At 40.6% G+C, this 288358-nt stretch overlaps 3 protein-coding genes across 3 annotated transcripts; 2 read left to right on the plus strand and 1 right to left on the minus strand.

The window, feature by feature from the left end:
* Positions 1–24849: 24849 nt before the first annotated feature.
* cant1a (calcium activated nucleotidase 1a) lies at positions 24850–50926 on the minus strand. The gene is made up of 4 exons (XM_060844862.1): positions 50831–50926; positions 36200–36856; positions 35151–35354; positions 24850–32525 (listed from the first exon to the last, which is right to left on the minus strand). The coding sequence occupies exons 2-4, from the start codon at positions 36831–36833 to the stop codon at positions 32155–32157; spliced, it is 1209 nt and encodes a 402-aa protein (XP_060700845.1). The 5' UTR covers positions 36834–36856; positions 50831–50926; the 3' UTR covers positions 24850–32154.
* A 247-nt stretch (positions 50927–51173) lies between these two features.
* On the plus strand, positions 51174–93751 carry cog1 (component of oligomeric golgi complex 1). The gene is made up of 14 exons (XM_060844863.1): positions 51174–51686; positions 53866–54110; positions 59214–59395; positions 59625–59795; positions 67200–67356; positions 68968–69178; positions 70809–71609; positions 77271–77417; positions 80570–80731; positions 84509–84636; positions 84756–84864; positions 86241–86350; positions 87127–87205; positions 92486–93751. The coding sequence occupies exons 1-14, from the start codon at positions 51369–51371 to the stop codon at positions 92630–92632; spliced, it is 2967 nt and encodes a 988-aa protein (XP_060700846.1). The 5' UTR covers positions 51174–51368; the 3' UTR covers positions 92633–93751.
* Positions 93752–110791: 17040 nt separating this feature from the next.
* On the plus strand, positions 110792–235801 carry map2k6 (mitogen-activated protein kinase kinase 6). The gene is made up of 12 exons (XM_060844481.1): positions 110792–110847; positions 154576–154642; positions 163316–163364; positions 172340–172453; positions 181676–181795; positions 183572–183688; positions 184081–184132; positions 185610–185737; positions 188002–188079; positions 191621–191760; positions 213892–213937; positions 234884–235801. Exons 1-12 carry the CDS (start codon positions 110829–110831, stop codon positions 234959–234961), a joined length of 1008 nt encoding a protein of 335 aa, XP_060700464.1. The 5' UTR covers positions 110792–110828; the 3' UTR covers positions 234962–235801.
* The last annotated feature ends 52557 nt before the right edge of the window (positions 235802–288358 follow it).

The raw sequence follows: 288358 nt of genomic DNA on the forward strand, positions 1-288358 counted from the left end.
GTAAAATAAAAGTATTTAGTGATTCATATCTGTGCTCATCTCATATAATGTTGTCGGTCAAAAGGTTGGCGGATTGTGTAGAAAAGATGCAATTTCTAGTTCAAATCACAAGGAGATACTATGGTTATAGTCATCTCGAATTATAGCCTGACATGATTCGACGTTGGAATTCCAGTCAACTTCCTGAGCAAAGGATGAGGGGTTTGCTTAGTGGAGTAGCCAACAGCCTCAGTGGAATATCTAAGGAGACCTGAAATGTTTTAACACAGAAATAGAAAAAAATAATAGGCCAAGGTAATGTTAGGTTATTAGATTATATCATATTTTAATAATTAACAATTGTATTTCTTTCATATTAGAACATAGTGAACATAGAACAGTGCAGCACAGTACAGACCCTTCGGCCCTCAATGTTGTACTTGCCTTTTATCCTACTCTTACACCAGACTAACCTATACACCCCTCATCTTACTATCCTCAACTAATTTGCTAATACTTATCTTTGTCCATGGTCAAAGTCAGAAGTCACATGACACCAGGTTATAATCCAACATGTTTATTTGAAATCACAAGCTTTCGGAGCGCTGCCCCTTCGTCAGATGAAGTCACTTCAAAAGCTTGTAATTTCAAATAAACCTGTTCAAATATAATCTGGTGTCATGTGACTTCTAATTTTGTCCACCCCAATCCAACACTGGCATCTCCACATCTTGCCCATTTAAAACATTTTTTTATTTTCCTGAGCTGATCCCTTATGCCCTGAATGATGCAATCTTTCTGTTTTCTGTCTCCTGTGCATCTTTTGAATCTCCCATAGTATAGAACATTACGTTTTGTCCCTGTGGTATTCAGTATATTTTGTTCTCTGAATATGTAGAATTTCATTCTTGCATTTCTGGACCCTGGTATCTTGCACCAGACTTAGAGTCATGGAGTCAGAGAGATGTAGAGCATGAAAACAGAGCCTTCGGTCCAACCTGTCCAGTCCGACCAATATCCCAACACAATCTAGTCCCACCTGCCAGCATCCGCCCCATATCCCCCCAAACCCTTCACATTCATATACCCATCCAAATGCCTCTTAAATGTTGTAATTGTGCCAGCCTCCACCACTTCCTCTGGCAGCTCATTCCATACCTGTACCACCATCTGTGTGAAAACGTTGTCCCTTAGGTCTCTTTCATATCTTTTCGCTCTCACTCTAAACCTATGCCCTCTAGTTCTGGACTCCCCGACCCCAGGGAAAATACTTTGACTATTTACCCTATCCATGCCCCTCATAATTTTGTAAACCTCTATAAGGTCACCCCTCAGCCTCCGATGCTCCAGGGAAAACAGCCCCAGCCTCTCCCTATAGCTCAAATCCTCCAACCCTGGTCGCATCCTTGTAAATCTTTTCTGAACCCTTTCAAGTTTCACAACATCTTTTCGATAGGAAGGAGACCAGAATTGCATGCAATATTTCAACAGTGGCCTAACCAATGTCCTGTACAGCCGCAACATGACCTCCCAACTCCTGTACTCAATACTCTGACCAATAAAAGAAAGCATGCCAAACACCTTCTTCACTATCCTATTTCCCTGCAACTCCACTTTCAAGGAGCTGTGAACCTGCACTCCAAGGTCTCCGTGTTCAGCAACACTCCCTTGGCCCTTACCTTTAAGTATATAAGTCCTGCTAAGATTTACTTTCCCAAAATGCAGCACCTCGCATTTATCTGAATTAAACTCCATCTGCCACTTCTCAGCCCATTGGCCATTTGCTTGTATACTTCCTTAAACTAAGTTAGCTAAATTACAAAATGCTATGCTTGTTGAATTTCTTTGTTGAAAATCCCTCTCAAATTTCTTTCAATTTAACAATTATTTTTGAGTGATCAAGATTTTTTCCTTTCATAAATAATATCTTAAATTAATATATTAAATGTTGCTGGCATTCTCCTTTGCAATGTGGGGATTTGGGATTAAGGTCTGCCCTAAACATAAATTATAATTTGAATAGATTATGACACACTAATCTTCAAAAGTCACAGCTTGCCTCACCTAATTGGATCCACCACTGACAATTGACATAATTACTATTTTTACTCCAGCAACAGTCCAGCCATGTTAACTCTGTCAGTATCTGTCAGAGGATGAAATATGAATCCTGCTAGATTGCCATTCTGCTCAGTAAAGCAAAGAGGGGAAGTGGTTAGAAGGGTAATCCCTCTGATTCCCTTAATCTTTTTGGAAAAGTGCACAGTCTCAGCTCGTTCCCCCAGGTTAAACCACTACCACATCTGCCCAAATGGATGCAAAAGTTCCATGCCACTTTCTGAAGAAGAAAAAAACAATCTCCTTCTTGATTTCCTTGGAAATATTTACTCTTCGACCAACATGTTAAACATATCAGATTATCTGCTCATTGTCACATTCTTGTTTATGGCATCTCACAATATATCATTCAATCTTTTGCTGTGGATAGTGGGGTGTATTGTTCATTGCGTGGGTGAACTATCTTATCAGTTGGTCCAGGATGTAAGTTTTGGCTATTTTCATGAAATACTGATATATGCTATTTGACCAAGTATGAGTGAATTGGAAATAAATTGACCTCACAATGCCTTTAGGTTTCAAACAGCTCTGGAGATCTTTTGTTTGCTTCTTTCTTTACCTTAGCAGTGATATTTAAAATTGTACTTCAAGTTGCAATGACTTCAATTGCATTTGTGCATGGAATCATGCAAAACAAAAAGAAAACCAGCTTTTCATCTCATTCCCACACTGTTACATCTGATATTGTCAAATCCCCATCTTTAGCTCCCTCCTGGTTCTTATCTACGTTCTTCTGCTCTGTGATATCATTCAATTACAGCACGATAGTTTCCATATACATTTTCATGACCTCCAGCTTTACCTTACTCTCACCTCCCTCAACTCCTCAAGTGTCACTAACTTGTCAAGCTGCATATCTGACAACCTTACTGGATGAATAGAAACTTCCTTTAACTAAATATTACTGGTAAAGTCCTCGGGAGTGTTGCTGAACAAAGAGACCATGGCGTGCAGGTTCATAGCTCCTTGAAAGTAGAATCGCAGGTAGACAGCATAGTGAAGAAGGCATTTGGTATGATTGACCTTATAGGCCAGTGCATTGTGTATGGGAGTTGGGAGGTCATGTTGCAGCTGTACAGGACATTGGTTAGGCCACTTTTGGTATATGGTGTTCAATTCTGGTTTCTCTGTTATAGGAAGGTTGTGGTGAAACTTGAAAGGGTTCAGAAAAGATTTATAAGGATATTGCCAGGGTTGAAGGGTTTGAGCTTTGGGGAGATGCTGAATAGGCTGGGGCTATTTTCCCTGGAGCATTGGAGGCTAAGGGATGATTTTATAGAGGTTTATAAAATCATACAGGACATGGGTAAGGTGAATAATCAAGGTCTTTTTTCCCAGGGGAGTGGAGTCCAAAACTGGAGGGCATAGGTTTAAGATGAGAAGGGAAAGATTTAAAAGGGACCTAAGGGGCAACTTTTTCACACAGAAGGTGATGCATGTATAGAATGAGCTGCCAGAGGAAGTGGTGGAAGCTGGTACAACTACAACAGTTAAAAGGCATCTGGATGGGTATATGACGAGGAAGGGTTTAGAGGGATATGGAACAAATTCTGGCAAATGGGAGTAGATTCATTTAGGATAGCTGGTCAGCATGGATTATCTGGACTGAAGGGTCTGTTTCCATGCTGTACAGCTCTATGACTCTATGACTTTATTGCTGAGTTTAAAATAATTGTCTTCAATTTCCCACTACTCTATTCCCTTGCTGCCAACTTTAGTACTCTCAGTGCCAAATATCTGAGGCTGAACCACACTGATCACAACCTTGGTGTCCTATTTGATATTAAAATGAATTTCTGACCACACATCCACACCGTTTCTAAGATCATCTACACGCGCCTCTGTAACGTCAAACTACTTCCTTTCTACATCAGCTTATCTGCTGCCTTTGTTATATTTGAACTTGATTATTTCAATGCACTCATGACTGGCCTTTTACAGTCTACCTTTCATAAGCCTCAGAGCATCTGAATCTTTGTTGTCTATATCCAAACTGCTGCAAGTTCTTTAACCCCATCACATGTACTTAATGACTTCCATTGTGTCCCAGCTAAGCAACACTTCGACTTTTTGAAATTGTCATCCTTACTTTTCAGGTCCATCCATGGCTTCATCCCTCCCTTTATCTGTAATCTACTACTGCCCCAGAACTCTGAGATATCTGTGTTCCTTAAATTTTAGCTTTTTGTGCATCCCTAACTTTATTCACTCCAGAATTGTTGACATAGCCTTCAGCTACCTGTGGGATTCCCTGTCTAGATTTCTCCACCCCAAAATTCTCCTTAAATACCCTTACAACCTTCCTCTTTGACGAAGCTTTTAGTCATCTGCCCCAATAGTTCCTGAAGTTTTGTGTCAATATGTGCTTTGTAACACTCCTCTGATGCACTTTGGGGAGTTTCATTACATATTAAGTGCCATATAGATACAAGTTGTTGTTGGTGATATTAAAATTGCTCAATGACACAAGCCGTTGAGAGCTGTGCCTAATCTGTTCAGTGTTCTGAATAACTCAGGAAACTCATGATGTCTGAATAGTTTCTGGGTATAATGGGGTCTGTTGAGAGATGATGATGAAAAACAGAATGCCATTTAATGAAAAGCAAAACATATGCGGTTTTAACAAATTCATAGAGTGCAGCTCATGTAGCCCAACCAGGAGATATATAAGTAATGTAGCATGCTCAATAGTTAATGAGAGCATTGTTGTAAAGTTCAGATGACACATGGTTCTAGTTAGTCCATCACATGTTGACTGGCTGGCTCAGCAATTTAGGCCAGCTGCTTTATTCTGTTGAAATATGCATTCTCATACAGATTTTCTCTTGGTCAGCTGAGTTTTGGAGCTGTAACAGTTATGCCCTTTTTTTTATCCTTGTTAGTTTTCTAGCTTATAGACTTAATCCTGCTCCAAGTTCACGTGTCTTAGCCTTTCCTCCTTTCTCTTTCAGTTCCATGAATGTTGACCACTCACATCTGGCATCATAACTCAAAAAGATTCCATGGGTTAAATTACAAGGAGGATTACACAAACTAGTGTTATATTTCTGAGACTTTAGGGTAGGTTGTGATTTGAAAGCAGTAACATTCAGAAGGGGAATTAGACAAATATTTGTAACGAGAAACAATTACGGGGCTTTGGGAAAAGAGCAGAAAAATGGGAATAATTAAATCCAAGAAGCACCGGATCAATGGATGAATGGCCTCATTCTGTGCTGTATAACTCCATGACTTAAAAAAAACCTTTGCTTGACATAAACCATAAACTCTTTTTCCAGTATGTGAGTTACTTCCAGTTACGAATGGCGTTACCATCACTGAATCCCCACTGTCAACATTCTTGGGGCTTACCATTAACTTGCTCAACTGGATTTACCACATAAATACAGTAGCTGCAAGAGTAGGTGAGAGGCTAGGAATATTGTGGCGGGTAACTCCCCAAAGCCTGTCCACCATTTGCAAGACGCAAGTCAGGAGTTTGATGGGTGCACCACCAACAACACTCAAGAAGCTTGACACCAGCCAGGACAAAACAGCCTGCTTGATTGGTATCACATTCACAAGCATCCACACCCTCCACCACGGACGCTTAGTAACAGCGGTGTGTACTGTCTGCAAAATGCAAGGCAGAAATTCGCCACAGGTCCTAAGATAGCAACCTCTAACTCCATGACCACTCCCATTTAGAAGGTCAAAAATCATACAATACCAGGTTATATATAGTCCAATGGGCTTATCTGAAAGCACTAATTTTCAGAGGGCTGCTCCTTCATCGGGTGGACTATAACCTGGTATCAAGTGACGTTTGACCTTGTCCAACACAGTCCAACACCAGTACCTCCACATCCATTAAAAAAGATCAAGGGCAGCAGATACATGGGGAGATCATCATCTACAAGTTGCCCTCCAAGCCACTCACTGCCCTGACTTAGAAATATATCTCTGTTCCTTCAGTGTCACTGGGTCAAAATCCTGGAGTTTCCTCCTTAAGAGCATTGTGGGTCAACCAACAGCAGTTAGACTGTATCGGTTCAAAAAGGCAGCTCACCGCTACCTTCTCATGGGCAGCTATGATGGACTATAAGTGCAATATATATGTCCTATGAGTAAATAAAAATGACTCAGGTCTCTATTTCTTTGACAGAATACTGTGTTTTCTTAGATTGTGTTATCTCCATGAGAGAATGTGGTCAAAATTTCAAATTCAATGCCAGACTTGAGGGAGTCTTTGATTTCATCAAATAAAAACACAAATAGAACTATAATGATAACAGCTTTTGAGGTAAATGTGATCATGTTCGAAGGAAATATTTCATTGTGTTAAAGTGCTTACCCTTGAAATTACAAGGTTGTCTTTTCAACAGACTGGGAGCAAAGGAGACAAGAATTTTGTTGAAATTTCTGTCTGATTTCAGAATTAAAAAACAATTGGTGTTTTTGATGAGCTGAAATAAAAACAAGAAGTTTTAGTTTCTATTTCATATTTCCAGCACCTGCACTATTTTTCTTTTATTTTTATGGCAGGATGAACAGTCTGGGTTTCCTGAAAAATTTGTTATTTCAACCCATTGTGTGGCAATTGCATGGAGGAAGCATACTTACATTTATAGGTGATAAGGCAACCTTAGGGCCACATAGAGAGTTGGTTTCCTGAATTGGCTGGATATCTAATTTGTGATCCAGAGTGATGCTAGCAGTGTGGGTTCAATTTCTGTACCAGCTGATGTAACTATGAAGGTCCTTCCATCTCAATGTCTCCCCTTGTCCAAGGGTAAACCACCACCATTCATCTCTCTCTAATGCGACTCTAGGCCTATGCTCACTAGAATTTTGACAACTTTACTTTTGCCATAAGGGAATGTCAAAATACCGTGTCCAAATGAAATGGAAATACTGCTGGTGCTGTAAGGCACCCACAATATGATCTCATTGATCCTGTACCAAGGACTTGGATGATATTTGAAAGAGCAGAAGTAAGCAATTCAAATTGTTAAATCTGCTCTGCAGTTCAATCAATTCACACTAATTTTAAAACCCTGTAATCGACTTACTTGCCTTATCACTATAACTCCTGATTCCCCTATGATTAAAAATCTTCCATCTTAGTTTTGATTATATTTAATGACCAAACCTCAACAGCCCTCTGTGGGAAAGAGCTTGACAGATTGTCTACTATGTGAGAAAAAAAAATCCTCCTCATCTCTCTCCGAAATGTGCAATCCCATATTTTGAGATTATGCCCTCTGGTCCTCAATGCTCCCACAAGGGGAAACAACCATCAAGCATATACCCTGTCAAGTCCCCGAAGAATTTTGTATTTTTCAACAACGTCACCTCACATTCCTCTACAATCCAGCATATTACAAACTCAATCTACTCAACATCTCCTCATGAGACAGTCTGTCTATACCTGGTATCAGCCGAGTGAACCCTCTCTGGAATCCTTCCAATGCCAGGAAGGCAATGCTTCTATTCTCTTTTATACATGGATGGAATTTGACAGATTTGATAGTTTTGCCTTTGACTTTAATTACAATGTTTGTCCAGTTGGTCATTCAGGACTGGTTGTTTTGAGCAGACTTTAGCAGCTTCTGTTTGGCAATTTTCCAGCTGGTGTTCTCACCAGTTGGGTTTTTACATTTCCTCAATTAATTAGTTTAAAGTAAAACAACAGCCGATGAAAAAACTTTGCTGAAAACTTCATGATAGGAAAGAAGTATTATCCTGAGGAGAATGCACAGTATAACAGGACTTGTAATTTATTAAACCAAATAGGTAAAAACATAACATTCATATTCCTAAATAGTGAATCAACAGCCTCATAATATAGTTTCGTAAAGAGCTGATGTCTTTTCAGAAATTAAATACATTTTTTAAAATGCATTCATGGCACATGAGTACTGCTTACTGGGCCAGCATTCCTTGTCCATTCCTAATTGTCTTTCAGAAAGTGGTGATGAGCTGTTTGCTTGAACTGCTGCAGACAATGTGCTGTGGGTAGACCCACAATGCTGTTGAAGAGGGATTTTGAGTTTAACCCAGTGACAGTGAAGGAATAGTGACATATTTCCGAGTCAGGATGGTGAGTGGTTTGGAGGGGATCTTGCAGGTGGTGGTGTTCCCCTGTATCTGCTGCCCTTATCACTCGAGATGGAAGTAGTCATGAGTTTTCAAGATGTTGTCTAAGGTGTCTTGATGCAGCTCTGCTGTGCATCTTGCAGATAATACATACCGCTGCTACTGCGTGTGATGATGGAGAGACTTTGGGGAGTCAGGAAGTGAAGTACTTACTGCAAAACTCCAAGACTGTGCCCTAGTTCTGTAGCCACTGTATTTATGGGACAAATCCAGTTCAGTTTCTGGTTAATACTAATCCTCAGAGGATGATAATGTGGGTTTGCCATTGAATGTCAAGGGATGATGGTTATATTCTCTCTTGTTGGAGATAGTCATTGCCTGACATTTGTATGGCATGACTATTACTTGCCATATTTGCCACATTTCAGCCCAGGCCTGCATATTATCCAAGCCCTGCTGAATTTGGACATGGACTGCTTCAGAATATGAGGAATCACAAATGGTGCTGAACATCGTGCAATATTCAACAACCATCTCCACTTCTGACCATATAATGGAGGGAATGTCAATTGTAAAACAACTGAAGATGCTTGGGCCAAGGATACTACCCTGATGAACTCCCATAGAGATATCCTGGAGATGAGATGACTGACCTCCAACAACCACAACCATCTTCCCGTGTGCCAGGCATGACACCAACCAATGGAAAACTTACCCCATTGTCTCCAGTTTTGGCAGGATTCCTTGGTGCCACACTTGGTCAAATATGACATCAATGCCAAGGTCTATCATTGTCAACTCATCTATGAAATTCAGCTCTTCTGTCCATCTTTGAACCAAGGCTTAATGAGATCAGGAGCTCAGTGGCCCTGGCAGAATAAAACTGAATGTAACTGAGCAGGTTATTGCTGACCAGGTGCTACTTGATAGCACTGTTGATGTCACCTTCCAGTATTTTATTGATGATTGAGAGTAGACTGATAGGGTGGTAATTGGCTGGGTTGGATTTGTTCTACTTTTTGTGTCGAGGTCATAATTGGATAATTTTCCACATTGTCAGGCAGATGCCAATATTATAAATGTACTGGAACAGCTTGGCTATGGGAGTAGCACGTTCTGGAGAACAAGTCTTCAGTGTTGTTCTTGGAATGTTGTCAGAGCCCAGAGTCAATATCCAGTGCCTTCAGTCTTTTCTTTGGTATCATGTGGAGTGGCTGATGACTGAGGATCTCTGGAGGAGACCAAGATGGATCATTTATTCATCACTTCTTTCTGAAGACGGTTGCCGTGCTGGGCTCTTCTATCATTGAGGATGGTGGTATTAGTGGAGCCTCGTCCTCTAGTCAGTTGTGCTGCCAGTAGGGCACATCTAGGGATAGCGATGGTCGTGTCTGTGTAAATAAGATATGATTCCATGAGTATGACTCTGTCAGTTTTGATACTAGCTCCAAGATATTTGTAAGCAAAACATTGCAGGGTAAACAGGCCTGTATTTGACAGGTCAATGCCAGGTACTCTGTCTAGTTACATTCCTTCTTTCCCTTCTAGCAGGTGGTACAACCATTTCAGAGGGAAGCTAAGAGGCAAATATGTATTGTTGTAGGCCTGAAGTTACATGTTGGTCAGGAAAGGACAGCAATTTCCTTCCATAAAGGACTTTAGTGAACCAACAGTTGGCAATGGTTTCATGGTCATCATTAAATTCTCAATTCCAGATTTTTTAATGTTGTACTCATATTCCACTATCTGCTACAGTGAGGTTCAAACTGGGGTCCCCAGAACTTTACAGAAAATTCCAACAATAATACCACTAGGTTAGTCAAGTCACTAATCACAACCCCTCATCCAAGAACAGCAGAGGATGGTTTTGAACCATCAACCTCTGGGACCAGTACACTCTTGATGTACTACTTTGTTCCTTCCTTTTTCTGATGTAACTTTCTGAAGATATTTTCCTTCCACATTGTTGCGATGTATTACTAGTTCGATGTGTGCATGCTCATTCAGATGAATTTGAACCTATTCAACATATATTTGTTCATATTTATAATTTCCACTTTTAACATTTTTTAAGGGTTTATCAACCTTACATTGTATCTTCAGCTCGCCAGCAGGATGAAACAAATTTTATTTACAATATTACTGAGGTTTGTTCCTTATGCAACTCTGTTGTCTGTGGCAGTTGTGGGCTTTGTGGATGGGGTAGAATCTTTTGTCAATTCCTTTCATCCTCTGGAGATTAAGCATCAGAGTGCAAAGTACACTTTATCAAGAACTTCAGCTAAATATCATTGAAATTTGCATGGAGTTATCCAAATTTAAATGTTAACCAAACTAGGGTTCAAACAGTGGTACAATAGATTTTAATTTAAAGTACTTGGGTTTAATTCATTGAACATTCAGATTCAACAGGACAAAAATATGAACAGCATTGAGGTAAAATACATCAACTCAAAAGTAATATAAAGCCTCTCGTGAAAATTCGAATGAAGCAGCAAAAATGCAAGACAGAACAAATGTGGGATGAAATAATTATGAAATAATCTGAGAATTATAATCTCCAGATTTATATTCTGAAAATTTGACTTTAGTCATTCAATAGAATTATTTCCATTCTTCTAATGTGATGTGGATCTTGCAATAAAGAACCACTCAATTTGTTTCATAATTTCACTTTTACAAAATAAATCACCTCCCTTAGCTTCTTCAAGGTTGGTGATTGGAATTGAATTTTAAATTTTTAATTTTTTTTGTACCGTACTGTTTTGTAGGCTATGGTTATCATTGGCATAGCCAGCATTTGTTTCTGATTGCACATTGCCCTTGAAATGAGTGGTGTGCTTGGCTAATTCAGAAGGTATTTAAGAGTCAATCACATTACTGTGGATCTGGTGTCACATGTGCAGCACAAGATATGGATGGCAGATTCACTTCCCTAATGGACATTAGTGACCAAGATGGGTTTTCATGAAAATCATTGATAGTTTCATGGTCATCATCACTGCGATTGCCTTTAATATTCCCAATTTATGAATTAACTTTAAGTTCCACCAGCTACTGTAATGTGACTTGAACCCATGTTCCCAGAACATTCGTCTGAGATTCTGGATTATTTGTCTTACAATGTTACCATCATGCTCCCACCCCCATCAATAAAGAATGTGATTAATTGAAATGTTTTGCCATTTCGATTAATTTAAACATTTTTAATTTTCAGTGATCAACATTACTTATGAATGTTTAAAAATCCATGCAATGTGTAATTTATAAACTGCTAAATGCATTTGTGTGCTTTTTGACAAGCACACATTTGAAACTGATGCCATCTGCAGTTCAAACTGGGAATTGTTTTGGTCCTTCAGTAAGTTGTACTGCTTTGTTAGAATTTTCACAAGATAGGCATTATACTACTTTTTACTTGATGTATTTCCATCTTATTATTGTTCATATTATTGTTGTGTTGTCTCTGATGCTGGTTGTGAAGCAGTGAGATGGCATATGTCATCCCTGAATGGTGACTGTGGTAATTGGAACAAGGTCAGCCAGGTGGACCTCATAAAATTTGAGTTCCCTGATTGGGGCTGTTAACCTGGTCCAATTAGGGAGTCCTGCCTGACAGATGGCAGGGAGTCTGCTAACTCTAGGAGCCAGCTCTGAGCTAGCTGGGTCAGTGTCTTATACTTTGCACATATAAACAAAGGATGACTTGGTGAAGGGATACGTACTTCTGTGGAGTTGCAGTTTCTTAGGGTCTGCCTTGCAACTGTATATTGCAGCCTAGACTCTGCCCTGGGCTCCGTGTAAAAAAGAAAAAAACGCAGGATTATGGGATTCTGTTCATTCTGAGAGCTGGCTCTGAGCTAGCTGCGTCAGTGTCATGTACTATGCACATGTAAATGAAGGGTGACTTGGTAACAGGATACATGAAGTTATTTCAGGGATGAGTAAGATTAGAGAAATATCCATAAATATAATAGTGGGGATTAATTTCAGCTTGAAGAGATCATGCAAAGTGAGTGATATTCATTTATTCATAATACAAGTTGTTCTACTATAATGTGCGTTTCATCAATGCAAATTCGCTATAACGTGATTAACAAACTAGGGATGCTGTTTCTAAACCATAAACTTTTAAAATGTGTGCTAGCTGAAATGTGATTACAGTACTAACAATGGAAGTGCTGTTTCTAAACTGTAATTTTCCTGTAACACGGCGTGCCATCGAAGAACTGACTGCCCATCTCTGCACAGATTTACCTCCATCTCTCTAATTCTGTATTCCCTTGTTAAACTCTACTCAAAACTTACTGCCAAGTCTTAGGGACTGCCCTCTTTGACTTGAAGCCCAGTTTTAACTGATATTTTGCAAAACCAATTGTACTATTTTTGTTTGTTTAACACTTCAATGTAAGTTTGCAAACGCGCAAAATTCAATCTTAGAAAGGTTTCTTAGAAAGAAATATTGGAATCCAACCTTCTGAATAAAAATGGAGCACATGTATATTTGCTGAAACTCCACACATTCTCATTTTGCAAATGGAGCACTTTTCAAGTTGCCCAGAAGTGTGCCTGATTTCTGCACTGTAAAATAGGTTCTGTGATCAACAATCTCATGGGGATAAAAACTTAACATGTGCACTTTAGAACGGCAAAATAGCAGGTGCTAATGTATCAGCTTTAGTTGCTGTAACAAAAACTATTTCCTGAAATAAATACACTCCCTGTGCATGCAAACTGTTGTTGAGAAATCAGATACTGTACTGGGTTCATTTTACAGTACACTGAATGTAGAGCCATCTGGTGCCAAAACAATGAAGTGAAGGCGGTTGAGAATTTGCTTTGGTAATTGAAGAAAATCAGGCTCATTTCCTACAACTGTAATCCTTGTATTGAAACTACTTTTTTCTTCCGGATTGAGGAATTTAAGGATCCGATGCATGCAAAAGACTTATGATCATTTGTTACAATATTAGAAATCCTGGGCACCAATCATTTGTGATTGGGGTTGACAGCTGCCACAATCCTTTGTTCTGTGGCAGCCCGGAGGTTGGTAGCAGCTTGGCATAAAGTATGAACCATACTTGTACATCTCATCAGAAAGTATACTCATTCAAGGTAACACACTGCAATTTAATACATTCCATAGGCATTTTAACTATTTTTAACAAGTAGGTAAGACACATGGGTCTCAGTGAGAACATTGACCAGCCTGCAATTCTGTCAACTTGACCTGTCCAAAGATCCATCATCATGTGGTGTATGTCAGTGTGGGTGGAGCTTGAGCTCAGCTCAGATTAACTCTGTCATGTCCATTACCTTATGCAACAATATTTAATGGCTTCCAAACAAAAAGAAATGATCTAGAAATCGAAATCAGAAGCAAAATCTTGTGAATGGTGCACGTCTGAACGAAAAATGTAGCAAGTGATGGAGGAACTCAATAGGCCTGGCAATATCTGGGGAGAGAGAAACAGAGTTCACATTTCCAACCCAATATGACATCTCAGTCGGATTGGACTCAAAATGTTGGCCGAGATTTATACTCATTGCATTAAGTATGTGGTCAGGTTTATCAGGGGACTGACTCCCTACCCTGACCAATGGAGAAAGTTGCATCTAGGTCCAATCAGCTACTTAAGAGCTGACCGGTGAGCTTCTCAAATCATGAGCCTTGATTCTGAAGATGGGGAAATGCCTGATTGACAGAGGTTGGCAGCTTCAAAGACTATGAGATTGTTGTTGGAGGCACAAGCTTTAGGGCTTAACTTGCAATACTGTAAGAGTTTTTCTTTAGGGTCTTGTGGGCTATGGGGATGATTGGCCAGGGGTGGGACAGGTGGTCCAGTGGTTAGAGACAAGGACAAAGAGTGGCCTTAGTGAGCACCCTTTTGCCCATACCTTTGCCCTTGACTGGCACAGATAGAGACTCCACAACCCAGCAGCCATACTTTACTTGCCTGGGAGAGTGTGTAGTTGGACCGGTGGCAAGTTGAGGCATTTCAGTGACCATTAAGTGACCACGTGAAGGCTTTAAGCACTGCTGAGTGAAGATGTTCCCTCATGGATCCTCTTGAGTGGCACTTCATTCTGAGGTGGCAGCAAGGGAGCCAGTATCTCTCTCTGGGGCCATCTTCCTTCCCATTTCCAGGGAAGGTATAATTGAGTCCTTAACCCTGTTTCTCTCTTTACAGAGACTTTCTCCAGCACTTTCAGATTTCACCAAGACATTTACCCTTATCGAATATCTCACAGCTGAATACACAGTGCACGTACTTGTGATGTGTAAATTACCATAAGTTACCTTTAATTCAGCAACTTATTAAGAAATTAAATACTGAAATAAGTGCTTAAACGTTGCCTGTAGCAACCCAAATTAAACCCCTCAAGTGAACAAGTCAAATCTCACAACTCAACTTAGTTATTACTTGATTTAATGGTGGAATTTAGCACACTTCCAGCCAACAGTATCTGTCTCTGGAAATCCAGGGTTTGATCCTTGCGTCCTGTTCTTCTCTGGGATTCTGGACAGACAGAATCCTGAAGTGGAATTCTTATAAGATTTTCCATCTTGTGAAGTATTTGATGTGGCATGATTGATTATCTTTTAGATCTGTTCATCCACAATATGCATTATACTTCTGGAGTCATCAAGTCTGGAGCTTGCCTTCTTATCAGGAGTAGCCTCCCTGTTCCTTGTTACATTCAGCATTAACTGTTGTCTGAAAGCACAACCTTTCCTGCAATTAACCCCTTTACCTCTAGACATTCCTTCTGCAGGCAGTCTTAATTGCTTGTTGTCACAAGGCAGCAGGTTATCCAGCAGCTTGTTTATGCTGCTTTGGCATTTTCTTTCCAGGGAGAGTTAATCAACATATTGTTTTTAATTCCTTTTATATCTGTTTTTCCTCTTCCCTTTCACCTCAGGAAACAATTTATTCTGGAAAGAGTTCTTGCTGATTCTTTCAATCCCTGAACAGTTATTAAAGTTTTGAAGTTGACACTTGTCTCATTAATCTGTACTCCTTTGGAAGAAGCTTTGAGGCTAGCATTGTCACAGAATACGCTCTGAATGGGGGATATTTCAGTATCCATCAATAAGATGATTAAGCTAACAGAGTTCTGGAAGATTAGGATTTATGGCACGTATTCAGGGAACAAATTCATCATTCCATTGCTGATGCATCCGTATATATTTTAATAGGAGAGACCAGAACATAAACCTCATTAAGAACACTTCCTTTTTCATTCACAAAATGGGGGTGTTACTGGCTGGGCCAGCGATTAATGTTACTCTTTAATTACCCAGAGGGCAGTTAGAGCTAACCACATTGTGGATCTGGTCACATGCATCAGGTCTGATAACAATGGCAGATTTCTTCCTTACTGGACATTAGTGAACCAGGTGGCTTTATAATATAATTGATAATGGACACATGGTCACCTCTAGGCTTGCTTTTTATCCCAGAATTGTTTTAAGTTTAATCCTGTGTTCACACTGAGGTGTGCTCCATTGTGTTCTGTGGACATACCACTGTACTAAATGAGAGAGGTTCAGAAACAGAATTTTAGCACTTCAAATTGAATGTCTATGGAACCTGTTGGTTGATGTATTCCACCTCAATTGTAACCTCATGATCTGGCAGAGATCTGTGTTCACTGGGGAAGACACAAGCAATCTTCCTGAGGTAACAGTGACTGAAGGACCTGAACTTGAGGGAATCTATATTTGCCGGGATTTGGTGTTGGAGAGACTGTTAGGTCTAAAGGTTGATAAGTCCCCGGGGCCTGATGGTCTACATCCCAGGGTACTGAAGGAGGTGGCTCGGGAAATCGTGGATGGGTTGGTGATGATTTTCCAGAATTCGATAGTTTCGGGATCGGTACCTGAGGTTTGGAGAGTGGCTAATGTTATACCACTTTTTAAGAAAGGTGGGAGAGAGAAAGCAGGAAATTATAGACCAGTTAGTCTGACCTCAGTGGTGGGAAAGATGCTGGCGTCTATAATAAAGGATGAAATTACGGCACATCTGGATAGTAGTAACAGGATAGGACAGAATCAGCATGGATTTATGAAGGGGAAATCGTGCTTGACTCATCTTCTGGAGTTTTTTGAGGATGTAACTCTGAAGATGGACGAGGTAGATCCAGTAGCTGTAGTGTACCTGGACTTTCAGAAAGCTTTTGATAAAGTTCCACATAGGAGGTTAGTGAGTAAACTTAGGGCGCATGGTATTGGGGGCAAAGTACTAGATTGGATTGAAAATTAGTTGGTTGATAGGAAACAAAGGGTAGTGATAAACAGCTCCATTTCGGAATGGCAGGCGGTGACCAGTGGGGTACCGCAGGGATCCGTGCTGGGACTGCAGCTTTTTACAATATATGCTAATGATATAGAAGATGGTATCAGCAATAACATTAGCAAATTTGCAGATGATACAAAGCTGGGTGGCAGGGTGAAATGTGATGAGGATGTTAGGAGATTACAGGGTGACCTGGACAAGTTAGGTGAGTAGGCAGATGCATGGCAGATGCAGTTTAATGTGGATAAATGTATGGTTATCCACTTTGGTGGCAAGAACAGGAAGGCAGATTACTACCTCAATGGAATTAATTTAGGTAAAGGGGCAGTACAGAGAGATCTGGGTGTTCTTGTACACTAGTCAATGAAGGCAAGCATGCAGGTACAGCAGGTAGTGAAGAAGGCTAATAGCATGCTGGCCTTCATAACAAGAGGGATTGAGTATAGAAGCAAAGAGGTGCTTCTGCAGCTGAACAGGGCCCTGGTGAGACCACACCTGGAGTACTGTGTGCAGTTCAGGTCGCCAAATTTGAGGAAAGACATTCTGGCTATTGAGGGAATGCAGCATAGGTTCACGAGGTCAATTCCTGGAATGGAGGGATTCCCTTACACTGAAAGACTGAAGCGACTGGGTTTGTATACCCTTGAATTTAGAAGACTGAGAGGGGATCTGATTGAGACGTATAAGATTATGAAAGGATTGGACACTCTGGAGGCAGGAAACATGTTCCTGCTGATGGGTGAGTGCCGAACCAGAGGACACAGCTTAAAAATACGGGGTAGACCATTTAGGACAGAGATGAGGAGAAACTTCTTCACCCAGAGAGTGGTGGCTGTGTGGAATGCTCTGCACCAGAGGACAGTGGAGGCCCAGTCTCTGGATTCATTTAAGAAAGAGTTGGATAGAGCTCTCAAAGATAGTGGAATAAAAGATTATGGAGATAAGGCAGGGAGCGGATACTGATTAGGAATGATCAGCCATGACCATATTGAATGGCGGTGCAGGCTCGAAGGGCTGAATGGCCTACTCCTGCACCTATTGTCTATTGTCTATTACTATCCAGCCAGGTAACCAGTAATGGTTCAGTGAGGAGTGTGGAAGAGCATGGTCAGTGGCAAGTTTTGAAAAGGGTGCTTCCCAGTCAATGGCACTGCTAGATAGGAGCACCATAGGAAGGCAAAAATATCCACCTGTTAAATGGAAATACGCACTTGTAGCAGAATCTGTACATTTAGATATTTCAAGCTTTGCTGTATTCATAAATTGTTTTCGGTGAAAATGCAGATGGCATATTCATGTTATTTTCTGTTGGGCTACATCAGAATGTAGAACCCAGATGTAAACCTAAGGAGAAAAATCACTTTGGAATTAAAACATTAACTTTGTCTCTGTCCTGCAGATGTTGCCAAATTCATTGAGTATCCCCGGCACTTTCTGTTTTTATTTCAGATCTCCAGCATATGTAGCATTCACTTGTATTTATGTAAACTGGTACAGGCACACAAACTGTGCAAATTCTTAGCATTAATCTTCCCAATAATAATAGGCAGAAGCAAAGATGGCAAATGATTTAGAATCTTTTCGATTTTCTTTTGATTCTCACCTACCTATATTGAAAACAAAGAGCAACTCACATCAGTGTTGTAAGCCAGGTGCGACTATTGCACATATGGATTATGTTGACCATTTTAATGGCTGTATCTAGTTATACATGGTATTGGGAGAGGAGGAGGAGGCGCCATCAGCATACACATCCCTAACAACAACAAAAAGTAACACTGAAGTGTTTGAAACCATATTCACCCAGAGGTGTCAGTTGGACAATCTATTCTGGATTCCTTTGGAGGGCCTAAGCATCACAGATGTCAGTCTTTAGATTAAATTACTTACAGTGTGGAAACAGGCCCTTCAGCCCAACACGTCCACCCAGACCCATTCCCCTACATTTACCCCTTCACCTAACACTATGGGCAAATCAGCATGACCAATTCACCTAACCTGCACATTTTTGGATTGCGGGAGGAAACTGGAGTACCCGGAGGAATCCCATGCAGACACGGGGAGAATGTGCAAACTCCACACCGAGAGTTGCCTGAGGCAGAAATTGAACCCAGGTCTCTGGCGCTGTGAGGCAGCAGTGCTAATCACTGTGCCACCGTGCCACCAGTACAAATCACACCAAATGATATCAAGAAACTACCTTGTGCACTTGGTAAGCAAAACTTACGGGACTCAGATAACATCCTGACTGAAGTGTGACGATGTAATCCGAAACTGGCAGCATCTAGGCTGTTCCGTTATTGTATAATGTGACATCAGGTGACAAGATGGAAAACTGCTCACACACATCTTGCCAACAGAAAGCAGAATAAAATCCAATCTGGTCAATTAGCATCCCATTGACCTACTGTCAATCATCAGCAAACATGGACGAAACTGCTGAATGACAAAGGTAAGATTTGAACATATGGGGCATCTTGAAACCCTTGTAAAACCTGACTAAACTCTGCACTCCCTGGAGTCATAACCAGAGCAAGATGATTGTGTTCATTGAAAACCAATCATTTTGCTCCACGTAAGAAAGTATAAGATTAACACTCCTACTCCTAGATCTACTCCTGCAAAAACATGTCAGCTGCTTTTAACGTAGTAATGTAATGTAATGTAATATACATGATCAGAGAAAAATTGCATGACATGAAAAAGAAAAACACATTCAAAAGGGTGACTAAAATTTGATTAAAGAGATCAATTTTCCCAAAGGTTTGAGGCAAGAAATTCCAGAGATTGAGGCCTGGACAGCTAAAAGCCTAGTGGAGTGAGCAGAAGGGGAAATATATAAAAGGTTAGTTAGCAGCATTTAAAAAAGGATGATAAATTTAAATTTGAAATATTGAGATTGAGAGCTAGTGTTTGACAGAAATAACAGTGAGATGATTTAATGGAAATTGAAGTAGCATTGGATATAGGTACAAAATTTTGATAAACTGAAATTTCCAGAAGATCAAAAAATTATATTAGCCCAAGAGCATAGGAATAGACGAGCTTGGAGAAAACAACTCCGAAAAAGATTCCATGACTGCCTCACCAAATTCCAGACTAATGCCATTTACACCACCAATAGATGATGAAACAGATTACAGATGAGAGGTGGAAGACCTGGAAAAGTGGTGTAATGAGAACAACCTAGCCGTCAATGCTGCAAAACCAAGGAACTCATTATTGACTTCTGGCGGGATGTTACTCATTCCCTCCTGTGCACAGAGGTGGAACGAGTGGAGAGTATCAAGCTCCTGGGAATGGTCATCCATAACAAGCTCTCTTGGACTCTTCATGTGGATGCGCTGGTTACAAAGGCCTAACAACGTCTCTTCTTCCTCAGGCAGCTGAGTAAATTTGGCATCACGGCAAATACCCTTGCCAACTTTTATAGGTGCGCCATCGAGAGCATTCTGTCTGGATGCATCACTATCTGGTATGGTGACTGTACCGTTCAAGATCGGAGACAGTTACAGAGAAAGGGGAACTCAGCTCAGACAATCACAAAGGCCAACCTCCCATCTATAGAATCCATCTACCAGGTCCGCTGTCAAGGAAAGGCCGCCAGCATTCTCAAAGATCCATCCCACCCTGGCAATGTTTTCTACAAACTGTACTATCAAGGAGAAGATACAGAAGCCTGAACACATGCACCAGCCGGTTTAATAACAGTTTCTACCCTGCTATTGTTAGAATAGTGAATGGACTCACAAACTCTTAAACATTTGCCTGTACCTGTGTTTTTGCTTTTGCCACTGTTTACCTATTACATTGGTGCCTCGGAATCTGACTTTAATTTGTTCCAGGAGGCTGTTCTGATTGTGAAAAGTTCGGATTCCGAAACTATTTTCCCCAGAAGAAATAATGGAAAGTGAATTAATCCATTTCTGGAGGCAAAAAAAACATTTTCAAGACACTTTTAGCTGCTAAATACACATGGTTAAGGTAAAATAAGATGAGTAAATGCTTAGCGGTAAGTTCTTTCTTCAACTCGATTGTCGTTCTCACGGACTTTCTGTTACTCTTATTTGCTTCACTGCTCTTCTTGGGTACCATAGTGAATGCACAAGGGTGATAATTAAAAAAAACAGCACAAATCAAGGTGAAAACATGAGGTAAACTAGTGATGGACACACAAGAGATGCTTTCACGACTACTTCCCAGGACAAACTGAACAAACAATGTGCGACCTGAACGGTACGTGGTGTTCGGATTCTGAAAATGTGTTTGGATTTTAGGGTAAAAGTTCCTCGAAATAATTGTTCGGACTCCAATTTGTTTGAACAATAGGGCATTCGGATTCCGGGGTCAGCACTGTATTTACTTATCTATGCTACTTAACTCTGTGATCTGCCTGTAATGCTCACAAGACAAAGCTTTTAACTGTGCCTCGGAACATGTTCCATTCCATTCAACTCAACTCAATTCAATTCCTTGATTCCCTAAGAACAACACAATTAGAGCATGGATGAAAGTTAAGAGTTCTTACCACATTATATTGCACTTAACTATGTATAGACTTTAGTGATAAAATGAGACACATTTATAACAACAAATTTCAGGCAGGCAATCACATAATTAGAGCATTTACTAATATATAAAGAAATACAGCTCCTAAAACATTAGTTCCATAGAGTTTTAAATGATTAAAGATGGACTCACAACAACAGACTCAGCTCTAATACAGTAATGTTTAAAACAAAATATTCAAGATCAACATGAAGAACTTTGTGAAAGCAAGTGCCAGGTCATCTGATTGCTCTAAAACATGGACCACAGAGGAAACATAATGATACTGAGGAAGAGAGCAAATCGAGATGCAGCATCACAGGAACTCTAAGAAAATATTGTAAAATTACAGTTCAAAGTAAATAGCAATTTTGTGTAATGATAAACACCTCAATTTAAAACTTAAGATTTTTGAACATGCAGTCAAAATTCTCATAATGCATCTTGTGTGTCAGAAAATAGGTTGAAACTAGAAAATCTGGTATTCTTATGTGTCAATTACATTGTCCAAAAGTATGTATATATTTCTAAAGTGATAGTTTCCTTAGTGCCAATGAAGGACAGGATGGTTGTGTCACTAATGTGTGATTTGGTTTGATACACTCCAATATTCCAGTCAATTTTTAAGTGAGAGAGTAAAAGTTTTGGGCATCTTGCAATCTACAAAATTGTGTGGCATTCTAAGATGTAGGCAGATCATAGAGTCATAGAGATGTACAGCATGGAAACAGACCCATCAGTCCAACCTGTCCATGCCGACCAGATATCCCAATGCAATCTAGTCCCACCTGCCAGCACCCAGCCCATATCCCTCCAAACCCTTCCTATTCATATACCCATCCAAATGCCTCTTAAATGTTGCAATTGTACCAGCCTCCACCACATCCTCTGGCATCTCATTCCATACACGTATCACCCTCTGCGTGAAAAAGTAGTCCCTTAGGTGTCTTTTATATCTTTCCCCTCTCACCCTAAACCTATGCCCTCTAGTTTTGGACTCCCCGATCCCAGGGAAAAGACTTTGCCTATTTATCATATCCATGCCTCTTATAATTTTGTAAACCTCTATAAGGTCACCTCTCAGCCTCCGACGCTCCAGGGAAAACAACCCCAGCCTGTTCAGCCTCTCCCTGTAGCTCAGATCCTCCAACACTGGCAACATCCTTGTAAATCTTTTCTGAACCCTTTCAAATTTCACAACATTTTTCTGATAGGAAGGAGACCAGAATTGCACGCAATATTCCAACAGTGGCCTAACCAATGTCCTGTACAGCTGCAACATGACCTCCCAACTCCTGTACTCAATACTCTGACCAATAAAGGAAAGCATACCAAACGCCTTCTTCACTATCCTATCTACCTGCGACTCCACTTTCAAGGAGCTATGAACTTGCACTCCAAGGTGTCTTTGTTCAGCAACACTCCCTAGGACCTTACCATTAAGTGTATAAGTCCTGCTAAGATTTGCTTTCCCAAAATGCAGAACCTCGCATTTATCTGAATTAAATTCCATCTGCCACTTCTCAGTGAATTGGTTCATCTGGTCAAGATCCTGTTGTAATCTGAGGTAACCTTCTTCACTGTCCACTACACCTCCAATTTTGGTGTCATCTGCAAACTTATTAACTGTACCTCTTATGCTTGCATGTAAATGACAAAAAGTAGAGGGCCCAGCACCGATCCTTGTGGCACTCCACTGGTCACAGGCCTCCAGTCTGAAAAACAACCATCCACCACCACCCTCTGTCTTCTACCTTTGAGCCAGTCCTGTATCCAAATGGCTAGTTCTTCCTGTATTCCATGAGATCTAACCTTGCTAATCAGTCTCCCATGGGGAACCATGTTGAACACCTTTGTTTACATGTTATCATTCATGGGAGTGAAATAGATCTTACAAGATCCAATATCTGAAGTTGAGAACCTATATCCCCTGAAATTTGAAAATCTACTGGACATACCATTTCCAAAGCCTGAATTCACACATATATCTCAGTTGAATTTGGACTAAAATCCAACTTTGTTTCCTCATAACTATGACTTTTGTTTCTTATTTGGGTATGTCTCTTTTTCAACACAACCTCAGCACTTGAGCATTTGTCATTTATCCTTACTAACTAGAATTGGGCACGATTCTCAAGGTGTGAGCTACTTAGTTCAGATGACTGCAATTCAATCTGCATTTCTTTTGATTTATATTCTGTACATGCTTTATAATCTAATATTCTGTTTGTATTGTTGATCATGGCTGTAGATTGTGTTGACACACACTCAAACAGTTGGGTTTCTTTGTCAATGTTAGTGTCTGTCAACCCAAAGTCATTGAGATTAGACAGGCAGGATTTTCCAATAGATTGTTATTGTTCTCGACATCCTCAATGCACCCCTGATAATCAATTGTTATTTTGACAATGTGAATCAAAAATGATTTGAGAGAATTGTCAGTCAGGTTCAAGTCTATAATTTGCATTCAGATAGGGCTGGTACGTTGCTTGAGTACTTTGTGTATGAGTTGCGACATAAAAACCATAGAAACATGGCTTAAGGTTTGGTCAGTTCATCAGAGACTGTCTGGGGATGAAACTAGCCCACATCAGCAGCATATACCAGGTTCTTGGAGAAGCACCAGCCTGTTACAGTATTTTAATCAATATGTTTTATGACACACATTCGAGCAGGTGGATCTTGAACATGGGTTTCCTGGCTCAGAATTCAGGGCACTACCAAATTGCCACAAGAATCTAGCAGCTTGTGCTTTTTTTAAACTGATGTGCAGCCTGTTATATATTGGGCTAATTTATATTATGCTGGAAAAGCGCAGCAGGTCAGGCAGCATCCAAGGAACAGGAGATTCGACGTTTCGGGCATAAGCCCTTCTTCAGGAATGCTTTGCCCGAAACGTCGAATCTCCTGTTCCTTGGATGCTGCCTGACCTGCTGCGCTTTTCCAGCAACATATTTTCAGCTCTGATCTCCAGCATCTGCAGACCTCACTTTCTCCTCCAATTTATATTATCTATTGATTTGCTGTTCTTTCACATTTGCAAGAATCTTGAATGGCAAGACAATTTGGCCAGCGTTCTCTTGCACTGAAGTGAAAGTGGCAATATTTGACCGTAATGGCCAGGATGTTCATGAGACATGGGAGTAAAGGTAAGCCATTCAGCCCATCGAGTCTGTTGTGCCATTCTGAATCTGGTGTAGGGGTGGACATCTTTAGGAAAAGGTCACCTCCACCCTACTAGTGTGAAAGCCTGGCAAATCAATTGCTAATCAGGCACCAGAATGCTTACCTGACAGGCTTCGTGGCCAATCAGTCCTTGGTACAGCAATGTCTTGCATGACTGCTGCCTTGCTTGAAACTACTCGCTGATTAGAGACGGCAGAACTGCACTGAAGGCCATGGAGACAGGCCAAAACAGGAATGTGGCTTGCAATGGGCTCCCCTCCGATTTAGTAATATCAAACCAACCTGCCTCCTCTCAGTTAAAACTAGGGAAGGCTACCACTTTTCTCACCTTTTGGCAACAAAGTTAATTGGGCTGGTGCTTTTGCCAAGGCTCTGATGTGGTCATTTATCGACTTGTGAAAGATGCTGAATTGATAAAAGGTTGGGAAGTAGGTCATGGGCCTACCCACTCAGAACTTAATTCCTCAAGTGTCAGGAACCTTCCTAGTGTCAGCTGCTCAATTTTTTGCCTTACCTGTCACCTTCCCTGCCACTTCTTTGGAGGGAAAAAGTCCAATTTCATGAAGCCAACTTAGGATTTTGTTAATCATCTTTAATTAAATAGTATCAACTCAAAACAAATGCACACTTAATACACACATTATTTATTAATATTATGGTGTTGTTCACATTTTATTGATTTTCATTAAAGGGAATGGACAGATTTAGAGCCAGTATCAAAAATATGAAGACAGTGTAAGATTTTACTGGTATTTGAAGTTAGCCTTTTGATACGGAACCTGACCAATGGAACTGGCACGTGACTTACAGATACATCCCACGTGAAAGCAGCGAATCAAATTTTAACACAGCTTGAGAACATAGTACTACACTGACTGTGACAATTCCAAACATCTTGGTTCAGACCTTGTACTTCATGGCAATTATAAACATCAAAAGAGCTGATTTTATAAGTAAAAACACTCCATTTATGAATTTGAGCTGTTTTAACACATGAAAAATGCCATTTAATAGAAACAGTTACTGCAATTAATACAAGTTTGAGAAAATTCTGCAATCATGTCCAACATAAAATACACCAAAATGCACTTATGAACACTGCATAAGCTTTACCTAATATACTGAATGTTAAGGTACCCATGTTCGTGCACCGTTTGTTCAATCCTACTGCCTAATTGGGTCCCGAATTGTGATACCAAAGTTACCGACAGCTGTTAATATAACGCCATTAAAAATTAAGCAGAGATACTCTATCCAAAAAACTTAATTTCCAAAAATCTAACAAGGGGCATTAATTACATAACTGATTGGTTGGGATCTTAATATTCAGCCAAATTGACAGTGTGATGCATAAAGAGATAGGTGCAAAACAGCAAAGAAAATTCAGTTGAGTCAAGATACTTAAGACAAAAATTATACAAGGAAAAATAGACTTGTTCATGTCACTTCTGATTACTGGCTGGATATCTCAATAATGTATGAAATGTAACAGCCAGTTTACACACATTCCCACAGAAAAGAGTGTAATATTGTGATATATTTTTTGTGACTTTAATTGAAGGATAAATTTGGCTAAGAAATCAGCTACAACTTCCTTTTGCACTGTGCCATGGTTTCATTTACATCCTCCAGAACAGAGAGCTGCTTTCAACTTTGGTTTAAAGGATCACCCAAAAGACAGCATCTGCAAAAGGGCAGCACTTCTTCTGCTATGCACTGAAATGTCAGTCAGGGATCTTGTCCTTAAACACTGGAACCCAGAACCTCTGAACGAATCTTACTCGTGACACTGTGGAAAAAGTCTTCAGGCCTCAGTTCCTAATATAATGTGGCACGGTGACTCAATGGCTCGCACTGCTGCCTCACAGTGCTAGGGATCTGGGTTTGATTCCACCCTCAGATGATTGTGTTGAGTTTGCACCTTCTCCCTGTGTGTTTGTGTGGATTTCCAGTTGTGTGTGTGCTCCAGTTTCTTCCCACAGTCCAAAGATGTGCAACTTAGGTAGATTACCCATACTGTTCAGGGATTTTGTAGGTTAGGTGTGTTAGCCATGAGAAATGCAGAGTTACAGGGTAGGAGGATGGGTCTGTGTGGGATGCACTTTGGAAGGCTAGTGTGGGCTCGTTGGGATGAAGGGCCTGTTTCCACACTGTAGAGAGCCTGTGTATAGGTTACTGGTCTTTCTCTATAAGTTCCCACAGGTAAAGGTTGTTTGCTGTTTGAAAATACTTATTCAAGTGATTGTTTAGAAACAAATCTGTTATTAAATTGACTTTTGATTGCTTAAGTCTTAACTTGATTCAACAAGGTCAAATTGAACTTGTTCTGCCTGTCTGGATAGAAAAGTAATCAAGGATGCATATGACTGTCATAAATAGCAAGTGCTGTCTTCATAAGTTTTATTTATCCAAAAGTCAACAAAGAAAGCTATTGAAAGCTATCAAAAGAAACAGAGAAGAAAATATAGCTGGGTGTAAAATGAGTCAAAATTCTTCATTGCCCATTTAATGCTATTGTCAAATTTACTGCATCCTTAATGAGTCACTGTAAACACACCTCAGTAGAGAAAAGTACAGCAACGTGCAATGACATCGTCAGACACTTTGGAGAGGTTTTGGGTATGGGTTTTCTGCTGTCACCAAGACAACACAATGCAATAGATCTACCAATGATGTACTGACTTAGAACTCACAAGGAACAGTACAGATTAACTTTTCTAATATTACATTGATATCATTAACAGGTGTAACCTGTTTAATGCCACGCATTACGATTAAATTATTGTAATATATATGGATTCTGAAAATCATCAGAATCCAAATCACTGACAAAAATCACTGCAAAAACAGGGCTGACTTTAACCATATTTGTTATGACAAGAGCTGGCAATCGGACAATAATGGGCCTCAAAGTCATCCAAATTGTCACGAGTCACCAAGTTCCTTCCAGGCAGATCTTGTCTGCTCCGTGCTGACTATCCACCTGGATGAGCCAGTGGAATTTAAATGAGGCCCCAGAATTGAGATAACTTGGGTTTTAATGCTGGAGCAGTGGGTGTTTCTAATTTAGAATACTACCCACTCGGACAAAATTTCACAGTGTTACGATGGCATGTATACATCCTTACAATTTAGGTAATATGACAATCCTTGGAAGCTTTGGTAGGAGCAGAGTCATAGTTAGGTCAGTCCTAGGCTGTAATCCTGCTGTTAACAAATTTTGATTTGGTCAGTAATTGGTACTCTCATGCTGGATTATGTAGCAATCTAAAGAGAGCTAAATAGTTAATTCTTAGCTGTGGATATATTGTCAGATGGAGGAGTACATGCTAGATGCTCTTCTGCTACTAAGGGCAACAATGCATGGGCCCCAAACTCTGGATTTTACTCCCTCCACGTCTCTGCGTCGCTGCCTCAGTTTTCTTAAGTCAAACTGTAAAACCTCTCTCTTTGACTGAGCACTTTGGTCATCTGATTTAATATTTTCTGTTAATGGCTGGATGTTATACTTTGTAACGCTTTTGTGAAATGTCATGGGACATTTCATTCCTTTAAAAAGGTATAGATGAGCTGTTATTATTAGGGGTTTGCTCTGACAACACTACGAAACTGTACATTTTACAAACTGAATCAGGACAGGTACTTTTTGATGCCCAAAGGGATGTTTAGTCGAATCATGAAGAATAATCTTAACGAGAAGTGCTGCAAGGCTATTGTTCTCGTCAGTAGGAAGCACAAGCCACTTAAAAGGAAAGGCACAGTGTGCACTCTGCAGCGACCAGCTGATAGCACCCCTCAGGGAACATGGGAAATTAGCTCGCACCAAAACAGGCTGGTTGCCAGAGCCTGGCAGGGTAGACTAGTTCCTTCGAAAGGCTGACAACTTTTTAATTTTGTTTTTGTTCATCCAGGAGAACATTTTCTGAGCAGTCCTGTAAGGGCTGTTGGTTAGGCTGCTTGCTACCCCGTTATAATGGGGGATCCTAGATAGTTAAATCTCTACCCAGTTGTAGCAAGCAGCCTAACCACCAGCCCTTATAGGACTGCTCAGAAATTGTAAGCAGGATTCTGTGTAGGTCATGCAGCTGGACAACTAGTCTAGCACCACAGTCACTAATAGTACTATGCTCATTTTAGTAGGTGATTCTATAATAAACAGAATCATTCCAAATCTGGAATAGTTATCCTTAGAAGAAAGGAGATTAAAAAGAGCACTACTTTTGAATTTTAATTTGGGATTTCTAGCATCTGTATTTTTAGTTTTTCTCTTTCAAAGAGAGTTTTAAGAGAGTGTTCAAAATTATCATTGTTTCCAGTAAGGAAGGAGAAACATTTTCAATTAGTCAGTAGTGTGTGGTTACAATAGACAAAAGAAAGATGAGATTTTTTTTTGATGCAGCAGCTTCTGATCTGAAATGCACAATCAGAAGCAAATTCAATAAACTTAAAAGATAGGATTGCATATATTCTTGAAAATGACTATGTAAGGCTATGGTTTAAGAGAATAATAGTTCTGTTGATCGGCTGACAGAGGAATAATGGCTGAATGACCTCTGTGTTCTGTAAGATTCTGGCATAACTATGCTCAGTACAGTAGATGAATGTTCAAGCTTCTAACACCATATGGTACTTGCAAAAGACAAACACACCAACCAGTATATCTTTTCGGTTCTCTACAAGTACATGAAAGACTGTAAAAAGGAATAACCCAGACAACAGAAGTTGCTTGGTCTGCCTGTAATTACAGGCTATTCAAACTAAATCAAGAAAAGCAACAATATATGGACTTCAGTAAGGCATTTGACAAGGTTCCCCATGGAAGACTGGTTAGCAAGGTTAGATCTCATGGAATACAGGGAGAACTAGCCATTTGGATACAGAACTGGCTCAAAGGTAGAAGACAGAGGGTGGTGGTGGAGGGTTGTTTTTCTGATTGGAGGCCTGTGACCAGTGGATCAGTGCTGAGTCCACTACTTTTCATCATTTACATAAATGATTTGGATGTGGACATAGGAGGTATTGTTAATAAGTATGCAGATGACACCAAATTTGGAGGTGTAGCAGACAGCAAAGAAGATTACCTCAGATTACAACAGGATCTTGATCAGATGGGCCAATGGGCTGAGGAGTGGCAGATGGAGTTTAATTTAGATAAATGCGAGGTGCTGCATTTTGGGAAAGCAAATCTTAGCAGGATCTATCCACTTAATGGTAAGATCCTAGGGAGTGTTGCTGAACAAAGAGACCTTGGAATGCAGGTTCATAACTCCTTGAGAAGTTCAAATGAGCTTGACAGAGACAGGTGTCACAGGGAACAGAACTAAGGATCTCCTGTTTACCAGGGAGGTGTTTTAACCAACTAAGCCACAGCAGCACAGAGTTGCAGGTAGATAGGATAGTGAAGGTGGTGTTTGGTATGCTTTCCTTTATTGGTCAGAGCATTGAGTGGCAGAGTTGGGAGGTCATGTTGCAGGTGTATAGGACATTGGTTAGGCCACTGTTGGAATATTGCATGCAATTCTGGTCTCCTTCCTATCGGAAAGATGTTGTGAAACTTGAAAGGGTTCAGAAAAGATTTACAAGGATGTTGCTAGGGTTGGAGGATTTGAGCTATACGGAGAGGCTGAATAGGTGGGGCTGTTTTTCCTGGAGCGTCGAAGGCTGAGGGGTGACCTCATAGAGGCTTATAAAATAATGAGGGGCATTGGTAGGATAAATAGACAAAGTATTTTCCCTGGGGTTAGGGAGTCCAGAACTAGAGAACATAGGTTTAGGGTGAAAGGGAAAAGATATAAAAGGGACCTAAGGGGCAACGTTTTCACCCAGAGCGTGATGCGTGTCAGGAATGAGCTGCCAGAAGAAGTGGTGGAGGCTGATACAATTACAACATTTAAAAGGAATCTGGATGGATATATGAATAGGAAGGGTTTAAAAAGAGATATGGGCCACGTGCTGGCAAACGGGACTAGATTAGGTTGGGATATCTGGTCGGCATGGACGAGTTGGATCGAAGGGTCTGTTTCCGTGCTGTATATCTCTATAACTCTATAATAAATAAGTATTTTAAAATAAATTATTTACAATATTAAAGACATAAGATTTAATTTCCTATGACCAAAACCATTATCCAGATCACAAAGGTGAAAATGAAAATGGAGCAGGAAAGTAAATTTCAAAAGATATGGAAGTCAAGATACAGAAGTAAGATTCAATCTTGTTTCTCGTGAATGGAACTGGTACACTACAGATCATATATCTGGTGTAATTACTTAACTAGACCAAAACTAATCTCCAACAACTCCATGTAAATTCTGGATTATGGGACAAGGAGTTACAAAGGCAAAATCCTTTGCAAGCTTCCTGGTTAAATGAACAACGTACAAAATCTTGAAGCCGTTGCAGTTCTGTTGAAGGTTTTAGATATCCATGATTTTCAGAAGTATTGTCTATACATTTGAGTGATGTCATTGACTAAATGCTTATTTTATTGTCCTTAGTACATTCTTCTTCCACTACTTCCAATTTAGCACTAGAACAACCTGCAGATGATACCAGACATCAGAATTTCTTTTAAAAATCTAGTTTCTATGTGCCTTTTTCTGCCCCATGGTGATTAATCTTTTCCCAAAAGATATGCAAAAGATGATTCTACATGGATATGGTTTACACTGTGTGTATAATCAATAATCCAGATGCAAATTTCACTCAAAATTGCATTATTTTCCAAAGTGAAGCTAAGTTCAAGTGTCCACTCCTTTGTTGCAAAATCAAAAATATAACCTTGCATTTTAAACAAATCCTTTATATATCGGAGTAGTAACCTAGTGCAGTTTGATTAACATGATTGAAAATGTCCTCATCACAAAAAAACATTTTAAATACATTTTTACTTCACCATCTGTAAATAAAACACATTGTAGTAGATGAAAATGGCTTAAAAAAAACCTAGTCAGATCCATATACCAGCTTCATTGGCACACTCTAGAAAATTAACAATTTAATCTTTAAAATCTTTTTATAATCATGTACATTACTACCCCGTGCCGAGAAAATAAATGTTTTATACGGCTTCCTCACAGGGCTGAAAATGGACACAGTTCACAGAAACTTGTCACTGTGATTAATTTGAACCTGGACTCATACCAGCTTTGTGGTCAGGGATGGCTTCCAATGCGATTTACTTTAGTCAGGGCAAAGTCATGGAAATTCAATTCATGCTGAATGCAACTTTTGCTTGAAGTTCAGCAATCCTTTGCACAAGTTTGTCCAATTTTTAATGAATTGAGCCAGAAAAACCAGAGCAACCCAGCAGGAATTGCACACCACAGTCCTTGGCAATTGTCTGTTCCCTCAAAACAAAGCTCTACAATTGCACCTCTGAGGAAGAAGTACTCACGCATGCAGCACAATTAATTGATGCTTAAAGACCACTTGTGCCAGTCGAGTTTGAGATATCTTTTTTAAAAAATCAGTGATGTCGACCAAATTCTTTCCTGGTAATGACTTGAATATCCTATCGCTGTGAGATGGCCAGTTTCCAACTGTCAAGTTCTAAGCTATGCAAATTCAGTAATTACAAAGTCAACAAGTTCACAAACTGAACCAGTATTGATTTAATTTAAAAAAAAGACATGCACATTTTCTTGATTGATTGCAGACTTTACACCACATAAGCATGAATCAACATCCCAAGTAAATGTTCAGCAATTCCAGCAAAATTAGCTTTTGAAGAAAAAAGCAGAGGAAAGTGAGATTCTTGCAATACCTTGTATTCAGTTTTTGACATGTAAACATAGAAGAGGGTATTACAAAAAAAACACTACTTCAGATTAATGGCAACGAAGAACCATTTTAAGTGATATACCAATTTGGGAATCTGCCCTTCTAAAAATTCTTGAAAACAGTAGTACTTAAATTCAGGTCTGTGCATTGACCGTGACATGACTTATATAAATTCTATCCCTTCGTATTTTATATCCCCAACTTTTGTTTCATCTAAAAGAAAGCGTCCGTCTAAAGTAAAAGCCATTATATAAGTTGCTATTTTCCCATTATCTTCCTCCGATTTCAGCGACACAATGATTTGATCGTCTGTATCTGGAATAAACTTAAAGGAAGAGAATCCATGAGTCGGATTAACCACTCCAATCTTGCTCACCAAGATCTCCTTAAAATCTTGAGTACATTTAAGAATGAGATTTGTTCCTTTGTGCTCATCGTCTTTTTCATTGTATCGCTCACTGCTTGCTCGCCGTGGCAGGAAGAACCAGCGCTGCAGTCGATCACTCCAGGCCGCAGATTCATGAATGAGGTATCCTAAGTAATAACACAAAGGTTTAATTTTCAGACATGGTAATTCATATCAAAAATACTTAGTTAAAAAATCACATAACACCAGGTTATAGTCCAACAGGTTTAATTGTAAGCACTAGCTTTCAGAGCGCTGCTGATGAAGGAACAGCACTCCAAAAGCTAGTGCTTCCAATTAAACCTGTTGGACTACAACCTGGCGTTGTGTGATTTTTACCTATGTATACCCCAATCCAACACCGGCATTTCCATATCACAAATACTTAATAATATTCAAGCAATCTCCCTGCCACAGGAAACATGTTGTGAAACTTGAAAGGAATCAGAAAAGATTTACAAGGATGTTCCTGACATTGGAATGTTTGAGTTGGAAGAGAGGCTGAATAGCCTGGGATTCTTTTCCCGGTGCATTAGAGGCTGAAGGATGGCCTTATGGAGGTTTATAAAATCATAACAGGAATGGAAAGGGTGACTAGGTAAGGATTTTCCCCAGGGTAAGGGAGTCCAAAAATAAAGAGGGCATGGGTTTAACGTGAGAGGGGAAAGATTTAAAAGGGACTTAAAGGGCAACAAATTCACACAGAAAATGGTGCGTGTATGGAATGAGCTGCCAGAGAAAGTGGTGGAGGTTGGTACAATTACAACATTTAAAAGGAATCTGGATGGGAATATGAATAGGAATGGTTTAGAGGGATGTGGCCAAATGCTGGCAAATGGGACTCGGTCAAATTGGGATGTGTGGGTGGCGTGGATAAGTTGGACCAAAGGGTCTGTTTCCATGCTGTACGTCTCCATGACTCCCATAAAGAACTTGCTGAACTGTACTTGACATGGTAAATAAAAATGTTTCTCTTATTAATAAGATGGCACATGGAACTCTTAAAAAGCAAAGGTATCATGCTATAAGGCAACCAGTTTTTTGAAAGCACTCTCGTGACTTCAGATATGTGATAATAGCCCAAAAATAACAAAACTACCAAGAATTCTATTTTCAAATCTTGGTTAGCCAAAGGAAAAAAAAACATAAATTACATTGTAATTCTAATTAATAGTGTTTATTTGGAATGCTGTGGATATGTAATGCTGGTGACAAAGGCAGCATCAAGTATAGTGTAAGTGACCCTTTGGAGATGGTCTGAAGCTATAATTTTGATAGTTTAAATTAAAACTATGGCGTTAATCTGCTCCTGTAGCATACCCTTCCCTGATGAATATACAACATGATCACAAATGAATGGCATTGACAAGGTGCATTTGACAACATGAAAGGTGATAACCACCACCAGTATTAGTTGTTGGCTCTTAATTGCAATAGTTGAAGCTATTTAAAGTAATGTAGTAATCAGTAAAACAAATTGTTTTCACTTATTCAGTTCACTGGTGTAATTTCAAAGTGGTCAATCAACTAATTGATACAATTACGAGTTGGTTATCCTCTTCTGTTAACTGTATTAACCAGTTCCAGGAGTATTGTATCATACAACTTTAAATTGCACATTTCAGTATGAAACAGTAAAGCCAAGGCATTTAGTTTTCAAAGTATATGTGACAATAATTCCAAGGCAAGTAATGCCAATGGCTTTACTTGACAAAACAAACTGCAGTGAATGTTATAATTTGCGAAAATCATAATCTGATTCTGAAGTACAATCAAAGAGAGGTAATGTGTTGTTAGTGATAGGATTTACTAATATTTCATCAAACAAAACAAATTGCTGTGATGAAAACCAGTAGCCCTGGCAACCTAGGATGCCAGAGATCTAAAGATGGAAGTTATAATCTTGAGGGCTCCAGTGAAAATTTCTATCAATGTGGTGAAATAGAAGTTTGACAATATTACAAAAAAAAATGAAATGTAACTAAGATTTTTTGGAAAATAAAGACGTGAACAATAAATCATCACATTTTTACACTTACTTTTCCTCCTGACTTTGAGAGCCTTGGAATAATAATAGGTTTTAAAGGAAGCTTTCAAAAAGGAACATTTAGTAAATACTAATCATTATATTATAAAGTTGAACAATCCAGCATATGGAAGTATTTACAGGGGGAGGAGATGATCTCAACAGAGCCAAAATGGAGCTGGACTGCAGAGACTATTGCCAGTGAACAATGAGCTATCTTCAGAGATAGTTCAGGGACTAGATTGGGTTGGGATATCTGGTCAGCATGGACGAGTTGGACCGCAGGATCTGTTTCCATGCTGTACATCTTTGTGATTCTATTCCAACTACATTTCCTCAAATGATCATGCAAAGCAACCTAATCCAGAGCTCCCTGGATAAAGAGGAGATAGAAATTAAGCTGAGGAAAAAAATATGCAAATGACAGCTGTCAGGTAAAAAAATACAACTGATCCAAACTGAATACAAAGTTCTCAGAAAGCAATTGAAAAAGCAAATAAGAAACACAAAGAGTAAATACAGAAAAAGAATGGCAGCTAATGTAACGGGGAATCCTAAAGTCTTCAACAGACACAAATGGTAAAACGGTGGTAAAAGGGATAGAGTAGGGCTGATTAGGGACCAAATATTTACACATGGAGAAAGAGGAAATGGATATTTATCGATAATAGAAATTTTCCTCATGTAAAAGCAGTTATTCATTTTTCTTACTTCAGACGTTTCTTACCTGGGGCTTTAATTCCAGCAGCTGTGCGGAGTGCATTGTAGTGAGACACCCAATTTTCATGATTTACATCACCTTTGTAACCAATAACTTTCACCCACTCTGGATTTTCATTGACTACCTCTCCTGTGGTGGTAGTCCATTCCTTACCGAGTCCACCCACATAAAGGTGCTCGTCTTTTACTGCCAACCATTCAGCTTTGAAACCTTAAGGAACAGCAGAACAAATGTAGAATCATAGCAAAGGTACTCCACAAGTAATGTTCTGGATTAAGAGTATACATCTGAAGCATCAGCTAACTCCTTTGCTTTACAGATTCTTGTGAATATTCTGTTTTTGTTTAAGATATATACATGGCTGCACTGAGATAATTCAGTAAAACAGAATTTAATTAAAAATATAACTTCTATTATCCAGGGGTGGTATCCTGAGTTCGAAGATACACTCATGTTATCTGCCTGAAGCAGCTGTGGAGTTCTGCAATCCTTGAAGCTCCCACCACTGATCCCACAGTATTATTGTTACACAACTGCAGATTTTCTTTCAATATTTTTAACCGATCTACCTCTAACAGTGGTATATTAAAATACCCAAGGAGGAATAACTCCTCTTTCCTCCATATTACTTTCATGTTGTATGAGAAATAATTTTGGTCCCAATGGTATGTATACAACTTCAATATGTTGTGGAAGTAATTCTAGGAGACAACCAGAGTATGAGAGGAAAAAAAAAGCACCTCCATACACTCATGGTAACATTTCAAAGTCCAGGGCTAGTTGTATCGGCAATGTCAATAAACTGGGACCAGATCATCTTCCCATCCTCTCAGAAGGAACTAAACTGTCAATAATTTTAGTTCAACACACAGGAAATAAAAACCTATGTTAAATAGTACAGCAGTAAGTTCTTCATTTCTCCACCATCATATCTCAATATGTTTGTTAAGACTCCATGTTAAGTGAGATTCATAGCAATTGACAAATTATAACAATCCATAAGACTAGCAGAAATTATTAGTGCAAATTATTGATAAAATAAATTACTTTGGTACCTTTCTCAACAGTTCCATCTCCATCTGATAGAATTACCCAAGGGACTGCCTTATCACCATCAATATCATATACGACACCTGTCCTATCATCCACAGTGTAAAGCTTTCCATTAAATGCTATGAGTTCCGACAATTCCATGCCACGTCCTTTTTCTGACAAATGTGTTTTGAGAATGGATTCATTTTTGTCCCATTCGAGAGTTACTTTGTCACCACTGTTTGATAATATCAAGTAGCCTTTCTTTAAGTAACTAAACCAAGTGTCACTGTTCAATTTCTTCTTTGAGTTAGTGTCAAGGTCAGCAATCAGCCCAATACGGTATCGGATGCCTTCCAGGGTCTTCTGTGGGGGTGAAAGTGGGTACGTGTCATTGTATCTGTCCTTTGGAAAATTATCAATCGGCCAGTTGTGGGTATTTCGTGGATAAGGGCTATTTGGGGAACCTTTGTGAAAATACAGCATGTAGAATATGAAAAGAACTATGATTGCTGCAAGTATAGTCTTCCATTTCAGGTGAAAACGTGAATCTCTTGAATTTGTCATGGACGCTATAACCGGAAGACCACCAATGGATATGTGAAGGGAGTTCATAGAATCATTTCCATTGGATAAACCATATAGATATACCGACATGAAGCTAGAGCAGAAGCAGAAACCTGTATGAAGGAAAAATAAGGTTAAGCAAAATTCAGAAAAACTTCTTAATCACATAATGAAAGACAATCAAAAGTACAAAGAATTTCTGCATAATGGTTATAAAAGGTGATAATTCTATATCATTTCTTCACATGTATGGTATCAAGCAAAAACAGATGACTTTGATTTGATAATTATTGTAACTTCAATGTTAATATACTACTTGTACAATAATTAGCATGACTCAACACCACAAAGTGCAGATCTTTACCACTTAAAGCAAGTCAACAACGAAACATAATGTTTACCCAAAGAGAAGCAACTCTTCAGTGACTTACAAATAACCTAAAAAGCTTCAAAGTTTTTTTGAAATAGAAGCAAAGCCCAAAAAAATCTACTTAAATGGAAACGTTGTCTTGAGTTTTAGCTCTGACCTTTCACAAATTTTCTCAAAAGTTTGATTGATAAGATTAGTTAAACATTCTTCTTTTTTTGTTCCACTTATTCCTTCTCCCACGGTAATTGATTTAGCACAACAAAAATAAAATTGAGTGCATCACTTCAGTGGTTTGCACAATTTATGTTGATTTCATGCAACGTGGGCATTGCTGCCTGGTCAGCATTTATTGCCTATCCCTTGCTGCCCTTGAGAAGGTGCTGATGAGCTATCTTCTTGAAATGTTGAAGTCATTTTTGATATTTGATGAGAGAATCCCAGCACTTAGTTTAAGTGACACTGAAGGAACAGTGATGGAGTGTAGCTTGGAGGGGAGTACAGAGGTAATGGTATTCAGATGAATCTGTTGACCGTGACCTTCCAAAGGGCAGTGGGCATGGGTTTGGAAGGTGCTATCTAAGGTGTTGAAATTCTGTACTGTATCTTGTAAATGATAACACAAATACTACTAAACATTAGTGGTGGAGGAAGTGGATGTGGTGACAACCAAATTGTCTGTTTTGTCCTTGATGATGTCAAGCTTCTTGAATGTTGTTGGAGCTGCACTCATCTAGCCAGGTTGGGATTAATCCATCACATTCCTGAATAGTGCCTTCATACTCCTGACATGAGCCTTGTAGATGGTGGATAGGCATCAGGAGAGAAGTTACCACAGTATTTCCAGTCTCTGACCTGCTCTTGTAGCCATAGTATTTATATGGTCAGTCCGGTTCAGTTTCTCATAGAATCCCTACAGTGCAAAAAACAAGCTCATCGACTCTGTATTGATCCCCCGAAGAGCATCCCACCCAGACCCACCTCCCAACCTTCCTCATAACTCTGCATTTCACCATGGTTAATCCACCTAACCTGCACATCCCTGGACACCATGGGGCAATTTAGCATGGCCAATCTCCCTAACTTGCACAATTTGTACTGTGGGAGGAAACTGGAGCACCTGGCAGAAATCCATGCTGACAACGTGCAAACTCAAACACATTCACCCAAGGTTGGAATCGCAGGCTGTGACGCAATAGTGCTAACCAGTGCTCTGATCAATGGTAACTCCAGAATGTTGAATACTAGGGAGTCATCAATGGTGATGTCATTGAATGTCAAGGGGTGAAAGTGAGATTTTCTCTTGTCGGACTTGGTCATTGCCTGGCATTTGAGTGGCGTGAGAGTTGTTTGCCATTGACTGTCCAAGACTGAATATTATTAAGGTCTTGCCGTATTTGAGCACTGACTGCTTCAGTCATGAATAGTGAACATTGCACAATCATCCACAAACATCCCCACTTCTGACCTTATGGAAGAGGGAAGGCCATTGATGGGCCATCTGAAGATACTTGGGCCAAGGATACTGCCCTGAGGAACATCTCATAGATGCACAGTTTTGATTTGTTGAAAGTTATCCCATTTAGCATGGTGATAGTGCTACATTAACATGATGCCTCATATCCTCTATGTGAAGATGGGACTTTACCTCCACAGTTTTGGTGTGGTCGTCACTCTTACTGATACTGACATGGAAGGTTGAAGTTAACTGTCCTTTCCCCTTGTTGGGTCTTTTGCGAGCTGCCACAGACCAGGTCTCACAGTCAGCTCAAGGTATCGATGAGCTAAATCAATACTAGTACTGCCATATCGTTCTTGGTGATGGACATTGAAGTCACTAACTTAAGAGAAGAATCTGCATCCTGACCAACCAGAGGGGAGATAGTCAATGAAAATCAGCAGGATGTTTCCTTTCCTTTGCTTGACCTAATGCCATGAAATGTAATGGGGTCTAGAGTCAATGTTGAGAACTCCCGGGTTGGAGGTGTAGTGGACAGCGAAGAAGGTTACGTCAGATCACAACAGGATCTTGATCAGATGGGCCAATGGGTTGAGAAGTGGCAGATGGACTTTAATTTAGATAAATGTGAGGTTGGGACAGCAAACACAAAGTCCTAGGGAGTGTTGCTGAACAAAGACACCTTGGAGTGCAGGTTCATAGCTCCTTCAAAGTGGAGTCGCAGGTAGATAGGATAGTGAAGAAGGCATTTGATATGCTTTCTTTTATTGGTCAGAGTGTTGAGTAAAGGAGTTGGGAGGTCATGTTGCAGCTGTACAGGACATTGGTTAGGCCACTGTTGGAATACTGTGTGCAATTCTGGTCTCCTCCTATCAGAAAGATGTTGTGAAACTTGAAAGGGTTCAAAAAAGATTTGCAAAGATATTGCCAGGGTCAGAGGATTTGAGATATAGGGAGAAGTTGAATAGGCTAGGGCTGTTTTCCCTGGAGCGTCGGAGGCTGAGGGGTGACCTTTAAGAGGTTTACAAAATTATGAGGGACATGGATAGGATAAATAGACAAAGTCTTTTCCCTGGGATTGGGGAGTCCAGAACTAGAGGGCATAGGTTTAGGGTGAGAGGGGAAAGATATAAAAGAGACCTACGGGGCAATTTTTCCACTCAGAGTGTATGAAATGAGCTGCCAGAAGAAGTGGTGGAGGCTAGTACAATTGCAATATTTAAAAGGCATTTGGATAGGTATATGAATAGGAAGGGTTTGGAGGGATACGGGCCGGGTGCTGGCAGGTGAGACTAGATTGGTTTGGGATATATGGTCGGCATGGATGAGTTGGACCGAAGGGTCTGTTTCCGTGCTGTACATCTTTATGACTGTATGATTGCTCCTTTCCAAATGATCACACAGTGTTGTCACCTTTTGTCTGGCCAGTGGGGCAGGACATATCCGGAGATGGTGATGGGGTTATCTGGGGCATTGAGTGTAAAGCTATGATTCCCTGAGTTTGGCTATATCAGGTTGTTGCTAGACTAATCTATGAGCGAGTTGCCAATTTTGGTACCAGCCCCTGATGTTGCCAAGGAAGACATTACAGGGCTTAGTTTGCATCGTCATTTCTGGTGCCTTAGTTGGTGCCAGGCAATCTGTCTGATTTCATTCCTTTGTTGAGATTTATTAGCGATTGATACAACTAAACTTTCCTTCTCTAAAGGACGTAAATGAACCAGATGGGTTTTTACGATAATCAATTATTTCATGCACATCATTTAAGACTAGATTTTTTAAAAATTTGAATATAAGTCTTCAGAACAATACCTGGATTACTTTTCAATGACAATAGCATCCCTTTGTGTACATTTCACATATAAATGATAATGGTCATGAAACTGAACTCTGGGGCAGGCAGAGGACACCACTTCACTCTGACCGCTTTGTGACATTAACCCACTGATCAGTTCTTTCCTCTAATCTTTCATTCATAACCAATTTTGCCCTGAGTACCTAGAGTTTTAAATTTAAAGATATAGAGGAAAAACTATTAAGTTATTTTAGGTACTTTTATTATAAATGTATTGTTTACAGCAGTGAACTGGAATTCATAGTGTCTTGGGTCATACACCATGGAACAGATCTATTGGTCCAAATTGTCTGCGTCGACTAGACATATGATCTGGTCCCATTTGCCAGTATTTGGCCCATATCCTTCTAAACCCTTCCTGTTTATGTACCCATCCAGATACCTCTCAAATGTTGGAATTGTACCCACCTCCACAACTTCCTCTGATAGTTCATTCCATACACACACCACCCTCTGCATGAAAATGTTTCCCCTCAGATCCTTTTTAAATCCTTCCCCTCTCACCGTAAACCTATGCCATCTAGTTTTGGACTCCCACCTGAGGAAAAATACCTTGTCTTTACTCCCTATCCATGTCCTTGTGATTTTATAAACCTCGATAAGGACACCCCTCAATCTCAATTGCTCCAGGTAAAAAGCGTCAGCATATTGAGCCTCTTCCTATAACTCCACCCCTCCAGTCCCAGCAACATGCTTATCAATCTTTTCTGCACCCTCTCAAATTTATCAACATCCTTCCTATAGAAGGGTGACCAGAATTGTACGCAGCAATCTAAAAGTGGCCCATCAATGTCCTGTACAGCCGCAATATGATGCCTCAACTGCTGTGCCTTTCCAGCACCACTCTAATCTTGTTATACTCAATGTTCTGATGAATGAAGGCAAGCTTTCTTCACCACCTCATCTACCTGTAACTCACTTCCAAGTAACTACACACCTTCACCCCTTTCTACGGCAATACTTTCTCAGTCCCTAAGTTGTCATTTAATGAAATCTAGTGAGTTGGGATAGCTGTTTACTAAGTTGTTGTTTGGATAATCCTGAATATTGCATTCAATAATCTCCAAATCATTCCTGCAAAAAGTTTCAGTTATTTTGCATGGAAAATTATTAGGTTACATGCATTTGTTTTGTCACTCTTTTTTTGAATATGGCCATTGTGATAGCCTGATTATAATCTACTAGCACTTTCGTAGTGGTAACTGAGTTCATCATAATGATTATCAGTATATTCTAAATTTTCATTATAGTCTCAATATTTTCATTTAAATTCCATGTAAAGATATATAATGTGTATGTTGAGACACACTCTTTTCAGCAAACTGTTATTCATAGCATCTCCAATGAATACTTGAGAAAGCAGTCCATTCAGAATACTCATTATCAGTTACTTACCAGATTCAAATCAAATTGCATCTTTTAGAACTTTTACTTCCATTCTTGCTACTGTGGAACTGTCAGCTTTTACTGTTTCGTTCTACATTTACAGTTTTTTCAGTGTCTTAATTCTTATGATCAAGTTTTTTTTATACATTTCTACATATTTTTATATTCATCCCAGTGTGTCTCTTCTTATTTTTCACTCAAGGATTTGTAGAGGTGACTTTTTCCACTATTTCATTTTTGATTTGCTTGTCACCCATTTGGGATCATACTTATTTCATCTCAGCTTAATTGATGTATACTTGCGCTAAATGTGAAGTATTATTTCATTAAAAAGTGTCCCATTGCTTTATACTTAAATATTGACAATTTGTCCCCTCAACTCCAATTACCTCAATTACCTACTCACCCAAACTAATTTATACTCGTAAAATAACAAACTTGGATCCCAGTTTCTGACATAATTGGGTCCCAGATTATATCAAAATCGATTGCTCTGAGGCTCATGTCACAGGGTGCTATTATATCCACTTTGGTTCTGAACCATGATCAGTGTCATTTAGAAATGGGTTAAAGATGGATAGTCATTGCATTGATCAGCATCCACTGGCGTCGACCCACTTAGGTTTCCCAACGTTTCCATATTAAATAAGACTTTTTCATAACAATTAACTAGCCTGTTCCACATTCAAAATGGAGATCTCAAGCTAATGACAGTAATTCTTTCCGTTGCTTATTTCATTCTAATCAGACCAACTTCATTTACCTCCTGGTTGTTGTTGAGATATGGTCAGTTGCTTTTGTTTCCTTCTGAGCATTCAATTTCCCCAAATGGTGTAACAGATTCTATCCTACGGGCTCGTCTATATATGGAGATGTTGCCATCATATTCATAAATGTTGTGCAATGGCTTTTAGTTATTTTGTCCTATTTCTACTACTTCGACTGTTCATATAAAAATGTTGATTCGTGGAGAACTAAGGATATATTTCTGTTCCTTTCAAGTATAAACAGAATTCTTTGAAGTAGTAATTTATTCTCAAATGATCATAGCGATGCCCTATTTTCATTTCCAATAATTAGGTAAATGGTTTTATTTATCTTTGAAGTTTTCGTGCATTAGACTGTTGGAAACCTTAAGCTTACACAAGTTGTGGAATAACCAATTGAAGCTCAGTCACTCAAACAAAACGTTATTAAGTTTCAGATTCAAAACTGAGTTTTGCAATGAAACCTGATGGAGGTTTTTATCGGAAGTAATTATTCTTCAAGACATTCTTTGTCACTTACAAAGTCTACTTGTTTCTTTGAAATATTCCTTAAATTCATTCAATATTGTGCAATGATTTGGAGATGCTGGAGTTGGACTGGTGTTGGGTGATTTGTAATATTCTGCAAGTTCGCCTCTGGATCCACATTCATGTCAGAAAATTAAACTAGAGATTTTTTCCTATCAGTCCAGCGCAGTGACTTCCTCACCTGCAGTACCTTAAACTTTAATATTCTCACTCTTGTGTTTAAATTTGACCAAGCCCCACCTCTCTCAATCACTTCCTGGAGCTCTACAAACATCTCACACCCATTCAACATTCTTTAGAATCTGGACCATTGTGCATCCATCCAACTCTTTGTCCCCTTCATTATTGATTGTACCTATTGCCACTTTGACCCAAAGGAGCAGTATTGACTGTCACTACTTTATGAAAGGCATTATTTTAATCTAATTACAATACTCAAATCAGTCATAAAAAAAGATTGCTATAGTTGACGCAATTTTCCGTGAACAGGACATAGGTCATCAATTGCACAATGAGTAGAACCTATCAAACTTGTCCAGCTGCTTCTTCAACATGCCAATATAAATACAGTTCATATTCCACTGGGTGGGGTTCCCGCAATAAATTTAACTTTTTCCAAGTGTGATTAAAGTCACGGATCTCATTGTAGGCTACATTAGGAAATATTAATGTGCTCCATTGTTTTGAATAACAAGGATAACAAAATTTTCATAAATGTTTTAGAATTCCTGGACATGTACTTTCTACTTCTGCTTGGGGGCTGAAGAACAGGGAATGGAAAATGTTGAGGTCAAAAGGCACTGGTATGGTGCTGCTGTTCAAAAATCAGAATTGTCCAACAAAATTACCATAACAACTAACTTTGGTCCTCACTCTGAAAACTGATGATTACAAACAATATTTAATCATTGCAACTCAAATTCATGTAAAACTTGCTATGCTGCTACTTTTTCACAATGTATTCTTTGTGATCCTGTGTTAGCACACTGAGATCCCAGTATACTTCAAAATGTTTCCATTATACACGTAAATTTAGGAAAAGTTCTGTAGAACATGGAGTAACTTATAACCCTAACCAGCATTTACAATGAAGACAACACTAAAATATGTTCAAATACTTTAATGTAAAAATATGGTATTCAATGATTGTATAATTTAATCAAAATATTGCTTTGCAATATTTAATTTTATCTCGCAATCACAAAGGGTTTAGATCTGGCATACAGAAAAGACTTTGCCTTTTTGAGCTGGTGTCAAGTTTCCATTCTTTTATAAGCCAAGCTTATCAGATTCTTGTTCTGTTTTCTAATTTATGGTGTAATTAGAAAAATGAAACAACTTTAAGGATTAGATACCCAAGAGAACCTCACCAAAGCCCCACCATTTATTTAGGATAAATTAGTTTTATGATAGTTTTACATAAATTTGCAATTAAAGGAAATATTACAATAATTACTATGTATGGCTGTTCAGGGCCACAGGATATCATGACTCAACTTAGATTGATTAGTCTTGGCATCAGAGGATTAATATATGAAAAACGGTATTTAAGATGATGTGTTCCTGATAAACTCAAGACCTTAGTTTCTAAAAACTTAAAGGTGCTTGAGAATCAGAGGCACATACGCTTAGACAAGCAGTGCCTTGAGATCTAAACAAACTAACTACAGATCGAACCCATATGTGGCTGTTTGCCAGAGGGGTATCAACTTATTGAAAAACGCACTTCAGCAGACTGCATCTGCCTACAAATAAGACACAGATTTCTCAAACACCACATTTACCCAAAAACAAGTAATAAAAGAGCCCATTATTCAGTACTCCTGCAGGATTTCAGCTTCAGCAGCTGAAACTTGCTTTACATTGATGTTATTTCTTTTCCCAAATAAATGCTTTAGTTGTAAGGTCTATGCTTCTCCCTCTACCTTAAGTTTGATCAGAAACTTACTTTGCAAAGTTCACATAAGCAAATCTTCAGTCTAACTGTCCCTGTTCACAAGGCATTTTATATGCTATATTGTACAGATATATCTTTATATCAATTGAATTTTAGAATTTACAGTTGTACATATTTACTAAAATATATTTATTCAGAGAAAACCAACTAATGAATGATTCATTTACTGGTTACACTATTGGTTCAATTATACAACATATAGGACAGAAAATTACAGCTAGTTTCATCTTTAGGTGCTGCACTGTCACCATTCTGCTAGTATTATGTAGTAAAATATAAGCAAAGTAAGCCTTATCAAATAGAAATAGAAAATGTTAGAAAAACTCAGAAGATTACGCAGCATCTGCATAGGAGACAGGAATGGAGTTAATGCTTTGTTTCCATGATGTTTCACCGAAATATTAACTCTCTTTCTCCCTCTACATATTATTTTCTGTGCTGATTTCAGATTTCCAGCATCAACAGTTTCTGCACGCCAATTCAGACTTTTTAAAAAAGTCATCAATTGAGGGTCCTGATTTGAACCAAAAGCTTGCAATATGGTTGCTTGATATTACTGATTGACAGCACTCTGGAGAAAAGGCATTACTGAAACCATAGCCTGAAAGTCACTAAGAGTAGTGTTACTGCATAATATTCCAACAGAAGACACACTATCATGAGAAGCATTAACACTTTATTTTCAAGGGACTGATGTCTCCACTAAATTGACATAAAAAGGCTAAGCATTCACAAAGTAACTTACTTCACTGCAGATTCTTAAATTACGGAATACAATTTTCAAAGCAATTAATTAATTTCTCAATGAAATGTTGCAAACTTCTAACCATGGGATTAAACGTAGAAAAAAGAAACCTTTTGATAGTCCTTAGCTACAGATAAATTAAAACAATGAGAGAGGTCTCATGGAATGATTATGTAGTGAAGAACAGACGTCATAATGCAGCATTCCATCAAGCCTTTCACAGTAATGATACATTAAACATCAGCAGCAACCAATCTCCTTAGATGAAACTAAGTTGACAAACTCCATTTCCTGCAAACAATGCCTCCAAATAAACCAACTGGACTATAACCTGATGTTGTGCTTTTAACTTTGTCCTGCAAATAGAGATTTTTCTTGTAAACGTTCACTCCTACACTGCCTGACTGATTAGGATCACGTGCAGGTTTTGCAATACTTACTAATCTTCTAGATTAGAGTGGTGCTGGAAAAGCACAGCAGTTCAGGCAGCATCCGAGGAGCAGGAAAATTGATGTTTCGGGCAAAAGCCCTTCATCAGGAATAGACATTCCGGATGAAGGGCTTTTGCCCGAAACGTTAATTTTCCTGCTCCTCGGATGCTGCCTGAACTGCTGTGCTTTTTCAGCACCACTCTAATCTAGAATCTGGTTTCCAGCATCTGCAGTCCTTGTTTTTACCTGGTCTAATCTTCCAGCTTGACTGGCATCCTACCCATCACCAATGAAATCTAGCAGCAATGTAAGACATCTATAAGATATAGTGCAGCATCTTGCCAAGGCTTTTTTGACAGCAATTTCCAAACATCCAACACTGATAAAAATAAGGTCTGCTGGCACACCATCACCTGCAAATCCTCCTCCAAGTCATATAACATTATAATATTAAAATACATTATAATTTCTGCACTGTCACCGGGTTACAGTTTTAGAACTCCTTCCCTAATATTTGGACCAGAGCAATTCATGGTAGCAGCTCTATATCACCTTCTCAAGGACAATAAATGCTGGCTTTACCAGCGAAGCTCACGTTCTATGAAAGAACCAAAATAATTTCCATCATCCTGCTTATTCAGTCTGGATTCTCCCAGTTTGGTTTACACGTCTAATTTTCTGCAGCAGTCACTATCTCCTATTTGCCTAATTACTTAGATGGCATTGAGCTAGCAAAAAAAAATACAAAAACGGATGTTTCTATCCATTTGTTTGTCTGTCACCTGCCAAAGGTGTCCACTTTGAGTAAAAGGTTCACATATCTGCAGCCATTCCCAGTCTTCACAAAAAGCAAAGGAAGTCAGTAGTTTTGAATTGGGGCCTGACTCTGTACTTTTGCATAAAGTCATGGGTTATATCGGTGGTTGCAAAAAATTGGATTTGTTCTGGTTGGATCCGACCAATAAATTGTCATAGCTAACTGTGGAGGAACAAGTTTGTAAAAATACTTGTCAGAGGACTTGTCAGTTCTTTACATTCCACAGTTGCCACTCCACAAAACTATAACTAAAAACATTGTACGCTGGGAAAAGATTGATTAGCATTAAATTATTAAGAATCAAATAAATCAAACAATAAGTAGTACATAAAAGGAAGAGAGTAGCCAAAGTAAACATTGATCGCTTAGCGGATGAGTGTATGGAATTAAAATTGGAATACAGGGAATAGCAGAGAAGTTAAACAAACATTTTGCAAATGTGTGTTGAGGGTGCTAATAATAGCAGAATATCTGCACAAAAGGGAGAAACTTAAAACAATTTTCAGTGGAGAAAACGTACTCGACAAACTAATACAGCAGAACCTCGATTATCCAAAGGACATGGACGGAGAGTATTTTGTTCAGTTAATTGAATTCAGGATAATCGAATAACATAGTTTAGCCAAGCATCGGGGTCTTGCGATCTTGTCAGGTAATCCGACATTTCGATAATCGAATGCCGGATCATTGAGGTTCCAAAATATCGGGTTGCTAGGATCTCAAAAGAGTAGCTGTAGAGACAATGGATTCCTAGGTTGCAATCTTCCAAAAGTCCCTAGATCCTAGAAAGGTCCCAGTATTTTGGTAAATAGAAAATAATGTTGTTATTTAAGTAAGGATGGAGACAGAAAGCAAAAATACGATAGGCCAACAGACTATCGTTCAATTTTTTGAATCTTTTATTAAATAATAGGACATATTAAAAAAGTATAATCTAATCAAGTTGAGTCTATGCATTTTATGAAAAGGAGACGGTGTTTGAAAAATTGACCAAGGTTCTTTCAGGATGCAACAAGTAGGATGGATAAAGTGGAAGCAGTAGGTGGGCACTTGGACTTCCAAAAAGTATTCAAAAAAGGTGTCACAGAAAGTTACTATTTAACATAAGAGCTCATGCTCTTGGGGTGATATATTAATATAGGCTAAGAATCAGTTAACTAACAGGAAACAGGAAGTCAGGCTAACTGGACAATTTTCAAGCTGGCCAATTGCAAATAGTGGGTGCAAAAGCAACCAGTACTGGAAACTGGGTTATTTAGAATCTGCATTGACAATCTAAAGAGACCAACCTACCAAAGTACAAAGATAGGTGGTAATGCAAGTTGTGTGGAGGACACAAAGAATTTGATAGGATTGGTAAGCAGGTGAATGAGTGGAAAAATTGGCAACCCTTTGGCAATAATACACATCCCCTACCCCCAAAGTCAGGCTTCAAGGACCTCAACTCAGCTATGTCTCTACTGGTAGCACTCTGGCCTCTGAATCACTCAATGCTACATTGAAGTCCTACTCCAGACACAAAAATCAAAGCAGACATTCCAGTGCAGTGTTGAGGGAGTGCTGCACTGTTAAATGTAGTATGTGGAGAAGCTTTAGTGGTACATTGGTAGTGTCCCTACCTTTGAGCCAGGAAGCCTGGGTTCAAGTTCCACCTGCTCTACAGGTACGTAATAACATGTCAAAGCAGATCTCAAAGATTAGAAAATATCTATAAATCAATTGGTTAAGCACTATTAAATTACAATCATATCAAAATCTTGTTTTAATTCCCTCTTATAAAATGAATTACAATCACCTTTTTCCTAATGGATATCAGTAGACATTTAAACTGCAATAGAAAAACTGATGAAACTTTAGCAAGAAATTTGGCAATCACTGTTAATATGCACTTATATCTACCCCAAAGCTGGGTGGAGAAAGGCAGGATTAGTTGTTCATCAACATAATCATTTTATAATTGGTAGGTATTGAAAAATGTTCACATTTCAGAATCCTCATAGAAGCAGAGTTAAAGTTACAATATTTTACAATAGTGACATAAATAATGATCATAGCCTAATTATAGTACTACTCATGCAATCCTCTCAATCAGTTTTTCATTTTGCTCTGCTGCAGATTTTGATTCAAGTCCTGAACCAACTTAAACATCAGTAAGCAATGTGTAACCTCTCTTAGCTATCTAAAATTCAGGTTTTGCATTGCATACAGCAGGCGGAGCTGCTTATCAAGCTTACTTAAAATGTCAAGGGATAGGCTGGCTTAGTAAATTTAAATAAATGAATGATGGTGAACAAAACAGATTAGAACAGAAGCCCTGTTGAAGAGAAGAGCAGAACTCCTTCAAGAAAGAGATATGTTTGGTTAAACACTAAACAATAAAAAAAACTGTGGATGCTGGAAATTAGAAACAAATATCAGAACTCAATTGAAGAAGAGTCACTAGATCTGAAACATTAAATTTGCTTTCTCTCCACAGATGCTGCCAGACCTGAGTTTTTCCAGCACTTTTTTTGGTTCAAACATAGCAATATTTCTGCTGGAGTTCAAATTTATCTTGGTTAGCATTGTAGACCAGAGAATATTTGACTGACTGCCCGTTATGGATATTTTTAAATCAACTTGTTCAGGCATGTTATGACACACCTCTAGAGCAGGTGAATCTTGAACTCAGGTCTTCTGACATCTGACCCAAAGGTTGGGACACTACCATAAAAGCGATGGACAACCTATTATACAGTACTAATGATTCATTCCACAGCATGCAATGAAATCGAAGACTGCTTGTTTTGTGCCCCCTCCTAGGACTAATTTTGATCTGTCAAAATTTATTGGTACTGAATTTTAATTCTATATTTGGTGTGCACCTGCCTGATTGGGGAGGAGGGGTAGGGAACAATGAATACAAAAATGAATAGAGTTATCAAGTTTCATTCCAGACAGCCCAAGGCTGCTGTCAGTGAAGGAAATCAACAATTACCAGGCTAAAACAGCCACTAACACTCCCACAGGCCACAAGAGGTTGGCAAAAAAAAAATTGTCAGTGGCACCCACAATCCAAAACTATAAACCAGTAAGTTTATCAATTAAATAGCCACGAGTCATTGTCATCATCAGTTTTAATTTTATTTTTGTTTGGTGTAAATTTCTGTATATTTAAATATATGTAAACTTGTGGAGCTATGACCACAGAACCACAATATGAACGATTTTAAATTTGCAAACACACGTCCAAGTCTTGCACCACAGTCCTGACTATTCTAGTCGGAGGACATACCTGTGGTAATGTTCAATTGAAAAAAAAACAGGTTTAATAACTAAACGAAATCCTACTCTCAATAAATGCCAAAGAACACGGATTGCAGAAAGACTGCAGGTTATTGGGGATGAGTGGGAAGTTTATGTCAAACAGTATAAGATTGGGTACAGCTCCATGGCACAAATTTGCAGGAACTGAGGGATATAAAAACAATTGACCATCACATTGCCTCAGCTTTGATAGATCACCTCATATTCCTGTGATTTCGCATATTTCGCCCTGCAAGCAGGGACAGTTTTAATTTGCAGCTGAACTTCCTGATTAATGCAGCAGCCCTGTGCCACTGGCAGGGCATGCCCTGGGTGCCCAGGGGGGACGGGTGCTCCTCACTCCCATTGCCCTTGGCAACGCCGGCCTGGGCAAAGGGGAGTAGGTGCCGTGATCCCCAATCTTTACCCTGTTGTTCCCCGCCGATTACAGGAAGAAGGGAGGGAAACGAGAAAGCTGAGTGAAACTCACCGATCTGGCGTCGTCGCTTCAACCCCTTCGCTCCCGCATTCCGGTACGGTAACTGACACACCAGGCGATCACTCACCTGTGAACTTCCGCCGGGAGACAGCAACCCCGCCCCCCTCCCCAGCCAGCGAAGAGCGCAGGCGCCGCCAGATCGCAGCCGAATACGCAGGCGCCAGCCAACTGGCCGCTCCGTTTTTCCTTCTTCCCCCAAAGTGAGCCAAGGCCAGCCCCTCCTCTCGACCACATGCGCTTGCGTCACTTGATCTGAATACGCATGCGTTCGCTCTCCCGGACTGACGCGCATGCGCTGGGGGTGTTTGGTGGTTTGCGCCGCCCTCCGGCGCTTGCGCAGTATTGCCCTCCGGGAGGGCCACGTCTGTTTACGGGTAGCGCTGCTCTGGAGGGACAGAGCCGCGGCTCGAGGTTTTCCAAGCGGTAGGCTCGACAGCTTGAGGCCTAGGTTTGGGCCTGGCGACGGCTCTTGGCGTAGGAGGGAGTGTGCCACCTTCACTTGTCCCCTGGGAGGGGTGAGGGAGGTACCATGGCGGTGGCCGCCAGGAACCTGCGGGTGAGCGACATCCAGGACCCCGGCTCCCTGTTCGAGCGCTACGGCACCGAGGAGATCCGGCAGGTGGAGCGGAGGGTCCGCGCTGAGATCGAGCACAAGAAGGAGGAGCTGCGCCAGATGGTGGGCGAGAGGTACCGCGACCTGATCGAGGCGGCCGACACCATCACCGACATGAGGCTGTGCTCCGAGAAGGTGGTCAGCTCGGTGCGGGACATGTACGAGTACTGCGCCCGCATCAAACCATCCGGGCCCGGCAGGGCACCTCCTGCTCTCCCAGCCAAGCGCAGTCAGGTGTGTGTGCCTCGCCTCGCCTCTGCACAGTACCCAGAGGAACAACCTCCACAACAGGGGACAAAGCTATTCCTGCAACAGTGCCAACACCTTCCAGCAGCTGGTTTCCCCTCGTTGGAGTTTAGGCCCTGGGGCTCTTTCCCCTCTTGCCTCAGCCCTGGCTGCAGAAATTAAGAGCTAAAGGCAAAACGCTGCGGAGGCTAGAAATCTGAAGTGAAGACAAACTGCTTTGCTGGTCCAGCTGCATCACTCAGAGGAGATGGGCAGAGTTCGTTTCAGGCTTTCAAAGTCAATACTTTGGGGACACAGTGTCAAGAGTAGGGCCCGATCGCTTTGGACTGCCAACAGGTCATATCTGGAATCAAAAGGGTTGTGAACTTTTGGAAATCCCTACCCCAGAGAGCTGATGGACTTTTGTTTATTAAGTATAATTTTAGATGCTTGGGGAGTTGAGAGGTAGGAAATAGAGTGGGAGAATGATAATGAGATCAAAAATAAAATAATTTTGTTGTAGGTTGGAGCAAGCTCAAGGATTTGTCAGGCTTACTCTTGCTACTATTTATTTTCTCCATGGTTTTGTTTATTTAAAAAAAAGTTATCTAAAACAGTGCTAAGCTTATAATTGTTTGTATGGGGTATAACATCAATACTTGCTATTAGTTGTCAGAGAAAGTAACTTAAACTAATTTCTTTGGCAATGCATCAGGTAGAGTCATTGAGATGTACAGCATGGAAACAGATGCTTCCATCCAACCTGTCCATGCCGACCAGATATCCCAACCCAAACTAGTCCCACCTGCCAGCACCCGGCCCATATCCCTCCAGTTGGGATATTTTGGAAAGTCAGTAAGACATATCAATGAGAGTGGAGTTCAGGGATATTTAGATTATTTATATAAAGAATGCTGACATAAATGACATAAATGCTTGAGAGTTAGTGTGAATTAGAATGTGGATAGCAGTCTTTGGCTGAGTTTGAATTTGTGGTAAATCATCCTGAAAGGTTTCACAAAGTTGATTTGAGTGATCTCACAAATATTGATGTGGATTTGAGCAGCTGCTATTGGCAGAGAAAAATGATGTTTCAAATGGAAAATGTTGACAGTACACAAGCTTGTATTTATATGACATCTCTAACGTAGAAAATTTCAAGCAATGTAATTTTTTAATAAATAGATTCTGTACTAAAAGTGTTAAGAATACACTTTGCTAAAGAAATGGAAATATTTATGAGCAGATTTCCATTGTATTGCTTAGGTAGGGGCTGAAGACAGAGACAACAATAGAAGATCGGAGAGAAGATCAAGGCATGTGTGGAACTGTCATCGAAGGAAGAGGTGTTGCCTGAAGAGCTAGAAAGTGTAAGAGTTTGAAAGTAGTGAGGCCATGGAAGCATTTAAACCTGGAAAGGCTACGCAGTAGCTGGGTTGAAGTTAATTTATGGGTTGAATGGAAAACTAACAAAGAAAGTTTTGAAATATTTGAGTCTAGAAACAATGGAGGCAAGGATGATGGTTTTAAAACCAGGTGGCATGAGCTTGCAGCAGAAATGCAGAAACATATTATGTACTTTTTATGGGAGCGATTATAATGGGGTCAGATGTTCGACTTCAACAAATGGGGGTGTTGACAGAACCAAATTGCAAAAGAGAGAGACCTAGAAGTAAACATCTAGTTAGGGAGCCATCTTGCATTGTATTCTATACGATTTGAAGTTTGCTTATGAATTAGGTCATCAATATTGCTTTCTTTGAGTTCATTAGTAAACCTTGTGGAAAGGATGGACTTCAGACCAAAGAGGTATGTGTCATGTCTGGAGGTATAAAGACCTGCGTCCATTTGATTGTATTTAATTGGAGAAAACTCTGGCAAATTAAAACTGATTTCATCATCATAATTAGTTCTGTTGAGGACAGCATATCTCTAGGACTGGGAAAGGAGGTAGAGCAGCGATAGCACCTTGAGACATAAGGAGTATCAAACTTTGATGAAATGTGATTGCAGGGGATGTTCTGATGGTGGATGAAATCTGGTTAAAAGCAAGAATAAGAAAAAGATCAGTCAACATTTCTAATGATAAAGGTCTTCTGATCCTGTCTGACTTGATCTTTAATCTATGTTACTGAGGTGTGAGCACCAGTGATGTAAAATACAGAGTGATTTTATATTTCTACTTCAGGCACAGCAACAATCTCAGGAGAAATTCTACAGTATGGCAGCACAGATCAAGCTCCTTCTAAATATGCCTGAAAAAATTTGGAGTGCGTTAGAATCATCGCAATATCTCCATGCTGCTCAAATGTATCTGCTGTGTTGCCACATCCATTGTATCCTTCATTTGGACTCCTCTGGTTCCTACTACAGTCCTGTCCTGGCCCGCTTTCCCATCCTTGTTCGACAAGTAGCAGCAGCAGGTCATTTCAGGTTAGTCATAAGTAACAATTTCTGTATCAATTTATGTTTAAAATCAATTTTGGTGACTTGAGTAAGAGTGCTTGTGGCTGAGCTTTACACATGGTTTCCAATTTTGGCTCGACACGAGTGAAATTGTTTCCCTTTATAGATTATCATGATTTTAAAATCAGGTTTGATAAATGAAAAAAGCTCATTATGGCATAACATAACAGAAGATAAGGGAATATTTAGAGGTATGACAGCAAGCTTTCCAGTTCCAACATTTCCCACAGGTGAACATTTAGTTCCAATGATCGTATTGAGAAATAGTGAGAAACTCTGAGCTTGAACTTCATTGATCAAGAGGCAGAGTTGCAGTCCTGGCATAAACAAAGCTTTCATAAAACAGGAGATGTGATTATTTGCTAGTATTTAATTTGTAGAGAAATGGAAATGTAGTTTTGTGTCTGGAATATATTTGTGAATACAAATTGAAGAACTACAAGCAAATCTGATGTAATTGAGCTCTTGTTATGATCTCAAAGGAGAGTGTTTGACTTTCAATTGTTAAACATGTCTTGAGTCACGACATTTTTTTTGGGTGGGGGGGAATGTGCTGAACCTACTTTTTGGTAATGAAGCTGGGCAAGTGGTAGATATGTCAGTGGGGGTGCATTACAGTTACTTTCACAGAAATTAATAAGATTTAAGCTAATTAGAGATAATGGTAAAGCTGGACCAGAAATGTTCCGAACTGGGGAAGGCCAGCTTTAGTATGCTAAGCCAGCACCTGGTCAGAGTGGATTGGGAGCAGCTATTTGAAGGAAATTCCACATCAGGTTAGTGGAAGTCATTCTGTAAAGTAATAGTTAGACTGCAGGATCAACATGTTCCCAAAAAGGTGAAGGGTGGGATCAATAACTTCAGAGGACCTTGGATGTCAGGGGATGTACAGGATTGGATAAGGAAGAAAAGGTTTATAAAAACAAATTACTGCGGATGCTGGAATCTGAAACCAAAAGAGAAAAGGCTGGAAAATCTCAGCAGGTCTGGCAGCATCTGTAAGGAGAGAATAGAGCTGACTTTTCGAGTCTAACTGACCCTTTGTCAAAGAAAAAATTTATGGCAGATATTGCAGGGTCGGTCTGCAATAGTTTTGGACGAGATGTATGCTTGGCTGCTGTGAGAGGTAAGGAAGGAGATTTCGGGGGCTCAGCCATTAATTTTCAAATCCTCCTGGGCCACAGGAGTGGTACCATTACTCAAGAAGAAATAAACCAGTAAACAATGAGGCCAGACCACTGGGTCTAACATCAGTGATAAGGGAGCTATTGGGGGGAAAATAGTTCTGAGAGACCGAATTAATCTCCAGTTGGAGATCATGATTTTGTCATTTTGGGTGATTTTTTTTCAAGAAAGAAATTGGGTGTGTAGTTGACAGTACTGTAGTTGACATGGTTCCATAGAATATCTATTCTGTAGAAAGAGGCTTTTTGGCTCTTGGATTCCACACTGACCACTCAGACCCAGTCCCTCCCACTGTCTCCCTGTAACTCTACATTTACAGTGGCTAATCCACCGAACCTTCACATCCCTGGAAAGTAGAGGGAAATTTAGCATGGCCAGTCGACCTAAACTGTACACCTTTAGACTCTGGGAGGAAATCAGAGAACCCAGAAGAAATCTATGTGTAGAGGGTGAGAATATGCAAATTTCGCACAGTCACTCAAGCTGAAATCGAACCTGGGTGTCTGGCACTGTGACGCTGCAGTGGCAATCATTAAGCCATTACTGTAGATGTTAGTAAGATTTCATAAGCAGGCTGGTTGGGGAACTAAGAGTCCATGGTGATTTTGGTAATTGAATTTAAAATTGATTTAGTGAAAGGAAGCAGAAGGTGGTAGTTGAAGGGTGTTTTTGTGTCTGTTCAGTGCAGGGTCTCTTGCATTTATGGTGTGTAAAAAATTAATGTTGTGGTGAAAGGCGAGGAGGAAAGCCTTAGATTACTTGATGATATAGATGGGCTAGTCAGATGGGCTAGTCAGATGGGCTAGTCAGATGGGCTAGTCAGATGGGCTAGTCAGATGGGCTAGTCAGATGGGCTAGTCAGATGGGCTAGTCAGATGGGCTAGTCAGATGGGCTAGTCAGATGGGCTGAACAGTGGCAAATGAGATTTAATGGTGGAAGATGTGAGATGATGCATTTTGGAAGGACTAACGAGGTAGGACAATGTACGTTTTATAAGATCTTTTTAAAGTACCAAGGATGAGAGGGATCTTGGTGTGCACGTCCATCGATTCTTGGGTCACAAGAGGACAGGTGGTAAAGAAAACATTGGTTTCCTAACCTTTATTAGTAAAGGTATTGAATACAAGAGCAAAGAGATTTGGTTGGAGCGACAGATAAACAGTTCGGCTACAACTGGAATAAAGTTCTGGTTGCTACACTAAAGGAAGGATATGATTGCACGTGAGCGCATGCAAAGGAGATCCTTGGCCTAAAGTGATTCAGCTATGAAGAAAGCATAGAGGGGTTGTTTTCCTTCAATTACACAAGGCTGAGGAGGGTACCTGGTTGAGGTACACAAAGTACTGAGGGGTGCAAATGGGGTGAAATATTTCCCTTTCGAGGGGTAAATAACAGGGGCCATATTTTAAAGGTAAGGAGCAGGAGGTTTGGAGGTGATTTGTTTTCATCAAGAAGTTATTGGGTATGTGGAACTTCCTGCCTAACAGAGTGGTAGTGGTATGTGCCATTAAGAAGTTTAAATCTATTTAAATAAATACTTGAAATAGCATTACACAGTAGGCTTTGGGCCAAATGTTAGACATGAAATTAGAATAGATAGATGCCTAATGTCTGGTGTGGACATGATGAGCCAAAGGGTTTTCTTCCTGCTGTAAAAACTCTGTGACTCAATGTCTCAAATATTGAGCTTTTTCTTTGATGGCTAACTTAAGTCACAGCGTCATTTTTCAGCTGGAATGATTTTATTTCAGACTCCTTATCAAACATTATCAAGCATTTAATATTTGCCACTGAAAAGAGCAGGTACTTTTGTGGACAGGTGTGCAATGTTATCATAGTTCTCAACTATTATTTAACATTAATTTTTCCACTGCTAATTTCTAAATATACTTGTAATATTTGTATACTTGTAATTGAAAACAATACAATACTACCTTTGCATATGTTGATCACACTAAAGGCCCTATACCATTTTGTTCCTCTTGGTGTTATTACCAACTACTCCGTCATGTGACACTTTTCCTGCCGACTGTCATAATTTTACATTAAAAAGTCATCAAGGTTTTTCCATCTCCTTGGTCATCCACATTTACTGAAGCATTATGCTTATTTGCCAACTCTACAAGAAATCAAGACTGTAAGACAGAGCCCAGCTGTAACCTGTTTGAGAAGATGTAGTGCTTTTCTCCATGCGATAGGATCTAGCGATTCTGAGCTCAGATTTGACTTTATATTGGTTCTGCTGAGTGATCGATGGGGTACCAGCCAGAGGTAGCAGTTTGGGATATTCCTTTTTGTATTACAGCCAAACGTCATGCTTGGTAAACTTGGTTACTGCATGGATGTCGGTCAGATATGCCAGATACTTTGCATGCTTTCAGGATGTTGGGAAACCTAGCCAACCTTGGATCTAAGATTTTACTTCTGATTTGAAAATGAACTAGCATAATGTTTTACAGCAGAATGTACAACTCTGGTTTATTCCTCTATGGTTCTCAGTTCCTCAGTAAAGAATTATTTATCTTGGTGGAAATGATCTGATTTATTGCTGGATTTTATAGTTGGGTGGAAGAAAAAACCTTTCAGCCACACTCAGTGAATAATTGTCCAGAAAGTTTTCTTTTCTTCAATTCTTTGGGTCCAGCTAGCCTCAAAACACTTGATTGAAAGTGCCAGGTATTTTTCTAAAGAACTAGCCTAAGCTTGAGGTTTGCTCCAAGTTTCCACAGAAATAGCTCTTAATCGGTGTGCCTGCACTCATTTCCTAGCCTTCTGACATTTTTGTTTAAGATTTCCCAGGCTTTTTTTCTTTCATGGAATGTGTGTGCTACTGGCAAGACTGCCATTTGATCGATTGCCTTTAAACAGTGTGACTTGCTCAATGATTTCAGAAGGCACTAGAGAATCAAACATGTGATTATGGCTCTGAAGTCACCTGTAGGCCAGACCAGGTGAGGATAGCAGATTTTCCTTCCTGAAAGAACATGAATGAATTAAATGAGTTTAAAGATGAGGGTTTCTGATTACCATTATTCTAGTTTTTATGATTCGAGAATTATTAATTGAAATCAAATTTCATCATTTGCCATGTTTATTCCGTGTCCCCCTATTATTAAGATGGGGCTATGGGTTACTAGTCCATTGGAAATACCATTACACCATCACCACCTCCTGAATGGAAAAATAACAGAATCCAGGAATATAGTTATACTGTAAATACTCAGTCTATATGCAACAATTATACTGGGGCTAACAGCTATAACTATTTGTTTTGATGCCAAATCATGGAATAAATTACTCCAATTGTACATAAATAACTTAAATTCTATCAGGTTCTTTGGATAAACAGAAGCATGCGTGTTCTCATTCTTAGATACTTTCTATTCACCCAGTTCTTGGAGGTTACAGTACATCTGGAGCAGACAGGGCTTGAATCTGGGGCCTCTTGGCCCAGACTTTGGGACACTTCCCTACTGTACCACAAGAGCCTACATTCTCATTGTTAGATATTTTCTAATCAGCCTGTTAGAGATGTTATTACACACCTCTGGAGCAGGTGGGATTTGAACCCCGGTCTCCTGACTCAGGTAGGGACATCACCTCTATGGTTAAAGTATTTGGGCTCTTGTGGCAACCTGTTCAGATGTGCTATGACACACCTCTGGAGCAGGTGGGATTTGAATCCAGGCTTACTACAGGTATTTACCTTTTACTGCTCTTAATTATTCAGCTCTTTGTCTTTATTGGGAGAATTAGATCTTGATTTTTTTCAACAAGTCATGAAGGTTGAAATATCTGCTTGAGGCCTGGCATTAATGATCTGTGAAATTAAAAAAAAAGTTGTGAAGTTTCTAAATATGTTTGATTTTATTTTCCCCCACCAGAGCATCTATTTTACAAGAGAGTAAAACACTCCTGAAGGGTCGAGCAATATCAGATCAAGCTATTGCAGAAGCTCTGTGTGCCATAATGCTACTGGAAGATAGTTCACCGCGCCAAGCTCTCGCTGATTTTCTTTTAGCTAGGAAATCAGCAATTCAGCAGTTACTTAACCAACCACACCATGGTGAGCACCAAGCTGAGACCTAATTTTTGGAGAAAAAGGAGGAAGTGCTTGAATCTAGTCTTTATAAAAGTTAAAATGGAAACCTGTAATGAAAATTAATTATACAGTAACCAGTTATTTGATTCTAATGCATTGAGGAGTCTGTTGTATCTCACTGGTGCGCTTAAGGATTCAAAAGCTAATTCATGTTTTGAAATGTGCCCAAGTGAATTTTTTCCAATGTCTTTAGGTGCTGGTATTAAAGCACAGGTATGCTCACTGGTTGAACTGTTAGCCACCACGTTGTATCAGGCTCAAGCTGTGTTTTATACGTCAACTGAAGGAAAGGTGCCAGACACCAAACTGACTTGTGGCCTTCTCTTCACTACTTTGGCATCCATCACAAGTGAGTCTCCAGCAGGTATGTATGGGTTTATTGATGTTGGCTGCTATTACGAGCTTGTAAAATGTTCACAAAAATTATTCCAGAACTTTTATATTTGTTGTCTTAATGAAAAGACAACTGTCATAAGTTAATGACAAATGAAATAAATTCTGGTTTGAGAGTGGTGAGCAGCATTCGCTGTTCGGCTTTATACTACACGACAACTCTTTACATGTTTAAATAATATTGAAGAGTGCTTCTTTTAATGGAAATTTCCCTCAATGTGTTTAGCTGTCTGGCCAAATAATGTGTATGAATGTTTTCCCAGTGAAGTAGACGTATATGTAACATTGAGTCGAATGAATTATACTGGCTGGATCATGTTCTAAGCTGAATTAGTTGATCTTGGCAGATTGGTAGATGTGAGGATGAAAGTGAGTTGTATTATTTGTCCTTGGAAAGAGAAATATGAATTTGATTGTAGCTCCTCATTACAATCTAACACTCTCTTTATGAAAAAGCGTGCCTGTGGATCATTGCTTAAGACAGGTGTCACAACTCAATGGAGTAGTGCATTGGAAGTCAAGGCCCATCAATTCTGGAATGTCCCAAATGTGAAAACTTGATTAAACCACAGATTTGCCTCATTTGGCATATCTCTAATTCTCTGTTTTTAACTAATGGCAGAAAAGCAACATGCTAACACAACTTAAGAAGTTAAACTCTCCCACTTTTTAAAAATAACACTGACATGCAGACTCACAAAGAGACAAGACAAATATTAAGGGTGGGAAACAATCAAGGAGAACCAGTTTGCTGGCTCCAATTTGGACCACGTGAATTGTTTTTTGCTTCTTTCTGTTAGTTCTCAGTAATTTGTTAATGAGATGAGATTGTTTGCACACTGATGCTGTCTTGCACTGTTTGAGAATTTGCCTCTTTCAGAAAGCTTGTCCCCTTTTCTTTCTTTCAATTGACAATTTGTATAGAGAACACTTACAGGGGGAATGGTGTGTGAGAACAGCTACTGAGAGATTATCTGTCACATCTCCACACAGGAAAGGGAGAGAAAGATTGTGGTGTTTTCTCTTTGCAGGCTAGATGATTCTGCTCTAATGTCCATGTAAAGGTTGTAACCACTATCCAGGAATGAATCACGTTGCTCAGTGTGCAATGACAAGTCAATTAAAACATCAAAGGACTGTCTCTGGGGAAAGACTACCCTAAATGAAAGAACACGCACAACTGATGCATCAAGTGTTCTTCTCATCTCGCCTCCTCCTCCTCCTCCTCCTCTTCCACCACCACTACTGCCCAACACTGCTTGAATAAGGCAACATTGATGGTGTAACTCTCAATGAGTTCCAATGAACTCATTTTAAAGACTGCACCAACTTCCAAGTTTCTCTTGATTTAAGGCAGTGCCTTTTACTTTATTTTTTAGTCTGCATGCCAATAAAATAAAATCATCTTTACATGGGTTGCATTCTGGCATTGTGCCTCTTGTAATCCACTTGTCTTGTTTCTGTCTCAATTTACATGAAAAAGTGATTGCTTCTATCCCTCGAATTCTAGTATCTCATGCAAAGTGAGGAAACTTCAGATTGAGTTTGTGCTCATGAGTACATCAGAATTTAGAAGTGTCTGCAGTATAATTTGAAACTGTGATCTTGCTACATTTTTAAAAAAAAACAGATCCAAGATGGCAGCAGTCTGAGTGGTCTGCTGTGCTGAGCTCTGTGCCATACCCCTGGGTAAGGTGAACGTTTATACACACACGCACCACACGCACTCACCCCCTTAGCAACTACCCAAGGGGGAAAATGTCTTAATTTAAACTTGCTGACTATTTGGAGTTGCTGAAATCGTGTGGGACACCATAAGGGCCAGGATGAAGTTGAATAAAGGAAAGGGGCCTAAAGGAGTTCAGGGGTGTCTGCAGCCAGTGCTGAAACTCCCGGGGCAGCCCCGTTAGATCCAACAGGACAGCGATTACTCTAGGTGTTTGCCAAACTTGAGAGTGGATTCGAGCAGCAGTTGAGCCACTATCTACCATGTTAAAAAAGCATGAATAGGAAATCCAGCTGCTGGATTGAAGAATGGAGGCACTGGAGGAGAGGACTGCGGCATTTGAGACCGTAGCAGAGGTCTGGAGAGGAAGAATCCAAACGTTGGAAGACTAGATTCGGGTCCTTCAGGATCAAGTTGATGACCTGGAAAATAAACAGAAAAGGAAAAACTAACGGATCGTGGGTTTCCCGGAAGGCGAGGACCGCGTCGGCATTTTGCAGGGGTGGCTCCCGAAGTTCCTGGAGTTAGAATTGGAGTTGGGCCTGGTTAAGCGTGGAGTGGGCCCATCGGATTGCAATGCACAGGTCCGGGCCGGACCCACGCCCCCGCATGGTCTAGTGCCGTTTGTGTATTATAAAGAAAAACAATTAATAATTGAAACAGCAAGAAGACTGGGAAGGAATTCACAAGCTTTCATGTACAAAGGCTCCAAGGTAATGCTTTTTTCAAGACTTTTCAGCAGTTCTAATTAAGAAGAGAAGGACATTTGATGATGTCAAGAAAAAATTAAGGGACCTGACATTCAATACTCCTTGATGTATCCGGCCGTGTTGCGTTTCGCCCAATGGGGGAACGATATATAACTTTGACTCTGCAGAAGAGGCTTTGTGAAGTCTTTGAATTGAAGGACTTGATTCGGGGTGGGAGAGGAGGGGGCATCGTTGTGGACAATGGTATTGGTTTTTTTATTGTCTCCTTTTTTTGTTAAACTTCTCTCTTACCTTTTTTGTAGTTATTGGTTTTCTATATACAGTTTTGTTGTAAAAAAATGTAAAATTTGAATTATTTTAGATATCGGTTGGTTGGGTATTATCGAGGGTTCTTTTTTTTTACTGTTGTCCTTTTGATTTTGTATTGGGGGTGGCTATATCTGTGGTTAAGGTGAGTTGGGTGGGCACCCATTGTTAGCTTTCAGAATTTAAGTAACAGGTTTTCTTCATTTGTGAATTGCCTGGGGCTAGGGCACGGCCTCAGCTAGAGGGAGTTAAGATGATAGTGAGGGGGAAGATCTCATGCGAATTTGGGATTATTTGGGTGTTTGCTTCAGTTAAATGTAATGCTTTATTTTAGTTGTAGTTGTTTTTATAGGAATGGTTGTTAGATCTCAGTGTTAATATCTTTGTCGCTCGCCACATCTCAGATCAGCTCCTTCCTCCTGGAAATAACAGTCTGCCCTAGATGACCACAGCTAGTGATTTGTTCAGATGATGCACCTGGAATATAAAGGGGAGCCATTCTCCTATTAAACCAAAGCGGATCTTATCAAACCTTAGGAAGGAAAGAGTGGACGTTGCCCTGCTGCATCTAACTGATAAGGAACATCTGAAACTGCAGCACCGGCGTTACGACAGTACTTTTCTCATCCTTCAGCCCTAAGAGTAGAGGAGTAGAGTACTGATAAGAAGGAACCTCCCTTTCCAGGTAACGGAGCAGATTAAGGATGAACATGGACAGTTTATCATTCTTAAAGCCCTAATACAAGGAGATGAGTATGGCGTTTTGAATGTATATTGTTTCTCAGCACACCCTCTTAAATTTCTAATCGCAGTGGCTAAATTAATGAATCTTGGGATATGCTGTACGATTATAGAAGATTTTAATCGCCTAATAGATCCAGAGATCGACAGGGTACCTGCGCCTGGCAGGTACACCCATGCATCCTAACATGGTGGACATGTGTGACGAGCCGGGACTAGTGGATGTGTGGAGGTACCTCCACCTTAATGGAAAAGACTTCATGTTCTATTCTAACCCATACAAGTTCCTTACACGAATTGACATGTTTTTTATGCCAACTGATGGTTTGGACAGAACATAGGTATATTCCCAATTTTGCATGCCAGTTTTGGATCATGCGCCAGTGTATATAGATGTTAAAATTGAGGGTAGTGGAATGGGTGCGCATCACTGGCACGTGGATCCATTTTTGTTAGGGGGGTAACAAATTTGTTGAGTATATTACAAGAGAGTTCAGGACCTTGTGGGATATCAACTCAGGTGAACCTAGTATTCTGGCCATATTTTGGGAGGCCACTACGGCTTACTTATGAGGCCTGATTGTTTCATATTCGGCGACTAGAAAGAGGTAGAGGGAGGAGCTGCAACGGATGCTGGAGGCCTGGCTGAAGATAGCTGAGAAAATATTATAATGGGCTGTCATTGGTTAAGCTGCAGCGGGTCACAGCTCTCCGAACTTCTTTCGACTCATTGCACACATGAGGCTAAAAAGAGAGGTCTCCTTTGCCAAACAAAGATTGTTTGAATTTGTAGATAAGCCTGGTAGATATTTGGCTTATTTGACTAGGAGGGAAAAAAGCTTCTCAATCTATTACATCTGTTAGGGAGAAGGCTGGTGCGATTACCTGTGAATTTAAGAAGATCAAAGTTAGGATTAGGGAATACTTTAGAGTTATATCGGTTGGAGGGGGTTGAACACGCTTTTGAATGCGCCTCTAATGATACAGGAAATGCAGGAAGCAATAAGGCACCAGGGCCAGATGGATTCCCAATTGAATTCTATAAGGAATTCATACACATGTTCATGGAGCCACTTCTTATTCTACTATTGTTATACACAGGATTGTCTGCTGCCCTCTCTTACGGAGGCTAATATCTCCCTTGTTTTAAAAAAGGGGAATGACCCCGAACAACGTGCTTCATACAGACTAATTTTGCTGTTGAATGTAGATTTTAAAATTCTATCCAAGATGCTAGCTATGAGGTTGGACATCGTCCTGCCCCATATTGTAAAAGGAGATCAGATGGGTTTTGGTAAGAGCTGCAGCTCCTCCAACAATATCAGGAGAATACTGAACACAGTACAGGTATGCCAGCAAAGATTGTTTCTGGGTTTGGTCTCCCTAGACACAGAAAAGGCGTTTGATTGGAAAGAATGGCCGTATCTATTTGAGGTCCTAGAGCGCTTTGTTTTGGGGGGAATCCTTTACCAGATGAGTAGCTGTACTATATAATGATCCTAAGGTAACAGTCATTACAAACGGTATTAAGCCAAATAACTTTTAATATTGGAAGAGATACTCGACTGGGGTGTCCTTTATCACCGCTGTTGTTTACCTTGGCGATTGAATCGTTAGCCGAAGCTATCGAGATGGAATCCTGCAATAGTAGCACCACAGGTGGGAATAGGGGAGCATAAGATCACCCTATATGCCGATGGCCAAAAATAAAAGGACACCAATCAGGAGAAGTCTGTTCCTTGACTGGTTCAAACAATTAATTCATGTGGTGGTTTCTTGGCTTACAGGATCAATTTTATAAAATTGGAAGCCATGTCGGTAGGGGGATTAGTGGAGGTGCCTAATCTGAAGGATGGAATGCAATTCCCGTTTAGATGGTTGTCAAAAGGTTTTTTTTGTATCTGGGAATTTTAATTATCCCCTTCTTCCACCAGCTGTATTAAGCTAACTGTGTAAAACTACCAGAGAGGAGAAAACAGGATTTGCAGCGGTGGGAGCAGTTAATCAGGGCCGAATACCCTGATTAAAATGAATGTTCTTCCTTGACTGCCACACCCCATGAAAATGTTCCTGTTGTTGTTACCGAGACAAGTGTTACCGAGGCTCAATGGTTGGCTAGCATCCTTTATTTCATGCCACAGACGTCCTCTAAATAATTCACTAAATTGCAGCTTTCGTAGGGTGGGGGGGATCTTCCGGATTTGAAGAAATACCAAATTAGTGCCCTGTTGGTGACTGAGTACAGGGTATTTTGGAGTCGATTTGGCTTGATGTTGAAGCCCGCAGTTGAGATGTCTTTTACTTAATTTATTAGTCATGGACGAGATGAAATCCGTGACGCAGCAGTGTAAAAGTCCAATTATTTTGAATGTAGTGAAAGCCTGGAGGATAATGAGGCAAGACGAGGGCAATTGGTCTAAGACTTGATGGGAGCCCAAGGGTTTAAACGTGGGGCAAAGGACTCCAGCCTTAAGGCGTGGGAGAATAAGGGAATCCTCTGTCTGGGAGACTTATTCAAGGGGGAAGTCCTCATGTCATTTACTTAAGTCAGAAATATGGATTGTCTAATAGGAACCTTTTTTGATATTTCCAGATAAGGAATTATATTCAGAGGAAGACCATGCTCCTTGTTCAGTGTTACACATCAGATGTGAAGGAAAAAAAAAGAGTGCTCCAGTGTACGGGTGCTCTTTCACTCAGTACTTTATATCATTTACAGAAAGGTTGCGCCCTGGGGGTCATGGAAGGACTGTGTTGGACATGGAGTGAAGAGTTAGGAGAGGATATTTCATTGGAGGTATGGGAAGACATCAGAGGGAATGTAAAGAAAATCTCAGTATGTAACAGAGCACAGGCCATGTAATTGAAAGTCTTACACAGGCCTCACATGGCGCAAGAGAGGAGTGTCACCGCAGTGTCCCAAACTAGTATAGGCACTCTCACACACTGCTCCTGGTTATGTTGTAAGATCCAGAGATACTGGAGTGCTATAGTAAGGGAGCTGAAGGACATCCTGGGGATTGAAATTAACGTGGATCTGCTAATTCTTCTTATGGAGTTGCCAGATTTGCCCCCTCTGGGGGAACACTGGAACAGATTGTGTAACGTTCTTACCCATTGTTCAAGAAAGAATTGTGCAAGAGTGAATTGGACGCAGAAAAAGGACCAGGTCTTATAGAGTGGCTTAGGCTGGTGATGGAGCATCTTCCCCAAGACGACTAACAAATATGGTGCACCACCAAACGGAACAGTTTTACAAGACATGGCAGCCCTTTGTAAATTATATTAAAGCTGTCTTATCAGCAATATTAATTAGGGCAGTGGCATAGCTGTGGGAATCAGTATGGGTGCCCATGGGGCCTGGAGGAAGAGACTGGGTGGAAAAAGAATACGGGTACTATAGATGGTGTGCCTGGCGACGGGAGCCTCAGTGAAGCTGTGATGAGTGAGACAGAATAAAGTAGTGAGATATTATTTAATTTTAAGTTATTTGAATTTAGTTTAAGTTAGTATTTATTTAATATGTTTGTAGTTTAGTTTAAGCCGATATGGTTGTTCTGGTAGAATAGTAAGTAGTTCATTAACAATAGTACAACAAAGCCATAACACAGTACTATCTTTTTTCTGTTTTAATGGTGTTTTTGCTACATAAATGTTTTGTGAAAGATGTTAAAGTTTTCAATAAAAATATTTATTAAAAAAAGCATTCTAGCAATAGCATTGGATTCTGTCATGTCAAAAGTCACTGCTGTGTGAGAGCAGTAGTCTTAAATGCAGTTTTCTGAGATCAAAGTCATTGCTCTTAGCTTCACTGGGCATTTGGAAATATTGGTGAGAATCTTTGGTTGTATTCACAGGCAATAAGACATAACTTTGTCTTTCACCTTTATAGATAAAGGAATCACCGTGTTGAAAGAAGAGATGAAATCCGAGATGTGGTTCAAATACTTACCACCGTCTATAGTGGATTTTCAGCCATCCCTGCGGACTCTTGCTCATCCAATAAATCATGACTACTTGAGAGACACACTTCAGCAATGGATCAGCATGTAAGCTAGTGAATTTTATTTGCATGTTATCGAACACTAAAGAGCAGAAAACTAGTAGGATTAGAAAAAAAACATTTGTATATTAATTGTAAATTAAAGTAAACGTAAAAGTAAATCGAAAGAGCACGTAGATTTTTTTCAATCTGAAAGTAAGGCTATTAGGATGTTTTTACTTTTTCCTATTTACTTCATTCCCATTTCCCCTTTTATGTGCTAGTTTCTCCAAGTGGAGGTAAACTATATTTGGTTCTGAATATGATCCAAGATTGAACTGCATTTATTTATGAAAGGAAATTGGCGTTTAGCTCATTTCACTGGATTGATATGACACACATATGGAGTACATTCAAATTGAAAACTGAGACTTTTCTCCCCTCAAGGTCCATTTGATGCACACAATATTGTCCTTTTATCTAACTTGACCCGATGACATCTGACACATAATATGAAGTGTATTGCCATTGAAACAAACTCATGTAAACTAAAGCTGTTGTAAGAGAGAAATGTACACAGCATGAAAGTTGATTGGATAATTTTATTTACAGATACACTTTGTTACAATCTGACACTAGTAATTAATGACCTGCTTAGCTGGTTCTTGCTATCTGCTTTCGCACACATCTTGGATAAGAACCTTACTTTAATTATTACAAATTTCTGTGACATTGGTGTTATATGTAAATATAAACTGGTGTATGTACAAGTTGATAATGGAATGGTAAGGAGTTTAGAATTTTGCTGCACAGAGCAATCTTAGTTCAAGCTTTTGCATTATGATAGTCAATATAGAAAAATGTTGCCATTCACTGATGTTAAGTTCTTCTACAGAAGATAAAGGACAATAAAACAGTACTTTCTAAAAAAAATCATGTTGAAATTAACTTGAAGAAAAATCAAATTTGTTACATTTGCCCATATCAAATTACAAATGAAATTGCTGTAACAATGAGAAAGTACGTAAAGTTGCCATAGCTCTAAACCAAAGGACTTCTAAGTGGCAGGTGAGTGGTGATGATTTAACCTGAAGGTTGCCACACCTCAGGCAAGGGGAGAGCTTGAAAAAGTGAGACTTTCATAGTATCCTCAGCAGGTATTGCAATTAAACCGGTGTGCTGGAGTCACTCTATGTTGCAAACCAGTAGTCCCTCAAACTGAGCGAACCAACCCCATGACATACAAACGCACTCAAATAATCAACATTACAGACAATGCACATGCATTATGTATTTTATAGTCCAAGAAATATGCCATGCATATCTTCAATTTCTTAGTTTTGTTACATTCATTTCAATATTTTGTTGTTTTCTGCAAGGTTTTTTCCTACGAAAACAACGTTTAAACAAACATTGACTGTGATGAAATGGTGTACAAAATGTCTTGTGTGGGTAAGCAAATTTATAAATTGCAAAGACACAGCAAACCAGAGTGGAGGATATCAGTATTGCAGTTTCAAATGCCAGTTGTTAACAGAATTACATAAATTAAGATCATGCAAACAGAAGGTAGATTTTAGAAACAAAATGTTTGTTCTATATGCTATGGTTAATAATATTTATGTGCAATTAACTTTCTAAGCCTGATCTAAACTTTCATTTTTTTTAATGTATAAAGGTGTAAGGATGATATAAAGATGGGAATTGGGAACCTTCTGATCTATGTGAAAAGTCTAAAGGGTCTTGCTGGAATTCGCGATGCAGTGTGGGAACTTCTAACTAGTGAATCAATAAGTCAGAACTGGGAAACTGTGTGCTACCGGCTATTGGAGAAGCCTTTCTCCTTCTGGGATGACTTCCTTCAGCAGCTGTTCCTTGACAGGTTACAGGTAGGTAATATTCAAGATGTCTCCTATCAAATGCAAGCTATCGTTGTGCTTTTTAGGGGTTTAGGTTCTTTCTCAAATCGAGTCTGAGCAGAAATTATATTGACTGCCTGTGTTCACTGAAATTCAGAAGAATGGGAGAAGATCTCATCAAAATTTATAAAATCTTGTCAGTGCTGGATAGTCTCTGTCTGAGCAGGCCTAGAACAAGGGATCGCTGTCTCAAGTTACTAGATATGCCATTCAGTGTTACATACAGAAGAGCCTGAGAAATTCTTTACCACAAGGTTTTGAAGGCCAAGTCACTGAATTTAAGAAAAAGATTTCTAGCCAGTAAAGGTATCGGATTATGGGGAGAGTGGAAGTATGCCGTTGAGGTTGAGTTGGAGGGTCAGTCATGATCCTATGGAATGTCGATGCAGACTCAATGGGCTTTAATGTCTGGCTGCTATTATTTTGTAATAATGTTACTGTATTTTCACTGTCCAACTCACTCACGTGCTTTGTTGGCACGTGATAAATGTATGTTTTGATCTGTGGATTTAAGACAGTACAGATCAGCCATTCAGGTCTGCATCGATCCTCCCTGGTGCTGTGAGGCAACAGTGCCACTGTGCTGCCTTATTTAGCATAACAAAGATGTTAGGTATCTAAATCATCAAGGGACTGCTCTTCAAATGTTCTGAAGTTAATGAACAAACCTACTTAGGATTTAAAATGGGGGCAACACTCGTTATCTTTATTTCTGCAATGTCACTTTCTTAGGCTTATCCAGATTGTTTGTAGCATTGGTGTCATACTTGAGATTAGGCTGTGCTTCCAGTCTTGAATCCTCTTCGTGATGACTAACAAGTGCATCCACAACTCTAACATTGACCATTTCTGTTTCAACCCATCCACTGCTGAATGCAGCCAAGTCTCTTCCTTCCAATCCCCAAATTCCAACCTCCTATTGCAAAGTTTTCCCACCCACCCATTATAACTTCCCTTGTATAAAATTTACTTCATCTGTAACTCTGCTGATTGCATCTTTTGCACCGGGGCTTGCTCTTCCCTCACCTCTGTCTGCACTAATCTAACTTGGCTTCCAGTCCTTTCAAGGCTCAAATTTAAAATTCTTTTCCTTGTGCTAAACTTTCATGCATGGGCTGACACTACCCAATCACTTTTTTTCCCTCTCCTTTAATGTTGAAACTCTCCTCCAACCTCTGTCTTTCTCAGGTACTCTTCTTCAGGAACTGCTGTTTTATGAACCCCCTGCCATTGTCTTGTCAGCAGTACCTGTGTCTGCCACATCCAAGTCCCGTAACCTGGAAATCTGTTTAAATTCTGTCTCTTTAACTTTCTGTCTTCTGTGAAGATCACTTGTGAAACCTACATCTTTATCAGACTTTAGGTGGCTGCTGCAATATCATCCTTCTTTGGTTTGGTATTCACGTAAGGCCTAAATGTGTAAGTTTGTTTAAAATTATTATAAAAATGCTTAGTGCCAAGTGAGATCAAAATCGAGGAATACTGTAACTTAGTTTGTTAAATTTTATATTTAAATATAGCGTATTAACAAACAGGTCATGAGTGGTATTGATAATCTTGGTTCTACTAGACATATAATGAAACCCTTTCTTTTTTATAGGCGTTGACAAAAGAAGGTCTGGAATCCATCTCAAACAGTTCCAAGCAGCTCTTAGTTTCAGCTCTGCAGGATCTTCACGTTAAGAACTCCAGTGCTCTTCCTAATAAACCTATTGAGTTTGAGTATAATGTTACTGCATTTCTTTGGTCAGAGAGCAGTAATGACCTTTTATCGGACACTGCCTGGGTCAGCATCGCAAATCGTAGCCAGTTTGTAAAGAGTGGACTCTCCATGAAGGCCCAAGCTCTCACACTTTGCGTTCAAAGTTTCTGTTCTGCACTTGACTCCAAATTAAAAGTTAAATTGGATGATTTAATCATGTACCTTCCACCAGATGCTTCTACCATTAAGGACAATTTGAATGACCACTCACCCTCGCAGCTACAGAGTTCAGCATTTGATAGGTATGCTGATACAGCTAAAGTCGAAGAAATGCTACGGGCACATTGCCTTTCTTGTGTACAATATATCCTGGACTGTGTGAAAGCGGAGCTTAAAACTGCAGAAGAAAGATTACAAAATTGCACATTCTCTCCGAATGATTGCAATCTCAATGCTGTTCTTTTCATGGCACGGTTATGTCAATCTATAGGAGAGCTCTGCCCTCACTTAAAGCAGTGTATTAGGGGCAGGTCAAGTAGTAATGATCTGCTTGTACGTGAACCCCGTCCTGTCAAGAAGCTGGGCAAGGCTAAGGTACAAGAAGTGAAACCAGCACAGGCCAAGTGGCAGGAAGTAAAGGATCAGCTGTTGCAACAGAGCACTAGTGCTTACAGGATTTGGAATGTTACCGTATCAAAGGTAAGTGACTACTTTTGCTTTTTTTTTGATAGTGTTTTTGCTTTTATACTTGAATTGAGATTTTCAAATTTTTGCTCAAAAAGGTAACCAACGTTTAGAAAGACTGGCGCAGAAAAGCAGTGTGTGTACTTCAGTCAGCAGTTGTGCTCTGATTCTCCCCCCCACCCCCCCCCCCCCCCCCCACCCCCACTCCAGTTTAGTCCTGTTCTACTGATATTCAATCGCCTTGTCCTTTGTGTCTTTCTGGGCGAGCTCCACTTTTGAGTTGGTTGCAGGACTCAGTTAAAGTTGGGATAAAGAAGTAGTTGCAGCTCTGCACTCTAGGAGGTTTCTATCATTTGTTGCACCACTTCTCTGGGGTTGCATTGTTTACTTAACACCATAAGATGTAGGAGCAGAATGAGGCTATTCGGTCCATCAAATCTGCTCCATCCTTCAATCGTGTTTGATAGCTTTCTCAACTTCGTTCTCCTGCCTTCTCCGTGTAACCCTTGATCTCCTTACTAATTAAGAACCTATTGATCTCTGTCTTAAATACACGTGATGACTTAGCCTCCACAGTCCTCTGCAGCAATGAGCACCATAGGTTAACTACTGTCTAGCTGAAGAAATTCTTCCTTGCCTCAGTTCTAAAGGATTGTTCCTTCGCTGTGAAGTTGAGCCCTCCGGGTTCTAGTTTCTCATACTATTGGAAATATTTCTCTAAGCCCACTCTATTCAGGCCTCTCATTCTGAAAGTTCCAATCAGATCCCCTCCCTCATCCTTCTAAATGCCATTGAGTACAGATCCAACATCCTCAAGCTCGTACAACAAGCTCTTCATCCCCTGGATCATTCTTGTAAACCTTTACTGGACACCGGCCGAGGCCAGCGCATCCTTTTTGAGGTATGGGGCCCAAAACTGCTTGCAGTATTCCTAATGTGGTCTGCCCAGAGCCATATGCAGCTTCAACATTTCATTTCTGCTGTTGTACTCTAGCCCTCTTAAATGAATGCTAATATTGCATTTGCCTTCCTAACATCCAATTGAACTGTGTTTACCTTGAGAGAATCCTGAGTGAGGACCCCTAAGTCCCTTTGTGGTTCAGATATCTGAAACGTTTTGCTATTTAGAAAATAGCATATACTTCTACTCTCAAAGTGCATAGTCTTACCTTTTGTCACATTGTATTCCATCTGTCACTAGTTTGTCCATTCTGCTAACCTGTCCAAGTCCTTCTGCAGCCTCCCCACTTTCTCAACACTCCCTTTCCGTCCACCTATCTTTTTGTCATCTGCAAGCTTAGCAACAATGCCCTCAAATCCTTCATCCAGATCATTAATGTCCGGCATGAATAGTTGTGCTTCCAATACAAACTCCTGTGGAACTCCACCATTCGCTGTGTGCCATCCTGAAAAAGATCCCTTTATCCCCACTCTGCCTTTTTCCAGTACTAGCTAATCCTCTATCTATGCCAGTACTTTGCCACTCATACCATGGGCTCTTCTTTAGCAGCCTCTTGTTCAGCACCTTGGCAGAGGCCTTCTGCAAATCCAAATAGATCATGTCCACTAGTTCTCCTTTGTCTTACATGCTTGTTACCTTCATAAAGAAGGAGAAAGGAGAAAGTGAGGACTGCAGATGCTGGAGGTCAGAGCTGAAAATGTGTTGCTGGAAAAGCGCAGCAGGTCAGGCAGCATCCAAGGAACAGGAGAATCGATGTTTCGGGCATAAGCCCTGAAGAAGGGCTTATGCCCAAAACGTCGATTCTCCTGTTCCTTGGATGCTGCCTGACTTGCTGCGCTTTTCCAGCAACACATTTTCAGCACCTTCATAAAGAATTCTAACAGATTTGTCAGGTGTCTACTCCACAATACCGTCCTTCATGCTGGACTGTCAAATCTTACCAATGATCGAGGTTAGGCTAGCCAGTCTATAATATCCTGTCTTTTGCCTCCCTCCCTCCTTAAACAGGACTGTTAAATTAGCCATCTTTCAGTCCTCTCCAATCCTCCATGTCACTAGTGAATCCTGAAAACCCCCATGACTGCCCTATACAATCCTCTGCTATTTCCGTCAGAAGTCTGGGAGTAATATGTCTGATCTGAGTGATTTGTCCACATTCAACCCTTTCACCTTCCCCAGCCCATTCTCCTTAATGATGGCCACTACACTTGGCTCTGCCCCTGACTCTCTTGAAGTTCTGGTATGCTGCTGTGAAAACTGATGCAAAGTGCCTATTTGTGTCCTTTGCCATTTCTTTGTTCCCTCTTATTATTTCTGCAGCCTTGTTTACAGTTGTCCAGTGTCCACCCAGGCCCCTCTTACCTTTCAGATGTCTGAAAAATAAACCCTCACAATCTTTCTCTATATTACAAGCTAGCTTGTTATCATACTTGATCTTCTCCCTCATTATTGCTTTTTATTTAGTTATCCAGTGCTGGTTTTTAATGGCTTCCCAATCTTCTGACTTGCCACTAATCTTCACTATGCTGTATGCTTTTTCTCTTGCTTTTATGCTATCCCTGACTTTCCTTGTCAGCCATGAATATCTTATCCTCCCTTTAGTATATTTCATCTTCCTTGGGATGAACTTCTGCTGTGCATCCCCAGAAACTCGAGCCACTGCTGCTCCACTGTCTTCCTTGCGAGGCACCCCTTCTAATGAACTCTGGTCAGCTCCTTCCTCATGTCTTTGTTACCTTTATTCAAATATAATACCATTACATTTGATTCCAGTTTCTCCCTGTCAAACTGCAGGTTTAAATCAATGATATAACGGTTACCGACCCCATGGGGTTCTTTCACCATAAGCTCCCTAATCAGGTCAAACTCATTGCATATCGCCAAATCTTAAATGACCTGTTCCCTAGTGGGCTATACCACAAGGTACTCCAAAAATACATCTTGTACGCGTTCCACAAATTCCTTTCCTTGCAACCTGCTACCAACCTGATTTTCCCAGTCCACCTGCATATTGACATCCCTGTAATTATTTTAATCATGCCTTTGTTGCCTTTTACTATCTCCTGATTTTATTTTCTTCACCCATCCTAACTACTGCTGGGAGGCTTGTAAACAACTCCCGTGAGGTTCTTCTCTCCCTTTGGGTTCCTGAACTCTACCCACAGATTCTGCACCTCCTGACTCTATATCACTTCTTGTTGTTGATTTAATTTCATTTCTTGCTAACAAGGCAACCCCATCACCTTTGCCCATCTACCTGTCCTTTCGATAGAATGTGTCCCTTTGATACTGTTTCCTCCTTCCTTCAGCCCAGGCTGCAGTTGGTGATTTTGAATTGTGTACCCAGAAAAGTAGATGCAGTGGAAGCCTCAGATTGGAGATTGAGTCAAAAGTTCTACAGAGCCCAGGTTAGATCACACTTGGAATATTGTGTTGCCTCATTGTAGGAAAGTTGTGGAAGCTTTAGAGAGGGTGCAGAGGAGATTTACCAGGATGCTGCCTGGACTGGAGGGCATGTTTAATGAAGAAAGGTTGAGGGATTAGGGCTTTTTTCATTGGCGTGAAGAAGAATGGGAGGTGACTTGATAGAGGTGTAGAAGATGTTGAGAGGCATAGATAGAATGGATAGCCAGAGACTTTCTCCCATGGAGGAAATGTCTATCACGAGGGTGCATCATTTTAGGATGATTGAAGGCAGATTTGGGGGAGATGTCAGAGGTAGATGCTTTACACAGAGTGGTGGGTGTGTGGAATGCACTGTCAGCAGTGGGAGTCAAGTCAGATACATTTGGGACTTTAAGCAACGATTGGAGAGGCACATGGAAGATAGTACAGTGAAGGGTGTGTAAGTTAGTCTGATCTTACAGTAGGATTAAAAGGCCAGCCCAACATTGAGGGCCAAAGGGCCTGTACTGCTCTGTCTTCTAAAAGTTGACAATTAGATGTTAACTGGTGGAATGGATTGCATATAATGTATTTTTTAAAAAAATTATAAACCATTCTGTTAAATTTATGGTTGTGCAAATCTCAGACAAAAATGGGCAATTTCTTTAGTCTGATTTTAAATAAACATATATATTGGTGGTTTTTGTTCGCTTTGATCAATTCCACCAGTACCTAATCTCTTGTACTTGTTACCTCGTTGGAGGAAGAGATACTGTTAATTCTTTCTGGATTCTGTCTGGGCAACTATTCCTCACAGCAGAAAGTATGTTTTATTGCCCATGGTAACAGATCTGTGACTGTCTCGCTGTGATGGATCTATATTAGAAATATGGTGGCTTTATTGCTACTAACTTCATTTGGCTTTTATAACATTGCAAATCAATTGTGAAGTTCATGGCTTCACTATATAAATGAACCAGTGATTGCCTTTGGGAGAATTTTTATTTTAAAAAAGCCCTCAAACACTGATCCAGTCACTTCCCATTACTGAGGAATCTCTGTAATTGAATGCTGCTTGAGAGGAAAAACAAAAGGAGGGAGGTTTCCGCCTTACGGGCTGGCAGCTGCCTGCTTTCCTTTTGTAGTATCTTCCATCTTGTTTATCAAAATCATATTGAAATATAAAAGATAATTTTAACAGGAATATGGGAATTCAAAACTTCCAAACACCTTCATAATGTGTTTTATTCACATAATATACCCATCAACATTTACACAGATAATAAAATTAAGCTTTACATGAAGGAATCCTATTCAAATGATAAAGTTTAATCCTATTTTCTTTTAAGTCTTGTATCATAATGAAAAGGGTAGTATAATTAGGTGCCTTTCGAGAATCATAATGTTAACTTGCAACTTTCAAGACTGTCAAATAATTGAATAATTTATTGACGTTTGAAAACTAAGCACTACTGAGAGCAATGATAGTATCACTCAAGGGAAACTTTGCTTTCGTTTGTGAATGTTGAGTAAGATAAGGAAAAGTTCTGCTGAGTGATTGGTTTAGAATCAGTGTGGTCCTGCAATTGCAGGTCATGCAGTTATGACCCTCGTTTCGTTAACGCAAATGAAGAATTAAGGACACTGTGTTTCTAAAGCATGAACTTTTAAAATATGTTGGCTATAATGTGATTACATCGCCAACGCTTTAAGCACTGTTTCTAAAGTGTGATTTTTTTTCAATATTGCGGATTTGCACAAGAATGCAGCCATTGCATTATTGAAGAACTACCTGTAATATGCTATGAAAAACATCTGGTTTCTACAGTCTTCACTTAATTTAAAGTGATCAGCTTGTTTTGACATGGTTTAATAATCATGCAGGAGAATTAGTTGTTTCGAAGAGTTCTGACATATAGGAGTGTTGATTAATTATAGTTCAGCCTGAGCAACGTTTATGAAATAAACTGACACAAGAGGTGTTAGTGGCTTGGCTGTAAATGTTTATAATAACTGAAGGCCACATGCCCTGAATGGGAGGGTTTTAAATATAGGTGTCTGCAAAATGTTTGGTTTTATGAAAACGGTATTCTGTTATTGGATTAGGAATATATTGAGAAGTGTGAAGATTGTAGAATTAACTCGTTTTTAAATAGTGAAATTCTAGAATTATGGCATTTAATGTTGTGTTTTACAATCTTTGTATCAATTGCAACAATCAAAATGCACAAACACCAGTTTACTTTAAGGTTGATGTAACAATGAGTCACTGTCCTTCACGGTTTTCTTGTTCTTTTTATAACCACTTAAATTTGATTTCTTTCTTTAAGGCTCTTGTTTACAGTTTCACTCGAACGTTGCTCTCTCATACAGCTGGAGCCATTTTATCTACAGCCACCAACTGGGATGAAATAGAAATTCAGGAGGAAACAGAAGCTGGAAATAGTGTTACATCCAAAATTCGTCTTCCTGTACAGGTTTGTATAATTTTTTTACTTTTCTGTGTTGGAAGTCTTTTTAGGTCGTTTTTTTTCTACATTTAAAACACAGCAGTTACTTAACGGTCTTCCTTAAAAGCTGCATGTTCTGATTCAACTCCCCTGAAATTGATGGATCTTGGTGTGGTTAGTTTACTTTGATTTGGCAGCCATGGATTAGACTAAAGTAGTAATCTGGCTTGATCTTTTGCCATATCCTTAACAATCTTATCCATGTTTTATGATTACTTGCCTCCTAATCTGGATACATGTTCAAAATTCAATCTGTATTCTGGCTCTATGTCTCACCATCCTTTTGGCTTTATTTTGATGAAGCCTTCATTTAATTTTTCTGATAGCTTTAGCAGTAAGATTGAGATTTTAGTTTGTAAATGTTGACTTCTCTTGTGGCTCGAGACTAATTTATTTGCTCTCTCATTCTCTCCCATGCTGCTTCCTCCCTTCCTCCCTCTTGTCTTGTCTTGTCTTGTCTTCTGTCTGTCTTTTTCTTTTTCTTTCTTTCATTCCCCCCACCCCCCAGATTTCATGCTGCAAGGGTAATTTCAAAATTACTTGAGTTTGTTGCCACCGTGGGCCCAGAGGTTGGTTGATGACAGTAGCCACAGTAACTGGAGTGAAGAATTATAATTTTCTCATTAGGATTTTGCTGTATGTGTGATTAATTAAATTTCAACCTTTTCACAAGAAGGATCGAAACTGACTCCACTTTCTAATACTGTTGTTTCCGATCTTCTTCATCCATTGTTCTTTGACTCAACTCAATAGTATTGGAATAAAACATTCATCTTTGTAAAGTGGAGAGCAGCATGAAGCATGGAATGTTCATTAGTTCACATAATGATCCCTACTGTTATTTATAGTCAAGTACAACTGTTGCTTGACTGGTGCTGGAATTTGCTGGGCTATTTCTGAGGCAATAAAAGTAGTGCTCAAAGTAATGTGAAACCACAGATGTCTGTAATCTAATCTATCAGTACCATAGATGAACGAGAACATAAATCCTGACTATATACCATGCAGGATTGAAATGTAAAATTGTATAGATAATTATGACAGTAAGATTGACATTTCAATCTGATTATGAATTGGGCATTACATTTAACAAGGCACCTTTTGCACCTTTTGCTGATTCCAATGCTGGGTGCAAATAGGGTCTTGATATGAAGAAGATGGATGATAAATATGAGTTATTTTAGGATACATGACATGATTTTTTTTAAACCTTGCTTGAAAACATTCCTTGCTGATGGACAACAGTTCCATTCAGCCTGTTTTTTTTCTCTCTCTTCCTTCTGTGAGACTTGATCAGTTCCATTGTGATTTTTTTTTATTAAGTAATCAGAGTTGGAGAAGAAAATAAGAGCATGTGAATGCTTGGTCTTCTAATTCATTCACCAACTTTTGAATGTTCAGGTCTGTATAGAAAGGTTAATCATGTCTCCATATGTGAGGAGGCCTTTCTAACACAGGATATATCCACAGATGAATACAGTTTAAAGGTTGTTATTCTTTACACAGTGTGCAGTTGAGGTCGCTCTGGTATGCAATCCCAAGACAATGAATTGACTCCATTTTAATGATGATGCAATAAAAACCTATGAAAAAAATATAAACTTCATTAAATGGAATCTAACTGGGTTGTTAATGTATTACTAGTTCATAATTATGGTTTTAAACTCATTGTTTTGGAGAAAAGCTGATTTTATACTTGTTATATTCCTTCGTAATAACTTTTAACGTTACATTATTCAAAATTTTCAGTTTTTTAAATCTGACCTTAATCCAATCATTTATTTCACTATTTGAAAATGTAAATTAAAAGTGATGGATTGTCAATGTATTTTAACTGCCCCCCTTTTACTTTCTGAAAGAATATTGGTGTTTAAATGTGACTGCTTATTCCATGCTGACTTCCCAGCTGTTAACTGCTTGAAGGTACCTTTGGTGGTCTAAACTGCCATTGAGAAAATGAACTTCCCCTGAAATTGATGGATCTTGGTGTGGTTAGTTTACTTTGATTTGGCAGCCATGGATTAAACTAAAGTAGTAATCTGGCTTGATTTTTTGCCATATCCTTAACAATCTTATCCATGTTTTATGATTACTTGCCTCCTAATCTGGATGCATGTTCAAAATTCAATCTGTCTGGCTCTATGCCTCACCATCCTTTTGGCTTTGTTGACTGTTCAGTGTTAATAGGGCATAGTTAACGTCAAGTCTGTTCAGATTCCTAGTTTATTTCCACTTCATCTATACTTACTTGTGAGATAAATTTCATCCATATTTATTTGTGAGATATGCACATTGTATTTTTCCTTTCTACTTGCAAGATTCCATAATTGTCTACATTAAGTGATTTACCTTTGTTTTGCCTATATGTATATTTCATTTTTTATTTACTGAGTTGTTGCCTCCAGTTGCACTGCTCCAACTGATTTGTATTCAGGTTGGCATTAACAGCAATTCAGTCTTGGTGGATTTGCCTCCAGCAGCTGGAAGAAGTAAAGATCAGTGTCTTAAGCAACAGTACCACTCAATCTCTTTATTGGAACACCATTTTTAAAAATCAGATTATATCAAAGAATTGTGATTTATTTTGACATTTGTGTCTATGTTTCCAAGTACTTAAATGCTGCTGAGCTTTTAGTGAAAATTCCAGCTGTTGCAAGTGTTATCTAAAGGAACAAAATTAATTATAACTGATATGACAGTATTGTTAAGACACCTCAGATCAGACTACTGTTATTCAGGTTCACTTAACTTCCTCCTAACAATCTTAGTAACTTCTCTGAGCCACTTTCCTCAATGATAAAACTGCTCCAAGTAATAATTGTTTTCTGAAAGCTTATTTGGAAAGTTTATTCTAAATGATCTGTCAAAACGACAGTTCTTTGCAGTTTGTTTTGTGTGTAAAATTGCAAACTATATCTAAATGTTATTTTCTTGCATTCTATTTTAAATAAATGTGCTGAGAGGTGAGAAGTGAACATTTTTGGTTAGCAGGTTCACTTTGCCAATAATTATTATACCACATGGGATGTTGATTATGTTCAGTAATTGAATTTTTCAAGAACAGCCGATTATTATTCTGACATTTAATTAGCTTTGTGTCTTTGGTTTTTGTTTGACAGCCATCTTGGTATGTACAGTCGCTGCTTTTTGAGTTATGCCAAGAGGTAAACCGAGTTGGAGGTCATGCTCTTCCTAAGATCACACTTCAGGAGTTGCTGAAGACTTGTTTGCATGAGGTGCTTACTGGTTATGAAACATTATGTTCTGCAAAATTAGATAAGGTGCGTACTTTTTCAAAAAAAAACTTCACAGGCCATTGTTGGTATTGCTGTGTTTCATATTTTAACTGCAGTGTGACCTACAGAGTATTTGGGCAAAATCCTAAGAGGTAAAATACACTTCATTGAGATTTGCAATTGCTAATTTTTTGAACTCCAGTATGTAATTCCTTTTTTGTCCATCCTTTGCTTTTTATTCAGATCAGTTTGAGTCACCCTTGGCCAACTGTGAAGTTTGCACATTCTCCCTGTGTCTGCATGGATTCCTCCCACAGTCCAAAGATGTGCAGGTTAGGTGCATTGGCCTAAATTGCCCCATAGTGTCCAGGGATGTGTAGGTTAGACAGATTAGCATGGGAAATGCAGATTTACAGGGATAGGATAGGATAGAGGGCTCTTCAGTGGGGTCACTGTGGACTTGATGGGTGGAATGGTCTGTTTTGACACTAGTGATTCTGAGAGCAAACATGAAGAATTGGTGGAATTTTAAATTCAGTTAATAAGATTTAAAATGGAAATAATCTTAAATAATCATCAGTTATCCTTTTTTAAAAAATATGATGCATGCATGTCCTTTAGAGATGGAAATCTGCTATCCAACCCAGTCTGACCACTGTGGCTAGCACACAGTTGACTAGTAGCTGCCCTCTGAAATTAATTAACAAGCTCCCCAGTTCATGGACAGTTAGGGAGGGCCAGTCTCCTTGTCAGCAACATCCACATCCCATGAAAATATATTTAAAAACAGGCTAATTTTACTTTGCTGATCATGCATCCACACAACTAATCATTGTCTTTATTGTGTCATTTAAATTCAAAAATAAGCATTTGTAATGTTGACCATTTTTCTACTGGTATTATTTTTGGTAAAGTCAGATCAGTGGTGTGGGTGCAACTCTGAAGAAAAATGTTCAGTAATTTACTGCAACAAAAGATTATACTTATGATACTTCAAATGCCATCTGAAATAACTCCATAGCGGCCAGTATACTGATCCGCCTCTTTCAGAGCCAGCTATCAGAGTGAACAGAACCTCTAACACTCAGGGGACTCTTCTGTGAGTCCTTGTTACAATAACAACACCACCCTACTAATCTCCAATTTTTATGATAAAGTATATAATCCTGACGCAGAATCAGAATAGCTTAAACTCCCTACTGATGTTGTGCTTCTTTTTCTCTAAACCTTTATCCAGTCCACTCCAAGCCCCTCAAAATGTATGGATCATGTTCAAAAGTGTTTTGAAGGGATGTGGGTATGGTTACTAGATATTGCAGTGAGGTTTCGATTCTCCAGACCCATTGCTGTGAAAGTACAAAACTTGACATGTATTCCTAAAAGTAGAAACTGACTAATTTTTATTCACAACACAGATCGATATTTCCTCAGACCAGAGAGTCAATTAATGTTCTTCATTAAGAAAGAGAAATGTCAAATTAAGTTTGCACTGAAATGCAAAAGTAGATTGAATCATTTGATTGGCTCCTCCTTCAGTGTTTTAGGAGGCTACTGCAATCATTATGTATTTAGGCAATAATTTTGTGCCTTTCCCCACAGCACTTGTGACAGTTCGTTACTTTGCCTTTCCATCTGTTTCTTTAGTCAAGAAAATGACTTATAAAGTGCAACATACTTTTGTGAACCATTTTACAACCCCAAATCATGGTTTTTTTTTGTTTGATTTACAGTCAGGTGAATGTTATTTCAAAATTGCTAGTTCCTGCTTACACTGTAAATCCTGTTTACTTTGGCAGCACTGACTCACTTTCTCTAAATATTATTGGATCTCTGGGTATTTAGAAGATCCTAAAGTCAATAATGTGTTGTTCATGGGTCATTGACAACATTAGGAGAAAGTGAGGACTGCAGATGCTGGAGTCTCTCTTGATCCACACCCTGCCAATGTTGTCAATGAGCTGAAAACGTGTTGCTGGAAAAGCGCAGCAGGTCAGGCAGGAATCTCATGCCCGAAACGTTGATTCTCCTGCTCCTTGGATGCTGCCTGACCTGCTGCGCTTTTCCAGCAACACATTTTCAGCTCATTGACAACATTGGCAGGGTATGGATCAAGAGAGAAATTTGAGGCTGCTTTATTATTGCTTTAAACTTCTCTTTCAGGTCTTGGTTGTTTCACATTATTTTTTGTTCAAGTGGATAGGTTGGTGACCTCTGACAAAATTGCAATACTCAATAATAAATAAATTGTTGCTTGATATCTTTCATTTGGAGAAAAATGGGCATCCTTCTACCTATGGGAGGTGACAGGTATACAACCTTAAATCTTTTAAGTGAGATTCTCTACTACATTTCTTTAAATGAATGAGCCAACCAGTCCTGAAAATAGAAAGTCTGCTGCCAGCACAGCATGTGGAATTGTCCTTTGTGTGTAGCGTAGGATGATCTGCTCTGGTACAAGGCTGGTGACTGCTTTGAAACATCTGTAACCACGTTTTGTGGTAGTAGCGAAGTTCTACCCAGAGCTGGTTCACCATTTGTATTGGTTATCAGTTTGAGATTTACATTTGCCTTACTCTATTTAATACTGAAGGCTTTTGTGTCTTTTTTGATAGTATCCTTGAATTAGAGCTTTGGTTGTCATATTGGTCATTTGGTACAGACTAATTCTCCGATAGCATAAACTTGGGATGTGAACATTTTCCATCCTCTGCTCATGATCAAGCCACTAAGAACCTTCTTTCCTTGATTAATCTAAAATGCTTGTCAGCTTTTTGCCATAGAAGGGGGTGCTTTATCTTGTCACATGATGTCAGGGATGCACAACAAATGCTGGTTGTGAGCATTTTCTCTTAGCACGTGTAGGTTGTCCAGACTCCTCAGCATTACTGCAGTATTGTGAGATTACAAGCTTGCTATAGGAGCTTCTTGCTCCTGTGGATCAGGTTTGTTGCTTTGCCTTTTTTTTTATTGGCCAGAATTGGTGGTTGTCTTTCTGATTAGTGTGTTAAACTGTCTGTTTTTTAAAAAAAACTGCCCAATCACCATAGATTCAAGGTAGTAACTTTGAACAGCTCTGATGTGTGTTATAAATTTAGGGAATCATTGGAACTCTGCCATTTTCACTGAAGATTTATAGAGTTTGTAGTAAATGCACTATAATTAAAGATCAGAACTTAGAGTCATAGAGATATACAACATGGAAACAGACCCTTCAGTCCAACCCATCCATGCCGACCAGATATCCCAACCCAATCTAGTCCCACCTGCCAGCACTTGGTCCATATCCCTCCAAACCCTTCCTATTCATATACCCATCCAGTTGCCTTTTAAATGTTGCAATTGTACTAGCCTCCACCACTTCCTCTGGCAGCTCGTTCCATACACATACCCCCTCTGTATGAAAAGGTTGCCCCGTAGGTTTCTTTTATATCTTTCCCCTCTCACCCTCAACTTATGCCCTCTAGTTCTGGACTCCCTGACCCCAAGGAAAAGACTTTGTCTGTTTATCCTATCCACGTCCCTCACGATTTTGTTAACCTCTATAAGGTCACCCCTCAACCTCCAACGCTCCAGGGAAAACAGCCCTAGCCTGTTTAGCCTCTCCCTACAGCTCAAATCCTCCAACCCTGGCAACGTCCTTGTAAATCTTTGCTGAATCCTTTCAAGTTTCGCAACATCTTTCCGATAGAAAGGAGAAATACTCTCTTTTCTTTCTACTCATAAGCATCATAAACGAAGCATTATTGAACTAACTTTCTTGGAATGTATTTGCTAAATATAGCACTTATGTTTTGCTCCTCTTCAATTTATGTTCCGTTTCAGAGTGATTCTGCATTCCCTTTAACCCAGAATAGAGCTCTGCAGCTGCTTTTTGATCTTCGGTATCTTGGTTCAATTTTAACTTCCAGAAATGAAGAGGTAAAAAGCAGTAGGATCCAGCAGGACCCAAGGTACCGAATCTCTTTTTAAGCAGCAAAGTTATTCTATTTAATATTCTTATTTTTATGTACTTGCGATATTGGAGAATTCAAGTATTAAAGTTGATATTATTCTTTGTTTTCTGAATCAGGGTTCAGAAAGTGGCAGACACATTGGAAAGCTATATTGATCCATTTGATTTGGACGTTTTCACTCCACACCTTAACAACAATCTGAACAAACTTTCGCAAAGAACCTCAGTAAGTAGAGAGTGGCCAGTTCAGAAAAAAATGTCTTGTCTTTTTCAAATTTGAACCTTGGCTGGACTACTGGATCAATTTCTTAAATAAAACTGGTTGAGTGTATGTGAGGAAGGGTGAGTTCATTGTTATGCCAGTGCTGTAGTTTATGTTTGATTAGTCCCAAAACCACAAAGTTGTCTATATGATAAAGAAATGGAGTTACATGCTTTTGTTTCCCTTCTGAGTTACAATATAGAAAATAGAATTAAAATACATAATTTACCAGAAAATATACTTGGATGCTATTACAAGTGGAAAGGCTATTGTAATTGCTCATTTAGCTTCAAGTTTTGTACTATAATTAACACTGCCTGATTGAAATTTTGCAATGTTATTATTTGTACTCTACCACTACTTTTCTGAGAGAGACTCTGGACAAGGCTGGGACTTTTTTCCCTGCAGTGTAGAAACTTTGTGGAGATTTGCAAAATCATTGGAAGGGTAAATAGCCTAGGTTAGGGGAGGTCAAAACTAGAGAGCATATGTTCATGGTGAGAGGGGAAAAGTTTGAAAGGGACCTGAGGGGCTATTTTCACAGTAGGTGGTGTGTTTATGGAATGAGTTGCCAGCGGAAGTGGTAGAGACAAGTGCAAATACAACATTTAAAAGACACTTGGACAGCTATATAAATAGGTAAAAACAAGGACTGCAGATGCTGGAAACCAAAGTCTAGATTAGAGTGGTGCTGGAAAAGCACAGCAGGTCAGGTAACATCCGAGGAGCAGGAAAATCAACATTTTGGGCAAAAGCCCGTCATCAGGAATAGAGGCAGGGTGCCTGCAGAGTGGAGAGATAAATGAGAGGGGGTTGAGGGTGGGGAGAAGGTAGCAGAGAGTACAATAGGTGAATGGGGGTGGGGATGGAGATGATGGGTCAGAGAGGAGGGTCAAATAGGAAAGGTTTAGAGGGATATGGGCAAATGTAGGTAAGTGGTATTAGTAAAGTTTAGGAAACCTAGTTGGTGTGGACAAATTGGACCAAAGGGTCTGTTTCCATGTCGTATGACTCTCAAACATAGTTGTTGATTAAACGACTGTATATCAAATCTTTCTTCTGCATCACCCCCATCTCATTGATTGAAGTTGGCAACTTGTTCTTCAGTATATTAAGGGTCCTCTTAGATCCCTAATTGCAGAAAATCTTTTATTAGCTAGAAGTGTTTTCCCAGAATTGCATACCCAAGTTCTGCAGCCATGTCAGACTTTCAAATATGAAACTTTCCAAAGCAATATTCTAATGCATCAAAATTTCTCAGTGACATCGCATGCCTGACATGAAGATGTTGTATTGATGTGGAAATATACTGTGTAAATAGACATTTTTCTGTTCTTTAGGTGTTGTTTGGGTTATTAACTGGCACAGAGAAACAATACACCAATAGAAGTGCACCCTTTAATTCCCATGAGCCTCATAACATCTTACCACTGGCTTCTAGTCAGATCAGGTAAATGAATTCTCATTGCATTTGTGCAGCATGGTTAAATGGATTTTTTGTGTATGTTCTCTGCCGAGAATTGGAATAAAGTTTAAGCCTAATATTTTATATGATTGGTCTGCTTTCTATCCACACGGCGAAAAGGTGAAGCTATATTGCTCTATTTATAAGAGTATCAATTTACTTTGATAATAATAGTTGAACAATTTGGAAGTTAGAAGACCTCTGCCCTGAAGGATTGCTGATTAGATTTTGTTTGATAGCACATCTATCAAATGCTTTTGGGATATTTTGCATTGTTAAATGTGACATGTAAATGCAAGATCTTTGTCTAACTCAATTTTGCTTGATTTTTCAAATTATTTTTCAGCACTCCACAGGCATCATATTGATCATTTATGGTGTAAACTGAAGTTTTCAAATTAAATCGTCCCGACACATGAGAAGAGTGCTCCTTTTTTAAGTGGTCCAGTAGGACGAAAACATGAACATTTGATGAATAATGCTTCTTGTACACATAGACTACTGGGTTTCTAGTTTACATTGTGGTTTTGCTGAGAAATTCTATCCCCTATGTGCCTGCTTCCAACTGACTTTGGTAAAAGTGAAATATATAGCTGAAACAAAAAAAAACTCTTCCTGCTTTGACAGCAAACTCATTGGCATGCCAGCAATTCGGTTAAGTTAATGCATATTAATTTTCTCACTTGCTCTGATCAATAATCGTCTGTAGAGATTAACGAATTTATAACACAGATTTCAATACTGTCAATCTTTGTTTCCAGATTTGGCTTGTTACCACTTAGTATGGCAAGTTCACGGAAGCCTAAATCAGCTGTTCAGGGAAATGAATCTAAGAATCAGGTCAGTTTTTAATTTTGTTTCTTTTGATATAATATGTTATTTATAAATATACATAAAAGTTTACATATAGACTTGTGGTTCAAAGTATTACTCTGTGTCCTCACTTTTCTAAAATACGTTTGAATGCCTCTTTGAGGATTGTTTGTGTTTAGTAGCTTGACCTGCTTTTCACCAAAAGGATAAGAAGCTGTTATTCTGACACATTCTTAGCATTCTTCCATCTTGGAAGATGATGGTTTGCCCCCTGATGTTTAACTCCTTTAACCATGGCCTTGTGTGGAGCTCAGGAGCTGCATTTTGTCAAGGCAGAATCTGCAGATTGTTTGCAGATACAGACAGTTTGGCCAGGACCGTGCAGGATTTGCTCACCTCTATTTCCCAGGGTCCTCTTATCTACCTGAGCTTTCTGACCTGAAGCTTTGGCAAAGCGTGTATTGTCTTCAGCACCAAATGACAGATTGCTGATTGGAGATCCTAGATATGTGAAACTGTACTGTCAACAACTGTTGTAATGTCAGTGTTGATTTGGTAGTAAGTACAGGCATAGAGATTTTGATTTGCCCATTGGTATGAGGAAATGTCATGGTTTATGATGCTGCCTGACCATATTGTTATGGGCGATAACAAACCCCTTCAAAATATATTTAGAAGATAGCCGAGATCCTTATCTAAAGGTAAATGTAAAATATTGTGTTCTAGAAGCAATTGGATTGGCCAAACTACCAGATTTAAAGCAGAACACACTTCATCCATTATAGTTAAAACACAACAGAAGAAAGAAAGAATTGGAATAACTTAATCCTATGGGAAAGTTTAACAGAACAATGGAAGTAGTAGCTATTACTAATTATTTAATTCAATATAGACACATCCTTGACAAAAGGCAAATTCAGAAAACAGACTGTTTCTCGTGTAATTCCCACTGCAGAAGGAGAAACCCCAGCTTTTGGCTGTAACTGAGAGAGGGCAAAAACAGCTTCTGTTTATTTCAAGACCCAACCAGCAACTGCTAAAAACTAAAACGGAGAGTGTGTGACTGCACCCATCAGACTGCTATTGTTCCAACTTTTTAAAAACCCCAATGTCTCACACACTGTTTACTCCAGTGCTCATGACCTCTGTCTTAAAACCTCTCTTGAATTTTAAAAAAAAGGACAAAATAATGTCTTAAAGCCATAGTATTTTCACAATGTACTGATGTTTAAATTGATATTCAGAAAAAGTGGCAAACCATTTTCTGTACATATCTGTCACTGGTTTATTGGCAAAGTGTGTCATATTAATGGATGCAAACTTTGGTTGTTCTCTTGTTCAGCTTAAGAAGTGGACAATTTTGATTACTAAATTGTTATGTATTTATTTTTATTGTTCATCCTACACTACATAGCCTTACAATTATGACAGTTAAGTAAAAATTATACTTTGTAAAGTGAATGTTCTTTAATTTAATGCCTTTTTGTAAATTCAGTTTCAGTTGACATGTTGAGCTGTCACAGCTGCAACCTTCTTGAAGCTTCATTGGGTATTTAATTATCCTGTGTGCAGTGTACTTGGCTTTGCATTGCAACTTCAGTAACTATACAGTAGTCAGTATTATGATCAGGTAACAATCAATGGCAGTGTATTTGTGGTGAGTGATTGCATAGCATTAGTATGAAGTTGTAAAAATAAAAGCCTGTTCAGAGTAAATTTGCTAAATCAAAACTGTCATACTTTGAATTAATTTTTCTTTGAAATTAACTAAGAAATCTAATTTCTTCCAGTCAACCAAAGTATAAGTTTCAATAATTTTAAATCCAGAGATTCCGGTTTCTTTAATAGACAAACATTGAGTTTTCAGCTAAAAGCTTAACAAGAAGTGAATGTAATATTTCAAGTAACAAGACTAATTCCCTTGGTATAGCAATAATCCTGAATTGCTTATTTAAACTGTTAAATGTTGTTTCAAAACAGGTTCTGCTTGCTATTTGTTCTTTAACCTAATTTTCACTTTTTATATTTTTTCTTCTATCATTTCTAAAAAAAATTCTAGTCATTTCCTAACCTGAAAACTCATATCTCTATATATATCATTATTATTTATCTTTGTTTCCACAATGTGTTTGGGTAAGCTGGAGAAAGATGATCCCAATATTTCCTAATGTAAAAAACTGTCACAGAGCCTGATTTTATGGATCTCTTTTAATCCTCGATTAGCTGTGCAGATATTGTGATTGACAAAAACCTCCTTCAAAATTAAATCAGAGGCTACACCAAATTGGACAAAAACATATAAATATTTTGTCTTCGCTTATTATTCGATTCCACGAACACAATTTAGAGTTGAGAAACACAAGTGCCGTGGATTTAAATGCAATCTAATTATTCTGCCATGCATAATAAATCCAAGAAAATACCATTCAATCTGACAGTTAGCTATGAGCACAATGAAGGCATCATAAACTGAGCTTTGAGACTTTTTCATTTTTGGACAAACTGAAGGCTATGTTCTGCTAAATTTAAATGCACTGGTGTTGTAGTTACCTGACTATAATAATGTAACCTTGGTGATGTTTCTCTGCTACTTGTTTAGTACTATTTTAGTGTGTATCAATTGAGCTCTTCAGCTGAATTCGTGAATAATTAACTGATACTGCAAGATTAACTTGTTGTCATCAATTGATTACTCATATGTTTTATAGAATTAGGCGCAGTGCAAGGAGCCATTTTTTTTTCTTTCTCTTGAAGGCATTGAGACTTTATATTTGTCCGTGATTGAGTGTGCTAAATCCTTTTGAGGAGTGAATTTGTAACTAGTTTACAAATTGCAAGTCTCTTATGCAGCATTGAATATAAAAACAAAGAAACATCTGGTATTGAGTGCCAAAAGTCACATTTCAGGAACCACCAAACTACTGCTTTTGTCATAAAGTTGATATTCAGTTGAACATTCTGGTGTAAAATATGATCTTCACTGTACAGCCTAGATGTTTCTGATCTAAATTAATTAGTTTAATTTACACCTGCGGAAAATATGTACTGGAGTGTATTTGTTCTTTTAAAAGTTGGCTGCTATTTTGCCAAGTTTGTTTCAGTGCATGCGAGAGGTATGAAAGTGATTTCAAACTGAAAACAAACAAGAATCCGTGTTGATATCACGCAAAACCATTCTATCAAAGCATGTTGTTAGTTGGGAAATCTATTCAGCTGTTGGCTGTGCAATGGGAAGATGTAGATGAGAACATAAGAACAAGGAGTTGAGTAGGCGATTCACTCCATGTGGATTGCTTTGCCATTTAATCTGATCATGGCTAATCTTACCTATGCCTCAACTGCACTTAGCTACCTGCGCTTCATAACCCTTCAATCCATTATTAATTAAAAAGCTGACTACGTCCTTCTTAAATTTACTCAATGAACTGGAATCTTCCACGTTCTGGAGTAGAGAATTTCAAGAGATTCACAACGCTTTTGAGAAGTAATTTCTTCTCATCTTTATTTTAAATCTACAATCCTTTAGCCTGAAGCTATAGTCTCTTTCTCTAGATTATCACACACGAGGAAATACCCTTTCTACATCTCCTTAATCAATCCCTTTGGAACTTTTGTATCTTAATTTGATTTCCCCTTATTCTTCTGAACTTGAATGAACAGTTTAGGCATGTGCTCTCGCTCTCTCTTCATAAGGCTTTATCCCTGGAATCAATAGTGAACCTTGGTAAGGGCTATACTAAGTTCAAATCTTCTTACTGCTATCAGTTCTCTGAGATGAAAATGAGCTCTCAATATTGTGCATTCCTAATTACATCTGCTACTGAAGTTGGGTGGAGGTACTCTTTTCACCTAGTATGCCCGTAGATAGCATATCTCAAAAAGAGGGACAGATTTCAACAAAATTTGGTATTCACTCTGATTCATATTCTGGAATTTATTAAAGGATCTGTCGATTTTTAAAATAAAAATGTTGCTTGCTTTATAATGTTATGGCTTGTCTCAGCTGCTATAATGGAATTTGTTAAAGTTGTTAAAATGCGAGCAAAGGTTCTAGATCATGTTTTCTGTGGATTGGTCTGACTCATCCTTGATGAGATGGAACTCGTTTGTTTAAAAGATTTTCCTCGTCTAATTCCAATGCACCAACCAGACAGGGAATAGCCTCATGAAAATGCTGTGTAATTAATATTATGCTAGTTAGTTAATGCAGTGTAGGTAACTATTACACTCTATTGAGTGCCCTATTAACTTGTTATTCTTACTACTGAACTCATGATGCACACAAGACAAGTAGAATGTGTTTATGATGTGAACTGTTAACTAACACAGTCACAATTTTGATGAATTGAATGATATTTGTCACAACAGATTACTTCATATTTGTTTCCAGTCTGGTATACCCCAGTAAGTTACTCTTGCACTGTTGAAAAAGGGAGCACATTATGTGGCTATTACTGTTACAAATTCTGTGTGTCTCACTTTTTGTGGACTTGCTTGGAAGGAGAGGATGTTGGGGAAATTAATTTGAACTTGTTGAGTGACAATAAATCCCAACGTAGGAAAGAGTTTGGCTCCAAAGATGAGCTATTCTCTGTTCAGTACCCTGAGCCAATGGAAATTTTAGTTGGAGCCAAAAGTGGTCCCAGAGATCTAGTTTGCTCTGCTGGGTGAACAGCTATGTAGCTGACCAGAACTAATCTGATGTTATTAGTACTTGAAGTCTTTCACTCTCGCGTTCTGGAAATGATATCATTTTGTTGCAATTAATAGAAGGAACTGTCTCATTGATGTCATCTATTTATTTCCATGATTTATATTACTCCAAAAATGATGGTACTGAATCGTGACAAATCAACTTCTGATTTGCAAATTAGTGACATTACATTACTTAATCTTCTGGTTCACAAAGGGAAGTGTGCGTAGGATAATGAGTTTTGAAACATACAAGCCATTTGAACTTGAAACAAATCATTTGTAGTTTACAGATAATATGCTCTGAGATGAGTCTGCATCCTTTCTGCAAGGGTAGAAAGGGAGTACGTTAGAAATACTGAATTTCTTCTTTGGTTCTTGGTGACTGAGGAGTGAGGGTGGATGGTTGAATATTCTTGCAGTTGCTAATTGAGCTACTTGATTTGATAAGGTGACCATGATGTTCTTAGATTTATAAATGTATAATTATTATAACTACATTGTTGCTTAGCTGCAAATAACCTAACAGCTCTGCTATGTTGCTATAATGTGCATGTTGAACAGTAAATATATCCAGGTTATACTGCTGAAACCTCTTTGTCTTTTATGATACAGATTCTTCCCTCGTCTGTCATAGAAGATGCAAATCAGGGGCCCGGCTCCTTATTCCGACAACTGGCAGCTTTTCAAGATGATGATGTCTCATCGACGTCTACATCATCCCTCTTTAAACTAGGGTGGCTTTCAAGTATGACAAAGTGATGATGCCTGTTATTAAAACTAGAAGTAACGCGCTAAGTGTGATGATACAAATTAATAAATATAAAAATTTCATCTACCATCTAATGTAAATATTATTTTTTATTTCAGAAATACTAATGTATTTCTAACCATGGACAGCTGCTTTAACTTATCATCAGTTGCCATTATTGGGATTTTCTTTGTAGAAAATACATCAGTATCATATGGCTCACAGAATGTTAACTTGGATCTTTATTGACATGAAATATGGATGAATTCATAATGACATTGAATTGGTTAATCAGGTTGGTAATATGAGCATGTCTCCAGAGTATAGGAGCAGCATTTAATGAATGAATTCTTCAGCTGTTCATATATGCAGCCATTCTCTCTTTCAACATGAAACTTTTGTCCATGTGTCTCCACCAAAAAACAAATATCTATGTCATTAGCACTACAGAGTATGTGGTCCTATTTTGATTGAATGCGAACGATATTTCTGAATGTTTACATCTTCCATTAATAGGGCATAGCTGCAAATAAATAAAATGGAGCTCAGCGAAAGATTTTCTCCTCTTTGTTGCAAAATCTTGAGACGTTTTTCATGTTCCAGTTTAAAATTTAATTCCAAACTCAAACACATTGCCTTCTTTACAAATAATAGAAAATTGCAGTCAACACTAATAGTTTGCTGACTAGTTCCTTCAGCTGGTTCAAAGCATTGTTTATTTTGTTATCATTTTTATAAATGGATAGAATATTGCTCTATGATTTTTATTGACAATAGTATGTTCAAAGCAACATTGTTAGCAGAGCAAGAGGTAAAACACTCTGTCTCCCAAGTGAAGTTGCATGTACAAGTGCAGCAGTTAGTAATTTTCCCTAATCCTTATGTTTCACTGGTATTTCATATTTGCAAATATTTTAGCACTTGAGGTTAGTGTCCCTTTTTGATGGACAGACCAATGTTCCAGATGTTTCCTTTTAAGAAGGTGCTGTAAAATTGTAATTGAAATCTTGTTTGAAAGATAATTTACTTTCAATGATAGTAAAGCCTTTTCTGATTATGGCATTAAGGTTTGACATTGATATCTGCTGTATTTTGAGATAGAAGCTTTCAGTGTATTCTACTGATTTTAGTTTTAAGATATGTAACATTGAGGAGTTTTCCTAACTTTGATTTTTAACTCTTATTAAATGTAGCTCAAAATATAATCAGGGATAATGTACTTATTGATGTGTGTTTCTCATTTGGTACCAAACAAGTACGTGTATTTTCGGCCATTATTCAAATATCTGACATTTGGCCTAATCTTGTGTGGGTCTGTGTGATGTGCTCTATGGTGAGATTTGTGGCGGAATCAGACAAAGTCCAGCAAAGAATATTTCTTGTCTGGAACATGTGGCCCCATCTTTTTTGCTTTTCAGAAATGGAGTGGCAAGGTTCATGGTAAGCAGTGATCATTTGCCAATTGGTGATTGAAGCCTGTTAACCACTTCTTTAACACCACAATCTGCCTCATTAATGTACAGCTTTCTATCTTATCAGATAAACTAGACATTGAAAACATTCGACATGGAAACCAGAGCAAGTACCTGGCAAATTCAGCTTGTTGTTTTCTCTCAAGGGGCTCCACATTAGACACCACCATCCTCTGGCATGATCCATGGACAGTAGCCATACATCCTTATATCTGCCAGCCTCTAACCTTCCTGGCACATCCCTGATCTACACAATGCTTCTGCAGTTCATTGCAGCATGTCCATATTTGCCAGTTCATAGACTGGACCAGGCTGTACCTCCGGGATATTTGCTCACTGTCATAGCATTTAGTCACTCAGCCTACTTTTGTACACAGCATTCCAGTCTTGCCGTGTTGTTTCATGCTGGCACACAGCTGTCAGCAAGCCTCAGTCAAACGAATGTGAGTAACCTTCGTTCAGAAGACCCTGGTGCACGAAGTCAAGGGCAGCCTTTGATTTCAATTCAGGGGCTTGGAAATAGTCAGCCACTCACAGCAGTCAGTCAGCCACTCACAGCAGTCAGTCAAGATTCTCTTCACATCAGGGTGAGGATCTGAATGTCGAGCAGCCACCACCAACCTTGGCTCTTTCTGCTTTTACTGGAAGCGGGGGATGAAAGTGGGTGACAGCTGGGTCCAGGTGGAGAGGTGTCCCGAGTGAATGATTAAGTAGCACACTAAGCAAGATATTGCAGGCATTACTGAGAGTGGTTGAGCAAGCTGAGTAGTTCTAGACTGATGCTGCAGATCTGGTTGCACAGCAGCCTTTTAAAGATAGCGTGTACACAACATGCTGGTGAATTCTGGATATACTGGTGAGTTGTTCTGAGAACAGCTTGTGGTATATTGGACCAGAATTGTACAAGGAATACAATATGGGCAGACCTGTAGCAATGGGGCAAGGTAAAAACTTAGTTAGAAAACTTGCTTTTCTTTGTGGTGGAAATCCCTCTCAAAAAAAAAATCAATTTAGACAAAGCCAATAAAACACATTTCAGCCCTTGGTAAATTTTGTTTCTGGATCATAACTAACCCTTTTGACCTTTTCTGGTAACTGAGTCTGTTGGATAAATGTGAACTTTGAGTGGCATCAAATTCAAACGTAGAATTGATTTTCTTGAGTCAGTGGAGATTTTAGTTTGAACCTAAACAAATACCAGTCTGTATTTTTTTCCTGTATGGGAACAGCTGTGTTATTGGCCAGAACTAATTCAAATAGTGCTATCAAGCTGTCACTCAGAAGCTAAAGCCTTTGTTATTTATCATGGTCATTAAAATGTACCATTAAAAATTATGTTTTGATCTCAATGATTATCAAATATGGCTTATTAAATGACAATCTATTATCTTTTTGCACAATAACAAATATGGGTAAGGAGTAGTGTGGGGGATACTTGAAGCATGAACATGTTTGTCTCTAAGGGCTCTTTTGGTACAGTGACAGTGTCTTAGCTTTTGAGCCAGGGAGCCCAGATTCATGTCCTACTACTCCAGAGGTCAGTGATAACATCCGTGAACAGGTTGCTTGGAAAATACCTAAATTTGTCTATACCTAGCTTTGGGGGAGTGTGGTCACAATGCATGCCTCATCTCAGGAGCCTGGGGCTAGTCTGAAATTCTCCAATATATTATTGTAAACTTTATTCATTAGTATTCTTATGGAGATCCTGATTACACCATCTTTCATTAAGAACAGAACATCTTTGATGTACAGTATGGGGCATCTGGACAGGAACACTCTGCTCTCTATGGAACAAAAATTGCTCAAACTGCCCACCGTAAGCATGGTCTTTAAAGAGGACTACAGTTTTCCCATTGGTCAGCTGGAGAAAATTCAAGTTTATCAATACATTGATGTCAGGCAATATGCCAACACAAGTGATGGAAGGGTAATACAGTTATTATCAGCAAATAAAACATGATCTTGTGATTAATATTATCTGCTGGGAATAGCATTGAAAGATTTTTGACAATACTATGAACTTTTAGGAGTCTATGTTCATTTGGAGTATTATTTTTAATTTTTAAACTTAAACATTTTTAAAAGTAGCTCAGTTTGAATTTCTGTTTGCTGAGTGTGACAATTAACACTTAAAACAGTCTGGGAAGAGTGACAGCAGCTGTCTAGGTGTGAGTTCAACTAGTTTAAAACATTTGTTTTAATGACAGTGTGACTTTTCTTTGTCACCTTTAAAGAAATAGAGGAAAGGTTTGTAATCAGCAGCTGGAACCTTGTATCGAGAGAACCATCATGTTTTTGAGTTTGAATGACCCACTAATACCTTTGATCTGTTAATCACATCTGTAGAATAGATCATCTGTTTTTCGAGACACATTCGACTAGGAATTACTACTAAATTTCTACTTGATTACATGAATATCCTTGGGATTAGGCTAACATTTTGTGATTTTTCTCAATTTTTATTATTGATATGAAACATTATACAATTGCTCTGAATTGAGGAAGATGTGTTGATTGTTCACAAAGTATGCTAACTTGTGGAGTCTAAAGGAAATAAAAATTGACTTAGTTGTTCCAATTACAAAGGTTTGGCAACATCAGGTGATTCCTCACTCTCAGATTTGAAGAAGGGAAATTCAGCCAAAGTTGGGTATAAACTTGTTTAACTTTCCATTACTGATTCTGCTTCTCCAGGCTCACAGTTATTGCATTGCTCTGCAAGAAATCTATTAATAAGCTCTTCATCAGCTTCAATTGCTGTTGCAATTGTGAGGTTAATCTCTTTAAATTTAGGTTAAAGTTAAGGGAGTCAAATGACTCTTCCAAATCCAGCCTGACAACATGTTTGGCCAAGTCAAGGTTGTTGCTGACCAAGGCGTGACGTTATCACAACTGGCAACGAAAGGCAAATGCAGTCGTGCGAACAGTAAATAAATTTGCTGGCTTCAGGTGAGAAAGAGAGGAAAGGAAAAGCAGATGGTGTGCTCCAACAGAGAGACTGCAGGTTTTTTGCAAGCTGCCCAAGCTAGATCAGGGAGGAAGGCATCTTTTAGTCAAGATGACTGGAACATGTACCTTGGTGTGCCTGGAAGAATCATCAGGCTGGGCTTTACCACTGAGTGCATTTGAGGAAACTCCAAAAACTGAGTGAAGTGCCTGGAGACAGTCACTCAAAGTTAGAACTCGGTGAAACAAGAAAGCAAGAACTCACTGGAAGTTACTGTGACATATCTATGAAAGACTGTAATTCTACAGAGAATGCATTTTGTGATCTGTACAAAGAGGAATCTTCCTTTCTTCAGTATTAATATAAAAGCCTTTATGTAAATTTTGATCATTTCTTGTAATAAAAACTGCAAGCTTTCATCTTTTTTACATATTGATTGGAACTTCTGTCCTTTCAACAAATTAGGAGAGCTATTCTTTGTCATCTATTCCAAATTAGTGTTGCGTGCTTGTATTTTGACATATTAATGATATCTAGCTTCATCTCCTTGCCTCTTTCATCAATCCAGAGGTTATTGCTATAATCTTCAACTGCTAAACTGATGTTCAGATCTAAATGAGTGAAAATGTCCTGCAGGCAAACCTCAACTTATTATTTTGGAATCCCACATAAAATTTACTTGTTGCTGACTTTGACCTTCTCGCTGGCATTGCAAGGCTACTGTTCGACTTAAACCTTATTTTCTTATTGCAGACCTCTTATTAAGATCACATTTTCATTTTATTTTCCACAGGATGTGGGAGTCACAGGATTAGCCAATTTTTATTGCCTGTCCCTAGTTGCCCTTAAGATGGTAGTGGGTTGCTACCTTGAACCACTGCAGCCTATTGGGAGAGAATGGTGATGTACATACACCTGTGCTTCTGTGAGGGATTTCCATGACTTTGACTCTGATAAGGAAGGAAAACAATAAAATTACAATCAAGTCAGGATCGGGTCTTGCTTAGAGGGGAATTTCAGGTGGTGGTATTTCTGTGAATCTTCCAGGTACTCGAGGTCATGGTTTCGAAGGTGCTGACTAAAGCTTGTTGTAAGTTGATGGCTTATTTGTCCCTCTCCCTTTATGACAAAACCTTACCATCTTCTAAGGGCTTTATTTCGTGAGTATATTCTTTGCATATTTCCCTGAATCAGTATTGTCTCAATTCATTCAAAATATCACAGCCCATATCAACGCCCATACTTTCTGATGCCTACTATCACTAATCTCCTTTACTGTCTTTAGAATATGAGATACACTTAGGAAAGAGACAACATTATACCTGTGACATAGTAATTCACTGATTTCCTGCCTATCATATGTGCTTCTAGCAATATGCCTCTCATCCTGATTCTATCATTGCTGATGAAGGGGTCTTGCCTGAAATGTTGATTCTCCTGCTCCTCGAATGCTGCTGGACCTTCCTGCTGTGCTTTTCCAGCACCACACTCTCCAGTCTGATTCTGTCATTGGCAACCCGGAGTAGATCTATTACCTATTCCTTACCCCTACCTCTTCATTCACTGTGCCGGCAAATCTAAGTAAAATCTTTTCGTGGTTTCATTTTCCATTTCTCCTTCTCAATGATAGTACGGACAACACACTAACTAGTCCATCTCCTGCTCAAATGCTGTGAAGCCCTGTTCAGTTCTGAAGAAGAGTCACGGGACTCAAAACATTAACTCTGTTTTGCTCTCCACCAATACTGCCAGATCTGAGAATCTCCAGCTTTCTGTTTTTATTTCAGACCTGCTGAACTTGCAGTATTTTGCATTCATTATCGTCACGTTGGTGTGTGTTGAATGTTGCACTTCAATATTTTTTTATTTGCAGTAACAAATCCTCTCACTTAAACACAATGCTTAGAATTGGCACTTTTGGTTTAATTCAGTTAACTGCAGTTCAATAGAGGCACCAAAGCCATGTACAAAAATAAATGTATTGTGACTATCAAGAAAGGGAGATCGTTTCCCCTCCTCACCTGGTTGTGACATGATGAGCAGGAAAAACAAATCAAGCTCCAATAAAATCAAAGAGCCGTAGATCCTGGCAATCTGAAGCAAAACGTGCTGGAGAAACTCATCAGGGCTGGTGGCATGTGTAAACAGAAAAACAGTTAATGTTCTGAGTCTGGGGCTGCTATGTCCAAAAATCTCTCAGTTGATCATTTTTAAAAATAATTCAAATTTATATTTGTCACAGGCAGGAAGTTTAAGCCTCTTCTTTTACATTTGCATCAGGTGCCATCTCAATGCAAACTGCAATACCCAACATTTGCCTTTGTAAAGTTAATCTTGCTGTACAAAAATGAAAAATGTCTCCCTCTTGTGCTTCTCTGAATATAGTGCACGATTCCCCCTTCTCCCCCCCAAGATTACTGCCTCAATATGTTATAAACTCATTCATGGATTGTGGGCATTGCTGGCTGGACCAGCATTTATTATCCATTCCTAATTGCCCTTCAGAAGGTAGTGAAGAGCAGAAAATGGGTGCTGTGTAAAGTCCTGTCAGGAAGGAAATTCCAGGAGCTAGTGACAATGAAGGAACAATATATTTCCAAATCAAACTGTTATGTGGTTGGTGGGACTCTCATGCACCTGATACCCTTACCCTTCTAGGTGCCATTAGTCTCACACAGGTTGTGATGGAAGATACTGTCGAGGAGTTGGGTGAGTTACTGCAATATATCTTGGAGATGTTATATACTGCCACTTTGTGTCAGTGATGAGGGAATAAATGTTGAAGGTGGTAGATAGGGACCAATTAAATGGGCTGCTATTTCCTGGATTGTGTCAAGCTTCTTGAGTGTTGTTAGAGCTGTATTCATGCAGACAAATGAATAATATTTCATCACAGTCCTGGTTGATGCATTTTGGTTGTTGAATAAGCTTTTGGAAGTCATAGAGTCAGACAGATGTACAGCATGGAAACAGACCCTTTGGTCCAACCCATCCATGCCGACTAGATAGCCTAACCCAATCTAGTCCCACTTGCCAGCACCCGGCCCATATCCCTCCAAACCCTTCCTATTCATATACCCATCCAAATGCCTCTTAAATGTTGCAATTGGACCAGCCTCCACCACTTCTTCCTCTGGCAGCTCATTCCATACAGATACCACCCTCTGCGTGAAAATGTTGCCCCTTAGGTCCCTTTTATATCTTTCCCCTCTCAAATCCTCCAATCCTGGCAACATCTTTGTAAACCTTTTCTGAATCCTTTCACATTTCACAACATCATTCCGATAGGAAGGAGACCAGAATTGTACACAATATTCCAACAGTGGCCTAACCAATGTCCTGCACAGCCGCAACATGACCTCCCAACTCCTGTACTCAATATTTTGACCAATAAAAGAAAGAATACTAAATGCCTCCTTGACTTTCCTATCTACCTGCGACTCCACTTTCAAGGAGCTATGAACATGCACTCCAAGATCTCTTTGTTCAGCAACACTCCCTAGCACCTTACCATTACGTGTATAAGTCCTGCTAAGATTTGCAGCACCTCACATTTATCTGAATTAAACTCCATCTGCCACTTCTCGGCCCATTGGCCCATCTGATCAAGATCCTGTTGTAATCTGAGGTAACCCTCTTCGCTGTCCACTACACACCCAATTTTGGTGTAATCTGCAAACTTACTAACTGTACCTCTTATGCTCGCATCCAAATCATTTATGTGAATGACAAAAAGTAGAGGGCCTAGTACCGATCCTTGTGGCACTCCACTGGTCACAGGCCTCCAGTCTGAAAAACAACCCACCACCATCACTCTCTGTCATCTACCTTTGAGTCAATTCTGTATCCAAATGGTTAGTTCTCCCTGTATTCCGTGAAATCTAACCTTGCTAATCGGTCTCCCATAGGAAACTTTGTCGAATGCCTTACTGAAGTCCATAGAGATCATATCTACGGCTCGGCCCTCATCAATCCTCTTTGTTACTTCTTCAAAAAATTCAATCGAGTTTGTGAGACATGATTTCCCACGCACAAAGCCATGTTGACTATCCCTAATCACTCCTTGCCTTTCCAAATACATGTACATCCTGTCTCTCAGGATTCCCTCCAACAATTTGCCCACAACTAACGTCAGGCTCACTGGTCTATAGTTCCCTGGCTAGTCCTTCCCACCTTTCTTAAACAGTGGCACCACGTTAGCCAACCTCCAGTCTTCCGGCACCTCACCTGTGACTATCAATGATACAAATATTTTAGCAAGAGGCCCAGCAATCACTTCTCTAGCTTCCCACAGAGTTCTCGGGTACACCTGATCAGGTCCTGGGAATTTATTCATTTTTATGCGTTTCAAGACATCCAGCATCCCCTCCTCTGTAATACGGACATTTTGCAAGATGACCCCATCTATTTCTCTAGAGTCTATATCTTCCATATCCTTTTCCACAGTAAATACTGATGCAAAATACTCGTTTAGTATCTCCCCCATTTTCTGCGGCTCCACACAAAGACTACCTTGTAGATCTTTGAGGGGCCCTATTCTCTCCCTCGTTATCCTTTTGTTCTTAATGTATTTGTAAAAACCCTTTGGATTCTCCTTAACTCTATTTGCCAAAGATATTTAATGTCCACTTTTTGCCCTCCTGATTTCCCTCTTAAGAATACTCCTACTGCCTTTATACTCTTCTAAGGATTCACTCAATTTATCCTGTCTATACCTTACATAGGCTTCCTTCTTTTTCTTAACCAAACCCTCAATTTCTTTAGTCATCCAGCATTCCCTATACCTACCAGCCTTTCCTTTCACCATAACAAGAATATACTTTCTCTGGATTCTCGTCATCTCATTTCTGAAGGTTTCCCATTTTCTAGCCGTCCCTTTACCTGCGAACATCTGCCCTCAATCAGCTTTTGAAAGTTCTTGCCTAATGGAGGTGATTTACTTGTCACAGAATTCCCAGCCTCTGATTTGTCTTGTAGCCACAGTAGTTATGTTGCTAGTCAATGGTAAACTCCAAAATGTTGATAGTTGGGGAATACATTGGTGATAATATCATTGAATGCCTAGCAGTGATGGCTAAGTTCTGCCCTGTTAGTGATGGTCAAGTCCTGGGACTTGAGTGATGTGAATGTTAATTGCTATTTATCAGTCTAGTACAGAATATTGTTCAGGACTTGGTCTATTTGGGAATGGACTATTTTAGTATCTTGAGGAACTGAACATTATGCAATCAGAAAACATTCCCAACTCTGATCTAATGATGAGGGAATGGGCGTTGACAAAGCAGCTGAAGATGGCTGGGCCTAGGATTCTATCTTGAAGAACTCTTCCTCTACTTGTGTCCTGGAGCTGAGACGACTGATCTCCAACGATCACAATCTTTGCTTGTGTTAGAAATAACTCTAATCAATGGAGAGGTTTCTCCCTCAATTCCCTCAACTCTGGTTTTGTTAAGTCTCCTTCATGGTGCACTTAGTTAAATGCTACCTTGAAGTCAAAAGCAAGCATCCTCATTTCCCCTTCTGTTTTGCTCTTTTCTCCATGTTTGGGCCAAGTAATGAGGTCAGAAGCTGAGTGGGCCTTGTGAAACCCAAATTGAGAATTAGCAAGCAGGTTATTGTTGAGGAAGTGTACTTTGATAATGCCATTAACCAAACCTTTCATTGTGTTGCGAATGATTGAGAGTAGACCAATGTTACAACAATTGGCTGAATGATATTTGTCTCGTTTTTGTGCCCAGGTATATCCTATTCAATGTTCCACATTGCTGAGTGGATGGAAATATTCTAACTGTACTGGAACGTTTGTCTAGGGACATAGCTAGGAACGGGGCACAAGTCTTTAGAACTGTTATTAGAATGTTATCTGGTTCTGTAGCCTTTGCAATATCTCAGCTTTCAGCTGTTTGTTAATATATGTAGAATGAATCAAATTGGCTAAAGGCTTGTATCTACAATGCTGGGATCTTCAAGAGATGGATTATCTACTTGACATTGCTGGCAGAAGGTGCTTGTAGATGCTTCATGCTTATCTTTTGGACTGATGTGCTTGTCTTCCCCCATTATTGATGATGGGGATAATTATGGAGCCTCTTTCTACATTGAATTAGTTATCTACCATGTTTGGATGTGGCAGGACTGCAGAGATGAAATCAAATCTTTTTGTTGTGGGTTCACTTCGACTTACTGCTTGCTTTGCTTGGTATGCAAGTAGTCCTGCATTGTAGCTTTACCGGGTTGATGTCTCATTTTTAGGTATGTCTGGTGCTGCTCCTTGTATGCCCTCAATTCTTCATTTAACAAGGATCGACCTTCTGAATTAATGGTAATGGTTAAGTGGGGGATATACCAGGCCATGAGGTTAGAGATGGTGGTTGAATATAATTGTGCTGCTGTTCATGGTCCATTATGGCTCGTGGATGGCCAGTCTTGAGTTGTTAAATCTGTTTGAAATTTCTCCCATTCAGCACAATGATAGGGCCATACAATAAAATGTAACCTCAATATGATAGTAGGACTTTGTCTTCACAATGACTGTTCGGTGCTCACTGCAACTTATGCCATGGATGGATGCATCAACAACAGTCACACTGGAGAAGATGAGGTCATGTATATTTTTCTCTCTTGTCTATTCCCTTACCACCTGCAGGTCCAGTGTGGCAGCTATGTCTTTGAGGACTCAGCCAGCTTAGTCAGCAGCAGTGGTCAGAACATCTCCCACTTTGCCTTTACCATCATTTCAGGGGATTAATCCTAGTTCATTGAACAGTGCAGGAGGGCATAACAAGAACAGCACTAGTGGCCATTGAAGTCCTTCATCCAGAGTACATCTGTGCTATTTCCACCCTCAATGTTTCTTCTCATCAGTGTTCAACACGGAGGAACATTGAGTCATCAGTGAGGGAGAATGGTACATGATAATCAATCAATAGTTTCCTTGCCTATGTTTGACCTGATGCCATGTGACTTCATTTTATCCAAAGTCTATGTCAAAGACTCCCAGGGCAACTCTTTCTGACCATATAATTCTGTACTGTCACCTGTGCTGCAGTGACGGTGATGACTGGAATACTGTAAGTTATGATTCCATGAGAATGGCTCTGTCAAACGTTTTTTTTGACAAGTTTGTGAAACACCACTCCCAATCTTGGCACAAGTCCCGAGATTTTGGTGAAGAGGATTTTGCAGAGTTGACAATATGGTGTGTGGCATTGTCAATTCTGGTGCCTTGGTCAATGTCAGATGGTCTGTCTGGTCTCATTCCTTTTGTCAGACTTGGTAGCTATCAGATACAACTGAGTGACTGACTAGGCTACTTAAGAGTCAACCACATTGCTGCGGGCCTGGAGTCACAAGCAGACCAGACCAATCAGGATGGCAGATGTTTCCTTTCTACAGGGGATGAGGATTTTCACAATTGTATGGTCACTATTGTAGTAGCTTACAATTCCAGATTGATTAATTCAACTCAAATTTCGCCATTTGCCATGGTGGGATTAGAATTAGAATTAGAATCCCTACAGTGTGGAATCAGGCCATTCGGCCCAACAAGTCCACACCAACCCTCTGAAGAGTAACCCACCCAGATCCATTCCCCTACCCGATATTTACCCCTGACTAATGGACCTAGCCTACACATCCCTAAACATTATGGGCAATTTAGCACAGTCAATTCAGCAAACCTGCACGTCTTTGGATTGCGGGAGGAAACCAGAGCAGCTCGAGGAAACCCACGCAGACACAGGGAGAATGTGCAAACTCCACACAGATAGTCGCTCAAGGCTGCAATCAAATCTGGGTCCCTGGACCTGTGAGGCAACAGTACTAATCACTGAGCCACCGTGCTGTCTCTATTTAAACCATTTTCTGGGTTACTCAAATGTGTCAGTACTTTACCCCATGAGTTATTTTGACAATGAAAGAGGATTATCTAATAGCATTGCTTTAAATTAAATCTGGTTTATAGCTTTGTCAGATAAATTTGGTCTCTCTCTTATTGAGCTTTGCTCTTTTGCAGCATGACATGTTGAGGGAAGTACATCTGTGTTACGTAGCTTGAATCCAGACAGACAAGTGTTTGTGATTGTACTATATGTATGTATATAACAGAACTGAATTGAAGAACTGCATTTTAGGAAAGCAAATCTTAGCAGGACTTGTGCACTTAATGGTAAGGTCCTCGGGAGTGTTGCTGAACAAAGAGACCTTGGAGTGCAGGTTCATAGCTCCTTGAAAGTGGAGACACAAGTAGATAGGATAGTGAAGAAGGCGTTTGGTATTCTTTCCTTTGTTGGTCAGAGTATTGAGTACAGGAGTCGGGAGGTCATGTTGGTTAGGCCACTGTTGGAATATTGCATGCAACTCTGGTCTTCTTCCTATCGGAAAGATGTTGTGAAACTTGAAAGGGTTCAGAAAAGATTTACAAGGATATTTCCAGGATTGGAGGATTTGAGCAATAGGGAGAGGCTGAACAGGCTAGGGCTGTTTTCCCTGGAGCATCGGAGGCTGAGGGGTGACCTTATAAAGGTTTACAAAATTATGAGGGGCATGGATAGGATAAATAGACAAAGTTTTTTCCTGGGGTGGGGAGTCCAAAACTAGAGGGTATAGGTTTAGGGCGAGAGGGGAAAGATATAAAAGGGACCTAAGGGACAACTTTTTCACACAGAGGGTGGTACGTGTACGGAATGAGCTGCCAGAGGAAGTGGTGGAGGCTGGTACAATTGCAACATTTAAGAGACATTTGGATGGGTATATGAATAGGAAGGGTTTGGAGGGATATGGGCCGGGTGCTAGCAGATGGGACGACATTGGGTTGGGATATCTGGTCGGCATGGATGGGTTGGACCGAAGGGTCTGTTTCCATGCTGTACATCTCTATGGCTCTATCTGTACTTCTATACCAGCCTTTACCAATTTATTCATTCCCGTTCCCATTTTGTGTTCTTTTATTTCCCATTATTGCTTAAATTACTTCACAGTAAAAAATTACTCATTTATACTTGCCAACATGAATTGGGCGATACGGTGGCACAGTGGTCAGCACTGCTGCCTCACAGCACCTGAGACCCGGGTTCAATTCCCGACTCAGGCGACTGACTGTGTGGAGTTTGCACGTTCTCCCCATGTCTGCGTGGGTTTCCTCCCAGTCCAAAGATGTGCGAGTCAGGTGAATTGGCCATGCTAAATTGCCCGTAGTGTTAGGTAAGGGGTAAATGTAGGGGTATGGGTGGGTTGCACTTCGGCGGGTCGGTGTGGACTTGTTGGGCCGAAGGGCCTGTTTCCACACTGTAAATAATCTAATCTAAAAAAGTAATCTAAAAAACATTTATCTGGTATATGTTTGCTTCCTAAACACATCTGTTTTACATGGAGTGGCTTGACAGTATTGGTTTCTCTTCTATGCAGTTTGTTTTGAGTAGGCAAAATGTTGTTCTTCTTTATTACTTCACTGTAAACAAATTTCTTCAGCAAAAATTTTAAGTTGCCAATAGTGCTGCTTGGCAACAATGCTGTTGCTACTGTTCCCATTTTGGTCCCCATGACCTTCTGTTTTTGAGAAGTATTCCCAGCAGGTGAGGGGCTGACAAAAACAATTACTGCCAGTTCTCCAAACGTTATTCTTGGTTTTACCACTTTGTGACCTGATCCTGATACATTCCCCCACCTTTTCTGATGCAGGCCCAAACCTACTGAACAATCACATTCCAGTCAACCACAGTATCCAAGATCAGAAATATTAAGTTACTCATTGAAAGAATAAACTGAATAGAACAAAATCCAGCTTTATCTGCATTGTGTTGAACTAAAAATCATGTCTGCACTTGCTGCATTTCTTTCCTGCGGATAGAACAGTGTTTTGAGCTAATGACCGCCTTCTATGTCTACAATATGAGTTACTGGAGGACAATACCGGGTAAGTTATGTAGCCTTAATCAGCAGGCTGCACCATTCAATAAGGTCATGACTCACCTGCTTAAATTTCCAAGGCGAAAGTGAAGACTGCAGATGCTGGAGATCAGAGTCAAGATTAGAATGGTGCTGGAAAAGCACAGCAGGTCAGGCAGCATCCGAGGAGCAGGAAATTGACGTTTCGGGCAAAAGCCCTTCATTTTCCACCTTTCCTGAACTTGCCTCTGTTTATATGTGTGGGGCACATGGTCAACAAGGACTCCCAAAATCATATGGCACAGGAGAGGGCCATTTGGACCATCATGTTTGTGCTGGTCAGCCAAGAGCTACCCAGCTGATTCCTATCTTCCTGTATGAGACACAGCCTTGCAGGTCATGGCTCTTCAAGTAGATGTCCATGATGTGAGTCTATGGGGTGACAGCTGATCTATGCCTATCACACTTATGTTAGCTCCCAGAGCATAAATATGAGGTGTTAGTCATACAGTGCTGAGGAATGCAATGCATTTTTACTTCAGATCCTGGTACTTGCATATGTATAGCACAATGACACATATTTGTGTGTTTGAACTCAACATAAGCAACTTGGGAGGTACTGTGGCATGCTTCCCTTAATATGTCATGCTGCAAGGGTCCAGTGCTCAGTAAGATCAAGACTGTGAGAATTATAGTTATTTTTAATTAATCTGTTCAAAGGTATTAACTCAGACTTCTAGATCAGATGGGACTTGAACCTAGGCCTCTTTGTCCAGAGACAGGGACACTTTCACTGCACCATAAGAGCCCACAGAACAGTTCCAAATCCTGACAAAGACCATCTAAATCTTCTCATCAATATTTTCAAATCAAATATGTTCAGAAATGTTACAACACACCTCTGGAGCAGGTGAGATGAACTCAAACCTTCTACCTCAGAGGTAGGAACACTACAATAGGTCTTCAGCAGCCCAGCTTCCCAGCAGATCTCTCAACCTGGTCCAGTGCGTTATACTGCTAGGTCATGACCCATGATACACTGGTTTTATCGTGAGCATGTTCCTTAAAGGCATATCACACATATTTGCTGAAAGACATAATACAACAATCCAAGTATTTTACAAAAAATGTCTTGAGAGTTTCTGCCTCTACCAACCCTCTCAGAAGTGAGCTGATGTTCCTCAGGATCAGGTCCCTACTACCTTCTGGGTGAAAAATGTGACCGCAGTCTCATTACCCAATGCTGTCACACAGTACACTGCCAGTGGTCTGTCCTGAAAAACATTCAAAAATAGCCAAATGGAGAAACAAATGAAAAGTTACCACACTTTGTAAATCTGGGAGTGGACCTTTTATTTCTGAATGACTATGTGGCATTTTCAGATTGTGATTTCCTGAGGATAAATCTGCAAACACAGCCTTCGACATTTTTTGTGGTTACTGTCACGAGTTGCCCATGTTGAGTTACATTTCGAATACAGGAAAAAAACTATCGAATTAAATCCAACTAAATGACAGCACTTTAATTTTTTTAGATAACATTTCAACTGGGAACAGAATTCAATAGCCTTTCATTTTCCGCAGTCCAGGTTTAATAATGATTGTGTTTTACTTTGCAATGCCTGTACTTATGTAAACGTTTCCAAAATGAATCTCTTGCAAGAGAATTTTTTGCTGAGGTTTGTTTAAAAATTGTTTTATTTCTCAGCTATAGCAGTGTGACACCACTGTGTGGTGATAGCTCACAGCCTCTTTAGATAGTAAGTAGTTGCATTGAAGTGGAGCAATTCACTTGTAACTTTATTTTCCTGTGCGCATGGAAATATGATAATAAGTCAATGTAGGTAAGCATTAGTGCAGTTTTCGGTATTAAATTTAATTGGGAAAATAAGATTTTCTGAGATGCTGCATAAATCTTACTTCGAGTCAGGTACAAGGTCTGCTAATACTGTGACTATGGATAACTGGGATATTTCATAGCTACTGTACCTACCCATACTAAATAAATTGCTAAATTATGCAAGTGGAGATTGATCTAGCGTTGTCCATTATTTGACACTATTAACACATTTAATAATTACTGTAATTAAACTTTTAATGAAAATAATATATTGGTTCAAAAGGTTACCTCTTCTCATACCTCAGTTTCCCAGATTGGTTCCTGGACGCCGTGAGATTCAGAACAAACCCTCTAATTTCAGAATCGTGAACAGATTTGTTGAGAACTTCGTGTGCCAGACCAATCAGTGGAAAACTCTCAAATAAAATGTTATTTTAATGACATAATTAAAATACATTTGTACCACTAAATTGACTAGTTTAATAAAAATCTTAATGGAATAAAATGGTATGTCATGACAAGAGCTGCAAATGTGTTGCTGGTCAAAGCACAGCAGGTTAGGCAGCATCTCAGGAATAGAGAATTCGACGTTTCGAGCATAAGCCCTTCATCAGGAATAACTTATGTCATGACAAGAGTTCTTTTCCAATCTTAATTTTGCTTATAAAGTAGGCAAGTCAGTGAATGTGTTTAATTGTGGTTATTAGTCAGCTACTATGTCACTACACAAGCGCCAGATTGGAGATTTATTGAAAATCATTTTAGTTTCACTCTTCTGGTGGTTGAAAAGGTGCAGTGTGTGTGTAAAAGCTCTAATATTGGCTTTGATTTAACTAGACCATTGTCATGGCAACAACTTAGGTTGTGCTGTTTTCTTCTTTACTGGTTCTTTGGAATTTTGCTTTTTAAATGCAATCTGTAAATGGGGACAAATAGCTACCATGCTGGCCCGGCGGAATATTAGCTACAACCAGTTTTCAGATTTTCAGCAATGTTGGAAAAAACAAACACGCAACAGCAAAATGAGAATAATCGCATGTTTTAACCCTTGCTGCATGGATGATTCCAAAAATTCATTTTTGCAATGGATTGGAATTACATCGCCAGCAGACCCGATAACATCGCACATTAAATTCACGGAAAAATAGCTCACTTCTGCCTCACCCTTCAGATCTTGCAAAAAAAAGTGATCTATCAAGCGTTTTCTTGTGTCAAGCTCTGTTTAGTAAGAGACCCTGACACCACATCGGAGAATTTGCAATTATTTTTTAAATGCACTTTTCCATGTAAAATGCAATACTAAGCAGTGCAACAAAGAAATACAGTACTCAACGGCCACTGAAATAATAAATGAGTAAACAGGAACATGTGCAGGCCTGGGCACCCTGTCCCGAACTGCACGGTACGAAACCAAACCCTGCACAAGTGTCTGTGCAAAGTAACAAAACGCACGGGATTTAAATAACACTAGCAATTGAAATGAGTACAGTTGACATTTATGAACTCCTTATGCCTCTGTGCTGAGGTCTGAACTCTGGACTGGATTGTGTTTGGCATCTCCTCCATTCCCAGGCAACAACACTATATTGAAATGTTAACTGGTGCATTTTTTTTATTTAAAGAACATTTTGCAAAGTAACGTGCAACTGCTCCAAGTATATTGCATGAAAGATTCTTCCCCGGTTTGAAATAAAGTTCCTTCAAAATGTAGACTACAATTCCCACAATGCTTTCTTCTCCAGCAGGAAGAACGTGATGACACGCTGAGAAGTTTGGAGCTGGTGAACTCAGCTCCGGCCGATCATGTAGCTGCAGCTCCGTAATTACCGAACAGCTTTTTGCATTTGCAAATCTTCCGCTGCTTGCAGCTTGCTTCCGAGTTATGCAAACGGCCATTCCCTCTGCATAGCTCGCAGCTGCAAAAAAATCGCTCAGGATTCCCAGGTGGATGAAAATTGGGAAGCAGCAAGCTTTTGCATCTTTGTTGCAAAGCTGAAAAGGCAAAGTCTTTTGTGATCCCCTCCCCCTCCCCTCCCAGCAGGGGGAAAAAAAAGAAAAAAATGTCGCTGTCAAAAGGAGGTAAGGTTTGCACAGATATATGGAGAGATATTTGGGTAGAATGCAAAAAGACCTGTGCTTAATGCAAAATGCATTGGTGCACCTTGAGCTTTGCAATGTCAGTGCTAAGTTTCAAGGCTTGCAGAGCTGATTGCATTTCCTGTTTTAGCTGAACACACTGAATTTGCATTTTGCAGACAGAGGATCCTAAGGCTGGGTTTTGCTGTTCAGCTGGTCACTGACGTATTTGCATTCCGATTACTAAGCTCAGGGTGCTTTTTTGCAAACAGATCGAGGTGCTAATATATTACGTAAAGGGGGTCAGCGTTTAAATGCGTTGAATCCATGAGAAACTGCACGCCACCGTAATTTGCATTGAAAGCGTTTCTTTTAAACACCATTTAAATGTATTAACTTCTTACAAACATGCAGTCCGTCGAAACAAAAAGTCGAAATGCATGAGTCAAACACAAAATTGCAATTAAAGTAATTTACTAATTTGCAAAAAAAAGACCAACACTTACGTTTCAGTTGAAATATATAACGCTATCAATAATATATTTGCATATCGAATTCTAAACTGGGCTAGAAGTGTTTCTTTATCGATTGTATTAATACTAGTGATTATTCGTCACTTGCAACACTCTAGCATGGATGTTGTAGAGAAACAATCACATTTTAAAAAACAAGATTCTAATATTAGAGTTCGGCTCTCAAACATGGAAAAATTGTCTTATGTCTCTGTGAATTGACCATTTATCGCCTGCAACTCACAAAGGCTGGAGGCATCTGTCGCCGCCAGCAATTCAATGACACAACCCCCTTCCATGGCTAGCGCTGGAACTCTGTTGGTGGCCCATTCAGCCCCTGGACACCTTTCAGTGACTCTTTTATTGAGGAAAAAAAGAAACCTTTTAGTCACAAGTCATCTTTGGAAGGAGCGCTTGCTTTGAATAATTACCCGCATCCATAAACAAATCCCACCACCTCTTTATTCATTTGTGCTTAGGATGTTAGTGAGGGGAGTGAACAAGGTTCTATTGTTTTTATTTGAAATGTTCGCTGAAAACTCCAAATGAGAGGTGGGATACAGCACTTTTTACACAAGCAATGTCGTATTTAGCCCATGTCCAGACTGTAATAGTCTGATCGTCTTCGTTGGCAACTTGTGCATTATCTTTCAATTGAAGTTCAGTGCCAGATTTTACCAGCTTCGGCATTTATGGGACTTTTGCTTCAAGTCCATGTGAACCCATGGAAAAGATGATGATGACGACATATTTCCTAGTTACTGTTTTACGTATTTTAGTGAGGGTTATGTCCCCCGCCTCTTTCTATTTACTTCAATTCCCTTTTGGATTCCATTTATTACTACGTGACTGAACCTATTGTGTTGACAGTCTATGACTTTTGATCATTCGAAGTCGGCAGTCCTGTCCCAATTGGAGTAAACTCAACACCATGTCCTAGACTTAAAGACGGAATTATCAATACTGGGAAATGTTTATGATCATTAGGAATGACATTTTCAGAACTATCTAAGATATTAAATTGTTTATTAAAACGATCGTGAAATTTGTAACACGACCAGAGTCCTATCTATTTGCACCTGCGTTTTTCACATCCACAGGATGTCCTAATCCATCACACAGCCAACTAGACAATGTGGAAGTGTAGTCAGTGTTGTTCAGGTAGGCAAAAGGAATTTGCTGTGCAAAACTGGCTGAACTATGACAACAGCAGGATAAATGATCAGATAATTGGTTTTGATGATCTTGGTTGAGGAATTAACTTTGACGAGTAAGTTTTGTTTTAATAGTTTTTTTTGAATTGGGTAATTTAGGTGATTGCATTTTCCAATCATGTAATTTGTAGTGACATCATTGACACAAAAGGAATTGGAAGGTGTGAGCTGTAGGGAAAGGCTGAGTGGGCTATTTTCTCAGGATTGTTGGAGGCTGAGGGGTGACCTTATAGAGGTTTATACAATCATGAGGGGCATGAATAGGGGAATAGTCAAGATTTTTTCCCTGGGATGGGGGAGTCCAAACCTAGAAGACATAGGTTTAACGTGAGAAGGGAAAAATTTTAAAGGGTCCTAAGGGGCAACGTTTTCATACAGAGGGTGGTGTGTGTATGGAATGAGCTGCCATAGGTAGTGGTGGAGGCTAGTACAATGACAACATTTAAAAGGCATCTGGATGGGTATATGAATAGGAAGGGTTCAGAGGGATATGGGCCAGGTGCTGACAAATGCGACTAACTTAATTTAGGATATCTGGTTGGCATGAATAAGTTGGACAGAAAGGTCTGTTTCCATGCTGTACAACTCTATGACTTGAAACATAGAAAATGCTGGAGAAACTCAGCAGGTCTGGTGGCATCTATGAGGGAGAGAGAGAGACATGCATAGACACCGTGTTCATATTTCAAGTCTGGTCTGACTCTTCAGGTTTTCAGCATCAACTGTATTTTTCCTTTATTTAAGTGACATCTTTGAGCCTGATGCATACCCCCCAGTGGGGAATGGATCCAGGTGTTGTGCACATTCAGTGAAGTAGTTGATGGAAATGAGTTTGTAACATAATATAATGAGGAAACAGAATACATTTAAACATGGTTGAATAATTCTAGGTTTTACTAAAAATTCTAATTAACATGAATAACATTTTTATTTCTATGCCACATTAACCTTATATTTTAGCCAAAGACTGCAGCATTAGGAAAATGAATGGCTTATTAAATTATATTTAGTTAAGGAAAGTGATGATTGACACTAATTTGGTTTTCTCAATTAGCAAAACCACTGAGGATATTTGTACTTCAGATCTAATGTAAAATAACTACAAACAGCTTGTGTTAATTATAATTTTTGTCACACTATATTTGAAGGGGTCCTAATGATGAGTTCCTGGAAACGATTATTTAATTTCTTTTCTGTGCATATGAGGCAATTTTTGCACCAAAATGAGCTAAAGCTGAAATCTATTTGTCATGTACTGCTCAGTCATTGGCTCTCTTCTGCCCTCTGTAGTAGCACTTGAAGGAATATTCTCCCAGTAAAATGTTTTGTTTCATAATTTATAATTGTACTGAATACAATGATTGAAATATTGGAAAATTTCATAAGTTGGACTTTATTTCTATAAAGATTAAGATGAGAACTAAAATCCTTCAGGCAAATCTTATGGAAATGAGCTGTCAATAAGAGGCCGTGTTGTGTGTATCCATGGTGAGGGAACATGCAACTTAATGGTGCAGGCAGTGGGTGGTTGTAGCCGTTATCATGTAAGAGCTCCTTCAGATGTTAGTACTGTACTCCTTTCAGTCCTCTTATTTAAACACCGGTTTATGTTTGAAGGTCTTAACATGGCTTTTTAAAAAAATTAACTGAGTTTTCAATGATCAAGTCGCATCAAGCCTGTGCATGTGGTTATGATAATGAAGACTTTGGAAAGTTGAGATTGCTTAGCATTGGACTAATAGCCAGAAAGTTTTAAGACTTGTGTACATTCAGTGATCTGAGCTTGCTTAAAATGAGGCGGTCCTTTCTGCTGTGTTTGGTAACACAAACTAGTTAATATAATCAAAATTAATCCAATGAAACTCCCACTATTTTTGGACATCTCTTTTAAGTTTCAGTTTCAAATCCTCAGTAAACTAGAGGTGTTCATTTTTACCTTTTGATATTTAGGCTCTTTGATTATACATGAAACAATCCCATTTAGTGGTCGATATGTTTTCTAGTTCCTCTAAGTTCAGAACATTTAGAAATACATTTTTTAGGTTCATACTTCCAAAAGCTCCAAGCTTTAATTTCCTGCCACAAAATCAGAAGTTGCTGGAGAAACTGAGGAGGTCAAGCAGCATCTGTGGAGAGAAAGTGGAGTTAACGTTTCTGGTTAGAGCTGGAGAAAAGTCAGTGGACCCGAAACGTTAACTCCACTTTCTCTCCACAGGTGCTGCCTGACCTGCTCAGTTTCGCCAGCAATTTCTGATTTTTGTTTTTGATTCTCAGTATTCACAGTTCTTTGGTTTATTTTGGTTTAATTTCCTGCTGCTGTTTATTTGGCTGATGCATGATGCCTGAATACAATTGACAGTGAACGAGGATACCATTTTCATAAGGATGTACAGTATGGAAACAGACCCTTCGGTCCAACCCGTCCATGCCGACCAGATATCCCAACCCAATCTAGTTGCACCTGCCAGCACCTGGCCCATATCCTTCCAAACCCTTCCTATTCATATACCCATCCAAATGCCTTTTAAATGTTGCAATTGTACTAGCCGCAACCACTTCTGCTGGCAGCTCATTCCATACATGTACCACCCTCTGTGTGAAAATGTTGCCCCTTAGGTCTCTTTTATATCTTTCCCCTCTCACCTAAACCTATGCCCTTTAGTTCTGCATTCCCCAACCCCAGGGAAGAAAGACTTTGTCTATTTACCCTATCTATGCCCCTCATGATTTTATAAATCTCTATAAGGTTACCCTTCATCCTCCGACGCTCCAGGGAAAGCAGCCCTAGCCTATTCAACCTCTCAAATCCTCCAACCTTGGCAATACCCTTGTAAATCTTTTCTGAACCCTTTCAAGTTTCACAACATCCTTCCAATAGGAAGGAGACCAGAATTGCACACGATATTCCAAAAGTGGACAAACCAATGCCTTGTACAGCTGCAACATGACCTCCCAACTCTTTTACTTAGTGCTCTGACCAAGAGAGGAAAGCAAATGCCTTCTTCGCTATCCTATCTACCTGCGACTCCACTTTCAAGGAGCTATGAATTTCCACACCAAGGTCTCTTTGTTCAGCAACACTCCCTGGGACCTTACCATTACCATTAAGTGTATAAGTCCTGCTAAGATTTGCTTTCCTAATATGCAGCACTTCACATTTATTTAAATTAAATGCCATCTGCCACTCCTCAGCCCATTGGCCAATCTGATCAAGATCCTGTTGTAATCTGAGATAACCTTCTTCGCTGTCCACTACACCTCCAATTTCGGTGTCATCTGCAAACTTAGTAACTGTACCTGTTATGCTCACATCCAAATCATTTTATAAACGATGAAAAGTAGAGGACCCAGCACCAATCCTTGTGGCACTCCACTGGTCACAGGCCTTCAGTCTGAAAAACAACTCTCCACCACCGCCTCTGTCTTCTACCTTTGAGCCAGTTCAGGGGTCTGAGTAGTCTGGCAGCCATTTCCGGGATGTTTGGAGAGAGTGGCCCAGGTTTCTGGACATGTTTTGTCTGATTGTTGGATTTGTTGCTCAGAAATGGGTGGACTGTGTTCGTTGAGGTAGTAGCCCACAATCCTACCAACACACTAAAACAGCAGCTAATAAACTTGAAAGACCCTATATAGACAACAAGCAAAACTAATGTCATTTACAAAATACCTTGCAAGAAGTATAACAAATACAACATTGGACAAACAGGCAGAAAGCTAGCCACCAGGGCACACTCACTAGTATCCTTACATACAGATGAGCAAGGACACCACTTCGACTGGGACAACACAACCATCCTAGGACAAGGCAAACAGAGACACACACAAGAATTCCTAGAAGCATGGCATTCCAACTGGAACTCTTATCAACAAACACATTGACTTGGATCCCATTTACCACCCCATGAGAAAAGAACAGGAAATGACATCACAATAGGAAACTATGCCGCCCCAGGAAATGACATTACCAACCCTAGGAAACTCAAACATAAAAATAGAAAGTGGGATACACCACCTGTGCTTCATTCGGAGGCTCACTGAAGATGTTACTTGTAGGGTTATGAAACATCGGAAAATGAACCTTCCAGCTTAGCGAGCAAACCTACATCCAGAATATCAACAATTTACAAGCAGCTGAGTTATGAACCTTGTCCTTAAAGAATAGCTTCCCATGCAGGGGTGTATTCAGTTTAATTTTCATGATCTGACCTGCAAACATGTATCATTTTATTTTATTGTGTTACCACTTGCGTACAAGTTGGTTGAGGAGTGTACTTATGGATGGAACCCGTTAGCAACCTGGAGACCACCTGCATATGACTTAAAAGCAGATATCTTCAATATAGGCAAGGAGAAGTGGTCAAATTGAATATTTAGAATGCAAATTGAATACGTAGACTATATAATTGCAGCACTCTGACCCACCACAATGTTGCTGTTCTCTTTCCTAATGTCCTGCAGTGATTGTGTGGTCTTATTGTTTCTACTAACTGCTGTACTGTCCAGGTTGTATTATTGCATAGAAAATTTGGGCCTTACTACTTGTTTAAAAATTGGCACTATAAGACAACACAGCGAAACTTTTCAACTGGTTCAGTCAATTTAAAACTGAATACAAGTATAATGCGCACTGTTATGATGTAAAATAAAATGATTACAAGTGAGCTAATGTTTTCCTGTACAGTGGAAATGAAATGATGGCAATGTGCACAATATCACAAACGTAATGGTGTTCATTAGAATCACAGTGACAGTACTGTAACATTTAACATGTTTTAAACTAGAGACCAGATTATGTCATACTAACATTTTCTGACTGTCAAATCAGTGACACTTTTTGTCCATTATTAAAAAGGAAGTCCATTAGCCCAGCCAGCCTTTTCATTTAGTTTCGTATAAAATCTAGCCATCCTGAACTTTGTTTGCTGACAGAAATTTGTGTAGTTCCTTTTTGAATCATGTTGTATTTGTCTGTCTGCCTCACTGGTTCAGGTGACCTGTGCGATTATCATCCTCATCCTAAAATAACATTGCCTGACTTTGTTTTCTACACCCCCCCTCAATTTGAAACAATGACTTGAATTTTTGTGAAATGATGTGAACGTGTCTTTGAAACCTGAATAATCTGAAATACGTCCAATAAATTGATGCGACAACATCTTAATCACAGCAGTTCAATTACAATTTCTATATAAATCAGTTTTTGCTATTGACTTTTAAAATACAGATTTGAATGTGTCAGAATTAAATCTGGAACTCATCCTTTGTAAAGTTAAATGAACTTTACATTTCTAGTAACATTCTCAAAAATTGAATGGAATTGTTCATTGTTTATCCCCAGATAAGAGTCAATGGTAATGTGGTGGGTTTGAAGTTACATGTGTGTCAGGATAGCAGATTTCCTTCTAAGAGCATTAATGAACTAGATGGATTTCTACAACATTTGACACATTATGTGGTTTCCATTAGGCTAGCTTTTCATTTCATCTTTTTTCTTGAATTCACATTCAAAGCTATATTCCCCTGGACATTAGCCTGTGGGTGAGGAGTATGAATCCAGTGATATTATCACTCCATCACCCACTTGATGCTCATTATAGAATTGATTTAAACACAGTGTCTAATATTTGGAATGTTAGACAGTGAAATATTTGGAACCTCATAACATTGAGTTTAATAATATGTGCATTCATTTAGTTCTCGATTTGTATGTTTACCAAATCAGCCAAGTGTGTTGGTGGTTCTAGGTTCATGTAGAGGTGACACTACTATTTTCGGGGTTTTTTGGGTGTTGTAACTGTTCCCAGTCATGCAGGCTGAAACTTGAATGTCCTCATTTGAACTTGTCCAATGTAACCTGCGATAGAAAGTGTAAATTATGTCATATTTTTGCATTGGGTTCTGAAATAGAGGTTGATTCAGGTTGATTATGAAAAGTCCTTTTTTTTAAAGGATGAAAGGTTGATTTGGAACAATGACCTGAATAGTTCAGAAAACAGGTGGTTGCATTCGAATGTTAATATAGTGTTATTTAACTAACTATTGATAAAATGTTTTTCCTGTTGGGTTTCTTGCAGATCGACTGAGCACATTAAGGCAGTTAGTTTAGTTTGATTTTAGAAGGTTCAAAGTGTTGATTCTGAACTGAACTCCCAGTTTCTGAAGAGAACAGTTTTTCTCTTAATGGGTGAGCAACCTTTTTTGTCCAGATTAGAGTGGTGCTGGAAAAGCACAGCAGGTCAGGTAGCATCCGAGGAGCAGGAAAGCCGACGTTTTGGGCACAAACCCTTCATCGATTTTCCTGCTCCTCGGATGCTGCCTGACCTGCTGTGCTTTTCCAGCACCACTCTAATCTTGGCTCTGATCTCCAGCATCTGCAGGCCTCACTTTCACCTAACCTTTTTTTATCCCTCAGTTCTGTTTTGAGGAACCGGCTAGCTCACCAAGAGTGTTCTAGTCTGTGGAACTTCCAAGCCTGGAGAGTTTATAGAGAAATCTTCAAATAGTAAGAATTGAAAATATTAGATCTTCAGAACTGTGAAATATTCATGCTAACAGATGCAGAAAGAATTGTAAATAAAAAAAAAATCAACAGTGCAAGGGGAAGAAAATCAGAAAGCATCAATTAAATAAGGATTTTAAAAATCTGATATAGGAATGATATTTCCTTGGCATCAGATCTCTGTTACAGAGCTGTTGGGAAATGGGTTGAAACTTTGTTTTCATGTTTATGTTAAGATTTCTCTACTTGCTGTAATGTTATGTTCTGTTGTTAAAGAACATTTTCAGCCTGGTGTGAATATATTTCAGGAATTAACTGTCACTGTAACCAGCAGCAAAGATTCAACGTATGATCCAGTGATCCACAATCGTACTGGGGTCTGATGTCCATTATTGCCATCAACTGATGTGGGGAGGTTGGGGTGGGGTAGATGGAATTATAATAACCTTTCATTTAAAGTCACGTGACTACCATCATGCTTGGCTTTTTGTCTCAAACCGTACTTCATATTTTTCTTATAGCAATGTTTTTGAAAGCTTTGTTTCCTGCTGGGTCATGTGACCTGTTACGGCATCCTTCACTGTGAATCTGGAAAGTGAGTTCTATTCTGTCCTTGCCTGATATTCATACTGACATGCTTTCAGCTCTGGGACTGGACAAATAGGAGCAGGAATTTGGCTTTTCCAAACCCAGGGACGCTAAGCCCACAGGTAGAGCTGCTTGCATTACCATTTTCGCCCTAACAATTAGTCCCCCTCCCATAGGCTAACTCCGCATAGCTAGGGAATTGTCTCTGCCAGACGTCTGGCTATGAGGCTCAGTTTAAAGAGAAATTGGGTCATGCATTAGTCAAAAAGTACATCTTTGTAATAAAATATAAATGGTCTGAAAAGATCCCATAAAATGTGTGCTATAAAATGACAATGATACTCGGTGCAATTACACTCCAGAGGAAGCTGTTCTTGGCTATTTTAGCTATTAAGTCTGTCTGAATACTCTTCTTCCTTTCATGACTTCTTTCATCTGTACAAACAGTCTATAATTTTAACCTCTTCCTACTATGATCTGAAGTCCCCTGTTTCAAAAAGACCACCATCATCCCAGTGCCAAAGAAAAAACATGCAGCGTGCCTGAATGACTACTGCCCAACAATGACACTGTTGACTCTGATCTCCATAATTATGGAGTTCTTTAAGAAGTTAGCCATGGCTCTCATCAACTCCAGTCTCCCAGATTGACTTGATACCTTGCAATTCGTCTACGAGTGCAACAGGTCCACAGCAAATACTATCTTTCTGGCCCTGCACTCATCCCTGGAACATGTGGGTAACAAGGATACCTATATCAGACTCCTATGTCTTGACTACTGCTTCACCTTCAACACCATAATTCCGGTCAAAGTGTGGCGCTAGAAAAGCGCAGCAGGTCAGGCAACATCCAAGGAGCAGGAGAGTTGACGTTTCAGGGCATAATGTGGGGCTTGTGTCTGAAGCATTGACTCTCCTGCTCCTCGGATGTTGTCTGATCTGCTGTGCTTTTCCAGCGCAACACTTTTTGAGTCTGATCTCCAGCATCTGCAGTCCTCACTTTCTCTCACATCTAATTCCAAACAACCCATCTCTAAATTCTGAGACCTAGGTCTTGGCATCCCCCCCTCTGTAACTGGGTCAGAAAGTTGAGGATCTATACACCACAATCTGTGAGAGCAGGCGACAACACCTCTTCCATGATCATCTCAACACCGGTGCCTCACAAAGCTGTGTACTCAGCCCCCTACTATGCACTGTGTATACACTCACAATTGTGTGGCTAAATTCAGCTCCATCTCCACTTACAAGTTTGCTGATGATATCACTGTTGTAGATTGGATCTCAAACAATGCTGAGCCAAAATACAGGTAAGAGATAGAGTGCTTAGAGGCATGATGTAAGGATAATAATGTCCCTCAACATCAGCAAAACGAGGGAACTGGTCATTGACCTCAGGAAGCGGAGTAGAGGGCACTCTCCTCTCTCCATCGTTGGTGCTGAGGTGGAGATGGTTGAAAAATGGTCAGGTTCCTGGGAGTGGCAATCACCAGCAATCTGTCCCGGTCCACTCGCGTCGATGCGATGGTCAAGAAAGCACAACAATACCGCTATTTCCTCAGAAGGCTAAGGAAATTTGGCAATTCCACCAAGATTCCTATAATTTTTTATAGATGCACCATAGAAAGCATCCTGTCTGTTTGCATCACACTCCAGTATGGCAACTGCTCTTCCCAACACTGTAAGAAACTACAGAGAGTTGCGAACACAGCCCGGTCCATCATACAAAGCGGCCTTCCATCCATGGACTCCATCTATACTTCTCAGTGCCTCAGGAAAGCAACCAATATAATCAAAGACTCCTCCCACTCCAGTTATACACACTTCTACCGTCTTCCATTGGGCACAAGATATAAAAGTGTGAATACACTTATGAATAGATTCAAGTATATCTTCTTCCCTGCTGTTATCAGACTTTGAATGGACCTCTCAAATGTTAATGAGCCTAAGGATTGCCTAAGGAAGGGCTCATGCCCGAAACGTTGATTCTCCTGCTCCTTGGCTGCTGCCTGACCTGCTGCGCTTTTCCAGCAACACATTTTCAGCTCTGATCTCCAGCATCTGCAGTCCTCACTTTCTCCTGTCAAATGTTAATGCTGACCTCTCTGTCTCTCTTTTTTTCATCTTCTCTGCAACTGTCACACTGTATTATGCACTCTGTTCTGCTACCCTGATGCAATTTATATGGTATGATCTATCTGTATATCATGCAAAACAACAATTTTCACTGTATCTCAGTACACGTGATAACAATAAATCAAATAAACTAACTTACTCGGACCTCAGTTTTAGCTTGTTAATTCGATCGACAAAGGCTACAATCTGTCCTTTCCAGGTTTAGGATGATAGAATGGTTCAGATCATGCCCGTTATCTTGGTCATGCCAATTGCTGGTTCACTGAAACCTAATTTCTTGAATGATATGGGCAAGGAATTTTACTGAGCTTTCTCTGGGTCATTTTTAGCTTTCTCCATTATATTCTTGCGAAGGAAACAAAATATTGCCAGTGCTCTTTTTTTTACATGAATAACATCCACTGGCAAAAGTCTCCTACCTTTCAAAGCAACTTAAGAGTCCTAGTAGAGGATTCTTTTACGCAGGTTCAGTTGGCATTTAGGAAGGCAAATACAATGTTAGCATTCATTTTTAGAGGGCTAGAGTACGAAAACAGGGATGGAATGCTGAGACTGTATAAGGCTCTGGTCAGAGTGCATTTGGAATATTATGAGCAGTTTTGGGCCGTGTATTTAAGGAAGGATGTGCTGGCCTTGGAGGAGATCCAGAGGAGGTTCACAATAATGATCCCAGAAATGAACGGTTTATCATATGAGGAGCAGTTGAGGACTCTGCCTATGTACTCAGTGGAGTTTAGAAGGATGAAGGAGGATCTCATTGAAACTTACTGAATACTGAGAAGCCTAGATAGAGTGAATGTGGAGAAAATATTACAACTAGTGGGAGAGATGAGTACTGGAGGATACAGCCTCAGAGTGAATGGCCAACCCTTTAGAGCGGGCGGCACGGTGGCACAGTGGTTAGCACTGCTGCCTCACAGCGCCTGTAGACCTGGGTTCAATTCCCGACTCAGGCGACTGACTGTGTGGAGTTTGCACGTTCTCCCCGTGTCTGCGTGGGTTTCCTCCGGGTGCTCCGGTTTCCTCCCACAGTCACAAAGATGTGCGGGTCAGGTGAATTGGCCAAGCTAAATTGCCCGTAGTGTTAGGTAAGGGGTAAATGTAGGGGTATGGGTGGGTTGCGCTTCGGCGGGTCGGTGTGGACTTGTTGGGCCGAAGGGCCTGTTTCCACACTGTAAATCTAATCTAATCTAAACTGAGATGAGGAAGAATTTCCTCAGGAGGAGGGTGGTGAATCTGTGCAACTTATTGCCACAGAAGCAAATCATTAAGTGTCTTTCAGACGGTGCTCAGATTAATAAGGAGATTAAGGCTTATGAGGAGAAGGCAAGAGAATGATATTGAGAAAAATATTATCAATGATTGAATGGTGGAGCAGACTAGGAATTTGAATTGAATGAAAATCTGGCATTAAGAGTGTAATGATGACCAAGAAACCATTGTTGAATGGCAGGAAAGACCCATCTGATCACTAATGCCCTTTTAGGGAAGGAAACTACCATCCTAACCTGGTCTTGGCTGCATGTGACTCCAGACCCACAGCAAGTGGTTGATCTTAAATGCCCTCTGGGATGGGCAATAAATGTTGGCCTAGCCAGTAATGGACTCTTCCTGTGAATAAATAAAGTCCTGTATGCTACTGGATCTTCCACTGTGAAGATTGACGCAAAGTATCTATTTTATTCTTCCACCATTTCTTTGTTTCCCATTTCAGGTCGTTCTTCTGTAATGCGATGGTTGCATTCTTGTGCAACTCTGCATTATAGAAAAGTCATGCCTTAGAAATCATGTTTAAAGTGTTGGTACTGTAATCACATTACAGCCAACACATTTTAAAAGTTCACGCTTAAGAAACTGTGTCCCCAATTTGTTAATGGTGTTACAGCAAATTTGGATAATGAAACACGCATTATGGCAGAGCAACCTGTCTGACTTCTCCCGCCTCATTTTCCAGTGGCCCACTCTTCCCTCTCTCCTATCTCTTTTATATATCGAGAAAAAAACACTTGCAATCTTCTTTTAGGTTACTAGCTAGCTCCCTCATATTTCATCCTCTTCCCCCTTTATTACTTTTTTGGTCATCCTCTGCTGGCTTTTAAAGGATTCCAATCCTTTGGCTTCCCACTAATCTGAACCACACTGTATGCTTTTTCTTTTGCTTTAATGCTGTCCCTGAATTCCCTCATTAGCCACGGTTGCTTAATCCTCCCCTTAGTTTGTTTCTTTTTCCTTGGGATGCATTTCTGCTGTGGTTCTTGAATTACTCCCAGAACCTTCAGCCAATGCTGCTCCACCATCTTCCCTGCCAGGCTGCCCTTCCAATCAACTCCAGCTAGCTCCTTCCTCATGCCTTTGTTGTTATCGTGACTCAATAGTAATGCCGTTGCATCTGATTCTAGCTTCTTCTCCTCAAACTGCAGGGTGAATTCTGTCATATTATGGTCACTGCTGCCTAAGATTTCCTTCATTTGAAGGTCCAGTTTGGCTCCACACCAAATACAGAATTGCCCCGAGTGGGCTGTACCACCAGCTGCTCCAAAAAACAAGTCTTGTCAGTATTTCATGAATTCCTTCCCTTGGGATCTGCTACCAATCTGATTTTTCCCAATCCACCTGCCTATTGAGGATCCCCCATGATTATTGTAATAGTGCCTTTCTTACGCACCTTTTTCTATCTCCCGATTTATTTTCTGCCCCAGCTGGATCAGAGTAAAAAGTGAGGTCTGCAGATGCTGGAGATCAGAGCTGAAAATGTGTTGCTGGTTAAAGCACAGCAGGTTAGGCAGCATCCAAGGAACAGGAAATTCGACGTTTCGGGCCAGAGCCCTTCATCAGGAACGTCGAATTTCCTGTTCCTTGGATGCTGCCTAACCTGCTGTGCTTTAACCAGCAACACATTTCCAGCTGGATCAGAGTCTGGCGTATTGGGCTCTCTGGGAGTATTAATGGTAGGTTGGGGGATCACGTTAAACATTATTCTGAGGAAGGGTCAGTCGACCTGAAATGTTAACTTAGTTCTCTCCACAGATGTTTCCAGATCAGTGGAGCTTTTCCAACCATTTCTGTTTTTGTCTGTAACGTTTCCTGAGTTTACTTAACTGCAGCTGATCCCTGTGAATTGTTTAAAAGATATTTTCCGGGCTAGGGAAATTGCCCAGTAGAATTTTCAATTTCCTGGGTTATTCCCTCCGTCTGTTCTGTTGGGGGTTCCACAGAATCCACACACTCAACTCCCATCCATTCTGCAGAAACAGGTATTTGGCTATTGGAAGATCTAGGCCTTTGTGCATCCTTGCATGTGGTAAGGGGAAAGTATCCCTCTGCCTTTAAAGGTAAAAGAGAATATGTTGTCACATTGCATAGATTCCAGATTAGACAGGCAGTGTACCTTTTAAAACAGTTACTTGACATCACAATGCATGATGATCCTGTGTTTAGGTACCCACCTCACCATGAGTAGGGTTCTCAGTACAATGGAGTCAGTGTGTTCAGTCAGACATTATGCATGTGTAACGTAAGGTAACATCAGTAAGCATAGAACAAAGACCATGCATAAGTCTCTGAAATTAGATTAACGTAAATAATTAGTGTTGTTAATGAACTTCAAGACATTGTCCTTACCAGAAACCAAGCCTTCATTACATCAGCTAGAGGGCAGCACTGAGACCATATCATGTTGGTAGTGGGATCTGATATGACAAGCTTTGCAAGACAGAGTTCTAACAGTCTGATTGCATTTTCCCTGTTTTTAAATGACATTTCACTAAAAGAGCCCTAGGTTCTGTCATGTGTAGCTAAAAATTTAAGTGGATTTCAAGAAAGATTTGTGTTTTGGCATTTATAAGGAATTGAATTTCAGTAAAATTGCTGCATTTGCGTTGAGACTTTGGAGTTTGCAATTGTTACAAAATGAAATTGAGAACATCATGAGCAAGTGGGAAAGAGAGATTGAATGAATCATAAACCTACCAGGATAGTAGTAGGCAGATGGAGCCATGTCTGTGGCTTATTTTGTCAAATTACAGTGATATTCAATTCCATTCTGATCTGTCTCCAGTTGTCTAGACCACATGGTTCATACTGATTTACTGCAAGCTAGCAAATTTTATTGCAGCTTTGTTTCAGATTACCCAGCAATTACTGAATCCAAAATGTTTCAGATTTTGTTTTTGTTTTCAAATTTTCTATTCAAGGCCATAATGCCACCAGAAGGCATCCTGTCCCCAGGTTTCTTGTACATCTGTGAACGAGATACAAACTCCCCATTTGTTGCCTTTCTTAGTGTTTATTGAATATGCATACATGAAGACTTTATCTTCAACATAGGCCACATTTGTAGTCTCTTGCTGAATAGTTTTGAAAGAATGAAAACATCGCAATAGCACTGGTAATATTTTATATGATTGCTCCGTATCCTCTGTGATTGTATGGGCTTTCATAATTTAAGCTTTTTCCAACAGTACTTGTACAACTGCAAAACCTGATATCACCTTTATTTTTTATTCCTGTCTACACCACAGGTCTTTTCCATTTGCCCTTTCTGATACTGGAACTTAATACAGTGAAGTGCCCACAAAACATGGAGCCTCCCAGAGTCAATTGTCAAATACAGCTTCAGATTACTTGAGATTGAGCCTGATGGCATGTTAATGCTTTTCTTTCTCTTCTGTTTTCTCCTGTCTTCAGATTTCTTTTTCAGCAAAAGCATCTGTTTTGATCTCTGCTTTTGATTTTCTTCTGAATTTGTAAGGAATAAACAGTATCTGGGATGGGTTTTTAGACAGCGATGGACTTTTTCATGTTCTGTTTTCTGTTCTAAAGTGCAAACATCCTGCTGAATGAATTGTTCTCTGGTTCCTAATCAAAGAGTGAACAGTTAGTTGTCAGAAGGCCAACTATGTAAGATGTATAACTGGTGATTCACACCTCCTGATCTCGAGTCATAACAAATGTGTGAGAGGTAAGATCGAAGGCTCTCTTCCCAATGTACTGTAAATATACCCTGGCCGCAGTGTGGTCCCTTTTTCATCTGCCAACTGCATTTCTCACAGGCATCCGCTCTGTAGCCACCATCAGCCACGAATAGCAGGGAGTCCGTGATTGGACATCAATTGAAATGTAAGGAGCAAAAGAAACCACAATAGCTAGTTATAAGCTAGGATAGCTATCAATCAATGCATGACTTTCTGTTGATAATGTTTATCTGTTGTCAAAATATGGCCAGTGCTGTGCTGGTTCATTCACTAACAGCATTTCTTTGAGTCTGTCTGTGACAGACAGGATTGTAATTATCTTTGTGTAACAAGCCCCATCATTTCCTGCTGGATCTACTTTGAGAGGAAAAGGCTTCAAATTTCTTAACATGTATACATAGTTGAAATTGAGATGATGAACTCACTCTTTTTCATATTTCATTTTAAATATGATGTAGTGGTTAGTTTACAAAATTGCTATTTTAGATTAAACAAATGTAATCAAACAAAATCACATGGTTTAGCTCATTTTGAAGAATGGTTTTTAAATTGTGGCATGTTCACACACTTACTGTGTTAAAGCTCTTTCTAAGTGTGGCATTTAATGGGTATTAGCCTTCACTAAATAAACAGAAACTGATTAGCAGCGCAATGGTTATTACTCACACCCTAAGAGTTCAGCAAGTTTGTTGTTCCACTTTTTAATACATGACTTCTTGTGATTTGTTGTACTAAGAGTAGGATTTAGATCTAGTTTTAAATTGGTATGTTAGTATGACAGGTTGTCATCTGTATTGTTTTAGAGCTATCCATGACTAGAATATAAATTGTGTTAGTACGTTGAATATACTGTTTACTTTTTAAGCTTGTAATATTATTTGTGATAATAGGATTAAGTCAGAATATTTCTGCATTTAAGCAAGGAATTGCGATAATGCAATTTGAACAGACAGACTCAAAGAAATACTTTATATTTTCTTTTTTGGAATTAATAATTTGACATTTTTGTACATAACAAATGGGTTACTACCTCTATTTTCTTTCCTTTGTCCAATTTGGGGAGACTTATTTTTTTGAAAGCCACTCGCATTTTAAATTGTTAATCAGAACTACAACACCGGAACATTCATTATTTTCTTGCTGTGAGTACATCACACTTCTCCATCTCGTTCAGCGTAAACTTTCTCATTTAGCCATGACATATCATGCCTAGTTATTGCTTTAAGAGGATTTCTGAAACATTAAAGCAAAATGAGCCTGACAGCAGCCTTAAAATGCCTCATAATTTGGCTGGTTTTAGCTCTTCCCATGTAGAGGATTTTGGTTTTGTGTTGTTTCTTTAAGGGAGCATTATCCTGCCCTTTATTGAATATCATTCTCACAGACTGCCGAGAGAAAGGAGATCCCTGAAAGTCAGGACCCACTGCCCAGCTTTTTATTTGCTGCTTACTATTGTTGGAACCCCCACTTTGTCCCAAGAAAAGATCTTTTGATCTTAGTAGTATCTTCTTAGAGAGTTGCTGACTGGAGTGGATTGTTTTCTTGTGGATTGAAAGCTCCTCTTGCTGCGTCAGCAAACCTGTGGTGGTACTGTATGGCTGGGGAAAGCTGGCTCTGACGTGGAGCTTTCCAGCTACAAGAAGAAAGAACAAGAGTGGCACCCTCATTCCTTTGTGGTTGCAGTCTTCCACACGTGTTGGGCTCCTTCTGTTAGAATCCATGGGTAACTCTGGGGAAATGATCTCTCACCTCCAATGAAAAAATCTGTGTTTTGCAAGTAAAGTTCAGTCTGGCTGGTGAGCTGCACTGCTGGTGGTAACACAAGCTCTTCTTTAGACTGCAGATGTTCTGATAGGGCTTCACCCTGTAACCCCACAACAGTAGTCCTGTGTAATCTCTTCTTTCATGTTCCATACTGGCAATTATTTGCTGGGTAGTATAAATCATCTCGTGGTTCGTAGTTGTGAATGGTAAACTTTGTCTGGTCCAAAGCTGGGTTTTGTTTTAAACTGAATTGTAAATCAAAGACTTTCATTGCATTGATTTATGTTCCAGTTGCTTCTGTTGTGTATAACCTGGTTAGAATGGCATTGATGGTGCCTCTAATTGTGTGTACAACAATTCACTAACTTGATCCATATCTGACTTTTCAGTCAAGGCCTGAAGCAATATGCTATCCGTTAAACCATTGGCACCAGTTATTCTAATATGTAGCCTGGTTGAAATTTTCTCCATGGTCTAAAGACTTTGGTAAAACGCAAGTTTTTCCATCACTGGTGTGTACACTCACAGGCTTTTTTAAACATAACTAAAAAGGGTGGTACAGTGTCTCAGTGATTAGCACCACAGGTTTGTAGATAGCTTGCTGAAGAAGCAAGAGGAACTTTCAATCTACAAGGAAATTTTCAAAACATTCCACTCCAGTCAGCACCTCTCGGCAAGTAAATGCTACTGAGGCAAAGCAACATTCTTCTTGGGGACAAAATGTGAGTTCCAACGATGGTAAGCAGTGATTAAAAAAAAACTAGCCAGAGAAGTGGGTGGCACGGTGGCACAGTGGTTAGCACTGCTGCCTCACAGCGCCAGAGACCCGGGTTCAATTCTCGACTCAGGCGACTGACTGTTTGGAGTTTGCACATTCTCCCCATATATGCGTGGGTTTCCTCCGGGTGCTCCGGTTTCCTCCCACAGTCCAAAGATGTGCAGGTCAGGTGAAGTGGCCATGCTAAATTACACCGTAGTGTTAGGTAAAGGGATAAATGTAGGGGAATGGGTGGGTTGTGCTTCGGCGGGTCGGTGTGGACTTGTTGGGCCGAAGGGCCTGTTTACACTACTGTTAGTAGTCTAATCTAAAAGATGACATACAATTAGGGGGCCAAACTATTGAGCTTCTAGAAATGCAGGCTGCTTTTGCAAAGCTTAAAATTCAGAATCAAAAGAAGCTCAGACAGATCAATGTTCAAGATTTCTAACTCTAACTCTCTCAGTGAAACTGCTGACCTATAAGCCCAGTTAATGACAGTCACAAATATAATCAACCTTGCGAACTGTGAAAGGAGAAGATTGCTGAAGATCTCTTTTAAGAAAAAAAATCCTGTGCAGGGACATCAGTGTTCTCACATCATTGACACAACAAAAAGATACATTGACAGAGCCAAAAAGTCTCCCTGTTATGAGAACAGTTGGAGCTCCAATATATTCTGAATTACTAGCTGAAGAAAATTTTCTGCTACCATCTTAAAAAAGTGATGATCTTTGAAAAGAAACTTGATAGAGGGAACAGAAATTTTAGTTTAAATTTATAGAACAGTTGTGTTGAAGCAAGCTATTGTTCATGATGGAAATTTTGAAAAAAACTTAGAAATAAAATGGGCAGTAAGCCATTTGCTGCCTAACCTGTAGACCATAGTACAATGCAGGAAGTTCTTACAGTTCCAGGTCCAGAGGCCTCTTTCCTTGTCACCGATGACGCACTTGTAATTTCTGATCAAGTTTTGGAAACGTTTGCCCTTTAATAGAAACTGCTATGCACTCCATCCCCTTTGCAGACAACAATAAGCAAGCACACATATCCTATGTAACCTCCCATAATGTTTGGAATGCTGTTGCAGTTTGTCACAATACTGGTTCTTTTTACAAGGTTACGATGCCCTTGAGGTTTTTTTTCAGAGAGGTTAGAGGGTGGGTTTGAAAGTTTCCCTGTGGCCCTTTTGTTTACTCTAACTGATATAACCTCCAGCCTAAGACTTCCAAGTCTTAAAAGAAACTGGTATAATTAAAGGGGAGTGGCCAGCTAGCTTTATAGCTAGCTTTCATTTTGATTAGAGTTTTTTTGATTCAGTTCAGAACGTCAGTGAGTTCAGTGGCAGCGGTGACTGGAAAAGGCAGTGGGATCTTCTCTCTCTCCTTCTGCCCCTCTGACATTGCAAACTGGAAGCTGGCTGTGTCATGATTACTGTTAGTGCTAAGGGATGTGTGATTTGGGACTGTTGCAAGTATTTTTGGAACAGCATCATTAAAGTCGGGATAAGATAAATTACCTGCTATTCTCTTTTCTGTTCTTTGTATTTCATTGCCTAATCTTGTAAAGAAATTCTGTTTATTTTAAAACTTGGCTGTCGAACCAGCTAATTCACTCAGAGAACATCCACTGTGCACTTAGCTAAAACAAATAGCAAAGTTACGGTCTGGGCTACCTGCTTAAAACTGTTTTGAGAAGGTCTGACCTAGTCCATAACAAGATTAATGCTTAGAACCTCAAGAGACTTCAGATAATTGGGGGAATGGGGCTAACTATGACTCTAAAGTTAAATATTCATCGCCAAATATTGATGGTTAAAAAGGGTGCTGTAAAGAACTTGGTAGATGTAGACCAAAGGGTTAACTATATATCGAGATATGTCAAACTGACACATCAGATTCCTTGGAATTGTAGATTGTGTCTATACAGCTCCAGATGTTCTGTCTCGCCATCCATATAAGTGATTAATTATATATATGATTTAATATTCACTTACTGAGGTTGGTTTGCTCAGTTGGTTGGACGGTTGGTTTGCAATGCAGACTGATGCCTACATACGGGTTCAATTCCCTCGGCAGCTGAGGCTACCGTGAAGGTTCCAATCCGCACCTGAGGCCTGCTGACCCACAAACTCACCACCAGTCTCTCTATAACGAGGGAATGGGACTATGGAGACTTTACGTTTACATCATTACAGATTTACTACATACATCCTATGTGTTTGTAAAAATTCATGGGTGACATTTTTGTGCTTTAGCTGATTTGAAGTAGTTGCTGTTGATGTAGTATTGTCCAGCAGAAGTTCCTGACCAGTCTCTGTGTGGCTAGGGGAATGCTGGGGTAGTCACAAGCACAGTTTTAGTTGAAAACTCTTTACGAGCACTGACAGATAAATGTACTGGACATCTGTATATTTGTTTAAACATAGACAAGAAGATAAGGCAATCTCAATGATCAAACCACTAAATATGCAATTCATTTTTAAGAATATGAGTTTAAACCTCAAATTCCTGACGTAAATCCTGCATGAGTGTTTGGTTTAGATCATCTGCTTAAAGACTTCTGTTACTCATGCTCTTATTGAAGAAAGCTGTAGTGACTCCCATCTAGCTCATGGCTCATGCACTAGGCAACACTTAATGTATAAATAAACAAATTGTTACACTTGAGTGAAGGACCATGAATATATAAAAATACATGCAAATACCTCCTTACAACCAATCACCACAAGATTCGTTACTTTAAAAGTACAAACCTTTTTGGACAGGAAATAATTAACAGAACAAGCTGTATTGATCTAACAAATGGTTTAAGACTGATGTGTTAGGTGCTCAGCTTTACTTCTTCTTTCTCCCAAGAACTCTGCGAAATGACATGCCACCTGGCAATGTCTCCTGAGTTCCAGCTATTCTCTGGGGTAAAACTTTCATTTATGCTCCCTTGACTGTGGTGATATCAGTCCCCTGTGCTGGTTCCTTTTCCAATGCTTCCATGCAACTTAGTTTGTTTTTTTTCTTTTGTGGTGAGGTCCATTGGGGATTGTCTCACTTGTTTCAAGCAAGGCAACCTTCCAGCTTCTGCTCCTCACAAGAATCAAGCTAAGTTTAATCCTGATGTATCATCAATGATGGAGTATATGTTTTACTGTGCAGGTCTGCCTAACTGTCATTCATGTTGCCTAACATCTCTCAAAGTGTCACAAGCCACTCAAGCTCCAAAGTGCAATTGAAACTTTTCCCAGCGCACATCTTTAGTGAAACCAGGACACCTACCTCATCTCCAACCATCTTCATGTTGACAAAGCAGCTCTGGGCAGTTCTCAACTCAATCTTTATGTTAATTATTCCTCATTTACGATTTCTTCTTTGATCTGGTGGAGTTAATGAGTTTTATTCCAAGTTTTAAAACAATTTAGTTCTAGGTCCTAAAATAACAAAGTCCGTGTCGAATGCGGCTCCCCCAAGTAGACCAGCTATCATGGCCCCTAGCTGTTTAGTAAATTTAAGGCCATTTGCTACTTTGTTGTTCCTACAACTCAGATGTTATATTCCAAGAATTAAATTTGTATTCTAAAATACATGAAACATGAACTAGAAATTAGCAATAGTGAAACACAACATGATGATAAACACAAAACTAACATTTTGTTGTAGATTACAAGGTAAGTTTTGATGATAAAGAAAAACTTGTTTGAATCATTAACCTGGGGTCAGCAATTTATATCACACCTTTCAATATATAGTGTTTTACAAAGCGTCATAAAACCACATAGAGATATTAGGGCATTGAAAGAGTTGGGTTTTGAGGAGCATCTTGTGGTGGGAGGCATAGAATGTGGTGCAGTGAAAAATTCAAAGCTTGGGTACAGTTAGCTGTAGTCTCGATCTCCAATGATGAAGCCATTTAAAATAGAGAATGAAAATTGAATTCAAAGAACAGAAATAGTTGCACAGCTGGAGGAGTTTCAACATAGGGTTGAGAAAAAGGATTTGAAAATCCAGATAAGATTTGCAAAACTGGGAGCCCCTAATAAGTTAATGAGCATAAGGATGATTGGTAACTGAGTCTTGCTGCAAGTCAGGCAGCAGGCATCAAAGTTTTGCATAGCTTCAAGAATACAAAGGATGCAAGATGGGAGACTAAAGACCGATTTCAAGAATGGAGTCCAAATTCTCTCTCAGCCACAGATATGCAGGAATCTGAAAGATTCCCTGACAGACTGCACTGGGATTTTAATATTAATGTGCATGTTGGCATGAAAAGAAGGCAAAATAAGTAAATCGCCTGTGAACTACAAATCAAAAGAAGGTTTGTAGTCAACCCTAGAGACTGAAAAAAGGCACAGATGTGGGTTTTAGCAACCAATGATCCAAGGCAAGAGTGGAAATGGGAAATATTGCAAGGTGGAATTTGGCTGTCTTGGTGATTAAGTGGATATGGTGTGGTAGATCATCTTGGTAAAATAGAACCTCAAGGTTCTGCACGTTTTGTCAGGTGTCAGATGGATAGACTCCCTACACTGTGGAAACAGGCCCTTCAGCCCAAATGTCCAGACTGACCCCTTAAGAGTAATCCATCCCGTACCCTATATTTACCCTTGACCAATGCACGAAGCCTTCCATATCCATCAAAGTTTTACCTGCACATCCACTAATATCATTTATTGTATCCGTTGCTCCCAATGCGATCTCCTCTACAGTGGGGAGACTGGATGCCTCCTAGCAGAGCACTTTAGGGAACATCTCCGGGATACCTGCACCAATCAACCACACCGCCCTGTGGGCCAACATTTCAACTCCCCCTCCCACTCTGCCAAGGACATGGAGGTCCTGGGCATCCTTCACCGCTGCTCCCTCACCACCAGACGCCTGGAGGAAGAATGCCTCATCTTCCGCCTCGGAACACTTCAACCCCAGGGCATCAATGTGGACTTCAACAGTTTCCTCATTTCCCCTTGTCCCCTTGACCTGTCCTACCTGCCTATCTTCTTTTCCACCTATCCACTCCACCCTCCCCCCCGCCCCCGACCTATCACTTTCATCCCCTCCCCCACTCACCTTTTGTACTCTATGCTACTTTCTCCCCACCCCCATCCTCCTCTAGCTCTATCTCTCCACGCTTCAGGCTCTCTGCTTTTATTCCTGATGAAGGGCTTTTGCCAGAAACGTCGATTTTACTGCTCAGATGCTGCCTGAACTGCTGTGCTCTTCCAGCACCACTAATCCAGAATGCACTTAACACTCTGGGCAATTTAGCATGGCCAATTCACCTGACCTGCACATCTTTGAATTGTGGGAGGAAACCCCCACAGACAAGGAGAATGTGCAAACTCCATACAGACAGGAATTGAATCCAGGTCCCTGGCACTGGGAGGCAGCAGTGCTAACCACTGAGCCACCATGCCATTACAAGAGTCTTTTCAGAGATTGCAGAGAGGTTACAGAACTCTGAGGTGCAGTGGCACCTGGGTGTCCAGTGATATGAAACTTGAAAAGTTCATATGAAGATATAGTAGGTAAATTGGAGTGTAGTTTTTTAATAAATGTGATTAGACCACTTGACTCCTTGAACATGCTCCATCATTCACTAAGATCTGATTGTACCCTCCAAATCCACATTCCTGCTTACAAGTATCTTTCATCCCCTTGCTTTGCAATAACCTATCTCCCAAGGCTTTAAAAATAGTCAAAGACACAACTTCCAAAGGCTTTGTTGTGTTCAACCATGTTAAGTAGAGACTATTAAGAGGAAATCAGGTCTTCAAAATCATGCATGATTTTGCCAGAGTGAACGAACAGTGGTGGAAATCTATAACCAGAGGACATAGAAAAGTAATAACTGAATTTTTAAATTCCAACACAACTGGCCCTATTTTCTGACCATTGTGTCCAGTGAATGAAATTCCAAGAGAGGCAAAAGCCTATAAATAGGTGTTAAATCACAATTTGCCTTGTGAGCTAATAGACAGCCAAGCGAGGGTAATATTATTTTGCTGTAAGTATGAGGTGTTTTTTTCTGGGCAAAATTTGAAAATCAATGGTTTCCCTATTTCCAGCCCTTGTCCCTTGAACATGCTGACATGTGTCTGGTTAATATTCCTAGGCACAGAGTTGTGTAGTTTAGAGATAGGTAATGTGGAGAGTGTTGTATGTGTGTGCCAACTCACTATGTTCTATGAGCTGTTGCTTAGAATAAAGGCGGCTTCCACCATCTCCTTTGAAGAGGAGGAAACAATGGAACTTACTTGATCTTTTGTGGTAGAGAAAGTACATTTCCATGTTAGAGTTATGGAGATGTACAGCATGGAAACAGACCCTTCAGTGCAACTCATCCATGCTGACCAGGGTATGTTAAATTAACCTAGCTCCATTTGTCAGCATATGGCCCTTATCCCTCTAAACCCTTCCTATTCACAAACCCATCCAGATAGCTTTTAAATGGTGTAATTGTACCAGCCTCCACCTCTGGCAGCTCATTCCATACATGCACACCCTCTCTAAAAGGTCCATTTTAAATCTTTCCCTCTCAAGTTCAATCTATTCTCTTTAATTCTGGACTCCCCCACTCCAGAAAAAAGATCTTGGCTATTCATCCTATCCGTATCCTTCATGATTTTGTAAACCTCTATAGTATCACCCCTCAGCCTCTGATGTTCCATGGAAAACATCTCCAGCGTTTTCAGCCTCTCCCTATCGCTCAAATTCTCCAACCCTGGCAACATCCTTTTAAATCTTTCCTAAAGCCTTTCAAATTTCACAACGTTTTCCCTAGAGCCGGGAGACCAGAATTGCACATCATATTCCAAAAGTGGCCTCACCAATGTCCTGTACAGCTGTAACATGACCTCCCAACTCCTATACTCTGCACTGACCAATAAAGGCCAGCATACCAAATGCCTTCTTCACTATCCTGTCTACCTGCGACTCCATTTTCAAGGGGTTGTGAACCTGCACTCCAAGATCTCTTTGTTCAGCAACACTCCCTAGAATCTTACCATTAAGTGTATAAGTCCTGCCCTGGTTTGCCTTTCTGAAATGCAGAACGTTACGTATCTAAACTAAACTCCATCTGCCACCCATTGGTCCATCTGACTGAAGTCCTGTTGTACTCTGAGATAACCTTCACTGTCCACTATACCTCCAAATTTGGTGTCATCTGCAAACCACTAATCATACCTCCTATGTTCACGTAACAATCATTTATATAAATTACATTAAGCAGTGGACCCAGCATCGATCCTTGTGGCATGCAACTGGTTACAGACTGCTAGTCTGAAAAGTAACCCTCCACCACCACCCTTTGTCTTTGAGCCAGTTCTGTATGGTTAGTTCTGTTAGACGTGGTACCACTGTTTAAGAAGGATGATAAGGACAAGCCAGGGAACTATAGACCAGTGAGCCTGGTGTCAGTGGAGAAAGTGAGAACTGCAATGCTGGAGATCAGAGCTGGAAATGTGTTGCTGGAAAAGCGCAGCAGGTCAGGCAGCATCCAAGGAGCAGGAGAATCGACGTTTCGGACAAGAGCCCTTCTTCGGGCTCATGCCCGAAACGTCGATTCTCCTGTTCCTTGGATGCTGCCTGACCTCCTGCGCTTTTCCAGCAAAGCATTTTCAGCTGGCGTCAGTGGTGGGCAAGTTGTTGGAGGGAATCCTGAGGGACAGGATGTACATGTATTTGGAAAGGCAAGGACTGATTAGGGATAGTCAATTTGGCTTTGTGCATGGGAAATCATGTCTCACAAACTTGATTGAGTTTTTTGAAGAAGTAACAAAGAAGATTGATGAGGGCAGAGCAGTAGATATGATCTCTGGACTTTAGTGAGGCGTTTGACAAGGTTCCCCATGGGAGACTGGTTAGCAAGGTTATATCTCACAGAATACAGGGAGAACTAGCCATTTGGATACAGAACTGGCTCAAAGGTAGAAGACAGAGGGTGGTGGTGGAGTGTTGTTTTTCAGACTGGAGGCCTGTGACAAGTGGAGTGCCACAAGAATCAGTGCTGGGTCCTCTACTGTTTGTCATTTACATAAATGGTTTAGATGCGAGCATAAGAGGTTACTGTTTGCAGATGACACCAAAATTGGAGGTGTGGTGGACAGTGAAGAAGTTTACCTCATATTACAATGGGATCTTGATCAGATGGGCCAATGGGCTGAGAAGTGGCAGATGGAGTTTAATTTGGGGAAGCAAATTTTAGCAGGACTTATACACTAATGGTAAGGTCCTAGGGAATGTTTTTGAACAAAGAGACCTTGGAGTGCAGGTTCATAGCTTCTTGAAAGTGGAGTCACAGGCAGATAGGATAGTAAAGAAGGCGTTTGGTATGCTTTCTTTTATTGGTCAAATATTGAGTACAGGAGTTGGGAGGTCATGTTGTGGCTGTAAGGGACATTGGTTAGGCCACTGTTGGAACATTGTGTGCAATTCTGGTCTCCTTCCTATCAGAAATATGTTGTGAAACTCGAAAGGGTTCAGAAAGGATGTAAAAGAATGTTGCCAGGGTTGGAGGATTTGAGTTATAGGGAGGGGATGAACAGGCTGGGGCTGTTTTCCCTGGAGCGTCGGAGGCTGAGGGGTGACCTTAGAGGTTTACAAAATTATGAGGGGCATGGATAGGATAAATAGACAAAATATTTTTCCTGGGGTGGGGGAGTCCAGAACAAAAGGGGATAGGTTTAGGTGAGAGGGAAAAGATGTAAAGAAGACCTAAGGGGCAACTTTTTCACACAGAGGGTGGTACGTGTATGGAATGAGCTGCCAGAGGAAGTGGTAGAAGCTGGTACAATTGCAACATTTAAAAGGCAATTGGATGGGTATATGAATAGGAAGGGTTTGGAGGGAAATGGTCTGGGTGCTGGCAGGTGGGACTAGATTGGGTTAGGATATCTCGTCTGCATTGATGGGTTGGACCGAAGGGTCTGTTTCCATGCTGTACATCTCTGTGACTATGACTCTGTCTAACCTTGCTGACCAGTTTCCTATGGAGAACCTTGTTGAACACCTTACCGAAGTTCATAACGATCACATCCACTGCTCTGCCCTCATTGATCCTCTTTGTTACTCCTTGAAAAAACCCAATCAATTTAGTGAAACATGATTTCCCACGCACGTGACTGGTTGATTGAAAAAGAAGAGCCTCTTGTATTCAGCCAGATATAGTTAGCTGAATGTTTATAACTTGCTGCAGAAAGATTGAAAGGAGGGATATTATTACCATGACTTTATGGAGGCACACATGATAAGTCTCCTGCTTTTGATATGCTCAATCCATCTGGCATCACCATAGTGGATGATGCTTCTGGCAGTCTTCAATGTTAACCCTTTCACGGCCATTTACAACAGAGCATTGGAGTTGAGCTTGAGCCTTGTCTCGTAAATGACGATCGAGCCTATTTCTGTTTTTGGAAGCTTCACATTCTCCAAGTTTGCAGATGGCACAAAGATGGGTGAGAGGGTATGCTGCACTGAGCATGCAGAGAAGCATTCAGTGAGATATGGGGTAGTTAAGAAAATGGCAAGTACCTCTCAGATGCAGTATAGTTGGTTCACTGGTTTGTGAAGCACAGTGATGCCAACAGTGTAGGTTCAACTCCCACCACAGCTGAGGATGATATGAAGGACGCTTCTTCCCAACCTCTCCTCTCACTTGAGGTGTGGTGACCCTCAGGTTAAAGCACCACTGTCTCTCTGTAATGAGACAACAGCCCATGGTCTGACAGGACTATAGTGTTTTTACCTTTTTAATGTGAATAAATATGAGGTTACCTACATTGGTAGTAAAAACACGCAGACGGATTAATATCTGAGTGGCAGTAGATTGGGAAAGGAGGTAGTGCAATGAAACCTTTTGGTTTACATTGACACCCGTCACTGAAAATGAAGGTGGTGAAGAAGACCAATGGAATATTGGCCTTCAGGGATTCAAGTACATGAGCAGGGATGCCTCGCTGCAATTGTACAAGGCATTGGAAAGACCACAGCTGGAGTATTGTGTGCAGTTTTGGCCTTCTTATCTGAGAGAGGGTTTTCTAGCTAGTGAGGGAGTACAGGTTTACCAGACTCTGTTTCCTGGGATGGTGGGTTTGACATATAGGAAGAGGCTGGATCAGTTGGGACAATGTTCGCGAGTGTTCAGAACAATGTGAGGAATCGCATAAAAACCTATAAAAATCTAACAGGATTAGACAGCACAGATGCAGGCTCGATGTCCTGAACTAGGGGGTCACAGCCTAAAGATTAGGGGTAGGCTTTTTAGGATAGAGATGAGGATGTCACGTGTACTCGAGTACAGGAGTAGAGTGAAAAGTGTATAATGTCACCACAAAAAGTGCCATCTTAGGTACTAAGGTACTTAGGTACAAAGTAGTGAGAGAAACAGAATTAAAAAGCTAAACATTACTTCATAGAATAAGTAGAAAAATAAGGTAATAGTTAACAGTTAAAGTCTTTCGAATAGTGGAGCAGGCTTGAAAGGCTGAATGGTCCACCCTTTCTCCTAATATTCTCTTCTCTAGATGGTAGGAATGAGGACCCGACTTCTGTAACCCTTCTGAGAGGAGCAGGCAGCTTTTGTCACGTGAAGTCTCAGCACAGCAGCTTGGGCTGTATTGATGTGGGTCGGGATGGGCTGTTCCAAAGCTTTTCTTGCTGGTTCGGAACTTCGGTTTTCAAATGGGGAAATCCATCCACACCACCATTTACACTCGAGTTTTATGAACTACGTGAACCAGATTCTTCATCGCAGAACACATCTTGAATTTAACAATCTTTTTGAGCAAATAACTCTTTGAATTCATCAATGGGGTTTTTGGGAAGGGTTGTGATTATGTCAAAACAGCAGCTTAAAGGTTTGTAATACTACTTGGTGTAATCTTAGGAGCACTGATAACAACTGCTGCTTCTTATAATTATGGTTTTGTTTGTCATTGAACAACAAATGAGGAGAGCATGGCACACCACAGATTTCTTGATTTCTCCTGATAACTAGTCTTATCGTTATTCACTTAGCCATTACAGTCCACGTGCTCCACTGAGATGAATTTTACTCTGAAACACCACTAAATTTGGATATCGGAGATCTCAAATCATTCTCCTGAAATCATCATGTTCACTGTATCATGAGCTTTGGCTATTAAATGGATTCCTTTTTACTAAATGCAGATTTCGGTTCTAAAGTTGCATATACTGTCCTGTGTATTGTTCCCTAAACTACGGTCAGTATTGTTGAATAACAGGTTGACCTGTGAGTGAATGAAGTTGAACATAAAAGCAAATTGTTCACTTAGTGTTGGCTGACTTTGTGTGTTCCCTTCCTGTCCTTGGAATCAGAGCAGTTTGCTTAGATATGGTTGTTCTCGTGACTGTCTGCAATGGAAATACCTTCAAGTGTTTACACTTATATGCAGGGGAATCAGAGGTTTGTGTGATCTTCCATCGGTGTCTACAGCAGGGTTCTAAAGATCATTCTGGGTCTCACCTCAGAGGGATAGAAGGATATCCTTTCATAATCTAAAATCAGAAACAAAAACAGAAATTGCTGGAAAAGCCCAGCAGGTTTGGCAGCATCTGTGGAGAGAATCAGAGTTCACGTTTTGGGTTGAGTTAATCTTCCTCTGAACTGTTTCACTGTCCAACATAACAGATGCAGTGGGGTCTGTTTGAGATTGGCTTTGATGGACTTTGAGTCATGGGGATCTTAAACAACAAAAAAGGCTCTTCGGCTCAGTATATCTGCCCTGGTCAAAAACAACCATCTAACTATCCTCATCCTGTTTTCCAACACTTGGCACACAGCCTTCATTTCTCATCCAAATCTGCCACAGACCCAGGCACACTGGCCACTGTCCGATTCTGCCAGAGATCTCTCCCTTTATGTTTTCTAGAAAAGTCACTTACAGAGAGCTGGAGTTTATTTTCAGATTTATGTACAGTCTTATTGCACGGAAACAGTTGAACAGGTCTGTGCCAGTGTTCATGCACTGCATCAATCTCCTCTCACTTCAGTTTGTCCCATCTCATTCATGTCCCATTCTGTCCCTTTCTCCATCCTCTTATCTATTTCTCACCTGTGTTTGGAACTTTTTGATCACGTGATCAGATTAATTTTGGCACTGTAATCCTTTTGGTGCGTTGCTACAACTTGGTTGATCTCTCTCTGTTGTATTGCAGCTTTTCGTGGAGCTTGGTTTCACCAGATACTCTTTGCAGGCCTCTGGATGCATTCTAAGACAGGCTTTTAAGACGTTACAGAACACTTTGGCATCTCCACTGTGATGTAGAGGTGCCAGTGTTGGAATGGGGTGGACAAGTTTAAAAATCACATAATACCAGGTCATAGCCCAATAAGTATATTTGGAAGCACTAGCTTTCAGAGTGCTGCTCCTTTGTCAGGTAGCTAGTGAGGCAGGATCATTAGACACAGAATATATAGCACAAGATCATTAGTGTCATGCAACTGATATGATATAATGAACAGACCTTGATCGCTGTTAAGTCTTTCATCTTTTAGAATGGGTTGTAGGTTTCGGTTCATTAATATGTAAATCCCAGAACTTCTTTCAAATTTTTTTATAAAACCTTAAGTGATCTTAGGAATGTGACTTGAAAGATGTTCTGGGATTTACATATTAATGAACCGAAACCTGCAACCCATTCTAAAAGATGAAAGACTTAACAGCGATCAAGGTCTGTTCATTATATCATATCAGTTGCATGACACTAATGATCTTGTGCTATATATTCTGTGTCTAATGATCCTGCCTCACTAGCTACCTGACGAAGGAGCAGCGCTCTGAAAGCCAGTGCTTCCAAATATACTTATTGGACTATGACCTGGTGTTGTGTGATTTTTAACTGTCTCCTACTGTGCCATAGCTCAGCTTCTTTTGAATTGTATTGTTCCTTAACTGAGACTGTAGTCCACCCACTCTGTGTGACACTGAAACAGATTCTCTCCTCTTCCACAGATTTTAAAAGATAGTTACCCTGCATTTGGTTACTTCTGTCTGCTATGCGCGTCCCAAAGCCTCACTTTTGAAACAAAATAGTTGTTTCTCCTAGAGGTTTGTGATACAGTGGTGCTCCACTTTGATTAGCTCGATTTTATTTTATTTCATGATTAAATTGGTGAAAGTTTTAACCAGGCAGAAGATATAAAGTAACTATCCTTGAGGTGTCCTTTATTGTCAGTGACTGCTTCAGTAGCCTGCTTTCCGTTAATGTACAATATTGCACCTTTTTAGTCAGCTTTTTCCTTGTGATGATTTGGCATTGATCTTTCCCAAATGCAAAGGCTAGTTAGTGCTCATTCAGCTCTGGGACTATTTGGTTCTACTGTGCGATGTATTAACCATGAAGAAGCAATAATATCTCATTTATGTTTAAAAGTCATTCATAATCCATTTTCACACTATCCATAATGCTGCTCTGTCTGCGTGGCTTAGTGAAAACAAAATCTAAATCATAGCAAAGGTGTTACCAGAGAGCAGCAGTCTCTGGAGGGTGTGTGGCTACAGGAAAGGACAGTGTGCGAACTTGTGTCTGAGATGACCAATGTCGGTCTGTACTCAATGTATTTTTACTGTCACGTCTACTTAGTTACAAAATATAGTGGAATGTGTTGTGTAGTGTCACCACACTCTGGTGTCAGTGTAAAAAGTTGAAAAATAAACCAAAATATACAAATAAAGAAAAACTCTTCAACTTTCCAATCCTTCTTGTGAAGTGCTCCACCATGGGCCTGGCGGACAGGCACTGGTCTGTTTGCCACACTGTTGCTGCTGGAATGAAAGTTGCCCACTCTTTAACGCCATCCCGTCTCCACTAATACTGTGGCCACTATCTGTCCTCGCTGGACCTCACAGATCCTGCCAGGTACTGCACTGGCTGAGGTTATCATGAAGGACTTTCCTCAGTGTCTTCCCTTTGCCTGAGCTATGGTGACCCTCCAAGTTAAAACACCAGTCAGCTCTCGTTGTCTAATGAGAGCAGCTCTTTGGTTCAGTCGGGCAATGGTGACTTTACCTTTTATGCTCATCATGTTTGAGAAGCAAGGGCACATGGGGATACCTTTCCTGCTCTTACTCGAAATAGTGCTGAGGGAACTTTCACACCAAACGGAGATAGCAGACAGGGTCTCATTTTGATTTCTGTTCTGACAGATAGCACCTCCAACAGTGCAGCCCTCCCTTGGTATGGCAGTGGAGTTTTAGTCTAGATTTTGTGTTCTACTTTGTGAAGTGGGGTTTGAACCTGCAGGTTTTTGTGTTGGAGGTGGAGTGCTATCACTTGAACCATTGCTGTCACCAACATGTGAAGCATTGAGTAAATCTCTTGACCTTTCCAAATTATTTGATAAGGAAAGCTGCAATGGTTGTCAAACTATGCTTGGAAAGTGAGATGGAATCACTGAAATAGTGTCAACCTTCTTGTCTGTTTGTCAAGTAAAATAGATTGAGCTACATTCCAAATAGCCTCAATGAGTACAGACTTAATTGAAATCCCTTGTAAAGAGCGGCGAGGGTGGAATCCACTCCCGTTGAACATAGAGTATTCCTCCTGGCCATCGCTAAACCATTGTAGACATGAGCAATGAAGAATCTATGGAGTGTGCTGTGAACATACTTCCTGTTTGCACATACCTCCAGTTATTGTGGAGTTAGCCTCCAGATCCATTCCTTTTCTGTTCATTGAATGGATACTGAAGCATTAAGTCTCAAATGGATTATTTAAGAATTGTTATTGAGATCAGACTTTTCTCAAAGATTGTTACCATCTGGGATAATTTCTCTCAAACATGCACCTAAATCTGTGCAAATCATTGTGGAAGCCAGTTAAACCTTTTGAGCATAATATTAGTGAAGTTGTAATCATGGAAAAGTCTCTAATTGTGCTGTTTCTGCAGTATTTACACAGAATCACAGAGGCTATAAGCAAGCACAAGTGAAATGTAGAAAGCACAGTGCTGTGTGTGAACTCTGTACTACCTGACGTAAAGGTACCTGTCTGCAGGCATTTATAGAGTCATAGAGATGTACAGCATGGAAACAGACTCTTCAGTCCAACCCGTCCATGCCGACCTGCTATCTTGGCCAGCCTGAAACTTGCTGGTCTTCCAGTGCACACAGTTTGCTTTGACTGAGTTTTGCAGACTGGTACATCCCAAGTGCTGAGGGACGCACTAAAGCTTGGGGCAGCTGCAGCAAAGGCGCACAGTGGGGAAAGACCACCAGCCAAGGTCTACCGGCCAAAGTACAATAAGGGTCTGTCCAATTATCGGACCCTCCTGGTACCTCAAATATATGTAAGTAAGAAATATCTTGGGTTTACTGAAACCATCAGGAAAGTCGAACACCAATGTTTGTTTGATCTCCATATGTAAAACCGAGCTGTTTTAGTGACTATATATATATATATATGGCTTTTCTTTTTAAAGATTAAAGTATCGTTTTGAAATAAAACAAACTACCACTTCAGATATTCCTTGAGATGCGTGGTGGGTGATCTTCCAGGCTGGAGAAATGAGCTTATGTTTGGTATCCACGTGATTGAGTCTATGTAGATCACCAACTAATGGAAAAGACACAGAGGGACAAATCTCCAAAGAAGTTACAAAGAGACTCAGATATCATGGAGTCGTTTTAATGGGGGATTTCACAAATCTGAATATGGTCTGGAATAATGTTATTTTAACGAGCCATTGAGAGGCTGGGAATGCATGCTTATGTTCAAGAGTAGAGTGATTACAAGAGGTGCGTAGTTATTGCTGAACTTGTGTAAGATATTAATTTGACCTCAGTTGGAGTATTCTGTACTGTTCTAGGTGTTTTAGGAAAGATGTGAATATATTGGAGCGTGTAGAAGAGATTTGCACAAATGATTCCAAGAATGAAAGTCTTCAGTGATGAGGATAGCTTGGAGTATTAAATTAATAGCTTGACCAAGTGATGAAGTTAGTGAGGTCGCTCAAGCTTATTCCTCAGGCTCGGTGTTGAAGGTGGGAAAGCTGAGTGAAATATGAAGTGTTTGCACGCTACCATTTATCCTCTTAAGTTGCTCACTGGAAGACGCGAATATAATTTTCCTGTCTGCTTGTATCTTAAACATCTGATCGGTCCTTGTGAATGAAGCTGGACAGTATTCACAGGCATTTAGGATAAGACAGAAAGCTCTGGAACCTTGATTGATTATCCCTTTCTTAACAGACCACTTAAAACTCAAGTATCTCGGATGTAATTGGAGTTTAAATGCTGGAAAATGTAGAAGTGGTCCCAACAAATTGAACTAGTTTGTTGAACCTCATACTTAAATACTGCAGAGAGAAAAACAGTCAGTGTCAAGAAACTTATGTTTACAGTGGTTTCGCTTGTAATCCAGGCAAGTTAAATTCATTTAGTTGATTCTTTTATAACTCTTACATATTGTTGCTATGAAAGGAGATAACAGAATCTAGAGCAGATATACCTCTTCTGTCAAAAACAACAAAGTCCTGACTCATGATAGTAAAGAGTCTTCCTTTTGAACCTACTCAACAATGGGTGAGCGTACTGCAAGCTGAATGGAGAAAGTAGAGACTGACCAGTGATGGTACTGCAAACTGATACTTATCTCACACCAATATTGCGCGCGCCAGCACAAATACACACACACACTGTCAGGAAGTGAAGAACCTCAATTTACAGGAAAAGGAGACTTAATCATGGAGGTCAGGATGTAGCAGAAAACTATTCTAGTACAACTGCAACATTTAAAAGGCATCTGGATGGCTATATGAATAGGAAGGGTTTGGAGAGATATGGGCTGGGTGCTGGCAGGTGGGAATAGATTGGGTTGGGATAGCTAGTCAACATGGACGAGTTGGATGGAAGGGTCTGTTTCCATCCTGTACATCTCACAGTGCTTAGCACTGCTGCCTCACAGCGCCAGAGACCTCAGTTCAATTCCCATCTTAGGCAACTGTCTGTGTGGAGTTTGCACATTCTCCCTGTGTCTGCGTGGGTTTCCTCTGGGTGCTCCAGTTTCCTCCCACAGTCCAAAAATGTGCAGGTTAGGTGAATTGGCCATGCTAAATTGCCCGTAGGTTAAGGGGTAAATGTAGGGGAATGGATCTGTGTGGACTTGTTGGGCCGAAGCGCCTGTTTCCACACTGTAAGTAATCTAACCTAATAACTCTATGACAATGGGACTCTTTTCCTTGGAGTGGAGATTTGATAGAAGTTTTTAAAATCATGACAGGGCTGGACAGAGTAGATGTGGAGAAACAATTCTCTTTCATAAAAAGATCTAGGACAAGAGCGCACAGTTGTAAGATAAAATGCGAAAGAAGCAAATGAAAATTCTTTTTCACTCTGCACGAGTTAGGGTATGAAAATGTGGTGGAGGCAGGTTCACCCGAGGCTTTTAAGCGGGCATTATTTCCATAATTAAAGTCAAAGGCAGGAAGATGGCACTGAGCTATAATGCTCACTCAGAGAGCCAGTGCAGCCACAAGGGGCTGAATGGCCTCCTTCTGTACTGTAACAATTCTATTTACCTGTCAAAGTAGAGCAATTGGTGGTTGCTATTCTCTGAAATAACATTGAGAGCCTGGCAGCAGTTAATTTCTTTTAAAAAGGCACTATTTGAAGTGCTCTTGAGCTTCATTTGTGATGCAAAAATGCAAGAATGTTTCAATCACATTATCTTATTGCTTTAAACTATGATGTGTGGTCAAAGCCATACAAACAATAAGAAAGGAAATGAATTGGTTTGTAAGGTTAAGTGATTGAGTTTTTTTTAGTGCAACACTGTTGCACCATTAATAACTTCTTCAAGTTAAAATAATAATTTGAAATAGTTTGAAGATTGAGCTAATGATGTTTTGTTGGTTTGGTCCATAATTGTGTAAAAGCATGAATTGTAAAGTGAGGTGATGTGGAGAATCAAATTTACTTTCTGAAATATTGGATATCTTAAGTATATCACTTGGTAAATATAAAGTTTTTGAAGCATGAAGTCAATATTTTGGAGACAACACACAACAACTGGAACTGCAGATCACAAAGTACAGGGAAACAATCCTTAATCTGAAATTCTGAAATCCAAAAAACTCTGAAATCCGAAAGACAGCTGATCCTGAGAGTTTTTGGATCAAGGATTGTTTACCTGTGTTGCTGTTGCTGCAGTCACCCTGGCCAGTTGTATCATTTATCTTCATACAAAGACCGTGTTCTCCTTTCATTTTCTCCAAAATCAACAAGATCTCTAGTTTCAGATGTATGCCTTGATTAACGGGTATTTAGCCATTCTTAATGCATGGCTAGATTAGAGTGGTGCTGGAAAAGCACAGCAGTTCAGGCAGCATCCAAAGAGTAGGGAAATCGACGTTTTGGGCAAAAGCCCTTCATCTGAAACGTCAATTTTCCTGGTCCTCGGATGCTGCCTGAACTGCTGTGCTTTTCCAGCACCACTCTAATCTGGAATCTGGTTTCCAGCATCTGCAGTCATAGTTTTTACCTAGTTAATGCATGGCTAGCAAAACCTATCCCAGTCCCTGCTTTCCCCTGAAATATACCTTTGTGATTGGAACTAGGTGGACTTTGTTGACAACAAGGTCCTGGATTGGAATTGTTCACCTGGGCCAGTCAGGAGGCACTGGCTGAACCAATGCTAACAAGAGATTTAGATTTTCCTCAGTTCATGGGACTGACTCCGAGCTGGCTCGCCACAGCTAGTGTTCTGTGCACAAGTAAATGGTGGTTTGGTGATGGGATACTGACCTCTGTGCAGTTATTTCCATTCATAAGCAGGCATTGGTGCTAATGTGCTGCTGCACTGATTGGATATGCTAATTATAAGTATGTAAGTTAGCTCGCTGAACTGGAAGATTTGTTTTCAGATGTTTCGTCACCATGACTACGTAACATAATCAGTGAGAGCTGATGGTGCGCTGGTCCATCTCTCTATTTATTGATCTTGGTTTCTTAAGGTGGGTGATGTCATTTCTGATTCCTTTTTTCAAGGAAGGTAGATGGGGTTTAAGTCAATCTGTTTACTGATGGAGTTCTAGTTAGAATGTTATGCCTCTAAGAATTCTCAGGCGTGTCTTTGTTTTGCCTGTCCTAGTATCACGAAGGTAATCCTTTTTTTTCAAAAAGTTGCTCCTTGGCTCAAGGATACTCTGGGTCCTTGATTTTTTTCAGAGGGGTAATACACCAGGCCAGGCTCTGATCAATTTGATTCGGTACAGAGATGAAAATGATTTTGAGACGCCTTTTGTTTGTTTTATGTTTTAGAAGTGACCTGTATAATGAAAGGGTAGTGGTCAGCCCTACAGCTGAGCAGTTTAGTTCAGTCCTGAACCGGTTGGGGGTTCAACAGTGAGCTCTGTGGAAACTCGTGCTCTCTCTCTTTCTGTCCTTCAACTTCAACCTGTAAGCATGTATTCCATTTATACTGGTGTTTAAAAGGAGTTTGCTTATTGGGACTATTATGTATATTTGGAACAGCATACTTAAGAAGACTGAGTTCTGTGGGGGTTCTTTGTTCTTTGAGTTTCATTGTGTAATTTTGTGAATAAACGTTTGTCAGTTTTAAATGTGGTGTACAACCTCGCTAGCTTAATCCAGATAATTTTCACTGTACACATAGCGAAACAGATTGCAAAGTTATGGTCTGGGCTGCCTGCTTAAGAATGTTTTGAGTGGTCTGGCCTAGTCCATAACCGTTTGGGGGCTCTTTGCAGGATTTTAAACAGCAAATGGTAGGTGCTAGTGTCTTTATTTTGGGTGTTTGGTTTGGTTGGGTAGACAAAGCTTGAGGTAATAATGGCTCTTTCCGTCGCCAAACATTTTCTGGAAGTGGATGCGGTGACTTTGGAAGTTTTGCAAAACGTGTATAAATTGCAGGGATTAGCAGCGAAGCTAGAATTGGAGCTGCCTGCTTCTGTGAGGAAAAGAGAGATAATTACAGCAGTAGGTCAGCATTTAAACATCAGAATCAATAGAGATGACAAGAATTAAATTGCAAATGAAGCAGCTTGAGTTAGAGGTGAGAGATAAGGAAAGGGCAGCAGAAAAGCAGAGGAGAGGGAAGAGAGCAGAGATAAAGAAAGAGAGAGAGCTTTTGAACTTCAAAAACTGACACTTAAAAAGGAAAGTCAGCTTAAAAGGCTGGAGCTAACAGCTGAGGGTAGGCTCAGTGAGGAAGAGATTGAGAATGAGCAAGCCCCTGGTAAGCAGAAGCTGAGTGAGAAACTGTTTAAGTATGTTCAAGCATTGCCTAAATTTGATGCAAAGGATGTGGAAGCCTTTTTCATCTCATTTGAAAAGGTGGCTAAACAAATGCAGTGGCCAGTGGCTATGTGGATTTGGTTGATCCAAACGAAACTTGCAGTTAGTGATGCAAATACCTCACTAGCCCTATCAGAGGAGGTGTCTGGGGAGTATGAGGAGGTGAAAAAAGCTATTTTAAGTGCATATAAGCTACTGGCAACATTTCAGGAATCTAAGGAGGGACCCAGGTCAAACCTACATTGAGTTTTAACGGATCAAATAGAGTGATTTCAATAGATGGGTAAGAGCTTTAAAAATCGAGCAAACCTACGATGCCCTTAGGGAGATAATTATTTTGGAGGAATTCAAAAATTCACTGCCTGAAGTACTGTGAGAGCATGTGGAAGAGCAAAGAATTAAAACAGCAAAGTTAGCAGCTATAGTGGCTGATAATTATGAGCTGCTGCATAAAACTCGGTTTGGCTTCCAGGATCACTTTCAGTCCATGAGGGATAGAAATTGGGGCAAAGAGAAATCCTCACTTGGAAAGGGAAAGGTCGATCTCAGTGAAGATCATAAGGATAACTTACCACAGGGTAAAAAGGAAACCCTTGAGGAGGACACCGAATTAAAAAGCTCCGGTGTTTTCATTGTAATAAAGTGGGCCACACGAAATCAGAGTGTTGGTGGGCTAGGATGTAGGAAAGGCAGACAAGCCTGGAAGTTTTGTTGGACTAGTAACAAAAAGCACAAGGGAAGTTAGACAACTGCCTCAGAGGTTGATTAAGGAGGAAGTGCCAGATCTGCTTAAAAAAAATACATGCAAGGGTAAAGTTTATTCACATAGGCCAGGAGTCATAGGTAAGGAGGTTACAATATTAAGGGACCAGCATTCTCTCAGCCTGCAATACTGAAGGATGAGGAGATATGCACTCCTGAGGGACTATTGCCAGAAAAGGTATTGGTAACAGGAATTCATGGTGAGACAAAAAGTGCTCAATTATGTAAAGTGAGGCGAGAGAGTCTAGAGAAGAGTGGAGAATTTGTGGTGGGAGTACTTGACAAACTGTCAGCTCCAGAAATACAATTTGTCCTTGTAAATGATATAGCTGATTCACCAGTAGGTGTGCTGCCTACTCTAGTGGAAATGAGGGCAACTGAAGAAATGAAGAATCTTTATTCAAGAATTTTCCCTGATTGTGTGGTCACAAGATCACAGAGGCACAGGTTGAAGCAGGAGAGATCAAAAGCCACAGATAAGGAAGCTGACATCGCTTTATCAGGAACTCTCGTCGATCAGATCAGTGGAACAGAGAAGGAGCAAATAGGTAAACATGGAATATCTTTAGCTCTGCTAAGCTGATTGAATTATAATAGAAAGTTGAGGAGTTAAAACATTTATATCAAAAAGCAATTGCAGAGAAGGAAAGTGAATACATTCTTGTGTGTTATTACTTAACAAATGATGTCTTAATGTGGAAATGGAGACCATCACACATTCAAGCAGATGAGAAATAGGCAGAGAGTCATCAAATTGTTTTTGCCAGTAGGGTATAGAAAGGAGGTGCTGTGAGTGATGCATGAGCTACCACTTGAAGGTCATTTAGGGGTGAGGAAAACACAGGCTAAAATACAAAGACATTTTTACTGGCCTGGACTACACAAAGATGTAGTTAAATTTGGCCAGACCATAAGACTGTAAGACGTGGGAGTGGAAGGCCTTTTGGCCCATCAACTTCATTATGCCATTTAATCATGGCTGATGGGCATTTCAACTCTACTTACCTGCACTCTCCCCATTGCTCTTAATTTCTTGGGGGATCAAGAATTTAGCAATCTCTGCCTTGAAGACATTTGAGTGTTCTGGCCTCATCTACACTCCGTGTGAATCTCTGCTGGACACGCTCCAGTGCCAGTATGTCCTTCCTGAGGTGTGGGGCCCAAAATTGGATACAATATTCTAAATGAGGCCCAACTAAAGTCTCAGAAGCATATCACTGCTTTTATATTCCAACCCTCTTGAGATAAATAACAACATTACATTCGCTTTCTTAATCAAGGACTTAACCTGCAAGTTAACCTTTTAGAGAATCCTGGACTAGCACTCCCAGATTCCTTTGGACTTTGGCTATATGAATTTTCTCACCGTTTAGAAAATAGTCCATGCCTGTGTTCTTTTTTCCAAAGTGAAAGACCTTGCATTTGCTCACGTTACAATTTCATCAGCCATTTCCTGGACCACTCTCAAACTGTCTAAATATTTCTGTAGCCTCCCCACCTCCTCAGTACTATCTACCTGTTCACCTAACTTCATATCATCGGCAAACTTCACCAGAATGCCCCCAGTCCCTTCATTCAGATCATTACTATATAAAGTGAACAGCTGCGGCCCCAATACTGAATGCTGCGGGACACCACTTGTCACCAGCTGCCATTCCAAAAAAGAACTTTATATCCCAACTCTCTGCCTTCTGTCAGACAGCCAATCCTCAATCCAGGCCAGTAGCTCATCTCGAACATCATGGGCCTCACCTTACTCAGCAACCTCTCATGAGGCACCTTATCAAAGGTCTTTTGAAAGTCTAGGTAGATAACATCTACTGAGTTTTCCTGGTCTAACTTACTTATTACCTCTTCAAAGAATTCTAACGGGTTTGTCAGGCATGACCTCCCCTTACTACATCCATGCTGACTTGTTTTAATCCAACCCTGCACTTCCAAGAATTTTGAAATCTCATCCTTCGCAACAGCTTCTAGAATTTTACCAACAACTGAAGCTAGGCTAATCGGCTTATAATTTTTCATCTTTTGTCTTGATCCTTCCTTGAACAAGGGGTTACAACAGTGATTGGATAAATCATCCAGGACTTTCCCTGACTCCAGTGATTTTTGAAAGGTCGCAGTCAGTACCTCCACTATTTCCCCAGAACTCTAGAAGGTAACCCATCAGACCAGGCAATTCATCAATTTCTAGACCTTTTAACTTTCCTAGCACTTTCTCTTTTGTAATGGCTACCATACTCAACTCTGACCCTGACTCTCCTTAATTGTTGGGATATTACTCAGAAACGATTTACACCAAGGATGTTGCCAGGGTTGGAGAATTTGAGGTCTTGGGAGAGACTGAGTAGGCTAGGACTGTTTTCCCTAGAGTGTTGGAGGCTGAGTGGTGACCTTATAGAGGTTTACAAAATGGTGAGGGGCATGGATAAGATAAATAGACCAAGTCTTTTCCCTGGAGTGGGGGAGTCCAGAACTAGAGGGCATAGGTTTAGGGTGAGAGGGGAATGATATAAAAGAGACCTAAGGGGCAACATTTTCACGCAGTAGGTGGTATGTATATGGAATGAGCTGCCAGAGGATGTGGTGGGCTGGTACAATTGCAACATTTAAAAGGCATCTGGATGGGTATATGAATAGGAAGGGTTTGGAGGGATATGGGCCGAGTGCTGGCAGGTGGGACTAGATTGGTATGGGGTATCTGGTCAGCATGGACGAGTCGGACCGAAGAGTCTGTTTCCATGCTGTATATCTCTGACTCTATTTCTCATGTCTTCTACTGTGAAGACTGACACAAAATATTTATTAAGTTCTTCAGCTATTTCCTTATCTCCCAGCACTACCCTTCCTGCATAAATTTGGAGCGGCCCAATGCTTATTTTTACCTCTAGTTTCTTTCTTATGTATTGAAAGAAACGTTTACAAGCATTTCTAATATTACTGGTTAGCCTATCTTCATATTTGATCCTCTTCTTCCTTATTTCTCTCTTTTTATCCTCTGTATGTTTTTGTAGTTTTCCCAATCTTCTGATTTCCCAGTGTTCTTGGTCACTTTATAGGGTATCTCTTTTTCTTTGATACATTTCCTGACTTCCTTTGTCAGCCATGGCTGAGTAAGTCCCCACACCCCAGTCAAGATAATCTTTCCTTTCTTTGGGATGAACCTCTGCACTGTCCTCAAATACACCCCGAACTCCTGCCATTGTTGCTCTATTGTCTTTCCTGCGAGGTTCTACTTCCAGTTGATTTTTGTCAGTTCGTCTCTCATGCTCCAGTAATTGCCTGTATTTAACTGTAACACCATTACATCCGATTTTTGCCTTCTCTCTTTCAAACTGCAGACTGAACTCTATCATATTATGATCGCTGCCTCCTAAGGCAGTGTGTCATACGTCATCTAATTGGAAAACCACAGGTAGTAATAAAACCTGCTCCTTTAATACCTATGAAAATGTGTTGCTGGTTAAAGCACAGCAGGTTAGGCAGCATCCAAGGAATAGGAAATTCGACGTTTCGGGCATAAGCCCTTCATTTTTTACCCTTTAATACCTATTCCAGCATCACTCACCATAAGAAACCAAGACCTATAAATAGAGAGGTGGGACATGCCACCAGCACTTCACCAGAGACTCTCACTGATGATGTTACCCAGTATGGTGATGAAATGTCTGAAAACAAACCTTCCAGTTCAGCGAGCTATCTTACAGACTTATCATCATTCTGAGCTACAAATCTTAAAAATTGCTAATACGCTAATTATGTTCATGACTACATGCACTGTATTTTGCCTTCATCGCATTTGCCGTTGTCATTTCTGTGCAATATTTGTTGAAGATTAATCACTGGGAGGTCATTCTTACATTACAGTTAACACTGATGTATTCTATTTCAAATGGTTAATTTCCTCTAATACCTTCGTGGTCTTGACTATCGCTGTGATGTCTTTAATGTCAAGGCTGTGTCTTATGAAGAGTGGTGGAACTTTCAAAACAGAACTAGATAAATAGTCAACCAGAGAAAAAGGAAATGTAAGGCTATAGGAAATGAATGAATGGATGGAGTGGAATGGGAGTAATCGGATATGGCCTCCGAAGAGATGGCACAGACCCAGTGGGTCAGAATGACCACATTCTGTGTGGCAAAATACATAAAAGTCATAAAACAGGAGGGCACAATGGCATATTGTGAAGCTGTTTGAATCTTATGAAAGGTGCTGGGTCTCAGTTCATCATCTTTTTTCTGTGGTTTATGCCTTTAACAGGTAAGAAAAAGAGCAGGGGACTGAAGTTATCGAAGGAAGTTTTTGAGCAACCACAGGCCAGCCCCACGTAAGTAGCCACAACTTTGTGAACCTTGGGATCATTCAATGCTAGCCATTATTGCGGAAGTTTTCTTCGTTAAAAATGTGTAAGGGCTGGCCAGGTGGCCAGTGTTTAGCATAATGTTTTGAAAAGGTAGTTTGATCAGAAATAGGACAGCTTGCTGTTAGTGGCATGAATGAGAATGAGAAACTATGGCTATCTTTATTAATTGGAGCTGGGATTGTTGCATGATATATGTAATGAAACAAATACATGTTGGCAAATTTGACTGTCCCTGAAAAACTTGTTTTTCAGTCCCTTTGAGAAAACAATTTGCTAACTGAAGGAAATAACCTCCACAGGAATCAATGTTTCCTGTGGTAACAGTAGGGTGTGGGCTAGGGTTGGGATGGTGAGACAGTGATGGTTGATTACAAAGGCCCTTGAGGAGGGGTGCAGAGAGAAGATGACGTAGAATTGAGTTACTATTGCTCGTACGGGAGAGTTTTGGTTTGTATTTGCTGATGAGGGAGTAATCTCAGCACAGCCACAGGACTAGTCTATTCAAAGGTTCAAGTCCCTGGGGATTGAAGGCAGATAGGTTATCTGACATCTTTAACATTGAATAATATGTTCAAAGAGGGAAAATTTAAAAAACAGTATTAATGTTGAAACAAAGAAGGACATGTGAAATAATGGGCTGGTGGCTTGCTTCAAAAAGTGGATTTTAAGAAGTGTCTAGAAGGAGGGGAGAGATTTGTAGAATTGGAGCGGTTTAGGGAAGAAATTCCAGAGCTTGAGTTCCAGGCAGCTGAATATGCAGCTGCCACAGGTTCAGTGATGGGTTTTGGGTAACATGGAGGAGATCACGAAGTGCTGAGTGTCAAGGTGAAGGCCTTCAGGAATGTAGATCAAGTGTGGGAGGACCACGGGAGGCAACAAAGTTAGGAAGATGCACAGCTGCGAAGGGATTTAAACACAAGAACTTGAATTTTACACAAATGGTGCTGGGGCTTGGGATGGTACTGCAAAGACCAGGGCAAGGGAGGCAGGGTTTTGGAGGATCTGAAGTTTATGAAAATTAAGCTAATTAGTATGTTAGAGAGTATTGTTAAAATTTGTGTCTAAAGGTGACAAATGGCAGAAGACTTCAATGGAAAGCTGTTGGGCTAAAGATAGGTCATGTTCAACAGGTGGATGCATTTGTAATGGAAAGTGTTTGAAACAGAACCTTAGCATGGAGTTGAATAGGATGCTGAGGTTGTGAATTATGTTCCCTCCTCCTCTTGTTGAAATGCTTTGCCTGTGTATTACTGCGCGTGCTTCTATTTCAGTATCTGAATCATACCAGAATAATTTCATTGCTGCATTTGAAGGGATGCTCATACGAGGATTTGATATGACAAATATCTTTAAAATGTATGAAACAACATGGACAATATTTTACAAACAAAGACATGACTCACAGGATCATAAGGATCTGAGTTCCACAAACTCTAGTGGGCATTTGTATTGCAATCGTGACTTGGATCTCATCTGTTATCGTTAAATAAAAGATACGAGAGGTGCTATTGTCTCGATGATAGTGGTACAAGGCAAGGAGAGGGTGAATGCAAACTTTTAACTTTGCAGAACGTTGATTGCGAGTGTTTAAAAACAGATCTGTTTGATACACTTGATTAAAAGATGATGATGTCACTGGCAATGCAAAAGATAAAGAGCAGGTATATGGATGAGCACTTGGCACGTCATAACATTGAAGTCTATGGGCCAAGTGCTGGAAATTGGGATTAGGTTGAAGATCAGGTGTTTCTCAGATGGCGGGGCAGCATTCATGGGCCGAAGGGGCTTTTCTGCATTGTCTGCTTCTGAGGTTATGTAGTTCCCTTTTTATAGAGATATCCTACTAGTATTTTACTGTCTCTCTCCTGGTTACCATGTACCCCTGCTGGGTCGAGACAGTCTTGGATCCTTCACCCTTGATCTAGTTCATGGCTGTACGGCAGATCCTGTTGATGATGACCCTGGAATAACCATAGCCACTCCCAAATGCTGAACACCCAACTCCTCAAAGTCCACTTTGTAATAATTAGAGTAGTGGGATTGTTCAGTGTGATGTGCGCTTTTTGTTCAGAGCAACTCAATATTATCCATACATCCTGTTAGGTATTACTTTCAGTCATAGAGATGGACAGCACAGAAGCAGACCCTTCGGTCCAATCCATCCATGCCGACCAGATATCCTAATCTGATCTCGTCCCATTTGCCAGCACTTGGACCATATCCCTCTAAACCCTTCTTATTCATATACCCATCCAGATCCCTTTTAAAAGTTGTAATTGTCTCAGCTTCCACCATTTCCTCTTGCAGCTCATTCCATAAAAGTACCGTCCTCTGCATGAACAAATTGCCCCATAGGTCCTTTTTTATATCTTTCCCCTCTCACCCTAAACCTATGCCCTCTAGTTCTGGACTCCCTGACCCCAGGGAAAAGACTTTGCCTATTTACCCTACCTAGGCCCCTCATAATTTTGTAAACCTCTGAGGTCACCCCCCAGCCTCCAATGCTCCAGGGAAAACAGCAACAGCCTGTTCAGCCTCTCCCTATAGCTCAAATCCTCCAACCCTGGCAACATCCTTGTAAATCTTTTCTGAACCCTTTCAAGTTTCAAATGTTCTGCATATGTATTTTTGCTTTGATTACCACATAAACACTAGTACCATAAGAAGTGACAGGAAGTATGATTTTTCACATTATATAACATTCTCAGAATTGAACTATTTTGGTTTCTTCTTCCTGTCTTTGCTGTTACTTCTATGAGCAGATTTGTGTTTGATGGAATTACCTGTCTGTTCTCAGTTACAGATTACAAATGTATTTTGGTACTTGTCAGCTGTTTGAGGGAATGTTTAATTGCTCAGTGACCGAGTTTGCAGGACTTTTAAAAGTAAATGTCATTTTTTTTCATGCCGCAGTGTCCCATAATGAACTTCGGTTTTATTTTTAAGCCCCATGTTCTTGTCTCTGTTTTTAAGATTCTTACTTTACTGCTTTGATCAAATGTGTTGTCATGTCCCTTTTCATCTGACTGGATCTCCATCTGCTGTGTTTACTCCTATTATAACCTTAGCTGGTCCTCCTTGTTCTCCCCACAATCTCCTCTTTCCCTTCAGTGACCATGGGACTGTTTTATTTTCTTGCTGATTATCAAATTACTAAACTGAAAAGGTGATTCCACTTCAAAGCATATAAAGCAATTTTACTACATTCTGTGATAAATGAAAATTATCCTTTGTTTCCCTTTTAAGGAAGCCACATGAGCTGTTTCTGAAGTCTTTTGAGGTGTACAGCACGGAAATGGACCCTTCGGTCCAACTCATCCATGCTGATCTGACATCCTAACCCTAATCTAGTCCCATTTGCCAGCACATGGCCCATATCCCTCTAAACCCTTTCTATGCATGTACCTAACCAGATGCCTTTTAAATGTTGTAATTGTACCAGCCTCCACCACTTCCTCTGGCAGCTCATTCCATATACATACGATCCTCTGCATGAAAATGTTGCCCCTTAGGTCCCTTTTTTATATCTTTCCCTTCTCACCATAAACCTATGCCCTCAAGTTCTGGACTCCCCCACACCAGGGAAGAGACTTTGTCCATTTGTCCTATCCATGCACATCATGATTTTATTAACCTCTATGAGGTCACCCCTCAGCCTCTGACACTCCGGGGAAAACAGCCCCAGCCTATTCAGCCTCTCCCTATAATTCAAATCCTCCAACCTTAGCAACATCCTTCTAAATCTTTTCTGAACCCTTGCAAGTTTCACAATACCCTTCCAATAGGAAGACCAGAATTGCATGCAAAATTCCAAAAGTGGCTGAACCAACATCCTGCACAGCTGCAAATGACCTCCCAACTCCTATACTCAGTGCCTTGACCAATAGAGGAAAGCATACCAAATACCTTCTTCACTATCCTATCCACCCGAGACTCCACTTTCAAGGAACTATGAACCTGCACTCCAAGGTCTTTGTTCAGCAACACTCCCTAGGACCTTACCATTAAGTGTATAAGTCCTGCTAAGATTTGTTTTCCCAAAATGCAGCACCTCGCATTTATCTAATTTAAACTCCATCTGCCACTCCTCAGCCTATTGCCCCATTTGATAAAGATCCTGTTATACTGTGAGGTAACCTTCTTTGCTGTCCACTACACCTCCAATTTTGGCCTCATCTGCAAGTGAAGTGGTGAGATTGAAGAGAAGAAATGTCCTGAATGGATAAATACACTATTAAAGGGCAGTGTGTTTCAGACTTTGGCTGGCGCCTCTGTCCTTACCTGCCTGACCTTCGGCTCATACCTTCTTTCTTCTCTGTGATTCACCCAGGTGTTGCTTCCCTCTCCTGGACTCCCATTCCCATTCACGATCCAGATTCCATTCCGACTGAAGTCGTGGAAGTGCGAGTCTCCAGAGTTCAGAAAGGCCGAGGTCTTTTCAATTGGTGTTCCTTTTCTGAAATGATTTTCAAAGTTGCTGCTGCTGTCCAGAGAAGTGGCAAAGGGAGAGCTTGTTTTAAATAAAAGGGCGATTGTAAAAACCCCAACACCTTTGAAAAAATTGGGACTTGCATTTTCACAACAATAGACGTCTAACGTCTGGATCATGATGGGATTGCAGGTCCAGGAGAAGGGAGGAATGTGAGGTTGGGGAGGGTGGGATCAGCCCTAACTCGGAGGAAGTGGATAAGGCTGGCAGTGACGAGGAGCATCCGTGAGTGGGATACTCAGAAAGCAGGATTGCTGGGGAGAAGGAGCCACTGTAAGAGCAAGTTACACTTTTCTTATCTTTTAAAAGAAGATTTAAAATGTCAGTTAATAAATTTGGAATTTAACAAAGCAAAATATTTACTTAAAGGGTGTACAATGTTTTAATTTTTTCTTTTATAAGAACATTCCAACAGAATTGGACTACAATTGTAAGATTGGTTCTTATAGGAAACAGTGTTTCACTTCAAGTTGTGATGTGCAGAAATACAGCCACAGCCTTAAGCAAGGACATACTGTACAGTGTGATACATGAGTGTGAACGAACATCATAAATATCTAGAAAGTAATTTCTGTTTTTTCTTATTGTTATAATTACATAATATTTCATTTATTGGAATAGGTCTTGAAAATGTTACCATTTTAGAAGATGGATATTATCTAGAGATCAATTGTTTAAAAATTTATTTCCATGAGCTAAATGTGACTTTGTGCCAAGTGGAATAGCTGATATCCTGTTGTATGTAAATCTATGATTCTTGTAGCTCTGTTAACCTTGCATTCAGGCTTTGCTATGAGCAACGTTACCCTTGGTATCTTGTATTGCACCAAGTTCCATTCGTCTGTTGTCTGTGTTTATTTTCTTACATTTAAACAGTGCCTCAACTTCAAAATTCTCATCCTTATTTTCAAATCCTATCATGGCTTTGGCCTTCCATATTTCTGTAATCTCCTTCATTCCTCTCATTCTGGAATTCTTGATTTTTAATATCCGTATCTTCGGTTGCTTGGCCTTTAATCTCTGGAGTCACACACCGGCTAGACCAGGTATGCACAGCAGATTTCCTTCCCTAATTAGTGAACCTATTGGAGTTTTATGAAAATGGTTACATGGTCACCATTAGGCTAGATTTTGAAATCCAAATTTCATTGAATATAAATTTTACCATCTGCCACAATGCAAATTGAACCCATGTTCTGAGAACATCAGTCTGTCATTCTAGATTATTAATCCAGTGACATAGTCACAGCATCACTGCTTAACACTTCAGTTTAACAACTCAGAGTAGGCTATTGGATGGTAATTGGCTGGCTTGTGTTTATCATTTTTTTTATGCTCAGAATGCACCCAAGAAATTGTTCCACAGTTTCGGGTAGATGTCATTGTTGTAGCTGTACTGGAACAGCTTGGCTTGGGGTGAGGTGTGACATTTTTAAGAGCACAAGTCTCTACTATTACTGAACACTGTCAGGGCCTATAGCCTTTGCAGCATCCAGTGCCTGTAGCCGTTTGTTGGTATCACGTTGGGTGAATTCGTTCTCAGGTAAATTGAATTGGCTGAGGACAGACATCTGTGATGCTAGGAACCTTCAGAGGAGGCTGAGATGAATGGTCCACTCAGCACTTCTGGCTGAAGATTGTTGCAAATGCTTCAGCTTTGTCTTTTGTACTGCTGAGCTTTTATTTATTCATTCCTGGGATATGTGCATAACTAGCTGGGCCAACATTTATTCCCTATCTCTAATTGGAGGAGAAAGTAAGGACTGTAGATGCTGGAGATCAGAGCTGAAAATGTGTTGCTGGAAATGTGCAGCAGGTCAGACAGCATCCAAGGATCAGGAGATTCGACGTTTTGGGCATAAGCCCTTCTTTCCAGGAAGCAGATTCCTGAAGAAGGGCTTATGCCCGATACGTCGAATCTCCTGTTCCTTGGATGCTGCCTGACCTGCTGCGCTTTTCCAGCAACACATTTTCAGCAGGGCCTATCTCTAATTACCAAGCGGATGTTCAGAGTCAACCACATTGCTATGGATCTGGAATCACATGTATTCCATACCAGGACAAGGATGGCAGATTTCCTTCCTAAAGGACATGGGTTTTTCCTGACAATTGTCCAGTAGTTTTATTGTCATCATTAAACTCTTATTTTCCAGATTATTATTGATTTCAAATTCCACCATCTGCCATAGGGGGAGTTTAGAACCCTGGTTGATGAATTAATAATCCAGAGATAACAACATTAGGCCATTACCTTCATCTTCTCCCATTACTGAGGAGGGGATATTTCTGGAACCTCCTTCTGCATTGTGATACTCGCCTCTGTCAATGTGCCTTGTTCTCATTGGCCTAGGACAAAAATTTCCAAAACTTCACTGGCCAAAAGCATTTTTCTGATTTTTGTAAGAAGTTGTATTGTAGGATACAGAAGTTATAATTCATGAACGTTATCAAAGTTCCAGTCAGGTGCATGGAGAACACGACCACAAGAACTTTTGATGTATGTTCCTTTCAGAGCTATTCTTGTGTCTGTTTGTGGTCAGGATGTAAATCACAGCCAGGGGGCTGGGAGCTCATTTTAAAGGGGCGAATCAGCAATAAATTAGGTGGAAATACAATGAATTGTGTGTTTGCTTTGCCTGAGGGGTGTGAATCAGAAAACTGACATCTGTTTGGATGGGGTGTAGAAATATTCCTGGAATAAAGAGCAATTCTAGGCTCCTGGTTTAAATATGCTTTGTATTGTTTATGTACTTGAATATAAGGTGAAGGTTGTTTTCCCTGCTGTCTGGGGGGTGGAAAGAGAGGTGAGGATGGGGGAGTGGGTGGGAGGTTGGCGGGGGAGTTGCTAGCAATGTGGGAGTGGTATGTAGTTGTTAGCTGAGGATTTGTCCTGCTGTGCAGTTAGTCCAAAGCAGGAATCTGTCATTGTCAGTATTACACATAGCTACACAGCCAGACCTGTCAAGTAATGGTTAGCCCTGGCCTTTAGAATTGTAATATGCACATCGTATGGCCGATGAAATGTATTTGTAGACTTTTCTTCTTCAAACAAATGCAGAAATAGCGTCACTTCTTTGAATTGCAGGGGTAGGCCATTTGGCCCATCCTGTTGATGTCAGGAATCCCAAAGAGATACAGGTCATTCTGGTATAACGTGCGTTTCGTTAATGTGTATCAACTGTAATGCGATTGATGAGTTGGGGACAGTGTTTCTAAAGCACGAACTTTTAAAATAATTTCATCACTAACATTTTAATTGCTGGTTCTAAAGTGCGATTTTTCTGTAACACGGGATTGTACAAGAACACACCCATCGTGTTATAGAAGAACTTCCTGTATTCGTTCATTCAGTCTTGGTCTCCCGCTCTTTGCCTCAGCCCCTTTCCAAATTTTTTTTTCTCTTTTTAAATCTATCCAGGCTCTGCTTTCAGCATTGTTATTGTAAGTTCATTTTGTGTTTTAACTCATACGGAAGATATGTTTTCACAAGCCTCTGTATTCGTTCTCAGGGTGGTGGTGTGTTTTTAAGGTATTCCTAATCAATCTGTTCAGCGATGTTATGACACATTTGAAACCCAAAACCCCTGCCTCAGAGATAGGAACACTCCCACTGCTCACTGAAGCCCCTTGGTGTGTTTTCCAAAAATATCATGCATTCAAGAATTCACTCAAATACCCACAGCATTGACTTACCAATCGATGGGAATGATTTTTGTTAACTTAGCAACTTAAAATCCTGAATACTTTAGTGTACGCCCCCCTGATCATCAGTTTTAGGCTAACAAAAAGAATCTCAACTTATCCAGTCTGCTTTCTCATCCAGCCTCTTGTTCGCAAGATCTTCTTTGTGAATCTCTTCTGGACCTTTAATGTGGACTTGATGTTGTATGAAATGAACTGCAGATGCTGGAAATCAGAAACAAAAACAGAAGTTGCTGGAAAACCTCAGCAGGTCTGAAGAGAAACCAGAGTTAATGTTTCGGCTCTAGTGATCCTTTATGGCTCTGAGGAATCCATCTGACTTGACATTTCATTTGCGGCTTGAACCATATGAAGCATGTTTTCTCAGTATCCCGCATGTTGTAATGAGTTCCTGAGTTGCTTTGAAATCTTGTGTAAGCTGAAATCCTTCTGTTTTCTCTCTGCAGTCCACCGAGAGACCTGGATTCAAAGGCCTGTATTGCTATAGGTGAGAAGGTAAGAGTCATTCTATTTACTCCCCTAATGACTCCCTCGCATTGAGATATAGCATGTGGAAAGAATGTGACATGAAACCATTATTTTGAGATGTGGTTTCACAGCCAGGCTTTATGTCACAAATTTTGTATCATCCTTTTTGTGTTGAAGTGCTTAAGAACAAATCCTTAAAAAGGTACAAAGTGAACGAATTGTCCTTTTTATGCAAAATAATGTTGTTTTTTCAATCTGGAAGCTTTCTGTGGGAGTATTGTCATGTCATGAGTTAATTCAGAACTGTCCAACCCTTTGGTATGGGTGGGCCGTAGGCACATGTCAATTTTTCTCTTCCTTGGAAGTCTGGTGAGCAAGTTTCTGAAAGGGTCCCCATAACAGTTACCAAAAACAATACATTGATCATGTAAATGGTTGATTAAATGAAATGACCATTAAAACATGCCCAGCAGCAAAGCTAGAGAGAGAAAAAGGATCAGCCTCAATCAGCGATGACTGGGGAATGGAGTGGTGACGGGCTGAGCTATGGAGTTAGGTTTAACTAAAGCTGATCTTGAGTCCCTGCTGGATAATGCTCCCTGAGCTGGTGGAATTAATGTGAAAGTGGGGGTCAGATATGACTTGACTTTCACCCCGGAGTATCCTGCTGTCTCAGCCTGTTTATCTTTCTTCTCCTCCTTTTTCTTTTCTGCACATTCTTGGCTCTTTGTCTCTCATTTCTGTATCTTTTCTCACTCCTTTCCCCTCTCTGATCCCCTCTCCCCATCTCTCTGAAATCCTCCTCCTCTGTCTTACTCCATCACTGTTCTTGTCTTACCCTGCTTCCTTCAACTTCAAATAAAAAATGCGACGGGGTGTTGCGCTCCAACAGTTTGCATTGCTTGGTGAAATGAAAGTGGCTAAGTTATTTATTTTTATGGGGAGCATTAAATGTGATTTGGTTAAAAGCAATTTCTATTTCAGCAATGAAATCCAGGTAAAATTAGCAGGAGTAATCTGATGGCCTATCAATTCCCCCATTCACCAACACAACCCACCTTGCCGTTTCCTGTCCACCATCTGAAACTCATTACCTTCTCCCATTCCCAAAATCTTCCACTGACACTTCACTGTATTTCAAACTCTGGCTTCAAATAAAGCATAAATAAACTTTAAGATGAGCAGTATACTTGACATCATTTGTCATCTGGTCTGTGATCTTTCTCATGCAAGGCTGTATAATGATTAATTATAGGAAGCTTATGAAAGAGCTGTAAATTTGTAGACATCAAGATGCTCTGGCTCGTAGGTCAGATGCCCCTAAGTTAAATGTTTGCTTAAACACTCAGACAAGAGGCACGTATGACAAAATGTGATTTTTAAGATTAGTTTATTTCCAACAAAGATAAAAGAACATGGAGTTTTACAATGAGAGAGCCTAGTCGGTCTAAAAAGTATTGATGCTGCATCCAAGCCTCCTTCCTACTTTATCAGATTGGACGTGTTTAGTTAACAGGGCACTGCTGATTTTTGATATTGTAGTCCTCTGTCCTTGAGTTGGTAGAATTGTTGAGAGTAAAGGCTCTTAAGTGCTTGTTTAATTGTCTGAGAATAAGGGATTGTTATGTATTTTCAGGTCTTCATTTGATTGAAAGGGCTCTTAGAGCACAGTGGTAGTGTCCCTACCTTTGAGACAGGTTAGCCCTAGTTCAAGTCTCCCCTGCTCCACAAGGGTGTCATATCATGTCTGAACAGGTTCACTAGAAAATATCTCAGAAATGATTGGATGAACACCAGAAGCTGTGAAAATCTTGAGGTGGTGTCTCCACCTCCAGGCCAGAAGGTGCAGGTTCAAGTCCCACCTGCTCCAGATGTGTGTTCTGATATGTCTCAACAAGATGATCCAAAATATTGAGAAGTCAAATTCTGGCAAACACCTGTCAGGTTTTCTACCCGAACTTGCAAAATCCAACATTTCCAATAAGAGCAGGCACATTTGCTCTTCCTTCCAATTTAATTGCAATGTTATTGTCCATTTGCGAAATTCTTTCTGGCTGCAATGCTTGTTCACCACATGGTTAAAATAAAGAAAGATGATATTATTGCCAGATATGGTTAAGATCTACACTCTTGTGACTGAACAGCAATAGACTTTATTGAACATAGCTATGTACAGGGGATGGTAAAAGAGGACACCTTGCTTGGAACCCAATGGAGCCAGACCCAGGGATCTGAAATTATTGTAGCCTTGAGATTTTTTTTTGTGCATGATCAATAATTAAAGGTAAAGTTGCCGCAGCCCCAGAGTGTTGCTTTCATGTTATATGTTGGCATCACAAACAAGCCGCCCAGCCAACTGAGCTCACTGACTCCCAAACCAAAGTGGGGAATGTGGGCATCAACCCCACTGCCTCTCAGATGAAATGAGTGTTCTACCATTTGAGGTAATTCCCCCACATTCTCCACTTCTCCCCAGAGTAAAGGCTCTTGTGGCATGGTGATCGTGTCCCCACCTGAGAGCCAAGAGGTCCAGGTTGAAGTCCCATTGGCTCCAGAGTTGCGTAATAATATCTCTGAACAGGTTGGTTAGGAAACTATGAGCGTTACACCAGGCAAACCAGAAATGACCGTCTCAAGTTTCCAGATTGCAAATGCACTGCTGTCGCTACTTTCACAGAGGAAACTTTAAAAATCAATGAAAAACCTGAAGGACGCAAACAAACATGAGCAGTGTAAAACAGCAGGGTGACACCGTGTAGTGCCATTGTAAACTCGCAGTGTTAGACTACAGCAGAAGCTGGGGTTCCAGCCATTCCCTTCAGGAGCTGGGTGGCTGATATTCTAGCTTGGGATCCTGCAACCACACAGGATCTATGTGGATTTCACCAGTTTCCTCATTTCCCCTCCCCCCACATTATCCAATCGCAAGCATCCAACTCGGCACTGCCCTCCTGACCTGTCCATTATCTTTCCCATCTATCTGCTCCACCCTCCTCTCTGACCTATCACCTTCACCCCCACCTTTTGTTTACCTATTGCACTCTCAGCAACCTTCCCCCAAACCCCACACCCCCTCCCATTTATCTCTCAGCGCCCCCCCGGCCCACAAGCCTCATTGCTGATGAAGGACTTCTGCCCGAAACGTTGATTCTCCTGCTCCTCGGATGCTGCCTGACATGCTGTGCCTTTCCAGCACCACACTCTTGACTCTGATCTCCAGCATCTGCAGTCCTTACTTTCTCCTGATATAACCTGGTCCCAGGCACAGCAACTCTCTGTGGCCTAGAGCGAAGGTATCTTTATCATGTTTACTTCCAAGGGAAAAGGTGTGCTTTCTGTTTTCCTGTCGAAGGTGGAGTTGGTTTAGTAGAGGTCTGAGCTTGACCATTCCTGACCAGAACAAGGAGCAATGCTGCAATTGGTCTGATTCCTCTTTCGGGTACGTTCGTTGCTGTGCTTGCTTTTCCCACATGAGGGCGCTGCGTCACTGCATGATATTCCCATTGTAAAACATGCCTGTCTAGGACAGCAAAGAATAGGCACCACTTCATTCATCTCTTACTGCTTTTCAAAAGCATTTCTCTATTGGCCCAATAGATGCTATTTACCATCACTTTAAAAATTAAATTTGCATGTGGAAACAAAGCACACATGATGGTTTAAGTTAAGGAATGTGCTGTGTATGTTTTACACCAGTGACAGAAAGAGGGAACCCACTTAAATGATGGGCAGAATAATTCCTCACAGTGAAGGCAATGTTACAGGCATGAGCCATGGCCTTCAGATCACACATCCAGAGACATTTAAACATGGTAGAGGTTAGGAAATTTTTGTTTTTGCAATTAACAGTTGATGCTAGATTAATGCACGTTCACACATTGATTTATGTTCACGTGTACTGCAGTACAGTGAAAAGTTTTGTTTAACGAGCAGTACTGGCAGGTCACGGCAATCAAAGATGTACAGATCAAACGTTGTAAAGTGACTTAGAGGTATACAGGTTTCATTGCACAGGGTGTGCGCTAGGTGAGATCATTGTTAGCAAGATCAGTGTTATTTGAGGCTGGAGAGTCCGTTCATTAGTCTAATAACAGCCGGGAGGAAGCTGTGTCTGAACCTGATGGTGCATGTATTCTGGCTTCTGTATTTTCTGCCTGATGGAAGAGATTCAAGGAGAACATAACCAGGGCGATGGGTCTTTGATGATGTTGGCAGCCTTTCTGAGGCAGCGAACCATGTACATGGAGTCCATGGATGGGAGGTTTCATTTCTGTGATGGTCTGGGCTGTGCACCCCACCTTCTGTAGTTTCTTATGCTCCTGGACAAAGCAGTTGCTACACCACACTGTTATGCACCTGGACAGTATCCTTTCAATGGTGCATCTATGGAAGTTGGTGAGGGTTCTTATGGACATGCCAAATTTCCTGAGCCACCTGAGGAAGAAAAGGTGTATTATTGTGCCTTCTTCACCATCCAGGACAGATCGTTGGTTATTGTTACTCCGAGGAACTTTGACACTCACCACCCTCTCAAACGCTGCTCTGTTGATGTAGATGAAGGCATGTCCTCCTCCTTTCTTCCTGAAGTTAATGATCAGTTCTTTAGTTTTGCCCATGTTGAGAAAGAGATGGTGCAATGAGGACAATGTTGCAAACTCTCTATCTCCCTTCTGTATTTTGACTCATCGTTGTTAGATATCCATCCTGCTATGGTGGCGTCATCAGCAAACTTGTTAATGGCATTCACTTGGAATTTGGCAACACCGTCATGGGTGTACAGGGAGTAGAGGAGGAGGCTATGGACGCATCCTTGGAGGACTCCAGTGCTGTGTTATGGTGGAGGTGGTGCAGTTACCTACCTTCACTGATTGTGGTCAGAAAGCTGAGGATCCACTTGTAGAGGGTGGAGCCGAGACCAAGGTCATGGAGCTTTGAGATCGGTCTGGATGGGATAATTGTTTTGAAGGCAGAGCTGTACTCAATGGCAGGAGTCAGATGTAGGTGAGCTTGTTGTCCAGATGTTCCATCGGTAAGCAAATTCCAGGAGATCGAGGCAGGGCTGAGAGACTGGAGTTGATGTGGGCCATCACCACCATTATGCAAAGGGTACTGTGCTATTACTGCAGTGTGTGTGTATGTCAGATAATCTACAGTAATGTTCCACTGTCAGTAGGTTGTGCTGGCCTCTAGGGGGCAGTAGCAGTATATAAATGTAAAGGCCGTCAACAGTCTCTGAATCTGAAAGGTGGTTTCCTCATCACTTCAGCAGTGAACCTGAAATTATATTTTGATTACAGGGGAACCTCGATTAACTGAACGAGATTGGCGGGCAGTATTTCGTTCAAGTAATCGATTATTCGGTTAATTGATTTTTAAATGCCTTTCCTCAGGGGCTCGGAGTTTTTAAAGTCTGTTCCCGGTTCAGGACTCTGCAGCAGCACATTGCACAAGCCCACTCCCCCGTCCAACTCCGCCCCCCCAACCCCCAACCTATCCAACTCTACTCCCCACCTCCCCATCCCATCCAACTCCACCCCCTGTCCCTCACCCCCCCAACTCTGCCACCCACCCCCAACCCCGTCCAACACTGACCCCCATCCCCCCAACCTATCCAACTCTGCCCCACGGACCCCTGCCCCCCCAACCCAGTCCAACACCACCCCCGCCCCCCCCAACTCTGCCACCCCCCACCCAACTCTAACCCTGTCCAACACCAACCCCGACCCCCAATGTCCGTCCAACTCTGCCCCCCTCCAGCACCGCCCCCCTCTCTGGGGCAGCCGGACTGGACACCAGCAATGACACTGCTGCTGCTGCCTTTTGGGTGAGTCTCCAACTAGCACATACACACGCACACAACTTTTTACTGCAACATTTTTTGACAGGATCCACCTTTGCCCTGTACAGGACAATGTTGGAGAGATTATCTGGGGAAGGGAGGAATTTAGGGTACACCCCTGTGTAGAACTCCAGGGAAAGTGTGGGGAAAGAGACAGGGCGGGAGGTCAGTCATTTGGAGACGGTGCCTGTTTAATCGCTGTGAACAAAAGACGCGATCACTGTTGGAAACACGTCTTTGACATAATGTTTCTGTCGGGACCTTGAGATCTCCTTCGGATAATCCGATATTCAGATAATTGGTACTCGGGTAATCAAGGTTCCTCTGTATATAGTACTTAGGAAGCAGTTGCTGAAGTTGAGTGTTGGAGTTCTTTTAATCTTAAATAGCTTCAAGGTAAGAATGGGAATATTACGTTTGTGTTGTATTTGGGCAATAAATTCAGGCCTGTGGTGATATTTAAACCAAATGAAGCCTCAGGAAGATGTTTTTGCCTCTGGCCCCGTTTCGGACAATAACAAGTGGACGAGCGACATGGTACTGTCTGAAACCCATGCTGGAAAGGGAGGAGGAAGTCCACGTGTGGCTGGGTTACTGACACTGAGAGAGATCTGGATGGAGTCACCATTGAATACATGTCGTGGAGATGAGCTGAAGGTGTGGAAAGCTGAGCTGCCTGACACTGTGTAGGGTGAGACGGTCCAAAACCACATTCTCCTTGCGGAGGCCTGGTGTTCTATCCAATGTGTCTCTGGGAATCTCGCCTCCCAGGATTCTAACATTCACTCCAGCTGGGAAGATTTATTACAACACCCTCACACAGTTAGTGTATTGGTACGCAGCAGAGAGACATCCAGTCACTGGTTCCATCTGTTTGTGTTGGTTATCTAGCCTCCTGTGGGGAGATGAATTAACTGTCGTCCTCAATGTCCCGGTAAACCCTGTTGTTAAAAACAACAACACTCCTTTTGTTGCTGCAAAGAGACCCCTCAATTACTCTCGCCGGATGGTACTGAGGCTTCTGTAAGTCACATAGAAGGTTTTGTTTTAGTTTGCCTCAGCTCTGCTGAAATTATTGGACAGGTAAGGATAATCTTGAGTGAAACCATTGCAAAGAAAATGACCAATTACCATAAAGAAATGGAAACAGCTCATTATTTTCTTTATAAAAGCAAAATGCTGTGAAATCTTCTTCGAAACCCTGTTAGACTGGTCTAAGGTTGGTACCCAGGTCAGTATGGACTCTGCCAGGATAAATGCCATGATCTTCTCTCTGTTGCCCACACTCACTATCTCTGCTGCCCCACTCTCACTTTGTCACTGCTACTGCACCCACCACGGCTCATGCTGTACCACGGCCATTATCCCCCGCAAGGTGTGCCCTCGCTCACCTTCCCCCACCCACCCTCCGTAACCCGACGCTGCCTATTCACACCTCATGCCACCTACATTGGCACTAACTGCAGAGGCAACCACTTTCACCTCAGTCAATCCCTCCCCTTCTCTCACTCCTGGAGACAGCAGACCATGATGGGACAGAGAGAGAGCCAAGATGGGTGGCGGGCTTCCTGACATTCAGCACCTCACCCCCGTCGAGGAGAGGATCCTGACGCTGAGCCCACAGCCCACCCCTAGCAGTCAAATGACCATATCCTACTCCCTGGTCTGATATTGCCTGTGACTTATTTGCTGAGGTCCCTGACTAATGGCAGCTCCCCTGGACTTCCCTGAGCCACCCAGTAACACTTGCAGCCTGTTTATTGTGTAAACTGCTGGCACATGGTTTCAGATTGAGGCTGGAATGTGCTGCAGAAAAACGAGCCCAATCTAACTGCTGCCCGTTGCCTGTCATGACAAGCTGCCAGGCTTTCTGTGCTGGGTAAAAAAAAACATATTCCTGGCAATAATGGCAGCCTTAAGCGGTTGAGGGGAGCAAGTGAACAAAGGCACAGCAAGGTTGTGGTGTTATATCTAGTTAGGGGTGAACTGAGAGAACACAAAGACAGTGAACAGCTTAGAGGTACACTCTGCTCTAGTCTGTGAACTGGCTGCTTGCTCCAATTTGCACCACTGTAACGAGAGGTGCCAGTGCACTCTTTAGTACAACATTGGATTGCTGAAGCCTGCTCCAAGTGGATGTGCCATGGTGGCTTGCAGAGGCTGGTAGGTCTAAGATGCCAAGGCCTGTGGAATTGGGATTGAGCAGCTATGTCCTGATGCAGGCCTGAAATGCTGGTAGTCTGGGGGAGTCAGCAGCAAACCATAGTGACTGGGTACCCACTCTGACCTTCGCACATTGCTCCAATTAAAACACCGGATTAACCCTTCGTTTACAGCAGTCACCTCTCCCTCATGGGAAAGCAGCCCTGTAGTCCAGTTGGACTGTGGTGACTTTAGAGGTAAAGCACCCTCACCCTCCTCTAGCTTATCTCTCCACACTTCAGGCTCACTGCCTTTATTCCTGATGAAGGGCTTTTGCCCGAAACGTCGATTTCGCTGCACTTTGGATGCTGCCTGAACTGCTGTGCTCTTCCAGCACCATTAATCCAGAATGTGGTGACTTTACCTTTAGTCCTGTCCTTTAAACAGTGATGGGGTCTCCTCTGCCGGAGATGACGATTGCTGTGATACATTATCGTCTGGGGCGGCACGGAGGCTCAGTGATTAGTGTTGCCGCCTCCCAGTGCCAGGGACCCGGGTTTGATTCCAGCCTCTGGCGACTGTCTGTGTGGAGTTTGCACATTCTCCCTGTGTCTGCGTGGATTTCCTCCGGTTTCCTCCCACAGTTATACAAGGATGTGCAGGTCAGGTGAATTGGCCATGCTAATTTGCCCATAGTGTTCAGGGATGTGTAGGTGTGGTGCATTAGTCAGGGGTAAATGTAGAGTAAGAAGGTAGGGGAATGGGTCTGGGTAGGTTACTCTTTGGAAGGTCAGTGTGCACTTGTTGGGCAAAATGGTCTGATTCCACGTTGAGGGAATTCTAATCTCCTAATCTTCATTGGTGGTAATTCTGTCTGCCTGAATAATGTGCTGGTAAATATCGTTGAGTAAAGTGTCATTTGTTGACGATGAAAGTTTCTCATCTGTGGGGTGCACTGTTTGTTCTGCCTGCTCTGCTTGGTTTAATCGGACCGTGAAACCCTTGTCTCCATTTTCTGTAGAATTTCGAAGTGAAAGCCGATGACCTGGAGCCGTTATCGGAGCTGGGCCGCGGTGCGTACGGGGTCGTCGAGAAGATGCGGCACACACCCAGTGGTACACTAATGGCTGTCAAGGTAAAGCCAGCTCTCTGGAAGTATCAGTGATTCACTGAAAGGAAGGGAGGCAACTTAAGACCACTGTGTAATAGTCTAATCTATGTCATGGGCTCCAGCACTGCTAAGCCATTTTTGTTATGGCCAACTTTCCCGTGCCCTCCATACAGGGTGAGTACTGTCTGTGTCACTGGCTGGGTGTAGCAGGTTCTTGAGGTATGGAGACCCAGTGTAAATAACATCATGGGTAGGGGCCCATGTGACACCGCGAATGTAACCCCGGTCATGGTCCAGGTAGAATATGAAAGAGCAGTGGAGGTTGGAGAGATGGATGGTTTCCTAGTAGCTGAAACTTTAATGGAACAGTCTTTTGTGTGCTTCCTGAAAGGAATAATGGGGAGAAAGGGCCAGTTGGTCCATCATTTTCCATTCAATGGTGTTGTCCCATCACATTTTTAAACTGAAAAAGTCCAATAGTAACTACAGGCAGTTGAAGATGTAGGTGGATAGGTGAACTGGCTACATTGGAATATCCAGTGCCTCCTCCATGGGGGTGGAGATTGAGACAACTGAGGAGAAATTGAGTCACCACCTTTTTGCACAATGCTGTTTTCATCTGATTCAGTTAACAATCCTTTGCACACATGGCAGCATTAAACATAATTTTTACAGATACATTTGCTCATATGCAAACATTGTTTAGGATGTGGAACTGATTGGTGTGGCTACACGAGATGCCAATTGACACCTAGTTCTGTTCTTTAATTGGCAAGTTGATTTTCTATCTCGTTGTTCATCAGCCCCACATTTCATTCCAGAGATGTTTTTGTGCCCTTTTCTGTTTCTCTGTATCCTTTCGTAAAATGTTATTGCTTTAGTTGCAATCACAAGACCAATTTTTCACATTCCATTCCTTAATTTTATCTTGCAAGAGGCAGTTCATAAAATGTTATTTATAGAAGGGCGAAGGTAATTCAATAAGTGATTAGTTTACTACAAATGAAGGGAGGCTGGAGATTGCATTTCTAATTTAAGACAGCTGGTCTGTGTGGAAATTATGCAAGTTATGCATTTACATGGTCGTTTTTCTAATGTCCTTTATCTTTGGCCCAGCGTTAACCATACATACAGGTTGGAATGGCTTGTTTTGATTGTGCTTTTTACCCATACAAATGTATGTCTAATCTGGAGTCAGCGTGAATTTGCTTGATCCACACAATGATCACCTACATGTGGAACATTAATTTAGCTGTCTGCCCAGTCCATTGTTTCGTTGGTTTTTGGGCAAAGAAACATGCGGATTATCCTGAATTTTGATTTGCCGGATGTGTCAAAGCTTGACGTATTTCATCCAACAATGCCACCGACTGAAAATGTTTGTCAGTGAATTTGAACCCCTCTGTGGCTCTGCCCCTCTCTATCTCTGTATCTCTGGTCTATAAGCCTTCACTAATGCTGCATTTCCCCTCCTCTTGGCTTTCAGCACATCGGTCATTTAATTTGTTTCCATCATTGGTGGCCGTGACTTCCGTCTTCTGAGTTTCCAAGTTTTTAGAATCCAACAGATACCCGCCGCCCCCCAATGAAGATCTTTTTGTGTCTGTTTCCTCCTTTTTAAGATGCTCCTCAAAATAATGCCTCTTTGCTCAAGCTTTTTACCAGCTGTCCTCATGTCTCCTACTTTTATCGCGGTGTGTTATTCCACCAGCACAATTCAACACTTTACTGCTCCACCCGAGCAAACACTGACTGGGCAATCCTATGAGAATTGTTGGTGTCTTTGCCTCAAAGGGGAGCCCATTCCGTTACCTACTCTGCCCTTGTCCTAATATTATTAAGTGGAAGCCAGCAACTCCCTCCCGAAGGACACCAAGTGTCCTGACCCACCAAGCATTGCTGGCATTTAAGAAGGCAGCTGACCTTCTCCAGGGCTATTGTGGCTGGGCAATAAATGCTGGCCAAATCAGTGAAGCCCACGCCTTATGAATGGGAAAAAAAAATTAAAGGAATGTATCAAATTAAAATTTGATCAGCAATGTCCGATTTTCTTTAAAAGCCTTCCCTAAATTCTGACCTAAATCTGGTGCTGCCGAGCTGCGGTGTATCAATGGGGTCTGATCAAACAACATTGCTGTAAAATGAACACCGCATCATAACTAAAGAAAATGGAGTCATCTCCTTATACAGGACTCACCGCTGGTTCTGCAGTCACAAAACTTCTCCGTTTTGCAGAATCTGCATGCTTTTAGAACCAAGTGGCTGAATTTTTATATCTCAGTGTGGGCAGTAGACAGATTCCTAGATTCTTGCCCCGACTCTCCTGTTGCTTTGCTGACTCCATGGTATCCTCAGGCCATTCCTCCGAAGGAGGCATTCGTAGAATCATGGATTTGTTATGGTGTAGGAGGAGGCCATTTGGCCCAACACACTTGTGCTTGAAATGGGCATCGGTACCTGGTGCCCATCTCCTGCTTTTTTCTCCATGCCCTGAGTAGGTATTTTTATCCAAATAATCACAGATCCAAGCAGTGCATTCATACCCTCATTATGTGTGTGAAAAAATTCTTCCACACTTCACACCTCCTTCTCCTGCTCATCCTTAACTCTATGCCTCTTCTTCCTGTGCCTTTAATGAGCAGGAACGGTTTCTCCCTGTCCACTCCACCCAGATGGCTCCTGATTTTGAAAACCTCCATCAAATCTCCTCTCAGCCTTCCTCTGTCCAAGGAGAACAGTTCAAAAATTGTGGTGCTGGAAAAGCTCAGCCTGTCGGGTAGCAACCGAGGAGCAGGCAAGTCAATGTTTTGAGCGTAGGCTCTTTGTCAGGAATGTTGCTTTGCTGAGTCTGTTCCATCCTCTGGAGGAGGCATTCATTGAGTCACAGAATTGCTATGGCATAGGAACTCGTCCTGCTCGAAACACCGACTCTCCTGCTCCTCGGATGATGACCGGCTGTGCTTTTCCAGCTCCACACTTTTTGATTCTGATCTCCATCATCTGTGGTCCTCACTGTCTCAAGGAGAACGGTCCCCAGCTTCTTCAACCTATCGTCACCACTGGAGTTTCTCACTGGCTTCAGACAGATGGGGGTTAGCTGTCACCAAAGCTGCATGTGATTTAGTCAGCTGCTTTATATTTTAAAGTAAAGAGCTTCTGACCCTCATTTGACCCTGATGATGGACTCTCGTTGGTCACGGGAAATGTCCATGAAGTTTCACCTGCACTAAAGGGCACGGTCAGCGATTATCATTTTAATGTTTGAATAGTCTGAATTTAAATTCCAAATTAGAAACAAATTCTTGTCCTTTAGGAAATCATCCTTTAATATGGACAATACTCATGGGTTTTTTCTTGATCTTTAAGATTTCTATATTTTGATAAATAGTTGATAATCCAAAGAACTAGGGCTATACAACACAGACTGTCTGTAAAGCTTTAAATTCAAAAGCTTTGATTGAAGTGAGAAGACCAATGCTGATGCTGCAGGCAAACCATGCACAATTTCTGTGAAGTCTTGGGTTAATTTTATTCAGATGTACAAACAACTTCAGTGCTGATATGTGTGAAAATAAATGGGGAGAAGATAGTTGTTGGCTGTTTCTAATGAAACCTCAATATTTTCTAACCTTGCTCCACTTCACTATTGCGGCAATGGTCTAAGCAGGTCAAGTGTAGCAGTGAGGATTCCTGCTTTCAGCCTTATGCCCGAGATCTAACCTCGGCCTTTCCACCAGCTACATTTACTGTGCATTCCTCTGTCAAATTGAGTTGGTCACTGTCAGAGTCATGAAGCAACATTAACTGAATTTCACAACTAATCAACTGCTCAAAGCTGATTTTATAAAAGGCAAAACAAATCAAAAACAGAGAACTTTGTTATGAAGACAGAGGCAAGCGTTAAGAATGGACTATTGATGCTTTGCAGAAATAATGCCATTTGTACCACATTAAAGTTGTTGGTTTTTAACTGTTTAATAGAACCTGTCATCAGTATCCTTGATCTTGTTCCTTTAAATTGATATCTCAGAGGATCTCAATCCATAGCAGTGGTTAGCACTGCTGCCTCACAGCACCAGGGACCTGGGTTCAATTCCCGCCTCAGGCGACTAACTGTGTGGAGTTTGCACGTTCTCCCCGTGTCTGCGTGGGTTTCCTCCGGGTGCTCCGGTTTCCTCCCACAGTCCAAAGATGTGCGGGTCAGGTGAATTGGCCATGCTAAATTGCCCGTAGTGTTAGGTAAGGGGTATATGTAGGGGTATGGGTGGGTTGCGCTTTGGCGGGTCGGTGTGGACATGTTGGGCCGAAGGGCCTGTTTCCACACTGTAAGTACTGTAATATTATGTAGTAATCAGATATTCTTTCATATTTTAAAATCATTTAATTTTAGTTTAACCACTTTGTTCAACCAACATACTCTGAGATTTCAACGATTTGCAAAGTGCTATCTTTATGCAGCTCAGAAATTATTTAAAGTTTTCTACACAAGTTACTTCAAAAGCCTTTCACAGTGGCTGTTACATTTGCTGGTAGAGTCATACAGCATGGAAACAGACCCTTCAGCCCAACTCATCCATGCTGACCAGGTTTATCAAACTAAACTAGCCCCACTTTCCTGTGTTTGACCCATATCCCTCTAAACTTTCCTATTCATGCACCTGTCCAAATGCTTTTTAAACATTCTAACTGTACCTGCATCTACGACATACTCTGGCGTTTTATTCCACATACGAACTACCCTCTTTTGTTAAAAAAAAAGTTGCCTGTCAGGTCCCTTTTTAAATCTTTCTCCTCTCACTTTAAAAATGTGGCCCCTAGTTTTGAACTCCCCCAGCCTAGGGAAAAGACCTTTGCTATTCACATTTTAATGTCCCTCATGATATTACATGGTGAGGTGAATTAATACAGTTTGTGTATTGGTGGGTGGGAATGACATGCTAGGTGTTGAATTGGAAAAAGTGGAAACAAAGGATTCTCACATTGCATAGAAATTTCAGCATATTTTTCTGCCAATTTAGTTTGTAATTGGATTTGTTTGAGAGACACACCAATGTCTTTATCAGAGTTGGTAAGAGACATTGTTTAATTAGAGTAACAGGAGTTCAGTGGGTTGATGTTGGAGAAGTGACCTCTGCTGTGGAGATTGGCTTTTCTGCAGGCCAGTGCCAATCCATCAACTAGGCATCTCTTCTGGAATGAAGGTTTCCGGAAGCTTACATGGAGTGCGGATCTGCTGCTGCCTAATTCAGCCTGTTCACAATTGGCAGCTTCTCAGTGGCTGCTGACGATGGCATAGTCACTGCTGGGGACAATCAGATCCATCCTTCTCCTTTTCTCTTTTATGCTTCACTCTGTCTCAAAGGTACCTGCTGCCCTCTCCTCTCAGCATCTCCAGGCATTGTGATACATGATTGGCATTGGCACTGGTGATGGTTGATGTGGCACAGAGAGAGGCAATTCTTTCAGGAGTGTATTGAAATGTTTGTACTCCTTCTGTTTTGCCAGTGACTAATTCCCTGTGCAACACAATCTTGGCTAGTTGATGGCCATTGGCATGGACAATGTGATCTGCCCAGTGTAGATGGCTTTGCAGGTGGGTGGCCTTGTTCGAAAGATATTGCGTGTGTCCACAATGTCAGTGTTTGTGATACAGTCCCATCAGTGAAACCTGAGACTGCTGTGGAGGTAGCTCTGATGTGGACACTCTAGAAAGTGTACACGACCCAGGATTCAGTGCCATGCAGAGGTTGGTGAGGACTGCCGCTTTGCTAACTGACCCTGGTTAGTGTTCCAAGGCGGCACGTGTTCCACACTCATTTGCAGACTCCACCAAATGCGTTATTATATTTGCTTTTGAAAACCACTTCCTCATCAATAGTGACATTAAACGAGGTGACACCCGCTAAGAGAGTAAACTGCCTGACAGCATTCAGCTTGGCTTCTCCCGTTGTCAATGCTTGATGTCTACATTCTTCTGGGAGTGCAAGCTGATGAAGGGCTGCAATTTCCTTTAAAACTGATTCTTAGTCCAAAAGGTCATGCTGTCTCTGAAGAAAATGTGATGTGACACATTGCAGGTCTGACTGACTGGGGGTCAGGAGTTCAATGCAGAGATGAGAATGGCTGAATTTTTCTGTGTCTTTGTGTGTGAGATTGAAAGTGACTCCGGGTCAGACTAATCAACATTTTTCCACAGTACACTTTTACCATGTGGTAAAATAATCCCAGCTTGTTGTGTCACCTCCCCTATCCAGCTTTTTGATGGAAACTGTCTTAGGCTGGCGGGTTGTTAACAAAATATGGCATGATGGCTGAGTGGTTAGCATCGCTGCCTCACAGCACCAGGGTCCGGGTTCGATTCCATCTTCGGATGACTGTCTGTCTATCTTTGTGGAATTTGCACATTCTCCCTGTGTCTCCATGGGTTTCCTCTAGGTGCTTCCATTTCCTCCCACAATCCAAAGATGTGCAGGTTAGGTGGACTGACCATGCTAAATTGTGTGCAGGGATGTGCAGACGAGGTGGATTAGCCATGGGAAATGCAGAGTTATGAGGATAAGGTGGATCTGGGTGGGATACTCTTTGGAGGTCCGGTGTGGACTCAAATGGCCCGTTTCCACACTGTAGGGATTTGATGATTCTAGGAAAGTACGGATGTTCTGAAATGGGATAAAACTTGAGTTTGATAGCCAGTCATTGAATTATTGAGTGAAGCCAAAAGAGAGCGTTACAATAAAACAAGGTATATGATTTAAGTTTTTGGAATAATGCTAAGACTGGATAAGATACTATTTGTTTAATATAAGGGGAGCAGGACCATATAATCTGATTGTAAAGAGACCAAATATTAAGCTGATAAAAAGAAACATAATCATTCTGAGTTACCAGCATGTACAATGCAGGAGGTACAGTTACCATGCTGATAGAGGAGTTATTCCTAGTTCAGCACCATACAATGATGTAGGAATATAGAAACAGGAGTTGGCCATTCCGCCCCTCAAGCCTGTTCTGCCATTTAATAAGACCATGGCTGATCTGTGGCCTATCTCCACATACCTGCCCATATCCCTTAATTTCTTTGCTTAACAAAAAAAGAAATTCTTAAGCTCTCAAGTATCAACTACCATTTGCGGAAGACAGTTCCAAACATCATCTGCCCGTTCTATATTGAGGTGCTTCCAACCATTGCTCCTGAACAGTCTACCCTCAATTCTCAGACTATTTGGTGGTGATCTTTCAGGAATCGCTAGAGTCAGTGAGGATCCAGCGGGACTAGAAAATAACTCCTGTAACACTCCTGTTTTAAGAAGGGAGGGAGGTATACATTGGTTAGCCTGACATTAATCATTGGTAAGATTTTAGAGTCCATTATTAAGGATAAAATTGCAGAGTTCTTGGACGTGCATGGTAAAATATAGCTGGGTCAGCTTGGCATTGTCAAGGAAAGCTCATGCCTGACAAATCTGTTAAATTCTTTTGAAGTAGTACTAAGTTAGACAAAGGAGAGCTAGTCAATGTGGTTTCTTTAGGTTTCCAAAAGGCCTTTGAAAATATGCCGCACAGGATGCTGCTAAAGAAGATGAGAGTGCACGATGTTATGGGCAAGATCGTGGTGTAGATGGAGGATTGGCTGAAGGCAGAGAATGGGGATAAAGGGGTCTTTTTCAGGATGGCAGCCAGTGACTACTTGAGTTCCACAGTGGTCACTGTTGGACCACAGCTATTCATGTTATACATTAATGATCTGGATGAGGAAGTGAAGGTATTGTTGCTAGGTTTGAAGATGACACAAAGATAGGTAAAGGGACAAGTAGTGTTGAGGAAATGGGGAGGCTGCAGAAAGAAGTGGACAGAGTAGGAGAGTGGGCAAAGAAATGGAAGATGGAATACAAAGTGGGAAAGTGTGAGGTTATGTACTTTGGTGGTAAGACTAGGCATAGGCTATTTTCTAAATGGGAAAAGACTTTGGAAATTGAAAGCAAAAAGGGACCTGGGAGTCCTACTTTGGGATTCTCTTAAAGTGAATATGCAAGTTCAGTTGGCATTTGTGAAGACAAATGCAATGTTAGTATTCATTTCAAGATTGGTTAGAAAACAAGAGCAGGGATATATAGCCTGTGCAGCACAAGGCTCTGGTCAGACTGAATTTGGAATATTGAGAGAGTTTTGGGCTCCTTATCTATGCGAGGACATTCTCGCATTAGAAGGGTTCCAGAGGAGGTTTATAAGAATGATGCTGGGAATGAAGGGCTTCTTGTATAAGGACTGGTTGAGGACTCTGGCTGTGTACTCAGTGGAGTTTAGGAGGATGAAGGAGGAGCTGATTGAAACTTACAGAATACTGAGATGCTGGGATAGAGTGGATGTGGAGAAGATGTTTCCACTTACTGGAGAGACTAGGACCGTAGGGCACAGCCTCAGAGTGAAGGGATGACCTTTTAGAACTGAGATAAGGAAGAACCAGCCAGAGGATGGTTAATCAGTGGAACTCTGAGATCATGTCATAGAGTGTCATTAAGATAGGGATAGATAAATTCTTGATTGGTAAGTGGATCAAGGGATATTGGGAGAAGGCAGGAGAAAGGGGTTGACAAACACATCACCATGAAGGAATGATGGAGCATTAAGCCCAATTCTGTTCCTATATCTTATGGTCGATATTATATCGTTTGTGTGTGTGCATGTATGTTTTTACATATCTATCTAAAACTGTTTATGTCAGTACACTTCACCCTCGAATCCATTGACAATTGAATGGTGCCCTGGCTTTTGGCACGAAATGTTAAATGTGAATGTGTAATTTAGCCAAATGTTTGAATGATGCAGTCTAAAAAAGTGCTGATTAGTGTCATGTCTGCGCTGGGACACTGAAGGATGTAATGATTAGTCCCGTTTTTCTGCTTTTTCCATTCACCCTGAAATTTGAGGCTTCAATGTAATTGTCTGGTTGGATCAGACTTGCTGCCCAAGAGAGACTTCAAGCTGGTATAGAGGATACAGCTCACTGCTGAAAACATATATGTGAAGGAAGGACTTGAATTATTTTTGCATAGATTGTGTGCTGGAGTAAAACTGTCTAGTCTTAAAATCAGTGGCGGCGTTCAATTGACCATCTGAGCCACTGCGCAATTCTGTGATTGATTGACTTTGACTGATGGTTCTGACTGACTGCAATTCCATCCCAAAATTAACAGTCCTGAGGTTTTCCCTCCAATTTGTAATGCCCTAATATCATATTTTTTACAGAGGATCCGTGCCACCGTGAATAGTCAAGAGCAGAAGCGGTTGCTGATGGACCTTGATATTTCCATGCGTACAGTAGACTGTCCCTTCACTGTTACCTTCTATGGAGCACTTTTTCGTGAGGTAATTCTGTTGGCCTTGTGTTATTTGTATTTTATTTTGTCAAGGTATACAGGTATTGCTGGTGACCAGTAATCGTTACCTGAAGCTGATTCAGCTGTATGGCTTACTCAACAGTTTCAGAGGGCAATTCAGACTTACATTGCTGTGGGTCTGGAGTCACGTGTAAGCTGGACTAGATAAGGTCAGTAGATTTCCTTTCCTAAATCACGCCCACAAACCAGATGGGTGTTTACAACAGTCAAGAGTGGTAGTCATAACCACCATTACTGAGACAAACTGTATCGTTCAGATTTCTTCCATAATTCTGTAGAATTTGAACGCCTGTCACTGGAGCAGTAAATTGGGTCTCTGACTTGCTGCATCACCATCTCCCCAGGGGTTTGGGTGTCATTGAGAGAGGTTCCAGTTTTATGAATGCCTAGCTGAAGGATCGCATTTACACAATATTTCCACTGAAATATAACAATTGCAGCTGAACGCTACGCTGACTGTTATAGAAACCTGATAATTGCAATGGAATCAGTTCTGTTGAAGTCACAGTTGAAACTTGAATTCCGGTTGCAATATTGGAAAAGCCACAAAGCTTGAGCCTGTTTAAATAGCAACCCATCTCTCTCCCACTATTTGAATCTTACACTAGGTATTTATTTTGCAACACTGAATATTCTAATTCTTTTCAGTTCCAACAGCTCCCGGGTCCTAAGCTTCTCATTTCACTTATAATTGCTTGGTTCTTGAATTAGAATCAGAGATGGCAGTTTTAATATTTCTTCATATCATAGAATCATAGAAATTTGCAGTGTTGGTGGAGGCCATTTTGCTCTTAGTTTTGTACTGGTTTGTTGAAAGAGCAGTTATGCTTAACCACATATCCATTGTCTATATCTGTCTGGGGGCTTTTAGGATGAGCTGTTGAAACATGTCCATTGTTGGTGCTCAGCCTGGTGGTCATGTTTGTTGGTGTAATCTGGCAGCAGATGAATCGAGTGATAAGATGACTTGTGCTCTGTGTTATTTGGACATGAACAAGGAGGTCTCCTCTGCCATTTTTATGCCAAATTAGCTACATATTTCCCAATAATGTTTTTGATTTTTTAAAACTATAGGCATGTGCTTGAAAACCTAAGTCAAGTGATTCCTAGTTAATTCTCAGACTTACTGCAACTGTATGCCCCATCATTAATCATTTTATTGTTGGGGCATTTTTTTAGTCTCGTATTGTAGTCAACCTCACGTAACAGGTTTGATTACAGCTCGATAATTTCCCTTAAGCTCTGGAATTTCTTCCCATAATTACATTGACTGTCTGACCTTCTTTCTTCCTTTGAGACACTCCTTCAAATCTAACACATTGATTAACTGGAGTGGGGTTTAATTCTGCTTTTTGTAACTCTGTTCTGAGGCTATATGAAGACTTTTCTTCATTGAATGGCTCATTTTAAGGTTGGATGATGTAAACAAGCTCGACTGAACTGGGAGTAGCGTTATACCATGGTCAAGCAACTTGTAGAAATGGGCGTGAAGGAGGAATTCTATCGCCAGATCATCATCCTCTACCATACAAAGATAGGCCCTTACAAAGTCAAGTTTCCATTGCAAAGCCATATAAAACAGTTAAGACTTGAAAAAGTCAAGCTTCCACTTAAGGTCTAATTTGTGGTTAACTCCAATCTTGCAGATGCCAAAATTTATTGACGATATTGTTTATTTTAGTTCCTTTTAGTTTGCCACAACCTTAGTGTGAAATGTTTGAAGCGTTGTTTCTTCCTCTTGCAGGGAGATGTGTGGATTTGCATGGAGCTAATGGACACTTCGCTGGACAAATTCTATAAACAAGTGATCGACAAAGGAATGACTATCCCGGAAGATATCTTAGGAAAAATCGCAGTTTCTGTGAGTTAGTTTTTACTATTGTTACCTTCTGTGCCACGTTCCATTTGTGCCCACAGATAAATTTCAGTAATTAATATGTGAAGATCGAAATGTTGAGTTTCAGCAAACTATAGAGTGAACCATTGATAAATCGGCCTTCCTAGAGTAAGTACATTATGTCTTTTTGCATCCTGTACATTTTAGAATTTAAATCTGAGGCAATATAGCATTCTCTGCACCAATGTAAATAATGTAAAACTGACCTTAATTTTATTCTTCCAGGCACCTTCATCTTTATAATAAGTTACTTCTGTCTGCACAGTGAATTCAATCAGCAGTATTCCACAGTTCAAAAGATAAGTGGTATTCTCGTATCTGTCTTGTAACTGACTTGTCCTGGGCTTGTTTTGCAGATTGTGAAGGCTTTGGAACATCTTCACAGCAAGCTGTCTGTGATTCACAGGGGTATGTGCCAGATAATAATTCTTTTAATTATTGCACTGCTCTGAACACTCTGCCTGAGTAAGTAACAGCACAAGAACAAAATGCTAGCAGTTTAAGGAAATTGGGTCCAATTTAAACTTTGTGGATGAGGAGTTAAAAGGATTTAGTGTGATTGCTACTGTTGGTTCACTTCCATTGGGAGAGCTGGGTACCAGTTTTGGCTCTTAACAAATCATGGTGAAATATAACTTTATTGCCTTTTTAACGCACAGCCATCCAATCCAATGTGTTTTTCTTTCACGTTATACTATCAAAGCATTTTGTGTTAAATTTTCTCCAGTAAAGATTAATACAAGTGTTGCAAACAATTCACATCCTGCCCCTCCCTGCCCTCTTTCCCCACAACCTGCCCATTCCTCACCTTCAGATATTTTGAAAATGTGGGAAGATACAGTGGCACAGTGGTTAGCGCTGCTGCCTCACAGCACCAGAGACCCGGGTTCAATTCCCGCCTCAGGCATCTATCTGTGTGGAGTTTGCACATTCTCCCCGTGTCTGCATGTGTTTCCAACGGGTGCTCCGGTTTTCTCCCACAGTCCAAAAATGTACAGATTAGGTGAATTGGCCATGCTAAATTGCCTGTAGCGTTAGATGAAGTGGCAAATGTAAGGGAATGGGTCTGGGTGGGTTGCGCTTCAGAGGGTCGGTGTGGACTTGTTGGGCTGAAGGGCCTGTTTCCACACTGTAAGTAATCTAATCTAGTAATGTAAGTTATCTAATATACAGCACAGTAGGAGGATGTTCTGCCCATCATTGTCTGCACTGGCTGTTAAATGAGCCACACAGCCAAATCCCACTTTCCAGCACTTGAAGTCCATATCCAAGCAGCGTTTCAATGAGTTGAGAGTTTCTGCCTCTGCTACTCTTTCTGGCAGTAAATGCCAGACCTCTGGGTGAAAAAAATTACTTTATCTCCCATCTGATCCTTCTATTACTTACTTTCAAATCTATATCCTTTATCTCCTGTCTGATCTTTCTATTACTTACTTAAAAATCTATATCCTCTCCTCTGTGAAGAGAGAGAGAGCTTCTAAAGAAGAGTTGTGTCAGATTTAACACATTAACACTGTTTCTCTCAATACCGATGCTGCTAGACCCCCTGAGTTTCTCTAGCATTTTCAGTTTTGACTTGTGCTCTTGATGGGTGAGGCCTCTCAGTCAACACCCCACATCTGCAAAATCAACCTGCTTTACACCAGTTGATGATTTGTTCCTAAACAATCCAGTTTTAAATTCTATTCTTATTGGCAGGTTGCAAGGAATTCACCTGTGAATATTAAACTGTTGAAATGTCTCTCATTTAGTTTTGCACTGAAGACTGTGCTTGAGGTTCAGTAAGGGGCCATTTCTATTGGAAACTATTTGTGTTGCTCTCACTCTGGCTCAGTCAGGTTTGAGCAGGCAAATGTATTTGCATAATGGTTGCATTTCCTTTCAGATGTGAAGCCGTCCAATGTCCTGATTAACGTCCAAGGCCAGGTTAAGATGTGTGACTTTGGCATTAGTGGCTACCTCGTAGATTCAGTAGCTAAAACCATGGATGCAGGTTGCAAGCCATACATGGCTGTAAGTACAACCCCTTACTTGAGGTATTGTAGAGAACTAATCGGGGACCAGTTTGGTTCAGAGCTGTAGTCTGGTGTGGATAGGCCGGTGGAATGTTTGTTTTGGGGAGAGGGTGAACTGCTGGCTTGTACGTTTGATGTCAGAATTTGAAGTTTTCAATGCATTTGTATAAACCTAGCAATATCTAAGACTCAGGTAGTCAGTTACCTTAAGAATTTGATGGTCCCTGTGCTTATGATGTGGCTAAGCTGAAATGACCTTTCTCTGCTTTGTGCTTCTAATAAGTATCAGTGTAAGGATGTTTGTTCAGATCAGAGTGCCAACTGTGAGATCAAAGGATTGGTCTTGTTTGTCCTTATTGTTCAGAAAAATGTGGGAAGTCTAGGTGGGCCATGACATACCGTATGTATTTGTTTTGATGGCAAGAATTAGCTATTTAAATTCCTTTGTAATCTAGCAACCCTTTAGTTGCTCTGCCCAGGGATCTCATCCCTCCCAGCCCGGCCTTCCAGCACGATTGGTGAAGCCATTTAAAATCCCAGCCTGTACAATGAAACCTTGTGCTATAATAGCTCACCATTGCACATGTAAATTTTCTAAGCCAGGTTGTTGGACACCCTTCCGAGTGATTCTGATTGATCACTTAACCAAGCACCCTCTGGACCAGATCTGTCCAGGGAGAGTAGGAAAATGTGATTCCTCAGTCAGAAATGTACAACCTGGCTGTTTTGGAGTCATTTCCAGCACCATGGGGTGACACGGTGGCTCAGTGGTTAGCACTGCCGTCTCACAGCGCCAGGGACCCAGGTTCGATTTCACCCTCAGCCGACTGTCTGTGCGGATTTTGAACATTACTCCCATATCTGCGTGGGTTTCTTCCGGATGCTCCAGTCCCCCCCCCCCCCACCCCACCCCACACAGTCCAAAGATGTGCAAGTTAGGTGGATTGGCCAAGCTAAATTGCCCACCGTGTCTTTGGATGTCCAGGCTAGGTGGGTTAGCCATGGGAAATGCGAGGTTACAGGAATAGGATAGGGGGGGTGAGTCTCTGTGGGATGCTGTTCAGAGGGTTGGTGTGGACACAATGGGCTGAATGGCCGGCTTCCACACTGTGTAGTGATTCTGTGATTCAATACAGGCCCATTGAGTCTATGTGTTGCTGGAAAAGCGCAGCAGGTCAGGCAGCATCCAAGGGACAGGAGAATCGACGTTTTGGGCATAAGCCCTTCTTCAGGAAGGGCTCCTGAAGAAGGGCTTATGCCTGAAACGTCGATTCTCCTGTTCCTTGGATGCTGCCTGACCTGCTGCGCTTTTCCAGCAACACATTTTCAGCTCTGATCTCCAGCATCTGCAGACCTCACTTTCTCCTCCATTGAGTCTATGCCAGTATTCAAGCACCTGTTTACTTTAATCCAATTCCCCAGCTCCTGGTCATGTATGCTATGGCATTCTGAGGTATTCATCGAAATACATCTTAAATCTTACAGTGGTTCTTGCGTCTACCAACCTTTTCAGGCAGGAAGTTCCCGATAACCACCACCCTCCAGGTAAAATAAATTCTCCTTAGGTCCCTTCCAAACCTCACTGAGTTTGCGTTAGTTTCCAAATTACAGCTTGTTTTAAGGTGTCTCACACTGTGAGATGCTGTGTGAATATTAGAGTGGTGACCACTCAACATTTCAAAAGTTCATATCAGTTCATTCTTAAAGTTGCAAATATATGTATTTGGTGCATGATCTTCGTCATTAGGAGCAGAGCTCTGTGTTTCCAGCCCGGACACTCAAATTGAAATAGCTTTTCGTCAGCTTTGTTTCCCTTACAAAAGGAGACACTTAATCAGAGGCAAAATCATTGGGATCCAGCTGCTCTACTCACTGAAACTGACATCCAAATGCTTGGAAGAAATTGCTTTGAGCAATACGTTTCCCAGTTGTCAGAAGTGGCGATTGCATTTTTTAAAAAGTTCTTTATGGTAGTTATTTTAAAAAGCCTAATTTTACACCTGAACGTATTGATAAAATCCCACAGGAATTCTGATCCGTACAACTATAATGGAATTTCATAGAAACCCTTTGATATAAGGAGATTTCTGATTTCCAAGAAATGATGTTAGGCTGTGTGACCATCCTTTATCTTTAATAACAGGATATAATGTGGAGACTTGTTCTCCGTCAGTTATTTCTGTCTTCTACGATTGGGATATTGCATGTAGTTTCAGGAGGTGACTCCACTGTTGACCTGTAAAACCCTACCTCCTCCTACAGCCAGAGCGAATTAACCCGGAGGTGAATCAGAAGGGCTACAGTGTTAAGTCTGACATCTGGAGTCTGGGAATCACCATGGTAAGTGTTTACCCTGGAAATGATTCAACATCAGAACTGACATTTTGTAGTTTATCTTTAGATATTTAAACAAGAGTGCAACTGATCACTATATCCTGCGACAGTAAGTCATTGTCTGAGCACCAGTATGAATTTATTGTCTTGTTGGTTTATTTTTAGCTATACTGTACAGACCTACAAAAGAAGAGACCAAATTGAGAGCAATTCCCAACAGCTAAAATAAAGCCATTCTTAGAAACAAATGGAAACAAGTGCATTATTTGACCTCAGTGCAATGGCCTGAAATGAGAAGTCATGCCAAGTACTACAGAATCCTTTGAAAGGATTACTTTTTAATTTTATTTAGTGTTGCCAGTTTGAAGAACATTTATTTGCTGCCATAGAGATGTACAATATGGAAACAGTCCTTTTTGTTCAACTCGTCTATGCTGACCAGATATCCTCACTGATCTAGTTCCATTTGTCAGCATTTGGCCCATATCCTTCTAAACCTTTCCTATTAATTTGCAATCCTTTCAAATGTTGTAATTGAACCAGCTTTCACCACATCTTCTGGCAGTTCATTCCATACACACATCACTCTCTGTGTGAAAAGGTTGCCCCTTAGGACCCTTTGAAATCTTTTCACTCTCACCCTAAACCTATGCTGTGCAGTTCTGAACTCCTCTACGCCAGGAAAAAAGACCTTGGTCCCTCATGATTTTATAAACCTCTGTAAGGTCACCCCTCAGCCTCCAATGTTCCAGGGAAAAATAGCCCAAGCTTCTCCCAATATCTCAAACCCTCCAAGCCTGGCAACATCCTTGTAAATCTTTTTTGAACCCTTTCAATTTTCACAACATCCTTCTTATAGCAGAGATAACAGAATTGCACACAATATTCTAAAAGTGACCGAACTACTATCCTGTGCAGCCACAACATGACCTTCCAACTCCTATAATCAATGCACTGACCAATAAAGGCAAGCATACCAATGCTTTCTTTATTATCCTATCTACCAAGTATATAAGTCCTGTTAAGGTTTGCTTTCCCAAAATGCAGCACCTCACATTTATCTATATTAAACTCCATCTGCCACTTCTCAGCCCGTTGACCTACCTGATCAAGAACTTGTTGTAATCTGAGGTAACCTTCTTAGTTGTCCACTACATCTCCAATTTTGGTATTATCTGCAGACTTACTAACTACACCTCCTATATTCACATCCAAATCATTTATATAAATGACAAAAAGTAGTGGACCCAGCATTGATCCTTGTGGCACACTGCTGGTCACAGGCCTCCAGTCTGAAAAGCAACCCTTTACCACCACTCTGCCTTCTACCTTCGAGCTAGTTCTGTATCCAAATGGCTAGTTCTTCCTGTATTCCATGTGATCTAACTTTGCTAACCAGTCTCCCATGAGGAACCATGTTGAACGCCTTACTGAAGTTCAGATAGCACCATCCTCCACTGCTTCATCAATCCTCATCATCACTTCTTCATAAACTCAAAAAACTGCCTTATTCAGTTTTTTCATTTTCTCTAATAATTTTGACATTGACAGGGGATTGCTGCATAGTCTTTCTTTTCCATCATTTTTTATCGAGATCAAAGAGTAGAAAATGCAAGTATTTTTAATTTCAGAGCCTTCAAAGCCTTCTTGTTTCGGCCTGTGTTGGTGGAGGTAACTGGCACTGGCCATGGACCACACAGAACTTTGGGATGGAGTTGCTGTACTGTTCCAGGTCAACACAGTTTGGCCAAATCTGCTCTATCAGCAAACAATGGGTGAAATTTCAAAATAAATGAATTATTCCTAAAGAATCCTTGTTCCTGTTTTCTGCAATTTGTCACATCAGTGAAGATGTCTGAATAATTCTCACCCACTCAACTGACCACATTCCCAAGTTGGAATTACAAGATTCTGCTACTGTGCAAGATTGAGATAGCCCTTTGAATTATTTTCCTAAACAGACAGTACTCGCATTTTGAGCAGGGTTTCTCTGATCCAAAAGTATAATTAAGAAAGTGACAAGTGTACATAAACAAAACCATGAAATGGTTCAGTATGGTTTTCTTCAAGTCCTTTTCTGCTGTATTTGTCATCTTTATAAGGTTATTTCTTACTGATAATAAAACATTTTAGATGTATTAATAACAATGCATTCCCTCTCGAAGAAATCAAGGATCACTTTTTCTGTATGTAAAGAAAAGGACATGAATAATTGGACAGTGTAAACCATAATTATGTTGTTTCCTTCAAGGGTTTACTCTCGAGATAATACAACTGAATTCTGTTGAAACTGTAACTGAACAAGCAATTTTATTATGTGCACTTTCGGTGCAATTTCTTGATAATGTATTTATTTAGCTTGGAACTGATGATAAATAGTCGATTATTCAAAATTCTGATGTTTGAGTGTTTTATGCTGCAACTGTTAATTAACAGAATTGTGTAAACCTGAGAAATCAAAAAATCAAGTACTGGAGAAACTTGACTAATCTGTAGAGAGAGAAACAGAGTTAACGTTTAGAGTCAGATATGTTCTGACAAAGAGTCACCCCAGACTCAAAACATTAATTCCCTTTCTCTCTCCACAGATGCTGCTACACCTGCTGAGTCTCTTTCATTTTCTACTTTTATTTCATGTGTCCAGCATCTGTTATGCTTTGCTTTTATGTAAACTCCCTGAGGTACTGTTCATTGAAGGGATTGTTCAAAGTGCACGGACAGAGTGTAACTCCTGTCTTCTCTCAGTCTAAAGCTCAGAATCTTCTGATGGGGTGCACCATGTCCTAGTAACGCCTACCTGTCTTCCTAGCCTTGGTTGTATATGGGCAACAGATACCATGGATTTCGATCTGCAAAGAGTCACTGAACTGGGTTTGGAAATGTTTGGGGGTTGGCTTTGAGGAGTCGCCTTTTGAAAGAACATGAGCCAGCCATACTTTCTGTTGGGAATCTATTTGATTTAAAACCGATATCTGAAAGAGTTTTATGTTTGTGGACAGAAAGGTGTTTGAAACCCTTGCATGACAGAAATCAGCAGACCCAGCTCTTTGCCTTTCCTTACACCTACCTCCACTGACTAACTGAAAACATGGTCATGCACACTATGAAAATATCCATAAACACGCTACCTATTTCAGCAAGAAACTGGTTCAGATCCGTTGAGCAGGCGATCTACATTTTCAACCAGCCCTGTGTGACTCGGTAAGGTGTCATTTCTCACCCACACTTACTTTGTCTCGGCAAGGCAATGGTGAGCTGCTTCCTTGAGCATAATGATGGTGCCCCCACGATGTTATTAAGTAGTGATCTCCAGGCTTTTGTCCTGGCAAAATTAGTGGTGGAAATGCCATGTAAGGAATGTTTTCATTACAGTACCACTTTCCCTCCGTCTAGTACTTGAGATATTGTTAGTTTGTCGAGCACTTGAAATGTTGTTATTTCTGAGTAACTTTACCTGAAAATGCCCATTGCAGCATGAGGATTGGCGTTTGTGCTCACCAGTTTTCCTCATGGACATTAATGCTGGCCGTATGTGTATTCTGTTTAGATTGAGATGGCGATCTTGCGATTCCCATATGATTCATGGGGCACCCCTTTCCAGCAGCTCAAACAGGTGGTGGAAGAGCCTTCTCCCCAGCTTCCCGCTGACAGATTCTCCAAAGAGTTTGTCGACTTCAGTGCCAAGTGGTAAGAACACTCGTCAGCTGGAAATGTCACCTCTGTTCTCAAATTCCTGGAGTTTTGAAATTCTTGGTGCTCCTACTCTTTAGACATTAAAATACGGAGTTGTTTTGGTCTTAGACCTAAGCAGTCAGTATATTGTTTGTTACAATTTTAGAACTGTTGGAACAGTTTGATTGCAGGTACATTTGCAATGCCATCAAGATTCTAGTAAATGAGAATTAACTCACCACCAGAAGTAACCATTAAAGTTTTATCCTACCACAGGTTGTGGGTGGCCTTGACCATTTTTTGCCCTTTAGAAGGTTGTGGTGAGCCAGCTTTTTGAACTGTTGCCATCCATGTGGTGTAGCGACATTCACCATATTGTTTGGAAGCAAGGGAGTTCCAGGATTTGATCCTGCAAACATGAAGGAATAGCATGGAGTCATTAGAGATATACAGCAAGGGAAGAGAAAAACGGTCCAACCCATCCTTGCTCGACCACATATCTTAACCCAATCTAGTCCCCATTTGCCAACACTTGGCCAATTCTCTCTAACCCTTCCTATTCACATACACAGTTTAAAGACATCAAGATGGGTAACGCAATATCAAGCTGGGATAGTGTGTATTTGGAGGGAAGGTTGCAAGTGATGGTGTTCTGTTGCTTTTCTTGCCCTTGCCCTTCACTGTGGGAGAGGTTGTGGGTTTGGAAGGTATTTTCAAAGGAGCATTGGTGAGTTGTTGAGGCACACCTTGTAGATGATGCTGCTTCCAAAGTGCATTGGTGATAAAGGAATGTTGTGGGTGATGGATGGGGAGTTCATCAACTGGGCTGCTTTGCTGTGTTGGTGTCGTTACTTTGGAGTGTTGTTGGAACTGCTGTCATTCAAGCAGGTGGAGAGTATTCCATCCTAATTTATGCTTTACAGACCATCTTTGGGAAGTCAGGAACTAAGTTACTTGCTTCAGAATTCCAAGACTCTAACCTGCTCAGTAGGTACAGTATTTTAATAGTTAGTCCTGTTCAGTTTTGGGTCAGTGCAGACCAATGCAGACTTGGTACGCAGACAGTGGGAAATTCAGTGATGGTATTGTTGTTGGATTCTCTCCTGTTTTGAGATGGTCATTGTCTGGCTCTTGTGTGATGTAAATGTTACATTGCCAATTATCAGTATAAGTCTGAATGTTGTTCATATCCTCCTCCATATAGACACAGGATGCTTCAATATCTGAGGAGCTGCGAATGGCACTAAACATTGTCCAATCATAAGTGAACAACCCTGTTCTGACCTTATCATGGGAGGTATACGTAGCTTCTGTGAAGTGGTCCAGTGTTTACAGATAAAAATAATACCTTGGATTTGTATTGTGCCCACCATAGTTGTGGGACGAAACATTAATCCTGGGGAACCATCCAAAATGACAGTGGATGTACACAATCCTACAGCACTATTTGAAATGGCACTCATGCTCTCCCCAGGATCCTAATCAAAGAAACCTTTCAGCTAACATCATGAAAATAAATCATTAGCAGTCACTGTTTTTCTGTCCAAATTTACGGCCGTGTTTCCTGCATTACAATACTTAATTGACTGTAAGACATTCTGCGACACTCCTGAGATTGTCTTTGCTTCCTATCTTTTGTTCCACCATGAAGCATTTTATTGTCTTTATTCTTTCATGAGATGTAAGTGTCACTGGCTAGGCCAGCTTCTATTGCTCCCTAACTGGGCAAAGACCAGTTAGGGGTCACCCACCTCTCGATGGGTGTGTCTCGATGTAGACCAGACCATGTAAGGATGTTAGACTTCCTTCCCTGAGGGACATTAGTGAACTAGGTGGTTTTTCGCAACCAGTAACAATGACTACATGGTTGCCACTAAATCAGCTTTTATTTAATTCCAGAGTTTTATTGAATTCTATTCCACCAGTTGCCAGGTTGGGATTCAAACTGTTGTCCCCAGGAAATTAATCTGAGGTTCTGGAATACTAGTCCAATGACACTCCACTATGCCATTGCGCCCCATTTGAACTGATTATAGTCAAATGTAGCCACTTACTTCCTGTTTGAGAGTTGATGCAGGAAGAAATATTGACCGAAACAGGAGTAAATAAATCTTTGCTCCTCCTCCAAGTGACGTCAGAGAGGATTTAGCATTCACTTCAGTACCGCAGTTGGCCAATGTCATCTCAGTTTAATGTCTGACTGGAAAAATGGTACCTCTAAAACCATACCTGCTCAGCACAGGATAAAATAGACTGACAAGCAGCTTGTATTGAATCTCTTTAAACTTTTAAGAGAAATTACTTGACGACCAGGAGTTTGGCTGGTATTGGCAGAGCCGTTGGATGTTTTAAAGGAAAACTGAGTAAAGGTTTGATGTAGGCACAAATATATTGCACTGGGGTTAGTCTTAGTTGGACTGAGTGGCCTTATTCTGTGCTGACGTATTCTTGTTTCCCGTGGGAGAAGCCTAATATTATAAAATGTAACGTGTTCTCTGCAGTTGTAGTTGGAGGCAGCTATTTTCATGTTGGAGGGGTTAATGGAATTTTTCATTTTTACCAAAAGGGCAACAAATTTGGTAAGTTACCTCATACTTCTCAGGAGGATTCGTTTTGTAGACCTCCCTTTACACTTGCATATAAATATAGATATGAAAGACACGGACATTCTGACGATTAATTGAATGATGTATTTTATATATTTCAGGTATGAGTTATAATGCATTAATGAAATTCAAACTGCCTATTTTGACAAGTTGAGCTCTGTTATAAAGTTGAAAATAGCAACTTTTAGTGTGCCTTTTAAGCTAGCAACAGAAAGTATAATCCTTTCATTAATGATTGTCTGTATCTAATTCTGCTACCAAATCCTTCCTCAACACAAAGTTCATAATACCATATCAGTAACTGTCCTGGTTTGATTTAATGGCAGAAGTAACAGGAAGTTTGTCTCTGTTTTTAGACACTAGATTCCTGCATGAGCTTCTTTTTAAGAATTGATGCAATGCTTCCTGTGTAAACTTAGTCACTAGTTTTGGTTTCATATGTCATTTCTTTTTACCGAATTGTATTTTCGGAACAGCACGCAGTTCACAGGAAATACCAGGAAACTGTACTGAGACTGACCTGGTCGGATTGTAGGAATACTCCATCTCAATTGGCCTTCCAATTTAAACCTTCCAGTACCTTTTAATAGCATCCATCAAAATATTTCCTGTTGAGCCATTGAATGCAGGATAAAGAGGGATGAATATGGCACTTTGTGAATTTGAAATGGTCATGATACTGAACGTTGCTCTGACAATGGGAGGAATTAATAAGGACATAAGAACTAGGAGCAGGAGTAGGCCATCTTGCCCTTCGAGCCTGCTCCGCCATTCAGTAAGATCATGGCTGATCTTTTCATGGACTCAGCTTCACTTACTGGGCTGTTCTCCATAACTCTTAACTCCTTTACTGTTCAAATATTGTCTATTTTGAAATGCCCATCAGCCATGATTGTGGGCGGCACGGTGGCACAGTGGTTAGCACTGCTGCCTCACAGCGCCTGAGACCCGGGTTCATTTCCCGACTCAGGCGACAGACTGTGTGGAGTTTGCACGTTCTCCCCGTGTCTGCGTGGGTTTCCTCCGGGTGCTCCGGTTTCCTCCCACAGTCCAAAGATGTGTGGGTCAGGTGAATTGGCCATGCTAAATTGTCCGTAGTGTTAGGTAAGGGGTAAATGTAGGGGTATGGGTGGGTTTCGCTTCGGCGGGTCGGTGTGGACTTGTTGGGCCGAATGGCCTTACTTCCACTCCTATGTCTTATGGTCTTATGGTCTTATTGCTGCTTTAAAAACATTCAATGAAGTAGCCTCAACTGCTTCACTGGGCAGGGAATTCTACAGATTCAGAACTCTTTAGGTGAAGATGTTCCTCCTCAACTCAGTCCTAAATCTGCTCCTCCTCATTTTGAGGCAAAGCTCCCGCCTTCTAGTTTCACCCACCAGTGGAAACAACATCCCTGTTTCCATCCTATCTATTCCCCTTGTAATTTTATATGTTTTTGTAAGATCCTCCCTTTCCAATCTTCCAAATTCCAATGATTATAGTCCCAGTCTACTCAATTTCTTCTCAAACAACCCTCTCCACTCTGGAATCAACCTAGTGAAACTCCTCTGCACCCCCTGCAGTGCCAGTACACCCTTTTCTTGAGTAAACGTTTAAAATGGAAGAGAATGACTTGAGATGTAGGGCAAAATCTTAGAGGTCTGAGTGACATTGAACTGTGGCGAATCTTGAGTCGGAATTGGGTGCAAAGTCTGGCAAAGCCCATCAGGACCATCCCACTCCATCATTTATGCTTTTGACAAGTGGTGCAGTGAGTTTCTCACCAAGCAGTGGTGAGTTGCTCATTACGGGGCATTGTTGATGGTTAAATGTGTTATTAATGCCACAACTCACCTCCATAGATGTTCTGCTTCTTATCAAAGCAAATTCAACAAACAGGCTAGATTTCGAGAAAGCTCATTTCGAGAAATCAGGCATTCAGCAAGGCACCTCAAAGGAAGTTAGGTCATAAGATAAGAGCCCATGGTTTTGGTGGGGCTATTTTGACCTGATATAGGATTGGCTAACAGGCAGGAAGCAGAAAATGGGGATAAGATACCTTTTTCAGGTTGGTAACCTGTAACCAGTGGGATTCTACCGGGATCAGTGCTGGAACTGCAACTGTTTACAAAATGTATTAATGACTAGGAGGAAGGAAGCAAATGTATTGCAGTCTAATTTGCAGATATAATATAAAATTAAATGAAAGGCGAGATGCAAGAGGGACACATACAGTTTTGTGTCAAGATATTGATAGCTTAAGTAAGTGGACGAAAAGTTGGCAAATGGAGTACCATTTCCAGTCCAAGTAGGAAACGTGAAATTGTTCATTTTGTAAACAAAGAACAAATAAAATTTACAGTCCAGGAACAGGCCCTTCGGTCCTCCAAGCCTGAGCCAATCCAAATGTACTGTCTAAACCTGTCAGTCAATTCCTAATCATCTGTATCCCTCTACTCCCCACCTACTCATGCATCTGTCCATACGCATCTTAAATGAATCTACTGTGCCTGCCTCTACCACCTCTGCTGGCAACGCGTTCCAGACGCCCACCACCCTTTGTGTGAAGTACTTGCTGCATGTATCCCCCTTAAACTTTCCATCTCTCACCTTGAAAGCATGACCTCTCGTTATTGAATCCTTCACCCTGGGAAAAAGCTTGTGTCTCTCTACTCTGTCTATACCTTCATGATTTTGTAAACCTCAATCAGGTCCCCCCATAATCTTCTTTTTTCTAATGAAAATAAACCTAACCTACTCAACCTCTCTTCCTAGCTAGCATCTTCCATACCAGGCAACATCCTCGTAAACCTTCTCTGCACCCTCTCCAAAGCGTCCACATCCTTTTGGTAATGTGGCGACCAAAACTGAACGCAGTATTCTAAATGCGGCCAAACCACTGTCTTGTACAATTTTAACTTGACTTGCCAGCTCTTATACTCAATACCCCGTCCAATGAAGGCAAGCATACTATATGGCTTCTTGACCACACTATCCACCTGTGCAGCAACCTTCAGGGTACAATGGACCTGAACTCCCAGATCTCTGTGCCCATCAACTTTTCCCTAGGCTCTTCCGTTCATTGTATAATTCGCTGTAGAATTAGTCTTGCCTAAATGCATTACCTCACATTTGTCTGGATTGAAATCTATCTGCCACTTTTCCGTCCAACTCTCCAGTCTATCTATATCCTCCTGTATTCCCTGACAGTCCCTTGTGCTTTCTGCTACTCCACCAGTCTTCGTATCATCTGCAAACTTACTGATTATACCAACAGTGTCCTCTTCCAGATAATTTATGTATATTACGAACAACAGTGGCCCCAACACTGACCCCTGTGGACCACCACTGGTCACCTTTCTCCATTTTGAGAAACTCCCTTCAACTACTACTCTCTGTTTCCTGTTGCTCAACCAGTTCTTTATCCACCTAGTTAGTACACCCTGCATACCATGTGACTTCACTTTCTCCATTAGTCTACCATGGGAAACCTTATCAAATGCCTTACTGAAGTCCATGTGTATGACATCAACAGCCCTTCCTTCATTTATCAATTTGGTCACTTCCTCAAAGAACTTATAAAGTTGGGAAGGTACGATTTCCCCCGCACTAAACGATGTTGCGAATCACTGTTAATCCCATTCTTTTCTAAATATAACTAGACCCTATCCCTCAGTATCCTCTCCAGCAACTTTCCCACCCCCGACATCAGGCTCACTGGTCTGTAGTTACCCGAAATATCCCTACTACCCTTCTTATACAGGGGGATAATATGAGCAACCTTCCAGTCCTCCGGCACCTCACCTGTATTTAAGGATGCCACAAAGATATCTGTCAGGTCCCCAGCTATTTTCTCTCTCGCCTCCCTCAGCAACTTGGGATAGATCCCATCCGGTCCTGGAGATTTGTCCATCTTAATAACCTCTAGCCTACCCAACACATCTTCCCTACTTATGTCAACATGATCCAGACTAATCAAACTTCTATCGCTAATCTCAAGATTCATCATGTTCCTCTCCTCAGTGGACACTGATGCAAAGTAATCATTCAGAATCTCACACATGCTCTCAGGTTCGACACACAGTCTTCCTTCATGATCCTTTAGTGGACCAATCCTTTCTCTAGTTACCCACTTCCTTCTTATATAAGAATAAAATGCTTTGGGATTCTCCTTAATTCTACGGAAATTAAGCTGTTTCATGACCCCTTTTAGCCCACTTGATTCTTCGTTTAAGACTTGTCCTACTCTTCTGATATTCCTCCAGGGCCCGTTCTGTTCTTAGCTGCCTAGGCCTTACTTCTGCTTCCCTTTTCCTCTTGGAGAATGAAAGAACAGAATATTACTTAAATGGAGAAAAGCTCCAGAAAACTACAGCACAGAGGGACTTGAGGGTGTTTGTTCTCAAAACACAGAAAATACAGAGGTGCAGCATGCAATCATGAAGGCTAATGGAATGTTGGCCTTTATTTCAAAGGGTTTGGAGTAGAATAGTAAGGAAGTCTCCTGCATCTGTACAAGGTGCTGGTCAGACCACGTCTGGAATATTGTGAGCAGTTTCAGTCCCCTTATTTATGAAAGATATTTCATTGGAGGCAATTCAGAAAAGGTTTACTTGGATGATCCCTGGTCTGTTCATGATCAAAGATTAAACAGCTTGTGACTCTACTTCCTCAAGTTTAAAAGAATGAAAAGTGATCTCAGTGAAGCATACAGGGCTTGACAGGATAATGCTGAGAGGATATTTCCTTCATGGGGGATGTCCAGGAGTCGAGAATATCGTCTCATAATAAACAGGCGGCAATTTAAGATTGAGCTGAGGAGGAATTCCTTCTCTGAGTATTGGGTGTCTTTGGAACTCCTTGCCACCGAGAGCTGTTGGGGCAGAGTCCTTGTGTATGTTTAAGGCTGAGATATATTCTCAATCAGGAAGGGATAGCGAGGGAAAAGGCAGGAAAGTGGATGTGAGGAACATTGCATCAGCCATGATTCTATTGAATGATGCAGCAAATGTGAGGGGCCAAATGGCCACCTCCTATTCCTGGTGGCTTCAGCTCACTACTTGCTCCAAGAGATCTCCTTGTGGGACCCTGGGCGCCAACAGGTCAGGACACGCTCCATTTGGGTGAGGTTGGTGACAGCGAGTGAGGGTAGATTTTGCAGGCATCAATGGGAGTGGTAGCGTGAGAGTATTTTTAGGAGGTCAGTACAGCAGCTGAGATAAGTGACTATGAGAATTGCAGAGCTGATGGTGGCATTTAGCTTGGTGCTGCAGGGAAGGACATTGACCTCCTTGATGCCTCACGAGACAGCAGTCCAGATGGCTGAAATAAAACAAAGATGCTGGAAATCTGAAAGAAAAACCAGAAATTACTAGAGAAATGCAGCACGTCTGGCAGCATCTATGAAAGGAAAACAGAGTTCGTGTTTCACAAATGTTCCAGATTCTCCAGAAATTTCTGTTTTTGTTGGAGTTGGCTGAAACTGCTTTAACCTGGACAGGAACCATGGGTCAGGCTGACATAGCCTGGTATCAGTGCCTCCACCGAGGAAAAAGAGAAAGTTCCCTCCCCTTCATCCCTTCCAGGAGGTCGAATGCCCTCGAAGTAGGGTGGTAATTTCCCCCTGTCTGCCATGTCTGGGACAAAATATGCAGGGTAATTCCAGACTGACTCTTCAAAGCTGGCACTTGTGCCAAAGACATCCAGTTAATTTGGGATATCCTGGTCGGGTTGTTCTGGGGATGGGGCTTGGTGAGATGAGTGGTTAATCAGTCAAGTTGATCAGATACAGCGAGGATTGTTGTTGGTCTTGTGATGTAAATCCTTTCAAAAAAACTTGACGCAATTCTCACTTAACCAAAAAAAAGATTCAGTCCATAGTTTTGAACTGATGTTGTAGCAGTGGAACCTCAGTTTGGCGTCAGTGTTGAAAAGAATGAACTGCTTTTTCGCAGAAATAGATTCTGAGAAACTGCTCCCTAATTTCTGATGAGGAACTAAAGAGATGTTGAGACAAGCAGCCACGATAATGAAAGCTCACCATAAAAGCAGCCCTGATGTGGGGCTAAATTTGGTCTGTCACTGCACTCGAGTCAACAGACTCCCTACATACATCTTAAAGAATTCTTACAACTTTGAAATCAGACTGGAATTGTTGTGTGTGTGCACTTACTGTGTTTCTTTGATACTATACCCTGCACTCTTTCCCCAGAGATAGTAAGTCATACAATAGGTTAATGCCTGTCTAGGAAAAGCAGAAAGGATCTTGAACCGAAGGCATCTTGTGTTATTGAGACATATGGATGTACAGCATGAAAACAGACCTGAGGTCTAACTCGTCCATGCTGATCAGATATCCTAAACTAATCTAGTCCCATTTGCCAGCATTTGGCCCATGTCCCTCTAAACCCTTCCAATTCTTGTACCCATCCAGATGCCTTTTAAATGTAATTGTACTAGCCTCTGCCATTTCCTCTGGCAGCTCATTCCATACACGCAGCACCCTCTGTGTGAAAATGTTGTCCCTCAGGTCCCTTTTAAATCTTTTCCCCTCACCTTAAACCTATGCCTTCTAGATTTGGATTCCACTACACTGTAGGTGGGGGGGGGAAATCTACACCGCTGAAGCCAAACGCCAACTCGAGGACACTTCTTCCTACCGCCCCCTTGACCATGACCCCCCCCATCACCAAACTATCATCTCCCAGACCATTCAGAACGTTATCACCTCAGGAGATCTCCCACCCACAGCTTCCAATCTCATAGTCTGGGAACCCCGCACTGCCCAGTTCTACCTTCTTCCCAAGATCCACAAGCCTGACCACCCTGGCCGACCCATTGTCTCAGCATGCTCCTGCCCCACTGAACTCATCTCTACCTACCTTGACACTGTCTTATCCCCCCAGTCCAGGAACTCCCCACATACGTTCGAGACACCACCCACACCCTCCACCACCTCCAAGACTTCCGTTTCCCCAGCCCCAACGCCTCATCTTCACCATGGATGTCCAATTTTTTTCCTCTCCAGACGTCCCCAACAGTGCCCTTCCACTGACACTCTCATTTGTTCGGTCGAACTGGTCCTCACGCTTAACAATTTCTCCTTCGAATTCTCCCACTTCCTCCAGACCAAAGGGATAGCCATGGGCACACATATGGCCCCCAGCTATGCCTGTCTCTTTGTTGGCTACGCAGAACAGTCAATCTTCCGTAATTACACCGGCACCACTCCCCACCTCTTCCTCTGCTACATTGATGACCGCATTGGCGCCACCTCGTGCTCCCGTGAGGAGGTTGAGCAATTCATCAACTTTCACCAACACATTCCACCCTGACCTTAAATTTACCTGGACCATTTCTGACATCTCCCTCCCTTTCCTGGGCCTCTCCATCTCCATTAATGACGACCGACTTGACGCTGACATTTTTTACAAACCCACCGACTCCCACAGCCACCTGGATTACACCTCTTCCCACCCTACCTCTTGCAAAAATGCCATACCGTATTCCCAATTCCTCCGCCTCCACCGTATCTACTCCCAGGAAGACCAGTTCCACCACAGAACACACCAGATGGCCTCCTTCTTTAGAGACCGTAATTTCCCTTCCCATGTGGTTAAAGATGCCCTCCAACGCATCTTATCCACATCCCGCACCTCCGCCCTCAGACCCCACCCCTCCAACCGTAACAAGGACAGAATGCCCCTGGTGCTCACCTTCCACCCTACCAACCTTCGCATAAACCAAATCATCCGCTGACATTTCCGTCACTTCCAAAAAGACCTCACCACCAGGGATATATTTCCCTCCCCACCCCTTTCCGCCTTCCGCAAAGACTATTCCCTCCGTGACTACATGGTCAGGTCCTCGCCCCCCTACAACCCACCCTCCCATCCTGGCACCTTCCCCTGCCACCGCAGGAATTGTAAAACCTGCGACCACCTCCCTCACCTCTATCCAAGGCCCTAAAGGAGCCTTCCACATCCATCAAAGTTTTACCTGCACATCCACTAATATCATTTATTGTATCCGTTGCTCCCAATGCGGTCTCCTCTACGTTGGGGAGACTGGGCGCCTCCTAGCAGAGCGCTTTAGGGAACATCTCCGGGCCACCTGCACCAATCAACCACACCACCCCGTGGCCCAACATTTCAACTCCCCCTCCCACTCTGCCGAGGACATGGAGGTCCTGGGCCTCCTTCACCGCCGCTCCCTCACCACCAGATGCCTGGAGGAAGAATGCCTCATCTTCTGCCTCAGAAAACTTCAACCCCAGGGCATCAATGTGGACTTCAAATTTTTCTCATTTCCCCTTCCCCCACCTCACCCTAGTTCCAAACTTTCAGCTCAGCACTGTCCCCATGACTTGTCCTACCTGCCTACCTCCTTTTCCATCTATCCACTCCACTCTCTCCTCCCTGACCTATCACCTTCATCCCCTCCCCCACTCACCCATTGTACTCTATGCTACTTTCTCCCCACCCCCACCCTCCCCTAGCTTATCTCTCCACGCTTCAGGCTCTCTGCCTTTATTCCTGATAAAGGGCTTTTGCCCGAAACGTCAATTTCGCTGCTCCTTGAATGCTACCTGAACTGCTGTGCTCTTCCAGCACCACTAATCCAGAATCTGGTTTCCAGCATCTGCAGTCATTGTTTTTACCCCAGGGAAAACACCCTGGCTATTCATCCCATCTATGCCTCTCATGATCTTGTAGAGGTTTAAAAAAAATCACCTTTCAACCTCCGATGCTCCAGGGAAAGAATCCCCAGCCTATTTCCAATTTCTAGCATTTGCAGTGTTCATGTGCTGCATTTAATTATGAACGACTGACCCACCTCATCTTTGTGGGTTAAATATCAAAGCTAAGAAGGCTGAAAATCAATTTGTAATTGCTAACTTAGAGAGAAAAGACATTATAAAATGCAACCAAAATCCCATCATACTCAATAAAATGAACTTTTCTTGATGATTGTAGCAAACTCAAAGTTTGGTATCTATTTATTTACTCAGTCTTCCCCATCCCAATATATAAGCTCTTCCTTTTGATGTCACTCAGAGACACAATAGCCTTTCATGCTCCCACTTTCTATAGATCACAGATAATGCCAGGTTGCAGAGACTTGGAAACTGAAGTAATGGTAAACAGAAAATGCTGGTAATGTTTAACTGGCTAGGTTCTATCTGTGAAGATAAGTTGAGTTAACATTTCAGAATGATGACCTTTCACCAGGATTGGTGTCATAGACTTCAGTGGTGAAGTGTTTCCAGGTTTCTGTAAATATACTCTGTTCAGCTGATTTGGCTTACACTCAACCAGAAGGTGTTCTGATGCAGTGGGGATACCAGTGTCCAGCTTGCAGTTTGCATACAATGTTCTGAAAGGAAGTCAGGTGCATCAGAATATTAGACCCATATCCTGGCTGAACATAACAGATGAGAATGGAAGGCCTGGGTTTTGTCAGTATTATGCCCCTCATAATTCTGACATGAATTGAGTGACAGAAAATTTCCTGCTCCATGTTTGAAGCTGTTGAGAATATTCAAACCTAAATGGACAATTTTCTACACCATTTTCTGAAAGTTTCCGCTTTGGGTTTTAACAGTGAATGGAATTTTGCTGACGTTTTATTGAACGACTTAAACGATTAAATAAAAGTCTGACCTCTAATGACATTGCTTGCGTGCTATTCATCAACTCCTGACTAACCTACTGGGAAATTCATTCAAATCCTTGGAAGAAGAAGAGCTAAATACTTGTATTGAGCAACAAAATAAAACCTCGTGATTTGCTAGATAGCAGACTGCCAACAAGAGATGGTGCCTAGCAACACTTGATAGTAATTCAAAATTGCATTTTTGAGCTCAGCTGACTGCAGTGATATGTTTCTGAGATTTATGTCCCTCCATAAATAAGAGGAAGCAAAATATGTTTTTTTTTAAAGTGCTATCACACTTTCAAACCGCAGTGCTCAAAGTCCCCTACAAATAATAGCTAAGGTCATGTGTATGGTTTAATCACATGGAGCAACATGTATGCAAAATGAACAAATCTTCATCAACTATTCCAAAATAGGCTTTGACATTTAAAAAAAAATGTCATTAGGTTATAAAAACCAAATTCTTTCAGCGCTTCAAGCTGCTCATTTGATCTAACAACTTCTTTTTAAAAATCAAGATATTGTGAACCTCAATTATTCCCAGTGGACCAGAACCAAAGTAAATAATCCTTTCGTCTTTGAATGGAAAAATAGTTTCTGAAAATAAATTCCTCTTGCAGCACATTTTCCAGCAATCTCAAACGACGAGTGGGTCTGAGTCAGAGAAGCATTTCACTGGTGGGTTTCTGAAGACCACTTGAGGGTGAAAGTCTTGACAGACAACCTGTGTTATAGGTGGGCTCTGAAACATTATAAATCCATACGGCATTTAAATCTTTACAGAGATGGGCTATGACCAATGAATGTACCAGATTGGTAATCCATCATGGCTTGTCTGTTTAACTCAGTAAATTGGAGCCAGCAGAATGCCTAAAGATTTATATAAAAATAAAATTTTGCGGAGGCTGGGAATCTGAAATACAAATAGAAAGTGCTGGAGAAACCCAGCAATTCAGGCAGCATCTGTGTAGAGAGTGGCAACGTTAATGTTTTGAATTCAGTATAGAGAAACCTCAATTATCTGAATATCAATTATCCTAACGAAATACTGCCTGCCCATCTTGAACAGACAATTGAGGTTCCTCTATATTATGTACTCTTCAGAATTGAAAGGAGAGGGAAAATTGTGCTTTTTACACAATGGATAGAGAGGAAGAGGAGAGGTTGGAACCGATGGCGAGCAGCAAAAGACAATGGAAATGCTAATGATGGTGGAGGAGTGATAGAGATATAAAATAAGTGTAAATGATAGGAATGAAAGGAGAAAATGGGCTTACTCTGCTGAGAGAAAAGCCAAGATAACGCAAACAAGACATGGCCAGGGAGGGGATTGGGGCTTGAGTGTTGGTTGACATTGCTTACGGCAGGCCTGGACTGAGAATGATGATTACTGGATACTGATATTGTGGCAAGTCCTGATTGCCAGGGCGCTAGCGTGGGTGTGCCATCTGTATTAGAAACATGAGTTGTCGATTGGTCATAATATCAACCAGCCCCTAACATTGGTAGCAAAATGCTGCACCTGCTGAAATACAGACATAAATGACCAGCAAAATCTGGCAGCATCTACAGAGCAAGAAATGAAAGCCATGAGAAATTTGGGAAATTGGGTGAGATCTCCAGTGAAGACCTTCTCAAAGTTAAAAAGTCCCAATTTCCGTTAGTGAGCAGAACTAAGCCCATTTGCATAGATTATTGCTCATCATTATTAAATCTCCCCTCATTAATATGCAGATTCCCATTTTTCCATCGCTGCTTAGAAACTAGGTGCTCTTGAATTCCCAACACGAAAGTCAGTGTGGTTACCTGGCAACTCCCAACTTGCTGCTAGCTCCTCTGGCCTTCCAACTTAGAGCTGTAGAGGTCTAAAGAACAAAGAAGGGTTATTTGGACCATCACGTTTGTCCTGGTCAAAAACAAGCACCTAATTACTATCATCCCACTTTCCAGCCCATACCCTTGAATATTTTGGCATCTCATTTGGACATCTAAATGCTACTTCAATATTATGAAGGTTTCTGCCTTTACCATCTTTTCAGGAAGTGCTTTCCAAATTTCCATCACCTGGCTGGAAATAAAGTCTCTAATCCCCTCTAAACCTCCTACCCCTTCCTTTATATCAATGCCCCTGCTTGTTCATCTATCCATCAAGGGGTAAAGCTCTTCTTGTCCACTATGATTATGCCTCATTTCAGTCATGTCACCCCTCTGTTCCCTCTGCTCCAAGGAAAACAGTCCCAGTCTGTCCAATTTCTCTTCATAAGTAAAACTCTGCAGCCCAGGTAACATCTCAGCGAATCTCCTCTGCACCCTCTCCAGCGCCATCTTGGATTCGAGATGCCAGTGTCTCAGGGCATGCTCCCTGAGCAGTGACCATATTCCATCCATGGACCTTGGCATCCAGCCTCATTGCATCATCTCCACATTTCCCATCCACCTAGAATGTGCATCTGCAATTCAATGCTGCACTTTGGAGCACACTGGCACCTTGCACTGCAGTGCTTCTTGTGGCTTCCAGTGCCAGTCCTGGGGGAAGCAAATGGCCTTTCTCTGCACCAGCCCTTCCTCCAGATTCATGTCTATAAAGCAGGGTGCTGACTTCCCCTTCCCTGCCACGTCTGGGGCAAACTGTGCAGGGCAGTAATAGCTAGCGCTTGACTAGGTGTACAACGCCTTTTAAGTAGGATGCCAGTGTCAGGAATCCTGGGATGTGCCAGCATTGCCACGTACAACAAATGCGATAAATAAGTTCGCGTTCGGCGAGTGGGTCGGTGTAGGGGCTGGTACGTAGTCAATGAGGTGAGTTTGGGACGATGATGTGGACGATCTCTCTCAGCCTTGCACATTTTTAAAAAAAAAACATTAAACTTGGCAAAGCAGATGCTTGGCTGATTTCTAGAAAGGCGATACTTGACTGATTTCCTCATTCCTGATGAAGGGCTTATGCCCGAAACGTTGATTCTCCTGCTCCTCAGATGCTGCCTGACCTGTGCTTTTCCAGCACCACACACTCGACTCTGATCTCCAGAATCTGCCAATCTCACTTTCCCCTAATTTCTAGAAAGATCCAGGCCAGTGTTCCATGATCGATAACTTCTTGGCTCTACTATGAAGGGTCAAAAGTGTAATTGTTTTGAGCAAGTGAAAGGGAAGATGGAGGGAATGAATGAGAATGGAAGCTCCATGATTGTGTGGAGGGACTAAATGTCAACAGGTTACCAGCCGCAAGGCCAAGGGGAATGGTAATGAGATAACAAAACAAAAGGTGAGTGTAGAGGGGGTGTAAATGGTGGGATGTTGAATGGCTGCCAATAGAAAGCAAAATACAGGAAATGAATGGGAAAGTAAACCAGCAAAGGAAAGCCAAACTGAATGGAGGCAGAGTTAATGATCTGAAACGGTTGGACTTGTTGTTGAATCCAGATGCTGTAAAGTATCTGGTCTGAAAATGAGCTGTTACTCCTTGAGGTTGTGCAGAGCTCCATAGAATGGAAATGGAGTATTCACTGAGAAGGGGGAAGTAGTACACAAGGGTAAGACAGGGAAGGTTGTTAATAGATGGTCATCAAGATATCGTCCTACCTATCCAGTGTCCTTGGCAGACCTTCACCTTAGCAAGGAACAATAATGAAGTTCTCACTTACAATGCATTTAGCAAACAGCCTGTCAGCTGAACTCAGGCAGAGATTCAAAGGTAGTTATGGTCACTCTCACCCTTATGGTTGACATCAGTGGATTATTGCATGCAGGAAAATACAACATCAGCAATGCCTCATTGTTTACGAGGGAAGCCACAGGAGCTCTGTATAAAAGGAAAGGAGACTTTGTTCATGCCCTCACTAACCAGAACAGCGCAAGAGGAGACAGTATGGGAATTTTCAGGCTGGCAGGATTTCCAGTGGTATCAGATCCACTTTACTGTGTGTATGTTATTCTTTGAGCCCTCCATGTGAACAGGATTTCCATTAATACAAAAGGTTTTCATTCCCTTAACGAGCACTTGGAGTTTGACCATGACTAGGAGAAACTCTTGTTGAATGCCTGTTATCCTGCGAATTCAGGACACATTCCTCCTGCGGTAGTCAGCTATACCCATCTGTTGGCAGCTTCACAAAGGACCAGGAAGGTGGCTTCTGGATGTTGTGTGCCCATAATACCCCAGACCGATACCTCATGTCTGCTACCTGACCACTTGCGAACAGCGTGGATATAATGAGAGCTGTACGGAAGCTAGGACTGCATTGGAGCCAATCATTGGATTTGGGACGTAATGGGTCAGTTACATGGATTTTTTGGGAGACTACCACCAGCACTCATCACAGAGTGTGTCTGATCTCATTTAATATCTACTCTGAAGGGGCTGTGCAAATCCTCTACAAGTTAACTGTGGGTTGAAGAGCAGTTGGCTGGACTGTTATGATTGGCCCCTTTCTGGGCTTGTCTCTGCAGTCACAATGACCTTGGCTGACAATATGCTTGATCTCTGTCTGATCTTGTACTGCAGGCCTGAATACACATGCATCTGTGTCCGATGGAAGGTAGGTCATTGGCTACCAAGTGCAGCATTCCCTGGTGGTTCCTCAGGGCTGTTGTGGAGATTTGCACCATTTCTGTGCTGGGAAGGATAGGATCTGTGATCTTGGAACCAGTCTCTTGTATGCTGTTTGACTGGCCACAGGCTGGATGGCAGGCCTGTCCATGCATCTTTGTGTATGAACCTCAGCATTCCTCTGTCAGTCATAGTCACAGTCATCCCATAGAAATCCTGGAAATTGGCTTCAGCAAATATTCCCTTTTAAAGTTTAGGATGATTAACTTTTTAAAGAAATCTTGCATTCTGACTTTTTTCTCTTTTTGAATATGTTTTCACTGTTTAGAAAGTCCGTAGGAAAAGTTTTGCTTTCTGTTCACTTGCTGTTACTTACAGAGCAGAAGTAATTCCAAACCTTCGGTTGTTCATTTTACCTCCAGTGGTGAAGCACATCCTGTGCTTACCAAAATGTTTCAGGCCATCTTCAGTGGTCTTGCTCTCACTATGAATGCTTTCAGAGGAACTTTCTTTGAGGAAGCGAACAAAAAGAGAACCCAGTGTCTTAAAACTTCCATGACTGTAAATTGAACAGATGCATAATGGACTCTGACCCAAATCTGATTGTGTTCACTGCTAGGACTCAATTCAGAGGCTCGAGTCCGGTCCAAACATGGACGTTGGATTTATAGCCCTTTTATCACTTATCACTAACGAGCAGGACTGTCTTTTTCACTTCATGAAAGATTTTTGAAAAAAGTTAGCCCAATTATGTCAGATATTGAGAGATGGGCAGGAAATAAGATGGTGTTTGGATGCAGATTGGCCAAGATCTAACTGAATTCCAGCCAGGCCAGAGGGGCTGAATGGCCTGCTGTTTCTGTGCTCCTAAATGGACCATGTCAAGGCTCAAGGAAAGCAGGCCAGCCTAATTCCTGGGATGGCTGGACATTTCCATAAGGAGAGATTGAGGTGACTGAGCCTGTCTTGTCTACAGTTTCAAAAAATAAGAGGTGATCCCCTGAAATTTAGAACATTCTTAAAAGTTTCAACAGGGTAGATGCAGAAAGGATGTCTTCCCCAGGCTTTACGGAGCAAGTGGGGGCCTGCACCTAGGGTATGCAGTCACAGAATAAGGTCCAGGCCATTCAGACTGAGATGAGGAGGGATTTCTTCACTCAGACGGTGGTGAATCTTTGGAAGCCTCTAACCCAGAGGGCTAAGGAAGCCCAGTTGTTGAGCTGTGCTGCCCATAATCCTCATGCTGCTTTGCAGACCTCTACTGTCTGCAAGCGACATCCGGAACTGAATGTCAGTACGTACATCTGAGCAGCTGCATAGCCAGACAGCTTAGAGGGAATTGGGAATGAAGCGAGGAATCAAAGGATATAAATTTCTATTGAGAGATTTTTAGATTATGATGACACCAAGGGGTATTAGGTTAACACAGGGAAATGGCATTGATTTGGATGACCAGCCATAATTTGGAATAGCAGAACAGACTCAAGGCATTAAATAGCTTACTTGTGCCTCTGTTTCTATGCTATATTAAATCCCTGATCCATGATGGAGTTGCTGTCTTCATTGTCTTTAGTATCAGAGACTCCTGGATTAAAGATAGGTTCCAGCTCTGTCAGTGTGGAGTGATTGCTGTAAGCTCGGTTTATTGAAATTACCTGTTCCGGGGCGTAGTGACATACCTCTGGAGCAAGTGGGACTTGAACCTGGGTCTCCTGGCTCAGAGACTGGGATGCTACAAATGCACCATAACAAATGGTTGCTGAGATTGCCAGTTGGAAATTGTGATTATCTAAGACGTCCTCTTGATTTAGTTGGCTGCTGTTGGACAGCAATGATTGAGAATGGCTTTCGGGTGTTCCAACACAGTGACGCTCTTACCTTACATCATTTAGAAGTTTTGAGGGTTTTATTTTACATTCGAATTGGGGGAGAAAAGAAAGCACAATTTCAAAGGCAGTTCAGAGAATCAGCACAAAATAACTTCGTAAATCCTTTTATATCTTCTCAGGAAGGAATAACCTTTAACAAACACACAAATGACATAATGTAGGCTGCCCTTAAGAGGATTGAATTGTAACTATCTGAATGCGTCTCATCTGCGTAATTAATCAGTGATTTGTGTGTGTTCCGACGCACAAGTTATAGTTTGTTCCATTATAGATATCCACTTTGAGTTCAGGAGGAGTGCATTTCAGGAGATGTAGAGAGAGGGATGTTGCACTCGCTGTAGTTTAGATATAATGACCCACTTACTACAGAGCTGTGAGCCTTAAGATTTCTCCAGTAAACTCAAAGCGACTCTTGGCATTGAATGTATCTTATATCATGTCTTTGAAATATGTGCCCAAGTAGATTGTTTCATGAGGAGATGCAATCCATTGCAGCATTTGGCTTTCTCTGTGGCTATCCAATGGTTATTTGTGTTGTTGTAAGGCCTGAGTCACAGCCAGGGTCTGTGGGCCACTGAACCAGTTATTGACCTTCTGATGCTGTTGCTATTGGAATCAATTTTAGTTGCTTGGCACATCACAATTCTCTGGTGAATGAAGGTCTGCTTCAAAGCTACTCAACCACTGCAGAGCCAACACATTACTCACAGGTATCCTGGGATTTACTGTGCTCTGTTGCAATCTCAATTAATGTGATAAAATGTAGGACAATGCACGAAGCAATGTGCCATGTGGCTGATGAGGTGAGAAGCTGTTGTTCAGCATTGGAATGCATTGGTTTTATCAAGTATAATAATTTGTAATTTCAAACCTACCACTTGCTCTATTTAATGAGAATCTTCTGTAGTTTTATCAGGCAGAAGTCAGACAAAAGTCAATGAAGCATGACATAGGGCAGGGTGTGAATCAATCCCATCAGTTTCTGCCTGGCAGATTAAGCTAAATTAATATCCTAACCAAAGTTAATTACTTGTGAACTTCTGTCGTTCACTCTGGTCCAGTTGGCAGTATTACTGCAAAACAGCATAACTGCTGAGTGCACACATAACTGACAGAGTAAAAAATATCACTAAGCTTTCTCTTGTTGGAATACAGTTTAGCTATTTCACATAACTTTTATTGTGTCCTATTCCCCTTCCTTCCAGGCTATTCGCATTATAAATATATAGTTTCCTTGTGGATTTGCAACACTTCTCTTGACTGCAAATACATTATTTTTCAATATTTCTCCCTTTTAAGTGTTTTCTTCATTGTTTACACGATGATAAGCAATATTTTCCTTTCCCATTATTCCTGTGTTGAACAGATTGTACTTGCTGAAGGAGTGATTGGTGCAAAAGAAATAGGGAGATTTTGTTTGCATTCTTAGTGACTTGTGCTGGTTGAACACTTCATAACCATCGTCCTCAGAGGTAGAAAGGAAACCTCCATCCAACCATTGTCTCAGACTAATCTTTTGTTTAAGTGCTTCAAATGAGATATTTTATTTGCATTATTCCATGGTGCTGGTTGTTATCGTTATTTGTACAGTTCTGTCTGGCTATCATTCTCCAGAAATTCACCAAGGATCCTAAGACGGCACCTTTCAAACCCATGACTATTTCCATCCAGAAGGACAAGGACAGCAGGTACACGGAAACACTATCATCCGTAAATTCCCCTCCAAACCATACACTATCCTGACTTGCTGTTCCTTCTATTGCTGTTCCTTCACTATCAGTGTGTCAAAATCCTGGAATTCCCTCCCTAAGGGCATTGTGGATCTACCTACAGCAGCAGTTCACTACAAGGGCAGTGAGGGATAGTGTCGGCCCAGCCAGTGACACCTCATCCCATGAATGAATAAAACAAAGTTCTCCCTGAAACTGTCTACGTACGGTGAAAAGAGTATAACGCCATGTCTCTTTAATCTTTCTTTGTCTATTCCATAGCTCTGTAGTTTAGACTGAATATCTTTACGAGTTTAACTTGCCATATTTGAGCCCATACACAGCGAAAATGTAATTTACAGTGCCATTGTCATTCTGCCTTGTACTTTGTAAACACAAAATTACTGAATTCAGTTTAAAACTCTCAGCCTCGTTATGAGGTACTGTAGAGAATACCAAGTCTTGGGACTGGATACCCAAGTCTGGGAAGGACAATTGACAGTATAGTTCACCTCAAACATCAACAGTGTCATCTGAGTTCTACATCGAATCTCATCTTCTCTGTTGACATTACGCTGGAAAGGGTAGTAAACGGTGTGGAAGACAAGAACAAAGGATATAACCAGATTGCTGAGAGGGCTGACATGGGGCAAGTGAACTTCAAACAGAAAAGGATGAGATGACAGATAATTTGTTAGAAGTTGTGAGGAGAGGCAATGGAAGATAAATGGTACAATTCTAAGAAGGATGAACATACAGAGAATTGTTGGGCTGGTATTGATCAAATCTTTGGCAGGATTGGTTAACAAGGTTTTCAATAAAACATTTTGGAATTTATAAATAAAGTCATAGAATGCAGAAGTCTTGTGGTTTTGCTAAACATAAGTAAAACACCATTTTGGCTCCAAGTGTTGTACAGTATTGTGACTGAGCTGAAAACGTGTAGCTGGAAAAGCGCAGCAGATCAGGCAGCATCCAAGGAACAGGAGATTCGACGTTTCGGGCATAAGCCCTTCTTCAGGAATTGTGTCTGATTCTGGGTACTACAATTTAGGAAAGAATGAAGGCTTTGGGAAAAAGGTATGGGGTAACTTATTAGAATTGTTCCAGGGATAAGGAATCACAGGTATCCAAATAAACTAGAGAACCCGCAATTCTTTTCCTTGGAACAAGGAAGATTAAGGGGAGAAATGCATTGGCACTTAAAGTTTTGGTAAATTTAAATGGAGCAAATTAAGAGAAGCCCTTTCTGATGGCGACAGTGTTCATATTTGAGATGATTGACAAAAGACCCAGGGCAACCACATTGAGTGGTTAGAATTCAGAGTGCATTGCTTAATAGGCTGTGATGGAAGCACTTTTAACTGCAGCTTTCAAAAGGAAATAGAATAAATACTTAAGAGAGAAGATCAGAGGTTTTTGGGAAAAGGGCAGGTGAGTCACACTAACTGGATTGCCTTTGAAAGAGCCAGCACAGACTGTGCTATAATATTCCCATGACTCTGTGGTCACTGCTCCTGCCAAGTATTGACCCAAAGCTGTGATGAAGAGCAGAAATCAGCAGCATCTTTACCTAAAATAAACATCTGCTCTGAAAGTTCTCATTGAAGCATGTATCCTGAGTGCCACCCATTGTATTTGTTCATATTTGATACCCTGTAAACCTGGAAGAATCTAATCACATGAACAGCAAATAATGAACATGATATACATATGATATTTGACTAAGATGACTTTTCGTATATCTGTTGCAGCTTAAAGAAAAATTCCAAAGACAGACCAACCTATGCAGAACTTATGGTAAGGACGAATTTATCAATCATAAATTGCATTTCCCAGCTCGAGACTGGTTGTGATATGGGAATTGTTTTGAATTTAGTCAGCAAATTGGGTTGATGATAGTAAGACGGTCTGAAATCCTTTATCGCATTGAACTGGCTGATCTGTTGGGAATAAATGTCCAAACTGTCCTTAAAGGTGCTCATAGATGCCACCACAATGTTTATTGATAATAGTTAACCTTGATGTAGAGTTGGGAAGGGAGTGGTCAGGCCCCACCATCTATCTCAAGACCTATTGGACCTGGAGTCAAAGATCCTCTGTACTGATGAGCTGTCTGGGATCTTAGCAGCACACCTGTTTGATGTGAATCAGGCCTGAGACCCAATATTGGGTGTTCCTTGAGCCAATTTGCACCTGAATATTGAGCATTATGGGCGAACATTTAGGCTTCTACGTTCATACAGACAGAATAAGTATTCCTATTTATAAAACGTCACTGTCTTTTGTCTGAAGGAACTGGTGTACGGATCAAAGTAGTTGAAGGCATTTTGGAACTGGATTCTAGAGTGTTCAGTGTAACTTTAATTGTAAGGTCAAAGTCAATTACAATTTAAGACTGAGATTTTAAGAGCCAATCTAAAGGTGCTGACTAGCGACAAAACCACTCCTGCTAAAAGTGTGTTTTCACAAGTTTTATTGAATTGATTTAAGTTTATCACAAAAGAATGTTGAGAATAAGACAGTAGTTCATTTGGTTCACATTGAAACTCCAGCCTGTGACTGCTAGCTGCCTGGAGATGTCTCAAGCTCTGTTGTTCTTCTGTCTTTTCTTTTTGTGCATTTAACCACCAAAGGTGACTAGCCACTACCCCTGAGCATGATCAGAGGCTTTCTGAACTCTGATCTCCCAACACATGTAGAGCACATGGTCAATCCTGCATTGCTGAGGCATTGTACATCCATTTTATATCTGGTTTCTTAAAATTCATGGTCATCCTCCCGAGATCACTTCTTGCTATGGACAGAATGGTTCTCTGACGTCATTTTATGTAAAAACAAAATCCTTTTCTTTCTATTTTTTTCCCTGTAAGTTGAGAATCCTAAAGCTGGCAGTGAAATATCTGCACTTACTGATGCTGCCCGGACCTAGTTAACTAAAAATAACAAGAGTACAAGCTGTTCCGACATAAAATTTTATGTTGAGTCTATACAAGTATCAATGCGTAGAGACAACCAGCATATTAAAACTGAAGTCACACAAATACACATGTAAGACCACATGATGCATTCAAGCAATGGTCAACTAAGAATTGAAAAATGAACGCTGACCTACCCTACTCCAGAAATGAGAATATTCTATGCTAAACTGAGTTCAGGAGTTCATTTTATATACATAAAAGGTCAAATAACTATGTGACTATAATACTAATTACAGAAACTAATTCCAAAGTTTTGTGCACACATTTTTGATATAGAGGCCTGCGACTAGTTCTTTTTAAAAACAATCATTTGACAAGGCTAACTGGATATTTTGGAGCATAGAACTATGCCTTCAAACTTAAAAAAAATACTGTTTCACTTCAAAAGTCATTACAGTTTATGGCAATTGTAAAATGAGTTTTCTCCAGCACTCTATCTATTAGCTTGAGTCCTAAATGGAAGCCATGGTGTGGGGATACTGGTGTTTGACTGGGTGGGCAAAGTCAGAAGTCACATAATACCAGTTTATAGTCCAACAGGCTTATTTAAAGTTACAAGTTTTCGGAGCACTGCTCCTTCGCATTTCAATGCGTCTGTTGGACTATAACCTGGTGTGCGACTCCTGATACAAATGGAAGCCTCCAGCTTTGTTTTTATTTGACCTGAAGTGATGTGTCACTCCACATGATACGTAGTCTTGTATTCACAGACAAAAGACCATGTCACCAATGTCTTTCATTGACCATATTAACACTTTGTTTTTAACTAAATGTTTAATTAAACCAAACTAATAATTGAAAAATGAATTCAGTTCCACACTGTTCCAGAAATGAAGAATATTCTATGCTAAACTGACTTCAGGAGTCCATTTTACTTGCATTGAGACAGCTATGGGGTGAGGAATCATGTGCCCTGGTGTTTCACCTATTTTCAAGCCTGTTATTCCACCCACCGGCCTCCAAAACCACCCTTTCTTCACATCCTTCAACGCACAGAATTAAGACCCATTGGCATTTTGTGTCAAACTGTTTTATAAGTGTTGAGCAAAACATTTTGGATTTTATTCTCTGTGCCGTTATTTATAAAGACCATCAAAAGCGCAGGTTTCAATACAAAACAGCTTACAACCACTGCTTTCTCTGATAAATGCATGCAACTTGGTTGTTCATTGTAGACAAACAACTATACAAGTTTTGAATGTGTCCCATGCAGTATCTGGACAGCAATCTCCAGATTGTGACGGTGATCAAGCCCAACATGTGGAGATTGAGCCCAACATGGAGCAGATCAAATCTTTGTGGGGAGTGTGAGCCCAGCATGGCTAAGCACTTAAGGACTGCAATGTTAAACTTTTAGTTATATTTCTGCAATTTTCTACTTTGTGCCTAAGATTTTGTATCTGGGTACCTTTGTATCTATGACGGCATTGGGAGTGGCGCCATCGTATACTTTGCACTCTACTCGTGCGTTCCTGTACTCGAATACACATGACATTAAAATCAAAACTAAAAGTCTTTGCTTTGTCAACACTAAAATTACACTTTGCATTTATTGACAAATATTTTCAGATTTTAAATTGAAAGTAAACAATCTTACACATTACCAGTGTGGAACATACAGTAAGATGACAAAGTACTGTAGATGGATTGATTTATGAGGAGAGAGGAGTAGGGTTTGTATGTACATCAGCAGTGAACAACCTCTGTGGGTGGGTGTTTGTTCATCTCTAAGTTCTCTTGGTCTCTCTCTCTCTTTCTGTCTGCCTGTGTTTTTCCCTGTCTGTTGCTCTCTCTCTCTCTCTGTTGTTTCTTGTTCTTCCTGTCTCTCCCTCCTTATGCCTCCTCCCACCTGACACTCCTCCTCTGTGTTTCTTCTCGTCCTCCATGGTCTCTTCCCACTCCCACAGGATCATTCTCTGCCCTCGCTGTCAATCTCAAGCTCTTCTGTCCATCATCATCACTTCCCCCTGACTATGTCTATTGCCCACCTCTGTCACTGTTCCCTGTCTCCTCCCCCATCTGTTTCCCTCCTCTACTTTCTCTCTGAATTCCTCCCCCCTTTATGCCCCCCACCCCAGCTCACTCGTGCTCTTTCATTCTTAGACTTACCGTCAGCCACTCACATAAAGCATCGTTTGGGAATTGAACTTATTGTCACGTGCACAGCGAAAAGCTTTGACTTATGTGAGCTACAGGCAGATCACCGAGTTAAGTGGCATAGATAAATAAATAATAGGTAAACAGCAACAAAATAAAAAAACAGGTACAGGTGAATACTAAGAGTTTGTGAGTCCATTCTGTATTCTAACAACAGCAGGGTAGAAACTGTTTTGAAACCGGCTGGTGCATGTATTCAGGCTTCTGTACCTTCTCCCCGATGGTAGAGGTTGTAGAAAAGCATTGCCAGGGTGGGATGGATATTTGAGAATGCTGGCGGCTTTTCCTTGACAGCGGGCCTGGTAGGTGGATTCTATAGATGGGAGGTTGGCCTTTGTGATTGTCCATGTCACATTCACCACTCTCTGTAACTGTCTCCGATCTTGAATGTTACAGTTGCCATTGCAGGTAGGAATACATCAAACAGAATGCTTACGATGGTGCACCTATAAAAGTTGGCAAGGGTAATCACCGTCATGCCTAATTTTCTCAGCTACCTGAGGAAGAGAGACGTTGTTGAGCCTTTGTAACCAGTAACACATGAAGAGTCCAAGAAAGCTTGTTGTGGATGACCACTCCCAGGAGCTTGATACACTCTCCACTCGTTCCACCTTTGAACTGTTGGGAAGTGAAAGAGAGAAGGTTAGTTTGGGAGGTGGGGCTGGGGTTGGTGGGCAGGCAGCTGGATGAAGGCGCCATCATCCCTGAGACACCATTGAGAAGTAGGTATTCCAGAAGATCAGGGGAGGTGAAGGAAACCTCAGCTGTCATGGGACACCATAGAGTAGGAGGGAGGTTAGAGGTCAGGATGTCAGGTCAGATAGGTTCAGAGCAAGACTGCACACAACAAGCAGGTCAAGAAGGTTTTTCCAAGGTACAGCTGATGAACTTGATGCTTTCAATTACCTCACCCTGTCCTCTGTTAGCTTCTAGCCATGTCCAATCAAACAATCTCAAAATCTGACATGAGGTCTGACACATCTTACTTGGCCAGTGATGGCTATTGTTCAGAACAATAGCCACTATTATTTGATTTTTTTTAAGGAATTCATTCATGGGATGAGGGCATCGCTGTCCGGCATTTATTGTCAAACCCTAAAAGGCTAATTAAGAGTTAGCCATATTACTATGGGTCTGGAGTCACATGTAGCCCATACCTGGTAAGGACAGCAGTTTCATTAGTGAACCAGATGAGGTTTTCCTGACAATTGACATTGGTTTCACAGTCATCACTAGATTCTTAATTCCAGACTTTTATTCTATTCAAAGTCTGCCGTCTGTCATGGCGGAATCCGAATCCCTGGGTCTCTGGATCACTAAGTTGGGTGATAATATCACGTGGCCATCGCCTTCCCTAGATGAGCCTGCCAATTGAAATGGTCAACATGTCTGATTGGCTGCTTTGTACACTGACTGTCCTGATTGACAGGGTCCTTAGCCAATAAGCCTGAGTCTCCACCCCACTCCGGCCTATCACCCTCACCTTGACCTCCTTCCACCTATCCCACCTCCATCGCCCCTCCCCCTAGTCCCTCCTCCCTACCTTTTATCTTAGCCTGCTTGGCTCTCTCTCTCTTATTCCTGATGAAGGGCTTATGCTCGAAACGTCGAATTCTCTATTCCTGAGATGCTGCCTGGCCTGCTGTGCTTTGACCAGCAACACATTTGCAGCTGTGATCTCCAGCATCTGCAGACCTCATTTTTTACTATCCCTAAAGAGAGACCCTGTTAATCACCATGGTATAGACTGTCCTCTCTGGGGCATGCTCTTTAGTGCTCTGCTGCACCCGTACCATTCCCTATATGTGTTAAAATTATGTCTGAACTATGGTATATAAAAAAAGGTGTTGAATGTTATAACATCAATAGTGTGATTATGTTTTCTGTAGTTTGCTCTGATGTGTCTATAGCAATGTTTATTATATCCTGTTGCATCTGGACTCTGGGTTCATTTCTGGTAGTGACCAGTAGCTCTCTGTTAATTGAGGACGAAATAGCTTCCTCCCTTCTCTACCATCCCAAACCAATTCCAGATATGCAATGCAGACCAAAGCCATGAATATTGTTGCTGGTTAGAGGTATGCATTTTTAAAACACATCCTCACAAGATTTGCTCCTGTTGGGGTTGTTTGTACAAGTGGTTCAGGCTTGATTCTGACGAGAAAGCAGCACTTTCTTAAATTGAAGCTTGGTTGAATTTGACAGCTGTGCCTACAGCTCAATGATTTGATTGCAGTGGCAGTACCCAGAATTGGTAAGAGGGTGAGTAAGAGGAATTTGAGAGCCAATTGATCTTTATTCCTTTGAACATGAACTCTTGACAATGGTGTTGTGATAAAGCAGATGAAGTGACAGCGATGTTGCGACAATAACTAATCAGTACTTGCCTTTGAGTGCCAGAAGCCTCTGTGCAGGGTTGCAACAGTCCTCCTTTTGCTCTGTCTATAAATCAGCCTGGATTAACTCTTTGTGAGGTGACTACAGTTTTATCATTTTCAGCATCATGGACTTTGTACAGCTTCTATATTCCACAGAAGCAGTCTATTGGATATTTCCAGTGCTTTTAGTTTTGTGAGCAAGAATTTGCTATCGGAATAATGAGACAGTATTATTTGAGTAAATTGTACAGCATCCTCAAGTAGGGTAGAGTGTTGATTTGCAGTTAACTATGAAGACCAGAAGTTATTGCTTTGAGTTACGTTTACTGCCACAAAAATACCATTGCAGCTTTGGAGCTACACGCACTCTGTTTTTTGAGGAACTTACTACATTCGCCCATTACACTCAGTTCAAAATTATGCTAATTTGTTACAAACACAAATACCCTTTTAAGAACTGGGTGGTAAGAACTGCCACTTGCCTCGTAACTAAAAGTGAATTATGACCAGTGTGGAAGCTTGTTCAAGTCTGAAACATTCTAACTTAAAAATATTGAATTTTTTTTTCCAAGGTTCCTTTTTTGTCATCTTTTATCTCTCTTACCCAACCCCATCTTTCCTCCTCCTCATTGTTGGTTCATTATTTGATTTGACATTGAATTAACTTCCTTCTCAATCACCCTCTTTCCTCAATTAATTTCCGAAACTTTAAACCTCATTGGTTGAAGAGAGATCCCATTGCTTAGCCTCTAGGTTCTCAAATATTCAGTTTCCCTCATTCTGCTGTGATCACTCACACCTTAAACAACTTTGAGGGCAAGCAAGTCTGACCTTGTGCCTTGCCACCCCTTCAGTAGACCATGCTTTACCCTGCACAGTGTCAGGCAGCTGATTGCCTTTTTGAAGTTTAACTTTGTCTGATGTTGTTCCCTTTGTTCCTTCAAAGGAGAGATTTTGGAAAAGGAGGGTCTTCAGTTTCCTAACTTCAATAACCCAGTCGCTGGGCTTACTCAGTGTCCCAAACAGAGAGAGACAACAAATCAAGGCAGTGTTCATAATTTGTTTTTGTCAGGAGGGAATGACAGAAATGCAGTTTGTTCTACAGCGTACTGTGTTCCTAGTTCGCATTTGTCCTGTAACTGATGTTTCTCTCAAATTTACATCTCAAATGTTCTTCTTATCTATCAATGAACTAGAACTGAGCCCACAAGTTTAGAAATGTTCACTCTGCCACACTAAAGTCCTTGCTGGTTTTTCCAAGATCGCACCGAATATTTAGTAATGCTTCTTGTACCCTATGAGGAAATGAGACTTTGTATGCTACTGTTTCTAGTAACATTGACCCCTTACTAGGGTCTGAACTCTTAGATAACTTATTAATAAGAAAATTTATTTTCAAATAATAGAAATTGTTTAGGATAGAAAGAGTTGGCACTTATATCGGGCATCCCAGAGTGGTTTGCAGCATAGTGTTTTTAAAGGCTACTCACATTTTGAGTTGAAATGATAGCAGCAAAGTACATCCCAGGCAACAGGCTGAGTATTGAAATGAGCAGGTTAAAGTAGCATTTGTAAGAGCCTGTCTGGAGGATGTTGATCATTTGCAGCATTAGCATCAATCACTCCCTACCCTTCAACACTTTATTAGTTTCTCTTTCAAGAGCAGATTTTATTGTTTTTTTATTTTGGAAATCCTAGCCACATTGACATGGAGTAAATGTCAGAGAAAAGCTACATTTTAAATGCAGTGTTGTTCTGTGGTTTTTTCATTCCACGTGTTTGTAATCTGCATCAATGTTTAACCAAAAAAAATCGTGGATGTCACAGGTGATGACAAGCATGCTTTTTTAATTATTTATTTAAAAAGAACACTCCGTGCTCAGAGGAAGTGTATCGTTTTCAAAATATGTTGCCATGTGATCTCGAAGTGCAACGGTGAAAAAGTTTCTGGAAACTTCTGAGGTTTGAGGTTGTGAGGGGCCCAGCCCCTAGCAAGTGGTCAATGAAAGCAGCTTCTTATCTGAAGGAATTGCTTTCACATGGGTTTTGTGCCATTATCCCCCTTTGCTACAGCAGGGATTGAGTAAGTACAGCGGTCAGCCAGCCTGTGATCTCCAGCATGGGTTGGAACACTGTAATCTTGGACCTTGCTGCCAACTTGTTCACCTGCCAGTTGATCAGGATTCGAGCTTGAGAGGTTGGAAGGGCTTCCTACAGAGGAGCCAGATGTGAAATAACCCAAAGACTACATTGCGTTTCCAGATAACTGGTTATTTTAAAAGGGAACTTCAGTTTGGGAACTACAACATAATGTTTAGACAATTACACTTTTCCATCTGTGGTATTTCAGAATAATCAGTTCTGTAGGTTTTTTTTCTCTCTATGTCAGTGGAGCAGGATATAGAACAACACAATCCCGTTCCTGCACAAATCCTGATGGATCGGTGCTGATAGTTGTGATGGGTTTGGAATGTCTAGCATCTGTGTTTTTAAACGAGTGAATAAAGGGGGCTGCTACAAATCATTTCCACACGTTGAAATTTCTTTTGTGCACTGAGTCCTCTCTGCTGTTTAGGAAGAATAGCGTTACCATACACAGTACCAGAGCAAATCTTCTTGCAATGTGGGATCCTCTAACCCACATTTCTTAGCAAGTAGTCTGGAAGTTCTTCAACTGGAACTGCATAATTATTTGCAGTTCCATCCTCATCTCTTAAACCATCTCAACATATTCCAGATGGGCACCTATATTGAACAGAGATAGGACTGGCTATTTGCCATTGTTATTCCGTGGAAGGTACAAAGATGTGGCTTCCAAACCACATTATGTGAACTATATTGAGCAGATCAAGTAGCGTATAGGACACACAAACACAGAATCAGAGTATGCTTTCAGAAGCTATTCCTGATTTGAAAATTGCAGCAGCAATTGACTTCGTCAGCCGAAATAGTCAATTCATTAAAAAAAGTTGTATCTGGAACCATGCATCTCTCTGGTGTGTAAGATCACCTTTCTGAAAATTGACATGTTTTAGCCTTGTTATGCTATGGCAGTGAACCCTCCTGTTAATTAAACCAAGCACCCAGAAAAGCTCACCTCACCTCATAATCTGTTAAAGTATGTGTGACAGAGAACTCCCAAGTTCCTCTATGTAAAGAAAAATAATATCAATTTATTCCTTAATTCTAAAAGTGAACATTAAACAATAGCTATTCATAACTCTAAGGCCCCCTTTCTGTTAACTCTTATCTATCTCCAACATTATAACAATATACTGTTCTGATAAAACCTGTATTAAAAACACATCAACTTAATTTCAAAACCACATAGCAGCTGTTGGTGTCAATGTCTGTCGTCTTCTGGTTGTAGATCTTACTGGGTCATGTTTGGCCTTTTGCTGCAAAGATGTTTTTTATGAAAAAGGTATCTTTGATAGAGATTGTGTTGCTGGCAGTTAATCTGCAATGGCAGTTGGTCTCTCTGTCTAACTGTCAAAATGTCTACTTCCTTATACCCTCAGCAGAAGATCGTTTCATTGGTTTGATGTTGACAAAATAATAACTTCAAAATCAATTGGTTTTTAGTATCCTGGGGCATAGTTAAACAGGTTCAGTTTGAATTGTTGTGAAAATAGCAACCAAAACTCAAGTATTTGTTTCACAGCCAAAAATTACATATTTTCAAATTTCCAGTACGCTCTGAGACTACTAGTCAGTCACATGACAAGTGCCTGCAAGCTCTCAGTGCAAAACTGCTTTCGCGCTCTCTTAAAGGTACAGTACATGCCTTCACCTTCATAAGATCTCCTACCTTAAGAAAAAAATGAACCATCATAATGAAAAGATGGGTGCATTTTCTTTCTAATTCTTAACCCCACGACAATGAAATACATAGGACATTAATTCATATTAATTTCTACACACACACACACACACACACACACACACACACACACACATCTTATGTATACTTTATCTGTTAAATCAGCAATAACACATCTATCACATTCTTACGATCCGCAACGTGTACAATTTGTAAATTAAATGTGTGTAACATAGGACTCCAACGAAATAGTCTCATATTCCTGTCTTTAAATTGTTCCACAAATGAAAGAGGATTGTGATCCATGCACACAACTGTCTCTGACACATTATTTGTCATATAAACATTAAAATGTTTTAAGGCCAGGACCAAACTCAATACAGAGGAACTTTGATTATGTAAACGAGTTAGGCAGGCAATATTTTGTTTGGCTTATTGATTATTCGGAGAATAGATTTGACCTTAAACAAGGAAAGCTATACTGATCCAACGCTGTGCTCTACCAGAGAGTTTGTTTAAATCTATAATTTTGATGACTTTGCTATTTAAACAAACTAATTTTTGCATTCTGCAAATTGCAGGATAAACTGAGAAGGACTAAACCCTTACCATCACATAAATATATGAAATCCCAGTATTAAAAAAGGTCCCGAACAGCTGCTACAATCATAAGAGCATTTGTCAGTTACCGTTGAACTCAGTTTTGCGATAGAAACAGTGCTTCACGCATATGTTTACTTTCTCTGCCATTTTTTTTCATAAACGGCCCATGACAGGAATAAAGCACTTACTTTTGCAAAAAACCTTGTAACTAACTCCTACGTAAAACAAAAGTCATTATTGCTTGAGGTACTTGTGTTTCTTTGTTTTTGCCCGTGCTTTCACATCATCTTCCATACACCTAGTCCAAATTCACTTCCCTTTTTGAGGTAATGTTTTTATATGACCTTGAGATCTTGTTCAGATAATCCAAAATTTGGATAATTGATATCTGGATAATTGAGGTTCCTCTAGAATTTCTTTTCAATGATTTAGTATTTTCCCTGGTGGATGTTGAGTTTATTTGAAAAGGAACCAATTGGCTATTCAATTCCATCATTATCATCCTGTAGCAGAGCAGCTCCAACTCCTGTGTCACTGGCATCAATTGCAAAGTTGAAGGGTTTCAAAACATTTGGTGGAGTGAAAGCTGGTATGGTGGTTAATACTGCTTTTAAATTGTCAAGCGCTTTCTGGCATTGTTCTGTCCAATGAAATTTTGTGTTCTTCTTCAATGAATCTATTAGCAGTGCCACTACACTTAGTCCCAAACATTGAAGCACATTTTTCTTTGAGGTTGATTGTGGACATTCCTCGAAAGCCTTCATCTTTACATTCCTTGGGGTCAACCTCCCATGACCAATGTTATGTCCCAAGAACATCACCTCTGCCTTTGTGGATTGTGTTTTCTTTATTACTGGTTTTGCTTCTCTTGTTTGTTCAAAGGGCTCTACCAACTGTACCATGTGATCTTTCCAGGACTCAATAAAGATTGCTACATCATCCAGATAGACTGCACAGTTTGTTAACCCAGCCACAACTCTGTTTATGAGTCTTTAGAATGTGGCGGGTGCATTCTTCATTCCAAAGGACATCACTTTAAATTGATATCGCCCATTTGGGGTTTCAGACACAGAGGTTTCTTTTGCTTTCTCTGATAAAGATATCTGCCAGTAATCACGTAGTAAGTCTGGCTTTGTGATGTAAGTGATTTGCCTAATTTTCTCTACATAGTCCTCCAATCTTGGTATTGGGTTTGAGTCTGATTTTTTTTTTACAGCATTGATGGTCTGATAGTCCACACAAAATCATTGAATCCCATCAGGTTTGGGAACTAACACAATCAATGAACTCCACTTACTCTGACTCAGTTCAATCATACCTTTGTTGAGCATCGCATCCACTTCCTTCTGGACCTGTCTGGCTTTGAAAAGATTAAGCTGATAGGGATTTGTTTTATCAGAACAGCATTCCCTACTTCTATCTCACACACAATAACATTAGTCATCCCCATCTTATTCCCACATATGTCCTCATACTACTGCAACAAAGCTTTCAACTGTGTTCTTTGTGCCTGACAGATAGTTTACTAACCTATCCCACTGCTCAAGGGCTTCCTCATTATTTAATGTATTTTGAGGCGCATCAAATTCCATGACATCTGGATTTGATTCCTCATTCTACAGGGCAGTAACTAACACTCGTTTCTCCAGTTCCCTCTCTCTATTATAATAAGGTTTCAACATATTCACATGACATACCAGATACAGTTTTTTTCCTATCCGGCATCTTTACCAGATAGTTTACCTGACTCAACTGTTTCTCAATTTGATAGGGACCACTAAACCTGGCTTTGAAGGGATCTTCTCCGACTAGTAACTATACTAATACTTCATCCCCATGGGAAAACGTCCGAGTCTCTCAGGTTTTATCTGTCACCTGCTTCATTCTATGCTGTTCCCTCTTCAGATGTTGTTTAGCTAACTCACCTACCTGATTTAATCTCTCCCTCACCTCTGACACATAATTTAAGTGTGATATCTCTGACTTTGGTCCTGTCAATTTCTCTTTAATTAATTTCAAGGGGGCTCTCACTTCATATCCGAATATTAACTCAAAGGGAGTAAACTGAGTAGATTCGTTTGGGGCATCTCTAATGGAAAACAATACAAATATGGGGTACCTCTATCCCACTCATTCAGGTAATCTTGGCAGTATGCTCTCAACATAATCTTCAGAGTCTGATGCCACCTTTCCAAATCTCCCTGGGATTCAGGATGATGTGCATTGGATTTAAAGTGTTGTATACCTGAGCTATCCATGACTTCCTTAAATTGCCGAGCAGTAAAATTAGACTCTTGGTCTGATTGAATCTCTCTGGGTAGCTCATACCGTGTGAAGAAAACTACTAACTCCTCTACCATCCTTATTGCTTTCATACTCCATATTGGAATTGCCTTTGGAAATCTGGTGGACAAATCCATTATGGTTAGCAAGTAGTGGTTCCCACTTTTACTTTTAAGGAGGGGACCTACACAATCACTCTTAACCCCTGTGAAAGGTTCTTCGAATGTGGGAATGGGCAACAAAGGTGCTAGTTTTATTACCGCCCGAGGCTTACCAACCTTTTGGCACATATGACATGTACAGCAAAAGTTAACTACATCCTTATCCTTTCCAGGCCAATAGTAATGCTTTTGTGCCTTAGCCTGAGTCTTTCGTACCGAAATGACCTCCTACAGGTAGTTCATGTGCTACCCATAACACTTCCTGCCTGTATGCTCCCAGCAACACCATCTGGTGCACTTTTGCTGATTTATCCTCTGCACTAACCTGTCGTGGTCTCCGTTTTCGTTATTAGGATTCTATCTTTAAGATAATAACCTTCAGGAATATCCTCTGACTCCTTTGCTAAGTATGCATCCACAAATATATCTTTTATTGTCTCGTCTTTTTATTGTAAGTCCCTTAGTCTTTCAGGACTAAGCAAGTCTGCCTGACCCTCTGCTTGTTCGGGTTTTTCCTGCACCATTACGTCAAACTGGGTGTCCACTAACTGAACCTCAACCCCTTCATTTTTCTCTTTAATGTTTGCTTTGTGCTGTGAGTTATGATATTGGGATCTTGCTACTACACAGTCTGGAAAAATTCCAGGATAATTTTCTTTTAACTCCTGAGTTCCCTGGTCTTCCTTTGGCTTCTCCACAACAAGGGGTGTCACTTCCACTTTGGATCCTGCTAAATCATTCCCAAGAACGAACTGTATTCCTGGAGCTGACACTGTCAATCACTCCCACTGTTACTCCCCCAGTCTTGTGTTGGCACTCCAACCTGATCTTACACAAGGGAATGCTTTATTTCTGTCCACCTATCCCACAAACTACCACCCTCCCGGTAAAAGGTCAGAAAAAGTTATTAGAGATTGGTTAGATAGTGTATCTCTCAAAATTATAACTTCTTTCCCTTGTCCCCCTGTTTCTTCTGAGTAAACTTTACCCACACAGGCGAATTCTTTCTAGAGATCAGGCACAAACTCCATACCCAGCCCCAGCCTGGGCCGTGCGCTCTACTGCAGCTCCTCGGCTCCTCTTGGGGTTTCCTTTACGACTTTCACTAATGCCACTGGCTTAGTTTCTTTTACCACATCCTTTCCCACAGTGCCTTTCTTTAACAACCAGCACTGTGTCTTTACATTTCCCACCTTCTGGCAGTGAAAACACCTTTTCCCAATGGCCTTCAACCACTGGCACTGTAATTTTCTGTGTCCCATCTCATTTTAGTGAAAACACCTGAGGCCTTTCACCCTCTTAGGTTTCTTTTTTAACCTGTAGTAAGTAATTACCAGTATTCTCTACTCCTTGTTTTGTAGCGTAGGATCTCCCCTCTGCCAATTTCTATCCCTCACATGATGAAATTCTTGCCAGAAGCTAAACTTTGCCTTATGCACCAATGTATATTCATCCACCATCTTTGCCAATCTTCTCACTTCTTGAACTTTCTGTTCATCCGCATGAATTCTTATCATCTCTGGAAATGAGTTTCTAAACTCTTCCAGCAGAATAATTTTTCTTAGAGCCTCGAGGGTCTTATCTATTTTTAAGGACTGCACCCATCTACCAAAGTTACTATGTTTAATTCTTTCAAACTCAACAGAAGTCTGCCTGGTTCCTTCCTTATGTTTCTGAACCGCTGTCTGTACGCTTCTGGTACCAATTTATAAGCACTCAAAAATAGCCTGTTTGACATCACATAATCTCTTGACTCCACATCTGACAGTGTTGCAAATACCTCACTAGCGCTGCCTACTAGCTTAGTCTGAACTAGCATTACCCACAAGTTCTCTGACCGCTCAATCTGCCTAGCCGATTTTTCAGATGAAATAAAGAAGGCTTCGACATCTTTCTCATGAACATGTAGTAGTGTTTTAACTATCTTATCTCTTTATCTCTACTCTGTCAACTTGACTTTCCTAAGTCCCAACTTCTGAGGTTCAAATTCTCTCTCCTTTTCTTTCTTTTCTCTCTCTTTTCCTCACCCTTTCTTCTTTCTCTCTTTGCTCAGTTAAGAACTTTCTATCTCTTTCTGTCTCCTTCTTTCTCCTGTCTCTCTTTTGTCTTTCTTCTCTCTCTTTCTCTCTCCTGCCTTTCCCTTTCTTTATCTTCTAACTCCATTTTCCTCAGTTGTAATTTCAGTTTTTCTAACTCGACTGCACTTGTCTGTTTTTCTGACATATCTAAGTGCTTGACTAACTTCCTTACAACTTCAGCTTTCCATTTGTCCCTGGTTAGACCCAATTCTAATCTATTTGTTAATTTTAAAAGAAAGTCCTTCTTCTGTCTGTCTTAACGTTCTTGGCAAATTTGGGAATCATCTTCAAACTCCAGAACCTCTTTAGCAATCGTAAGAGCTATTTCTCTCACTTTTTGTTTAACCAACCACACTTAACCAAACTTAAACAAATGGTCTCACCTACATTTTATTTAAAGATCTTGGACATTAATTGGCAAATTTTTAAATCTGCTGGGATTTTTCGTGCCCCAAATCAATTCAAATCTGTTCACATCTCAGACTACATCTGTCTAAACCTGCCCAAATCCCGGACGAGCCCCCAAACTGTTACGGCATGGTGGTGAACCCATCTGTTAATTAGCAAAGGGTAACACCCAGAAAAGCTCACCTCGCCTTGTAATCTGTTAAAGTATGAGTGACAGAGAATTCCCAAATTCCGCTATGTAAAGAAAAATGATATCAGTTTACTTCTTAACTCAAAAAGTGAACATTAAACAACAACTATTCACAACTCTAAGCCCTCCTTTCTCTTAACTGCTTTTTATTTGCCACCCACTGTATAACAATACACCATTTTGTAAAACCTGTATTAAAATTACATCAACTTAATTTCAAAACCACATAGCGGCTGTCGTCGTCGCTGTCTGTCTTCCTCTGTAGTTCTCCCTGGATCGTCTTCAGTCTTTTGCTGCAAAGATGCTTCATATGAAAAAGGTATCTTTGGTAGAGACTGTGTTGCTGACAGTTACTCTGTCAATGGAAGTTGGTCTCTCTAACTGTCAAAATGTCTGCTTCTTTATATTCTTAGCAGATCGTCTCATTGGTTTGATGTTGGCAAAACAATAAATTCAAAATCAATTGGCTTTTAGTATCATAATTAACTGGTTCAATTTAAATTGACGTAAAAATCGCAACTAAACTCAGGCATTTTATTCACAGCCAAATGTTACGTATTTTCAAATTTCCAGTACACTCTGAGACTGCTACTCAGTCACATGACAGGTGCCTGCAAGCTCTCAGTGCAAAACTTTCCCTTAAAGGTACAGTGCAAGCCTTCACCTTTATAGCAGCCTTTCTTCAGAAATGGGCTACAGTGTCACTTTACTTATTAATGCTGCTTACTTCTATGAGCTTCAAGTTAACTTTTTACATGGCATGTTTCACTTCAGAGTCTGTTTCTGTTCTGTACGACTCTATGACTATGACTCTACTCAGGGCATAGGAAGATCAACTGGGGAGGTCTTCAGCCTCTCCCTGCAGCAGACCAACTGTCCCTGCCTGTTTCAAGAGGGCCAACATCATTCCTGTGCCTCAGTCTCAATGACTACCGCCCAGTGGCACTAACTTCAGTGGTCATGAAGTGCTTTGAAAGGCTGGTCATGGCATTAATCAACTCCCAGCCTCCCCACTACTCTTGACCCACTCCAATTTGCCTATTGGACCAACAGATCCGCGTCAGATGCCATATCACTTGCCCTTCACTCCCTAGAACAGCTTGACACCAAGAACAGCAAGAATTCTACTCATTGACTACAGTCCCTTGGATGGAAGTGAGGGCTGGGAGGTGTGGGCGCAGGTTTTACCCTTCCTGCGGTGGTAAGGGGAGGTGCCAGAAGTGGAGGGTGGGTTGGTGGGAGGTGTGGATCTAAAGTGGGAGTCACAAAGGGAATGGTCTCTGCAGAATGCTGAAAGGGCAGGGGAGGGAATTATATCTCTGGTGGTGGGGTCTGGCTGTAGGTGGTGGAAATGACAGAGAATAATGTGCTGTATCTGGAGTTTGTTGGGGTGGAAGGTGAAGACCAGGGTGTTTCTGTCCTTGTTGCAACTGGAGGGTGGGATTCAAGGGCAGAGGTGTGCAAAAAGGGGGAGATGCGCTGGAGGGCATTGTTGACCACGTGGGTAAATTGCGGTGCTCGAAGAAGGAAGACATCTGGGATGTTCCATGATGGAATTGATCATCCTGGGAGCAGATGCAGTGGAGGTGGAGGACTTAGGAGTAAGGAATAGAGGAGGAGGGTGGGAGGAGGTGTAGTCCAGTTTGCTAAGTAGGTTTGAAGTAGATTCTGGATCAGTGGTGCTGGAAGAGCACAGCAGTTCAGGCAGCATCCAAAGTGCAGCGAAATCTGAAGTAGATGTCAGTGTTGAGTTGGTTGCCAGAAATGGAGATTGAGAGGTCCAGGAATGGGAGGGAGGTGTCCAAGGCAGTCCTGGTGAACTTCAGGCCAGGGTGGAAAGCGCTCATGAAATTGATGGACTGTTTTACCTCCTCATGGGAGCATGAGGTGGCTCTGATACAGTCTTCGATGGAGCTGAGGAAAAGGTGGGGAATGAAGCCAGTATAGCTGCGAAGATGGACTGTTCCACATACCCGACAAAGTGTTGGTATAGCTGGGGCTCAAGCGGGTGCCCATGGGTATCCCTTTGGTTTGAAGCAAGTGAGAGGATTCGAAGGAGAAATTGTTGAGGGTGAGTGTGTCGTTGGAAGGGTACTGGTTGGGTCGGTGCAAGAGGACGAAACTTGGATGTGACCTGTACAATCTCAACATGACCTCCTTAACTCCTCTACTCAAAGGACAGAGCAATGAAGGCAAGCGTGCTAAACACCTTTGTAATCACCCTCCCCATATATGCTGTAAACCTCAAAGAATTATGTATCTGTACCCTTAGGTCCCTCTATTCTACAATAAATTGTATGAGCCCACCCCTTGTTTGTTGTACCAAAATGCAATCCTGTGTCACACATGGCTGAACCGTCTAATTAAAAATAACTAGCAGTGATTTAAGGATCGGCTGTGGAATCTTTAAAATGGAAAAATGAATTCACACCTGCTGGTGTCTGAGCACATTTCGCATCAGTGCAGACTAAGCCCTACGGTAAAGGTGTTATGTAAACAAACTGGCTCATAGTATTTTATACATTTATGAAGGTTAGTAGTCATGGAAAAAATGATCTTGGCTTTCAAATAAGCAAAACGGGAAGTATTGGCTCTCTGATACTTGTAGTTCACAAACCACATAAATCATTGAAAAGTGGTTTCGCAACGTATTAAGATTACAGCCTTGTGAAATGATGTGGCTTGTCTGAGGAAGTCACAAATATGGCACCATCTATTCTTAGTTTTATGACATTATTAGAATAGTGTTAGAAAGTAACATTGTCCTTAATGGAAGTGTGAGTATTGAAGATGGGGTTTGATTGAATTGTTACTGATGCGACAGCGCAGTCTCCGAAATGGCAATGAAGGGTCTGGAATAATTTCTTTCCGATGAAATATTTTTCTCAAGATTTTTAGTTTTCATGTACTCTTTCGAATGGAAATGCCTTTGTTTTCTGGTATGTGATGAATGCAGCAGAATGAATCGGCTCATGTTTAATTGCTCTGCCTACCTCTGATGTCTGGAACAGGGATATTGCATTATAGCCTTGAACGTGTAATTCTGCCCTCTTAAGCCTTTTACCTCAATTGGTTAGTATCCAGAACCTTGAACCCAATTGAAGATAGTTTGGGTGAAGTGTTGGATTAAGGCAAGTTAGGTACATAAAGTGGGAAAAGAAACCAAAAGGTAAGATTGGATGAAAAGAGATGGGAAAATTTGCACACATAGCACAGGGGCCAGTTGATATGTATCTGTTGCCATGCTTAAATCTTATGAAATCCAATGAGATCGCTTTGAAAACTCATCAGATTTTAACAGATAATAGTGATCAGATATTTAGGGCATTGGAAATTGGTAAGCGTCTGTCTGCTTCATGGATCTCATTAATGTTTCTTTAGCTTAAACTGTATTCCATTTTGTAAGTTATTGAAACTGGAGAAGGCCATTCAGCCCTATGAGGATGTTCTACCATTTGAGTAGATCATCGTATCTTGTACTGTGCTGTTCCATTGTCACACACCATTCCTCCACCAGTAGTGAGATTGGTCATCTTGCTGTCAGATGCTGTAGACCTAGTTATTTGGAAGTATAGTCCTAGGCATCTATATATTTACTCAGGCTTTCTATTGTTCATGTTGTAGGAGATGTTATAGCCCAGTAGATACAGTCTTTGGCTTTGAGATAGCGATGCTGGGTTCCAGTCCCACTCCTGCTGACCACCAAAGGATTGTTCATAGCAAGGTTCAATCCGTTATTAATCCTTCCAACAATATCCCAAAAGTCAAAATATTGTGTGTGTCGACGCAAACCAAACTGAACAATTGAAGTTTTCTGCAGTTCATTTCTGTCTGGACAGTTGGAGTGTGATTTGGATATTCACTATACTGTGGCGATACCTCCTTTTCTGTCACTCCAACTTCTCCACGCATAGCCTGTGGTTAGGCATTGGGCACTCAACTCCAGATATTTTCAAGAATATGCTGCATTGTTCATTTCGCTACAAGGAGAGTCCTATGAACTTTGATAACATGCTGAGATTATATTTGGTTTTCCATTTGTCCATGTCTAACTTTAATGAATATATTGTAGAGGGCTTGTTTCCCCTATAAATAATTTACTCCCATGCTAGTTACTGTCAGTGATTAGTTCCCCCTTTTCTCCGACTGACTTTCTCCATCCAGTACAGCTTGGAATATTTTGTGCAGGGCTGAGGTGTGTGGTGCAGTTAGTATCGTGACAGCTCACTTGAATGATACCCAGGGAAATGTATGAAGGAAAGGCTTAAAAATTGTTTTTTCTTTAACATAGCTAGTTATGAGGGACCAACTGAAAGTTCATAATTGTGAAAGGATTTGAAAGGATAAGTAGGGAACAAGAATCAGACATGCGAGATTGTTAGAGAGAGAAAGATTCTGTTAGCACTTACACAGGTGAGGTAACAAAGGAAAAGTTATGTTTGTTCAGCTGTCCAGCTAGAAGTTACATTCTCCCATGTTAGTTGAGATGTTGGTATGTGAATTGGATAAGTACTTGGAAGGAAGGAATATTACCCCTGAAAGAGAGAATATACTTTTTGTATAAAACACCATTCAAAGTGAAAACATTTTGTCTTTGATTGCACAGCACTTATTAAGAAGAGTGACTTGCATTTATGTAACATCTTTTTGGTCACGTGATGGGTCTAAAGCACTTTATAGCTGATTAAGTACTTCAGAAGCATGATTGCTGTTGTCGTTATAAGGAACGCACTGACCTATGTGTACCAACTCCACACAAACAGCAATGTGACACTGAGCAGATGGTCCATTTAACTGATGTTGATTGAGAGATAAACGTTGGCTGGGACACCGGGAATAACTCTCCAGCTCTTCAAAACAGTAGCGTATAAACTTCTAAAACCATCTGATGGGACAGACTTGGTCCTGATTTAATATAGAGTCAGAGTTGTCCAGCACAGCCACAGAACTTTTGATCATAGAGTCATAGAGCTGTATAGCATGGAAACAGACCCTTCAGTCCAACTTTTCCATGCCAACCGAATATCCTAAGTTAATGCAGTCCCATTTACCAACATTTGGCCCATATCCCTCTGAACCCTTCCTATTGATATACCTATCCAGATGCCTTTTAAATGTTGTAATTGTACCAGACTCTTCCACTTCCTCTGGCAGAACATTCCATACACGCACCATCCTCTATGTGAAAAAGTTGTCACTTAGGTCCCTTTTATATCCTTCCTCTCTCGCCTTAAACCTATGACCTCTAGTTTTAGACTCCCCTATCCTGTGAAAAAGACTTTTGATATTCACCCTATCCATGCCTCTCATGATTTTATAAACTTCTATAAGGTCATCCCTTAGCCTCTGACATTCAAGAGAAAACAGCCCCAACCTACAGACTCTCCCTGTAGCTCAAACCCTCCAACCCTGGCAACATTCTTATAAAACTTTTCTGTACCCTTTTTAATATCTCATCCAGAAAACAGAATCTCCAGTAGTGCAACACTCACTCAGTACTGTGTGTTGGATTGTCAGGCTAAACTTTTATGCTCAGTGCTGTGACTGAATGTATTAGCAGACATCTTTAGGTCTTTGGGAACTATAAATTAAGGTAAAAATGATTTCTTTGAACATTTATATTTAAAAATAAAAACAAAGCCACTCTTTGAACTCTAACCCTTGTGTTTCTTTGTTCTCTCCAGCAACATCCCTTCTTCACACTGCACGAATCCAAAGACACGGATGTGGCATCGTTTGTGAAGCTTATTTTGGGAGATTGAAAGATTCCCGTACTATACAACGGCTTCTGCCATTGGTCCATCTACATGTTCTGCTTTGGGATGAAGTCACAGGATATTTTCTGTCAGTGTTGATCTTGGAAAATATATCAAGAGTTTTCAGAGTAACTCTGGCCATTGGCAAGAACTGGGTGGGGGGAAATCTTTAGTAAACTTGTGCAGCTGAAAAGAGAGAGCCCAGTATCTGCTCCTCTAGATGTCTGAGTGGTACTGTGGAGTCCTTTCAAAAACCTTTGTCAATAATTTTCGACTGACTTGCAAAAACCAATAATTGGGAGTAGGTTTTTTTTTTAATAATTTGTTTTTTTTTAATTTAAGTGAATAGTGGGTTATGTTCTCATAATTATCTGCAAAGCCTTCACTGTGTGACTGTGATGAAGACTTGCATTGCCTCAGACTTTGGTCTCTTAAAGGCCACGTTAGCTTCTGAAGTTGTAGAATTTTGATGCAAGGCTGCATTGTGTGTGCAAGCGTGTGTGTGTGTATTTTTAAATAGGTGCACTGAAAATTGCGTGATTGCAGGCAAACCAATGGGTGTGAAGGCAACCAGTTTAAATGGGAGGTGCTATGGTGGAGCCAGCTTTTGGCTTAACACGTCTACCCCTTCCTTTGCCTACGTATGGTGTGACTTTTGTTTGTGTATAAATAATGTGATGTGTAAATATATGCTCACTTCCATAAGAGTAACTCTGGACACACCGAGGTAATGATCCACCCCCATAAATTGTACTCTGGACAGATTAGTTCCATGCAGTCAAAATCTATCTGAATCTTTTTTGTATTTTCACCAACAGTGCTAAATTCTGCACTAACAAAAAGTGATATCCCTATAAAATGTAATTTATTTTTAAAAGAAAAGTTCAGATGTTAGTTTATCCAGCCTAATATTGTATAGTGTGCACATCCAACTAATTTTTGCGAGTAGTATTTTATTAAGTGGTTAGGATGAAGATTGTATTTTTACATAAAACTTGTACAGGTCACCTAAAGGCTGAAGTAGATTTTAATAAGCCCATAATTTAGTTATTTTGAAAATCAAGATATTTTTGAATTGCTTTTGCTTTTAAAGAGAAAGGGTGAGAAACTGAATGTTGTGAATTTCTGGCCCATGTAGTACAAACCTTACAGGAAAGATTAGTTCCTTAAAACTCAGCTGCCCTTCCTTTTACTGGTTATAATGGTGTCAATGCCTTTTCAGCTGTCTTGGACTGTGTAGGAAAGAAATATTTTAGTCAGCAACTACTCAATTAATTCCTGACGTCCGCTAACTTGGGTATTGTCATCCGTGCCAATAGTAGCCAATCCTTTGTGATAAGAGAGTGATCTGTTCTTCCCCAATGAATGGAATGACATGTAGAACTCATTCAATAGGGAAAGTTCAAGTCTGAATGTTTGTTTCAAGTAACTGTGATCCTGAGGTGTCTCCTTATTGGAAAATCAAATATTCTAATATTACAGCTTCTAACCTCCTCTCCTAAGGTTATGTTCCTTGTCACTAATTTTTCTTCCATCCTCTCTCGATCAATTCAACTGGGGTTCCACAACCGCTGTTACACTCACCAGTCAAACAGCAGTATTTACTGTCTAGGTTGTCCACATTGCTGTCTTCCACCCTTTAGTAAGTCAGGAATAATTCTCGTCCGCTAAGCTGGAGTGCATCACTTTTGTGAGGTGCTATCAAGGCTCATTTTTCTAACTTTTGGTTTTTCATACCAGAATGGGGTGCATTTTAGCAGTGGTGTTATCCTAACACTAATAGGTTATTGATCATGAAGGTATTGAAACCTTCTTATTGATGCTAAGGAGAACTGTTGCAGTCTCACTTGACACTGGGAAGCACAGAATTAGCTGTGTGACATATAGATGGCATCTCAATGATTTTGCATTTGGAATCAAAGTCCATTGTTGGAGCAATTCTGGGTGCCATTTCTGTTCCACTGTTTCCTGATGCAGGAGCTGGAAGGAAATATTATTCTGAACCATGTTAACAGTCCCTCAGAACTGCTCTTGTGTCAGTTTTATAGATTATTTTAGTGCCCAAGAAATATAAGCATTTATCTCTTGCATTGATTCTGTTCACCGAAAGCTGTTTAAGTTTGAAAATGGCAATATGCAGCAGTGCTTGAATGTTTTGGATAGAGCAGCTTGAAATTCCAAAATCCCCAATTGTTTGCTGCAGTTCTCAAAACAGTTTGGAGACATGTTAACCTCAGAAGATATTCTTGTCTTGGGGAATCCTTAAAAGCCCTCTGAAGGTGCTGCATCTCCTGCAATTTTGGATTTTATTTTGAAAGGCAGTGGGAGAAATATAACTTTTTTTTTGAAGAGGTAGCTTCACTTTTCAATAGTTTCCCTTTGGTATTTTGCCCCACTTTGACTAACTGAAGTAAAATCCTCAACTACCTTGTGGTGTGGAATTAAGGTGATGCACTTCAATCCTGGTGCCTTTGAAGGGTTGGTTAACCATTTCATTATTTCTTATACTTCAGCCTTTGTGTACGTCATTCTAATTAAAACAAAATGTCACATTAGCGTGACAAAGGAACAGGGCTAAAATTTTGCCAAGTGCTGGCAATTTTAAACCGAGTGTGTTAACTTACATCCACAGCAAGAGTCGAAGTGGCATTTTACATTTGCCTAAATTTGCGAGAGAGGAATAGTAAGAGTTAATATTTAAATAGGGCTCTGTATTCTTTTCAGAAAACTGAACGCTCATACAGCTGAATCAGGTTAGCTCTTCACCTTAGGTCTAATCTCATTTATATGTCTTCAGTCAAAACAAGAACATCTATTGCTCCTGGCTGAATTCAAAGAGAGAGAGGAAAACTCTGCATTTCACTCAGATTCCAAAATTTCCCTGAAATTGTAAAGTTCCCTATTGATTGCATGCCTGAGCAGATGAGAGTATCAGTCTATTCTTGGGCTACCGTGCACATATATGAGCTGTGGCTTGTGTAGATTGTGGGATGATCCACACTTTATTTCCTAAAGAACCTGAATCTCCGCTGACTAACCACATGGATCAGTAAATTTCTCTTGAATCCAGGGATGCTATTTCTGATGTTCAATCATGTCTTTGCTCCAATTTTTCCACCTCACCCTAATTTCTCATGAAGATCCAAAACTGATGTGGCTAATATTTTTGTTCTTGGTTGACAATCTCAAGATATCTTCTAGAGTGTGCAGTGTTTCTGCCTATATTAGTGGTTGGATGAGTGATGGTAAATGAAACTATTACAACTAGTTAAATGTTGAGTTGATTTAAAAACCCTAAAGTGGCATTTCTGCCTTGTTCCATACCTTGACGTTGAGAGGTAATGTTTTCAAATTGAAGGTCAGCAATGATTTACCTGTGATCTTCATCAAATCAATTAAATTACAAACCAGGTGACTGGTTCACTGGGCAAGTTGAGTTTGTGAACTATATTTGTGATATGAGAAATGTGCTGAAGAATCCAAAACTGCAGGCAGGGTAAGTGCATTGAAGAATGTGACAGTGTATCGGTCACTGGGGCATCACGCTTCTTTCCCCCCCTCACCCAGTCTCCAGCCTTCTTGCACCATCGAATCGATGCTAACTTTAGCTCTGGGTCATTGAGCCATGAATTTTTTTTTACAACCTGTAGATGTTTGTTTGGACAATGTTGTGCAAGTTGGTAGAACTTTCTTTGTGCTGCTAAAACCCATCTAAGGTTTAACCACGTTAATAGTACAAGCTCTTCTGAGTGACCCTTTGCTTTGCAATTTGTTGAAGGGGTATGTTTAGTCATCTGCCATTGGTTACTGTGATTGCATTTTAATCTCATCAGCCTCATGAGTTTAGATTTATTATTAAATAGGTGGGTTTGGGATGATTAAGGTGAAAAGCATTTCTACATACTTAAACTGCTTTACAATTTGCATGTGAGTTGAAAACCAGGCAGAACTTAGCAGCCCTCTATGGATCTTGTTTCCTAAACATTTTGGTTTGAGTGTGCGGGTGTGCATGTTTATAGTGTTAAATAAGCTTGTCCTTTTCAATGTACATGTAGGCAAATGTACTGCACAACTTGTTTGAGTTCACTTATTTATCATTCGTGTAAAATTTTGCTTCATTTATTTGACATCTGGAAGATGTGCATTGAGCAGGGGAAGTGGAAATGAGAAAGTAAAGGTGCTTTATTCCTTTCCAATGGTGACCTGTCTTTCCAAGGAGTTATTATCATTTACTGTTAAGTTATGGGATATTGGTAGCCAATGAACAGTTGGGTTCTGCTGAACATGAAGCTCCAATGTGAAAATCTCCACTTCTGGTTGAATTTTGTTTCTGCTGTTTTGCCCTGCCCCTCACAAGAGGCTGGTTGATAATTGCTCCTGCAGTTAGTTTGCTGGGTGAGGGGATTCTTTTGCTGTTTTTCCCCTTCTCAGTCAGCTAGAACAGGAGAAGCCTCTTACCTTGGAGCGGAAGGGAGGAGCATGAATATTGCTTTTCACTGAGCTTTCATATTATGTGTGCTGCTGTGATCGAAATGGTGAACCATTCTCGTCGCCTGCCCTCCCACTTCCCACCGGAATCACAATGAGGGTGGGAGAGGGCAGCATGAGGGGAGAAGGGAATGAATTGGCTTTAAGACAGTGACCGTTGTAGAGCAGCCTGAAACATTTAATACAGTGGACCTCTGTGAGATGTTATTCCTGAGCACTACACTGGGGAGGTAAATAAAACTATTTATTTACAAGCGATCAAGAGGATGGAAGTAATACTTTTAACATCTGAAGTGATTCGAGAGCAGACTCAGAGCTGAGATCTGGTTTTTAAATCACTGATAAAGCATTTGGAATGCAGTTCACCTCCTAGAGGGGTCCCATGTGAGGAATCTAGGGGTCTACTCACTTCTTGAAAACTGAATTGCCACTTGCAGCAGAGTCTGATGGTAAAGGGCAGTGCAATGATATATAATGTTATTTATAATAAACTGATTATTTATTTTTATTGGGGACTGACTGTTACTGCTTCTCTCTGATGATCAACTCAGTAAGGCTCCAGCCACTCTTTCGCAATCTCTCATTGAAGTCCTCATTTTTCGCTTGGCCCGAGCTGGTAATGTCAGCCACGCTGTGGCCTGACGAGATCACAAGACATAAAAGCCGAATAATTCTTGCCTCCTCACTGTAATAGTGTAATAGTAGTCACGATGCTTTCTCCTCTGGAGGTCTTCACTGGTATTGTCACCCCTTGATGAGGTCTTGAGGAGCTGGACAGCTCAGAGCAGTTTATTATTTAATGTGGTTACTTTCTGTGAAGGGGTTTGTCTGCTTTCAACCTCCCACCACCACACCTGTCTCCGAGAGATGGGGAGATCACGTTTCTTGTAGACCGAATACACCACAAGAGCTTCGAACATTAATACCTTAGAGCTAGTGGCCAGGAGAGCCATCTGCCGAATGATAAATGAGGGAAGCCATGTGTTTCTTTGAATCTGATCTCTTACACAGTAATGCTCTGCTTTGGTCAGTCACATTGAAAGATAGTGTGCCAATTGCCTCCTTTACAACATATAAATTTAAGAATCCTTGTTGAAACTGAAACTATTTGAGTTGTAAGGCAAACATTCATTTCTATTCTATTTTTATGATGTATTCTAACCTATACTGTACAACCAATGCCAATTTTGTCACCTTGGATGTTTAATAAGCTTGCCGTAAATAGTGTTAATATAACAGTGGATATCATGTTTCTCCTTTATCAGTGATTTGAGTAAGTGGATGCAACACTGTGTTAATGCTAATTTAAAAACTCCATTGTGTATGTATCTTAAGGACTGTTAAAATGAAGTGTGTGTAGGTTTGATATTCATTAACATTTGAAATGTACCCTGCAGATAAACAGAGAGACACTGCAGCTTTAATGGGGGAGCACTCAAAAGTTTTTTTGTTTATTCAACCTTTTAATAAGTGGAACAATCAAGCTGTATTTTTTTTCAAAGAAAACATTTCTTGAGCCTTGCATGGGTTGTGAGACCCGTCATTACTAACCTATTGAAGTTGATATTTCAAAGAGAAACACTGCATTTGATGGGCTATTTATTTGAATTCATACTTATGAGCCATCTTCAAGAATTTGGGCTCACAGAGGCTATGCTATAATAGATGCTCATGACTTCTTTTAGTGTCTGTGTATCAACCTTTCATTCTGTGATCCTCTGCACTACTGTAGGAGGTCAGTTAGCTCAGTTGGCTAGACAGTTGGTTTACAAAGTGGAGTGATAGCAACAGTGTGGGTTCATTGCCTGCACTGGCTGAGGGGACCATCAAGGTCTACCTTTTCATCCTGAGGTGTGGTGACTCTCAGATTAAACTCGCATGAGCTGCCTCAATGTCTAATGAGTAAGCAGCTGTTTGACCCTCAGGACCAATGGTGACTTCCCCCATTTTTTAACCTGCACTATTAATTTAAATGTGGAAAAAAACTGAATTTATATTTGTCCAACAAGACAAGTGAATATTTTCTTGCTTTGTCTTTTTTCCACTGTACCTCTGTGTCATTTTAACTTCAGGCCCTTTAATTATTACTTCTTTGTGCGAAATATTTTGGCTATTTATAAAGAGATTTTCTTGTAAACAGTGGCTTTCTTTACAGCCCAACTTCACTGCAACCACCCCACCCACCCCCCATCCCCTAAACCCCTGCCAAAAATATGCAATTGAAAACATAACCTCTGTCAGTATGTACAAGGACAAAGTAATCATGAATTTGAATTGTACGATTTGAACAGATTCCCGTCTTTTGATGGCCTTGTTCCCCGTGGCAGATTAGTATTGAGTCAAGTGTATTGAGAGAAATTGACTGTTGAATCTTTTCCTTGTCAAACCCAGATTATGGTTTGAGAAGTGTACTTTTATCATTTATGCATACTCCTGTACAATGCAGCAGTGATTAATTGTATGTTGGATTTTCTGATACGCTTTTTCTGTATAATTGCCCTTGTGCTTGTTGATGTTTGAATTGCAACCAGAACACTAGTCATATGCTACTTGAATGTGCCACTATTCTTCAGTCAGTCTGATCTTTCTGTGTATGTGGTTAATTTGACAGCTTCTGCTGTCTGGTGAAACAAAGGATAGGTAGCTCTTGGCAGTCTTGAACAATTCGCCGCTAGAACTGGGCATATTTAAATCGCGCAGTTGCCTGATGCAGGAGGACTAATCAAATTCATTCATTGAGTCAAAAGTAACTTTCTAATTGCATTACCACAATATGAAGAAGTTCTGCAGTCCAGACTGCAGTCCTCTGTCTTTTTTGGCAGTAGATCTAAAATGTCATTGATTGCTCATGGTTGAGTCCTCAGCCTGACTTTGTATTTAACTTTTAAACTTGTATTCAACTATTTTGTCAACTTTACAGTTGTTGGCGTTGGGTATAATCCTTGTTGATCGCCATAGAAATACCACTTGTCAACCATGTCATCAGGTACTATATCAGAATGTTTTAAAAAGTGAAGATCAAGTCTTGAAATGTAAGCAAACCAAAAAAAAGGCAGCCATGGGTTTTTTTTTGAGCATTCCCCTTCGAGTATGTTCTGCTGGTGTCTAAGACATTGTTAATGTTTAAGCTGTGTTCTGGATGTGCTATTTACCTCTGTATACTCAAAGGGATGAGCATGCAATATGCGAATATACTGTTTGGACTTGTATGCAAATAACTTTAGCTTGAAGTTGATATTGAAATGAGATATCATTTGAGTGCCTGTTTATGACTTGAAGGTACAATGGGCTTGCTGTGACTTGCAGGATATGTTGGAAAGGACTGCAGCATAGTGAACTATGAACCAGCTCATCTGTCCCCAGTTCCATCTTGTTTTATATTGACAAAAGGAAATCTTTTTGTGATGATAAACAGAATAGAACTTCTGGTAAAGGGTTTCAAAAAGACATCCTACAATATTCAGCTATTTCTTTATGTTAAAGCAGGCACATAATTCTGGATGATGCTAATCAACCAGAGTCCAAAGTTTTATGTAGATGGCTGGAAATTTCAAAAACAGAACCAATACCTTGTCCGTCATTAATAATTCCCCACATCATCTGTGTAGGAAAACAATGATCAAATTGGATTTATGAAGTTCCCTTTGTTTTGGCAGTCAATTCAAATCAATTAAAACATGTCCAATTTATTTTTAGAAAGTGTCCCTTGAACATGTAAGGTATTAAAAAAAATGTTCATGTTTTATAAAAATCTCACACCTCAGAGTAAACTAAAATTAAAGATGCTCAGGAAACCTAATTTTAAAAATAAAAATCAACAATTCCTATATTTTTGTACAGCACTTAGCTGCTTTATATCTGAGCCAGAGTACAAACCTTTGCTAAGATTCAGCATTCTGTTTGTGAAGACATGTCTTCTGAGACAACTTTGCATCCAGGTTGCACTCTTTTGTATCAGGGTTTATTCTGAAGAGGAAATTAGAGATTTCCTCAGGTTGACAACAAGTGAAAGGGACGAGATGAAATGTGCTGACCAGATTTTTCCATGGGTCATACATAGTAGATTCACAATCCAACTTGTGGACATGTTGAACTGTCTGTCCAGGTGAGTGATCTTCTAGATCTTAATCCAACCTTTGCTACAGTGCTCTTCTTAGCTTTTGGTAGAGATCTTTAAAAGTACATTTTTAATGTATCGTTTACCCTCCTTAAATAATAGGAATATGTGCCAAGTGGTTGCAAGGTATTCCAGCTGATCATTGACTTCATTCACCAAGTGCAGCACCTCTGGTTTCAGTTTGAAAAGAGAAAGGCATTTCCTGTACAAATATTGCCAGAGACAGAGTACAGTAGTTTTCTGATGAATTGCTTTTCTATTGTTAAGATAAAATACCACTTGAGTTCATCTGTAAGTTTAGACCGACTGTTCTCTTAACTGCAGGCAGTTTGAACAAGAGGACACATTGACCTGGAATTTTCCTGGAGTGTTTCCCCATCACTGTAACATAAGAATAGTATTGTGATGACTTTTCTTGACTAGATTTGTGTGGAATTGTTTTCCATGGGTTGTACCCTGGAGTATTGGTGCAGCAAAATTCCTTGACCATGAGCAGAGCTCCTAAGATCTGTCCAGAGAAACTGTCACTCACTGAGAAAACCTGCCTTTCTATACGAAAGGTCAGTAAAGATGAGTTCCCAAAACGTATGTGTTAGCACAAATCTAGGCAAAAAATGTAGGCTTGAACCATCAGTCACCTGACACAGCTTTTTGTGGTTTTCTCCACTTTTGTTATTGAACTATTAATTACTGAGATATGGACATTTGACCAACACACTTCCAGTTTCAGTGTGTCAAAATTATTTGGAAAGCCCCAACTTTTCACCAAGCCTTCAGAGGACTGAATGGTTTTACCAATGGGCATATGTCTAATAGTACAAAAACATGAGCAATTGTGACAGGAGGCTGGGAAAGTGACACTCGCTGGCAGAATTCAGCTCCCACTCGCTGTTACCCCCCACCAATGCTGTTACCTTGCACTTGTTCCTGCTGGTTTTTGCATTGCTGCCTGGATGATCAAACCCAGCAGGAAATTTGCATCGGATTCCATCAGCAAGGTCGGAACAGAAACCAGCAAAAAAAAATGTGAACCTCCATATCAGTGTGATTCAGGAAATTTCCAGGCCATTATGATATAATCTGTGAGTGAATTACGCATTAACAAGAACTGTGTTAACAATGAAGTGGATTTCCCAAAAACCTAATTAGCTTAATCATCACAACCCAGGTTAAATCAAAAATATAGAGGAATGTAAAGCATTTGTTATGTCAAGTATAAGTTAAATTGCTATGATCCTTACTATTGACTCAAAGTTGGTCTTGCCTGCAAAACTGTGTATGTCCTTAGACTGAAATAACGAGGATAATGAACGTTTGCCGATTTGAAACATTTCAAAGAAAATCTTAAGTTCAGCTAATTTTCTTCAGAATGGTTTTGCATGTTAATAGCATTTAACTTAATAAATATTCAGTGTATGCCAGCAAAACTAGCAAATGGTTCAGTATAGTTTGTTTAGTCATTTTTAGTGACGTGAATTGGGCAACTCAGGATTTAAAAACTCGTGGAAAAATTCATAATTTTTCTAGTAAAACTTTTTTCAGCTGTAGTTGTAAAAGTGGACCAGATCACCCTCTCATCAACGTTTCTTCTAATTTCGGAATACGTTGTCTGTTTTGTTCTATTAGACTAATTGATTGCTGTGGTTGACAGAAGATATTGTCTTTGAGAGAATGTAAATAAATGTCAGAGGAGACATGAACTGCAACCCAGCCAGTGCAATCTGTTCCCAAAGCTGAATCTTGACCCTCTAGTATTTGCAAAATCACTTAAAAGTAATGAACACTAAACAAAATCTGCTTCAAAACTGCCAGAAGATGGTGCTGCAAGAGCAAAAAGAGTCTTGCCGGTTAAAACGTTGTCCATGGAGTTCATTAAACCTGTTCTTTTTCCTAAATACCTTTTGTAAACTTCCGTACCCTGCTTTATACACTAGCACAGACTGAAATTGTGAAGTTCTGTGTTTGGGAGCGATGACCAGTGAAAATACAAGCACAAAAAAATTTCAAAGACCTTCAGTAAAATAAATGGCAATTCGATAAAATATGTTTTTATATGGTCAGCCAAAAGCTTTCTGAGAAACTTAATAGACTAATAAAAGCAAAAGATAGTATCAAGAAATTAAATTAGTCTGCTTAACTTATTGTTTAATAATAATAAAAACAAGATCTGAAATTTCCCTTCAAGATGACTTATTTGAAATGGAATTTCCTAAAAGTGATGGTAGGACTGTTAATAGTCCATTACTGAGGATCTTTTTAAAAGGTCATAATTTTTCTGGTGTTTTGTAAGTCAATTTTGAGATCAGCACAGATGTATGTTTCTCAATGACCTTTCCAGTACTTAAATAGGCAATGAAATGATTACTACTTGCAATCTGAAAGTCGACAGAGCCTTCTCTAAGTCTACTCATCCTGATGTGATGCTGGTTTCTAACCTTTTACCCAGGCTCACTATGCTGCAGGTTTCTACTCATTGACCTTTGAGCAGCTGCCCAAGACCCTGCTCAGTGGCTGTTTGTTCTTCATATCCTACTGTTGCTGTAAGATGTTTGTAAAGAATTATTACTGATTTTAGAAAACAAATATATATTCAGGTTGCTCATTCTAATTGTGTGCAATTATACTGATTTAACACAATAAAGAGGTATTTTTCCACAATGCACCATCATGTTGGATTTTTATTTCTTAATTTAATTAACTGAATGAATACAATGCTTTGACACTTGATCTACACGAAGAAGAATTGATTATTACATCAAAATGAAAATATTGATCTTAAAGTTATGTTTTCATCATATTGTTCCTGACAATATTTTCTATTCATTTTAGTGGCTATGTCAACATCTTTCAAATAAACAGGCTAAAATCTCTGTCGAAAAATATAGGTGGGAGTTATTTCTCAGAATGTGTACCCAAGTATCCCACATTGTGATCGCAGGATGGAAAGATTTCATACGCCATTTGCTAGGAAAGTGTCTTATTTCTAGCAGTTCTTGGCACTTGCAAAAAAAATCACAACAGAGAAGAGACTGAAGAAGTTTGTACATGCTTTCAGCTTTTTGAAAAATCAGTCAGTGCACAATGAAAAGTGGTTGACACTTTAATTTGAGTAACGTTGTATGTGCTTGTGATGACAATCATAACCTTTCAATCCACTAACAATGGACCAGAGCTGCAGATATTCAGAGACCAGGTATATCCTGAAAGATCGGCATTCGAGAGCCATCAGAAATCCCAATCCCAATGCCATGAATGAACAGTAATTCTAGGGATGTTAAAACCACATCTGGGACCCTTTCATAAACTCTCCAACATTGAGTTAGAGTCAGAGAGTCTTCAGTAGGTTTCCATTACCTGGATAGTTGCCCATAAAACATTAGCGGGGTAACTGCAAAACGGAATCCTCCCGAACATGTTACATTTCCTTGATAGCCAAACAACACCCCCATCCAGGCACACCGCCTCTGACTTTCTGAACAGCAGATTTACCCTCCCCTCTTGCCCACCTACCTGTACTGCACTTACTGTACTCACTGTACTTGCTCAAATTCAATCCCAGTTTTTCCATCACTTGTCACCCTAGCCCTCATCCCTTTATCTTACACTCTACCCCCTCACTGATCTCCCACCTGGTGCCCTAACCCCTTCAACCATCCTACCCTACGATTCTCGTTGGATTACGCCTAGCACAAAGGAAGATGGTTATTTTGGGAATTCATGTAACCTAATCCTAAGACATCCCTGTAGGAAACTACCTAAAGAACTCCTAGTATCCTCCTCTTCAGCAGCCTTCAGAATGGTTGTCTCTCCATTGTAACTATGGATTAGTTACATGCAAGGACTGCATAAAACACTACATAGGACAAACAGGAAGACAGCTAACAACCCGCATCCATGAACACCAACTGGCCACGAAACGACACGACCAGCTATCCCTAGTAGCCATACACTCAGATGACAAACAACATGAATTCAATTGGGACAACACCACTATTATAGGGCAGGCCAAACAGAGAACAGCTGATGATTGCACATTTGCGATGACTCAGTTACTGAAGCAGCTTGGAACAAGACCTGGGTAACAGTCAACCTTAAACTGGTGAGTGGTAAATAACATAGTCCTTGGCCCTTGTGTGCCACAATCGCCCAAAAGAAAAGATCTAACCATCTCTTCTTGAGTTCAATAGCACTGCCATTGCTGAATCCCTTGCCATCAACATCTTGGAGGTTATAATAACCAGACATTCATCTGGATGAGCCATGTGAATACCAAGGGTACAAGGGCAGGTCAGAGGCTAACAATTCTGCAATGAGCAACTCCCCACCTATCTCCTCAAAGACTGCCCACAAGGCATAATCTCCACTTGTCTGGATTAGTGCGATGTGACAGTGTTCATCAACACCTCCCGGTTAAGACAGCTGGTTGATTAGTACTCTGTCCACTATTGTTGTGGTTCTGTTCGCCGAGCTGGGAGTTTTTGTTGCAAACGTTTCGTCCCCTTTCTAGGTGACATCTTCAGTGCTTGGGAGCCTCCTGTGAAGCGCTTCTGTGCTGATTCCTCCGGCATTTATACTGGTTTGAATCTGCCGCTTCCGGTTGTCAGTTGCTGTCCGTTGCAGTGGTCAGTATATAGGGTCTAGGTCGATGTGTCTGTTGATAGAATTCGTGGAAGAGTGCCATGCCTCTAGGAATTCCCTGGCTGTTCTCTGGCCTGCCCTATAATAGTGGTGTTGTCCCAATTGAATTCATGTTGTTTGTCATCTGAGTGTATGGCTACTAGGGATAGCTGGTGTTCATGGATGCGGGTTGTTAGCTGTCTTCCTGTTTGTCCTATGTAGTGTTTTGTGCAGTCCTTGCATGGGATTTTGTACACTACGTTGGTTTTGCTCCTGCTGGGTATCGGGTCCTTTGTCCTGTGAGTTGTTGTCTGAGAGTGGCTGTTGGTTTGTGTGCTGTTATGAGTCCTAGTGGTCACAGCAGTCTGGCTGTCAGTTCAGAAATGCTCCTGATGTATGGGAGTGTGGCCAGTCCTTTGGGTTGTGGCATGTCCTCATTTCGTTGTCTTTCCCTTAGGCATCTGTTGATGAAATTGCGCGGGTATTCGTTTTTGTTGAATACCTTGTATAGGTGTTCTTCTTCCTCTTTTTGTAGTTCAGGTGTGCTGCAGTGTGTTGTGGCCCTTTTGAATAATGTCCTGATGTAACTTCGTTGCATGGGCTCACCGATCTCCGGACTCAGCAGAAGCAGTAATGCAAAGGTTAGAAAAAACAGTTTTAACGTAATTACAACCCAAACTCTGGGTCAGATATGTGGACGACACCTTTGTAATCATTAAAAACACAAATAGAGAACACACACCAGATCATCAATGCCACACTCACAGGAATCCGATTCACGAGAGGAAGAAAAGGACAAACAGCTCCTATTCCTGGACGTGATGGTACAATGAACACCGAACAGAGAATTCACCATGAAGGTATACAGAAAAGCCACACACACAGACCAAGTCCTGAACTATGAAAGCAACCACCCCAACACACACAAACGAAGTTGCATCAGGACATCAAATCTTCTCACAAACTCCGTCCACTATCTTCAACGATCACTCCTTCCACAACTGATGTACAGTGGCAGCAGTCTGACCATCTACAAGATGGCAGGAACTTGCCCAGTATACTCTGCTAGCACCTTCTGAAGCCGTGAACTCTACTACCTGGAAGGAAAAGTACAGCATATCCATGGGACCACCACCACCATCTTCACATTCCCTTCTGAGTTGGTCTATCCACCTGCTGGTCTAGCCTCTGACCTGCCTGGAACAATAAACCCTTCACCAACCTCTTTCCACCCCCCCTCCCCCCCAAAAAAAACCTTTCTGCTACTCTATCCCCTTTCTGTTATGGAATTACCCATCTCTTGGTTGTATGTCTAAATGGCTTTGAACTTCACATTACATTTCACATTACTCTCTATTTTTGTGACAATAAGTGCTTGATTACAATAAGTAATCAAGCACTTATTGTCACAAAAATAGAGAGTTAAAAATCACATAACACCAGGTTATAGTCCAAAGGGTTTATTTGGAAGCACTAGCTTTTGGAATGCTGCTCCTTCATCAGGTGTTTGTACTTGCAGAATTACATTTCATTTTGTGCAAAAACTGCATGAATCCATGTAAGATTCTGTAAATCCGTTTTTTTAGATTAGAATCAGTCTGACCATTGTGGCACAGACAGTCTCACGCAGGGTACCTCACACCTTCAATGCATTATCTGGGCCGATATGACATATTGTTAAAGTTCACTTGAGAATGTAACTCTTAAATAAAATTTTGCGATTTACATATGAAAGAACTGAAACTAACATGGTCATTCTAAAAGATGAGAGACTTATCAAACAATCCAGGTCTTTTCAATATATAATTTCAGTTACATCACACTGTGAACTTTTGCTGTAAATTCTCTGTCTTATGATCTTATACTCCACAACCATCTGATGAAGGAGCATCTGATGATGTTGGACTATAACCTGGTGTTGTGTGATTTTTAACTTTGTACACCCCAGTCCAACACTGGCATCTCCAAATCATAAAAATAGAGGGGAGGTGGACGGTGGCGTCTGCACAGATTCACTGCAATCTGATTTGTGTGGTTGGCTGCACGTTGTCTCTCTGGAAGAATCCTGCATTGGGTGTCCATCCCAAGAAAATCGAGGAAGAAGGCAACTTCTTATTTGATCTGAATCAGAAATAGAGATTTTGACCCATTTCAGAAGATCTGGGTCATTATTTCTATGTGGCCCAGTACTCTGCAGCAGAAACTTGGCTGATTTTACCAATCAGTGTTTGATACCAATACACTGCCTGCTCAGTTGATGAATATATTATTAACTGGATCCAGGCTCAATTTCCAGGCACACAGATGTTAGAGAAAAAGATGGACTTACTTAAGAATTATTCTTTCCCTAACAGTGGTTAGAATGTACAACTTGCCACATGTGGGGCCGTTGAATGAATACATCGTGGATGTGCGCAATTCTGGTCTCCCTCCTGTATGAAAGATGTTGTGAAACTTGAAATGTTCAGAAAAGATTTATAAGGATATTGCCATGTTTGGAGGGTTTGGGGAGAGGCTGAATAGGCTGGGGCTGTTTTCTCTGGAGTGTCGGAGGGTGAGAGGTGACCATACAGAGATTTATAAAATCATGAGGGGCATGGAGAGGGTAAATAAACAAAGTCCTCGGGGTGGGGGCATCCAGAACTAGAGGGTGAGAGGGGAAAAATTTAAAAGGGAACTAAGGGGCAACATTTTCACACACACGATGCTGCAAGTATCTGTTTCCATGCTGTACATGTCTAAGGCTGTATGACTCTCTATGTGGCTCGAGGGAAGCTAGGTAAATACATGTTGGAGAAAGGAATAGAAGGAAATGCTGTTTGACTAAAATGAAGTAAAGTGAGAGGATGCTAGTGTGGAGCATATACACAGGAATAGATCACTAATCTTCATAAAAGGATTCTGGAGATTTTGTGGATATAAGGTATTGAAATGTTGCATCAACCATGATCATAATGAACAGTGGAGTAGACCCAATGAGCTGAATGGCTTACTCCTGTTCCTGTGATTATGAATGACCTGTCTGTGCTAACAGTTCCGTAAATCGTTATGGATTTCTTCTGAAATTGGTGTTGAACCCTCTTGAAGAGTTGTTCTGTGACCCACGCAGGCTGTGTAGTTTAATCAATTAATACTGTTACAATTCACAATACAGAAGAAACAAATAGAAAGCTCAAAGCAGTTTATTGAAACTTGAAATCTCGGAAAATCATTGTGCTCGATACTTTACACAAAGATGAAAGACCAATTAGAAGGGATTCAATACTTTTAGTCTGTATTCAATGATGAAGGTCTAGAAATTGATTTATGGTAGGATTCTGTGTCAGCAATGTATCGTCCTGAGGATCTGATTATCAAATGGACATTGCAGCCATGGGTGAGAGGGACTGCTAATTGTAACAGTTGTGTAGATGAAACAAAAAAAACAATATTGCTGGGAAAACTCAGCAGGATTCTATACGAATGGGAATAAGTTTGAGGGATGTGGGCCAAATGCTAACGAATGGGACTAGATTGATTTAGAATATGGACAAATTGGACCAAAGGGTCTATTTCCATGCTGTACAGCTCTATGACCCTATGATTGGCAACATCTGTGCAGTGAATACAGCATTAATATTTCGGGTCCAGAAGTCCATTTTTAGAACTGAAGACATTCTGAAGAAGGGTTTCCGGACCTAAAATGTTAAGTCTGCATTCTCTCCATTGATGCTACCTGACCTGCTGAGTTTCTCCAGCAATTTCTGTTTTAGTTTCTGACTTCCAGCATCCAAGTTCTTCGGGTTTTTTTTTTCTAAGTAGATGAAGCCTGCTGAAGTATTGCCACCACTGAACCTCCAATACATTTTTGGATGCTGGCAGTGGCATGTGAGAAGGAGGTGGGGTGGGGAACGATGCAAAGGGCCTGGCTCCAAGTTGAGTTGAGTAAAAATTTTGTGGCCTACTCATCTAGCTGGCATCCCTGTAGCAGTCCCTTAAAAGTATGTTGGTTTGCCTACCATTCGCCTGGGAAAACTGACCACAGAGTGATTGGTGCACAGTGCACATCATCGCTATCCAGTCATGGAATTGGGCCTACACTAGGTGATTGGACCTTCAATTCTCAGACTCTTTGGGCCTAACACCTGCTCGGGTGAGCTCTTTGAATGCTTACAGAGTGCACTCTGCATTGAACCATTCAGTCTGAAAATCTGGTGCTGCACACAAATTTGAGTGCAGTGGAGGGATTGATGAAGGAGTGGACCAGCAAGGCAAAGGCAGGTGGGACCGTATTTACAGTGAATAACTTTGGCATCATGAAGAGATCCTGAATTGTTAAACACAATCATTATAATTAAACCCAAAGTGGAAAACGTTTGATTGTCCTCTGCTGTGATCTCCTGAACCTTGATAAACACATGTATTTGCCCAGGATAAAACTTTCAAAAATGTTGGCAGGCAGCAGATTTCAGCTGTTATTGTAGGTTGGTTTAATCAGATTAATAAACTTGGCGCTGCATTCTGATCATATCTGAGGCAACTTTTGTAACAGTGAGCTTGAAACAGCCAATGGACGTCCCTTTTCTAAAATGTCCAATTTGAACCAGGCGCTGATTTTCTCAGTCGACAAGCTACTGCACGTGTTGTCTGTGAGGCCCACACACACGGGCATTGGATTTTACTCCGTTTTCATTTCTTCTTAAAAGGCAAATACCAGAAAACTTTAATTTGACGACCGTTTAAGGCATTTGGCACAACAAATGTGGTGGCCCCGATTGCATAATTGGCCGCAAGGCTATTTGAAAAATGCAGGTAAATTAGAAAGTGCTTTGAAAATAATTTGCTACTTTGCACATTACTAGGTTTTGCGAGGCCTTGCTCACGTAGGCACTTGCATTCTTTCCATCAAAGCAGTTGTACTCTGAAACCATGGTTAACCTGCAATAAATTGTGGTGTTTGTACCACAACATGTTCCATGGTTAACTGTACAGAAAAGAGGGGAGGGGTGTGGAATGGATATGGAAAGGCAACAGGAAAAGCAATTCTTTCAAATTGCCGTTCTTGAGTATTTGTAAAGTGTCTTCATGATTAAGGAAAGACAGAGTCGAGAGCAAGTTCATACAAACTGACGCAGTCTTCCATCACAGTCTGCAGCAGCTAGTAGTCCACAGGATATTAGCTCACATTTTGTGGAATTAAAGTCTGGCACCCTTGCTCGCTCTTGCCTGTTTAAGTATAATTAAATAGAATTTACAGCACCGAAACAGGCCTAACTGCTCCATGCCAACATTTATATTTGACACTATCTCTTCCCACTCGAAAGTTAACATTTCAAGTCTGATATGACTAGTTCTGGAGAACGGTCATATTGGACTTAAAATATTTACTCTGTTTCTCTCTCCACTGAAGCTGCCAGCCCAACTTAGTTTCTCCAGCATTTTCTGTCTTTATTACAGTCTTCCACCACCTGTAGGATTTTTCTTTCATTACTCCTCTCAGTCTATTTGGTGGGAGTATTTGTTCAAGGTGGCAGGTATTGAGTGCCACCAGTGATGTGCTCATGTGAGCATGCTAATTCTGAACAATGCCTGTGAAGTAGTGAAGGAGAATGGGTGAGTGAGTAACCTTGCTAATGGCTGCAATTAAGTCCCCGATTCCATAAGCGAAAGCTTATCAATGTGGCAGCAGTGTGTGCACTTTTACAAGATGTGCCGCAGCATCTTACTGAAGCTTGTCCAAACCCGCAACCAGATGCAAGGGAGAGAACTGCACAGTCCCCTCCAAGTCACATGCCATTCCAACTTGGAACTACAGTGAACCTCCATCTCTAACTGCACTGGGGGAAAGAGCCAACCTCTACCACATGGACCGCACTGGTTCAAGAAGGTGGCTCAATACAATTTTCTCAAAAGTGAAAAGGTGACTAGAAATAACCAACAAGTGCTGGCCTTAGCATTGATACTCATAGAGATAAAAATCTACAAGAATATCTCCCAGAAGCTTGGAAGCCTGTGCATCAATGCTGAATGCTTGGTTCCTACCTGTGCCAGTTTAAGTTTTATTTAGGGAAATTATATTCAATGATCCTGAAAGAAAACTGCATGAGATTTACTTCTCTGGCTCAGCGTCCGTTCACAATGTGACTCCAGATTCGATGCATGCCGTAACACTTTAAAACTCCCTGCAGTTTTAGTATAAGTGCATCCTCTGAGACAAAGTACTTCTTTCCAAAGAATGTGCTGTTTAAATGTAAAATTACACCAGGTTATACTTTGTCCTGATTCAACTGTGGAAAAACATGAGTGGATTTGTAGAATGTGCTCTGTGCAGAACCACCAGCTCATAACAGCATCTCAGCTGTGTTCTAGTTTCAGGGCTGTACAAGCAAGGATTAAGACACTTGACTATCTGAGACATGAATAAAATAAACCATTCAAAGTAAATGCCGGTGATGACCCTGAAGTGATCTTTAGAGGAAAATGTGATGAGAGGTTTAGGATGTTCAATGCAGACCAGGTGAGTGCAGCCAGAACATTTTATTCTGGCACAAAATGTGCAGTTTATTTGTTACATCAAGCTTTGCTGTGCTATTTGGGACTGTTTGTCACGTTCATTATTTAAAATCTGATTGAAGATTTGTAGCTCGGGTATCCGTTGTTGTGGTTCTGCTCGCCGAGCTGGAAGTTTTTGCTGCAAACGTTTCGTTCCCTGGCTAGGGAACATCATCAGTGCTGTTGGAGCCTCGTGTGAAGCGCTGCTTTGATGTTTCTTCCAGTATTTATATTGGATAAACATAAAAATGTTTATGTTTATAAACATAATATAAATACCGGAAGAAACATCAAAGCAGCGCTTCACACGAGGCTCCAATAGCACTGATGATGTTCCCTAGCCAGGGAACGAAACGTTTGCAGCAAAAACTTCCAGCTCGGCGAGCAGAACCACAACAACGTTCATTATTTCAAATGTAAATCCAGAGAGATATTTGAAACAGTGCAATAGTGACTTGTTCCAATATTCTAATGATAATGTTAGCACAATGATATAATAATTGTGCCTTGATATCAAAGTAAAATTGATGAATAAATGCCTATTGCAACATTTCCTCTTGAAAATGTAAAATATGTTATTCAAAAAGATTTGCACACTCTTTTAACCTATCGGGTGCTGAAAAATTGTTGTAGGTTTCAAAATACATATATTTTCTAACTAATATTCAGTAATAATTCTCCATAAATTACTAATACTGAATTTCAGAAAGTGGGATTAGCAAATACCAGTAACCAGGAGGAAGCAAACTCTGACCAAATTTCAATCATGTTACATTTGTATTTGTTTGGGAACGTTACAGCAGACCTAAGCGCTTCAGACCATGCTGTTACACTGCACTTACTGTATTTGTACCTCCCAGTATTTTGGGGGAAATGAGTTGATAGATATTTTGCACTTTTTCTGTGATATTTTCTATGTAAGCAGAACTTAAAAGTATGCATAATTCTCAGGGTATAGATAGACGAATAAATTTTCTCTCACCGGCTTCCGGACACTGCTGAGATCCTGAAAGCAAGATAGAGTCATAGAATCATAGAGATGTACAGCATGGAAACACTCTTTAGTCCAACTCGTCCAAGCTGACCAGATTTTCTTTAGATTATTTACAGTGTGGAAACAGGCCCTTCAGTCCAACTAGTCCACACCGACCCTCTGAAGAGCAACCCACCCAGACACATTCCCCTCTTCACCTAACACTATGGGCAAAACCAGAGCACTGGGAGGAAACCCACACAATCATGGGGAGAATGTACAAACTCCACACAGGCAGTCACCCGAGGCGGGAATTGAACTCAGGTCCCTGGTGCAATGAGGCAGCAGTGCTAACCACTGAATCACTATGCTGCCCCACATTCTACAACCCGTCTACCCCCCCCCCCCCAACAAAAGAAAATTTAAGCCAGTTAGTTTTACTTCTGTATTTGGGACAATTTAAAAATATTTACATTTTTAAAAAGAATAAATTATTGACTATTTTAAGGAAGATAAAGTAGTTTGAAGCAGTCAGCTTGTTCGAAAAATCCATGTATGTTTGTTTATTTGTTACTGACTGCAGTTACAAATACCAATTGTTGTTGTGGTTCTGTTCGCCGAGCTGGAAGTTTTTGTTGCAAACGTTTCGTCCCCTGGCTAGGCGACATCATCAGTGCTTTGGAGCCTCCTGCAAAGCGCTTCTTTGATGTTTCTTCCGGTATTTATAGTGGACCCAATATACCAACCACTACAGCGGACAGCTGAAACTGACAACAGGAAGCGGCAAGGACAGACCACTATAAATACCGGAAGAAACATCAAAGAAGCGCTTCGCAGGAGGCTCCAAAGCACTGATGATGTCGGGGGACGAAAGCCAGGGGACGAAACATTTGCAACAAAAACTTCCAGCTCGGCGAACAGAACCACAACAACGAGCACCCGAGCTACAAATCTTCGCACAAACTTTGAACCAATTGTTGCTGGTGGGTTGGTTGAATGGAAAGTTTATCCTGCATTTTGAGTTCAAACTATTGAGTAGAAATATTCCAACTCTGTAAAACTGTACACTCCCAGCCTGTGACTTGCTGCCCTTTGAAATTAATTGTTAAGTATTCCCTTCCTTCACCAAAATGAAATTCTCAATCCTACTGAGACCATGTGTCACAGGCCAGGAAATGCAATCTTGGCTAAGGGAACTACCAAAGACCCCTGAAGTGCACCCTGTTTGAGATGGGGGCCTGTTCCTGTGTACAAAATGACATGGCAGTGGCATTGCAATGCACAGATTTGACACTGTGCAGCACTGGAGTACAGAACTATTTTCCAAGTGAGTCGGAGACGTGGTGAGGCTGGTATATGTCTGATACCTTTATGGATGAATGTTGAGAGTGGGCGCTACCCATGAGAATGCTCTGAGATATTGGGACATGCTGGTCATGATGGAGGCCTGGAGAACCAAAACAACATGATACCAGGAACCTGCTTTGACTCTGAAATCAGGAATTTTCACTGCCTCGTTTCTCTCTGCCACACGAGAGAATAGCAAAGCATACTTATGTGAGATGAAAACAAATATATGCAAATAGGCCTCTTGCTCTTTACAAGTGAGATTCTGGTCTTAACTGTTCAAACTTTGTGTTGAAAATTTTCAATATTGAGAATTTCATTTTCGTGAAAGAAGGGAATACTTAACAATTAATTTCAAAGGGCAGCAAGTCACAGGCTGGGAGTGTACAGTTTTACAGAGTTGGAATATTTCTACTCAATAATTTGAATTTGAAATGTAGTATAAACTTTCTAATCAACCAAACACCAGCAACAATTGGTATTAGTAATGCAGTCAGAACCCGGGTTGTATACAGGGTCTTCTGTCTCAGGAATCATGGAATCGAAATTGGAGGTCAGGAAAATAACATCTTAGACTCCATTGTTAGCGGTTTTGAACTCACAGGCTGTACATGGTAATGAACTACTCTGACAACTGGTTTTTGTTAGTGTGTGAACTGCAAAGAATTGCCTTGACAGAGAACCAGGCAGAACAAAATAATTTACCCCAAATAGTTGTAACGGTAATTCAGATTTGAACCATCTGCTATTTCTTGCCTTTGATCTGCTCTCTGTCCCCCTTCCACCACATCCACAGCATTTCAGCTTTGAGACGCTCCTGCACAATTTCACAGGAATTAGAAAAATATGTAAAATGTGCTTATGTTACAGAAATAAAAGGTTGTCAAAGAGTTTCCAGCAGTTAGGATACCTGAGACCACAATGAAATGTTACTGAAGGGAAGAGCATTCCTATACTTTGTATTGACTGGGATTGCTTGTCTTTTTGATAATCTCGACCAAAAAAACCTGAACTCCGCTCCCAAGTAAATGCTGAGATGAATGTCATCAATTCATTCCAGCGATTAGATTACAATCTGTTTTAAGATCTTCACTGCTTAGGACTAATGCTAAGTTTCAAGACATCCATTATAGATGCAGCTCGCCATAGATATTACTAGCCATAACATTTCTGCTGAAAAAATGTTTATCTTTAACTATTTAATTTGTTTGGGGAAAATTCCACCTCCTTGTGGCAAAGATTATATCAGGCCCCCTCCAATTTTGGCATAAATTCCCTTAAACTTTCTGAATGGGGAAGTGGATCGTGTTTCTTTATAAATCTCACTGGTAGATCATCATCAGTCAGCAAGGGGAACCTGGATCATCAATGTCCTGTTTTTTAGAAACAGGAATAATGTCAATTAACACAAGAGCTTAAATGCATGTACCAGCAGGTTCAAGAACAATTTCTCCCTCGCTGTTATTAGACTTCTGAAGAGACCACTCAAATTTAAAATCTAATGTTAGATTAGATTGATAGATTAAATCTAGCTTTATCTGCACCTTCTCTGCAGCAGCAACTTTGTATTCCTTGCTTGGTTTAATTACCTTATAGTACTTGTATGTTGTGATCAGCCTGTACTTCATGCAAAACAAAACCTTTCACTGTACCAAGGTACATCAGATTACTTTCAGTGTGGAAACAGGCCCTTCGGCCCAACAAGTCCACACCGACCTGCCACCCAGACCCATTCCCCTACATTCACCCCTTTACCTAACACTACGGTCAATTTAGCATGGCCAATTCACCTAACCTGCACATTTTTGAACCGTGGAAGGAAACCGGAGCACCCGGAGGAAACCCACGCAGACACGGGGAGAATGTGCAAACTCCACACCAGACAGTTGCCTGAGGCGGGAATTGAACTCGGATCTCTGGCGCTGTGAGGCAGTAGTGCTAAACACTGTGCCACCATGCCGCCCACATGTGACAATAATAAATCAAATCAAATAACAGCAATAAATATACTGATTTCCAGATAACCACAGAGCACATCATGGCTTGCCTGTGCAGAAGCATTAATTACATATTTGGGCAGAAGCTGTCCATAAACATAAAGGAATATGAAATATGAGTAGGTATAGGCCATTCTGCCCCTCAAGCCTGCCCTAGATTATGTAAGATCATGGCTGACCTGCCCCAGGCCTCGGCTCCTCTTTCGCTCCAGCTCCTCACAGTCCTCAACTCATTGATATTTCGAAAAGCTACCTACCCTTTTTTTTTGAATGCTTCCAGTGATCTGCCCTTCATACCTCTCTTGAGTTGAGAATTCAAGACATTTACTAATTTCTGGAAGAAGTTCCGTTGCTTTCGTTTTAAATGAGTGTGCCTTTATTCTGTAACTATGTCTGCTGGTTTGAGATTCTCCCACCAGTGGAAGCATCTCTTTAATATGCCAAACCCCCTCCGAAGTTTGCATGTTTCAATAAAATCAGCCCTCATTTTTCTAAACTGTAATGAAAAAAAGCTGAGGCAGATGTCCGAAACCCCTCCCCTGCTCCCTGGGCCTGCACATAGGCGATTGTATCCCTGAAGAGCGCAAGGTTCTGCTACATCTTCCTGCCCAGGATTGGTTGGAATGAATCACTGATCCCAGAGCAGACCTGATTCGATTGGTGATGACATTAGACAGGAGTTTGTAATCCATATTCGACAGTGAAATTTATCACCAATTTCTAATGTTGCCTCTCTCCCACTTCCCTCCTCTCCTGTGGATTTGCACATGCTCCCAGCCACAAGCATATGGCCATATAACCCCAGCAGGTCCTGACCAATCAAGTCTTACAGAACTGAACATGACTCAGTTGGTAAACTTTCACTTCTGGGAGTTCAACTCTGTGTTTTCAGTTCATCCAGAGATAACGATTGGTCCAGCCTCTCCCACATGCTGTCATCTAAGAACACCATGATAGAGGACAGGAATGACTGGGAGGCTGTGCTATCTGTGGGCTTCTTGTCATACAGACTGACATAAAAGGATTTGCTGATCCTCCGAATGTCAGACTGAGAGGACATTATTGACAAATCTGCTTCCTTCTGGCTGCTGATCACAGAGTTCTTTTTGTGGAAGAAGAAACATGAACATGTCTTATTCTGCTCTGTGTGGTGCATCCTGGACCAGGAGACCATCTTGGAAGCCTCCGAGACAAAGAATGAGACTTACTGGCTCTTCACCTCCTGGACGTCCTCTTTCACATTGACCCTATTGCCTCCAGCAGGAGTACGTTCTGCATGCTTTTCTGGAGTTTGGACTGTTTCCCCCATCTCTCTCTCGCTTTCTGAACACATTTTTTAATATGAAGGACCTCTTGATGTTCCCTTGACAATTTCTCACTAGCCTGCAGGAGATTCAAAGAGGGGCTTCACGATTCTCCAACCTATGTAATCCCCTTTTGAGCTGCTCAGTGTGTACTGGAGTCAACAGTTTCACACTCAGCTTCCACGTTCCCTTGCCGGCCCCCTGGTCATCCTGTAGGTGACAGTCGGCCAGCAGGAGGCAGTGGTCAGAGACGGACAATAACTTGATGTTGACTGATCTGACCAAGAATGCTTGAGACACAAACACGAGATCTATCCTTGAGTGGAAAGGCCATCTGGCCACAACCAGGTGTATCTAAGCTGTGTTCTGTCTGCAAGGTTGCTGAAGACATCATGCAGATTGGCGTCTTTAACCGTTTCCATCAAGAATCCGGCCATGGCATCCAATTTTCTGGATTGTCCAGGGCTGTGGATGATCTCTGGTGCCAATACATCCTTTTTTTAAGTTCAGGATCAAAACTGTACACTGTACTCCTGGTGTGGTCTCACATAGACCCTCAATAGTTGTGACAAAGCTTCCCTATTTTTAAACTTCAATGCCCAAAGATAAAGGTGAAAATTCCATTTGCTGCCATTAATTACTTGCTGTCCTGGCATGCCAACTTTTGTGTTTCATGCAGAAGAACAACCAGTGCTGCACTGTTTTTGAATTCTCTCTCCATTTAAACAAGAGTTTGCCTTTTGATTCTTCCTCCCAAAGTGGAAAGCCTCACACTTTCCTACGTTAAACTCCAGCTGCCATGCTGTTGCAAATCACTAGTCCCTTGCCGATTCCTTTTGTCATCATCACACTGTGTCCTCCCACCTAGTTTAGTAACATCATCAAATCTGGATACATCACACTCTGCCCCCTCTTCCAAGTCTTTATCATAGATAGTCAATAATTGAGTCCTTAGGATTGATCCTTATGACACTTCATTAGTTGTTTCTTTCTGACCTGCAAAAGAGCCATTGATTCCATCTCTCTGTCCTCTGTGGGCTAACCAATCCTCAATCCATGCTTGTACATTATCCCCAAATATCGTGAGGTCCTATCTTGTGCAATAACCTTTTATGGGGAATCTTCTGGAAATCCAGATATCTACTGATTCCCCTTTAACAGTTATATGGTCAAATAACTGCAGCAACTTTGTCAAATGTTATTATCTTTTCACAAAACCATATTGAATCTCTTTGATTATGTTAAATGATTCTAAGTGTCCTGTTATTTCTTCCTTGATAATGGATTCTTATGATGGGCTGCTTACTGACCATAGATTTAGAGGATTCATCATATTAGCACTAATCCTGTGCTTCCAGAGTCAAATGCATTTAATGTAGAAACTATGACTGTGTTTCCCTTTCTCTTATCTATGCTCTATTGTAGTACTGCTTCGCTGTGGAAATTCAAAACTGAACTACACCATTTTTTTTTCCTGAAATTCTCGACCCTAAGGGAAAGGTCAGATTTCTGAGTCACAATCTCTTATCCAGGGGTGCATTTGTAATAGTGGACAGCTAATTCGAGGGTGAAGCTAAGCTTGGAGAGGAATCCTTCCCTCTTGGACTCCAAATAGTGCTGTAAAGGGACCTTTACCATTCCATGGAGTTGTCTTCACCTGCTTTAAGCTGCTGGGTTTCCTGAGCCCTGGGAAAACACAGCAGGCCACTGCTTCACCTGCAAAGTATGTTCAATCTCAGGGCATCAGTCTCATTAGAAACGTTGAAATAGTCAGCATGCCTGCTGGAAGTGAGTTGGCCATCCACTCGCTATCTCACCTTTACTAATCCTGAAAATCCATGGTTTGGGGTAGGGTTTAGTATTGACACTGGACTTGACTTTGAGCCACCCAACCTGCTGAGTGTGCACATCTGATTGTATCCATTCTGATTTTTCAGCAGCACCTCAGAGTGATTTGGCTCCATGGGCTCTTTCTAACTATCTAAATTAAGGCAGTCTCCAGGAGGTTGACGTGGGAAACACTAATTACCAAATTAGTTGACATCAGATTATAGCAATCGATAAAGGGATTGCTATAGAGACAATATGCCTAAAAATGCAGGAGGATATATGGAGTTAGATTTTGGAGCTTTTGGTGTCTAAGGGAGAATGGACAGTGTGTGAGTGGGTGGCATGTTCCCACACTGTCATTCTAGCTCATTGAAGGAAATGTTGGATAGTGAATTGGTCACCATCCAGCACAAAGCCTGCCAATTACTCAAGATGGTGGTGGCAAAACGGACAGCGTTTGGGCTCTTGAGCCCTGGCCTTGTCCATTCCGTCAGCTTTACATTTTTTTCTTCTTTTCTCTTTTTGCTTTTCTCTTTTCATTTTCTGTCCTTTCTTAGATTTATTTACTTATCTTCTGGAGAGAGCTCAGTCATGGAGTTAGCGGTGGTGATGGAGTGTGGCAGTGGCTGGGACCTAGCACAAGCCCAGATAGTGGTTGGCAGCTTGCCCAGGTGGGACTTGCCCAGTGCAGGGGAGAGTGAACCCCAATGGGAATGCCCAGTGTGGAGGGACAGCAAGACCATTGCTCAACAAATGACCATAATGTTTTTACTTTTAACTTCACTTCTTTATTTTTCTACTTGGTACTAATAAGATCTGCAATGATGAACTTTTCAACTAATTTCCTTTTTCTATTTTAGTATTTAAAAGTTTGTACTTTTGTACCAAGATGGCACTGAGAATGGTGACATTGTATACTTTTCATTGTACTCCTCGTACCCCTGTACTTGAGTACATGTGTCGATAAAGCCTAAACCCTAAGAAAATTAGAAGTTCAATTTAACCTGTACATCTTTGGACTGTGGGAAGAAACCGGAGCACCCAGGGGAAACCTACGCAGACACACGGAGAACGTGCAAACTCTGCAGACAGATGCCCGAGGCTGGAACAGAACCTGGACTGTGGGAAGAAACCAAAGCACGCAGGGGAAACCCACGCTGTGAACAGTGGTGCTCACCACTGAGCCATCATGCCACCCATCCTTTGCTGCATTTCAACTTGCTCAGTGCTTTCTCCTGTAGGAGAGACATTTAAAATATCACTGTGCAGTGGGGGAGTGATTATTCTGTAAGTTGGTCTACAAAGTTGAAGGTCATCTCTCTCGATCTCTAATTATTTCTTATTTCAGGTTACAAAAGTATTAAAGGAGAATTGAACAAAAACATATAAACGCTGTCATCTTCACGAGCAGAATCTGTTGCTACATAAGCATAGCTCCCATAAACCATTCCCAAATACTTGTAGTTCTCATGTCTGATAAATCCAGTGCGCGTGTGTGTGTGTATGCATGCGTGCAGAGGCCAGGATGGGGCACTCGATTTGTGGTTGAAAAATGCAGTCAATTGCAACAACAGACCAACTTCTTCTTCAAGGCTTTGGATTTAAGATTGACTGTCTGGACAGTGCTACATTGAGGTCAATCTGCACAAATGAGTGATCCGAGTATACCAAACTGTTCTACAGTTGCACTGTTGATATTTTAAGTGTCTCTCCTACAGGAGAAAGCACTGAGCAAGTTGAAATGCAGCAAAGGATGGCTCAGTGGTGAGCACCACTGTTCACAGCGTGGGTTTCCCCTGCGTGCTTTGGTTTCTTCCCACAGTCCAGGTTCTGTTCCAGCCTCGGGCATCTGTCTGCAGAGTTTGCACGTTCTCCCTGTGTCTGCGTAGGTTTCCCCTGGGTGCTCCAGTTTCTTCCCACAGTCCAAAGATGTACAGGTTAAGTGAATTTGCCAAGCTAAATTTCCCTCAGAGTGTTCAGGGTATAGGGTCAGGTGCATTAGTGAGGGGTAAATGTAGAATAATAGGGTAGGGGAATGGGTCTGGGTGTGTTACTCTTCAGAGGGTCAGTGTGGACTTGTTGGGCCTGTTTACACACTGCAGGGATTCTATGATTCTAAAAACGGGCTTTTGTTTCTGACAAGAAGCCACTTGGCCACGAAGGGGCAGCAAAATACCTAACTTCAAGAGGAATTAATTTCCTAAATGAGCAGAAAAGGAAAGCAGATGGAATCTAATCCTTTTGTGTGGTTACCAATTAGATATGATCACAGGTCAGGACTTGTAAGCTGAATATATCTGGAGAGACAGATGAATAACGAACTAGGACAGCATGCTGTTAGATTCACTTTTTGGATACATTTGGACATTTATTTCTTTTTAATGGTGAAATGGAAACTTGGAACCAAGACAAGTTTTCACATTCATACTTAAAATATTTGACAAGGTATTTTGCTCTGGGGGATGTGGCAGCTGAGATTCAATAGATCTGAGCAGGGCAATTTGAATCAAGCCAGATAATGTTTTCAAATCCACATGCAGATCCTTTTAGATTTACATGTCATCTGTGACTAGTTGAAGGAAATTCAGTGGGTTTTTTTCCTTTCAACCACAATTGCATAGTCTCAACAAAGTGTTTATTGTTGTGATAAACTGAACTGAGAGAATGGGATGATTTTTAAAAAATTGGCACAAGTTTAATGAATGGTTGATCCTTTCATATAATTTGAAAAAACATGGATTTTATGAATCAATGCTGAGTGAATGCAAATTGGAGAGAGGAAATACTCATTATCAGCAAGCACCATCTAGACAGTATAGTAGAATTCTTAATTATACACACATTTCCTCTTTGGAAATCCTTACTTCCTAATGTCATGTTTTTGTCCTACTTTCATACTGACTCTTTCCCTTTAGAAAGTCTTCTGTCCACATTCAAAATAGAGACTGTCTATGTAAACATGTCACACTGTAATTATACTGTGTTGCCAGTAGGGACATCTCTGCTCAGTCTGTGCCCTTCAACAATTTCCATGACCCAACTGACTCAACGTCTGTAGTAGGTTTTCTTTGTTAATTTTGAATAGAAATATAAAATTAAAGTATTACACAGAGACGAGGGCTGAATGTGTTGCCATTAGATGTTTTATGAATTCTCAAATCATGGTCTGAACCAATTATCCCTGTCCTTTAATCCTTAAACTACACATGATCCTAATACCACTTGTGCAGTAGCAAGCAACACTGATATACACTGAATTTTCAAATCCATAAATAGTTTTGTTGATCTCTTTACATTGATTATAGTGTTTGTGACACTTCTGATATAGCCATGATGTCTGGTGTACCCTTAACGTTTAAAATTGCAGCCTTTTAATTTGCAAAATTTATTAGATTTGCAAGAGTTTAAGGTATGGCCCAGAACCATAATTATAGAAACAATGGTGGAATTATTGTCGTTGTGGAGGGAAACACTACCCATAATTTTCCAGCAAAACATATTTGGTGAGCTGAAAATAGACAATAGGTTCCATGTAACTTGTCAATAAACTTTACAGAGGAGTCAATTTTAAATTTAGTTGCAGTTGGGCCTCCAAAGAGTTTAATTTCATGACGAAGGCTTGTAATGTGCTAGGTACAGTATATTTTAGTGAACACTGGAGACATCCAATGGCTTTACTGTCAGTAGAATGTTTGGAGTTTCTGTGATGTTCTGTGCTGGTACCTGGATTGCTACTTGCTGTCAATGAACAATAGCTAAGGATGTGGTTTGATGAGGTTCTGTTTTGGTGATAAAAAACAATTGAAAGACCACATATCATTTTTATTGGACTCATTATGTAACAGATATATTCATGTGATGCAATGGCTGATTTTTGTTTCACCTCATTGCTTGTCAAACATTTACGCAATTTTTTTAAAAAAAAAGCTACCAGGGTGCTCACGGACAGTAAAATCATTTTTCAATGCTTACTTTTTTTCTTATTTTCATGACAGTGCTGACATTCCAGTCTCCACAATCTAGGTGCATCTCTTTCATGTCGCTGTGACATCGTTATCCAAGGTAGGCACAACAACAACCTGGACTGAACAAAATAAATGACAGAAAGAACATTTTAACATTCCACCAAAACTCTATTGTTAAAACACAGCATAAACACAATAGACACATGAGGATAATGTAACCTCCGAGCATTGGATTGGTTTAGTAATGCAAAGTTAGAGAGCCACGTCGTTACACAGAATACCTGTACACTATTTGCATTGCAACTACAATTATTTAAGTAATTTATATTATATCAATTCTACAATTACCATGTTTTTAGTAAACCCACTGCTCCAGGAATTACATCCAACTGGGGGATTGCACCCAAATTTTACAGCAATAATTTAACCTAATTGTTCACTAAAAAACAATGATTATCTACACAACATCCTCCATGGTCCTATATCCTATGCTACATGCACAATTCGTTGTTGGATCAGGGTAGAGAAAGCTTGATAATGAGATATTTGAACTTGAAGTTCTTGATACTGGGTGAAAAAATTGACTTTAGGAACATTCCCTGAGCACTGGCATTCTCTACCTCAAGCAACACAGACTGGTTTCTCAAAAGAGGAAAAATATTAAAACTGAATGGTGACAGAATTGAACACTGCTGAATTTATTGCAGCATTTGATCAATGTTGTCAAGGCAGAACATCACCAAAACAGGTTGTCTGCTTGTTATCACATTGCTATTTATGGGCAAATTGGATACAGTGTTTCTAAAAGTGACCGCACTTTGAAAATACTTAATGGGTTGTAAAGCCCTGAGGTTGTGAAAGGCAAAATGTGGACCATGATCTCATCAAAGTGTTCAAATTTAGAAAGAATGAGTGATTATGTGGGCAGAGACACAGCTATAACAAGTTGATCATTGAATTAGTAAGTGATTTATGGATATTCTAACTGCACATATTTGTTGGGAAAGTTGATGCTATTGGAATAGAACTGTTGCTCAAGTATTCTGTGAAAATGGGAAATTATAATATTTGTCTTAAATTATAGGGGACCTTGCTGAAAGTTCCATCTGATTTTACTTATAACAAAGTCGTGAATATGTTTGAAATTTGGAGTCATCAGTGAATATCTGAGGGTTGTTTTTCTCCTTTTTGGCAATAGCACCAATCTGATGCTAAATTCAGTGGTTCTCCTGATGTGCAGCACCAGTGATGTCAGAAAGCACCAGTCACAATGAAGCATTTTATGCATCTCACATCAAGAAGTTAGGAGCACTTTAATTTACATTTTCAGAAAGTGAAAGAAATTATTATGATTAGATTAAAATTGAAACTAAAATGAAAGTATAGTTAATTTAAACGTGCAACGTTTTTGCAAAATTTGATGTTATAAAATCAGGATCAATACTGAGAAGCATTTCTGAAGTTAATACACTTAAAAATCTTGTTGCATCTCAAGGATTTTTGCAATGAAATGAATGCAATAAAAGTGGAAATTTTTATCACATCAGGGTTGGAACAATGATTGTAGTGGAACTGTCTGCTATATCCTCCACGGGCAGAATCTTTGGAACTCCATCAAGTGGGGTTTGAAGGCAAGGCCCAAGTAAAGATTAGGGATTGACCCCGATGTATTCCTGTCATTTAGCTATTTTGCTCGAGGAAGGCAACATTGGATGCAGCTCTGTACAACACATACACAGACACATTACACAGACAAACACACACTACACACAGGCACACACACTACACAGAGACACACGCTACACGCAGGCACACACACTACACAGAGACACACACACTACCCAGAGGCACACACTAAACAGTCACACACACTACACACATGCTCATACACTACACAGACACACACACACTACACAGTCACACACACACTACACACAGGTACACACACTACACAGAGTCACACACACTATAGAGACACGCACAGTACATACAGGTGCACACACTACATAGAGACACAGACTACACAGAGACGGACACACTAATCACAGGCATATACATTACACAGAGACACACGCATATACACTACACAGAGAGACACACACACACTACACAGACACACACTACACAGAGTCTCACACACACTATACAGAGACACACACTACACAGAGTCTCACACACACTACACGCAGGCATACACACTACACAGAGACACACACACACACTACACAGAGACACACACTATACAGAGTCACACACTAAACACAGGCATACACACTACACAGACACACACACACTACATGCAACCATACACACTGCACAGAGACACACACTACACACAGGCACACACACTACACAGAGTCACCCACACTACATAGACACACACCACACACAGGGACACACACTACCCTGAGTCACACACACTACACAGAGACACACACTACACAGAGACAGACACACTAAACGCAGGCATACACTCTACACAGGCACACACTACACACAGACACACACACTACACAGAGACACACATACTACACACAGTCACATACACTACACACAGGCACACACACTATACGCAGGCACACACACTACACAGAGTCTCACACACTACACAGAGACACACACACTATACACAGGCACACACTACACAGGGACACACACACTACACACAGGCACACATTACACACAGGTGCACACACTACACAGTCTCACACACTATACACAGGCACACACTACACACAGGCACATACACTACACAGAGGTCACACACACTGCACAGAGACACACACTACACAGAGACGCACACACTTCACAGGCACACACACTACACACAGGTGCACACACTACAGCGAGACACACATACGACACAGAGAGACACACCGGCACATAAACCACACATAGGAATATGCACTACACACAGACGCACACACACTACACATACAGGTACACACACGCACACACAGAGAACAGAAAAACACACATAGACAAACCCCCTCCCCCACCCTCTGCAGCAACCATTAATGCATTAATTATGTGCCTGAAGGCAAAAGATGGTGTAGACTTTGCTGGGCTCTGACTGGCATTTGACTGGAGCCTGATAGTCTGGTCAGATATGGTTGAGGATGGAGATAGCAGGCGAGAAAACTATGAGATCCTGGGATTTCATGCCTCATTGGCAGGATTGCAGGAATGCTATGTAGATGCAAACACACCCTAAACAAGTGCAGAGTCTCAATATTGTTTACTATATTAGTGGCTTGACTGCTGACAACCTGGCCATGATTAGCACTGCAAAATACGGGTGATGTTTGTCAGACAGTCCTTTTATTATTTTGATACAAATAAAGTCTGGCATAAACTTCCCTACAGTCTCTCATCAAAATTGCGTGTCAGTTCAGGAATTTTCTGAACTGAATGTGTGTACCAGATTCCAGTCAAGTCCATAGTGAAGCAAATTGCTCATCATTTATTTTAATAACATTTAATATAATAAAGGATATAATGGCAGGAATTCATTCAGTAAGGAATAAACATTACATTTCCTGAACTTTTTCACACAGTCCCATGGAAAGTGCAGAAGAAAACCTCACAAACATGCCCCTCAATCAAAATTCCATAACAGATCGTGGACCAATCGTGACAAAGCAACTTAGCAGAAAGTCAACAACAAATCCTAAATGTGGGCCAATATAGTTAATGTAGCAACATGACTTTATTTGCATGTTAAAAATAACGAACAAGAAATACTCCCAGCATCTACAAATCTGGCAGAAATGAGCATTTATTTGCCTTTGTTATGGAAAAAAAGGGCTTATTTATGTTGCTTTTTGTCAACACCTGTTTCCACAATATATATCCATTGTCATGAAATTGTGTTTTCAACCACCTGCCAGTACTGACGCATTTTGTTTTGACGCACATCCTTACTCCAACACTTACTCGAGGCCTTCATCCACACTAAATCACTTCACTCAATGCATATTTTTAGCTTTTGGCTGTGAACACTTCCCAGTTGACACTGAGCTAGAAATATTGTCTGATTTCCACAGAGCCTCAATGATGACCAAGTCTTCCTTCCTCCCAACATGAAAGGGCACCTCGGCCAAACTAGAGACCAGTTTGTATGGGAAATAACCATCACTTGTCAGATGAGAAGGGTTCTTGCTCTTCTATGACGGTTAAGAGGTTGGGAAGACAAACAGGAATTATTTGATGCGTTTTATCCATTTTGTGAACTCTATAGCTACTGGAGTGCTATTTCTGTCATCCATCAATTGAGAAGTTATGAATGAAGTCAGACGCTTAGGGAAGGAAGATTGTCATGCTCACTGCTGGATTTTCCCATACAACCTCATGAGTAAGATTTGACTATTAGCTCTGCGCATTACCATAGCAAATTGAATGTTTACTGGTAAACCCATTAAAAAATAACACATTTGGAAATTTCGGCATCCATCATTGGTGGCCATGTCATTACATCTGCCATTTGTTTCATGCTGCAATTATTCTGAAGCAGAAAAGATAGTTTTTCTGGTTTGCTGTTATGAATAGATATTGCTCATGACCTTACACAAATTGACATCTTGCTTTATCGTTGTATGTAAATGTACCTGTGGGCACAAAGAGTTAAGCTTTGAGTTTTGGATCTACCTCTTTTATTTCCTGGCAGGGTTTTAGTGATATTTTTTCTGTGTTGCATTCTGATAGAGGTTGAAATTACTATTGAACCTTGACAAATCAGCAGGATTTCCCTCCTTGGAAAAGCAGGTCTGCTCATATTCTTAAAACAGAAGCCTATTTTAATGATGCAATTTACTTGTACGATATTATATTTTGTAAACACACAAAGAAGATTGTCAAATGACCTATTTTAAACAGACAACGCTCCTTTAAAAGAGTTCAGCCCCTTGGTTAACAGCTGTGAACCACGATTTGGAGATGCCAGTGTTGGACTGGAGTGTACAAAGTTAAAAATCATACAACACCAAGTTATAGTCCAACAGGTTTATTTGGAAGCATTAGCTTTCGGAGCGCTGCTCCTTCATCAAGTGGTTATGAAGTATAAGATCGTAAGACACAGAATTTATAGCAAAAGTTTACAGGGTGATGTAACTGAAATTATATATTGAAAAGACCTGGATTGTTTGTTAAGTCTCTCATCATTTAGAATGACCATGTTGGTTTCAGTTCTTTCATATGCAAATTGCAAAACGTTTTCAAACATCACACAGGGTAGCTCACACCTAACACACGTTGTCTGGGCCGACATGACACCGATTGTTAAAATTCACTTAAGAATGTAACGTTTAAAAAAGTTTTGAGATATAATTTCAGTTACATCACACTGTGAAAGGTTTGCTATACATTTACAATTTTATTCTCCATAACCACCTGATAACGGAGCAGCGCTCTGAAAGCTAGTGCTTCCAAATAAACCTGTTGGACTATAACCTGGTGTTGCATGATTTTTAGCTGTGAACCAAAAATACTAAAGACTGGGAGCTTTTCAAGACAGTGACAGTGACTATTTGATAGTGTTGGCAGATTCACTCTTCTACAGAGTCTGGGTATATCTAAAAAGATTATAACATTATCCTATTTAATCAATAGTAGAAGAAAACACAATGAAACGGCTATTAGTTAAGTACGTTTTGAGAAATGCTGCTTTAAAATAGGGCTGGTCACCTTATTGAGAAAGGAAAGATTTGTAAGATATGGGAAGGGTTTGGCCTAGGGGTCTTATGGCTGGTCTGTTATTCCAGAGACCCAGGTGATATTCTGGCGACCTGGCTGAGAATTATTTCAATAAAAATATGGAATTAAGAGTCTAATGATGGCCAATAAACCATTGTTGATTGCCAGAAAAAAAATCTAGATCACTAATGTTCTTTAGGGTGGGGAGTCTGCCATTCTTACCTGGTCTAGCCTACACATGATTCCAGACCCACAGCAATGTGGTTGACTTTTGACCTGCCCTCTGGGAAATTAGGGATGGGCAATAAATACTGACATAGCCAGTGACGTTTTCATCCCATGACTGAATTTAAAACATATCACTGTGTGATGTACATTTAATGCTGTTCATCTATCAAGATGATGCAAGAATGTAATTCCCTTGCAATTTTGGTTATGGAACAACAGAAAAAGTCGAGCAGTTTAGCAATGATAACCCATTAAGAGAGTGCATGGCTATATCTTAAAGTTCAAACTATTTGCTTGCTAAAAATAATTTGCAGAGATTTAAATGAGGACAATGCACTTTTGTTTCGCTGCATGGCAGTGCAGTAATATTTCATCACACTCTTCTAAGCTAAGAACTAATTTTGGTTTCCACCCTTGATATTATGAGGCATATCCTTGTCTATAAATAACATCCCAGTCAAATCGCAATGCCAGAGGACCGTCAGCAGGACAGCAATAATTGGAAAGTGCAAAATTTGGAAGAGAACAGTGTCATTTCTTGGCTCCCAGAAGTGTCAAGGGAAGTAATTTGAAATTCTCTACAGATTTGAAAACATTTTGTTGATCATAACAGTCAATTTTTAAATTGACTTTGAGATGTTGTTATTGCCCTACTGAGATGAAACGGCCAGTTTTGTCAAATAACATCCTGCATGTAAAAGTTGCGAGAGACATTACGTGAAGATTTATTCCCTCTGATCTTTTGACTAACACTGCACGGTACTAATATGAAAAATAGAAAGCATACAATTCCCTATTGCATTTATATTGCGCCTTTCATGACCTTTGGACGTCACAAAGAACTTTTCACCCAATGAAGTACTGTTGAATTTTAATCACTGTCATAATGGCAGTCAATTTGCACATAGCAACCTTCTCTAAAAGGCACTGTGATAATGTAACAGTGTATAAAGCTTGAAAGCCTTTAGCCTGATATATTATTGTTAAGTTAAAAAAAGACTCAAGAAATATACAGCAGATGGGTTTGTATCTAGTTTAGGAGAATTTCCTGTTTCTTAATTGGGAAATCTAGAGACTTCATTAATTTTTTCTGCATTCTCTTTGTTGTATTTGGATATTAACGGCATTTGTGTTAAATGCTTCAAAGATTCTATTGATAGCATCATCCATCCTTTATTATGTTTACATGTGATAAATCATTATTATTTCAATGTATGTTTAAATTTGAGCTCCCACTGTAGCACTTTCATCAGGCTCCCTCTACTAACTGTTTTCTTCCAACCTTTGACTCAAAGAGGACAATTGCCCTCAGAGGCCATCCAATGGCATCTGACAATGGCAGTGTGGATTCCAATTTATGCTGCACTGTCAGATGCTGTTCATTGTAGACATTTAATTACCACAACCTGAGGGGGACAGCAAAGCCTCATTTCAAAAAGGTCATTTAGAGTTAAGAAAGTCGAAAGATTTTCACCCTGGAAATCTGGGCTAGATTCAAAAGCATGTCCTGGAGGTAAAAGAACAGAGTGCTGTGCCTTTTCTTACATTATTTTCTGAGTGTTGACAAAACACAATTACATCATACAACTCTGTCTGCTACAAAGAACAACAAATCTATTGGCCTTGTCTTTTCTATTTCATTATTATTCAGATGTAGATATATGACCCCAAATTCCTAGTGCAACTGGATTTCTAAAGAAAAACATTTTCTTTGATAGTTGGAGGAAAGTGAGCTATTTGATGGTTTTACCAGCCCAGTAACCATGCTGGTAAAGTGTTGAACTCCTGCTGAGAACTTAACATCGACTGAAACTTAAAGTTGTCGGTCTTCAGTATATTTGGCCACTTCTTCTTTCAGCCACTGTTAGTGGAATCAGAGAACGCAGAAGGAGACCATTTTGCTCATCTTGCCAGTGCCTACTTTTTTGAAAGAAGTATCCAGTTCATTCCACTGTTTTCTCCTAAGTTATTTCTTCAGCAACAGCCTATCTGTTGCTGATCATAAACAGCTCACTGCATTTAAGAAAAATCCTCATCTCACCTCATGCTCCATTTTCTTCAATCTATGTCCTCTAGCTAGCTATCCCATATTCCTCCCATGGAAATAATTCTTCACTCCACCATGTCTACTCTGAATAACCCTCATAATTTTGAATCATTTAAAAATTCATTGTTGAGTTGTCACTGTACTCTCTCTATTCAATGAGAACAATTCCAGTTTCCTGGTCTCTCATTTCTCTTACTGTTACAGTAAATCTCTTCTGTGTAAGCAAATGTGAGGTAATTCATTTTGGACCGAGAGAGGATAGATCAGATTATTTTCTCGATGGTATGAAGTCAAATACAGTGGATGTCCAAAGAGATTGGGAGGTTCCATTGATCTTTAAAATGCCACAAACAGGTGCAGAAAATAATCAAGAATGCTAATAGAATGCTCATGGCCTTTTTCACCAAATGACTGGAGTATAAGGATGGCAAAAATATGCTATAGTTATACAAAACCCTGGTTAGATCCCTAGTTGGAGTACTGTGAGCAGATCTGGGCACCACACCATAGGTAGCATATGTCTTGGAGGGAGGCAACATAGATTTACAAGAATGATACCAGGACTTAAGGCGTTAAGTTAATGGGAGAGATTATACAAATTGGTCATGATTGCTGTAGAAATTTCGAAGATTAAATGGTGATTTGATTGAAGTCTTCAAGATGGTAACAGGAAAAGTCAGAATAGACAAAAACAAACTATTTCCATTGGTTAGGGATTGCAGAGCTATGGTGCGTGGTCTGAGAATTAGGACCAGACTATTCAGAAGGGATATTGGGAAGTACTTCTACACACAAAGGGTAACAGAGGCATGGTATCTCTTCCACAAATGGCAGGGGATCAGTTGTTAATTTTAAATCTGAGACAGATACATTTTGTTAAGCAAAGACATTAAGAGATTTGGGTCAAAGGCAGATCCATCATAATCTCATTGAATGGTGAAACAAATTCGAGAGGCTGAATGGACTACTCCTATACCTCAGTTCCTGTGTTCATGTGGTCAGCACCCTCTCCAGACCTTGACAGTCTCTTTAAAGTGTGATGCACACAATACTGTAAGTGAAGTCTAACCATTATTAGTATAGTTAATTTCTCTTTCTTGCACCCTTTCCTATTGATGAAGCCAAGGATTCCTGATACTTTTAAAACAACATTCTTAACTCTGCCGCCTTCAAAGATTTATGCATGTAAACCTCAAATCTGACATTTCCTGTCACTTTGAAATTGTACCATTTAGCGTTATTCTGTGGAGAAATAGTTAATGTGTTTTTAAATAGGGTCAGTAATCTCAACAATCACAGAAGGAAAGAGAACCTTGTGTATTATTAATTGCAGTCAGAGTTAGCTTAATGTACTCAGTGGTAACAGTGCACAAATAAGAGTGCACACTCTATAATGATAATCATTACATTGTTGAAATCTGATTGAAGATTTGTAGCTCGGGTATCCGTTGTTGTGGTTCTGCTCGCCGAGCTGGAAGTTTTTGCTGCAAACGTTTCGTTCCCTGACTAGGGAACATCATCAGTGCTGTTGGAGCCTCGTGTGAAGCGCTGCTTTGATGTTTCTTCCGGTATTTATATTGGTTTGTTCTTGCCGCTTCCAGGTGTCAGTTTCAGCTGCAGTGATTTGTATGTGGGGTCCAGGTCAATGTGTCTGTTGATGGAGTTTGGGGATGAATGCCATGCTTCTAGGAATTCTCTGGCTGTTCTCTGTCTGGCTTGTCCTATGATAGTGGTGTTTTCCCAGTCAAATTCATGTTGCTGGTTGTCTGAGTGTATGGCTACTAGAGATAGCTGGTCGTGTAGTAGCCATACACTCAGACAACCAGCAACATGAATTTGACTGGGAAAACACCACTATCATAGGACAAGCCAGACAGAGAACAGCCAGAGAATTCCTAGAAGCATGGCATTCATCCCCAAACTCCATCAACAGACACATTGACCTGGACACCATATACAAACCACTACAGCTGAAACTGACACCCGGAAACGGCAAGAACATCCATCAACAGACACATCGACCTGGACCCCACATACAAATCACTGCAGCTGAAACTGACACCTGGAAGCGGCAAGAACAAACCAATATAAATACCGGAAGAAACATCAAAGCAGCGCTTCACACGAGGCTCCAACAGCACTGATGATGTTCCCTAGCCAGGGAACGAAACGTTTGCAGCAAAAACTTCCAGCTCAGCGAGCAGAACCACAACATTACATTGTTGTCTAAACTAGGATAGTACTGCATGTTATGTGATGTATAGACCCTTCACCACTCCTTGGTTTGTGCCATATTCTTCACCAACTCCTCCAAAGCCCCCAAATACCAAAACCCCCAAAAACCTTCCTCCCATAACTGAAAAAGATGCAAAACCTGCCAGCACACCACCTCTCTCACCTCTACCCAAGGCCCCAGACAATCCTGCCAGGTGAAACAGTGGTCCACCTGCATCTCCTGCAACCTAGTCTACTGCATTTGATGCTCCTGATGTAGTCTTCTCTACATTGGTGAGACCCAACATAGACTAGGTGACTATTTCACCAAGCATCTTTGCCTGGCCTGAAACAGCCAGCCTGACCTCCCGGTCACCGCTCATTTCAATTCCCCTCCCACTCCCTCTCCGACACGTCCATCCTTGGACTTCTCCATTACCACAGCGAATCAGATAACAAATTGGAGGCACAACATCTCATCTTTTGTCTGGGCAGCTGACAGCCTAGAGGACTCAACATTAAGATCTCCAATTTCAAATAACCTTCCCACCCATTCCCCTGGCTCCTTTGCCAGACCCATCTCCTCCATTCCATTCCACCTATCGACTCTTCCAGCTACCAACTGGATTCATCTCTCCCATTGACCAACCAGATCATAACCACGACCTGTGTTCACCTATCACTACCTCAGTATTTGGCTACTCTCCCCACCCCACCCCAATCTTTAGCTGTAGCACTCTATACCCCTACACCTAGTCCTGAAGAATGGTTAGTATGTGAAACGTTGACTTCTCCACCTTCTGATGCTGCCTAGAGTAGACAAACAGGAGGCTGGAAGAACGCAGCAGGCTGGGCAACATCAGGAGGTAGAGATATAACCCTTTTTCAGGACCTTCTGACGCTGCCTGATTTGCTGTGTTCTTCCAGCCTCCTGTTTGTTTACCTTGGAATGTGACATCATTTTCTTGTTACTTGACTTGTTTGTTACGATACCAAGTTTTTACTCATGTTATTATATGGAACAGATTTCACCATGTAACATTAAGGAGAGACGTTTGTGCCAAAAGCAAGTTTGAATGTAATATAATAGTTTAATCAGTAAGTTAAATATCAAGAAAAAACACTTTTTTTCTCATCTCCTTGTTTGTCATAGAACCGCTACAGTGTGGAAACAGGCCATTTGGCCCAACAAATCCACACCAACCCTCCAAAGAGTCACCCAACCAGACCCATTCCCCTATTACTGTACATTTCCCCTGACTAATTCACCTAACCAACACATCCTTGAACACTATGGGCAATTTAGCATGGCCAATTCACCTAACCTGCACATCTTTGGATTGTGGGAAGAAACAGGTACACCTGAAGGAAACCCACCCAGACACAGGGAGAATATGCAAACTCCACCCAGACAGTCACCCCAAGCTGGAATCGAACCTGGTTCCCTGATGCTGTGAGGCAGCAGTGCTAACCCCTGAGCCACTGTGCCACCCCGTTTATGATGCTACAAAAAAATTGCTCCTTTGACCAAGCCTTTGGTCACCTGTCCTAAAGTAAATTACATTGGCTTTATGTCAGTTTTGGCTGTTTACATTTGTCATGAAGTGACTTTGAGGGCTTCTATGAAGTTGGTCCATTTTGGTCCTGCAGTCCTTTACTGGCAAATAATTGGAATTTGCCATAGTAGATGTAATGGAGGTAAGTGTAGCCTACTGGAATGTGAAACAAAAACAGTAATTGCTGGAGAAACCCAACAAGTCTGGCAGCAGAGCCATTGTTTTGGCCCAGTGACCCTTTAGAACTGGAATGTGATACTGCTCAGATCTATAGTTCTTCTATACTGCAATGGTTGCGTTCTTGTGCAGCCCCACGGTGTAGAAAATTCACTCTTTGGAAACAGCACTTAAAGTGTTGGCACTATAACTGCGTTACAGCCAGCACACGTTTTAAAAGTTTGGGCTGTAGAAACAGTGATTCCAATTTGAGTTGACGAAATGCGCATTATAACAGAACGAACTGTATCTGAATTGAATGTTTGAGGTGGAACTGACAGACAAGAAAATAACAAATTTGAGTTATAGAGAGCTGAATCCAGTTAAGATCAGCTTTCATATCTGCCTGGTCAGTTCATTCGATGGATGAATGACCACATCCTGTTCTATTGAGGTTATGTCAACAATGTGAAACTTGAGCTTTCATTCTCCAAGTGCTCAATCATTCTGTAATCCCAGTGCCAGTTCTGATTTATAGTAGGATTTTAACAAGGTATAAATAGGCACATGGTGATCACTTTCAACTATATTCGCAGCATTAATGTAAATGTATATTCCTGTAACCATGTTGATGAAATCGATTTCTATTCCTTTTGGCATCAACTCATCTTGAGGCATGCCTTTTGACTCAGTGTCACATTCTGTGAATGAATTTTCTCAGAGGCATCAGCTGGAATAGATGACAATTGAGGCAGCAAGATCCTGGCAAGGTTCCACCTCTCACAGGATGGTGTTTATGAATTAGATCCTGTTTTCTTCCTCTTTCAAAAAAAGTGCCGCTCCTTTCCAGGTGCTTCTCTTTGTGTTAAACCCTGCAATGTTTAAAACCTAAAGGGGCTTCCTTTAGCCCTGTGAAAAAAAAACATTTATAAAAGCTAGGAGCAGAGGAAAAGGAGTAAAGTGGGTTAGAGGTCACTTGGCACACCTGTGGTTGAGTTTTCATGAATGTTGTGGGAGGATGGTGCTGGTTCAGACAAAGGCACCATGCTAGAGTAAGCGTACAGAGGAACAACGATTGTTCTTTGAAAGATTTTATCTCGAATTAATCTAAAGTTATTCCAGTGTCACTAGAAGGTGCTGAGCTTAGACTGAAATAGCAATGTGACAGCTCTTTAGTATATACAACCTAACGTTGTGTTCATTCAATTCTCTATTCTAAGCATGATGGCAAGACAGAGCTAAATGTTCTGTTAGATACCCTGACCTTTGGTAACAATTTAATTATATTTTGGGGTGTCTGTTATTGTTATAAACTGAGCTATGCAATCGCTGTGTTTTGACCATTCCATTGAGTATGTGTGCTATTTCCGCCAGTTAGCCTTCTATTTTGGCAACCCATTTGAATGGGAATTTCAGCTGTGAGTTCTGTTGCTAGTATCATTCTGATTAGAATATTACTTGTTCAGAAATGTGAATTGATAATGTAAAATTACTGGAAAGTTGTTATCATGGAAGAAAGGATCTGTGCTTGATAGTGGGTCTGAGTTCAAATGTTGCCATGAAGGAGACTACAATGTACACTCTGCATCTAAATGAGCAAGAGCTCACAAGATCCATTCTTGTTTATTCACTGCCCCTGTCATGACTGTAGATCATATTCCCAGATATCCAAAGGACCTCTTGAACTTTAATTACAAAATGCATGTTTTTTTTTTGAAGTACTCACAGCTAATAATTGGCTATAGCTATAAATTTGACAGAGAGACTCTGGAATGCAACACCCAATGAGATGTTAAAGAAGCTTCAAATGGTGAAAATGCACCACAAACTGAACTTGTAACTTCTTGGGTCATCCTCAGACTGCAAATATGTTGGTTGAAAAGATGCCTGCAGTCTTGGTGAGAGGCATAATTGCCTTTTCCCTTTTTCAAAAGTTAAGAGTGAGTTTTAGCTCTGATGTCCTGGTGTACGAGAGGTTGAAAACTCTGAGAAAAGCCATTTAAATACCTCTGCACTACAGGTAACAAAAAAGTGCAAAGACTCTCTCTCTCACTCTGAGTGCTGGTAGTCAGTCCCCATTGAAAAGAATTTGGACATAAGAGCTACAATTAATCTACAAAGCTAAGGATCTCAAAATTGATTGTGCAACTTTGAATGTCAATTTTGATAACATCCACTCCAATGGCTGCAATGTTCAGCGGTCCACTCTTCAAAAACAATTCAGAGACCAATTTGTATGTTTTGTTTTCTAATTCAAAGTTTTGGGCTTTCCTCTTATTTCTAACCTGTAAAGAAAAATTTATGTTGTATTGCTATTTCTTCTTCCATAAACTTCCCCTTTTTGAAAATTGAGGTTTCGTTCCTTTAAAGCTTAAAGGAATGGATCCTTTTAAACTTAAACTTGTTGCAACCAACTGAAGGTCTGAGTGAACAACCGAAAGGAGCCAGCTTGTCCCTTCTCACCTGGGACCTTGACAAATTGTGGTATCCTGTCTGGAACCATAATGACATGAAGTACCTTGCTCAGGAACTGGTCATAACATCTCCAATTTGATAGCATGTTACAATGTGATCGATATAGGATGTCAAATGGATAACAATGAATTACGATTGTTATTCTCTGAGAGTTACATATATAACATATGAGATGAGCAAAGACTGAAGCGGGTCAGATGTCACACATCTAATATTTGATATCTTTACTGCTTTGCCATCTAGTTTTCTTAATGTAAGCCTTCACAATCTTGAATATCTCTGTTAGGGTATATCCTTGCCTCTTTTGCTCACTTGATTTGTCACACTTGTGTTTTTCCAATAAATAATTGGGAAAATTGTTGACGTTGACACCCTAGTCCTCTACCATTTGGGTTACTGAAACCAATTATAGAAAGACCGCGATCTGATCAGGAAAACAATTTTGAATCTTCCCATTCATTATCAATTAATAGTTCATTTGACAATGCCCACTGAACCACTGGGATGCTACAATTTTCTTGTTATTTGGTCTGCCCTTCTGAAGACTAAATTCTGAAGTCAATCTGAAAGCAGAAACTGTTTTATTTCATTTGTGGGTTGAGCTTGAGATTGTCCCTTCACTCTTTCATTATCCAAGATGCATTATGCTTACATTTTCTAATAATGCCTTTGTCTGCATTGTAAAGTGAATAATTTTAACTGTATAAGCGATATGTAGTCCATTGAATTTTCTGTGACATTGCCAGAGGCTTTTCACAAGTAGAGACTAGAACAGAATATAATTTACAGTTTCAAGGTGATGAAAATAAGGATGAATTATAATAGTTATGAACCTCTTAATTTATATTTATATTTATGTACAATCCAAGGTTCAAGTACACTGTTAATTATAATACTGCTTAATATAAACACAAAACCAGATATAAGAGTCTTTTTGATTTTGTTCTGAAGAAGGAGTACTGGAAATGTTAACTCTGATTTGTCTCCATAGATGCTGCCAGACCTGTGGAGTTTTACAAGCAATTTCTGTCATGTTTCTCATTTCCAGCATCCGCAGTTCTTTTGGTTTGTTGTCTATTTGGTGTTGAGCTAAGCCAAACATAGACTGGGACTGCCATAGTGTTAAAGGCTTAGATGGAGAGGGATTTGTTAAATGTGTACAAGAAAACTTTCTGATTCAGTATGTGCATGTACCTATTAGAGAAGGTGCCAAACTTGACCTACTCTTGGGAAATAAGGCAGGGTAGGTGACTGAGGTGTCAGTGGGGGAGCGACCATAATTATATTAGTTTTAAAATAGTGATGGAAAAGGATACACCAGATTTAAAAGTTGAAGTTCTAAACTGGAGGAAGGTCAATTTTGACGGTATTAGGCAAGACCTTTCAAAAGCTGATTGGAGGCAGATGTTCGCAGGTAAAGGGATGACTGAAAAATAAGAAGCCTTCAGAAGTTAAATAACGAGAATCCAGAGAAAGTATATTCCTGTTAGGGTGAAAGGAAAGGCTGGTAGATATAGGGAGTGCTGGATGACTAAAGAAATTGAGGGTTTGGGAAAGAAAAAGAAGGAAGCAGGGATAGATCGAGTGAATCCTTAGAAGAGTGTAAAGAGAGTAGGAGTATACTTAAGTGGGAAATCAGGAGGGCAAAACAGGGACATGAGATAGCTTTAGCAAATAGAATTAAGGAGAATCCAAAGGGCTTTAACAAATACGTTAAGGACAAAAGGGTAACTAGGGAGAGAATAAGGCCCCTCAAAGATCAGCAAGGTGGTCTTTGTGTGGAGCCGCAGGGGAGATGGGGCAGATACTAAACGAGTATTTTGCATCAGTATTTACTGTGAAAAAGGACATGGAAGACATAGAATGTAGGGAAATAGATGGTGACATCTTGAAAAATGTTCCTATTACAGAGGAGGAAGTGCAGGATGACTTGAAATGTATAAAGGTGGATAAATCCCTAGGACCTGATCAGGTGTACCGGAGAACTCTGTGGGAAGCTAGAGAAGTGATTGCTGGGCCTCTTGCTGAGATATTTGTATCATTAATCGTCACAGGTGAGGGGGCAGAAGACTGGAGGTTGACTAACGTGGTGCCACTATTTAGGAAGGGTGGTAAGGACAAGCCAGGAAACTATAGACCAGTGAGCCTGATGTCAGTGGTGGACAAGTTGTTGGAGAGAATCCTGAGGGACAGGATTTACATGTATTTGGAAAGGCAAGGACTGATTAGGGATAGTCAACATGGCTTTAAGTATGAGAAATCATGTCTCACAAACTTGATTGAGTTTTTTGAAGAAGTAACAAAGAGGATTGATGAAGGCAGAGCAGTAGATGTGATCTATATAGACTTCAGTAAGGCGTTCAACAAGGTTGCCAATGGGAGACTGATAAGCAAGGTTAGATCTCATGGAATACGGAGAACTCGCCATTTGGATACAGAACTGGCTCAAAGGTAGAAGACAGAGGGTGGTGGTGGAGGGTTTATTTTCAGACTGGAGGCCTGTGACCAGTGGAGTGCCACAAGTATCGGTGCTCTGTCCACTACATTTCATCATTTATATAAATGATTTGGATGTGAACATAAGAGATATAGTTAGTAAGTTTGCTGATGACATCAAAATTGGAAGTGTAGTGGACAATGAAGAATGTTGCCTCACATTACAATGGGATCTTGATCAGATTGACCAATGGGCTGAGAAATGGCAGATAGAGTTTAATTTGGATAAATGTTAGGTGCTGCATTTTGGGAAAGATTTGTTTCTGTGCTGTACATCTCCATGGCTCTCTGACTCTATGACCCTAGGAGACCCTAGGGACAGAATGCTTCACCTGATATCTAGTGTAATTTGTTGAGCATTTCTTCTAATGTTAAGACCTGCACCAAGCAGTTCAAGCTCATTCAAATTATTCTACCCATCACTTCAACCCAACTCAAAAACAGTGTGGTTATAACATTGTCCAGGATTCAGGCGATGTTATAGAGTCATAGAGATATACAGCATGGAAACAGACCCTTCAGCCCAACTCGTCCATGCCGACCAGATATCCCAACCCAATCTAGTCCCACCTGACAGCACCTGGCCCATATCACTCCAAACCCCTCCTATACATGTACCCATCCAAATGCCTTTTAAATGTTCCAATTGTACCAGTCTCCACCACTTCCTTTGGTAGCTCATGCCATACACCTCCCACCCTCTGTGTGAAAAAGTTGCCCCTTAGGTCTCTTTTATATCTTTCCCCTCTCACGCTAAACCTATGCCCTCTAGTTCTGGACTCCCCTACCCCAGGGAAAAGACTTTATCTATTTATCCTATCCATGCCCCTCATGATTTTATAAACCTCTATAAGGTCACCCCTCAGCCTCCAATGCTCCAGGGAAAACAGCCCCAGCCTATTCAACCTCTCCCTTTAGCTCAAATCCTCTAATCCTGGCATCATCCTTGCAAATCTTTTCTGAACTCTTTCAAGTTTCACAACATCTTTCCGATATGAAGGAAACCAGAATTGCATGCAATATTCCAACAGTGGCCTAACCAATGTCCTATACAGCTGCAACATGACCTCTGAACTCCTGTACTCAATACTCTGACCAATAAAGGAAAGCATACGAAACGCCACCTTCACTATCCTATCTACCTGCGACTCCACTTTTAAGGAGCTATGAATCTGCATTCCAAGGTCTCTTTGTTCAGCAACACTCTCTAGGTCCTTACCAATAAGTGTATAAGTCCTGCTAAAATTTGCTTCCCCAAAACAAAGCATTTCACATTTATCTAACTTAAACTCCATCTGCCACTTCTCAGCCCATTGACTCATCTGATCAAGATCCGATTGTAACCTGAGATAACCTTCTTCGCTGTCCACTAAACCTACAATTTTGTGTTATCAGTAAACTTACTAACTATGCCCCTTATGCTCACATCCAAATAGTTTATTACTGTATCTATTACTGGAACACTTCCAAATTTGCCACATTACTAAAATCAAGTTCTGCTAATTTCAATGTGTTCTGCCAGTTTAATTGAGTTGCATAAAAATGTTAGGGTCTGGCTCTATTTACTCACAGCAGCTAAATGAAAACTGCTTGGCTCTGTTGTTCCAGGGCCAAGCTCTCATCTCCTGACTGGCCAATTAATCACTCTTTTAGTACTACAAGAATGTACATCTGTTTTTATTCAACTGACACAATCTAGTTGACACAAAATAGTTTGAAGGGTCTTTCGAACATGCCAATCCATCTTGCATGACAGTGTGAATGATGTGTCAGTTGACTATATCCATATCATATGACGACTTGATTTTGCATCATAATATAATTTATTGGCTTCACTGCAGTTTGACACTCTGCTTTAGATAGGATCCCAATGCCATGGAGAGGGTGTGAAATTTTCTAAAATTGTACCAGGGTTAAGAGGCTTTAATTATGATGAAAGATTAGAGATTCTGAATTTCTTCCATGAGAACAGCAAAGGTAATAGGACATCTGATTGAAATGTTTGAATTCTGAATGATTTTCGTGAGGTAAATAGGAAGTAATTGTTTTCAATGACTGGCGAATTGCTAAACATGGGCATACATTCCTCACTAAAAAATGCAAGGAGCATTTAGTATAATATTTCTCATCCATGCGTGCCTGTTATTTAGCACAATTGAGACCAGTGTTAATGCTTTATACCTTTCAATGACCATCAACCCTAAGCATGCTAATATACGGTTGGACTGCTTGTTAGATATTTGAATCAGCTAGAATAATTTCATCATAATCATTAGCAAATTGATGTGATCTGTTTAGTTTTTTATAAAGATATCACACTTTCACCCCTATTCAATTCTTCTTCCTGGTGACTCACTCAGGTTGAAGGTAATCATGCGTTGTTTTGCCCAAGCCTTACATTTCAAATCTTATAACCCATCTTTCATCAAACCCACTTATTCTAATTTCAGCAATAATTCCTGCCCACCCTATTGCTGCTGAAGCAATTATCTATGTTTTTAACGTTTCCTGATGTGACACTTGCTGAATGTCATCGGACTTTATTTAAAAATGCAAAGAAAGTAGCTGACTATTGTCAATGTTGTGGGCTTAATGGAAAAGGGGTGGCTTAATGTTATTCCTTTTCTCAAGCCCATGATTGACACATTTGCGTCACGAAATATGTTATACAGTGGTTGAAAGTCTTGTTAACCCTGATGTGTTAAACAATCACATTCGAAGTGTAAGTCCCTGGAAGGACCAAACCATTAGACAGCAGGAGTTGAATTATGGAGGTGTTCACACTGCAGGCAGCAAGATTATAGAGCTCTGTTTCTCACCTGAAATGGCCAATGGTGTCGTCATTACATCATGTGCTTTGACTTTTAAAGTGATAGTCCACCATACTTCTGCAAATGCACAAAAACATGGTACACAAGCAAATTTTTTAAAAATCGTCTTCACTATTAAAGGGACATTGCTCAAGAACCTTGTTTGAAGTCTAAAAATGCAACTTCAAAGGCATTACTTTAGCAGATGGAAGAAAGGCAAGGAAATTATGTTTCTTAAAAAAAAAGTCAAAAAGAGCACTCAGCAGGTGAGCCATGGCTTTGTGGAGACAGAATGATAACCATAGAATATTGATTAGTTTAGCACTATTCAAGACATATTGTTATATGAATTCTTTAGAACTTTCACTATTAGCCATCGGGAAATTAGGAGTGGAGAAATATTCACTAACACAGAGCATTTTTGCATTATCAACTCGGCCTGACGATGGAAATGAGATGTGTGTATTCTTTTTGGATTTATGATTTAGTTATGTAAAAACTCATTTCTCGTTTTATTCTGTGGTTTTTATATCAGTTCAATGGATTATTGAAATAAACTTTCTTTGTATTGCTCTGAATTATGACAACATCTGTTCTTTCAAATGACATCATTTTCCAATTTTGAGCATTTTAAGGAAGCATCCTGATAAAAAAAATCCTTGTTTCTTTAAACAATGGTCAGACAGTTCTAAGTATTTAGCCAATAATAACAAAACTATTGCATGAAGGGTTTATCTCCACTAACCTCACTCTACATCTTTAACCACTCTTTGGATTAGATATGTACATCAGCTGTTTTCAAAATCTGAATTAGCTATTATTTTTTCAGTAGTGTATGAGTATTACACTAACTGAAGGGATGGCGCAATCATTCTTAAACTGTGCCTGAGGGCTAGAAAGAAATAGGTGAATGTATTGCTTTTGAAAGTATTTGAGTTTCGAAGACAAAAGTCTTCTGGGTTCCAAGAAGTCAACTCACCTATATATCTAGAGGGGTTACATTCAGTCTCATTATTGAGATAAGGAAAAGGTGATAACTATCAGAAGATAAAGAATATGTAAAATTATGTTGAAAACTTAGTGGGAAGAGACTAAAAGATGAGTTTGGCTATCAGTGCTTTGGGTAGGAATGCATAGCTTTATTAAGAGTCAAGCTAAATTATACAGAGTCAAGCATACCAAATAGTCTTTTGGTGTGGTAAATTGAAATGTAGCAAAAATAAGTACAGAAATTTGAAAGATAAAGATGAGTCAGTATCCTTAATGGGATTGTTCACATAGCTGTCAAGATTTTCTGCATGTTTCTGGTCTTCATGAAACAGTCAAACATTTTCCGTGGTATTTTTATTTCTACAATAATGTGTTGAATGACGTCTTTCAACACTGCGATACAATGAAGGGCTGACCACACTATACAATGTGATACAATTATGACAGATTAATAAGGGAATTTTGACAGGGGATTATTAAGGCTTGTGCATAAATCAAAAAGTTCAGATATGTACGAATAGTAAATGCCTTCCAATGTGTTTATCTGGTTGTAAAGTCAACAAACCAACAAATTCTAATGTTGTTGACTTGCAGGATATTGCAGATGAAGTGGTGTCTTTAACATACTCAGTGGAAAGTATATTGTGGGAGAGAAAGGAAAGCAAAGTGTTTGAGCTGTAAAGCGTGCATGCAGTATCCTGTTCTAAATTTCCTGCTTTAGTCAGTTAGGAAAACAACTTTAGAAAACGTGCTCAAATCCTACCAGCAAAAGATTGTAAACATGTAATCTTGTGACTTAAGTGTCCGGCAGTGAATTGCTCACCACACAGGCTTTTCCTATTCGGGTCAAGGAAGGTCACTACAATCCCATTTAACTCACTTATTCCTCTACCGTTGATTGTGAGAAGATCTCACTATACAGAATTAACCACTATCAGTGTTTACTTAAATTTCTGAAGCTTGGTATTTATTTAAGATTGTGGCGTTTGTAGTTGTCATTACTTGACCATGGTTGGGTAAAAGTATTTCCGATAGTAGAATTTCTGAAGTAACATCATCACAAAAGCACAATCACCACATTATTCAGAAGCTGTGTTATTGTTATCTAGGCTAGTAACCTCGAATCCCAGACTAATGTTCTGGGGACCTGGATTCAAATTCCACCATAATAGATGGTGAAATTTAAATCCTATAAAAATATCTTGAATTAAAACCTAGTCTGACGGAGAGCATGTAACCATTCTTTATTGCCTTGAAAACCCATCTGGTTCCCAGCCTTTAGAAAGGAAATCTGTTATTGTCACCTGATTTGCTCACAAATGACCTTTGAGTGGCTTGCCATTTCAATAAGTCAGTTTGCTCCCATAGTAACATAGTGAGCTTGAAAAGTTAAATCTGCTTTCTCTTCACTGATGCTGCCACACCTTCTAAATTCCTCCAACGTCTTCTGTTTTCTTTCAGATATGCAGCTTCTCCAGCATTTTGCTTTTAGGTGCTATATGCAATTTGCTATTCCAAAATAGTACAATATATTCACCCTTTCTTAGTAAATGAGAGCCATACCATTTTTC

The sequence above is a fragment of the Hemiscyllium ocellatum genome, chromosome 25 (assembly GCF_020745735.1).
Source record: "Hemiscyllium ocellatum isolate sHemOce1 chromosome 25, sHemOce1.pat.X.cur, whole genome shotgun sequence".
NCBI classification, from domain to species: Eukaryota; Metazoa; Chordata; class Chondrichthyes; order Orectolobiformes; family Hemiscylliidae; genus Hemiscyllium; species Hemiscyllium ocellatum.

Coding starts and splice junctions, on each gene's coding strand:
- cant1a (XM_060844862.1), bottom strand. CDS start 36,833: ATGTCGGTATATCTATATGGTTTATCCAATGGAAATGATTCTATGAAC. Junction 35,355..36,199: donor AGATGGAACTGTTGAGAAAG/GTACCAAAGTAA, acceptor CTGTTCCTTAAG/GTTTCAAAGCTGAATGGTTG. Junction 32,526..35,150: donor TGCTGGAATTAAAGCCCCAG/GTAAGAAACGTC, acceptor GTTATTACTTAG/GATACCTCATTCATGAATCT.
- cog1 (XM_060844863.1), top strand. CDS start 51,369: ATGGCGGTGGCCGCCAGGAACCTGCGGGTGAGCGACATCCAGGACCCC. Junction 71,610..77,270: donor GGAATGTTACCGTATCAAAG/GTAAGTGACTAC, acceptor TCTTTCTTTAAG/GCTCTTGTTTACAGTTTCAC. Junction 86,351..87,126: donor CTGGCTTCTAGTCAGATCAG/GTAAATGAATTC, acceptor CTTTGTTTCCAG/ATTTGGCTTGTTACCACTTA.
- map2k6 (XM_060844481.1), top strand. Junction 184,133..185,609: donor GCTGTCTGTGATTCACAGGG/GTATGTGCCAGA, acceptor ATTTCCTTTCAG/ATGTGAAGCCGTCCAATGTC. Junction 185,738..188,001: donor GTTGCAAGCCATACATGGCT/GTAAGTACAACC, acceptor CTCCTCCTACAG/CCAGAGCGAATTAACCCGGA.